At 39.7% G+C, this 288,358-nt stretch overlaps 2 protein-coding genes and 1 non-coding gene across 3 annotated transcripts; 2 read left to right on the top strand and 1 right to left on the bottom strand.

Moving 5' to 3' along the window:
• The first annotated feature begins 288 nt into the window (after nt 1-288).
• DHRS12 (dehydrogenase/reductase 12) lies at nt 289-31,460 on the top strand. Its single transcript, XM_049778825.1, has 10 exons — nt 289-382; nt 6,032-6,165; nt 7,931-8,013; nt 12,153-12,245; nt 14,120-14,201; nt 25,488-25,549; nt 26,724-26,828; nt 28,379-28,469; nt 30,438-30,575; nt 31,204-31,460. Exons 1-10 carry the CDS (start codon nt 327-329, stop codon nt 31,311-31,313), a joined length of 954 nt encoding a protein of 317 aa, XP_049634782.1. The 5' UTR covers nt 289-326; the 3' UTR covers nt 31,314-31,460.
• Nucleotides 31,461-46,922: 15,462 nt separating this feature from the next.
• WDFY2 (WD repeat and FYVE domain containing 2) lies at nt 46,923-283,621 on the bottom strand. Its single transcript, XM_049778481.1, has 12 exons — nt 283,305-283,621; nt 180,032-180,099; nt 163,299-163,372; nt 119,130-119,184; nt 104,265-104,415; nt 88,452-88,564; nt 77,767-77,893; nt 56,557-56,662; nt 50,549-50,650; nt 49,481-49,611; nt 47,498-47,606; nt 46,923-46,931 (listed from the first exon to the last, which is right to left on the bottom strand). Exons 1-12 carry the CDS (start codon nt 283,439-283,441, stop codon nt 46,923-46,925), a joined length of 1,182 nt encoding a protein of 393 aa, XP_049634438.1. The 5' UTR covers nt 283,442-283,621.
• LOC126016671 (small nucleolar RNA SNORA51) lies at nt 131,018-131,145 on the top strand. Its single transcript, XR_007498455.1, has one exon. It is a non-coding gene; the product is annotated as a small nucleolar RNA SNORA51 (small nucleolar RNA).
• Nucleotides 283,622-288,358: the final 4,737 nt, after the last annotated feature.

Below are 288,358 nucleotides of genomic sequence, written 5' to 3'. Positions count from 1 at the left end.
AGCTAGTTGGCAGCGGGGTTCCAAGCGGGTGCAAGTGTGGGGAGTGTGGGGGAAGCACGCGGGTGCGGGCCTGGCTGCATGGGCGGTGGGTGCTGATGCAGCCACGCGCGGTTGCATGGTGCGGCTGGTGCGTGGGTCGCCTCGCCTGTGCTCCCCAAACCCTCAGGGGTGAGTGATCCCTTTCCAGCCCACGAGCCAGCCGCCGACCCCGCGGCGAGAGAGAAAGTCGCGTGGAGTAAAGAGCGGGGACCGCAGAGCGCTTACATAAGCGGGGTGATGTCACCGCGGGCGGCGGGGCGGCGAGCGAGCCGCTGGGTCCCTGGACCATGTCCCTGTACCGCAGCGCCGCGTGGTTGGCCAAGGGGCTGCACGAATACACCAAGTAAGAGCAAGGCGGCGGGGCGTGGGGTGGGGAGGATTAGGGGGGGACAGGGCAGGCCCAGGCCCGTCACGTGGGGCGCCCTGGTTGGGGCGGGAGGGTTGGCAGGGACGCGCGGGGTGTCGCCAAGCACACGTGGGGCTCCCGGCGCTCAGTGGCTGGGGCATGGGAGTTGGGGGGCGACCCTATGACGTCAGAGGACCCCCCAGCACTTTCCAGCCCACCTCCTTTATTTTCTAGGCGTGTTCAGGGGCGGCTTTGGTGGCTGGCAGTCAAGACCAGGTTTTAGATTTTTAGCTGATAGCCAAGATTCTGACTCAGTCAGTACTTAGCTGGGTTTGTTTTTCCTTTAATAAAATGTGGCATGTTGGACTATAATCTTTGTCTGGAACCTTTGGAGCGTGGGTGTCCGGGCGGGGCTGCCAAGGTAGATGGGTTTTCTTGGTCCCCGGCCAAGTGTCCACCCTGGCTGTCCCCTAGTTGGGCCTCCAAAATCACTGTGTTTTTTTTTGTTTGTTTGTTTGTTTGTTTTTATTTTTTTCTTCTTCAGGGTTAACCAGTTCCATAGAAGGCCAAGGTGGAAGTTTCAGTTACTTGGTGGTTCTGAAACTTGCAATACCAGAATCACTAAGGAGAGCTACAAATAGCAGTTCGGGCCCAGAGTGATATAGTACAGTGGGATAGGATGTTTGCATGTGCCCGACTCAGGGTTTGATCCCTGGTATCCCATATAATCCCCTGAGCTCATTAGCAGTGATTCCTGAGCCTAGAGTCAGGAGTAACCCCTGAGCACCTCTGGGTATAGCCCCCAAACCATAACCAAAACCAATCAAACAAACAAAACCAATAGCAATTCTAAAAGCAAGCTGTACTTACCACTAAACCTTCAACAGTGGGTTGATTCCTAGCACATCATTGGTATCCTGAGCACGAGGAGTGATACTTGAACACTGCCACGTGGCCGGAAAAATAAACAAACAAAAATGGACCCCCCCCAAAAAAAAAAAGAGAGAAAAACAGTGATTCTCTTTGGTTGTTCCAGACTCCTAGGAGTTCTCCATCTTTCAGAGAAGGTTTTATCTGTTTCTAAGGCTTCTGTGGGCAATCATAATTCCTATATTCAAGCCAAATTCTAAGCAGATGCTGCTCCATTCTCCTCACCCCACATCCTAATGAATACATCCTACTAAGTTGGGAGTCCTAGGGCTCCCTGCAGTCCTGCTGGGAAAGAAGGCTTAGGCACCCTGGTGCCTCCAAATACGCACCATCCATGACAGCCTCTTTCAAAGGGGTACCTTCTCACCATGTTAAAAATTTGAGATATTTTAGAAAGCTTTTTTTTTGCTAGTCACACTTGATTTATTAAATAAATTTAATAAAACCTTCACCAGTGCAACATTCCCATCACCAATGTCCCAAGTGTCCCTCCTCCCCACCCCACACCGGCCTGTGCTCTAGACAGGCTTTCTACTTCCCTCTTTCAGTCACATTTTGTTATGATGGTTCTCAGTGTAATTATTTCTCTAACTGCACCCATCACTTTCTGATGCTTTTTTTTTTTGAGACTCAATCTGAGCTTTATTTTTTTAATTTAAATTATTTATTTAAAAATGTATCACATTGTTGACATAACTGATCATAATACATTTGTTTCGAGATGACAGAAAGCAAAGTTATTAAGAAATAGAAAGAGAACAGAGAATTTAAAAAATGGAAGAAGGGGAGAGAATTCATTAGCAGTTATATTTGTGAAACTTATTGTATCAGCTATAAAGTAATTAATGCAATAGCTGAAGATTTAGTATGCCTCCATTTTTTAAAAAGCTTTCTTTCTATTTTTTTTTTTTTTAAAGAAAGCTTTGCCTAACTCTAAGAATTCAAGGAGTGATTTTATTATTTTTTTAAGGAACTCCTGACCTGTGGTAGATGATAATGGAACTTAAAGTTAACCACTTCATACTGGGCTGGGGGCGTGTAGATGACTCTTTGTAGGCTTAAGAAACACTAAGTACAGTGGCTGCTCAGCTTGAACAGAAAGCACTTGAGCTCTGAGGAGATGGCTGGGGATGGGGGTGGGGACTCTAGTTGTGAAAGCTGGGGTTTGACCTCTGATTACCCAACACCACAGTGTTCCCCCACACGGAGGGCTTTTGAAATTACAGATCAGTACTGCAGTCTGCCTCTCCAGGAAGTGGGGTTTGATTCCGTTTGCTTGGGGACCTTTTTAGCACATCACCAAAACACATGTGTGACTCTGGGTGTTGAAAGGACGGAAATGCTCTTCGGCTTTATTTCTTATCAGCTTATGCTTCTAGCAAGTCCTTTAGCTCACTAGCTGATAGTTTGTAAAAATAAAATGCTTTCCCCGAGAGAATGGGATACCTAAAAGCCAAGGCTCACTTTTATCGATGAACTGATCGATTTGTTTGGGGGCCTTGCGTGGCAGTGTTGGGGTTTCTCCCAGCGCTCCACCCTGTGCTGCTCAGCCTAGTGGTGCTCTGTGTGGTCAAGAATATACTTGGTGATGCTTGAGAAAGATTATGTGGTTCAGGGAATCAAAATTCAGGGCCTCAGATATACTGACAGGTGCCATAGTAATTGACCCATCTTCCTGGCCTTGATATTAGTCATAGATTAAATCAGAATGGAATTCTAGTGTTAAGCACAAAGAGCAAGGACAAAGGACAGAGGAAGGGTATGGCATGTCCTGCAGGCTGACCTGGCACCACCCACTTGGCTCACAGCCTGGAGTTTGAGGAAGTGTTTGAATCCGTTGGAGCCACTTCAAGCAAATCAAGGTCTGTTAAGAGGAACAGTTTGGGTGGTCATTCCCTTCTGCTCTCTGCCCTGTTCCCTTGGCTCTGCCATGGCTTGGGAAGCTCCACCATATTCACCCAGAGCTCACTTTTGACTGGACCCCTTGTCACTGACCACTGTCACCTTCCCTTTACCAGGGTCCTGGGGCTCTTTTTTTTTTTTCTTTTTAAGTCACACCTGGCAGTGCTCAGGGGTTACTCTAGGCTCTGAGGACCATATGGGATGCAGGTCAGCCACATGTAAGGCAAATGCTCTGGCCCAGTCTGGGGCTCTTTTTTGAGGATTTTGTTTGTTTGTCTTTGGGTCACACCGGGCAGCACTCAGGGATTACTCCTGGCTCTACACTCAGAAGTTGCTCCTGGCAGGCTCAGGGGACCATATGGGATGCCGGGATTCGAACCACCATCCTTCTGCATGCAAGGCAAATGTCTTTTCTCCATGCTATCTCTCTGGCCCCATTTTTGAGGATTTTCTTGCTGTTCTCTGTAGACCAATCCTTGCTCAATGATGTCACAACTCCTTCCTCTAGGGAAAAACAAATCTTTCCCTTTCTTTCTCATTTTTTTTTCTCTTTTCTTCTTGGGAAATGCCCAGCTGTGCTTAGGCTTCTCCTGGTTCTGTGCTTCTGGTGGTGCTTGGGGGACCATATGCAGTGTCCAAAATAAAATCAGGTTTGTCTATGTGTGGAGTAAAGTCAATCACCCTTGTACTATCTCTCCAGTCTCCTATAAGCCACGTGTAACCAAATATTTTAACTATAATCTTTGGTTATATTTTAAAATGTTGTCCAAGTCCTTAATGACTTAAAGAGGGGCTGGAAAGAGCAAGGAGCTATATTAGGCATTCATTTTCAAGTGCAGAAGGTATTGCTGTTGTTATAAATATAACAAACAATAATAGTAACAGCTATTTATTGTGCTCTATATTTATTTGAGGTGCAGTGATAAATGCCTCACACCCTAAGTCATTTAGGCTACCCCAAAGATGTCACTTATTCCTCATCCCTTTCAAAATAGCTTAGGAGGGGGCCGGAGAGATAGCATGGAGGTAAGGCGTTTGCCTTTCATGCAGAAGGTCATCGGTTCGAATCCCGGCGTCCCATATGGTCCCCCGTGCCTGCCAGGAGCAATTTCTGAGCATGGAGCCAGGAGTAACCCCTGAGCACTGCCGGTTGTGACCCAAAAACCACAAAAAAAAATAGCTTAGGAGATGAGGGTCTTGGAAGGGGACAGCCAACGCATGTGGTAGCACAGCTGTTAGGAGCCAGTGCTGCAGCCCAGGTGGTTCTAGTCAAAGCCCTTGTTGTGATCATTATTTTTAGTTTCAAGTCAGCCTTTTAGAAATGCTTTGGGACAGTCACCAGTCTTACTTGTCCTACACAGAAGCGAGGAGAAGGGTCTTCTCTGAGTTTCCCTGGACAAATTAGGTGACTTATGGACTTGGGAATGAGCACATTTCTCCAACTTTCTTCAGTATGAGATTCCTGCCTCAGTCATGCTGACTTCCAGACCCAAACCCAGCTTGTAAACATTCTTTGGCCTCCTCCCCAGGTCTAGGGCATGCAATTGGCAGTTGCGCTGCATGTACCAGGGCACAGGGCAAGAGACCAGCTGTTGGCAGTGTGCTTGTAAACAGGGCTTGTGGGAGGGTACTGAGCTTCTTGTAAAACCTCCAAGAAGAAACCACTTAGCTCTCTCGAAAGGGATGTAAGTTTTGGGACAACCTCTGCCAGTTAGTTGGGAGTGTGGGCGAAGGAGAGTCCTTGGGACCAAATGCTCTTTATTCTGCCTCCACTGCAGTCAGCTGTTTCAAAACCAGGCACTTCTGGGAAATTAAAAGATAGATGCTACCTCTCAAAAAGAAGAGAAACAGTTAAGGAACTCAGTACTGGCTTGAGTACAGGGGTAAAATGCTTGCCTTGTACATGGCTGAACCCAGTTTAATCTGTGACATCACATATGGTCCCCTTGAGCACTTCAGGAGTGATCCTAGAGCACAGAGCCAAGAGCAAGCCCTGAGCACAGGCAGGTGTGGACTCCAAATAAAACAGCAGTGACAACAGAACTCAATTGTTTTTATATAATATGATGGCTTTAGGTAAATGCTTTGCTGCCATCTGTCAGAAAAGTGTCCTTGTGCAAATGCAAGATACAACTTTACCATCACCCCCAGTGGAAGTGGGTGTTAGCCTTAGATTTATTCAGAGATTCTCAGAGTTCAAATAACTCTCCTCTCCTCTCCTCCTCCTTTCTCTGTTTTCAAACCTGACCTCACAGCATCTATAGACAGTTAAGGGATGGTTTCCCTGCCTTATGGTCTAAGTCCCCATCTTTCCCTCCTAAGATAGGAACAAGATGAAAAAGTTCATCTATCAACAGCTTTACTCAGCAGGAGACACTTCCTGACATCAGAGGTTGTCAGAGAAAGTTATTTCAATGCCAATATTGTTGTTGTTTTAGAGGGCCCATACCCAACTATGCTCAGAGCTTAGGTTCTTTGCTCAGGGATCACTCCTGGTAGTGCTTAGAGACCACATGTAGTGCTAAAGGAAGAACTGGGCTCAACTTTGTACAAGGCAAGTGACCTGAACCTTCCCTCCTGTACTGTCTCTCCAGTCATAATACCAAATTGTTAAACTTGACACCCCAAGTTTAGAAAACTAATGGTCTAGAAACTGTAAGACTGGAAAAGTGGTTTTATTTTTGAGAACATAAAAGTGTAAGGGTGTGGAGGAAACTAAGGCAGATGGGAGGACAGAGAATAGTCATGCCTGTAGTGGAGACTTTCTCCTGCAGTGCTAGTGTCCCCAGATCTTACTGCCTTTCCTGCTTCCAGGAGCGGCTATGAATCAGCAGCTCAGCACTTTGTCCCTGATGATTTGGATGTCCAAGTTCCTGGAAGAGCCTTCTTGGTCACTGGTGGGAACAGCGGCCTTGGGAAAGCAACAGCCATGGAGATAGCCAAGCGAGGTGAGCAGCCTGCTGAGGTGTGTCTAAGATCTCGAGGCCAGCCTACCATCGCCCCCACTAGTGTGCTCTGTCGCACAGGCTGGTCCCAGGCAGTCCTTCCCGATTCAGTCTGGGCCACCATCCTGCTCCATTCAGCACAGCACTGCTCAACCCAATTTCAGCTGAGCACAGCTGCCTGCTTACTGAGCTGTGCATTGATCTTCAAGTGCAGTAGATGTGAGAGAGGCTTGAGGCGCTTTTCTTTAGCCCTGAATTTGTTCACAGGGGAACCAAGGCCTCATATTACCTCAATTTCAAGTAGTAATGGATTCTTGCCAGGTCTGAACACCAGATCCACCAGTGGAATTTAAAAGTCATGAATGTCTGATGCCTGGCTCGCATCTTCTCAATGAAATGGGGGTGGGAGGAATCCACACTGATTGACTGTGAATCCTAGTTAAGAACCAAGGCCCCTGAGTCACTGGCTGAGGCTTTGTGCTTCCTCCCTCCTTCCTTGTCTAGGGCTGGCTTCTGAGAGTTCAACCTGCAGAACTGGAGAGGCTGGGCAGTGGCTCCTGTGTCTTTTCCCAAGCCTTGGTTCTGGGTTCAGGCTCTCCGGTGCCCTGTACATTTTCACATTGTCCATCTTGCTTCAGTGTCAATATCCCACAAATATCCTACTCCCAGAGTCACCCAGACCAAGCAGGGACTATAAATGTCTGTCCTGTCTCACTAGCATCTCTTCTCCAGCATTATCCCCATACAAGCTAGGCACATAGACTGGGAACAGATCACTTTTCAAGATGCTTGAGATATTCCACCCCCAGTCCCTGCAAATCAAGTTAGGCATTTCCCAAGATATGATGATCACTGTACTATTCAGAGCTGTATTTAATTATCTGTAGCAACAGGGTAGGATCAAGGACACCTTAACTCCCGAGAGGAAACGTAGTGGGAGGAGAAAGCAGGGGTGGCTAGTTATATACAGGGTGAGTCCCACAGCCTCCCATGAAATGACCCCGTTTAATCAGCTGCATCAAGTGAAGAAGGCAGGCTCTATGTGGAAGACTTCTAACTGCTGCCACCCGAGCATCCCCTTTAAATAAACCTTGACTGATGATGGCATGGCCTTCACTGGATGATCTGAGTCCACTGATGGATTCATGCACTCAGTAAAGATTAATCAAGTTGTTCTCATAAGTCAAGCTATTGGTTCATAGCTTGAACCCAACATCAAGCTTACCAAGGGGTGGAGTGATAGCCTACTCTGGCCAAGTCCTTCCTCTGGATTTTAAAATGTCCCTGGTGAACAGAGCCCAAGCAATGGTACAGGTCCTTGCTTTGCTTTGAACAGTGATCCAGGTTCAATTTCTGGTAACACATACAGATCCTTGAGAACCCCAGGAGTAGGCCCTGAGAACCTCCAGGTGTGGCACCGGAAAAAAAAAAAGAAAAGAAAAGAAAAGAAAAGAAAAGAAAAGGAAAAAAAAAGAAAGAAATGAATAGGTGGGTTGAATGTGAAGCCAGGCAGAGACCCTTGGTGTCAGAAGTGAGGTGTTGCTAGCTCTGAGCTGGACTGGCATGTCATGTGTTCAGGCCCTTAAACAAAACCAAGACCAGAGACAGACCCCTTTTTTACACGCTCACTGGGTGGATGATTGGGATCTACATCTGGGAGAGTCCCATTGCTAGGTAACCAGTGAGCCTGGTGGCTCCATCTTTCTTGGGGAGGGCAGGTCTCCCCACTTTCCTGCTCACCCACCGTGGTTTCATTCAATTCCACCAGGTGGCACAGTGCACCTTGTTTGCCGAGATCCTGCACGCTCTCAAGATGCCAAAAATGAGATCATCAGGGAGAGTGGTAACCAGGTAAGCTGCTTTGCACCTGCCTAGCGGGGCTTCTAGCCTGGGGGTCATTTGTGAGGAGCTCAACTCAGGGGAGGTCAGTGGCAGTGTGGTGGCCAGTGTTTATGTTTCTGATGAAGGACAGCCTCGGGCAGTGGAAAACTGGAATCTCATTTTGCAAAGGCAGCAGATGGGAGATATGATCCTAGACCTACTTTAGTGAGAAGTATCCAGAGTGACTCAGGAGCTGATTTGCAAGCTGATAAGACACTCAGTGTCCTTCAAATACAGTGATAACAGGAGTTGGAGAAAGAGCTCAACAGGCTGATCCCTGGTACAGTTTGGTACCCCCCCCCCCAAGCCCTACCAGGAGTGATCCCAAACTGCCATGAGTGGCTTCCACTACCACAATAAAAGTCAAAATAGAATAAAATACCTACACTGTGGATTTGGCAACAGGTTTTCAGACCTGGCTTGCCTTTTGTGCTCTTTCTCTTGAAAAAGTTGGAAATAGGACAGGACACATAATTGTGGAGTTCGGTGGAAAATAAAAATATGCGATTTCAGGCCCATGAACACAGAATTCTGAAGCATAGGGACCTCTGAATAGGAGCCAGGTAGTCACAAGGGATGGACCCCCCAAAAAATAACTGGCTCTGCATGGAAAACCTAAGCTATCCCTACCATAAAGGGATAGAGGGGACCCGAGAGGATGACTCCACTAGCAGGCCCTTTGCTTTTATGAAAAACATCCTTTCTTTCCTGTGTTTTTTCCTGTCTCTCTTTAACTTTATTTCTCAGCAGCACACTGGACCCTCCACTGGTGCCCACCCATCGGGGGACCTGTGGCAAGGGAACAGAGTGACTGACCACACCCTACTCTCCTGTGGTCTGAGAGAAATGCCCATGAAAACCCAAACATTTCACCTCTGCTCATGAAGGTGACTGCAATTTTTTCTTCTTTAGTGACATTTATTTCTAAGCTAGTAGCTGCTCCCTTCCTGCTCCCCCATCGTCTCCCTCCATTGCCGTCACTTAAAGGCTGTGTGTGGAGGGTCTCTAAATCTTCCTCTCCTGTCGTAAGCGCACCGCTGCGCGGAGGAGATGGAAAGCTGGCCGTCTGCCTGCTGATAACTTCCAGGCGGTACTGCCCCACGCAGCAGGAATACTAATGCCGGCCACAGCAGAAGGCTCGCCTGCATTCCAGCGCACGGTGGTCTCGCCACATCTATTACCATGTGGATTTATGAGGAGAGAACTGAGATGCTTTGGTTTACACTGCTGAGCCCTTCTTTCATGCCAAGCCCCCGTTTTTGTGAGGACTGAGAGTGATGGGGGGGGGGTATGGAAGGCCTTTGCAACTTCCCCCACCCCACATACCTCCACATTTGGGATTTGGACAGTGCCCAGGAAGGCCCCCTCTCTTTCTCTCTCTCTCTGTGATTCTAGGTACAGGAGCTGTCAGGGTTCTGGCTGAGTGCCTGCATGCCAAGGATGTGCTTTCCCTGACTCTATGTGACCTCCAGGTTGTGTTAAGGAATTAATGGCTCTTCCAATTCCTCAGGAAGCTGAGTCCTGGTTCTGCACATGTGCCTTTCTGAGTCTCAGCTTCCACACCTGCAACACAGACATCGACACGCGAACCCTCGTGAGAGATAGAAGTTCCCCACTGAAGCAGGTGTCCTCCCCTCTCATGGTCTTAGGCCAGCCATGTATGGGCAGCCGCATAGACAGAACAGCATAGATTGAGGGTCCCCAGTGCTGGTTCCTGCTGGCCTTTCTCTTGGCCCTCAGCTTCCTCTATTCTCCCAGAGGAAGCAGATTCCTTTCACCTTCTCTTGATGTTTCATTTCACCAGGCTCCAGGTGGATTTGTATGAGACAGTGCCTTTCCTAAAGTTGCTCACTTTCAACTCTGAGATTATTGAGGGAGGGGTGTTTAGAAAAACCACGTGGGTTGCAAAATGTTCCAGGTAGAATTGAATTTACTTCACTTGAAATGTTTTTTTTTATTTTTTATTTAAAGAACCATGATTTACAACATTATTGAGTTTTAGCTGAGTTTTAGGCATATATATTATTTAGGCATAAATTATACCAATTCCACCACATATGTCAAATTCTATTACTAGTGTTCCAATAAATCATCCCATCTCCGACTTTCCTGCTCCCCCCCAACTGCAACCTTCACAACCACATTACAAAGGTTGATGGTTGCAGCTTAGATCTCATGTTTTCCGTGTTACTGAGTCTATGCTTTGGGTTTATAGCTATACCACACTCCCATCACCAGTATAACTGAATCCCTCATTAGTTCCCTTTCTCATCTTCTTTTCCACTTTGATTTCTTTCCTTCTCTGTCCCTCTCATCCCTAATTCTGGGATCAAGCATGATCTAGGCATCCCCTTCTTTACTAGATTAAATGAAATGTGTTGTTTTTAAAGCATTTACAAAGCTCAGCAGCAATAACAAACCAACAGTTCCATCAAAAAATGAATCATGATAAAGAAAATAGGAGTATTTACTCAATTTATGAGCCTTTGTCTTGGGCCAAGGAAAGAGTGTTTTAAGATCATTAGAAAGAAATTCTGACTAAAGCTGTGGGTTTGATGGCTCAATGAATGGGGAAACTGAGGCAGGGCACAGAACTCTGCATGAGCAAGAGAATTATGGGTGATGTTGGGAATTATTATTTTGTTTTGTTTTTGGACCAGGGGTTACTCCTGGCTCTGCACTCAGAAATTGCTCCTGGCAGGCTCAGGGGACCCTGTGGGATACCAGGGATCAAACCTGGGTCACCCATGTGCAAGGCAAACACCCTACCTCGCTGTGTTATCACTTCGGCCCCAATGCTGAGAATCTTGCCTGTGGGCTCCTCAGGTCTCTCAAACTCCTCCACCCAGGCCTGGTTATCCATCACCCTCACCTGCAGGAGGCATAGGGATACCTCACATTCACTGGCTCCAGCAAAGAAAATAAGTGTGATTCATGGCAGGGTCCAGAAGAAAAAAGATGAAGCAACAACACACATTAATCATCAAGCTTATGACTCTGTGCTGCCATCAGGGAAAAGGAGAGCATTTGACATGTTTCCCCTGCCAGGAGTTCTGAGTCTACCTGGGGAGGGGCCTATGCCCAGAGAGAGCCAGAACACAGGCAGAAACAGGTCATGACGGAGTACAGAGGCAGCTAACATTTTGCCATTACAGCATGCATGCCTTAAGAACAAAATAGGATAAAATCCATACAACATTTGCTGTGGGAAATGATGACACATTCATGAAAAAGTATATCATAGAGCCATTGTATAGATTAAGGTAGAGTTACTATAACAAGAAACCTCTCCTTGGACTAGAATAATGGTACAGAAGGTAGGGTATTTGTCTTCCATGCAGCTGACATGGATTTGATCCTCAGCATCCCTGAATATTGCCAGGAGTAACTCTTCCTGAGCACCACTGGCTGTTACTCAAAATTGAAACAAAACAAACAAAAACCCAAACCAAAAGGGTTCCCAAGGAATCATAAATGGCAGAAACACTTAAAAAACAATACAAAAAAACAAACCTCTCCAAAAACATATTAGCTGTTAAGGAAGGATAAAGAATAATACTGAGTCTAATCCTCTTTCCATTGAAAGGGGACACCAAGGGAGTTACTGTCACGTGTCTTTACACATAGATTGCACTTGCGATATGATTCATAGTCAAGCACATGTGTCTATTATATGTGTTTAAAATATTCCTGATGAGTGACAATAAAATATGAACATTTTATTTCTGAGAACTTAAGACTATACAATTCTATTTTGTTGATTTTGATGACAAGAACCATATAAATATGGGGGTTGCCAGCAGTCCTCAGGGATTATTTTCGGCAGTGCTCGAGGAACCATATTCTTTGTCAGAGATCAAACTGGGGTTAGTCACATGCAAAGATAGTTAGTGCCTTCAACCCTGTATTATCTCTCTGGTCATCTGTCTCTTTATTATTTTATATATAAATGTAATCTATGTATATAACATATAAAATATAGAAATGTTATATATAATATATAATTATATACATAATCTTTAATAAGGCAAAGACTAATTTTTATCTTTTTTTAAATTTTTATCTTTTAAAAATCTCTTTTTGACCTTTCTCACCCTCTACTGTCTTAGAACATCTTTCTGCACATTGTGGATTTATCTGATCCCAAGAAAATCTGGAAGTTTGTTGAGAATTTCAAGCAGGAGCATAAAATCAATGTTCTGGTAAGCTTTCTAAACATACAGAGGCAGACTGTTTCATGTATGTCTTTCATCTGTATAGAGATAGGCTGTAGTACATTAATGGGCATCTGTAGGAGCTATTTAGAGCCTCTCCCATGAGCCTTTTTATAGTGTGGCCATGGCTTAGGTGTGTGAGGAAAGGAAGGCATCCCCTGGGAGACATTGTGGCAGGATGGACACATCCTATTTTCCATGGAATGAGGACTTATGCATCTGTATTCCTGCACCCTGTGAATTTGGTGTATTAAAATTAGAGGCTGGGGTGAAAGTAAGATAAAATGCTCAGTCTAAAGGAATGTGTGGGTCAGGCAAATAGACCTATTTGTCCCACCCCCTTTTTTTTGGTCTGTATGTGGTGCATGTAACTATGGAGACCTGGGACTCAGGTAAGCTGGCACATGCATCTCCCAGACATTCTTCTTGGAGCTGAGCTGCTTCTCTGCCTCTTTTGTTTTGAATGTACTCCAGAGTGTTTTCTTGGACTCATGTCTGCTCTTAGGCTGACTTCTAAATATATGAGGAGCCTTTAAGTGGCACCTAGTCCAAGTTGAGATGTTGTATAAAAACAATTTTGAAGGCTTAGTTTGATAAAAAGTAAATAACCTTATACTATTGCTTAAATATGTTCTTTATTTGATATAAAATATTTTCAACATTTCAAATTAAATAAAATATATTGTTAAAGTGAATTTTGCAGGGTGGGGAAATAGCTCAAAAGGCTGAACAAATGCTTTGTGTTTAAGAGACCTGGTTTGATCTCAAGCACCTGGTCCTCAAGCACAGAGCCAGGTGTGACCTCAAAACAAAAAAATACCTTTTTATCTCTCTGTTTATCATATTTTTAGGGAGGGAGTAATAATACAACTGGTGGGAATTTGTTTTGCACATGGCTGACCCAAGTTCAATCCCCAGCACTACATGGTCCCCCGAACCTGCCAGGCATGATCCCTGCATGCAAAGTGAGGAGTAAGTTTTAGGCAATTCTGGGTATGGCCAATTTTTTTTATTTAAAAACTTTGGGGGGGAATTTATGGGTCACACAACATTCAGGGTTTATCCTCTGTGCTTTAGGGGGTTGTGGTGTTAGGGCTCTAACATGAGCCTTTCAAATGCACAGCATGCTACACATGCACACAACCTGTTGAGTTCTGGCCTTGCTGTTGACATTTTTTTTTCTTTGTTTGTTCATTTGCTTTGGGGGCCCTAGCTAGTAGAACTTAGTGTTTACTCCTGGTGATGCTCAGGAGATCATACAAGGTCCAGGGATTAAATGGGCTCAGTCAGGCAAGGAACTGAGTGCCTTAACCCTGTCCTATTCTTGCTGTCCCCCTGGCTTTTATTTTTTAAACACTTTAATGTGGGTATGCTCGAGAAAACTTGAAGTTCTTTTGTTTGTTTGTTTGTTTCTTTTGGAGTCACACCTAGTGGTGCTCAGGGGTTACTCCTGGCTCTGCATTCAGAAATTACTCCTGGCAGGCTCAGGAGATCATATAAAATAACTGAAGACTGAATCAAGGTTGGCAACCTGCAAGGCAAACACCTTACCTGCTGTACTATTGGTCCAGTCTATAAATTTGAGATTCTTAATTCTGTTGGAATGCACTGGTCTAAACCAATTCTTAGAAAGCTTTACTGTGATTAGGTTGCCCACATGAGCCCTCTGAACTGGTCTTCTCAGCCCAGTTCTCTGGCAAAGCCATCTAAACTGATGGCATTTTTCTACTGGGGGAGATTTGGAATGAAGGAACAGGTAAACAGAACTGTCATCATTGGTGATGAGGCCAGTGGTGGTGGCTAAGGGACCAGCTTTTCTTGCCCTATTTCCTTTATTTTGAACTGGGAACTGTAATTTTTAGATCAATAATGCAGGCTGCATGGTCAATAAAAGAGAGCTTACTGAAGATGGACTTGAAAAAAACTTTGCTACCAACACTCTAGGTAAGTCTAAATTTTTTAAATTATGTTTTGCAAAAATTAATCAGATACAGATTATGCCATAGAAGAATCAGGAAAACATGGACCAACATGTTGGCTTCTTGGCTAATTACATTTTCTTTGTCTATCCTGTATATACTTTACTTCAGCAAACACTGTCTTTTCTTGTTTTTGTACTATGTTTATTAATATTCAGCTTTACTATAAGCTTTGCTCAGGACTCAAAGCCATAGCAGTAGATACATTACTTGGGAGTGGAGAACTAGTTCTAGGGTTAAAGAATATAAACACAACTGCAGTCAAGGAACCTCCAGACAGGGCTGATGAAGGTACAATGATGAGACAGGAAGAATCAAGAAGGGCAGTTAGTTAGAACACAAGACCCAGCTGGAATAACAGGCCAGTGGTACTCAAAGAAGCTGGAGCCGGAGCAGTCAGATGTTTGCTTTGTATGTGGCTGCCCCTGGTTTGATTCTTTTTTTTTATTTTTAAATTTTAATTATGAGAACAATGATGCAAAGAGGACAAGGTAAAGTTACAGTGAAAGAACAATCACCCATAAACAGAGTTCTCAGAAGAAATCTCCTTGCTGACGCCTAAATATTGAACTTACAGTCAAAAAAAATTAAGAAAAATAAGGCAGAACCCATGTACAATTACTTTGTCCACAAGTCCCCAGATTGTAGTACATTATAACATTTCTTAGCAGTACACAAAGCAACATAAAGCCATGAGATTTATGTGACTCCTTAACTTTGAAGGCATAGTATTTTTATATATTCATGCACATACATATTAGTTTAAGTTAACATCAAAAGTTTAAGAGGTTTTTTTAAGGGTTAGTCAAAAGGGCACAGTAAAAACGGTGTTAGAGTGGCAAATATTGTTTGCATAGGCCCACCAAAATATGGGGGTCATAGAAAGGAATAGCCTTGGTCTAAATACAAGGAGACCACTACCCCTGAAGTTTCCTGGCATAAGACTAACTCTAGGCTCCAGGCAAACTAGTTTATTCAATCCAAGTCATTGTCTGTAGTGCCAATACAGTTTTATTTTTCATGCAGTCCTATTGTTGGCATCAGGTTTCTATATTAAAGATCCTGGAATCTGCACATCCTACATTGAAGTCAGGCTGGTGTGAAGTATCCTCTAGTTTCACCTCACAATTAAGGGGCAATACAGCAAGCCCTGTCCAGTAAGCAGATCATTGTTGTTGTTAAGTCTTCTCAGTGTTAAGGGAAGTCTCTTTTGAGTAGATTGATATCAGAGCAGCTGTAGGGTCTTCCCTGGTAGAGGATTGCCTCCAGGTGATGTTATAGACAACCTTGGATGTTTTGTAGATGTCTTCTCTAGATCAGGGGTGAATGGAGAATGCCCATTCTTCTGAGGCCTGTGCCAGGTCTTTATGTCAATGTTCAGGGTGTAAGGTCCCATTGCACTACAAGATTTGTGTGTTCCCATCTCTATTAGATAATAACTTATTGGTATGTATAGTATTTTCCCATTTTAGTATGCCTAAGCAAACAAGAAATAAAGGCACATGGCGTTATCAGAGTATATGGGGGCATACAAACACGTCCAACAATACCCATGACTTGGTTCAAACATAAGCATTAAACTGAGGAATTCTTTCACACCAAATTCCATATTGAGCAGTTCACAAAGAGAAGATAAAATAGGGGGGGGATCGTCACTGTATAAGAAAATATTCAGGGGCTGGAGAGATAGCATGGAGGTAAGGAGTTTGCCTTTCATGCAAGAGGTCATCAGTTCGAATCCCAGCGTCCCATATGGTTCCCCGTGCCTACCAGGAGCAATTTTTGAGCATGGAGCCAGGTGTAACCCCTGAGCACTGCCGGGTGTGACCCAAAAACCACCAAAAAAAAAAAAAAAAAAAAGAAAGAAAATATTCAGCAAAAGTTATAGCCGTCAAAGAAAACACCCATAACATGTTGAAAAGACATACATGTCCTTTTTATGCCTTTTGGAATAGTTGGGTGGATGTTAACTCCAGGGCACCACTTTGGTCTGTGACTTAGGACTCTACAGTACTTAAGTTAGAAAGGGTAAATGAGGAGTAATGATGATAGGGGTTAAGGAAGTTAAAGAGAAAAATGATCTTTTGTAGGGGTGTGCAAAAGGGCAGAGTACAAAATGGACATTCTGCATACATAAAAACATAATTCAATGATAGTGAGTACTATTAATGTATCTTTTGAAAATATAGACTGGAAAGAGATTACCAGTGACTTCAAGAAGCTGGGAGGCCAGAAGTTCAGAGCCCCACCCAAACCCTCCCTAAGGAGCCAAATGGATAATGGGGGAAAGCCTAGGGTACCTTCAAGCTCCGCCAAGGGGCCCAACTCACCGGCTTGCCCAGGCATGTGGCCCAGGGAAGCTCTGGAGATCTGGAGCAAGGCGGTAGAGGGGTGCTGGGGTTACCCAAGTCCCGCACCCCCCACCCCCAGCCTGGTTAAGAAGGCCTTCGGCATGGCAGAGGCCTGCCGAACCCCATGCTGCTAGACTCCTGACTCCCAGGAAGGAGCCTGGTTTGATTCTTGACACTGAACACCGCCAGAAGTTAGCCCTGAACACAGAACCAGGAAAATCCCCTGAGCATCTCCAGGTGTGATTCAAATTTCCAACATCCACTCCAGAGACAAACATTCACTCTTCTCTCCCCCCACCAGGAAGAGGAGATGGGGAAGCAGAGTTAAGCTTGCCCTATTTATTGTTCCCAAATGTCCAAAACTGATGTTTGATGAGTACCTTATCTTTACAGTGCAGGGAGTTCCAGACTAGGGAGGCAATATACAGTCATCATTTCAATGAGGAGCAAGGGAGAGTAAGACTGTGGAGGAAGGCTAGTCTCAATGATCAGGCTGTAAATTTTCTTTTTTTAACAAACACCTGAATATTTGCTATGAGATGGGGCAGGTTTAATATACAATATTTCTACCTTTGACTTTATTAATGTCGTGTAATTAATGACTTAATGTCATGTAATTGCAAGAAGCACCCAAAGTCCTAAAATGCAGAATTGTGCTAAAGTTTGCCATCTGGGATGAAAAAGATGCCTAGGAGTTCAATAATGATCTGAAGAGTCTTCCAGGTAACTAATCAGTGGTTTCTGCTTTAGGATTTGCAGACTTCATGGCCAAGTAGGAACCCTTGTTCAAAATGTAAGAAGAATTTCAAAGTAGCAGGTATAGAGTGTTCATCTAAATGAGGGGTTCTTGGAAGCATGGGCTACGTGGTCTCTGGACAAGAACTTGTTCTCCGGCATACTACTATGTATGCAGCCAGCTTCAACCCACTTCAACCACTGGATCAAAGATCCAGCAGAAGTGGGTTGAAGCTAGCTGCATACATAGTAGTATGCAACTCAACGTCCTGGTACATGTTATCCATCTAGCCATGTGCTCCTACACCCATGGGCCCCAGAACTATGCCATTAGGAAGTCTTTATATTGCAATTTTATATTGCAGACCCAGCTGGTTGCATGACCTACACAAGGCCAAATGGAGGATACAGAAATTGGAGCCAAGCTTGTCTTTGTCTATAGCCATGGTTCTAATGAGGAAGCAGCCCCACACCCACCCACCTTGCTCCCCAACCTTCAACTCTCAGACTCCTCACTAGATCTTAAATGCTTAGGATGTGACCTTCCTTTAATAGGGGTTTATGTGGGTGGACTGAAGTGCTTTTTTTAGGGACTCTGCTTTCCCGGAGGACATGGTCAGGCAGGACAATATACGGTGATTGCCATTTTGATTGTCTATTGTTAATTTGTACTTTTGCATGGACCTGGTCTGCTGCCAAGGAGCTTTATAGCACTTCCCTTTTATTTCCTATTGGTGTTAGAAATCTTATTGATCTTCTCAACCTCTCTCACCCTCGCTCATGTGGAAGACATTGTACAATATAGGTGATGAGGCAGAAATAGGGCAGCTCAATGTATCTCTGACAAGTAAGGTGATGCCGAGGTTAAAGGAGCATTTGGCTCAAGCAAATCTAGAGCCAAATCACCCAGAACAGCCCATTCCTAGGACATTGTTGGCTGCCTTCCTGCTAAATAGCATGTTTTCCCAACCTGATGATGCAACACAGAATTGGTTGTTTTCAAATTTCTAAGATTCAGTTTGACCTCTAGAAACCTTTCTAATTCCCAGACAAACCTCAGTAGGTTCCTGACATTCTGAGCATAAAACAGAACTACTGAATTTGTAGTTCATTGTGGAGGTTTAGAAGCTACAGAGGGTAAGAGGTGAGGGGCTGTGTGTGGCTCTTTGTGGAGACACTGAGAATTAGGTGAAGTTTAGACTTGACTTTGCTTCATGTGTGGTGGAGGTGGTGGCAGGTGGATGGTTCACTTGGCACCAGAGGTGTCATTGTACAAGTGGAATTGTGGTTGGCTGGACTGTGGAGGTGAGGGGCTCAGGAGATGTGTTCTATTTGGCAGCTGTTCTCATCCCTGCATACTGGTTCTTCCCAGATCATATGCGTGTGTGCCTGTTGGCATTCAGAGATGCTGCCATCACTGAGGAGTGAAGACAGATGAGGAAGGGGGAGGCTGGCTGAGTGCACTGCTGGCAGCCTGCCACAGGAGCAGCCACAGCAGATTCAGTCTCTCACTCATATTGCTGTTCTCATCTCTGGCCCTGAGACCTCTGACACTGTCCTCCCTCCAATCCTTTGAATTGACTTCAATACTGAGTTAGATATTCAATTTAGGTCACTCTGGAAGGACATACAGCAGTGTACAGGAAATGCTCTGTCACTTGGTTTTGTGGTATTTGGTTGTCTTGAATCACTGGCCCATGCACAATGACAACTGTTCTTTCTTGTCAGGACCCAAAGTAAAGAAACATCTACAGAGTAATAATAGCACATCTGAGTACTCTACATGTACTGGGGTAGCTTCAAAATTCTCCTGGATTATTTTATTTAATCATCAGGACATCTTTACAAATTTTTTGTTTGTTTGTTTTTTGTTTTGGGGGCCACACCATTTGATGCTCAGGGGTTACTCCTGGCTAAGTGCTCAGAAATTGCCCCTGGCTTAGGGGGACCATATGGGATGCTGGGGGATCGAACCGTGGTCTTTTCTTAGCTAGCCTTGCAAGGCAGACACATTACCTCTATCGCCACCTCACTGGCCCCATCTTTACAAATTTTACAGACGAGGGACCTTAAGTTTATAAGTCATTTGAAAAAGAATGTAGGATATGATTTATAATACTGCTCATGGTAGGATTTTATGCAACAGAGTTCCAACACCACACTCTCCACAGTGTCCCATCACTGCTCAAGCCCCCTACCCTAATAAGCACAGTTCTGTAGACCATTTCTTAGATCCTGTTGTATTTGATGATTATTGTTTCCTTATATCTCATATATAAGAAAGGTCATTCTATGTTTGTTCCTTTTGTTTTGCTCTTGGGGTAGATACTGAGATTTGGAATTGCTTGGCCATATGGAAGCTCAAGTCTCAATTTTTGAGAAGTGTCCTGTTTTCCAAAGAGATTGAACCAGTTAACATTCCTACATCAGTAATGTTAGTTTCCTCCCCCCCCCACTCATTTGTTAAAATTACATGCCTTTCTAAACTTTTGACCATGAAATTAGTACCAATTTGACAGCTGCATCTGTCAGTTTACATTGCAGGATAACAAACAACCCCAACATCTCAGAAGCATACAAGAATCCACGTGTATTGAGCTCAGATGAGCACAGTGGAGCAGCTCTAAGACATTTGATCTGAGTAGCTTCTAGAGTCTAACTCACTGCATGGACTTTAGGTTGGTTAGGGTACATTCTCTGTACAGTGGCAACCTTCATGTGTAATCCCCAGTTTGCTCTTGAACTTCAACTGTATGGAGTAATTTGTGTAGGCCTCCTAAGCAGGTTAATGAATGAACCTCAAAGCCAAGATCTTTTACCTACTGTCCCTTGGATTTCTGCTGCTGTTGAGCCTGCCTTGAATGGAGCCCAGAAACCCACTTGTGTTGAGCCCTCTGGGCCATGATGTGCCCACAATGTACCCTGGTGTAGGAAGTTAGGCAACATTTCACTTTGGCTCCAGGGAACACTACCTCCCCAGTACTTCTCTCCTTGCCTGGGAGCAATCAGCCCTGACTTGGGATCTGTGAGGTAGCCAAGTTTTGATCTGATTACTGGCTGAGATGTAGTGTATTTTTATAATTGTTTAAGAAATAGCTGTTATTATCTCATCCCTCACTCTCTCTTTGATGGCTTCACTCTGCCTCTCCTCTAAATATTTTTTCAGGATGTTGGGTTTGGGTCTACATGAATAGTGCTCAGGGTTTACTTCTGGCTCTGAGCTCAGGGATTACTCCTGTTCAGGGAACCATATAAAGACTGAAGTACATGTAAGGCAAGAGTTTTACCTCCTGTACTATCTTTTCAGCTTCTCTCCTCTTCTTGGCCCATATGTCAACTCACTGAGGATGTGGACAAGGTATCCCAGCTCCTCAAGTACCTACCATCTCCTTTACTCTTTACAGCACCTGTCCTGTGAGTGCAGGTATTACCTAATAGCCTACTTTATGGCATAGTGGAAGTAATAGGGAAAGAACTGAGGTTGAGGGCGGAGGTAAAGATGGGAATCCCAAAACAAGAAAGACTTCACAAGAGGTGGAGGAGTTAATTGTCCCCACTGGTCTAATTTTCTGTAGGAGTGCACTGTCAATGTCCCTGAGGGAAGAGGAGCTTTGAAATGGTTTATCTCCTTTGAATACATCTCCCTGGACTCACTAGGGGGGCATTTTTGTCACAACACATGAAGAGTCAGTGGTGCTCACACATTAACATGTTGACCAATCACTTCTCAGGGAGAAGGGCTGATTCTGTTCTCCTATAGACAGCACAATTGGTGGAAGTACAAACCCACTATTGAGTAGTAGCTGAAGTAACTTAATTCAAGCCGACTGACTGGAAGTTTTGTGAGTGTGGCCCTGGTTTCCCATACTATTTGTAAAACTGACTCATTTTTTTCTCATTAATGATTAATTTTTACTGTTATTAAGATATTAATACCAAGTTGTTGTATTATTTTGGGAGCATCTCAGATTTATTCTTGGGATGGAAGCATGGTGGAAGGGATGCTTTGAGTATCCACAGCCTCCTTCAGTGCCCTGGGCTTGACACACTTTTACATCCTCTTAATTAGCTTATAGAAGATTTGCTTCAAGGCCCACACCCACGTAATAAAGGTCCTTGTTGCCATATTTAGAAGACTATGTCCAACATAAATTCCACTCCCAAATCTCTTTCTCATAATGAGCCTCCATCGACATAATGAGTTCCTTGGAAGGAAGGCATTGTGTAAATTAAAAATACTAATGAGTCATAATGATAACGAATTATTTCCATTATTTCAGGGAGCAGGACTAACCTTGGGCATTTTCTGGTGGTTGAAGGTACCTTCCCTGTACCCAGGCCTGCCATCTCCTGGGATCCTGCACCCTAAAATATTTTTTTATTATCAAAATTGAATTCTTTATATGTTCTCGCCCTTAAGTAAGCCATTTTGGAAGAAATAAGGTCACTGAACTGGTTCATATTGAAGTATGAATGATCAAGGCTCCTTCATTTGAATTTCCATGGGAGTTCTGCTGTACCTTTCTAGGGAATGTTCTTTTGCTTGTTTGTTTGTTTTTGTTTTTGCTTTTGGGGGGGGGCACACCCAGTGATGGTCAAGGGTTACTCCTGGCTATGCACTCAGAAATTGCTCCTGGCTTGGGGGATCATATGGGATGCTGGGGGATGTGCCACCGCTCCAGCTCCAGGAATGTTCTTTTGTGGGGGGTGGGGGTCAGAAGTGTTCAGGGCTTCCTCCTGGTTCTGTGCTCAGGGATCATCTATGGTAGTGCTCAGGGAATCATACATGGTCCTAGAAATTCAAACCAGGGTCAGTCTCATGTAAAGTGAGTGTCTTACCATCTACCTTATCTCTCAGGCCCTTCTAGTAATATTATTTTAAAAGAGAGCAGAGGGGCCAGGAAAATGGCTCAAAGGACTCAAGTGTATGTTTTGCATGTGGGATTCCTGGATTCAGTCCCTGGCTCTGCATGGCCCTCCAAATGCTGCCAGAGGCAATTCCCAAGCTCTGAGCTGGGTGTAGATCCAGAACAACATGAGGTGTGGCCAAAATAAATAAGCGAAAGACAGTTAAAGGACCTAGGGGAGTGCTTGGTGATGAAGTACCTGTTTTGCAAATGTGAAGCTGCAAGGTTAATCCCAAGTGCTACTCATATGTGCCAACTGTGGTCCTAGTAGACCTGTGATCTGGCACCCCAGTTGCCATGACAGGCTGTGCCAGCCAGAACCCAGTGGCAGTGTGTGTGAACACTGGCAAGCACCCTGGTAACAGATATGTATGTACTACCACCAGGAGAGTGACCCCAGAATGGGAGAATCCCTGCAATGAAAGAAGTGCACCCCCTGGAGAGCTGTGTGGATATGCCCCATCCATATGTGAGAGCCCAGTAGTACCCCCTCCCCTGTCACAGACACAGCAGCAGTGAAAGGGGAGGAAAGAAGTGAAGGTCTTTGGGTAGCTCAGGAGAGCTGAATTGTGAACCCAGACATGCCAAGGTCCTGGGTATCATTTCACACCCCCCTTCCTGGGAGTGCACTCAAGCCCCCTAAGGAAAGGGACAGATTGGTGGGAAAGAGCAGTGTCTCTGATCATGGGGTAGACATGAGAGAGATGAGAGGAACCAAGAAACTGTCCCTGTGTCTCTGTTACTCTGAAGTCACTCCTTGCATACTCTTTGCTCAGGCAGATTTATTCCTTTTCAGGGCACCCAGGTGGGCTAGGTTGTGCCCAGACCTGTTCTGTGTATAAATTTCTTTGCCACACTCTCGGGGAGTAGATTTGACTGGCTAATAGTGTGATCAGCTGTGGTGACATCCCAGCTCAGTCTGCTCTGTCCCTAGGATTTAGGCCAGGTAGGGAAAACTCAGGCAACCACTCAAGTAGTTGCTTTTTATTTTAGTACTATTTTCATTTGTTCTGGGTACCATCATCAGTGGTACTTAGGGCTTATTCCTGGCTCCACTCTCAGCAATCGCTCGGGGACCATATGGTATACCAAAGATTGAGTCCCAGTTGGGTGATGCAAGACGAGTGCCTATACTACCTTCAGCCCCAGCTGATTTTTGTTTTAAACAATTACTCTCACACTCCAACCCAGGGTGGCTGGACACCTCCCACCTGTCCTTCAGGTTTAAGAGGCTTTTGATGAACTTTGTTTGTCACTGGATTGTTGAGGGGCTTGGGGACAGAAAAGGGACTCTGGGTCCTGGGTGGCATCTGTAAGAGAAACTTGGAGTGGAGGAGGCTGGATCCATGGTGTCAGCTGTTTTCAGGGGATTGGTGACTCGCAAGCACCATCCTGCTCCCTGCCAACAACTCATCCAGGATTCTGCGTGGCCTGTCAAGGGACATTTACCATGGCCCACTTTACTTTATTTTGCAGAGGGTAGGGGTGGAACAGCATATTGGGCAGTGCGTGGGAGTCCCTTCTAGGAGCATTCAGGGGCTGTTTCTGTCTCTGCTCAGTAATCCCTGGAGAAGCTCAAGAGGTCATATGGGATGCATGCAGGAGATTCAAATCCAGGTCTTAATTCTCACAACACATGCAAGGGGAGTGCTTTACCTCCTGTACTATATCTACCAAAGGACATATATATTTTAAAGACTTTTGGGGAAAGTGCTGCTGCAAAAACCCATTTTCTTCCATGAAGGTGTTTCCTTAGGCACTTTCTACCTGTGTTACTCTGCATGAGGAAACCATTGGCCAGGCCAAGTGGCTCAGCAAGTCTTCTTGCTGGCAACTGGCAATGTTTAAATTGACACAGGTATAATAGAGTATGAAGGGAAACAAAATGTTGGCAGTTTCTGGAGGGAGAAGGTGGGGATTCTGAGGATGGAGGTCAGCCCAGAGGAGGGTCATGGGCCTGCTGCATGAAGCCTGTGTCCAGTTTGCATATTTGGGACTCAAAGAAATTATTTATGACAATCTGTCATGGCAGGCTGACGGGGCAGTGCTCATTTGGCAAAAGGCCTTTCTACTTCTCACAAATTAAATCACAGATAAAGCCACTAGCAGTGAATACAAAGAAAGCCTTCAAGGGCCCTGAACAGAGGGACAATGAACGACCAAATTATTGAGCAGCAGGCTCTTCCCCAGATGCATGGGGTCAGGGACAATCCAACTTGCTCTCTGGACAGAAGCCAGCAAGTTTCTATACTGCTGTAATACAGAAACCAAAGAACATGCTTGGTCCCTCACACTTTCTGTTCCACTCATTTGCAACTGTTGCCTCCAAGTCCTCTCATCTATGACATGAGCATCTAGCTCCTCTCCCTTTTACATCAAATACTGTGGCTAACAAGGCTACACTGAGCTGCCCACAGTGCTCTGTTCCCATGCCAGCTGTTCTGTGGGTCGCTGCAGGGCCGAGGTCACAAAAGGCCCAATCGAAGCTCTGGAAAGGAGCCCAGAGCCTTGCTCCTGAGACCTCCTATAGCTTTTACCTCATATGAGGGTGAGGGGATTTTATTTACCACCCCCAATAGTTAACACATGTAACACAATGTCTGTTATTTCAGAACTCAGAATGATAGGGCTATGCATGCAAAAATATTTCTGCAACTCGGAGATTTTTTTTTTTTTTTTTTTTTTAGCTAAGCCTTGCAGAGATTTTTCTCTTCATCTTCACATCTCCTTCACACCAGTGGAACTGTGGAACTCTGTGTTCATGCTATTTGTTACCTAATTTCTCGTTCTGGTTATTCAGAAAAGCATGCTCTGCTACATAGACTCTGACATGTTTTTTTCCTTCCTATGAACAATGATATATGATTGTGGGAATCATTGTCAAGTTAGATGCTTGTTCAAATGATTCAAATCCTTATCAGTTACAGAAATATTCATCCTTCCCCAATGTTGCTAGATTTACTGCTTTCTATTCCTTTCCCTGCACAGGTGAATCCTACGGAATGTGCAGTGAATTCACCTTTCCCCATCACAGTGTGGGCTTGTGCTTGAGTTTATGGATTGGGTTTTCCTTCCTTAGCATATGGACATTTTTTTCTTGTTTTTATCTGTTTTGATTCTGAAAATGGAAATGGAGATGAGGCAAGAGCCAGAAGGATCTAGGAAAGCTCCTGACTCTGAGGTGTCTCTGGGGCCAGGAGTTATTGGACAAACCCCCTCCCATCTCAGACACTCACGGAATGTTCTGTGCCCCCTCAGGTGTCTACATTCTCACCACTGCCTTGATCCCTGTGTTGGAGAAGGAAAATGACCCCAGAGTGGTGAGTGGCGGGTTTTGTTCATGAACCAATTTACTCTCTGTTGTATGGCCATTTTGTCCATGTGCATGGGGGATACTGAATTCTACCTAGTGGTATAGTGTCCTGAAATCACACATTGGTTTGATGTTTGTTGAGTCCAGCCAGGAACTTATGAAGGTCAAAGGGGCCCCAGGTGGTGAGGATATGGGGAAGGAGCAACTGACATCAGGACTGGTTTCTGGAGTGCAGGATATGCTTCCCAGGTATCCCCTGACAACCCATGTGCTCCTGCCTGCATGCCTCTGCTCTGAGGGTACCTCACCTTTGCTTGCTTATGCCACTCCTCTTGTGGCTGTGTAGTCACTATTTACACCCTGTGAAAAGACCAGGTTATGTCTGGCCACTTCCTGGGGAGCATGCTTTGACATGGGCAGACCCAAGTGACAGACCTAAGAGCCAGACTCTTGGGTAGCCTTTTTTCTGTAGGGGGAAGGGAAGAAGGGATGTGGGGACAGAATGACATCTTCCAATGCCCCAGGCCTCATTCCTGGACCCTGTGTCTGTGTCACCTCACAAGACAGCTCTACTGGAGAGGAGAGTCCTGATGTGTGGAGAGTAGTGAGGCATATGAGGACAGCATATGAAACGATCAGCATCGCATGAGAATATCAAAGTGAAAAGAGGGCAGTGCAACCAAGGACAAATGAAAACTAGCTCCCCCTCGAAGCAGGAGAGAGAATAGGAGAGAAGTGAAGCAGGAGTGAAGAACAAACTATACCCCTGCCCCCAAAGCTCCAGAAGGAATATGGCTATGGACTTTTTGATTTGGGGACTATATCTGACAGTGCTCAGGGCTTATGTCTGGCTCTGTGCTCAGTAATCACTTCTGGTAGGAGACTCAGGGGGAACATATGGGATGTGGCCACTACCTGCAAGGCCACACCTTACCCATAGTACTATTTCTATCAATTCATATCCCTATCAATAGGGATTGATCTTCACTCCAAAGAACCTTTTCTGACATATAACTCCTAGAATTATTTATTTTGAGGACTTTATCAGTTGTAGTAACAAGCACAAAAAGCCACTGGACTAAATGGGAAGAGCAATGGGTGGAACATAATAAGCCACTGGACTAAATGGGAAGAACAATGGGTGGAACATAATTTGGCTCACAGCTCTCTGCCCACAACAGGTGACAGTCTCCTCCGGGGGGATGCTGGTCCAGAAGCTGAACACCTGTGACCTGCAGTGGGAGCGGGCAGCCTTTAATGGCACCAGGGTCTACGCACAGAACAAAGTGAGTGCAGGGTGTCTCCAGACTGACTTTTTTTCCCTGCCCGCCTAGATTCTTCTCTTAGGAGGCCAATTCTGTGTCATTTGTTAATATGGGTTCCATCGATTCACAGTAATTCTTGACTTATAAGTCTTTCTCCATTAGGGCAGCTCTGCTGAGAATTTGGCTCCCTACTGGGAGAAACCCCAAAGACTGCTATCCCTCTTCTAGGTGTCTGTAGATCCTCAAAGATGTGATGAGAGCAACAGTGGCCTGCACCACACAGGGATCTTATAACAAGTCTTTGCCCACATAGCCCAGAAGACAAAAAGGGGTGGGAAGACACCTCCTCTCACTGGAATTTTGGGAAGGCATTGAGCTACGAAGCAAGTCAGGTTGGGGCAGACCTTATGACCCATTGTTTCTTTTAAGTGTCCACTAGAAATCAGATCTGGGCTCATGGTAGCATGTTTTTTGTTTGTTTGTTTGTTTTGTTTTTGGGCCACACCCGGCATTGCTCAGGGGTTACTCCTGGCTGTTTGCTCAGAAATAGCTCCTGGCAGGCACAGGGGACCATATGGGACACCGGGATTCGAACCAACCACCTTTGGTCCTGGATCTGCTGCTTGCAAGGCAAACGCCACTGTGCTATCTCTCCGGGCCCTCATGGTAGCATGTTTTAAAAGTCCACACATATGCATGTATTTATCCTGTCAAGGATTGAACCCTCAATTGGAAGGCAAGTGCTGCACAGTTGAGCTGCACCCCACCCCACTAGTTCTTTCACTGTGCATGAGCTCGGCTCCTTTCCACATGTCCTGCTGTTTGCAATATCCCCATTTGTGGGGAGCCCTGCCCTGTGTGCCCTGCATCTTGCCCCACTTTGCTCACCAAATCCTGTAGCTTACTTTTCCCAAGCAAAACCCTGATGTTTGCAGGTATAATGCTCTGATGTGGATTCCCCCAGAAACATGAAGGTCTGAGTCTTAAACCCTCAGGTTGGAGTGGGTGTAGGGGAAGGGGGGAAAGAAGGTCCTCTGCATGGCCCAATCAAACCTATGTCACTGCAGCTGACACTGAAGTGCAGATCTCCTTGGGAAAATACCCATTTGCTGACTACCTTGTTCTTGCAGCACAGTGAGTCCGTTCCTCCCAGCAGGGTGGATTTATTCACATGCTTAGGACACACACAGAGTGATTTATTCACATTTAGGACACACCACAGACTACTGTGGTGGTGGCTCTGCCTACCTTTGCCTTGTCTGGCTCAGGAAAGTATGTGACTTGTGGAGAAAGAAGATTCGGACTCTGGGCATTTAATTTCAATGGGGAGTTGTATTTAGGGAGTGGGGAGAGTGGCTTAGGGAAGTCCAGGGGGCCCATGATTGGTGCTTGGGGGACACTCATTCTAGGTGCAAGTTCTGTGGAAGGAACAGGTCACAGCACTGTCCCCTCAGACCTTTCTGTCAGCTTAAGTGATCAGTGGCTGACATGGTGTGGAAATATGTGTCTGTGGCCTGGGTCTCTGCCCCCACTGAGTTCTGCTCCTTGTCTCTCTGTCCCCCATCCTACAGAGGCAGCAGGTGGTTATGACTGAACAGTGGGCCCGAGTGTACCCCACCATCCACTTCTCATCAATGCATCCTGGCTGGGCTGATACGCCAGGTAGATAGTATCCTGGAATTCCTGTGCATTTCTTCAGGGCCATCTGAAAATGCCCCCTCTGTTCCATTCTGACCTGAAAGCAGATGAGGGGCTTGTGTGATTACAGTGGATGTGGACGGAAGCAGTTTCCTATGTGCCAGAGTGTGGCTGCACTGGGCCCCTTAGACTCGGGGATGCAGGCATCCCCCAGGAGAAGTAATAACCAAAGGGCATCTACTGTGGGGACCCAGACCACTTCACTACTATCTGGGGCTAGAGTACATGGAGGCTAAGTGGGTGAATGGGATGATCTCAAAGCTTCAGCTGCAGCTAGAAGACCAGAATTCTGCAGAGCTGACTCCCTGGAGATCTCAAGCAGTGCTCCTGGCTCCCTGAACTCCCCCACCTAGCTACAGCCTGTGACTTACCAGTAATCTGAAGGCAAGCTCTATCTAGGCTCTTACACAGCCCTGTGTGGCTGGCAAGTACTGAGGGGGAAATTGAGGCCAACACATAGATATGCTTATATCTGCAAGCTGGCTGTGCATCTGAGGATGTGACTTAAAATAGAGAAAGTGAACAGCTACACAGGTAATGGAAGAGACTGGGAGCACACCAGGGGCCTCTTCTGGATCCTTTTTTGTTTTGGTTTTTGGGCCACACCTGCTGATGCTCAGGGGTTACTTATGGCTCTGCGCTCAGAAATTGCTCCTGGCTTGGGGGACCATATGGGACGCTGGGGATAGAACTAGGTCAGCTGTGTGCAAGGCAAATGACCAACTGCTGCGCCACTGCTCTGGATCCATGGATCTTTTTTACTTTTTATGCCAGGGAGGGCACCTGGCTGTAGTCAGGAATTATTCCTGGCTCTGTGATCAGGGATAACTCCTGCTGGGGATCAGGGGCCCATGGACATCGAATCAAGGTTCATTGGATTCAAGGCAAATGCCCTAGCCACTGTACTATTGCTCTGGATCCTTCCTAACCACCGACAGGGTCTGTGCCTGGACAGGGCCATCTCTACTGGCCTTTTACATTTGCTCCACCCAAATATGCCCTAGTCTGTGGCTTACAGAACTGTGCTCAGCAGGACTGGCACCCGAAGTTAACAATGGGACCAGGTGGCTGTTTTCCAGGTGTGGTCATAGGTCAGAGCAATCAGTGGGCCCCTGTGCATAGGCCCTAGTGCATGAGCTTGGAATGAGCAGACTATGGTCTCTGAATGGCCTGACAGGTTTCCAAGTCTCCTTTCTGCCCTGCTAGAGTTCCTAATTTTTCCCTCAAGGTATTTGTATGGCTTCTATAAACAGAAGAGAAAATAAAAAGCTCTGTCTTTAGCAAAATGAGGCCCTAGATCAGATGATCCTCCTACTGAGCAGTGCCCCCAGCTCTTAAGCGTTGTTTTCACCACTCTTGTTGCTCCACTGACCTCATGAGGATGATTTCTTCTCCCAGTGCATTTGCTTTACAGACACGTGCTCCCCAGGCCTGGGGGAAAATGGGTGCAGGTGAGGGCAGCTGTGTGTTGAGGACAGGATTGAGAGAGGAGCCTCTATGGAGCAGCACCCCAGTGCCCCCCTGGAATGCAGAGAGCGAGGCAAGGGAGCAGGGCACTGTTCTCTCCCCTCCTCCTGTTGGGCTCAAAAACAGAGAAGCCAGGAAAGCAGTAGCCTCCTTGGAGAGGTTCTGGTCCTCAGGGGGTGCTCACCTGGGGGCTGAGTCTTGGGTTGACTCCCCATTGAGCCTCCTGGAGATGACAGAGCCTAGGAGCCAGGGACTAGGCCACTTGGGCTTTGTCTAGCAGTACTTGCCTCCAGGCAGCCCAGCAGGGCTGTTCATCAGGCTCCTGCCAAGATGCTGCTCTTTGAGAGCTGGAAGAGCAGTGCTCCAACTCCTGGCTCTGCCACCATCCTCAGTATTTGGGAGATGAAATGCACTTGAGGTCACCATCCTCCTTACCTCCTGTCCCCCATTCCTTCCTCCCCACAGGTGTGAGGAAGGCAATGCCAGGGTTCTACACCAGGTTCAAGGACAAGCTGCGCTCGGCAGCACAGGGGGCTGACACGGTGCTGTGGCTGGCACTCGCAACTGCTGCCTCCAGGCAGCCCAGCGGCCTCTTCTTCCAAGGTGACTTCCTCTGGGGACCAGGGCAGCCACTCCCCCACCATACCTTCAGGCCCAACTGAGCCTCTCTAGGGCACTCAGGGAGACAGTGGGACTGGGGGCATCCTCTAACCCTTTCCCTTTGTCTGTGGCTACTTTTCCCTCCAGGAAGCAATAAGGTAAAGTCTGTGTTTCTATCATGAGGGGTGAATTCTGAGGAGGCAAGCTGGCCCTAGAGTAACAGGGGATCCATAAGGGCCATGATGCCTGAGTCCAAAGTCTGTCTCTGGTCCCCCTCAGTTATTGTACTTGTCCTGCACTCCCCTCCCCACCCTCCAAGCACAAGGCCCAGGACTCCATGCAGAGATGTGTGGTCGATGGAACCCTAAGTTCATTGCAAGGGCTCAAGGCTGAGCATATAGTGCTTTCCCTCTAATATTAATAGCTATTCTTGTTTGACTTGCTGGGAAGCTCTGGAGATGAGAAGGTTATGAGGACCTCAGTTTCTTTTCCACTAGCCTGTTCCTAAACATTCTGTCTCCTCAGCTCCACAAACGGCATCTGGGTCTCCTGCATAGGCTGTTGGAACTCTCTGTTGTTCCGGAGCTTGGCAGCTGCCTTGCTTACTTCTTTATTTTCCTTCTTACTTTAGATCGGAAACCAGTTCCCAAACATTTACCTCTTGCTAGAACTTCATCCTCACTGGTGGAAGAGGAGAAACTCATGGAAATCTTGGAAGAAATGGCTCAGAGATTTAAATAGGCCAGGCCAGGGCCAACAGGGGACCAGAGCTGCCTCAGAGAACAAAGGGTGGTGTGGCCTTGTGGCCAGAGGGCAAACTCTGTACCTCCCTTCTAAAGAGGAGCAGGGAATTCTGTCTTAAAATAAATTCAGCTTGAGCCACAAAAAGCTTCTTTTCTGTGTACACCTCTAATTTATTTGCAAATGCACTCTTCTTAAAAACTGGACACCCAGGGACTGGAGTCGTAGCACAGAGGTAGGGCAGTTGCCTTGGACATGGCTGACTTAGGACAAATGTGGGTTCGATCTCTGGCATCCCATGTAGTCTCCCAAGCCAGGAGCAATTTCTGAGCACAGAGCCAGGAGTAACCCGAGTGCAGCCCAACCCCCCCCCCCAAAAAAAAAACCCAAACAAACCCCCCAAACACCTGAACATCTAAAATGACAAGCACTGTCAGGAAGGAAGGAAAGATGAGAAGACAGGAGGGGAGGTACTTCACATATTTGTGCACTGAGAGAGGAGGTATCTTTGCTTCTATAATCAAGAACCATCTAGTGCCCCAAAAGGATAGCATGAGGCCTGTCTGCTTTAAGTTTGGGAGTAGCTTCAGTCATGCACTGGACATTTCACTGCCTCCCCAAATTGGGTGAGCCTATTCCACCCCTTGGAACAAAACGAACAACAGGCAGACCTTGAATGGAACTGCACATGTACTTGATGTTCAAGGAGAAAGACATGCCTGTCACCATGGCAGGAGGTGGGGTTCTCTTCATTCTAGCTTCCTTGCACTTAGGTTCCAGGTCACAGCCAAAGAGCCCCAAGAGGTGACTCACCCAAGGTGAATGGAGGAGGAATATGGAGTTCTGTGAAGTTTGGGACAGCAGAAACTCTGCAAGTACAGGTGGGCCCTGAAGGGGATGTAGCTGAGACCAAGGATTTCGGCTTTGGGCAACCAGTCACACTGTTCTACACTATGCAGTCACTGGTCTGTGATACATAAAATAAGGGCACTTTTAAGAGAGACTTTTCCTAATTCTCATACCCTCAAGTCTTCTTTGTCTTCATGTGGGAAGCTTATTACTATAGTTAAGTAGAGTTCTGTGAAAGATAGAGCAAATATGAAGGACTGTGTGACCAGTCTATTTGTTGTGCTTCAAGTTGGGATGAATGGTGGCTTCCTTTTGTCTCCAGACTAGTTAGTTCTCTCTGTGTCTCTGTGGCCTGGAGAGCCAGGCAGCAGTGGCCCGGACCTTTCCCTCTCCCCACCCCAGTGCTGGGCTCTGTCATATATTCATCATTACAGCCAACAATAAGGATGAGACCATACCAGCCGGAAAGTTTCCAGAGATTTATTTTAGACCATGGAGGCAACTTTGCATTGAGTCGTTTACAATGGTAACAGCTACAAGTACATTTCAGTTAGGGAAGCATAGTGGGACAGAAGGAGTTTTGAGGCATTCACAACATTCAGCAGCATTTGAATGTAGAACTGGATACAGACATTTGACCACTGGAGGACAGTTTCCTTCCCCACTAGTTACATTCAGGAAGTCAATGTCAGGATGAGTTGGTGAGGTGAGTGGACATGAGTGACAGATATGTAGAAGGGCTCACATTGGAGAAATTTGCTCCAAATTAGGGCTTAGACCATTTTCAGCCCTTGGAGAATCTCCTCATTTCAAAAGAAGAATGAACAAGATATCCTAAAATAACATGCCTGCCTCAGCAGGCTTCAAGAGAGGCCATAACAGATGGGTGCAGAGAAAAGTGGCCTCCAGGTCCTTGATTAGGAACAATGTGGAAGCAGGCACGAATGTGGGCTAGCACCTTCCCAGTTGTCCAGTTTATAACAGTTAATATAAGGGCATTCTTTTGCGAAACAAAGGAAATAGCATAAAACACAAATGAGCAGAGGTCATTGGTGACAAAGGATTTTGGTCCAGACTTCATACTGGCATCTATGCAATTGACATATGGCTACCATCCTTTGACATGTGGGAAAAGTACAATCAATGAAATATTTAAAACAAAAAAACAAAAACAATGAACACCTTTACCCCATTTGATTATAAGTCACCTTCTTATGCATCCCTGAGAACCAAGAAAGAGAATGAAAAAAAATCACATGAAAATTATGCTTAGATTCTAAATCTAACTTTTAAAATAACTTGCAATTCCTTGACACTTTCTCACCAGAGAAAGTTAAATTCATTTTTTAACTCACAAGGTGAACACTTTGAGGTATTTGCTTTTAAGGAGATGGTACCATAACAAACTTCCTCCTTCACCATATTTTGCAAATCTGCTAGGTGCTGGGTAGGAAAAGAAGAAAGCAACTCTTTTGTTAGGATGAAGAAAAACACAAGATCAGAGTTCAGGGGGTGGGGTGTGTGTGTGTGTGTGTGTGTGTGTGTGTGTGTGTGTGTGTGTGTGTGTGGTTTGAGTATAGGAGTGTGCTTGGGGGACATAGGCACTGATAATGGTCTAGATAATGCTTTGAGAAGAACTACCTTCTGTGGCATAACAGGATCACAGAACTGAAAACGAATCCTCAAATTCCTCAAGATTCAAACCTCCTTTTCATGTCTCTAGCCAGGCATGGGAAACATGGGAAACCAAAAGAAGAATCTCAGTCCAATTCTGAAAGATTTCTAGACACTGCTCTAAATAGGCTAAAAGGTTAAAAGGATAATGTTTAAAGGCAAAATTCGAAGCTAAAACCCCTGAGGACTGGTTGAGTTATTGGTTGCGAAGTTTATACTAATGCTTACCAATGAACATGAATGTTCCTGAATTAAATGATAATATGATGCTACTCAGGCACTGAAAGAAAGAAGGCAAATGTGTGTAACAGCAGAAAAGAACCAAGTAAGAGCTGTGGTGGTATTTTGGATGTCCCACTCCAGCAGGGCTGGGATGCCCTGGAGTTGCCTGAGCCATTTTCATTGTAGCCAAATAGAGAAATATGTTCCCTTCCATTTGGTGTGCACCACTGTGATGAGGGCTTAGCGTGTCTGCTGTGCTGTACTGAAATGACCCATCACTGGCAAGATTGGTGTCAGGTTGAGAAGGAAACAGAGGGAAGCAACCACCTGCCTTTGCACAGAGAAGCTCAGTGCTTTGTGCTACAAGCTGCCTAGAAAAAAAACTCCTCCTTGCCAAGGACATGGCCTTCTTTCTACAAAGGGAGCAGCTGAACCCAACCTGCCAGCAGAGTCAGGAATCAGTGTAGCAGTGCTCCTGAGCTGATTTAAACATGCAATGATTTGCAGCTCCCTCACACGGAACTCAGTGAGGGGCGTTCCAAGTGCAAAAGGAGCTACTGAGTATCATGTCAGATAGCCATTCTAAAAACATCTGATAGCTTTTGCTGCCGAAAACTTGACTCTAGAGCAGATGAATCTGAGCCTGTGATAAACTGTGTGTGATCTCCCTCTGCAGCCAGGGGCATCCATATGCTGAGTTCTGGAATCAGACTCCAGGCACCCTGGGCTAGGCAGCACTCAATCTCTCAGTCTCTGATCATTTTGCTTTCTCCTTACTCTGCTCAGGGATCACTCCTGGCAGTACTCAGGGGATCTTATGCAGTGCTGGGGATTGAACAGTCACATGCTAGGGAAATACCTTAACTCAGGAACTATTTCTCCAGTTCGTTAACCTTTTATTATTTTTTCCAGTTTCTGTTCACATTACTAATTCCAACTCATCTTTCAACACTCAACTGGGAACACCTTTCTCAGTGAAAACCCTTCAGCCCATCTGCTGGGCTTAAGACACCCTGGGCAACTCTTGAGGCAGGATTCCAGACACTTCTACCATTCAATTTACCACATGATACTGCAACAATCCATCTACTTGTCTATGACCTCTGCCTAGAACAGAAAACAGGCCTTATTCAAAGTCTGGTACATGGTGAGCACAACATTGTGAAACTGAACTAGGATCTTTAGGATTGGCTAAACTAGCTCAGCTCTCTGTCTACAGAAATCCACAGAAATTCATTTCTTTATTTTCCAATTATGATGCTTAGTATCTATCAGAAAAAAAATGTAACCATACATGATTTCAAAGGAGAGAAAAGTAAGAACATTTTGCTAAGATACACTCTTTCCAAAAGGAAAGCATTTCATAACACAGAAATTGCTGTGAATAAGGTCACATACAATTTACGATGAAAAGGCAAGACCAAAGAAAGAAAAGCTTCTAAGTCAAATTTCAGGCTTTACAAATGGAATCATATGAAGTAAAACTAAATTCTGCTTTTTAGAGAAGGAATATCAGAATAAGGTAAGAGGATTTTTCATGTGTAGTCTCAAGTCTGGAGGCCAGAACCTCTTTCTATGAAGGCTAACCTTTAAGTAAGAGAATGTACATTTTCATGGTACCTGGGTCCCCCCTCAGTTTTGCCATGAGGGTGTGTGGGACTGAGTCTATGCTGACAAGAATGTACCTCAATGCACAGGGCCCACCTTCTCCTACCCCAGGGTCAGCACCTAGAGAAGTGAAATAGGCTTATGAGAAGAGGAACAAAGCAGATTCCTACAGGGTGCCTATGCAAGGTACATTCCTCACACTCGAAGCCATTACTGGTTAATGCTCAAAAACAACAGTTCCTTGAAAATTTTCTTTCAGATTTCTCTTGTTTATGCAAGATATCTTCGCCGTTATCTTGGCTGGGTATTTGTGAATCCAAGAACAGTCCCCAGAATGAGAAATTACTTCCCATCCCCTTGTCCCCTTTCGGGGGAAGGCCTTGGTAATATTTATCCGCAGCAAGTAATAATCCACACAGACAAGAACGATAGGGTTTAAAAGATCGGGCAAGGAGAGCCAGAGAATCCTCCTGCAGCCAGCAGCTTTTCACAGAAGGACCCCTCACTCCTGTCCCTCAAGCTATTTATTGCCAACTCCACAGCGCCCCACCTGGAAGGGTTAGGTGGGGCAAAAGTCACAGAACAATCCTAAGGAAACACTTTTAAATACAATTCCAAGAATCATCTTATGGAAACTTTTTCATATGCTACAGTTTATACCTCAGCTATCTCTACATAACTGGTAAGACTAAAGCGTTTTGTGATGGGAACATTTTAGATCTCCGAAGCTCCCTTCCAGTTTTGTGATTTTATGATTCTTGGTCTAATTCATTCTATCAAATGAAAATTACTTCATAGGAGATTGACATTATATAAAAAGACATGATTCCAGGTAGTGAATCTACAAGTCATATTTGTTATCATGGAGACATACCCTGGAAGTTAATATTTCCAGTCACACCAGTTCTTTGGGGAAACTGAGACCATGTGACTGGGGTTTACTGTTGAAGAGCACCTCTTTGCATAATAGATACTGTTTGCCCACTCTCTTAACATAGCTATTAAGGCATTCTTGCCAAAGTGTCTGTATATGGAAGTAACAGAGCAAAAATATATGTAAAGTGCATATCCAATAGGGTAAAACAATTTTGATAGTTAATTAAAAAAAATAAAGCCAAGTGCTTGTGCCAGCTTTCACTCCTAGTGAATGAAGCCACCTCCATTTCATAAAACTCTTGGCACATTCCCAATATAGAGACATCCAAAGAGTTACAACAATGGAGACACTTGGTATAAAATCAAGAATTCACAGCACTACAAATACACAGGGTAGTTTGCTAAGCACTTCTTATCAAAGTCAAGCACCCACAAAGATGAGAAAGAACAGAGCAACAACAGTGGATAACCTGGCATATCTATGTTTTTTCACTATGACTTTCATCACCATGAGGTGCCAGGTGGTTTCAATCTCTGAGGGGCTCTGTGGACTAGGGAACAGGCATGCTAGGAGGAAGACAGGAAGAGTCAAGTGCAAGGTCAAGACCAGAAGGACCAAAAAGAACATGCAATCCAATGGGGGAAACCATCTTCCTGAATGGTTGAGTCCAGACCTAACTCTGCATCCAAGCCAGGCTTGCTGGATCCCTGATTCACCTGCACCGCTCCCACCCCCACTTTTATCTTCCTGTCTGTATACATGCCAAGCTCCAAAGTTCAGGAAGAGGGGAAAAAGTGATTCATTATTTATATCCAACACACAGTACTCTGTTCTATACAACTTGGTAAGTTCTAGTAATACTACAAAATAATGATTTGAGTCTTTTCGATTTAGTTCCCTTTTTGAAGCTCCCTTACAGAGCAATCATGCAGAAAAGATTCATATTGGTTCTTCGGTTACTCTAACAGATGGCAAGTTAAGCTAGTGCAGAAGGTGGGGCAGTGAAGTGATGGGCATTGGCTTCCATGTGAACTAGGCTTCTGCGTGTATCTTAGTGTGTGCTCATACCGGCCAGATGTCAGTGACAGTAGCTGTAGGGAAAAACTCATTGGTTCTGTTTCCTAATGCTACAGCAGCAGAATAATTTCTAGCAAGCTTTATGCCCATAAAGCACACTAGGTAGTGGTAGGAGAGTTATCCAAGCCCAGCTGGTGGGACTTCTTTAGATTAGAAAGAAATTAATGATCATGTGGGGAAAAACAACCAAAACAAAACTGCTTTCCAAAATATTTTTCAAATTTCAAATACTATCACTAAAAAGCTGTCAAATCAGAATAAATGATACTTCAGTGATAGGGTTTGTACAGGGAAGGGCAAGTAACTGACTTGTTATCTGCCATTCTCGATGTAATCTCAAGCTCTATAAAAGGTCAGTGATGCTGCTAATGATCCTGACATGTGAGGTCACACGAGGCGGCACTGAATAAATGTGGAGAATGAGGTAGACACGTAGTGCATGTGTTCCTCCCTCTTTTTCATGTGAGACTACACGTGAAAATAAGTACTTAACATTTATTTTTGGTTTTGGAACACATAGCAGTAATCAGGGCTACTCCTCAGTGCTCAGGGGATTTAACTTGGGACTCCAGCATGCAAAGCATGCAAAGCATGTACTAGTAGTTGAGCATTCTCTCTCTCTCTGGCCTGAAAATAAGGTTATCTTAAAAGAAGTTCTAGGGTCAAGGATGTTACTCAGCTGCAAAGTAAATGTCTTACATGCATAAGACCCGAGCTTCGTCACCAGCCCATCAAAACAAAACAAAACAAAACAAAACAAAAGGACTTAAAATTAAAGTACTTCAGGGGCCAGAGTGATAGCGATAGCAGAGCGGTAGGGTGTTTGCCTTGCACGCAACTGACCCAGGACAGACCTGGGGTTCATTCCCCAGCATCCCATATGGTCCCCCAAGTCAGGAGCGATTTCTGAGCACAGAGCCAGGAGTAACACCTGAGTGTTACCGGATATGCCCCAAAACAAAACAAAACAAAACAAAAATTAGAGTACTTCAGGTATATTAAAATAGATGAAACTAAAACATTCCCAATAAGAACATAGCATGAGCAATAGGAGTCAGTACCTTTTGTCTGAGATCACATAGTTTTTTTTAGTATGAAAGTGTGCAAAGTGTTCTGATAAAAGAACATTAAGATAAAAATCTTTAATATCTATTTTTTCAAGGGGATGAAATACTGAGGGTGAGTAGTTGAGCAGCATACAATCCGCAGTTATGAACACATTCAAGATTAGAGGTGATGCCACATGGAAAAACACATCTTAAAAACTTGCTGTGATGGTCACTTTTTGCTTTTCATTTTGTTTTTAGTATTATGAGTGAGAAAGAGCTGAGTCAGTATAACAAGAACATAAAAGGATTTGAAGGCCAAACTGAACTGAAAGGATCCAGGCACTGAGGGCCACGGCTCTGAGTTACAACAATCTGTCTGTGATGCCAATCACAGGGCAGCTTTCTCCATTTCTTTCATTTGCAATAGGCAAAGCTGAGACACAAAGAAAATCGTCTCAAAAAGAACATGAAGGGGCCGGGTAGGTGGCGCTAGAGGTAAGGTGTCTGCCTTACAAGCGCTAGCCAAGGAACGGACCGCGGTTCGATCCCCCGGCGTCCCATATGGTCCCCCCAAGCCAGGGGCGATTTCTGAGCACATAGCCAGGAGTAACCCCTGAGCGTCAAACGGGTGTGGCCCAAAAACCAAAAAAAAAAAAAAAAAAAAAGAACATGAAGGAGTGAGACATTACAAGCAGTCATTCTTGGCATGATTCAAGAAGTCAGTTGGTAAATCCACACAAATGGTTTTTTAAATCTCTCAGTTGGAGGATTTCTATGAAAACAAACACTGTGAATAAGGAAGGAGAGTAAATATATACACTTGGAAGAATAGCACATGAAAGTGAGGGGAGCTAGAAAGAAAGACACTGACATGATTTCCTGCTGAAGTAAAGAAAACATGGAAGCTTTTTTATAATGACCCACATACCATAGACAGGTTTTGCCCTTGTTTCTTTGACACTCAGGACATCAGCTAAAATGAAGTGTTGAAAAGTATAAAAATTAAACATCCCATATAGAGTTTTCAGTATACTCAAAACAACAAAGTACAGCCAGACAGTATAAACCATTTTTTAAAAAAATATCTTCTTTTATATTGTATGAACAAGTTGAAAGAGTTCCTTCATGAGTGGTCGCTCACGAGCTCACCTCCATGTGCGCAGGTAACGCAAACTAAGGCAGGTTCTTCTCTCTCACTTCTCACACATCTGTTTTACAGCTCTCGTTCTGATTTGGATGAAACAATTGTTTCTTGAGGAAATGCTATCTTTCTGATTCATCAAGACACTACTGGAGTCATGTCCCACAGCTGTCAAAAGGAAAAACATGATGCACAAAAATTAAATTGCTTAGAGGATAGATTCTAAATTCTTAGAACTTAATTTGAGTATATTTTTATTTGGCATATATGATTGCATACTAAGCTAATGAGAGAGCTATCCATGAAGTAGTATTATTATTCCATCAAAAAGTTGAACATGAACCTCAAAAATAGGACAATGGCACTTAGAAGATGTGATTCAACTAATATGGCAGATTCATGGGGTGGGAGGAGGAGAGAACTAACATACACCAGGAACCAGATGGGCAACCAAGGGAGCATCTTTCCTTCTGTATCTTACTTATCTTCCAAGCAATATCATTTTCAAATATAAAGGAACCAAGATTCCTCAAGTTTACTTTAAACTTGCTCAGAGGCCTGGTAACTCCCAACGGGGGTTATTTTAAGTGTTTTACTCTGAAGTTGGTTCTAAAAATAGACCAGAATGGGCTCTGAAAGTGCTGCTTTGAGTGCAGGGCAAGCCTAGGCCTCTCCTCTCACTTTTATATTTTTTCTGGGGATGACACAGCTGTGGCCCTTCTGTCCTGTGTCCCTGCTGTGGCACTGAATTCATGTGCTCTACCACAGCCCTTAGGAATCCTAAAGGGATATGTTGGCATTAATTGATCTCACTGGGAAAAGTGTACATTACCTCTTCTTGGCTTATTCAAGTCCTGTCTCTCAATAAATGCTCAACCCAAACCCTACTGACTACATACACTTTTCCAGCATCGGAAACTAAAAAGCTACACAATAAAGAAAACAACTTATAAAATGAAAAAGCAACCTACATAATAGGAAAAAATATTTGCAAATCATATCTGAGAAGGTGTAAATATCCAAAATTTATAAAGAACTCAAGCAAGTAAATCTATGTTTAGTAATAGCAGTAATTGCAATGAAAAACTACAGTAATAGAAAAAACAGAAAACAACAACAACAACAACAACAACAAACCCAAATTCCCCTCTACCACCACCAATTTAAAGAACAGGTAGGCTGGGCAAACAGCTCAAAGGGCAAGAAACATGTTTTGATCCCTCCATCACAAGATCTCCCAAGCAGAGGAGCCAGGGAGATGGTTCAGAGATCAGGAGCCTTGTATACATATGCCTTGCATGTATAAAGATCTGTGTTTGATCCCAGTGTCATGGAGGTTACTTGGTAGCCCCAGCACTGCTGTACTGCCATGCCTCAGCACTGAACTGTGCAATTAGATAAGCCAATTATTACCCAGAGTGGCCCCCTAAAGCACTGCTTAGAAGATCCCCTCACCGGATTTAGAAAGCCTAAACAGGCCAATCACGTCAGAGGAAATTGAAACAGTAATTAAGAAACTCCTCAAGAACAAAAGTCCAGGCCCAGGGGCCCACGAGATGGCACTAGAGGTAAGGTATCTGCCTTGCAAGCGCTAGCCAAGGAAAGACTGCAACCTTGGTTCGATCCCCTGGCGTCCCATATGGTCACCCCAAGCCAGGGGCAATTTCTGAGTGCTTATCCAGGAGTAACCTCTGAGCATCAAACGGGTGTGGCCTGAAAAACCAAAAAAAAAAAAAAGTCCAGGCCCAGATGGTTTTACAGGTGAATTCTATCAAACATTCCAAGAAGAATTACTTCCACTGATCCACAGGCTCTTCCAAACCATTGAAAAGACAGGAATCCTCCCCATTTTATGAGGCCAATATCACTCTGATTCCCAAAGAGGGCAAAGATACCACCAAGAAAAAAAAACTACCAATCTCACTAATGAACATAGACGCAAAAATACTCAACAAATTCTTAGCAAACCGAATCCAACACCACATCAAAAAGATTATACACCATGACCAAGTGGGTTTTATCCCAGGAATGCAAGGCTGGTTCAACATACACAAATCAATCAACATCATACACCACATCAATAATAAAAGAAAGACAAAAACCACTGATCATATCAATCAATGCAGAGAAGGCATTTGACAAAATCCAACACCCATTCATGCTGAAAACACTAAGCAAAATAAGTCTGGAAGGAACCTTTCTCAAGATAGTTACAGCTATCTATGAAAAGCTCACAGCTAATATTATCCTTAATGGTGAAAAACTGAAAGCATTCCCACTAAGGTCAGGAACTAGACAAGGATGTCCACTCCCTCCACTCTTATTCAACAGAGTCTTAGAAGTCCTAGCAATAGCAATCAGACAAGAGAAGGGAATCAAAGGAATTCAAATAGGGAAAGAGGAATTAAAACTATCTCTTTTTGCAGATGACATGATGATATACGTAGAAAACCCTAAGGAGTCCACAGTAAAACTCCTAAAAACAATAAACCAATACAGCAAAGTGGCTGGTTACAAAGTCAATACACAAAAGACAGTAGCATTTCTCTATACAAATAATGAAGTAGAAGAGAGAGAGATTAAGAATACAACTCCATTTAAAATAGTATCAAAAAACATCAAGTACCTAGGAATCAACCTTACAAGGGAAGTAAAGGACTTATACCTGGCAAACTTCAAAACACTTCAGAAAGAAATTGAAGAGGATCATGCTCATGGGTAGGTAGAATCAACATAGTCAAAATGACCATCCTACCCAAACTCCTATATAGATTTAACACATTCCCCATCCAAATTCAGACATCATTCTTTAAAGACTTAGAATAATCAATCATAAAATTTATCTGGAACCACAAAAGACCCAGGATAGCCAAACACTTACTAAAAAACAGGAAGCTGGTGGCATCTCCTTACCTATACTATAAAGCCATAGTGATCAAAACAGCATGGTACTGGTACAAAGACAGAGCATCAGACCAGTGGGTTAGAACAAAATTTCCAGACATAAGCCCTCAGATATACAGTCAACTGATATTTGACAAAAGAGCCAAGAACTTGAAATGGGACAAAGAAAGTCTTTTCAACAAATGGTGTTGGTACAACTGGAAAGCCACATGCAAGAAATTCAAAATTGACCCATACCTCATTCCTTATACAAAAATCAACTCAAAATGGATCAAAGACCTCAAAATTAGACCCAAATCTATAAAGTTTATAGGGAATAAAATAGGTAGAACACTCAAAGACCTACATATCAAAAAGGTCTTCAAAGATGGAGCACCAATGGCAAGAACTTTAGCATCAAACATAAACAAATGGGACTATATCAAACTAAAAAGCTTCTGCATGGCAAAAGAAACCCTACAAAGGCCCATAATAAGCCTTTAGGGATCCATATACAGGATTACAGGTAAAGGATACCATGGGAAACCACTGACTCCAACGGAAGCATTCCATAAAAATATGTTTTAATACCTTAATCTTTCTATACTTAAAATAACCTCTCAGCTTTTCTGTTCACAGGTGAATGCCTTTGGATACAAAGGGTGGACAAACTAAGATTGCATTTCAGGGCTCAATCACACGAGATACCATACCCAGCTTGCACTACAAGAATGTCCCGATAAAACTCTTTAACATACCCTTTATCTCTAGGTAATACCTTCATTTAGGACTTGAAGCACATGACCACCCAGACCACTGAAGCAGCAACTGTGACCTATAGACTTATACTACAGGCCCTACTCATCGAACACACTTAAACAAACTAGCATTCCCTTGATCTTTTCTCTACTCTTCTCACTACTGGTTTTTTTTTCTTTTTTTCTCTTTTCCTTTTTAATTTATTTTCTCTTTTCTTTCCTGCCCCTTCCATATACTTTCCCCTTTCACCCCTTTGAAAATTCGACTATCCCTTCACCCCGCAATCCCATCCAGATTTCCCACATTAAAACTCTTCACCCTCAGTTCCTATTCCATTAGGCATCAAGAATGACCTCCTACCCCAGCGAACCAGTACCCAGCACCCAAGAGAAGAGACAACCAGTCAAACCCACACCTCGCCCCCTACAAGAAAAGGCAACCAACTCCCCTGCTGACTCATGCTGCATTGTCCTCCTTACCAACCCTTCCTAACGTGGACTGTTACTTGAAACTAGACTTAGCTCTACAAGTATCCCCCAATGCATGAACTCTTCCCAAGTACTCCCTGCTGCAAATCTTTTGCCAATCTCAAGAAGGTCAGGTTGGGAGATGAAAAGGCACCTGGGAACCCATACACCACAAGAAAATCTCAAAAGACAATGGGGAAACCTATACTACCATCATAAGTATAAGACCTGTATCACACTACCTCTTTACCTGCTTTTCCCCAAATGCAAGATCCTTTCTTGCATCACCTTGTTCCTTTAATTAATTTTTTACTTCATTTCTTAAAAATCTTTTTTCTTGTCATATATATATACGTGAGCACATATTTTTTTATTTCTATTTTTATCTTTTTTGGGTGTGTGACCTGTTTTTGTTTTCTTCTCTCTCCACCCTCAAATGCACTGGCAATATAATGTAGTACCATTTCTCCCTGCAAAGGCACACTAAAAAAAGGGGAAATCTTACGTATAAAAACGAGCTTTTATTTATTAGGGATAAGAACTCATACTTGTTTACAATACAGGGTATCTCCCACCTTGAAAATATGTCATGTGGACCCAACTTAATCCCCAGATGATTAGACACCAACCATCCAGCCTTGAACCCTGGACCACAGACATAGAAATGACACACTTCTTCACAACAGCCACAGGAAACAAATCCCAATTGGGACATCCTTAATAGTGCTCAGACACCAACAAGTGCCAGCCCTAATATGATACCTTGACAACAAGGAAAATGGGAACAACTTGATCTAAGAGCAAGTTATCCTACCTCACCAGCTAACGATAAGACAAAATCAGAAGACTTGTCACCCTTTGGTCTATCCAAATGCCAATATCGCGATTTACAGATGACTGGCTGACAGAACCATGGCCAGACTGTATGTATCCTGGGACCAATAAAAAAGCCCTAGTCTCGGGTGTGAGCTACGACCTGCATAACAACTATGATCCCTAGTTCCAGAGGTCTGTCTGAGACTATTGCAACGGAAAGGGACCTCTGGAAATATAATGGAAAACGCTATCCCAGGCCCCTTCCTAGGATCAGCGCAAAGACCAGGACTGCCAACCACAGAAGATGGATTAAAATGACACTGAGGGAACAGAACTTCTAGATCCACAAAGAAAGACATAATCATAAGTTCAACTCCTTGACTCGTGCAGATACCGAGACCTCTAGATACAGAGGTCTGATGTTATCACCCAGGATGGAGCAGAAGTCTTCCATACACCACAAAAGCACCAAGGGGAGAGTAAATGAACCTGAAAGGAGTCTATAGTTAATCCCATGACAATATACTTCAAGGGTGGAGAAACCCTGTATCACTTAGGCAAAGGAAATTCCTTTTCAAATGACCTCCTGTGCATCTGCAGGAGGGAAAAAAAAAGCACAAAACAATTTTTATTATTATTTACTTATCTGTTTTTTGTTGATTTCATTGTTGTGGTTTGGCTATTGAAGTGGATGTCTCCATTTATATTTATTTATTTATTTTCTTCTTTTCTATTCTTATGTGCTCTGCCACATTTTTTTTTATCTCAATACCATGGCTTTTATATGGTGCTTACCCTTTTGCTTTGTTTTGTTTTGAATGCTCACTGGATATTTTATTTGACAGTTCTTTATGTACTGTTGTGGTGTTTCACCTTCTTTTTCCCCTTCGTCTCTCAAACCAAGGATGAAAGCCTCTAGAAGGACTCCGCCCATTTCCGGAGTATCTGATTCTTTTTTTTTGTTTTTTTTGTTTTTTTGTTTTTGGGCCACACCCATTTGACGCTCAGGGTTTACTCCTGGCTATGAGCTCAGAAATCGCCCCTGGCTTGGGGGGACCATATGGGACACCAGGGGATCAAACTGTGGTCCTTCCTACGCTAGGGCTTGCAAGGCAGACACCTTACCTCTAGCGCCACCTTCCCGGCCCATATCTGATTCTTTTTTCTTTTTTTTCTCCAGGTTATTACTTTTCTCTTCTTCAAACAAAACCGCCTAATTTGAACTATCTAGTCCCGCCTCCCAATTGGGGGTGGGGGGAGAAATAAGGGAGGTACCAAGACCAAATAGGTATAAGACCACTAAGTAGTAAGCTAGGCACAGAGGGGGCCACTTATTCTAGCAGCCCCGGGGGTAAGGGAAGAGGTTATGGGAAGAAGGACGGGAATGGAGGTGGAGGGAGGACAATTCAGTGATGGGAATTCCCCTGATCCCCTCACCATAAAATAAAATAAAATGAAATAATAAAATAAAAATAAATAAAAAGGGGCAGAGGGCCAGGAATGTGGTAGAGGTCTTGAGTTCAATCTCCCCCTACACACCTTGCACTGCTACTACACTATCCTCTACACCTCCCCCCAAAACAGAGAGGGAGAGGACCTAAATATACATTTTTCCAAGAAGACACACAAATCACCAATAGATACATAAAAGGTACCTGACATCAGTAATCATCAAAACTACATGAGCATGACCTCATGATTATTTGGATGGTGCTGACAAGACAGTAAATGCTGCATGGATGAAGAGACACAAGAGTCCCTTGTGTGCTGTCAGTGCAAATATTAATTGGTTCTATCACTATGGAACACAATGCAATAGCACTTTCCAAAAATGAAAAGTATACCCAGCAACTATCCCACAGTATCCTTCTGGGTGTTTATCTGAAGGAAGTGAAACACTAACTTGAGAAGATATCTGCAGCTTGCAGAGAGCTCAGTTGGCTGAGCAGTTTTACATGATGGGTTTGATTCCCTGATAATCACTACTTGTGATCCCTGAAAACCAAGTTGGAAGTTGCCCCTAGCACCTCCATGATCACTGCAGCATTATTTACAACAATAAGACATAAAAGCAATCAAAGAATGCATTTATGTATAAAAGAAACGTGGAATGTGTGTGTGTATATATATATAAATCCAATGGAATAATGTTCATCAATAAAGAAAATTTGCAACAACATGAAGGCATTATGCTACCTGGAATAAGCCAAAGACAAGAAAAATATTGTAGAATCTTGCTTACATGTGGAATCCAAAGATAATCCACTAACACCACCAAAAATCCCAATAAAACCCTGAGTGATTGGGGTTAGTGGTGGTGAGCAGGGTGGGTGGCAAGGTGTAGTACAAGCAAAATGGGTGAAGGTGTTTATATACTGTAGGAAAACTACAGTTATTAATACTGTAGTATAATTTCTTTTAGGGATGGGCCATACCAGGTGGTGCTCAGGGACTGGATTCTGATTCTACATGCAATGATCACTTTTGGCAGGGTTAGGGAACCATATAGGTTCCAGGGATTGTACCTGATTGGCCATGTGCAAGGCAAATGTCCTACTTGCTATACTATATTGCTCAGGCCACTGCAGTGTAGATTTGACAACTGCTAGAGTGGGTCTTTTCAAATTACCATCCCAAAGGGAAAGAAACTAAAATTCTGTGACTATGAGGTAGAGGTGAATTAGCCTAATAATCTCCAATACAATGTTTCCTATCAATAAAAATCTGTGTCTCTGAAAAAGTTAGAAAAGGGGGCATCTTACCTTAATAACCTTGTCTGTCCCAGAAGTCAGCAACCACCCTCTCGTGGCGTCAAAGTGCACGTGCACAATGTTGTGCTTGCTGTCGTGGAAGGTAGCGGTAGGAGCTCGTCTACAGGGAACAAGGGATGTTTCCAAGAGTAAAAGGTACTGAATATGAATGAAGGTATCCTCGTATCACATAAATGTTAATTTTTAGACAAATAGTTCATAGCTCAAAATGCCTCTCAAATTTATGTTCAGTCTCTACTGAGTACAGAATTTCTAAAAGTCCTTTTGGAGAATTTGTTGCTCTAAGTGTTTTATTTTTAAAATTGGGACCACACTGGTAGTGCTACACCATGTTCTACATCATGCAGTGCTAGTCACCAAACTCAGGACCTCGCACATCCTTGGCATGTGTTCTATCACCTGAGCCATATCTTAGCCTTTGGTATTTTGAAAAGTCTTTTTCAAAAGTCACAGTGCAGATTAGTTTCTAGCTCGCAGGATGGCTGGAGTGGCTGTAAAGCCACCACCAGAGAATTGTCACTAGGCTTGATCTCTGACAGAATTGCTGTTAAACCTCTGCTATTTGATTAAGAAGCATAAGAATATATTTGCTAAACTGCTATTATCATCTGTTTGATAGTTCCAGCCTTCTTTTCCTTCTTCTCACATAGAAAACTACAGTCTTGGTTTTCTGTGGCATTATCATGCTTTTAAGAAATAAAAGATATGTCAAAAAACATTATTATTGTTTTGTACTGTTTAAAGTCTGCAGTATTTTCTTTTTAGTGAGGCCAGTGAACTGCCAATGTGTTTCTGGGGGAATGCAAATGCTTTCACAGAGGAAAGGAAGCTGGGATGGTGGCTTAGAGTCAGAGCACTTGCTTTGCATTTGTTGCCCTGGTTTCAATACTGGCACTACTGGAAAAAAAATACATAAATAGCAGAGGTGTGAAGGGGGGCAGCTCGTCTTCTCACTGAGGACAACTCTTTCCTCCTTTTCCCCTATCTGTAGATAGGTACAGATGCCCACTCTGTATATCAGAAATGATCACTTTACAACACTGAGAATGACTTAGGTTTAGCTGAATAGTTGCTTATACTCTCAGTGTCTATGCCCTTATCTTTCATTAATCCCACCATACATAACAATGCTAAATGCCCGATGAGGATAAAGACCTACTTACTTGTCCACAGGTATCTTCTTTTATATTGATAACTAATAATTCTAAAAACTCCCAGACATTTGGATCATTGCAAGTGAAGGCTTTATTGACAGTCCAACAGTTTTCTATAGAAGCCGACCTTTGGTGCACTTAAGGTGTTGAGGTAGGTGGCAGAGGTATACTTGGCACACAAGTTTCCTAGGTAACCTGCTGTCATTCACTAAGGGAGTCTTACTCCAAAGCAAGACTTTGTAGACATCTGGGAGAAGTTAGCAAATGGTCAATGTTCAAGATACCCATAGATTTATCCCATCCTGCAAAGTCCACTGTAGCCTAGACGAAGCAGCTGGGCCACTAGGTACATTTGCCTCAAGTGACAGAACTCAAGATTTCTGAAACAGCCACTTCCTGCTTCCAAGTGGCCTGAGTCTATGGCCTGCTTTAGCTGCTGGAGTTTGGGTTCACACACTCCAATATTCACTCAAACATCTAGTTTTAGTGCACATCTCCTGAGGGACAGGGGAGGGAAGAAGAGAGGGAGGGAGGGACAAGGAGAAAGAAAGAGGGAAAGTGAGAGAGAGTTCTTTTTCACATGTACTCTCTCCTCTCTCTCAAAAGAGAACCCAGTCCTTTTGGTGGAAGAGATTGCTTTGTCTGTTGTGTCTACATAATTTTTTGTTTTTAAAGAAAGACTATATATATACTCTGAAGTGAAACCAGAGTATGGTTTTCATTTTCAATCTGGCAGAGGCACTATTTGTGTTAGCTGTGAGGCTGGGCACAGAGCATATTATCCTTAACCATGACCATACAACACACCGCAGGGACTTACTCTTCATCTGTGATGGCCTCGTGGCAGCTGTCACAGACGCGCACTTCAAATTCGAAGCCCATCAGAGGGATGGAGGAGCGCTTGGAGCTGCACTTGCCGCAGACAGCCTTTCCACACTTGCGGCAATGGTGCTGGAGAGAGAGAGAGAAAGCAGACACATGTTCTAGGTCCCACCTAGCCCCTATGGACAGGCTGACAGGGAATAACAGCAGGTGAGGATGTGAGCAAAAGGGGCTTCAGACAACTGAAACTGGTCAGAGGTATTTCTCCTTTTGGACTCCACTGAGAATGAAGCCTGCTTGGATACATATCAAACCCAGTCCCTCTCCAAGGCTCCCAGGGCTCCTTTTCAATTATGCTCAGTATGAATTCCAATGATAGCAGCCAGTAATCAGATTATTTTAGGACTGAGGAAGTGTCATCTCCTGGCAGAGACTGTATGCAGATGAAGTGGTGAAAATCTGATTCAATCCGTAGTATCCAATTTGGCCAAGCTCAAGCTAGGTGGCTAACATGTGATTTCTTTGGCATGGGCCAAACCCAACCATGGAATCTGACCGAAGTGCTATATGAAAAGGTCTAACACCAGCACTTCTTAGCTGGCAGCACTGGCACAAGACTAAGGGTCAACCACAAGGATTCTACAAGAAAATAAGATCAGAAGGCAGCCATGGTCAGGGAAAGGTTGAGATGTACAGGTCTAAGCAAAAGAAACTAGGAGAGAAGGAAGGAAAGTAAAATAGCAAAGAAAGAATTAAGATCAGTTACCTACAAAATTTGTGATTTGGTAGCAATATGAGCTAAGCAATACTCCTCTAATTTTAAGGTGCAATTTAGCAGAAGCCACTAGCATTCTAAAATCATATCCTTTAACAGGTCACTATGGAAACTGAACATAGTAAGAATGAGATACAGTAGATAAAGCAAATAAATTAGTGTGCAGTCACAAGCAACTCTAGGATAATGGCTTATCCCCACAACTCCCGCCAAGAGGGGCCTTTTCTTTTAAGCTCTCCAGTAAGCTATTTCTCTGCTTTTACATTCTGATGAGGCATCCATAATACCCACCTGTCTCAGGCCAATTTTCTTACTGTCCCACATTTGCTTGAAGTTCCAGAAAAAAGGCTGATCACACTTTTGACAGGAATCACTGTCCAGCCATTCAGGAGTCTTGTGAATTAAAAGACACAAAAAAAGGTGAACCAGAAAAATCACAGAACCATTGACACTGATCAAACCTATTGAATCCAAAGGTGCTTATAAGAAGCAGAGGTGTGATTTCCTAATCATTCAAATATATATACTGATTGCCCCTGTGATAGACCCCAGAGATTCAGGGGTGAATAAAAAGGATAGCTGCCAGCATGGGGTTTTATAATTTATTGGGAGAGACCAACCATAAAATATCATGAATAGTTATTTAAATAAGTATCCGTTTCAAGGGGAGGAGAAGCACAGAGTGTTATGAGCGTGGTATAGTCCTGGCTGGGATTCTGAACTCTGTCTAACAAATACTAGTACTTCTAGACTTGTGGATGGGTGGCAGGCCAGGTCAGTGGGCTGAGAGAAGAGAAGATGACTGGAATACAGATAGGATCATATCACAAGGAGTCTTGTCAGGCATGCTCAGGGTTTAGGACTTTTATCTCACATACTGATTATATGTAATCGCTCTGATTAGTATAGTATACATGAATTGGGCCCATATACATAAATGGTACAGACATTTCTCTACTAGAAGGATATATATCCTGTCCACTCCTATCAAGGGCCATGAGTGGCTTTTTTCACTATTCTCTAATCCCATTCACCAGGGCTCTATGTCAAGAGGATTAAAATTTCTACTAATAATGATATATATGAAACTTAATCATGTCAAATGCAGAATTATTTCAATAAAATTAATTTTTTTAAAGTTATGTTACGCTTACAGTATTATTTAGCAAATATCTATAGATTATTTACATAGTATGATGTAGGATGATACAGGGATGAAGGTTCTTGCTTTGAATTTGACAAACCCTGGTTCAAATCCCAGCATCACATATGGTCCCTGAGCACTAAGTGGTCATGACCCAGGAATAGTCTCTGAGCACTACCAGATATGGTTCTGAAAACAAAAAGAAAAACAACCTCTCTAGCAGAAGCACAAAGTGATTCTACAGTTGCTTCTAGAGTTCAGCGTTCACTACATTTCATCATTTGGCTGAGAAACAAATCTCTTTCTACATATCACCAAGCCCCAGGAATCTTGAAATACATGCCCAACCCCATGGGTTCCCCAAAAATGCATTCCAGGGAACTCCAAGTTAACTCATAAAACATTTACTACAGGAGCCAGAGAGATCATACAGTAGTGGGTAGGACATTTATCTTGTATGTTGCTGACCCAGGTTTGATCCTTGTCATCTCATATGGTTCCCTGAGTACAATGTCAGGAATGATTCTTGAGTGCAGAGCCAGAAGTGACCCCTGAGTACAGCCTGGTGTGGCCCAAACATCTTACTTATTCTAAAGTAAGTAAACTTTATAGCTATATAAGTAAGTAAACTTACTACAAAGATACTTACAATAAAGGCTCAGGCTGACATTCTATGGTTGGGACTTTTCTGAGGAAGATCTGACCCAGAACAGTTCAAGAATTTAGTTTATTCTATTCTCTTCAGGCAGAAATCAACCTAGAGCTACAGAAGTTTTCAAAAAGAAACTTTTCAGAGCTCTAATTCTGGATCTAGCTATTGTATTAGGCATAAAGAAAAGGAAAAAAAAACCTTGGTTTGCTTTATCATTTTCATGCCTTTACCATTTTAGACAAGAAAACTAAGAAAAGTGGGGCAGGGAGAGAGCTCAGGGCTTAGGTATATATGTGTCAGGAGTTCACTTCCAGGTACCACACAGTCCCAGAGCTGGGGTGACCCTGGAGCACTGCTGTATGTAGCCATGATGGTGCCCAACTTGGCAGGGGTGGTCCTGGCAGTTTACAGCACCAGTTCAAGCTCTGAACCACATGACCCTGCAAGGATGGTCTCCAGGTCCCTTCCCAAGAAAATTTTTAAAATAAGGTATTTTTATCTTATTATACATAAAATAATTTTTATTTTATTTAAAATAATGATTACATTTTTAAGATAAAGATATTTTACCCTTAAAAGATAGTTTGCCTCAGGGCTGGAGTTATAGCACAGTGGTAGGATGTTTGACTTGCATGCGGCTGATCCAGGACAGACCTGGGTTCGATCCCAGCATCCCATATGGTCCCCCGAGCCAGGAGCAATTTCTGAGCACATAGCCAGGAGTAACCCCTGAGTGTCACTGGGTGTGAGCCCCCTCAAAAAATGTTTCCCTTGCATGTGGTACATCCCATATGATCCCTCAAGCAGCACCAGGTGTGAAGCTTGAGTGCAGCGCCAGGAATAAGCCCTGAACACTACTGGGTGTGACCAAACAACTAAAAAACATACAAGTCTCCTCTCTCCCTCTCTCTCTCTCTCTCTCTCTCTCTCTCTCTCTCTCTCTCTCTCTCTCTCTCTCTCTCTCTCTCTCTCTCTCTCACACACACACACACACACACACATTACAAAAGTTATCTATTCTTTCATTATCGAGAACACTTATATTGTAGGCAAATCAGGAAATGTACTCAAGACTTTCTCTTATGAGGCAGTGTGCAGAATTAGGACATAATATGCAAACATATCATAGTGGGTATCTATGAGGAGCTAATTCATATGGACCTTAAAAAAAAGAGGTGAGTGTAAGATTAATCTATTTCTTTAAAAAAAAATCTTGCATTGGGACTGGAGAAATAGTACAGTAGGTAAAGCACTTGCTGTACAATAACTGAGCACTGAGTCTGAACTAAGTCCTGAGTGCAGTAGGATGTGTGTTCCTGCTCCTTTCTTCAAAAAACAAAAACTAAAAAAATACAGAAGAAAAACGAAACTTTTTTTTAATATAATTTTTATTTTGATCATAGTGGCTTACATATTGTTGACAATAATATTTTAGGTACATATTTACATAAAATCAGGGGGGATTCCCATCACCAATTTGTCCTCCCTACACCTCCATTTTTGTCCTACCTCCCATATGCTCTTCCCTCACCCCCAGGGCTGCCAGAATATGTGGTCCCCTCTGTATCTAGCCTACTACTTAGTAGTCTTGCACCTGTTTGGTCCTGGTGCCTCCCTTATTTCCCCCTCTAACTGGGGGGCAGGACTAGCTAGTTCAAGTTACGTGAGAAAACCAAAACTTTTACATACATGCAGAGACAAAACTTCAAGGGTGATGGAATTGTGACCAAGCACCATATTTTCTATTAGTTTATGAGCACTTGGTAATATTTTACATGGCAGATGTATTAAGTATACTTTGAATAAAAATGATTAAATGTTGAAACAATGGATTTCACTGACAGTATGAGCACATTATTTTCTTAAGGGTTGCCAGTCATTCAAGGTCATCCCCTGGTGCCCTCTGCCACCATGAGGCCTGACTTCTAGTGCTGTCCACACTAAACTGCCCTTGGGCCCCACGTGCATCATGTGACCTCAGCATCACCTTGTCTTTACTCCAGGGTTTGTTTTGGTCAGAGCACATCCAGGCCATGAATCTCTCAGCGCCATGTCCTTCCACAACCCTTGGCAAAGCACATGAGTAGACATGGTGATGTCCCTTTCTGAATACCAAGCACTCATGGTCTGTCTCACAGTACTTGTAGCTAAATCTTTTCTATCACTTCACATTTAAGGGAAGTTTCTCCCACATGTCTTCTAGAAAGTCTGTCAGCAGTACTTCAGCGCAGCTTTATTACATATCTTAGACACCACCCCCCCAGGTTAAGCGCTACATGACATTTGCCATAACCAGAAGGCAGTGCCACAGACACAGCACAGGGGATTTATGTTTATGAAACATGACACTTATGAAAAAAGGATGGCACCTTCTTCACTGCGCTTTTAAGAGCTCTCAAACACTCAACGAGATTTAAGAGAGTCAGCAGGTATAACAGCATGTCCACAGAACTGCATATCAAAAGGTGACACTTATGCAAGGTGGCACAAAAAACTGCCATCAACCAATTGGCTGGTTCTCTGAAGAAAAAAAAACTTTCTTCTTTGGATCTCTTACCTTCGAGGGTGGAGAGTGGAAGCTGTGTGTTCTGAGGTAAATAGAGCCAAGTGTTACTCCCTCCCCTGGTCTGTCAGTCAGGCTGGGAGGAAGCCAGGACTGAGCAGATGTGATTGTCCTTCAGTCAAAGAAGCAACCCAGCAGTCACTAGGCCCCTGGAATGCCTGGCGAGTCTGGCTGGCACACACTGTACCCGGATCCCTGCCTTTATGTAGATGGGGCCAAGTGGCACTTTCAAATACAATATTCTACGATTCCCCACATCCTACCAGTAATGATCATTTTAATCAGTTACTAATAGAACTCCCATGGATTTATGGTTTGAGCAAATCAAGCTTTAATCTTCTTAAGCATTTAATTACTGGTATTTGAAAGGCATTACTTTGTGGGTAATAGCAACTACTCTCTTGAAATGAGATTGGGTTGAAGGGATGGAAAGAAAATGGGAAATTGCTTTTGTTTCTTTAAAGCTTTTTTCTGTTTAATCCTTACATCATGCAAAGAAATAAAGTAGAAGGACATATACTGTCAAAGATATAGTTTCTCTAGCATAATTCTAGGGAAATGAGAAACAGTTAAATTCAAAATACTTTATCTAAGGGGTTATTCCATAATATCAATTGTTAAGATACTCAAAGATTAAAAACAACTCATTTTAAAAGAAAATGTTATGATTTTAACCTATGTAAGTAAAAAATTTCAACTTATGGCTGGGGCCTGAAGGGGTACCTGGGGACACTGGTGGTAGGACTGATTTTGGAACACTGAATGCCTGAAACAATTCTACTATAGGTATCTTAAAAAAGTTAAAAAAAAAAACCTGTTATGACTACATATATTCCTAAAAATGACAAGAAATACAGTCATAATATACAGCACTGTTTTCAATGTGACTCATATAATAGTAAAAAATTCATATTATCAAATAGTATTTCTCAGACACTAGTTATCATTTCCCTGAATGACATAAAGCACATAGTTTTGTAGGAAACTTTACACAAATGGCTAAGTGCCTAAAAAGAGCTGAAGGCTGGAAAGATCTACAGGGGTGCAGGGGTCTTAAACTCACGGCTCACGGGCCATCTGCAAACATTTTGTGGCCCTGCCCTAGAGGAATCTTTTTTGTTTTGTTTTGTTTTAGTTGTTTGGGTCACAACCCCAATGTTCGAGACTTACTACTGACTTTGCACTCAAGGATCACCCCGACTTTGCCTCCTGTGGCCCCCAGGTAAATTGAGTTTGAGACCCCTGGTTAGGGCGTTTGCCTTGCACGTAGCTGACACAAGTTTGACCTTCAGCACCACAAATGGCCCCCCTGAGCCCACCAGGAGTGATCCTCTGAGCACTGTTGTAACCTCCTACACCAAATAAACAAATAGCTTCTTTTCTTATATGAACTTGTGAATGATACAACAGATTTAGAGTTTAAACAACTCAGAGATATCTTATATAGAAGTTTAGACCTTGTATCCTGACAATTTGGGTTCAAATCCTTGGCACCACATATGGTCCCCTTTCTACCACCAGAGTCACCAGAGCCCTCAAGCATTGCTGGGTAAAAAACCCAATTCAGTCTAAGCTGATTTTATTTTTCTTGTAATGTCAGGGATTGAACCCAAGCCCTCACTCATCTCAGGGAAGTGCTCTACAAGTGAACTATATTACTGGTGTTTCAGATGAAATTCTTAGAAATCTCATTACATAAAATTCTGCATGCCAATTGGTGAGGGTGAAGGAAAAAAAGGAAGCTTCTTTTATGCTTGAAATACATTTTTTTATTCTTTGACACCTCTTATTTGTGGCTTAATCACTAAAGAATTGGCAATAAACAGAAAAAAAAAAGAATTGGCAATAAACAGAAACAGCCATTTTATGTCAGAGCTCAGAGCAACATCTGTGGATGGAGGCCCCTAGCTTGCTGTGAGACATACGTCAGTCAGACCTACCTCCTGCCTCTTCACATCCATGTTCCAGACGACAATGCCACCATCACCACCACATGAGATGAGCTGCCGAGTATGTTGGGCATAGGAGAGGGCTTGGACTTTGTCACTGCAAAAGATACCAAGGGTTAATGACAGTCAAGAGAGAAAATGAAAGTCTTGGGGCAGGAAGTCCAGCAAAGGATGGGCCCCCAAGTGCAGATGTTAGAAACAGAATGGAATTGCCAAGTCTACAGATTTGGAGACTACTTAGGGTTTAAAGTCAGCCAAAGGGCTAGGACTAGGACCCAAAATGGTAGTGCTGATTAAAGAGGCTGAAGAGCCAGAAAGAAGTGGTCTTCATTAACCTCCATGACTTAAGAAAACACACTGGGCTATGGACCTGTTATAACAAATTACTGGTTATTTTCTGAAACAATGAAAACTAAGCTTCATATTCCTGGTTTTATTTGTTCAAGACTTTTAAAAAACAAACCAAAGAGTTATGAGTTGATCTATTGTAATGTCCCTCCCTGGATTTAACTGACAGAGCCAGTCAGAATGTGGAGGGTATGTGATGCATGCCAGGAGCTCATTTCTAGGCTCCAATAGCGAATGTAAAACAGCGTGATACTTGGGCTTCACTGACTCTTCACTTCACAGTCCCTATTGATTTTGTGATTGTGAGTGCTCTTTTTCTTTCCAGTTCGCTCATGGCTGACATATTCTTCTTAATGACAACAGTGAGATCATTCTATGGCCAGACATTTAGTGATCATTAGCAACGATTACAAAGATCTATTTTCCATAGTATGAAAACAGGAAATACGGTTTCTGGATAATTTCTTTGTGACTATGTTTCTATTTGGGGATCAAGTCAATTAAAAAATCTGTGCCCACTGGGAAGGAGGAATCTGTACTGCTGATTCTGTGTGTGTGTTTTCTTCCGATGTGACTGAAGTTACAGAACTGAAGCCATTAATCTTAGTCTGCCTATGTCTACAATTCAGGAAAGATTTGCCATTAATGGATGGAATGTTTTTCAATTTCTAAAGAATATCAAAATAAATTAGGCAATAGAGCCTTGTATGAATAATTTCTTTACAATATTGTATTAACTGTACTTTCTCCCTTTCATTGTTGCTGTGATAACCAGGAGTTGAAGCAACATACTTGGCTATGGTGCTTGCCAGGTATAGCATATTTGAGATGCGATGCTTTCTGAGGGTAGTACATTTCGTTGTGTTCACACATGTGTGGAGTTTCATAATTTAGCCATGGAATTCACACACCCTTGACTGCACTATTATGAGGGTACCACTCAACAGAATGACTCGAACCATGGTTGGTGCATGTGGGCAGCACCAGAGATTGAACTCATGGACTCAGGCTTGCAAGGCAGGTGGTTTTGTTTTTCAGCCAATTAATTTGTATTATTAATCTATTTTTATTTCCTCTCCTATTCACTGATGGTGCTGATGTAATGACTGGGGGTTGCACACCAGTTGAGGTAATTATACACCTGACTGCAGTCCTTGCCATGGGCCATACTTCTGAGACATGCAGTTATGGTTGTGTTTGTGTACATGAGTTCTTGTTATAGGTCATCTGTCCTTGATCATGGCAGTCATACATCTTTATAGTTACCATGTTTGTGTGGTGTAATACCCATTTTTTGTGGGTGTGCTTTAATGTGTGTGTGGCCCAAAATTGCTTGTGGTGCCGGGAGGGTGGAGAGCAGAGCCACCAGGCTTAAACTGCAGAACTGAAGGATTGTGTTTGGTTCATGTGTGACACCAGGGATTTAAATTCATGAACACAGACACGCAGCACAGGTTCTCTGAACCAGTATGCTATTCTTTTTTGTTTATTTTGTCTGGGGCCATACTTGAGTGTTCAGGGCTTACTCCTGGCTCTAAGCTCAGAGATCATTTTTGGCAGTGCTTGGAGATGACGTATGCATGTAGGGTGCTGCGTATCGAATCCAGGTTGGGCACTTGCTCATTGTACTCTCTCTCTGACCCTACATATGCAATTCTGCTGGATCCCAAACAGAAGCATTTTTCTACTGACCGTTCCACACCTCCCACTAACCTTCACAGAAAATGAGGAAACTGAACTTCTAAAACTTTAAATTGACTAAATAATATTTTATATATTTTTTCTTGTGATAAACTTTTTTTCTTTATTTAAACATCTTGATTACATAAATGATTGTGATTAGGTTTCAGTCATGTAAAGAACACCCCCCTCACCAGTGCAACATTCCCACCACCAATGTCGCAAATCTCCCTCCATCCCACCTCACCCCCACCTGTACTCCAGACAGGCTTTCCAGTTCCCTCATTAATTCACATGATTATGGTAGTTCTCTGTGTAGTTATTTGTATAGCTGCACTCACCACTCTTTGTGGTGAGCTTCATGAAGTGAGCTGAAAGTTCCAGCCCTCCTCTCATTGTCTCTGAGGATTGTTGCAAAAATGACTTTTATTTTTCTTAAAACCCATAGATGAGTGAGACTATTCTGTGTCTCTTTCTCTCCCTCTGACTTATTTCACAGTAATTAAAAATTCAATAACATTTTAAGAATTCAAGTTCATAGGGCTAGAAATGTGGCTTAGCAGTAGAGCAACACTTGCTTTGTATATCTAAATTCCTGGCTTTAGTACCATCAATTTTAAAACAGCTATGTAATTCTCTCAATCTTATTTGGGGGTGCATACCTGGTAATGTTCAGGATTTATTCCTAACTTTTGCTCAGGGATCACTCCTGGAAGTACTGGGATTTTGGAGGAGCATGTGGGATGCCAGGAATTGAACCCCAAGTTGACCATGTGAAGAAGCAATTGCCCTATGTGCTGTACTATTTGTCTTATCCCAGAGTCTTTCTTTCAGGACTTTATCAGCATTAAGTAAAATGTTAGTGTACATTTATTTTACTTGAGCTAACTTCTTTGTAAGTAAGATTATTGGTAAAATTATTAGTAGTTAAAAATTTAAAAAATAAATAAAAATTTAAAATATAGTGTTTATATAAAGAAATTAAAAATAATAATTATTAGTAATATCTTATATAATGTTGAATGTTAGAAAATGTATATTTTTCAGGGAGGGACTTCAGAGCATAAAAACCGGCTAACCTTTGCAAAAGCTGGCTCCCTGTGTGTGACACCAGGCGGGGAAAATCCGCGAGTGTACACTGGCCCAGTGGGGCTCAGCTGTGAAAGACTGTGAGTGTGACCTGTCTATGTCTGTCTACTGTCCTCTTGCGTGAAACTCTTGCGAGTGGGGCAAAAAGAGCCTCCAGAAACCTCGCTCGCCCAGACGCCATTTTCAGGGAGGGACTTCAGAGCATAAAAACCGGCTAACCTTTGCAAAAGCTGGCTCCCTGTGTGTGACACCAGGCGGGGAAAATCCGCAAAAGTACACCGGACCAGTGGGGCTCAGCTGTGAAAGACTGTGAGTGTGACCTGTCTATGTCTGTCTACTGTCCTCTTGCGTGAAACTCTTGCGAGTGGGGCAAAAAGAGGCTCAGAGGAGCACGGCCGCTCCGCTTCACTACGCGGCCGTGCACTCTTTCTAAGGAAAGAACTCCATTGCAACAAGAAGGAAAAATCACACTAAGAACGGCGCTAGATCACAGAAGCAAACATTTCTCTCTGGACTGTCTTCTCTGTTGCATGCTCGGGCCTAAGATTTGACCCAGTGTGAGGCTTCATCCACGGAGGACTCCCCTCCCTTAGAGGCAAGTCAGCCCATCCAGAAAGGGAGGAGCCAGAGGAGTGTGCTGCCTACATCATATAGACAATGAATACCACTACAACACGTAGAAAAACCCACAATACAAGTGTGACAATGGGGAAACAACGCAGGCCAGCATCAGACATAGAGAATGAAGATGACAATTCTGAGGACCAGATAATGACTGAACAACTAATCAACCTCTCAGATAAGGACTTTAGACTAGCAATATGGAAGGTGCTCAACAGACTCCAAGAAACCATGGATCGAGTTGAACAGAACACTAATAAGAACCAAGAAAATATGAAGGGAGAAATGACAAAACTCCAAACTGAAATAACATGTCAACTAACAGGACTGAAAAAGTCAGTAAACGAAGTGAATGACAAAATGGATAAGCTCTGGGACAGGGTATCAGAAGCTGAGAATAGACTTGGTGCTGTGGAAGATGAGATACATAACAATTCCATACAGCAGGAGAGATTGGACAAAAAACTTAAAGCAAATGAGCAGACAATGGAAAAATTAGTCAAAGAATGGGAACAGACGAAAATAGAAGTCTATGATAAGATCAACAGAAACAACTTAAGAATCATTGGAGTCCCAGAGACCCAGGAAGAAAATTTCCAGGAAGAATCAATGGTCAAGAACATCATTAAAGAGAAACTCCCAGAGCTAAAGAATATATGTGATCAAATCCTGCATGCCTAAAGAGTACCAACCAAAAGAGACCCCAGAAAAACCACCCCAAGACACATCCTAGTCACAATGACAAATCCCACAGATAGAGACAGAATTCTGAAAACAGCAAGATCAAAAGGGGAAATCATGTTCAAGCAAGCTTCCCTGAGATTTACAGCAGACCTGTCACCAGAAACGCTCAATGCCAGAAAGCAGTGGTGGGATATTGTGACAAGACTGAATGAAATGAATGTTTCACCCAGAATACTATACCCAGCAAAACTCACTTTCCAGTTTGATGGAAGAATACATGGTTTCACAGACAAAAAACAGCTCAGAAACTTCACAGACACAAAACCAGTCTTAAGAGAAAAACTGAAAGACCTAATCTAAGACAAGACTACCCAAAAGACACACCAAATTTTGAAATAAAGATGGCGTTAAATCCCAGGACAATTCTTTCTCTCAACGTCAATGGACTAAATGCACCAGTTAAGAGACACAGAGTGGCTAAATGGATCAAAAAACTCAATCCAACCTTCTGCTGCCTACAAGAAACGCACCTGAATAGTCAGAACAAACATAGACTCAAAATAAAAGGCTGGAGAAAAGTTATCCAAGCAAACAACACCCATAAAAAAGCTGGAGTGGCCATACTAATATCAGATAATGCAAACTTTATACTCAGGAAGGTGGTAAGGGACAAAGACGGACATTTTATATTAATCAAGGGGTACGTAGAGCAGGAAGAATTCACTCTCCTAAACATATATGCACCGAATGAGGGGCCAGCAAAATATTTAATACAACTGTTGACAAATCTGAAAAATAATATCAACAACAACACAATAATTGTGGGGGACCTTAACACGGCTTTGTCAACACTGGACAGGTCAACCAGACTGAAACCCAACAAGAATATACTAGACCTGAGGAGAGAAATGGAAGAAAGAGGCCTAGTGGATATATATAGGACACTCCATCCCCAGAAACCTGGATACACATTCTTCTCCAATGTACATGGGACATTCTCCAGGATAGACTACATGCTGGCACATAAAACATACCTCCATTAGATCAAGAGGATAGAAATTTTTTTTTAAATTTTTATTTTTAATTATGAGAACAAGGGTGCAAAGTAAGAGGACAAGGTAAAGTTACAGTGGAAGGACAATCACCCATAACATAATTCTCAGAAGTCCCCTTGCTGATATATTAACTTTGAAATTTCAGCCAAAGAACATTAAGATAAATAAGACAGAATCCATGTACAATTACTTTGTCCCTCAAGTCCCCAGATTGTAACACATTATAATATTTCTTAACAGTACACAAGGCAATCTAAAGCCATAAAACTTACGTAACTCCTTAAACATTACAGGCATAGTATTTTCTTGAGGATAGAAATTTTGCAGACTACCTTCGCTGACCACAAGGCTCTGAAATTATTTGTGAACTCCAAAGGGACTCAGAAGAAACACTTTAACACCTGGAAGTTAAACAGCCTCATGCTCAATAACCAGTGGGTCCGAGATGAAATCAAGGAGGAAATAAAAAGATTCCTGGAAACAAATGACAATAAAGACACAAACTATCAGAACTTATGGGACACAGCAAAAGCAGTACTGAGAGGAAAATTTATAGCTTTGCAAGCACACATCAGGAAGGAAGAAGGAGCTTACCTGAGTAGCTTAATGACACAGCTAATAGAACTAGAAAATGCTCAACAAAAGGACCCAAGAATAGGAAGACAGAAGGAAATAACAAAGCTGAGGGCAGAAATCAACGAAGTGGAAACTCAAAAAACAATCCGAAAGATCAACGAAAGCAGAAGTTGGTTCTTTGAAAAAATAAACAAGATTGATAGACCACTGGCAAACCTAACAAAGAAAGAGAGAGAGAGAAACTTGATAACTCGTATCAGGAATGAAAAAGGAGAGATCACTACTGATATGACAGAGATTCAAAGGGTAATCAGAAACTACTTTGAAAAACTCTATGCCACTAAAAATGAGAACCTGGAAGAAATGGATAAATTCTTGGACTCTTATAATCTTCCACGGTTGAAGGAAGAGGATGTAGCATATCTAAACACCCCCATCACCATTGATGAAATTAAAACAGTAATCAAATGTCTGCCGAAAAACAAAAGCCCAGGTCCAGATGGATTCACTAATGAATTCTATCAAACTTTCCAAGAGGAACTACTGCCAATCTTGGCAAGACTCTTTCATGAAATTGAACAAACAGAAACACTTCCAAATAGCTTTTATGAAGCCAACATCACCTTGATACCTAAACCAGACAGAGACGCTACCAAAAAAGAAAATTACAGACCAATATCACTGATGAATGCAGATGCAAAGATCCTCAACAAAATCCTGGCAAATAGGATTCAATGCCTCGTTAAGAAGATCATCCACTACGATCAAGTAGGTTTCATCCCAGGAATGCAAGGATGGTTTAACATCCATAAATCTATCAACATAATACACAACATCAACAACAAGAAAAATAAAAAACACATGATCATATCAATAGATGCAGAGAAAGCATTTGATAAGGTCCAACACCCATTCTTGATCAAAACTCTCAGCAAGATGGGAATGGAGGGAACCTTTCTCAATATAGTGAAGGCCATCTACCACAAGCCAGTGGCAAATATTATCCTCAATGGAGAAAAACTGAAAGCCTTCCCTCTAAATTCTGGCACAAGACAAGGCTGTCCTCTCTCACCACTCCTATTCAACATAGCACTGGAAGTACTTGCTATAGCGATTAGGCAAGAAAAGGATATCAAGGGAATCCAGATAGGAAAGGAAGAAGTCAAGCTCTCACTGTTTGCAGATGACATGATACTCTACTTAGAAAACCCTAAAGACTCTATCAAAAAGCTTCTAGAAACAATAGACTCATATAGCAAGGTGGCAGGCTACAAAATTAACACACAAAAATCAATGGCCTTTCTATATACCAATAGTAATAAGGATGAAATGGACATTAAGAAAACAACCCCATTCACAATAGTACCACACAAACTCAAATATCTTGGAATCAACTTGACTAAATATGTGAAGGACCTATACAAAGAAAACTATAAAACTCTGCTCCAAGAAATAAGAGAGGACACACGGAAATGGAAACACATACCCTGCTCATGGATTGGCAGGATTAACATCATCAAAATGTCAATACTCCCCAAGGCATTATACAGATTTAATGCCATCCCTCTAAAGATACCCATGACATTCTTCAAAGAAGTGGATCAGACACTTTTGAAATTCATTTGGAACAATAAACACCCTCGAATAGCTAAAGCAATCATTGGGAAAAAGAATATGGGAGGAATTACTTTTCCCAACTTTAAACTGTACTACAAAGCAACAGTTATCAAAACAGCATGGTATTGGAATAAGGATAGGTCCTCAGATCAGTGGAATAGGCTTGAATACTCAGAAAATGTTCCCCAGAGATACAACCATCTAATTTTTGATAAAGGAGCAGGAAATCCTAAATGGAGCAGGGAAAGCCTCTTCAACAAGTGGTGTTGGCACAATTGGATAGCCACTTGCAAAAAATTAAACTTAGACCCCCAGCTAACATCATGTACAAAGGTAAAATCCAAATGGATTAAAGACCTCGATATCAGCCCCAAAACCATAAGATATATAGAACAGCACATAGGCAAAACACTACAGGACATTACAGGCATCTTCAAGGAGGAAACTGCACTCTCCAATCAAGTGAAAGCAGAGATTAACAGATGGGAATATATTAAGCTGAGAAGCTTCTGCACCTCAAAGGAAATAGTGCCCAGGATACAAGAGCCACCCACTGAGTGGGAGAAACTATTCACCCAATACCCATCAGATAAGGGGCTAATCTCCAAAATATACAAGGCACTGACAGAACTTTACAAGAAAAAAACATCTAACCCCATCAAAAAATGGGGAGAAGAAATGAACAGACACTTTGACAAAGAAGAAATACACATGGCCAAAAGACACATGAAAAAATGTTCCACATCACTAATCATCAGGGAGATGCAAATCAAAACAACGATGAGATACCACCTCACACCCCAGAGAATGGCACACATCACAAAGAATGAGAATAAACAGTGTTGGCGGGGATGTGGAGAGAAAGGAACTCTTATCCACTGCTGGTGGGAATGCTGTCTAGTTCAACCTTTATGGAAAGCGATATGGAGATTCCTCCAAAAACTGGAAATCGAGCTCCCATACGATCCAGCTATACCACTCCTAGGAATATACCCTAGGAACACAAAAATACAATACAAAAACCCCTTCCTTACACCTATATTCATTGCAGCTCTATTTACCATAGCAAGACTCTGGAAACAACCAAGATGCCCTTCAACAGACGAATGGCTAAAGAAACTGTGGTACATATACACAATGGAATATTATGCAGCTGTCAGGAGAGATGAAGTCATGAAATTTTCCTATACATGGATGTACATGGAATCTATTATGCTGAGTGAAATAAGTCAGAGAGAGAGAGAAAAACGCAGAATGGTCTCACTCATCTATGGGTTTTAAGAAAAATGAAAGACACCCTTGTAATAATAATTTTCAGACACAAAAGAGAAAAGAGCTGGAAGTTCCAGCTCACCTCAGGAAGCTCACCACAAAGAGTGATGAGTTTAGTTAGAGAAATAACTACATTTTGAACTGTCCTAATATTGAGAATGTATGAGGGAAATGTAGAGCCTGTTTAGGGTACAGGCGGGGGTTGGGTGGGGAGGAGGGAGATTTGGGACTAGAAAAAAAAAAAAAAGAAAATGTATATTTTCAAGTTAAAAGTATGTTCACTGTATGTATAGCGGTTATGTTTTATAGCTTATCTGCTTGAAGATTTCTAAGATTTCAGGTAAAAAAAATGGCCTATTATTAAGTTGAATACCTAGATAATTTCTTAGTAAGTTAAAACAGTGAAATTTCAATTACAAAGCAGAACACGAGGGGCCAGAGAGAGCACACTGGTAGGGCGTTTGCCTTGCAAGCAGCCGATCCAGGACGGATAGTAGTTCAAATCCGGCATTCCATATTGTCCCCTGAGCCTGCCAGGAGTGGGTTCTGGGCACAGATCCAGGAGTAACCCGAGCACCGCTGGGTGTGACCCAAAAACAAACAAACAAAAACCAAAACACTAAATTTCTACTTGTTATCTTTTCTGAGTTTTATATGCTTCCGGTTTTCTATTAAAGGAGATGAATAATTATATTTACTTGTGATTCTGATTTTTTTTCTTTTTAAGTTTTGGGCCATACCCAGTGTAGCTCAGGGGTTATTCCTGGCAGGCTTAAGGGGTTAGAGGGATAAAACCCAGGTTGGCCACAGTGCATGATATGTTATCACTCTGCTCTGGCCCCTGTTTGTGATTCTGATGGTCTACTAGAGAAATGCTTGTATGGAACTGGATGCTCTAATTGCCAATATTCTCCCTTCTCCAAATTTTCCCTAAGAAATATAACTTTGGATAACCATTATAATTAAATGGCTATGGTAAAGTACTTTATCTTACTTTGCCATTGCTTTTGGGTAATGTAATGCAGAAAAATGGAAAAGTACACTTATTTTTGAAAGAAAAACATTTTTAATATCATCTGAAAATACTAAAGAACTGTGATTTAAGTAAGTGATAGCTATTCATATTTCTTGTATTTGAATTAATACAATATTTTCAAATACAGGTTCCAATTTCAAGTAAATAGCCATGTCAAATTCATTCCATTTCAACACAACATATATCTTGTGAAAAATGTCTATTTCCTAAGCAAAAATTACTGTTTTGAAAAAGTAATTGAAAATGAAAAGATGAGGGGTCAGCAAGGTGACGCTAGAGGTAAGGTGTCTGCCTTACAAGCGCTAGCCAAGGAAGGACCGCGGTTCGATCCCCCGGTGTCCCATATGGTCCCCCAAGCTAGGGGCAATTTCTGAGCGCTTAGCCAGGAGTAACCCCTGAGCATCAAATAGGTTTGGCCCAAACAAACAAACAAACAAACAAAAACAAAAAAAAGAAAAAAAGAAAATGAAAAGATGTAAATGAAAAGATGGCACTGCTTTACATTTTATATATCTTTCTAGAGTCTCACTTAATATGAAAAAGCAAAACAAAGAAAAGATAAAACTTGGAAAATATATTTTATTTGCTTTGGTTTATAATACTCAAGTCTAGGGTTGGGGGGTGAGTTGTAAAGGATATTATAATTCTGGCATTTCCTTCAGTTGTACAAGTTTGCTTCCTTCTGTTTCTTGACAAATGCCTTTGACATAAATAAAGAAGATTCCCTACCTTCCATGGGATCTTCCTAACTCTCTAACTGAGATTCCCAGTCTTACCAGAATTATTTTCCAAGCTATATGTTTTGTTTTTTTTTGTTTGTTTTTTTGGTTTTTGGGCCACACCCATTTGACGCTCAGGGGTTACTCCTGGCTATGCGCTCAGAAATCGCCCCTGGCTTGGGGGGACCATATGGGACACCGGGGGATCGAACTGCGGTCCGTTCCTTGGCTAGCGCTTGTAAGGCAGACACCTTACCTCTAGCGCCACCTTCCCGGCCCCGTCCAAGCTATATGTTTTTATGGTGGCTTGACTTGGGTCTCTAAAATGCCTGTACTCTTTATTTTGAAAAAGTTAAAAGTAAAAGAGAAACTTTTAGGATACTTTTTTCACATCTAAAACTACCTGGGGTTTTCTAAAGGGGTCCTAGAAAATGATACAACTCTATTCTTCTGCTTTATAGAAAGAGAACTACTGTAACTCATTGCATTAATTTGCTGTGAACTATGTTAAAAGTTATACATGAAGAGCTATCAGGTCAGGAAAGATGTACAATCTTGTCTGGGAAAGTCCGTGAAGGTAAAATGTTACTAGTATCTAAGTATTTTTGAAATTATATATTTTATGAAATGACGCTGGAAATTTATCAAACTTTTCATTATCTATAATATCTTTTTATTCTCTGGGGAAATACTGATCAAAATTTTAGAAAAATAGTTATGGAGTAGTAGCTATCTGAACAAGAATTTACTCATTTCCATTTCGATTTGCTTTATCACTATAAAAATTAACCATTAAGTCTTTATGACCTGCACATTATTCTTAGATTATTCTATAAGTTTTACTCATAGTCTCAGGCTAGAAAGGTCAGTTCCATCATTTAATGGAAAAAAGACTCCTCATACCAGGAATCTTAAAACAATGGTAGTTCAAAGACCACAAGGCTGGGCATTGCTTAGACAATTATTTGTTTTTTTGTTTTGTTTTGTTTTTGGATCACACCCGGCAGCACTCAGGAGTTACTCCTGGCTCTATGCTCAGAAATCACCCCCGGCAGGCTCGGGGGACCATATGGGATGCCGGGATTTGAACTACCGTCCTTCTGCATGCAAGAGAAACACCTTATCTCCAGACCATCTCTCCAGCCCCGCTTAGACAATTATTTGTTTGGGGTCACAACCCATTTGCTTCTGGTTTACTCTCCACTTTGTGCCTCAGAATCATTCCTTGTGGGGACTAAGGAACCCTATGCAGTGCTGGTGGTCAAACCTGGGTTTGTCATGGAGAAGAGACTTATCTACTACACTACCTCTATGGGCCAGTACTGGCCCTGTACAATTTTAAAAATGTACAAGTGAGCTGAATCAGAATTTTCTTGAGTTTCTGGATTCTTTATGCAGATTGAATAGAGGTGCCATGGTTTTATGAAGGAGAATAGAAAAGCCAGAAGCAAGGAGAACAATAATTACTCACAGTTTATTCTGAATGAATTTGAGAAAAATATTAGAGTGGTAGTTTTTTGGGAAGGTTGTTGATGCTGATTCTATTTCTTGAATATATGAAGATGCTCCCCCCTCCCTTTTTTTTTTCCTTTTTAAGCCACTACTAACTTACTGAACTCTTTTATAAGCTAAATTAGAATATTTACAATCAATATTCAATTCTCAATAAGTTTCTAAAATTCAAATATTGCTACTGAATCCCCATTATTTCACAGTAATATCTCACAGAATTAGCTCCTTGAATAGGCTAACTAAGAAACTTTCCATTGGATAGAATTGGGGAAAGCAAAACCCTTCAGTGTTATCTTTGAGAAAAGATCTTGAGAAAGCAAAATCCTTCAGTGTCATCTTTAAGAATGATGCTGCTTGTTGAAACAGATATGACAAGCAACTTATGAAATCAGAATTTAAAAAGTCTTTCCAGGAGAAAGTAGCTAATCCTACTTACAGGGTCCTGATCTTAAAGGCGGGAGCAAAGCAACCAAACCATGAATCTATTAATTGTTGGAAATCTGGAAGAACTAATCAAAGTTATCAGAGCTTTAGTAAAATAAGGTAGAACTTCCTGGGTCTTGTTTTCTAAGTTTTAAAACTGCAACAGGTTTTGAAGGTGTTTTTTGTTTGTTTGTTTGTTTTTTAATAAGGTAAGCCCAATCCTCATAAAAACATTCAGGCAGTAATTAATTTTGTAGGCCCATTTCATAATCTATATTGCAACCAAAGACCTTAATGGTTAATTAACACTCTTACCAAACCGATGGAAATAGTTAGGCCAAATCTTAGAAGACCGTCCTTTATGTGTGTGAAATCAAGAATATCCTTGCAAGCATTATGATTATGAAAAAGAAAGAGGTAAAAACTGTCAGATAAATTGTAAAATATGCAAAAAGAAGATATAAGGTATATTTCTAGTAAATAGATGATGTTAATATGCACAGCCTTCAGGCCTACTGGATTTTATTAAGGCCTGCACTTCTTGGTACATTTAACTGAAGTAGTTTATAACTATAAATTATAGAAAATTTATATCATTGCAAATGAATTATGTGCAGTGAAAATGCAAAAAACTGCTGGCTATGCTTGCTCCTCAGTATTCTGTGAATCTACTTACAAATGCATTTCTGTAATCTTCATGACTGTGCCTCCTCTCTGGATATTGCTTTGTACTGGTTACAACCTCTTCCTAGCTCTTTTATTAATTGATAATTGATGTAAAATCTTTTACATGAACTCATTTCAACTCTTTCTATCTCTCCCAGGTGGTATTTCATACACTTAGCAGAGTATCCTGATTCTCATATCTAGAGGCAAAAAGGAAAATCTATCTAGTTGAAAAGACTTGTAGCCCTGTGATTTGAACTACATTTCATTTGTTAAGGCATCTTGATACACATCAATGAGCTTGTAAAACCAAAATACGCTACAGAAGGAACTGCTTTGCCACTCATAGCTGGCAGCAATATTCAGCAACAATACATAATTTATGGGCCTCGAGCACTTTAATATTCCAACACAGAAGAGTGGAACATAGTGATGCATGCAGGATTTCAAGCTTTGTAATAAAGCTGCACAGGGACTTCTTAAGGATTCAAAATAGAGCCACCTTGCAGTGAAAAACCAAGCGAGCAAACATTCCCAGATCCACAGATCAAGGGTTACACAAAATGAAAGATACTTCTTCTTACTTTCATGTTTCATCTGACATCACTGCAGCAATTACACAGAGAGCATTTCAAAACTGGTTATTATTGCATGGATGAGTGCTCCACATACCACATTGCAAATGTTCTCAGCAGCGCACAAAACCCCCACCAGGGTCTGCCAGTCACCAAGACCACACTTAGTGGGCGTGCCTCATTTCCTTCCTCCCCAGCCCTGGAAGCAACATACGTCTGATGGGGCCTTGCTACATAATTTGTGAGGCCGAATACAAAATGAAAAGAGAGTCCCTACTAAAAATTTATTAAGTGTAACAGGATGGTGTGAGGAAAGCACTAAACCAAACATGGCCCTTCTGATCCTGAGGCCTTGTGCAAATGCCCATGAAGCTGGTGGTGGCTGTTTTCTAAGGAAAGAAAGTAGAAAAGCTTTTTGTCTCCATGGAAACACATCTTTAGACCTGGGCTAACATCTGCCCCATGTTGATGCTATTGCTTTTCTAACAGTGAGTAAGTAGCAGGGGGACTTTGAGGTAGAGCATTTCGTTTCTTTGAGGAAAAGTGCTAGGTGACTTAGTAACTCTTTCCAGTCACACATCAGCTATCAGTGATCTCATTTTAGTACTGCCAGATTCTGGAACCATCTCAACTTTGGAGGTCCAGAGAAAGCATTTGCATAATTCCTGCATATGCAGTCTTGGATAATTGATACCCAGGGTTATCCCACTCCCCTGGGACCTGAGGAAGACTAGTTTGGATCACAGCTAACTGAACCTGAAAGCAGGGACTCTCAGGAATCCTAGAAACTAGAAGCTCTGGTTTGCACTCTGGTGATTTGCCACTGATTTCAGGTCAGGGAGGATGTTCAGATTAGACTCTGTGCCTCTGCTCACTCATGCATTTCCCTAAAAACACTGGATTTCCATTCTGGGTAACCTCCAATTATAACAACTGTGAGAATACAGTAACCTCTTACGATACAAATAAATGGATCAAGGATGTAGTTGAAGTTCACAGTTAGATATATAGCACTGGGGTGTGGGTGGGGTGGAGAGGGAAGAAAAGCACTATGTCATGACCCCACATCACAGCTTGGGGTGTGTTGTATATGAAAATATTTCCATAAGATTATCCTTTGCCTGTTGTTCCATCTTGACCCTCCAGGTGGGGCGCTGTTGAGAGCCAAATAAATAGGTTTCTGGTGTTGGGGGGTCTTTTGCCAGAGTTGGCTGGCTGGCTCCAGGTGTTTTGGAACTAGCAGCAGGCTGACAAAGGACTCTCCTCACCCAAACTTTTAACCCTTAACCCTCCTGTCTGTATGGATTATTTGCTGCGGACAAATATTACCAAGATCTCCCCTCAAAGGAGGACAAGGGAATGGGAATCAATTTCTCATTCTGGGAGCTCTTTGCGGATACTCAAACAATCAACAAAGGTGAAAACGGGATCCAACAAATGGGGGCAACAGCGATGTATCATTTCTTTTCCTTTATGTTATAATTTTCTGTCTGTTTATCTATCTATCTATCTTTTTTTTTTTTTTTTGGTTTTGGTTTTTGGGCCACACCCGGCAGTGCTCAGGGGTTACTCCTGGCTGTCTGCTCAGAAATAGCTCCTGGCAGGCACAGGGGACCATATGGGACACCGGGATTCGAACCAACCACCTTTGGTCCTGGATCGGCTGCTTGCAAGGCAAACGCCGCTGTGCTATCTCTCTGGGCCATTATCTATCTATCTTACATTTCCTAAAACACATGTAAATTTTTTCTTCAAATTAAGCTAGATTTCATCACTGGGGTGTCCCCTAATTTTTTTTTTAATAAAATGGAAGCTGTTCTCCTTTACCTATCTACATGCTTGAGTATGCATGACCCTGATAGGCAGATGTAGTTTCCTCAAACATCTTATGTGCCTGACATAGAGTAGCATGTGTCAGTGGGGAAAGGGGGTGGATGTAAACCCTTGGAAGTGCTAGAATCATAGAGAAAAAGTACTCCTGTCTAAAAGATTGGTTTCCAAGTGATATAATTTTCTTTTCTTTTTTTTGTTTGTTTGTTTTTGGGTTACACCCAGCGACGCTCCGGGGTTACTCCTGGCTCTGCCCTCAGAAATCGCTCCTGGCAGGCTCGGGGGACCCTAGGGGATGACAGAATTCAAATCACTGTTCATCCTGGATCAGCTGTGTGCAAGGCAAATGCCCTACTGCTATCTCTCTGGCCCCTGTTTTCTAATAATTTTTAACAAATTTTCTCAGTAACTCATTCCTGTGCTGCTTATTTTATTGACATTCTTTAGATTTTTTCCCATGACCTCATGAGTTTTTTCTTTCCAAAATCAACCATAGAGATAAGAAAATTAATCCAAGAGGTGACATGATTTACAGAAAGCAACAGCTATTAGCAGAAGAGTTGATGCACATACAGTGTGGTGGTCTCTGGGAGGTCATATAATGACCAAGCAATATAGAGCCCAGCAGTCTTAGAATTCTACTCTGTCAGAACTCTTAATTTTTAATGATCAATATTCTCTGCTTAGCTAAATTAGAGAAAAAAGGACAATTTTCTTTTAGCAAGATACTTCTGTGGACCCACTACAAGAGCTGCCCTTGACCTCAGATTCATCTGGATAGTATAGACTATGGAGCCTCCCTCTTACCCACCACCTGCCAAAAACCCAATTCAAGAATTCTGCTTCCTGTTAGAACTTCGCATGCAGTTCACTGGATATCAGAGGGCAAAGGACAAAATCTCCTAATGTATATTTATGAAATAACGGCCAGTTTCTTTATTACAAGGCTTTGAGACCTTTACAACAAGAGTCTAACAAAATGGGGAGATACCAAATCTGGGACTGGAGCAAGAGGACATGACACAGGCCTCATGCCTGGAACTAAGCCTCACCACAAAAGGTCCCCACCTTCATGGAGGGGCTTGTCACCAGGGAGCAGAAACCTGTACCAAAGTTGTACATTAAGGTATCATTAAAAGAAATTGCCAAGAAGTCCTAGAAACTTAAGAAAAACACTATTAGAAAGAAAAATTATAGGCATAAAGTTGGCCACAAAATGATAGGTATTATCTAAGAAAAAAAAAAAAGGGATCTAAGAAGCCCAAGTATCATTACTGCATTTATAAGGTAGGCCTGGGACAATAAATGCCCACATTTATGCTGCAATAATGGTCAATAAACAAGTAATAGATACTCAAAAAACTTAAGTGGCCTCTGAAATAAGAATCTTTGCTTTGCTTTTCAGAGAACTAGCACATAATCACATTCTACTTGCTGCAGAGAACAAAAACCTCAAAACTCTCAAATGCAAGTTAGTAAAGAGAAGTAAAACTCTCTTGGCTTTATTTCCTTGCACTTGGAACCATTTGCTATCATCAATCTTTTCTTCCTTATGAGTAATGCTTTCTCTACTTTGGGTTTTTACCAAATCAAACAAGTTTTTAAAAGGTCCCATTTCCATGGTGAGGAAGAATAGGAAGTTGCAGATGTTAGGAGAGAAGGAAAATACGGGAAACTGTCCCTCCATATTGCCACACCAGGAAATGTGGCCTCCTCACTGTGAAGGGCTAGGCTGATGTCTGATTCAGTTCCCAAGTTCCTTGACTTGATCTCTAATTTGGAAGTTCAGTTGCCATATCACCTGAGGGAACATGGAATAGTGGGAAACATAGAAGAACTGAGTGACAGCCTCTAGCTCCAAGGAAAAACTCTGGCTTCTAAAGCAGAAAAGAAGTAGGATGTCTGCTTTGCATGCAGCAGACCTAGGTTCAATCTCTAATACTTCATATGGTTCCTCAGGCAGCACCAGGAGCACAGAGCCAGGTGTAACCCTGAGAGCACACTGATGACTCCCAAACAAACAGACAAAGACATAAAACCATTCTGGGGTATGAGGGTATGGGTAAGTAGAAGGTGGGCAGATATACATATGTTAGCCATGTGCTCCAGGATAAAGCTCAGCACCAGAGACAAAGCTTTCCAGTTGTTTTGACAGACACAATCAAAACTATCTCTGTTGGACTAAGGTGCTTGGAGACCTAAGCCACCAGCAGAGTCTTTAAGGATGACCCTTCAATCTTTTCATCTAAAAATGGTATCTGCTCTCTCTCTGTCATAGGGTTATTTAAGATTAAGTGGAGGACTCTGCATGTTTCAGAACCTCTATAAAGTAATAAGAAATACAAGAATCAAGAAATGGTCAATTTTCAGGCAAAATAAATGGTGGCTGAGAGGAAGGCCCTGGGCTTTCTCCTTTCCCAGTGGAAACCTGGCTCCTTCTGTCCTCCTACTCTGAGTAGCCCCAGCAGTCTCCTTGGCCCCAAACCAGGCAGTTCCCTCCCACTATGACTCACTGGGAGGTTGTTTCCTTTCTCTGGCTGTGTGGCACCAGCAAAACCCAGCCCTGACTAGATCTAATGGCAAGGAGTCCTTTTTACATTCATTACTATGCTTGAATTCAATAAAGCACCTAGAAAAGATCTTCTGCTGATGCCTATATAAAGCCACTCTGGCTGGAGGCTCCTGATTCACTATCCTGACTTTTAAGAGGTGATCCTATCATGATGCTACAGTCTATTCTGTTTTCTAAAAGGCCAAGTTTGGATTTGTTAGAAACGGAAAGGTCTATTAGTTAAACTTTAACTTTTCTGGGACTGAGAGACTTTTGTCTCAACTTTATAGATTGTTTGTTGTTTGTTTTTTATAATTTTGTGTCTGGGCCAATTCTGGCAGTGCTCAGTACTTAGATCTGGTTCTGTGCTCAAGGATCACTCCTGAAAGTGCTCAGGAAACCTTATGTGGGGCAGGGATTAAACTTGGGTTGTTACAAACTAAACAAGCATCTTATGTACTATCTCTCTAATCCCTTAACTTCATAGTTTTTCCATTTTTTACAAAGCAAGTGTGTGAAAACTTGCACCAGATTTTAGGCACAAGTTTCCCCCAGAACAACATTTTGTGTGAGGGCACTGCACATGTCCATGGCACTGGCATTGCAGACTGCTGTCATTTTACCACTTGGTGGATAATGCATTCTGTAAGACTGATGAGTCCACTGAATTACTGAACTTTACCCAAAGCTTCCATTTCATTTCTGGGTGTGTGAAGTGGCAGGAATGCTGGGCACATCAGATAATAACTGAGTATTGCTAAGTAGGACTGTGGTTAGCTTCTCTTTTTCTTCACTTATAGGGATGATGTCAACTCTTTCCACATGAATCACTATGTGCATCCCCTTGTTATGGAGATACCCACATGGGGACATCTCTGCTCAGGCGATGATAAGTCTGAGTGAGGTCACAAGCCAAGTGTTGCTCCAGAGAACTGGTCTGTCTACTGGTACTGGAAAGAAGGGCTTAATCTTATGTACCTAAAACTAAACTCTAATATTAAAATAATCACGTGGGTACAGATGATCTAACATTGAAGAAATTCCTATTCAGTAGTCTGAACTATAGGCTTGGGAGAAACTTTTCAGAGAGTATATAAGAACAGTATTGCAGACAGAATTCTAGGAGAATTAAAGCCTGCAGCTTAAAGCCAATCAGTTCACGGGATTACATAAAGCCGTCTAAGGTCACTCTTATGATCTTTCTGAAAACTAAAAGTTACAAACAAGTCACATTAGCTTTGGAGTTGTAAAGCAGATCTAAATTCTTCTCCAAGGGTCCACTATGACAATGATAGTTGTTGGAACTGATCACTCTGGATAAGAAGTGAATGCTGAAAGGGGATAAAATAACATCCATGTCACCCCTTTATTTACATAGTGCAGTAGTGCAAACCAGATGTGCAAAAGGAGAATGTGTGAGAGGGGGGGGGAAAGAAAGAGAAGAGAAGAGGAGAGAGAGAGAGAGAAAGAGAGAGAGAGAGAGAGAGAGAGAGAGAGAGAGAGAGAGAGAGAGAGAGAGAGAGAGAGAGAGAGAGAGAGAGAAAAAATCAAAAATGCCTGCCCTAGAGAGAAAATGAGACCTTGATGGTGGAAAAAGATGCACTGGTGAAGGGTGGTATACATACTATAACTGAAACCCAACTATGAACAATTTTATAATCATAATGTTTAGATAAAGCAATTATATTTTTAAAAATAAAGAAAAGTTTAAATAAAGCAATTATATATATAGATATTTTTGTTTTTGTTTTTGTTTTTTGGGCCACACCCATTTGATGCTAGCTAAGCGCTCAGAAATTGCTCTTGGCTTGGGGGGACCATATGGGACACCGGGGGATCGAACTGCAGTCCTTCCTTGGCTAGCGCTTGCAAGGCAAACACCTTACCTCTAGCACCACCTCTCCGGCCTCAAAGCAATTATATTTTTAAAAATAAAAAATATGGTTAAAATGGGGTGCTGAAAGGAGATAAAGTGATATAAATGGTATCCCTTTATTAACAATTAGTGCAAGCATAGTGTCAAAAGGGAAAAAAGGAAGAGAGAGAGTGAGGACGAGTGAGAGAGAAAGAGAAGTGAAATAAATGTCTGCCCAGAGGCAGGCAGGGGGTAGGGTAGGAAGGAAATTAGGGACACTGGTGACAGAAAGTGCACTATTGAAGGGTAGTGTACATTGTTCAACTAAAACTCAATCATGAACAATTTTGTAACCATGGTGCTTAAATAAAGTAATTTTAAAAATCCTTCATAATGCAGTCAGAGCCAGTGGATTTGAGGAAAAGCTTTGAGCACAGGTTTCAGAAGACAGGAGTGGGGAGTGGGGGGGAGTGGTGAAACAGGGCCAGGATGGAGACCTGCTAACAGGCTCTTCCCTGGTTTTTGGTGCTCTGCTATGTTCTAGATCTGCACCCAAAACAAAACATAGCTCTTTCTACTCTACCTGCTCTTCCTCTCAGCCCCCCAAATCTCACCATCCTTTAGGAAGAAAAGTCTGATAGGAATTACGCAAATACTCAATAAATATTTGGTGAGGTACAAGATGTGCCATACAAGCAAGCTGCAACTGAGCTGCAGGAATCTTGAAGCCACATTTGCACTCAATTACAGAAATTTTGTTGGCTTGTATTTTTAAATACCATCCCCCCCACTCCCCACCGCCTCATTCTCAAAGTTTTCCAACCTTATTTTAATTTTAACCTTATTTTATGACTGCTATTATTTTACTTTATGGGTTTTTGAAAGCACTCTGAATTCCTTGGTGAAATAAAATGGGCATAAATAAATAAACAGAGTTATGAACAGATATAAATCAGAAAGGCCATTCTCTGTGCTCCTGCCCAGTTCCTTCCTCCCACTAAGAGCCTGCCCCAGGGACAACACCTGGGTGCCTTTGCTCCAGCTCTCGGCTGGGCCTCTGCTCACTGTTTATACAAGCACTGGCAGCCTTACTTGTGTCCTTGGAGTTCGATGGCCGTTCCTTTCCTTCCACCGATGTCCCACATGATAATAGAGTGATCTGAGCTGCCAGAGAACAAGACTCGCTCAACCGGATCCCAGCAGAGAGCAGTCACCCCACCTAAGAGCATACACAAGACAGTTGTCACAGAACAGCCATGTGATGCACCACACTGCAAGCCAAGGAGTTAGGAGCCAGTGCATTTAGCTACTTGTATACAAAACATGCTATTGAAAGAAAAAGTATAGAAGTTCCCAAAGTAAATAAAATTGGCTTTATGAATAAAACTTTCACTCTTAAGACGGTCTCCCTCAAATTTAATGAGCATAAAAAAAATTACTATAAAGATCAAAGGCAAATGTAAAAAAGCAATATCTGACCTGCAAACAATAGACATAATTCTAGGGAGAAAAATAAAAAATACTGCACTTTTGGAAAATATTAACTGTATTTTCTTTATTTTTAAAAATATAAAGAGGGCCGGGCGGTGGCGCTAAAGGTAAGGTGCGCCTGCCTTGCTTGCGCTAGCCTTGGACGGACTGCGGTTCGATCCCCCGGTGTCCCATATGGTCCCCCAAGCCAGGAGCAACTTCTGAGCGCATAGCCAGGAGTAACCCCTGAGCGTTACCGGGTGTGGCCCAAAAACCAAAAAAAAAAAAAAAAAAATATAAAGAAACGTGGTACATATACACAATGGAATATTATGCAGCTGTCAAGAGAGATGAAGTCATGAAATTTTCCTATACATGGATGTACATGGAATCTATTATGCTGAGTGAAATAAGTCAGAGAGAGAGAAAGACGCAGAATGGTCTCACTTTTCTATGGGTTTTAAGAAAAATGAAAGACATTCTTGCAATAATAATTTTCAGACACAAAAGAGAAAAGAGCTGGAAGTTCCAGCTCACCTGAGGAAGCTCACCACAAAGAGTGATGAGTTTAGTTAGAGAAATAACTACATTTTGAACTGTCCTAATAATGAGAATGTATGAGGGAAAATGAAAGCCTGTTTAGAGTACAGGCGGGGGTTGGGTGGGGAGGAGGGAGATTTTGGACATTGGTGATGGGAATGTTGCACTGGTGATGGGTGGTGTTCTTTACATGACTGAGACCCAAACACAATCATGTATGTAATCAATGTGTTTAAATAAAATATAAAAAATATATCTAATTGCTTTATTTAAACATTGTGGTTATAAAACTGTTCACAGTAGGGTTTCAGTTATAGCATGTACACCACCCTTCACCGGTTACCTTATTCTACCATCAAGGTCCTGTTTCCCTTTCTGGGGCAGGCATTTTGACTCTCTCTCTGATTCTCTCTCTCTCTCTCTGACTCTCTCCTTTTTCACATATAGTTTGCACTACTGTACTAGTGTGAATAAAGGGGTGTCATGGATGTTATTTTTATGCCCTTTCAACACCCAGTTCTTGTCCAGAGTGGTCAGTTCCAACTATCATTGTCATAGAAGTCCCTTCCTTACTTTAACTACATTCACTGCTCTTTATGGCAAGCTTCCTATCTTGGACTGGTAATCCTGACTCTCATCTTTATTTTCTCTGGATATTATTACCTTGCTTTTATTTTTCTTATATCTCAAAAATGAGTGAAATTATTCTATGCCTATCTCTCTGACTTATTTCATGCAGCATAATACTCTCATTATACATCATGTATAAGGAAAATTCATGACTTCATTTTTTCCCTACTGGCTGCATAGTATTCCATTGTATAGATGTACCACATTTCTTTCACTACTCATTTGTTTTCAGGCACCTGGGTTGTTTCCAAATTCTGACTATTATTAAGAGTTCTGCAATGAACATAGGAGTGCAGAAGGCATTTTTGTACTGTTTTTGTGTTCCTAGGTTATATCCTAAGAATTTAACCTCTTGCTTTGTTTTGTTTTGGGGCTGTACCTGGCAGTGCGCAGGGGTTACTCCTGGCTCTGCCCTCAGAAATCACTCCTGGCAGGCTTGGGGACCATGTGGAATGCCAAGGATCAAAACCAGGTCCTGCAAGGCAAATGTCCTACCCACTGTGCATTGTTCTGCCCCCATAACCATATTTTCTTAACTGCTGCCTCCCAGCTCCTATCCCATCAAAAAGAGACAAGAAATAGAGTTTTAAAAAAACCTCAAATCTCTCTCTCTCTCTCTCTCTCTCTCTCTCTCTCTCTCTCTCTCTCTCTGTTAATAGATTCTGAGCAAATGATGTTCTTTGGTTTGCTTAACTGTGAAATGGGAACAAAAAAAATGCTACAACTGCTACTATAGTCACTGCCCTACCAACTGTGAGTATGAGATCAACCCAGTCCTGGGCATCGCTGAGGTGCAGCTATGGAAACTGAGGCAGCTTAGGCACACATGGGTTCTGTGGGCTGTGATGTGCGGTCCAGATGTGGCTTTTCAGTACTTCTCTAGTGGCATGGTTATAAAACAGAGACACATTTTCCTTTCTGAAAGTTTCATTATACACCAAATGTGTATCCTGACAACAAAGAATAATACTTTCTATACAAGAGATCACAAAGTCCATAAGTACTAAGGTGAGAAATACTCATTTTTTTCATATTGTTGAATAAATCTTACATACATTTTTTGTGAAGCAAGGTAAGTTTTTATTGACACTTATTTTGAAAGATGTGAGGGGAGAGAAAAGAGGATATGTGTTTCTGAGAGAACAAAGGCTCTCCAGAGTGGAAATAGGTATGCAAAGAAAACAGGGACAAGCAAGCAAGATAAATGTTCAAGGGAGAACATGAGCTTGAAGAGCAAGCCAAAAAAATTTTTGTATTCTTAAAAGAACCTAAAATAGCTTATTTGCTAGAATTGGAAATTTTCTTATTTAGAGTTTAAATGGTTCTAATGAAGTGCTGCACTTTAAAAGCTTTTTAGCAGGGTTTCTCTTGTATAAATAGCTCAAGATGTTTTGTTCAAAATAAAAAGTAAAAAATAAAATGCCCCAAGGTTCTGGGCCAAACTAAATACTTTTTATCCCTACAATGTATTCTGCTCATATATACTACTGTCCATGGAAGTATGGATTTCTCTTGGTACAGAACACCAACCCATGCATCTCCCCTTCCCTCTTTCTTCATTGCCAATACCCTATTCCCTCAAATAGACTAGGGACCAGTGATGTCTGTGGAAGGAAGGAGCCATACTCAGCAATGCTCAGGGCTTACTCCTGTCTCTGCACTCTGGAATCACTCTTGGCAGTACTTAAGGGACCACATGGGATGTTGGGGATTGAACACTTCAGCTGTGAGCAAGGCAAATTCCCTACCTGTTATACTATTTCTTTGCCTCCCACCATGTCTATTCTTGCCCCCTCCCCACTCAATCTACAACCTATTAATGCAAAAAGCTATTGGTTACAATGATGCCAAGGCACTATTCTACTTTATTGCCTTAAACCTTTATCAAGGGTTTCCCACAGTCTGAGAATAATGCTCAAAATTTTAACACTTTTTGGAGTGTCAACCTGTATTTCTCTGTCCTGGCTTTCCACGTAGGCCATCTGATCTCATTTTAGTTGGTCACATGTTCCCACTCTAGACTTTATACCTATAATATACCTAGGCCTTTATACAATCCTTAACGTGTTGTTGAAACACCGCTTTCTTGGGAGTCTCGCTTCAGCTCTCACTAAGGAGAGCCCTCATGTTTTTTCTCTTTAATGCAACCAGGTAGCATGGGGCACTTGCTCTGGTCATGCTGTATTATTATCTGCAATCACTGGAGTAATACCTATAAACTATGACTTATAAAAGCAAGTATTATGCTTGTTTTAATTATCTATATAGAGACATGCATCATTTATTGTACCTTCAAGCAATTGAGTTTGTTTTGATATTTTTTTTCTTTAAAATTACTTTACTTAGGGGCTAGACGCAGGGGTCTCAAACTTGCGGCCGCCCTCCGTACAACATTTTGTGGCCCTGCCCTAGAGGAATCTTTTTTTGTTTTGTTTTGTTTTAGTTGTTTGGGTCATGCCCCCCAATGTTCAAGACTTACTACTGACTTTGCACTCAAGGATCACCCCGACTTTGCCTCCTGTGGCCCCTGGTAAATTGAGTTTGAGACCCCTGGTAGAGCAATAGCAGAGGTAGGGCATTCGCCTTGCACGTGGCTGACCCAGGATGGACCTGGGCTCAATCCCCGACATCCCATATGGTCCTCCAAGCCAGGAGCAATTTCTGAGCACGTAGCCAGGAGTAAGCCCTGAGCGTCACCAGGTGTGGCCCAAAACCAAAAAAACAAAAATAAAAACAAAGTACTTTATTTAAAGACCATGTATCACATATTTTTGTTCATCATACAATTAATTGTTCCAAGACCAATCCTACCACCGATATAAAATTCCTTCCATGATTGTCCCCAGATTCCCACCCATTCCAAATATATGAAATAATGTATTTTATATTGCTTGTTTATAGGTAAGTGATAATAATTTTTTTCTGTGGGGAACAAAATAAGAAAATTTATAAAAATTAATATATCTTACAGTGAGTTCTTTACATCATTGTTAGAAAATTTGCTAAGCAATTTGCTGCCAGTGGATTTTCTGTTGTTTCTAAACATTAGGTGGCATGTAATCTTAGTTGATGTCTCAATTGATGTTCCTACTGAGATGACAGTAAAAAAAATTTGGAGTTATTGCATGGCAGCAAATGTGGATATATGGTCCAGGAATTCCAAATGCTAATAGTGTGGCTTTTATGGAATGTGGTTTCTGCTGCCAGGACTTCCAGAATTATGAGAAGGTGGGGAGAGGTGCCAGTACTCCAAAAAAGTCTTGGAGATGTCAGCCCAAATACTGGCATACCTGTAGTTTTGGTTGGTTTGACATCTCTGCAGAGCTCTGGGATTAAGAGCTCTTTTTCTTTTTTTTTTTTAAATTAGGAGGTGTGCAGCTACCCTGTTTCAATAAAGTCATCATCTCTTCCACAGTAGTGCTCATTTTGTGCCTGTGTCACATTCATTTAATCTAGGTACAGTGTATTTTTTTATACCACAGTGGACAAGGTACTTGTCTTGCATGTGTCTGACCAGGGCTCAATTCTCAGCACCCTATATGATGCCCTAAGCCTTCCAGGAGTGATCTCTGAGCAGAAAGCGAGGAGTGAGCACTGTTAGGCCTTGCCCAATAATAAAAAACAAAGCAAACCAAAGCAAAACAAAAAATTCATCACTTAACAAACTACAATAACTTTATACACACAGTAAATGTAACTTTATACACACACACGCGTGCGCACAAAAAAACAAAACATGTGGCTTGCTTTAGTAAAGCGGTTTAGAATAGAATCTATAATTTCTCTAAATAGTCCTTTCTTTAGTTATTTTGTTGTAGTTATAATATTAATTCCAATTATTTTCCTAATGGACAAGCCTAAACAATGGCCAAACCTATTTCCCCAGCCCCCCAAACCTATTTTTTTAATTAATTACAATCTTTGGTAAATATACTTTAAAGTTCTCTTCTTCCAATATGATCATACAAAAAAAATCAAGAAAGTAAAGAAAAATAATTTTACAGAGGTTATAAATTTACAGTGGTCACAACCTGATCTCAAACTCCTCAAATCAATATATGAATCAATATATGACTACGGAAAAAAATTTTCTACAGAAGTAGTAGTAAGACAATGAAGCCTGGCAATTGGCTCTAGAAATGAGACCAGCAGGGGGAGCTTAAGAACATAAGAAAGATTTCTTAAATCCCCGTGGATTAGCAATTATTATGCTTTGGCTTCTGGGTATGACTATTAGGCTGATTATATCAGTAGCCCACATTGAAAAAAAATTATGAACTTGGTACTAAAACAGTGACAGATGGATTAATATGATTTGACAGACAAACCAAATACATGTCTGTTTGTGACTTTATATCTGAACTGAGACCCCAAGGTCATTTTTTTTTTTTTTTTTTTGGTTTTTGGGCCACACCCGGCGATGCTCAGGGGTTACTCCTGGCTGTCTGCTCAGAAATAGCTCCTGGCAGGCACGGGGACCATGTGGGACACCAGAATTTGAACCAACAAGGTTTTTTTTAACAGATCTAGGTTCACCTTAGTTTTTGCTTGAAGAAAAGATGAAGCCTTACACCACTACCACTGTTACCTGACCCCAAATTCAGAATTATGTTTGAATTTGGGACAATTCAGGCTCCAAGTTGGTTCACATACAAAGAAAGACCTTGAAAGTTATATTTATTGTTTATTTTAATATTTTTATTTATTTGGTTTGGAGGCCACATCCAATGTGTTCAAAGTGACTCCTGTAAGAGCTAAGGGGATCATATGTGGTGCAGGGAATAGCTAGAGATGACCTAATACAGGCAAGTACCTTAAAACCCTGTACTATCTCTCTGGCCCTTGAAAGTAAGTTTGATCACCAAGGAAGCTCCTAGATAACCTTGTTATAACTTTTAATGTTAGGCTGCAGCCAGAGTAGTGATTGGTAAATACTTTGTCTAGGAATAATACCAGTTTAACTAACTGACATTCTACATTTGCCTTTATTACTATTAGTAACCTTCCAATGCCATACATTTTTTTCTCAAAGGTATTTCATGATAAAAATAACATGGAAATGCTTTAACCTCTTAGAGAAAGATAAGATATATACAATGCCATGATAACATTTTATCTTGTAAACCCAGGCCCACATAACTTTAAGTTGGTTCAAACACAGAGGTAAAGAACTCAAATGCCTATCAAACACACAGACACACACCATGAACATCTCTCTACAAAGACCAGCTCTAAGATAGCTCTATCTATAGTAAATCTACTAACCATCCAATCTATCATCGGAACTTCGAGTCACTTCCTAAATTTTACTTTGAGTCCATCAAAACCTCACTTTCCCATTATCCCTCACTTTTTACCGTATCACTGCCACATTTCCAGTGTTAGTTTCTGATTAGTTTTCCAATTAAAATCTCTATTAATAAAACACATTTTTGTTTGATTTTTTTTGTTTGTTTTGGGGCTATACTTGGTGGTGCTCAGGGTTAATTCTGGATCTACACTCAGAAATCACTCCTGGCATGCTCAGGGGGATGTATGTAATGCTGGGGATCGAATTGTGTTGGCTGCATGCAAGGCACTCTACCCACTGTGCTATATCGTTCCAGCCCCTATTACTAGAACAACTTTTTAAAAATTCAATCTGGTTAACTGTTAACAACATCCTTGTTTTCTCACTGACATCAGCTCTTGCTTCTCTTTTGTCTGCCTTCCATCTACCTTAGACTCAGTCTGATTAGGTGTGCCCAAGAAAGTCCAGCTTTTGAAAAGTTCCATGCTTTACTGGTCTTCTCGCCTGGAAAGCTTGTCTTACTTTTTATATGAAATCATTATTTACTCTTCCCAAAAATCTCAGGTCAATTATGTTGCCTGAAAAGGCCCTTCCTGGGCAGCCACTCACTTACTTGAATGCAGGTGCCTGTCTGGACTTTTGGAAGTGCTTGGTGCCTGCTCCCCCTGCCCTTGCCACCAGGTACTATAATTACTGCCTGCAGCTGCTGACTCATCCATCAGGTTCTGAAGACAAAGTCTTGCCTTTATTTCTGTGACTTTATTTCTGTGACTTTCTTTATTTCTTTATTTCTGTGACTCTGAGTAGAAATGGAAATCAAACAGGGAAAACACAGAGGGAAAGAGAAGAAAGTCCACAAAACACAAGGAATATCATAAAGGACACTGGGAAAGACAACATGCAGACAGAAGAAACAAACAAAAAATAAAACAGGAGAAAATAGATCGCAGAAACCAAAGAAGGACAGTGAAAAGCAAGAAAGAATGATCACAATGTAAAATGCTGCAGAAAGGATATGACATAACTGAAAACTGGATGTAGCAACTATCAGGGCACTGGCCATCTCAGGAAAGCAATTTCAGTAGAGTGATAGGGCCAAGCCAAATTGTAGGTAGCTGCAAAGCAAACAGGGAGGTAAAGAGTTTGAAGCAGCTGGGAAAATGATATTCTTTTAAGAAACACTGCTGTTTGCCACAATTTTATTTTATGCTCTGTGAAATAAGCCAGTTACAAAATAACCAATACTGTACACTTCCACTCTTATACTGGTACCAGAGCAGTGAATCTCGATTCAATGTTGGTTGCCAGGGGCAGGGAAACAGGGCACCTGGTGTTCAATGGGTCAGAACAGTGCTTCAATTTTACTAGATTAAAAATGGTCTGGGGATTGATGATGGTGATAGTTGTACTCCTATGGCCAATGAATGACACTTCAATATGACAAGGCTTAGTTTAAACACATCAATCACAACTAAAAAATATAGGGGGAAAAAAAGCATTACTATTAAAGAATAAAATGCAAATCACTATTGTATAAGACATGGCGAACTGAGAGGAGTTTTGTGCGGTTTTTAACACAGGCAAGACAATCAAATATGCCAATAAAATGAGAAAACGAGAAGGTCAAAAGAGAGGCAAGGGCCAGAGAGACAGTACAGGAGGTAAAGCACTTGCCTTGCATGAGACTGCTTTTTACTGTGACCTTGGTTTGAATCCTGGCACCATAACTGGTCCCTCAAGCACTATTAGGGATCAGTCCTGAGCACAGAGTCAAGACCAGCCTTTGAGCTATCTCTGTGTGTGGCCCCCAAAGTCAAACACCTGCCCCCCACCACCCAAAAAAGTAGAGGCAAAAGGAATACTTTTAATGTGAACACCCTGAGGAGTACTAGCATGGCCATGATGCCAGTTGGTCCCTATCCCAGGCAGGAAGTGCGATGAGGGGAGACACAGGAGGACTTGCTTTTTAGGTGAAGGAATATGGAATTAGCAATAAAGAAACTACTATGTAAAAAAAAAATTTTTTTTCTGAAGGGTCAAAGACAGTACAGGAAGTAAGCAGTTTGCCTTAATTGCAGCTGACCCCAGTTTTGACCCCCTCTCCACCTCATGATAACAAAAACAAACAAACAAACAAAAACCTCTAGGAGAGACCTCAAACAGAGCTGGAGTGGCTCTGAGTACCATCTGGCCCATCCAATCCACAATCCAAAAACAAACAAACAACAACAAAAGTAGAAACCAACAAAAACCAAAAAGAGCAGTCATCTGCACATTAGTTCTTCAAATGAGAGATTTGATAACAGAGGGAAAAGGTGGCTTGGGAGAACAGGATATGGTGAAAAGGATGAGGAGTGCAGTGAGGAAAGTTGGGGAATTATGGGGGAAATTAAGAGGTGCTTCAGGGAGTCAGGCTCTAAAGGACAAACCTGAAGATAGTAAAGATTCATTAAGACTTACTGCTTGCATCTCACAGCAGCTCACTCAGCATCTGAGAGCACAAGGAGGGAGCACAAACAGTGAGAGTGAAAGGGAAGGCTGAGTGACAGGGCGGCCCCAGATGATCTAAGAAAAGCAGGTGCTCAGTGGGATGTGTGGAAGGGAAGGACAATCAGGTGGAAACCCGGGGCAGGGGATTAAGGACCTGACTTCTCAACAAGAGCTTGTGTGGTTAAAGCCAGAATTTAGAGAACTGAAGGAGAATGAAGTCGGCGATGAAAACATGAAGATTTCTAAGATGGGACAACTCTGGGTCCCCACGAGTACAGGCATGGCTAGCCAGGGTGATTATAACTAAAAAGAAACATTCAAGGAGGTAAAAATGAACTCTCTCCCCAGGAAATATTTCTGTATGTTCTTCCTCCCAAATAAATAATTAAAAATTTTAAAATGAATTCCATCCTGGATTAAATGTTCCCTTTATGTTTCTCATTCCAGCATTCTTTGCCTCTTTGGGGAAATCCCCTTTGATTTATGTTAATATCCCACTTTATGTCCTCATTTTCTACTTTTGTTCTTTTGTGCCATCTAAACTCAGCATTAATCTTCTTGTATACTAAATCATGGGTGGAAATCTGCAGAAGATACAAAAGCACATTAGAATCACAAATGCAGACAGAGCTCATTTTCCAGGGTCAATAATACACGTTGCAAATTCTAGTATTTATTAGCTTTAATCGTCGTCGTCGTCATCATCATCATCATCATCTATTCAGTCACCATCATCATTTATTCAAGTCCTTCCCATCAGCTATTCAAGTTTTCAAAGGCTAAGCATGGATATTTTATATTTCTATGCTTTTAGTTACTGGTAAAGAAGAACATAAAGTGGTCCTGGGTTTTCAGCTGAATGGAGCCAAAAAAAAAAAAAAAAAAAGTAAAGAGGAACTTATGCTTCATTAGGTAGCCTAGCCTAGCCATCCATGATGAATATTTCCTGTTTCATTTGTGTGGGAAGTGGGAGTTTGTCTTGCACTACATCTTCTCACGCCACAGATGGTGAGGACTGGAAGAGCTCGCCTTTTGGCCTTGTGGTGTTTGCAGTTGTTACATAGGTGTCAGGATCTCATTAACTCATGAAAATTACCCTTCTCGAATGCAGAATGACAGAAAACCAAGTCATCAATATTTGCGAACTAAATAGTTCTTGGTTTGAGTGAAGTAAAGCAGAAAATGCTGGCTATTATATCCTACTGCATCATTCCAACTCACTTAAGTATAATGCATACGTTTCCATAAGGCCAGATTGCTCTGTCATTTACACAACATATCTGAACAAAGAGCATACAGTACTTAACAGCAGCACATGTGATAGCAGCACATGGAGGCTGTGTTTTATAAGTCTCACCTGTGTGTCCTCTGAAGGTTGTGACCAGGTTGCAGTTGTCTTGCTCTAGCTTTAGGATGGTTACTTGGCCAGAGTGGTCACCGATAAACACATGTCGGGTTTCAACATCAAATCTATCATATAATCATTAAGGATTATTTCTCTTATTTCAGTGAACAGACTTAAAATAAAAAGCACAAATGTAAGAAAAAAGTGCAAATCCCATATGAGGAAAACTAACAAGATTTTAATGTACACAAAAGTGAATGTGATAAAAAAGAAAGACAAGGGGGGCCGAAGAGATAGCATGGAGGTAGGGCATTTGCCTTGCATGCAGAAGGACGGTGGTTCAAATCCCGGCATCCCATGTGGTCCCCCGAGCCTGCCAGGAGCGATTTCTGAGTGTAGAGCCAGGAGTAACCCCTGAGTGCTGCTGAGTATGACCCACCACCCCCCCAAAAGGAAGACATAGTAGTGTTGAGTGTTGACCAGTAAAATTCAATATGAATTTTATAGATTATTAATTTATATATTTATATATTATTTTAGTATATATTTTATTGTATATATTATTTTATATTATCTATAGATCCATTTTATGCATCTATAAATTTTAGATAAACTCTAATAGCAACATGACTTTACTGTAGAGCTACATGTTAATTCTAAAGAACATATTAAAAATATTAAGAAGCAGCATACACATATCACAAATGGTCCAAATTTCTAATATAAAAAAAGCAATCAAGAAGAAAGAGACCACAACTTTAACAGAAAAAAATGGACAAGTTACATAAATAGATATAATTCATAAAGAAATGAAGTGTCAGAGAGACAAATCAAAGGGCTGGAGCATATAATTTTCATGTTGGAAACTCAAGCTCAGTCCTTGGCACTGCATGGCCCCTCAAAAACTGCTGAGTGAGGGAAGGAGGGAAGAAAGTGGAGAGAAGGGGAAGAGAAGGAAGGAAAGGGAAAGAGAAAGAAGAAGAAAAAAGGAGGAGGAAGATGGTGTTGTGTAAAAAGGGAAGCAAACCTAGGTGCATCTTTTGAAAGTCAGGCATGGTGTCTGAAGGCAAGAATTTAAGAAGGTTCCCATGATTAACTGCAGACTGGATCTCTGGAACTTAACTGTACAGCAATATAGCACATACTATATATCTACTTTTCTTCTAAGTGTCTGGAATTTTGGTATATGCCAGGCAAAATATGAAGAAGCCAAGGTACTAATACAATATCAATATACTAATATCAAGAAGCCAAGGTACAAAATCACAACTTAGCTTCCTGATGATAATGCCTAACAATTGTACAAATAGAGAACTATCCCAGAGACACACAAGCCCCAAAACAAAAAGCCTGAAGGTTTGTACTCCACATTATTTTAATTGCTAAAGTTTGAAAACAACCCCAAAGTTCATTAAAGGGGGACTTAAAAAATTAGTGATCTCCAGCTAATCAGTTAGAAAATACTGCAGCTGAGAAAAAAAAAACCCACAAATAAGAAAGAGTTTGGGCTAAAGAAATAGCTTAAAATGCTGGAGTCTGTGCTTTGAATGTAGAAGGCCTGAGTTTAATCTACAGCATCACATGGTCCTATAAGCACAGTTGGGAGCTAACCACAGGCACCCGTAGTGTGGGTGTGGAGTGGGTGGAACCAATAAACAAATCAGTAGAATTCCATCTAAAAAATCAAAATAAACAAAGCCCACAAAGACCTCCATATACTAACAGGAGTAATTTCCAGGTTACATTGTAAAGTAGGTGGGGGAGGAAGAGGGAGAGGAGAAAACCTTGAGTTTCGATGCTACCTAACCCTTTATAAGGAGAAAAGCAGAAGCATGTGGAAAATATTTAGAAAACAAAGCACCACTAGGACAAAACAAGCTCTAAAATAATAGTTACTAGAGGAGGGAAGAAAGAAGTTTGAGGACAGAGACTGCAGTGACTCCTTGTTTGCTAAGAAGTTTCATTTTGAAATCTCGTAATTATTTCTGCATTATTAACAATATTTATAAAACTAAAGAAATAACTAAAAACAAAGCTAAACAAATGACCCAACTATCAAATAAGTGAATTGTCTGCACAGCTGAAATTAATTAACTTTGCAGCATTTTGATTGCTTACTGTTAGTAAAACATATTTTAAGGAGAACTTCAAAGAAATCTAAAATGTCATTCAATAATTTATTATAAATCACTATTAATATTTTGAAATAATTTAGGCATACCATGTGATGTACATATGTTAATGTTTAGGAAATATAATTGGAACATAAAATAAAAAAATCAAAACCTATGGTACTAAATTTGAATTAAAGATAATAAATGTTTTTTTTTCTTTTCAAAAGATAGTACAGGGGTCAGAGAAACAGTACAGGTAAGGTGCCTGCTTTGCATGTGGCTAACCTGAGTTAAATTCTTGGCACCACATATGGTTCCCCAAGCACCATCAGGAATGATTCTTTATTACAGAGCCAGGAGTAAACCCTAAGCAAAGCTGGATGATATAGTTCCAAACCCCTGCAAAAACAAACAAACAAACAAAAAACACATGATTGCTTTTAGGATTGGGACCACAAAAAAGTAGTTAACACATGTACGACAGGGGCCAGAGAGATAGCATTGAGGTAAGGCATTTGCCTTGCATACAGAAGGACGGAGGTTCAAATCCTGGCATCCCATATGGTCCCCCGGGCCTGCCAGGAGTGATTTCTGAGCGTAGAACCAGGAGTAACCCCTGAGCGCTGCCGGGTGTGACCCAAAACCCAAAACCAAAAAAAAAAAAAAGTACCATAGCTCAGTTAATTAATTTAAAAAGAAAGAGAATTCCAATATGTAGGATAAAAATAAAAGCGCAGAAAACTTTTAACTGATACCATAGAAATAGCAAGAAGAATAAGGAACAATTATGTATAATTTTATGACAAAATGTTGGAAAATCTAGAAATGAAAAATTATTATAAATTTAATTTATAACCTATAAAGAATGAATCAAAAGGAAATAGAAAACAGGTTTCCACCTAAAAGAAAACAAATAGAACCAGTTTGTCTTACTAATGAGTTCTACAAAATGTTATGATTTCACATAAGCTTTCCAAGCACTTATCAAAAATTAAGTGAACTATTACAAACATATTTTATGTCAACATTAACCTATAACAAAAGGAAATGTAGAGATAATAAAAAAGGGAAATTACATGCTAATATTTCTGAACAGAGATGCAGAGATCTCAACAAAATAAAACTAAATTTAATAAAGTAGCACACATTATAAAGAGGTGGAATTTGACCTACAGATTTAAGGATGGTTCAACTTAAACAAATCAGTTCATGAAATATAGTAACACACTGACAAAAGTAAACAGAAAACCTATACAATATTATTGGTATATGCAGAGAAAGCTTTTGATAAGATTCAGCATTCACTTTATGATTAAAATTCTCAACAAAATGGGAGTGATAAATTGCAGGGGATAGCTCAATGGCTTAGAATGCCTTAATAGCTAGGAACAAACAATAAACAACAACAAAAGCAAAAGACTTTCACATCAAAAACTGTAGTACTACTCAAAGAAATAGAAGACAAAGAGATGGAAAGATTTTTGCTCATCAATAGGAAAAATTAATTTGATAGAAAAATCAATGTGGGGGCCGGAGAGATAGTATGGAGGTAAGGTGTTTACCTTGCATGCAGAAAGTCAGTGGTTCGAATCCCAGCATCCCATATGGTCCCCTGAGCCTGCCAGGAGTAACCACTGAGTGTTGCTGGGTGTGACCCACCCCCCAAAAAAGAAAAATCAATGTGATTTAGAATATTTAGAACAAATGTTACTAAAATTTTGAAATGAAATCACAAATGATCTCAAATAATCAAAGCAATCTGAGACACAAAGAAAACAGAGGTATCAGATGTATCAACTTCAAATTATGCTATAAAGATATCAGTACCTTAGGGTACATGACACAATCCATGGATCAAATGAATAGAACTGAGAAGCATAATTAAAATTATCACATATATAGGGCCCGGAAAGATGGCACAGCGGCGTTTGCCTTGCAGGCAGCCGATCCAGGACCAAAGGTAGTTGGTTCGAATCCCGGTGTCCTATATGGTCCCCCGTGCCTGCCAGGAGCTATTTCTGAGCAGACAGCCAGGAGTAACCCCTGAGCAATGCCGGGTTTGGCCCAAAAACAAACAAACAAACAAAAAATTATCACATATATAAACAGTTAGCTTATAGCAAAGTAATTAAAAGTAGAATATAAAAAGTGTTTGAACAAATGGTACTGGAAAAATGAATATTAATTGGGGCCAGAGAGATAGCATAGTGGTATGGCATTTGTCTTGCATGCAGCCGATCCAGGATGGTCAGTGGTTCGAATCCAAGCATTCCATATGGTTCCCTGGGCCTGCCAGGAGCGATTTCTGAGCACATAGCAGGAGTAACTCCTGAACACCACTGGGTGTGACCCAAAAATAAAATAAAAATAAATAAATGAATATTAATAATGCAGAAGAATGAAATTGGATTACTCTCACACAACTTGTGAGAGATAACTAAAATTAACTAGAAGTTAACTAAGTATAGTTTAGAGATTCCAAGTAGAAATAGATATTAGGGGCCGGAGAGATAGCACAGTGGCGTTTGTCTTGCAAGCAGCTGATCCAGGACCTAAGGTGGTTGGTTCGAATCCCGGCGTCCTATATGGTCCCCTGTGCCTGCCAGGAGCTATTTCTGAGCAGATAGCCAGGAGTAACCCCTGAGCAACGCCAGGTTTGGCCCAAAAACAAACAAACAAACAAACAAAAAAAGAAAATAGATATTAGACTTAATACCATAAAATACGTCTAAGAAAATATGCAGTATTGACATCAGGGATGTATGTCTTCAGGAATTCAACTAAAAAGGCAAGAGAAATTAATTAAATAAATAAATAGGAATATAAATAAAAATGTTTATCGCCCAGAAGAAGAAGCTATTATTAAAACAAAGACATCTTACTGAATGGAAGAAAGTATTCACACATCATATATCTGAGAAAGGTATAATTATAAAATAAAACCTAAAAAGTAAAACAACTCTATCAAAAAATGGGAATAAAAGCTGAAAGACACTTCACCAAATAAGATACACAGATAGCTTATAGACATTGAAAAAAATGTTCACCATCACTTTTTACTGTGGAAAGCAAAACAATAAAGCCAGAGACAAGCGTTAAACAGAGGTGGGGAGTGGTGTGATACCTATACACTTCAAATGGGCATGTAACTTAGCCCAGCTTTTTGGAAAAACAGCATGGGAATTTCTCGAAAAATTACAATTAGATACAGCAATCACCGAAACATCCAATACTTCTAGGTATTTGTACAAAGAACACAAAGCATTCATTTGAAAAGATGTGTAAATAACTATGCTCATCTCAATGCTATTTATTATAGCCAAGATCTGGGAACAACCAAAATGATAAAAAGAAAAAACAAAAGAGGAAAATGATGTGGAATATTGTGGTGCTATAAGCAAAGGTGAAATCCTGTCTTTTGCTACAATGTGGAGAGACCTATAGGGGTTCATTCTAAGAGAAATAAGAGAGAAGGAACAAGGCTCACATCAAATAATCTTACTCAGATGTGAAATATAAAAAAAAATTAAGCAAGGGAACACACAACCCCACATAAAAACATAAAAACCTTTGGACTTTGAATTGAGGTTACTAGAAGAGGAGAAAGAGTGTCCAATAAGTAAAATGCTATTGCTACTGAAGTGGGAGATACAGTATGTGACGTGCAGTTTGAAGATGTATAAAAAGTATATCCCTAAAATAGCCTTAATTTAAAAAAAAAAATTGAAGAGGAGAGGGAGGGGGGGAGGAGGAGGAGGAGGAGGAATGTCTCAAAAATTAAGGAAACAACCAATTCTAGCAAGGTCATATCAAAAAGACATTGGAGAAAATATGATAAAGTCATTGAAATCAAAGGTGGAGCAATTTGAGCATTGAAAAAAAACACCAATATAGATTCAAGGTGAGCACAATGCTTAGGGAAATCCAGGCACTGGCTATGGGGCACACCAGCAAGAAAGGCCTCAACAACAAAGGCACCGCCAGCTTACCCATCCTTACAAAGCCACAAGATAATCTCTTACTCACATAAACTCCAAAGACCTCCCTGGCAGCAGGGAAGACTGAAAATGACATAGTAAAGAAGCACCCTGAGATACAAAAGCAACCATTATAAAGCAGCACAGTTCTAAAGTAGCACTCCTTGTGGCGGAATACTGCAATTCTGAAACCTCAATCAGTCAGTACTAATCCCATATTTAAACTCTCTGAAATGGAGTTGAGAGTGTAAATGCATGGGATATTCAATAAGCTCAAAGAACCAATAAACAGAATGCCAATAAAACAGAGGCAGATAGGAGAGCATAAATAAGAAAAATACAATCAGAAATCTAAGAGCTGAAAAACTTGGTAAATGAAATGAAAAATTCACTGTGATGCCTAACTAGCAGAGTAACAGCTGCTGAGGACAGAATCAGTGAGCTGGAAGATGAAATGCAAAAAACCTTCAGATAACAACAAAAGATGAGAAAAAAGTCTCGAAATAATGAACAGAAGATGAAAAAAATCCTCAATATAAAGATGAGTTTTGGGATAAATTCAACGAAAACAACGTAAGAATCACCGGAGTCCAAAAAGCCAGGAAAAAAAAATAATATGAAGAAGAAATAGGCAGAGACATCATTGCTGAGAAGTTCCCAAAACTGAAGAGTGCATGCATGCAAGTACATTCTGGATGTCCAAAAAGTATCAACTAAAAGAGATCCAAATAAAGGCACCCCAAGGCACATTCTAGTCACAATGATAGATACAGAATACTGAAAACAGAAAGATCAAAAAAGAAAATTACATATAAAGGAACATCCTTAAGATTTACAGCAGATTTATTACAAACAATTATTCAGGCCTGAATGTAGAGGTGGTATCCCACTTAAAAAAAAAAGTTAATGTCTCACCAAGAATATTTCATCCAAACAGACTCTTATTCAGATTTGAAGGAACAATACACAACTTCAGAGATAAACAACAACTCAGGAACTTTGCAACTCAAAACCAACTTTAAAAGAACTGAAGGGGCTATGTTAAGGCAAGTCAAACCCCACAAAAATAACAAATGTTTATAAAAAAGATAGCACAAAATTCCAAGACAACAATCTCTCTCAATATCAATGGACTCAATGCACCAATTAAGAGACATAGAGTAGCAAAATGAATCAGAAAACTGAATCCATCATCCGGCTGCCTACAAGAAACATATTAGAATAGCCAGAGCTGGGGCTGGAGAGATAGCATGGAGGTAGGGCGTTTGCCTTTCATGCAGGAGGTCATCGGTTCAAATCCCAGTGCCCCATAAGGTCCCCTGTGCCTGCCAGGAGCAATTTCTGAGCCTGGAGCCAGGAATAACCCCTGAGCACTGCCGGGTGTGACCCAAAAACCACAAAAAAAAAAAAAAAAAAAAAAAAAGAATAGCCAGAGCAAACATAGACTCAAAGACAAAGATTAGAAGACAATCCTTCAAGGATACTATTCCCTTAAAAAGACAGGGGTGGCCATACTAGTATCAGACAACATAAACGTCAGGCTCATAAAAGTTATGACAGAGAGGGTCATGTTTTATTAATCAAACTGTATGTACATCAGGAAGAAGCACACTCCTAAAAATATATGAACTCAATGAGCGACCAGCAAATACTTATAATAATTGCTAACAGACTTGAATAAAGACATCAATAGCAATACAGTAGTAGTTGGGAGTCTTCAAGATTGCTCTGTCACCTTTTGTTATATCAACTACGCTAAAACTTAACAAAGATATACTGGCTTTGAAGGAGAAGATGGAAGAAAGTGTGTTAAAAGATATATAGGGCTTTCTGTCCCTCAAAAGCTGAATCCACAACTCTTTTCAAATGTACCTGGGATATTCTCCAAGATATACAACATGCTGGAATTATATCAAGAAAATAAAAAAATGTATCATCTATATTCTCAGACCATGATGCATTGAAAATAGAAGTGAACTACAAATAGAAACAGAGAAATACCTTTAATATCTGGAAATTAAACAGTCCACTACTGAATAACCAGTGGGTCAGAGAGGAAATCAAGAGATTCCTGGAAACAAATAAGAATGAGGACCTGACTTATCAGAATTTGTGGAACAGAGCAAAAGATATATTAAGAGAACAATTCATAGCTTTGCAGGTCTTCATCAGGAAGGAAGGACCTACATAATCACACAACTTAGGAAGTTGGAAAAATGACCAATAAACTGAGCTGAAAGCAGGGAGGAGGAAGGAAATAATAAAACTCAAAGCAAAAATTAACTAACTGGAAACTCCAGAAACAATTTAAAAGATCAATGAAAGCATGAGTTGGTTCTTTGAAAAAAGATAAACAAGATAGATAAACCATTCGAGTGTGTGAGTGTGAAAGAGAAAGAACATTAATAAAATGAATCAGAAATGAAAGAGGTGGTCCCAACAGACAATACAGAAATTCAAGGAATAATCGGAGATTATTTTGAAAATCTGTATGGCACAAAATAAGAGAAGCTAAAAAAATGAATAAATCTTTGGGCTCCTGTAAACTCCTAAAGTTTAACCAAGATGATGTGGAATATCTGAACAACGCTATCAATTTTTCTGTTTTTTTTTGTTTTGTTTTGGCCACACCCAGCAGCACTCAGGGGTTGCTCCTGGCAGGCTGGGGTGGGGATCATTATCTGGGATGCCGGCATTGAATCAGGGTCTGTCCTAGGTTAGCTGCGTCCAAGGCAAATGCCCTACCACTGTGTTATTACTCTGGCCCACAACCCAATCACTTTTGAGGAAACTGAAATGGTTATTAAAAAGGCTTCCCCCAACTCTAAAAAAAAAAAAAAAAAAAAAGATAAGATAAGAAACAAAAGGCTCATCCCAGAAGGATTCAATAGTGAATTCTTCTGACTCCCAGTTTCTATGAAGTTAACATCATTCTGATATCAAAAGCAGACAGAGACACCATATGAGAGAGAGAGAGAGAGAGAGAGAGAGAGAGAGAGAGAGAGAGAGAGAGAGAGACTTACAGGCTTATATCCTTGATGAAACAGATGCAAAGAATCTCAACATACTAGTAGAATTACAATTCATCAAACTGGTCAAACATAATAACCAAATAGAATACATTCGTGGAGTGTAAGGATAACTTAACATATAGAAGTTGATCAACATAATACACCATATCAATAAAATAAAAATATAAGTCATATGATCATATCAATAGATACACCGAAAGCATTTTACAAGACCTATTATAAAGCTCTCAACAAGATGGGGATTGAAGGAACTTTCCCCAATATAATTATAACCATTTACTATAAGCCCTCAGAAAAACATTATACTAAATGGGGAAAAACTAAAAGTAAAAACCTTTCTCCTAAAATCTAGCATAAGACGTTTGCCTACTCTTGTCACTTCTACTTAATATAGTACTGGCATCACTATTAGGTGAGAAAAATATATCAAGGCCATTCAGATAGGAAAGAAGTCAAGCTTTCACTGTTTTTAGATGGCATGGTACTATATTTAGAAAATCTAAAAGACACTACAAAAAAGCTTCCAGAAACAATAGATTTATATAGTAATGTGGCAGGCTACAAAAGTAATGCACAGAAGTCCATGATTTTCCCATACACAAACAATGAAAGAGAAAAAAAAAAACATTATAAAACAATCCCGTTCACAAAAGTGCCTCAGAAAATCAAGTACCTTGGAATCAACTTAACGAAAGTGATGCAAGACATATACCCCAAAAAACTACAAAACAGCACTTCATGGTATAAAAGAGGATATATGAGGAAATAGAAACACAAGCCCTGATCATATACTGGAAAGATAGATTAACAACATTAATATGGTAATTCTACCCAAAGCATTACACAGAATCAGTGTAGTTCCTATAAGGATACCCATGATATATTTCAAAGAATAGACCAAACACTTCTGAAATTCATAAGAAACAATAAACTTCACAAATAGCTAGAGAAATCCTTGGAACAAAGATGAGGACATCATCTTTCTCAACTTTAAACTGTACTACAAAGCATTTGTCATTAAAAAGGCATGGTATTGGAATAAAGACAGACTTTGAGATCAGTGAAATAGAACTGAATATCCTAAGACAGACCTCCAAGTATACGATATGTTGACTTTTGATAAAGGATCAAAATATTGAGGTGGAGAATGGAAATTCTTTTCAACAAGTGGTGCTGGGATAACCTGGTCAGTTAATTCCAAGAAACTAAACTCGGACCTCTTCCTGACACCAAGCACAAAGGTCAAATCAAAATGGATTATTAGACCTTGATATCAGACCTGAAACCATAAGGTATATCATGGCAGAACTCTTTACTACAATGAAGCTAAGGGTACGATGAAACAACAGTGACCGAACAAGTGGAAGCAAAGAAAAACAGATGGGATTACATTCAGTTAAGAAGCTTCTGTATTTCAAAGGAAACGAACACCAGGATCAAAGACTGCCAACCTAATGTAACAATTCACTCAATATCCATCAGATAAGGGGTTAATATCTAAGATATATAAAGCACCAGTAGAACTTAACAAGAAAAAAACATCTAATCCCACCAAACAATGTAAAGAAGAGATAACAAACATTTCCTCAAAGAAGAAATATAGATGGCCAAAAGGCATATGAAAAAATGCTCTACATCATTAATGATCAGGGAGATGTAAATCAAAACTATAATGCAACATCACCTCACCTCACACCACAGATACTGGCACACATCAAGAAGAATAAGAGCTATTGCAGATGCTGGGAGAAAGGGACTCCCATTCACTGCTGGTGAAATGTCGACTGATCCAGCCTTTTTGTAAAAAAAAAAAAATATATGGGTATTCCTTAAAAAATTAGAAATTCAGCTCCCAAATGACCCAACAAAACTGTTCTTGCTAATATTCCCTAGAAGCCCAAAACACAATGCAGAAAAGCCCTCTGCACTCCTATGTTCTTTGCAGCGCTATTAACAATAGCCAGAATCTGGACATAAAGTGTCCAAGAGTAGATGTGTAGATTAAAGGGTGTGTAGATTAAAAAAGGTGTAGATTAAAGGATGTGTAGATTAAAAGATGTGCAGACTAAAGGTACATCTCCACAGTCAAATACTACACAGCTGTTAGAAAAAATAAAGTCATGAAATTTGTTTATATATGGATAAATAGGGAGAGTATTAACCTGATCAAAGTAAGTCAGAGGGATAGTTTAGAATTAAAATGATCATATTCATTTGTGTGATTAAAAAAATAATATGGTAATAATACCCTAAGACAATATATCTGGGGGTCAGAAAGACTTGTCCATGGTAAGACACTTGCCACAAAAAGTACAAGAATGCAGGTAGGGCAGAGAAAGGAACCACTATGACAATGATAGTTGAAAATGACCACTCTAGGCAAGAACTAGGTGCTGAAAGGAGGTTAAGTGATATATATGGTACACCTTCGGTAACAATATTGCAAAACATAGTGCTTCAAAGGGGAAAAAGGAAGAGAAAGAAAGAGAAGGGTGTCTGCTATAGAGGCAGGCAGGAGGGAGGGCAAGAAGAGTAGGAAGTAAACTGGGGCACTGGTGGCAGATGTGCACGGTGAAGGGATGGGTGCTGGTCACTGTATGACTGAAACTCAATCCTGAATAACTTCATAGTTGTATCTCACAACAATTCAATTAAAATTTTATTTTAAAATAATTTAAGTCAGGGGCTGGCGAGGTAGCGCTAGAGGTAAGGTGTCTGCCTTGCAAGTGCTAGCCAAGGAAGGACCGGGGTTTGATCCCCCGGCGTCCCATATTGTCCCCACAAGCCAGGGGCAATTTCTGAGCGCTTAGCCAGGAGTAACCCCTGAGCATCAAATGGGTGTGGCCTGAAAAACAAAAAAAATTTTTTTAAGTCAATAATTGAAAAAAGTGAAATAGTTAAAAGACAATGTATTGAAACATACTGCCTATATAATCAAATAAACCGAACAAACTCTATGAATATATAATAATGGACAAAAAGATACTATTTAGTAAAAACCAGGGCACTAAATATCTATTATAAAAATAAGCATTACATAGAAATAATTAAGACTCTATCTCTTTTTCCTCATTGCATTTCAAGGTGACTAAACAGTTCTATGAAATAAGTGAAAGTTCTAATTCATACAAAAATATCAACTAATACATGGGGGTGAGGAAAAGGAGTGACAGGATTATAAAACCACTATTTAGCAAGCCTAATAAAAATACTGGCTGAGACAAAGATCAGCAGTGGATGAAACCATTCAGTAAAAGGCCGATGGGAGGACTGAACAGTGAGGAAGTGCTGTCACCATCTGCAAGCCCCATACATCTCAGTCCTGCAGAAGGGCAGCTGTGGGGCCCGGAGAGATAGCACAGCGGCGTTTGCCTTGCAAGCAGCCGATCCAGGACCCAAGGTGGTTGGTTCGAACCCCGGTGTCCCATATGGTCCTCGTGCCCGCCAGGAGCTATTTCCGAGCAGACAGCCAGGAGTAACCTTTGAGCACTGCCGGGTGTGGCCCAAAAACCAAAAACCAAAAACAAAAAAAAAAAAAAAAAGAAGGGCAGCTGTGACCTGAAATTATGAGTCTCCTGCAGGGAAGGAATATGAAGCATAAGCACCATGATCCAGACTCTTACTAACAGTGAATCAAAACTGAATCAACACTTTAAGGTCAGTTTCTAGTTTACAGAAAAACAGAGATTGGTTAGGCAGATGAACAAATTAAATGGCATCATCACATTAGAACCTGGGACTGTCTGTAGGAGAACTGAGGGCAAGTGCATGGTTCCAATTTCAAACAATTCCTAAATGATCTCCAACATAAATAAAATTTTCTAAAGAGTACCTGAATTATTTGTGTGGGAGTATGAAGAATGAGATCAATGACAATACTGAAAGATGAAGCTGAACAAATCTTTAAATTTGCAATTTAGAAATTAGTGAGTAATTTAGGAAAAAAGAACAGCTTTATTCCCTAATAAAAACTTGTCTAGAACTTTTGGAAATTATTCTGCTTTATTTCATTAGTTGTAAGATACCAGATAGAAGATTCTATACAGTCTAATAGTAGCATAGTAGTAACATATAAAGTGTCAGGGATAGATAATGAAAGATACATTCTATTTTTCCTCTCCTTTGTTCATTCTTTTTCTTTCCTGTTATTATTTCATAGTATAGGTCACTTAATATATGAACTTTTAGAACAAACCAGAGCAACCAAAGATTTTGAGGTCACTCAGAAACTGACAATTCAATCGTGAAGTAGCCAAGTCTATTTTCCTTAAATGTTATACTTGCATTTTGGTTCCTTTCACTGTATTACCCCCCACCCTAGAGGCCTGAAATAAGAAATAAGGCTCATCGTTCAATCTGACTTAAATGCCACGTGAGCAGAAGGTGAGAAAATTGTTCTTATGTAGAAGTCTCTTAGCACCAATTCACTATGAAAAGAAATGAAGACAACACAATTGTTCAGAAACTATTGTTCATTATTACAGTTTCTGAAGAGTTTCATAAATATAAACAGTGGTCATTTATGTAATTTCAATAAATATTCTTTCAACTATCAGTAAAACAAACACTAAAAACCAAAATTAAAAAATTCCTGCAAATATGGAAGTTAGCAGAAGAGAAAGAGAGAGTGAGGTGTGGTGAGGGGAGAAGGGTCCCACGAGACTGTTTCAAAGCTGAATGTAAATGCAAACCCTAACACTATATGTAGGCTGCCATATATATGACCTGGCAGCTCCCAGGGAAAAAAAAAGTCAAGCAGTTCCTAGGTGAGATCCTGGCAAAAGCAGAGCTTGTATAGTACTGGAAAAAATACCAGAGATGCATATGCTTCCAGGAGCAATGGTTGACACATGGCTCTTAAATCAATGCTTAGAGAGGCAGAACTGCAAAACCAGGGGGGGAATCCTCTAAAAGTACCTCTCTGCAGTAGGGCTGTATGGAATGAACTAGAAAATAAAGTCAGAGGCTTACACACACACACACACACACACACACACACACACCAATGTTTTACAATGCTCGAAATAGGGACACGTTGAATTCTGTGTATGTGTGTGCTTTGTTTTGTATTTTCATTTTCAGAAAAGTTCTAACATTAACTACTTTTACACTCTTTCAAGTGACATAGATGACACAGAAAATATATCACTAAGTTTGGTGGTAAAGAAGGTAGCATATTAAGAACAAATTGTACGGATGCCATGAGTTCTCTTTTCAAGAAGTAACAAAGCATGATGGGTGAAAAAAAAAAAGAGTCCAGGGCAGGAGACCTGGTTTCTGGTGGAGATTTTCCCTGACTTGAAACATAGTCTGAGATGGTACGTGGATTTCCACTAGCTCATCTGAAAAGGAAGAGTTGGACTAGATGCTCTCTAGGGCCTTTTCAGCTCTGACAACATAAGAAATCACTTTATCAAGAAGCTTCACATATTTCATCTTTAGCAACATACTTGTCAAAACTCATTTTCAGAAAGCAAGCTTGGAGTTTTTATTAACAGACTGTACCACCCTCTCAAAGATTAGTTGGTTCTGCTTCTCCTACTTTATCACTCTTGCTTCTGGTCTTGATAACTTGCCACTTTTATAACTTTCCACAATGGCCAGTAAGTTCTTCATCTTGTCCATTCAGTGAGAAAAATACGAGTGACATTAACCTAGATACACACAAAAATACAGCTACTGCAAGGAAACAGAAGTGCCAGGTCAGAATGTTGAGCTCATCACCAAAGAAGACATTTGATAAATATGAACTAAAAATATGAAAGCAAGTCTTATTTCCAGCTTTTGCTGACAAATGATCTACTAAGAAATTCAGGGTGTTTCATTCCTTACATCAGTTACAGTGCCCAGACAATTGCAAACATGCCAAGGCTCAGCTCGCTGAAACACAGAACCCCTGCCCCCCAAATGCCCAGGCTAACAGTTAATCACAGGAACCTCAAGAATTCCCAGAGACCTGAAAATTACATATCACTCTACATATTCTGGGGAAAAAAAAAATCTCGATCCTAGAGCAAAGTCTGCAGTACTACATGTAGGTATCATCTAATACTCAGGTCCTGGCAAGATATAATTCCTCAATAAATAGTTAATAAGTAAATAGGGATCATATGGTTTGCCAGGCACAAGTAGGAGTATTCACAACTTTAATATCACATGTAAGTTACATGAACACAAAAAAATGAGAGCACATCATTGGTGATTTTCCTCACTTTGTTCTATAATGCTTTCTGACAGCTAAAGCTCAAAAATCTGAGCTATTTCCCACCTAGATGTCAGATCTTGTGTCATAGAAGATCCTCTACAGCAGTGGTCCTCAAACTATGGCCCACGGGCCACATATTATATTTGTATCTGTTTTGCAAAATAAGATATATGCAGTGTGCATAAGAATTTGTTCATAAGTTTTGTTTTTACTATAGTCAGACCCTCCAATGGTCTGAGGGACAGTGAACTGGCCCCTGTTTAAAAAGTTTGAGGACCCCTGCTACAAGGTAGGTTATTACAAGTGAAATGACTTCATTTTATTCTACCTACCTAAGGACATTTGATGATGGGGGAAATCTATGTACATCAATCAGTGTGGCAAATAACAAAAAATATTCTAGTTGCATGTACCCCAATGTTCATTAAAAAAAGAGGTCAACAGCAAAGTTCCCACCAAGAGTTGTTTTTTTTTTTTTTTTGTCCTGCAAAGGATACTGCAGACCTGAAGCCACTGCACTGGTACGGTAACCGCCCAGCCACTGCCCACTCTCGGAGCAGTGCCAGGCAAATTGCTTGTCTTGGCCTGTGCTCAGCACCCATTCCAGTTCCAGGACGAAGAGGATCATCGTCACTCTGCTCTGATGTGCTAGAACCAAGAGACAAGAAAACAACTATAAAACAGTCTAAAGGAGGAAATGTTCAATCCATGGAAATTCAGTATTAACAGTTACAAACACAGGTAGAGTAGTGCTTCTTATAGGTGGAGGTTACCTCTATAGAGGGGCATGTCAAACCTGTTAGAACATTTAAAACAACAATTTCTAGTCTCTTCCTTCTCCTCAGGCTATCTCATTCCTGAGATTATATCAGATCAGAGTTCCTGTTTTCTCATTCAGGCCTAAGTTTAGGTCTATTGGCCTAGAACATAATCACTATACTGGCCCCTCCAAAGTAAAACATTTTTATCATTTTATAGATTCAACCCCACCTTGGCAAAATAGCCCTTTAGATATCTTCCACATGGGGCCGGAGAGATAGCATGGAGGTAGTATGTTTGCCTCGCATGCAGAAAGTCGGTGGTTCGAATCCCAGCTTCCCATATGGTCCCCTGAGCCTGCCAGAAGAGATTTCTGAGCATAGAGCCAGGAGTAAAACCCTTGAGTACTGCTGGGTGTGACCCAAAAACCAAAGAATATCTACCAAATAATACAGTTACCAAAATATCATCAAATGTCTGATTTTGTTATTTCAAGCATGGAGAATCTTAGGAGATATAAAAGCACTAAAATCACTATAATACTGGCCTGTCAGGGTATCAGCTACCAACAAGATTAAATATTGTCCTTAAAAGATGTGACACCTTGGACAAATTCCTAAAGATCTTTTTTTGTATCTGTGTCACCAACTGTCCAACTCAAGTTCCACCTGTGATGGAATAAAAATAAGTTCTGTAATAGGTTCAAGTGTACCAAAGTTACTCGAGGCAAAAGCACTCCTCAGCACTTTGTAACTCTTTCTCTCATAAAAGTCTTCAGTTTTCTATCTGTCATTTTCTAAGTCTAGGGGGCTGACAGTACTCTAGCAGGAAGAACCCACATGCCAGAGAAGACAAATGTGTTAAACTACTTGCTCAAAGCTATATAAACTGAGCTGAACTAAGAATTAGAGTCCTTCTCTCTTAGCTGAAGTTGGTTCTCATTATCTGGCAAGCTGCCTATGACAATTGAAAACATAAAGCGAAAATCAAAGTAAAATAAAAACACAAAAGGCCCTCTGAGAAATCAGAACACTCTCTCTCTGTCTCTGTCTTTGTCTCTCTCTCTCTGTCTCTCTCCCTCCTCTCTTTCTCCTTCCCCACCCTCTTTTCTGTTTCTGCACCACAACTGGCTTTGCTCCGGACATACTCCTATCTCTGCATTCAAGGATCACCCTTGGTGGACTTGGGGGACCATTCAGAGGTGCAAGTAATTGAACCCAGACCAACCACATACAAGGTAAGCACTTTACCCACTGTACTATCTCTCTAGCCCCTGTAGCTTTATTTTTAATCATTTTGAGAAACTCCCATTATTCCGATTTTTCTAGTGCTTTTATCAAAAATGGCTATTAGATTTTATTAAATGCTTTTATGAAGAAATTTATATGCTCCTATGCTAATTTACTTTAGCTCTTTGATCTGATGAATTTCCACTGATTTCCAAATGCTGAGATAATTTGGGACATTTGGGGGAAAAGTCCCATCTGGTCAGAGTGTATGATTCTTTTTCATTTTATTGGATTGCTAGCATTTTGGGAAGAATTTTACATATTGATCTATGGCTTATATATATATAATGTATTTTTGTAGAGCTGATTAATTTTAAATGCAGAGATAAAATCCACCACTTAAATTACTTATAATTCTTAGCAACTTTTAGCATATCACAATGTTGAAAATTATCATGGAAAATTTTCTATTTGTAGAATATTTCCATAACTCCAAAAATAAACCCTAATACCAGTAGTCCCTTCCCTTATTTCTGAAATAACCACTCATTTTCCTTCTCTAGAAATTTTTCTATTATTGTCATTTCACACTAATGTAACCGTACCAGGTATAATCATCTGTGTCTACATTCATTTTGTATTTCTTCAAGATCCATTCATGTTAAAGCACAGATTAGTTCTTCAATCCTCTTTTATGAAAACAAAAATTAAAAAAATCACTTCTTTGACATACTATCTATTGTTTATCAACTCATCCACTGATGGACATTAAGACTGTTTCCATTTTTTGACTATTAGAATAATGCTATAAATCTCAGATCAATGGAATAGAAATGAGAGCCCAGAGATTAACTGTCAGATTTATGGGAGTCCCTCTATGAAAATGGAGCTGGGCACATGAAGCGGAGCAAGGAAAGTCACTTCAATAAACAGTGTCTAGAAAACTGGATAGCACATGTTTAAAAGAAAAAAAGAAAGAAAACCTGTATCACATGCTATATCAAAAAACATAATTCAGCATGAATTAAAGAGATCAAGACTAAACAAGAATTCATAAAATTTACCATGAAAAATATAGGCAGAACTCTATGGGATCTCAAAAGCAATTTCAATTATTTGACTCAACTGAAATAGGCCTATATCAAATTAAAGAGTTTTCATGGCAAAAGAAATTTGGGCTAAAGTAAAATGACATAGGATGGAAGAAGTATTTAAATCCCATTCTTTACATAAAGAGCAAAGCATCACAAGCTCAAAAATAAAAGCAATAATAACCCCTTCCAAAACATAGAGAGAGGAGATGGGTAGACATTTCCATGAAGAGGACATGCTCTGATCATTTTCTTGTGTGGGTATGGGTATGGTATTGTGCGTGTGATGTGAGGAATCTAATCCAGGGCACTTTATTACTGAGCCACATGCCCCCCACTCTTTGAGTTATCTTTTTGAGAACCTTTTAGATGTTCCCTTTTAAGTTGCTAAATTTAGTAGCATAAAGTTATTCATAATTTTCTTATGAACCTTCAAGCAACCTTATTCTGTAATAAGAGCATCCTCTCATCCTGATATTGATCATTTGCATTTTCTCTCTTCTGTTTTCTATTTTGTGAGCTTCTGCTTTTCTCTTTCATTTAGCTTAGGTTTCTTTAGCTAAGATGATAAATATAAGACCATTATTTGTTTCTAATCTGTTTAGTGCTGTGAATTTTCCCTTAAAAACTACTTTTAGTAGATCCTATAAATTTTGATATGGTTTATGTTTTCATTTTCATTTAGTTAAAAGTACTAATTCTAATTTATTTTTTAAAGAAATCTTTTTATGACCAATGGATTATTCAGATGTGTATATTAACTTTTCCAAACATCTAAGAATTTTCTAGAGAAAATTCTGTTACTGACTTCACTTTGACTACATTTGGATCTGAACATGCCTTGTATTACTTGAATTCTTCCAAATTTATAAATGTTTTACAATCCAGAATATACTCTACCTTGTAAAATGTTTTGTGTATATTTGAAAAGAATATATTTTTGCTTTACCAAAATAGAATTTTATACTGAAATCATGAAGAACAGCTGATTAAATAGTGCTGATCAAATTGTATTTTCTGCTTACTTAATTTATCATTTCTTGGTAGATATATACAACTTAAGCATGGAGTATTGCTACACTATGATGCTTTCCATATCACCAACAAATCTGGAATAATCTAAACTGGGTCTATTAATTCTAAATACAAATTATTTTTACCATACAAAATAAGAGGAAGTATCTATTATAATTATGGACATGTCCATTTTTCTTTCTAAAGTTTCATCAGATTTTGCTTCATGAACTTCAAAGCTATTAGTTATTTTTAAGTAACAATAAACACCCAAAGAAGCAAGGTTATGTTCAGTAATGAGTGACACTGAAACAACAGGAACACTATGTTCTTCTGATGGACTGACCCCTCCTTTTTAGCACTGTCCATTTTTGGGCCACACCCGACAATGCTCAGGGGTTACTCCTGGCTCTGCCCTTAAATCACTCCTGGCAGGCTAGTGGGAATTTATAGAATGCTGGGGATAATAGATAGGCTGCATGCAAGGCAAATGCCCTAACCGCAGTGTTATGGCTCCAGCCCCTGACTCCTCCTTTTACAATTATAAATATTTAATATATTGGGGGATGTCTATCCAGGGGTTCTCAGGAGGCCTGGGTGACCCCTCATGGAAATTCTTGGCCAACAGGCCTAGAGCTTCAAGATGAGGGCCCAATGATGTGGAGCTACTCCAGCCCTGAAATGATGGACATTACCTAAGCCACACCAACTGTGCTTGGGAACCTTCAGAACCACTCCCAGTGATACTGCAGGACTTCCAACACCACAACCAGTAGTGCTGGGAATCAAGTGGGGTCAGTTACATACAAGGCTTGTGCCTTGTGCCTTAATCCCTATATTATCTCTGAGATCCCATAGCTAGTGAAATTCTCTGCTCTAAAATATACTAGATTGTTATTAACCTGTCTACTCCAGTTTCCTTTGGACTGATACATTCAAGGTTTACTTAATTCCATCCTTTAACTTTTAACATACCATTTATTTGTAATTTTAATACATTTCTTGTAGATAATTTACATTCAAGCTTGCCTATTCATTTAATCTGATGGTCTCTGACTTAATTGGATTCACAACATATACATTTAATGTGCCTGATATAATTTTTCAGATTTAAACCTATTATCTTCCTATCTGTTCATTATTTCTCCATCTGTTCCTCTTCCCTTTACTTATTATTAGTGGGGAATTATTTTATGACTCTATTTTGTCTCCGTGGCTGACTTGTTAGTTGAACCCTTTCATTTATTTATTTTAGGGTTCTTTACTCTAGAGTTAACAATATATATCTTTAACTATAGTCTTCCTTAAGATGTTAAGCCTAACTTCTTATGTTTAATTAACATAATAGTATTTTTCACAGATTTTATTTTGATTGCAATTAAAAATATAGACTTGACTTTTAAAAACAGCCACAATAGCATAAAACATTAATAATTTACTAGCATGTGATATAATTCCATTCTTTTCCCTCACTTTTATTCACTTTAATTTTGTTTTTGTTTTTGGGTCACACCCGGCAGCACTCAGGAGTCACTCCTGGCTTTACGCTCAGAATTCGCTCCTGGCAGGCATAGGGGACCATATGGGATGCCAGGATTTGAACCAGGGTCTGTCCTATGTTGGCTATGTGCAAGGTAAATGCCCTACCTCTGTGCTATCGCTCTGGCCCGCTTTTCATTTTAATCTTTTAAAAACATTTCTTAAAACAATGATTTTCAAATATCAGTTTTCCTGATGAAAAACAAATGCTATTTTATCTGGAGGCTGGTTTGGCTTACTGACTAAGAAAAAGTTTGAAAAGTTTTAAACAGGGGCCGGAGAGATAGCACAGCGGTGTTTGCCTTGCAAGCAGAAGATCCAGGACCTAAGGTGGTTGGTTTGAATCCCGGCGTCCCATATGGTCCCCCGTGCCTGCCAGGAGCTATTTCTGAGCAGATAGCCAGGAGTAAACCCTGAGCGCCGCTGGGTGTGGCCCAAAAACCAAACTAAATAAATAAATAAATAAATAAGCAAATAAAATAAATTAAATAAAATAAAAATGTTTTAAACAATTATTATTTAAGCACCATGGTTACAAAATTATTCATGATTGAGTTTCTGTCAGAATGTACACCACCCTGGGTCCAGAGCAGTGGCACAGGTGGTAGGTTTTCCTTGCATGTGCTGACCTAGGAAGGACCGTGGTTCAATCCCCTGGCATCCCATATGGTTCCCTAAGCCAGGGGTGATTTCTGAGTGCATAGCCAGGAGTAACCCCTGAGTGTCACCGGGTTGGCCCCAAAACAAACAAACAGAATGTACACCACCCTTCACCAGTGCTCTTTTCCCACCACCAATGCCCCAATTTCCCTCTAATAGCATGAGTCGTAAGTATATTTTCATTTTCCCCAACCTTCTAATCTTTTGTAATATACTTTTTCAAATAATTAAATTTTACATATTAAGTACCTCATAATAAATATCATGCAATTTTGTCTTTATTTTCAACTAAATAATAAATTTACTTTTTTCTTTTTTACTTTATTTAAACACTATAGTTATAAAGTTATAATACAGTCTTCTGGCATTAAATGCCAGAATTAAATTAAATTAAATACCAAAAGTGTAACATTTCTTCTGCCATTGTCCCCAGCTTCTCACCCACCTTTAAGCCTGTCTCCTTGGCAGGCACAAAATAATTCAAGAGATTTTAAAAAAGACAGATAGGCCTACAAGCTGCATACATGCTTTACGTTTGGAAAGCCTATTTCTCAGGTACCTATTTCCAGATACCTCTTGGTCCCCTAACAATGTTTTTTTTTTTCCTTTAGGAATGGTTTTAACTAACAAAGAACACTGAATTAGTGTACAGAAAATAATAATAACTTGGTATATGTAAATATAGTGAAAAATTATGACATTAAGTTTACTTAATATATATTGTCTCAAAGAACTCTATAATTTCTTTGGGGGGACAGTTGTGGGGACTACACTTGACACATATAACGCATAAGTGTATATATAAGTGCTCTACCACCAAGCTATATAATGAGCCCTGACAAAAACTTTACTTCTATTTCCTGACAAAGCTCAGGGATCACGCTTGGTTTTGTGTTCAGGGATCACTATTGGTGGGGTTTGGGAGGCCATAAGAGATGCTGGGGAATGAACCTGGATCAGATGCAGCAAGGCAAGCACCCTATCCACTGTACTATTTCTGGCCTGTGAACAAGAAATTTACAGATCAAAAGTTTTCTATGGGAATTTTGCTTTATCACTATATTTTGTATCTTGATTTAATTTCAGGAATAAATTTTCCTGTAGTTTTGTAAGACAATAAGTGGCAAAATTTTGTCTTCTCCTTTTTCATAGAATTATAGCTTTTTATGAAATTTAGCTTTGTATAGAAATCACAGTTGGAATTTCTGATTTCACTCAGGCCCAGGGCTTCATCTTCTATCTCAAAGTAAGTGTTCATATAAAAGTGTCTAGCTATACTGGCTCTATTTATCTCCCAAGAACAGATATAACATCGGTTCATATTTAGATCACTGAGGTTTAGTTCTTTCTTTGCTTCTGGAACATAGGAATCTACCATTTCTTCTTAGGAGTTTAGCACTACATTAAAAAGATTACTTGCAATACTTGTCATTTTTCTTTGTCTCTAGGTGTTTATAGTAAAGGGATTTCTGCAGTAGTCAATAAAATTTTCATAATTCCTAATAGACAAAGCTATATTTTGCACAGTTAAACTAGGTCATATGAAAGTCAAATAAAATGGTGTAGGATGAGGCCAAAGTACGACAGGTAAGATGCTTGCCTTGCACATGGCTGACCTAGGTCCAATCCCCAGCATTGGATATGGTCCCCAGCATATTCATGAGTAAATCCTGAGTGCAGAGGTAGAGGTAACCATGAGCAGAATAGGGAGTGACCCCAAAACAACAAAACAGAAGTTAGGATTGATGGTGTACTACCTATGTTGAAGACACAATTAATACTGTAATTCCTTTCATTAGACAAAGGAACCCTTGAATTTTTAGGACATTTTACCAAATATAGAATAAGCTCTGGCCAGTGAGTGAGTGAGAAATGGCTGCATGTGGGGGTTTCCAGGCAGAGTGCTGATTGCTCTACCTGCAGAGTCTCCACCGGGCTGTGCTTCTTCTGAGGAACTGAGCACCAGAAGTGAGCCCTGTCCTACCCTTCTCTGTTTTTTCCTGAACTCTGGAAGTTCTCCTCAGAGCCCTGGGAAGCGAACCCCAAAGAAACTACATTTGGAAGCTACCCAGCGAACCAGAAACTGAGCACCTGAAGGGAGCCCTGTCCTACTCTTCTCTGTCTTTCCTGAACTCTGGAAGCTCTCCTCAGAGCCCTGGGAAGCGAACCCCAAAGAAACTACATTCGGGAGCTACCCAGCGAGCCAGTGAGTGAGTAAGAAATGGCTGGATGTGGGGGTTTCCAGGCAGAGTGCTGATTGCTCTACCTGCAGAGTCTCCACCCGGCTGTGCTTCTTCTGAGGAAACTGAGCACCGGAAGGGAGCCCTGTCCTACCCTTCTCTGTCTTTCCTGAACTCTGGAAGCTCTCCTCAGAGCCCTGGGAAGCGAACCCCAAAGAAACTACATTCGGAAGCTACCCAGTGAGCCAGTGACTCTTCATCAGTGAGGCTTCATCCACGGAGGACTCCCCTACCTTGGAGGCAAGTCGGCCCATCCAGAAAGGGCGGAGCCAGAGAAGTGTGTTGCCTGCATCATATAACCAATGAATACCACCACAACACGTAGAAAAACCCACAATACAAGTGTGACAATGGAGAAACAACGAAGGCCAGCATCAGACATAGAGAATGAAGATGACAATTCTGATGACCAGTTAACGACCAACCAACTACTCAATCTCTCAGATAAGGACTTTAGAGTAGCAATATGGAATATACTCAAAGAACTCAAAGAAACCATGAATAGAATAGAACAGAATACTAATAAGAATCAAGAAAATATGAAGACAGAAATCACAAAACTCCAAACTGAAATAACATGTCAAATAACAGGCCTGAAAAAAATCAGTAAACGAAGTGAATAACAAAATGGATAAGCTCTGGGACAGGGTATCAGAAGCTGAGAATAGACTTGGTGCTGTGGAAGATGAGATACATAACAATTCCATACAACAGGAGAGATTGGACAAAAAACTTAAAACAAATGAACAGACAATGGAAAAATTAGTCAAAGAATGGGAACAGATAAAAATAGAGGTCTATGATAAGATCAACAGAAACAACTTAAGAATCATTGGAGTCCCAGAGACCCAGGAAGAAAATTTCCAGGAAGAATAAACGGTCAACAACATCATTAAAGAGAAACTCCCAGAGCTAAAGAATATATGTGATCAAATCCTGCATGCTCGAAGAGTACCAACCAAAAGAGACCCAAGAAAAACCACCCCAAGACACATCCTAGTCACAATGACAAATCCCACAGATAGAGACAGAATTCTGAAAACAGCAATATCAAAAGGGGAAATTACATTCAAGCAAGCATCCTTGAGATTTACAGCAGACCTGTCACCAGAAACACTAAATGCCAGAAAGCAGTGGTGGGATATTGTGAAAAGACTGAATGAAATGAATGCTTCACCTAGAATACTGTACCCAGCAAAACTCACTTTCCGGTTTGACGGAAGAATACATGGTTTCACAGACAAAAAACAGCTCAGAAACTTTACAGACTCAAAACCAGTCCTAAGAGAAAAACTGAAAGACCTAATCTAAGACAAGACTGACCAAAAGACACACCAAATTTCGATATAAAGATGGCATTAAATCCCAGGACAATTCTTTCTCTCAACGTCAATGGACTAAATGCACCAGTTAAGAGACACAGAGTGGCTAAATGGATCAAAAAACTCAATCCAACCTTCTGCTGCCTACAAGAAACGCACCTGAATAGTCAGAACAAACATAGACTCAAAATAAAAGGCTGGAGAAAAGTTATCCAAGCAAACAACACCCATAAAAAAGCTGGAGTGGCCATACTAATATCAGATAATGCAAACTTTATACTCAGGAAGGTTGTAAGGGACAAAGATGGACATTTTATATTAATCAAGGGGTATGTAGAGCAGGAAGAAATAACTCTCCTAAACATATATGCACCAAATGAGGGGTCAGCAAAATATTTAAAACAACTGTTGACAAATCTGAAAAACAATATCAATAACAACACAATAATTGTGGGGGACCTCAACACTGCTTTGTAAACACTGGATAGGTCAACCAGACTGAAACCCAACAAGAATATACTAGACCTGAGGAGAGAAATGGAAGAAAGAGGCCTAGTGGATATATATAGGACACTCCATCCCCAGAAACCTGGATACACATTCTTCTCCAATGTACATGAGACATTCTCCAGGATAGACTACATGCTGGCACATAAAACATACCTCCATAATATCAAGAGGATAGAAATTTTGCAGACTACCTTCGCTGACCACAAGGCTCTGAAATTATTTGTGAATTCCAAAGGGACTCAGAAGAAAAACTTTAACACCTGGAAGTTAAACAGCCTCATACTCAATAACCAGTGGGTCCGAGATGAAATCAAGAAGGAAATCAAAAAGTTCCTGGAAACAAATGACAATAAAGACACAAACTATCAGAACTTATGGGACACAGCAAAAGCAGTACTGAGAGGAAAATTTATAGCTTTGCAAGCACACATCAGGAAGGAAGAAGGAGCTTACCTGAGTAGCTTAATGACACGGCTAATAGAACTAGAAAGTACTCAACAAAAGGACCCAAAAATAGGAAGACAGAAGGAAATAACAAAGCTGAGAGCAGAAATCAACGAAGTGGAAACCCAAAAAACAATCCGAAAGATCAACGAAAGCAGAAGTTGGTTCTTCGAAAAAATAAACAAGATTGATAGATCACTGGCAAACCTAACAAAGAAAGAGAGAGAGAGAAACTTGATAACTCGTATTAGGAATGAAAAAGGAGAGATCACTACTGATATAACAGAGATTCAAAGGGTAATCAGAAACTACTTTGAAAAACGCTATGCCACTAAAAATGAGAACCTGGAAGAAATGGATAAATTCTTGGACTCTTATAATCTTCCACGGTTGAAAGAAGAGGATGTAGCATATCTAAACACCCCCATCACCATTGATGAAATAAAAATGGTAATCAAAAGTCTGCCCAAAAACAAAAGCCCAGGCCCAGATGGATTCACTAATGAATTCTATCAAACTTTCCAAGAGGAACTACTACCAATCCTGGCAAGACTCTTTCATAAAATTGAACAAGTGGAAACACTCCCAAATAGCTTTTATGAAGCCAACATCACCTTGATACCTAAACCAGACAGAGATGCTACGAAAAAAGAAAATTACAGACCAATATCGCTGATAAATGCAGATGCAAAGATCCTCAACAAAATCCTGGCAAATAGGATTCAATACCTCATTAAGAAGATCATCCACTACGATCAAGTAGGTTTCATCCCAGGAATGCAAGGATGGTTTAACATCCGTAAATCTATCAACATAATACACAACATCAACAACAAGAAAAATAAAAACCACATGATTATATCAATAGATGCAGAGAAAGCATTTGACAAGGTCCAACACCCATTCTTGATCAAAACTCTCAGCAAGATGGGAATGGAAGGAACCTTTCTCAATATAGTTAAGGCCATCTACCACAAGCCAGTGGCAAATATTATCCTCAATGGAGAAAAACTAAAGCCTTCCCTCTAAATTCTGGCACAAGACAAGGCTGTCCTCTCTCACCACTCCTATTCAACATAGCACTGGAAGTACTTGCTATAGCGATTAGGCAAGAAAAAGATATCAAGGGAATCCAGATAAGAAAGGAAGAAGTCAAGCTCTCACTGTTTGCAGATGACATGATGCTCTACTTAGAAAACCCAAAGACTCTACCAAAAAGCTTCTAGAAACAATAGACTCATATAGCAAGGTGGCAGGCTACAAAATTAACAGACAAAAATCAATGGCCTTTCTATACACCAATAGTAATAAGGAAGAAATAGACATTAAGAAAACAACCCCATTCACAATAGTGCCACACAAACTCAAATATCTTGGAATCAACTTGACTAAAAATGTGAAAGACCTATACAAAGAAAACTATAAAACTCTGCTCCAAGAAATAAGAGAGGACACGCAGAAATGGAAACACATACCCTGCTCATGGATTGGCAGGATTAACATCATCAAAATGGCAATACTCCCCAAGGCGTTATACAGATTCAACGCTATCCCTCTAAAGATACCTATGACATTCTTCAAAGAGGTAGATCAGGCACTTTTGAAATTTGTTTGGAACAATAAACACCCTAGAATAGCTAAAGCAATCATTGGGAAAAAGAATATGGGAGGAATTACTTTCCCCAACTTTAAACTTTACTACAAAGCAATAGTTATCAAAACAGCATGGTATTGGAATAAAGACAGGTCCTCAGATCAGTGGAACAGGCTTGAATACTCAGAAAATGTTCCCCAGACATACAATCACCTAATTTTTGATAAAGTAGCAGGAAATCCTAAATGGAGCAAGGAAAGCCTCTTCAACAAGTGGCGTTGGCACAACTGGCTAGCCACTTGCAAAAAATTGAACTTAGACCCCCAGCTAACATCATGTACGAAGGTAAAATCCAAATGGATTAAAGACCTCGATATCCGACCCCAAACCATAAGATATATAGAACAACACATAGGCAAAACTCTCCAGGACATTGAGACTTCAGGCATCTTCAAGGAGGAAACTGCACTCTCCAAGCAAGTGAAAACAGAGATTAACAGATGGGAATATATTAAGTTGAGAGCTTCTGCACCTCAAAGGAAATAGTGCCCAGGATACAAGAGCCACCCACTGAGTGGGAGAATCTATTCACCCAATACCCATCAGACAAAGGGCTAATCTCCAAAATATACAAGGCACTGACAGAAATTTACAAGAAAAAAACATCTAATCCCATCAAAAAATGGGGAGAAGAAATGAACAGACACTTTGACAAAGAAGAAATACAAATGGCCAAAAGACACATGAAGAAATGCTCCACATCACTAATCATCAGAGAGATGCAAATCAAAACAACAATGAGATACCACCTCACACCACAGAGAATGGCACACATCACAAAGAATGAGAACAAACAGTGCTGGCGGGGATGTGGAGAGAAAGGAACCCTTATCCACTGCTGGTGGGAATGCCGTCTAGTTCAACCTTTATGGAAAGCAATATGGAGATTCCTCCAAAAACTGGAAATCGAGCTCCCATACGATCCAGCTATACCACTCCTAGGAATATACCCTAAGAACACAAAAATACAATACAAAAATCCCTTCCTTACACCTATATTCATTGCAGCACTATTTACCATAGCAAGACTCTGGAAACAACCAAGATGCCCTTCAACAGACGAATGGCTAAAGAAACTGTGGTACATATACACAATGGAATATTATGCAGCTGTCAGGAGGGATGAAGTCATGAAATTTTCCTATACATGGATGTACACAGTATCTATTATGCTGAGTGAAATAAGTCAGAGAGAGAGAGAAAAACGCAGAATGGTCTCACTCATCTATGGGTTTTAAGAAAAATGAAAGACATTCTTGCAATAATAAATTTCAGACACAAAAGAGAAAAGAGCTGGAAGTTCCAGCTCACCTCAGGAAGCTCACCACAAAGAGTGATGAGTTTAGGTAGAGAAATAACTACATTTTGAACTGTCCTAATATTGAGAATGTATGAGGGAAATGCAGAGCCTGTTTAGGGTACAGGCGGGGGTTGGGTGGGGAGGTGGGAGATTTGGGACTTGGGTGATGGGAATGTTGCACTGGTGATGGGTGGTGTTCCTTTTATGACTGAAACCCAAACACAATCATGTATGTAATCAAGGTGTTTAAATAAAAAAAATAAATAAATAAACTTGATTTGCAAATTAAAAAAAAAAAAGAATAAGCTCTAATGAGAGCAGCTTATTGCTAAATTAGCCCCTCTTCTATTGGCCTTTTATAGTATTTTAAGGCAGTGTGGTGTACCAGACAGATAAAAGCTCTGGGATTTGGAGTCATCAATGCCTGGTCTGATTTTTTTAAATAAATCACTTAATTTAAAGACCTGGTATTACAGAGTTGCTCATAATACATTTGTTCCAAGACTAATACCATCACAAATATAAACTTCCCTCCAAGACTGTCCTCAGGTTCCCACCCATTTCCAAATCTACTCCATTGGCAGGATGAAATAATACATTTTATATTGCTGTTTATAGGTAAGAGGTAATTAATTTTTTAAATAACACAATAAGAATTTTTGTGAAAATTAATTTATCATGCAATGAGGTCATTAAGCCACTGTCAGAAGGTTTGCTAAGTGATTTGATGCTAGTAGATTTTCTGTTGTTTTGTTTCTGAACATTAGGTGGCTTTAAACCCAGGTTGCTGTCTAAGCTGGTGTGTTCCTAATGAAATTAAAGTATGTTTGAGGAGATGCACACCTGGCAGTATTCAGGGGTTACTCCTGAATCTGCACTCAGGAATTACTCCTGGTGAAGCTCTGGGGACCATATGGATGCCAGAGATCGAATAACCATGACACAGAGTTAAAAGTAGTTGATGGCTAAGTTTCAGTCATACAGTGTTCCAACACCCTTCTGTTCATCAGTGTACATTTCCCACCACCGAAGTCCCCAATTTCCTTCCCATTCCTTCCCCAACTGTCTCTATGACAGATTCTTCACCTCCCTTTCCCTCTTGGCCCCCCCTCTTCCTTCCCCACATTTTTCCTTTTTAGGCACACAGTGTATAATACTTTACTGAGAGGGTATAATGTATACCACTTCTCTTCCTTTCAGCACCCAGTTCTTGCCCAGAGTGATCATTTCCAACTATAATTGCCATATTGGTTCTGTCCCTGTCCTTAACTGTACTCCCCCCTATTCCTTTGTAGCATCATATTCATTTGCAAGATAAAAATAAAATTTTAATACCTCAGTATGAGTATAATACCCAAAACAACAGAAATAAAGACCAGGAGGATTGGTCCGTGGTAGAAAGTTTGTCACAAAGATGATCTTTTTGACAATATTAATTCTTCCAATCCATGAAAAGGAGTTTTTTCCCATTTATGAGTGAAAATTTATTTCTTCTAGTAATAATTTCAGTGTTTTAAGTAAAATCTTCTCATGTGATGGGGGACATCATTCATGAACATTTCAATGTCTATGTAAAAGAAAACACTATTCTTATACTTACCCTGATAATTTTTCACAGGAGTCATCTTGTTATAATCTTCTGATAGAATAAATTCCTGAAAAGGCAACAAGGAAATACTTAAGTGATTACTTATATTTTGTTAAAAAGAATTACTTAAAGCAAGCATCATCAGAGGATTACACCTAACACTAATATTTCATTATTCAATTCAATCTATTTTTCTACATTCTCAAAATGTAAAATCATTTTCAAAATTTCACAATCATAAACATGATCTACTTTGTTTAACTTTTTACCTCCTGATGTTGTTTTTGTTTTTGAAGAAAGGAGAGTATGTCTAAGAAGACAATTTGATCAAGATTAGTCATCTGATACTAGTCAGTTAGGGAATGATATTTAAGGACACCTGAAAGTGCTGATGGGCTAATCCCAATTTAGTGATTGGGGGATCACTCTTGACAGCCCTTGGGGAACTGAGTTGCCAGGAATCAAACCTATGTCTCCTGCATAAAAAGTCTTCTGAGCTATCTCTACAACCCTCCCAGATAGTGGCCAATTTTGAAGATAAAATTGATTCAGATTATTTTTCTCTCAGTGGTATAAGTCAAAAACTTAAAAGCTTCTTGCCAGTGACCAAATGGATAGCAAATCTTCACTAGAGGAAGGTTAGGTAACTTTAAGATTCTATTTCTAATGCCAACAACTTATTTTCCCTTACTATAATCTTCTTATAGTTTACTCAGTCATTCTTATGTTTCTTGGACACCTGGTATGATACTGACAAGGAGGTAACTAATAAATATTAATTAAATGGATATGTGAGCATCATCTCCAATATTTGTTGGAATATCTAATTAGTTTTAAAAAAACTGTTTTTAGGGACCGAAGAGATAGCATATAGGTAGGGTGTTTGCCTTGCATGCAGAAGGACGGTGGCATCCCATATGGTCCCCCTGAGTGCTGCCGGGTGTGACCCAAAAACCAAAAAAAAAAAAATCTGTTTTGAAACACATTATATATACTCTTTTGAAACTGAATAAAAGATGAAGTGATTTTGTGCATGCATAAATACACTTCCCCTACCCATCTATATTTATACAATGGCCCATATGTAGATATCAATCAAGCATTTATAAACTCCAGGTAGGCCTGAGTCCTTTAGCATCTTTTAAATGCAAACTATTCGCACACTCTTGACTAAACTGTCAAATATAAGGAAAGCTAAATTGATGTCATCATCTGAGCTTAAAAAGCAGAACAAGGGATCTTTTCAAAACATTTGGCAGCTTCTAGAAGCTTTCTTTGTTAACTTAAAGAATGGTTGGGTGGTAGGACAGACATAACCTCCTTACCTGTTATTTGGGTATTTACTGATTTCACAAAATTTGTGTTGATTTTTAAAAAATAACCACAAAGGTAAATGTAGTCATGTGAAGGGACATGCAAGGTAACAAAGCACAACAGGCAGTCCTCCCTGTTAGGCACTTAACTACACGTGAATTTTTTCCCCCATGAACTCAATAATAACATTATTCACCTTGTTACTTCTAAAATTCATGTCATTCCTTCAAAATGTGGCATTATATCTACTATTTGCTTTAGACGAGTTCATAAATAGAGCAGCCTAATTTTTAAAGAAGTAAAAATAATGCTTCCATAAGAAACATGAGTGTGATTTTGGAAAAATTATGCATATGTTTAACAATTCTCTACCACTCTGGTACCAAGCAGAAAACACATCACACATGCGCACATACACACACATACACACAAACACACACACGACTAATACTCTGAGTTCATGTTATTTGAATACTTCAATTCTTTTTGGAACATAAGCAAAATATAAAATAGCTTGATGAATATCCACATACAGAATTAACATATACATACAGAACACAAATACCAGACCACTGAATGGCTAAACTTAATTTTCTGTTCATTTCCTTTGCCCATAGGGAAAAAAAAAAATGGAGAAAACTTGAAACATTTTGTCAGCACCTTTTTCATTATATTTTTGATCACAGAGGCAATATACTGTTCTAGAAAATGTAAAATTAACATTTTTAATGTTATTTAATGATATTTATCTGAGAGAAATAAGTTATAAAACAAAATATTATTTAATGCTTTCTTTGCCTTTAACAAATCATGCTTATCAAACTAGATCAATATATACTTATCAATTTAATTCTTTTAAATGACTGTATGGATATAATTATCTTCATTCTTGAATATTTTATACCCTATTTCCCTTAGAAATATTATATTAATGCATTCCACTTCTTTGTATTTATAGGAATATTTCAATCTTGAACAAGAAGACATTACTATTTAAAATATACTTCCAAATTACTTTCTATTAAAAATAACATTTTATACTATAAAATTTTGGCTATAGCTCAGATTATTTAATTAACATTGACTAAAGTTCAGCCCCAAGAGCAAATGAGCAAAAATACAGGCTTTAAACTCAGGAGCCCCGGATTTGATCTTTGGCACCAAATGGTATCCTGAGCACAGAACATGGAGTAGCCCAAGTCCAAAACAAAAACTTCAGAAGGAATCAAATCAAACTCATACAGTGTTCAAATTACATATTTCTTTCATTTGTGTATATAAATTTCTGCATATCTTTTCTGCATATCTACCACCTGCTTTTTAAAGATTATTTTTTCTTTTGGGGAACATTTCTGAGTTTCACAGAAAAACTGCAAGGAAAGTAGATACACTGTGCCCATTTCCCCATTATGAAAACTAGCATCAAATTATTCCCTTTTCATAAACTTGCATCAGTACTTCAAGATTTACTCTTAATGTCCTATATTATGTAGATTTTCACAAAACGTACAATAAATTACTCCATCGTGAAATGCCATACAGAACACTCCCACTGTCCTAAAACCCTCTGTGCTCTATCCACTCATTTCTTTAGCCCTATCTAACCCCTGGCATCACTTATCTTTTTACCATTTCCAAAGTTTCAACTTTTTATATTTTCATAGTTTGAATCATACAGTAATCAGACTTTTCAGACTGCCAAGTTTCTCACTTACCAAATTTCATTTATTTAAATACTTTGTTTTATTCAAGGCTTGATTGATAGTTCATTTCCTTTTAGCAATGAATAATATCCCATTGTCTGGAGAAATCAGTGAAACACTACTGAGGAAATCTTATTCACTTCCAAGTTTTGGCAATTATCAATGGTGCTGCTATAAATATCTGTGTAAGGTGTATAAATATATGATTTCGGTTTCCTTGAGTAAATACTAAGGAACCTCAATTGCTAGGCTGTATGGTAAAAAAAAATATAATAAAGCTTGCTTCTATTAGAAACAGCCAAATTGTCTTTGAAAAGCTAGCTGTACTACTCTGCATCCCAAGGGCACTTGGAATAAGTATAAGGAAGATGATGCTGCTCCATTCTAGATATTTCCTTTATCCTATAACTCTTATTGCTACTGCTGGTGTAATGGCCAGGGGTACTACACACTTATTATTGTAATCAACAAAGGTCACATACTGGACTGAGGCTCTCACAGTCAGTCATATATTTAAGTTCTGTTGACTAAACACGTTCTTGCAGAGTAGGGAACGGGGAATCATAGCTTAGAGTCCTTTGTTGAGGGATCACCCACTAGATGTGTGTGATCATTTCCAACTATCATTGTCATGGTATATACTGAACTGTTTTTAATACTCACTGTAACAGGTCAAACACTACTTGATAAATAAGGAAGACCTTAGTACTTATTTACACTCTCAATGTCACCTTTGAAGAAATGTGTTAACATTCTGACATACCTTGCACACTTTTTTTCTTATCTTTCCTACAAGTATATACAAATGTACTTGTTATTTTTGTTTGTTACATAAAAATAAAATCACACTTATAGATATTGTAACTTGTTGGTTTAATTTACAATACATAATAACCTTTCCAGAGCAAAGCACATGATTCTAACTAATTTGTACTGCTAATCACATAATACATAAATATGCCATATTTTTTCAAATAGTTCAATGTTGGGGCCAGAGAGATATCATGGAGGTAGGGCATTTGCTTTGCATGCAGAAGGACGGTGGTTCGAATCCCGGCATCCCATATTGTCCCCTCTGCCTGCCGGGAGCAATTTCTGAGTGTAGAGTCAGGAGTAACTCCTGAGCACTGCCGAGTGTGACCCAAAAACCAAAATAATAATAATAATAATAATAAAAATAACAATAATAATAATGATGATTATAATAATAATACAAATAGTTCAATGGTAAGTGGGTATTCTGTCTATATCCTGTTTTTATAATAGTAATAATACAGTAATCATATTCTTGCATGTATAAATATATGAACTAGACTGTACATTTGTCATTAACTTTTTCATATCACCTTCCAAAGTATGAATATAAAGCACTTCAACTGTTCACCACATCAACTGTCTAACAGTTATTTCTCCAAAACTGCTCAACGCTACCTATTGTCATCTTGGATATTTTTTGCCAGGGGTACCCTCCCTTCTGGAAAACTTAGCAGTTGTAGCCAATAAAATTAAATAAATTTGAAAAAGTGGAAAAAATTTGGGGCCAGAGTGATAGCGCAGCAGTAGGGTATTTGCCTTACACGTGGCTGACCCAGGACAGACCATGGTTCGATCCCTGGCATCCCATATGGTCCCCCAAGCCAGAAGCCATGTTCAAACCTGGCCAGTTCTATAGACTCATTCTTTTCTTGAACAAAGTGTAAACTGAGCTGTGAAAGATCATGGGTACACCGGCCCACACAGCAGAAAGCTGTCTATATTGGGAGGAGATGGAAGAACAAGTCCCACCCTGCAGAACTCATGACTGCTGCCTCCATCACCCAAAATTACTATTTTTCCAATGGCCCTGCCTAATCACTGACCCTCTAAAATTCACTTCAAGGACACAAATCTGACCAAATCTCATTACAATGGTTCTGGAGCTTATATCACCAGGGCTTTTTGGACTGAGTGTGGGCACCCTCCCCCATTTTTTCCTTTGTCCAGGAACCCTGGCAACTGGGTACTTGCCCCTAAAATTCATACTATCTATAATAGTGCTGTGAACCTCTGGACAACTTCATTAATTTAATGCTGTCATCCCTACAGGAACACCCCAATTTATCAGAATGGACAGCTAGCAAGAGCTTACTAAGCCTTCTGCCACTGTATTAACAGATAAAATAATTTTCACAAATATGCTTGCTACTGAACTTTTTTTTTCTTTTTTAAACTTTCTTCTCTTCCTTTTTATTTTTCTTCCTTTATATCAATAACTTTGCTTTCACTTATCTAAAAACAAATATATTTTATTTCACTAATCTTCACTTGTTTCACATCTAGAAACAAATGTGTTATATGTTTTAAATAAATTTTTAAAAAAAATGGAAAAATGCAATAGCCTATCTTAATATGCTTTTTTTGGTTATAATTCATTTTTTCCTAAAAACTTCCCATTCAAATCCTTCTGTGGCTTTTTCTCCTTCAAACAGAGTTCCCAACAAAACTTTCTTGTTATTGCTCTATCTACAGTTGTAATATCAAAAGTGAAGGCCAAATGAGCAGAGAAAGTTAAGTAATATTATCATGAAACTGGACCATATTTCCTTAAGAGGCCCAGCTCGTTTTCCAACATATAGGCTAAGTTAATACCAGGTTTGAACTATTAACCTACTGATTCCTCTATTACTGTAATTGTTTTGAGTATATATTTTTATTTTTAAAATTTACCAGTGGCTGCTGCATTTGCCACCTCAGCTTATACTCAAGTCACTAAGTTTTCCCAGATTTAGGGTAAATGGGGGGTGTGTGTCGGTTTATACTCAGGTTGGCTTATACTTGAGTATATACAGTTCAATATATAGTATATACAGTATATACTACTCAATGAAACCTAACACTTTTTAAATTTTCTGTTTATACTTCAAATTCAAATTCAAAAATAGATGCTAAACAAGTATACTTTTAATATTTACTATTCTGATCAGAGGAATATACATTTACTGTAGATAAAAGTCATGTAACAATATATCAAGAAATTTAAATGTATATAATACTCCTGATTTTCTGATTAATTTCTTTTCCCCTTATTAACATAAAGAAATATACAATTGAAACATTAATACTCCTATCAGACAAGGGCTAATATCAAAATATACAAGGTTCTGACAGAACTTAATAAGAAAAAAAATACCCCATCAAAAATGGGGAAAAGGGGTCGGAGAGGTAGCATGGAGGTAGGGCGTTTGCCTTGTATGCAGAAGAATGGTGGTTTGAATCCCGGCATCCCATATGGTCCCTTGAATCTGCCAGAAGCGATTTCTGAGCGTGGAGCCAGGAGCACCCCTGAGCACTGACAGTGTGACCCCAAAACAAACAAACAAAAACAAAAAATAAACAGAGGAATACAAATGGCCAAAACACACATAAAAAAAATGCTCCAAATCACACTAATCATCAGAGAGATGCAAATCAAAACTACAATGAGGTACCATCTCACACCAGAGACTGGCACACATCACAAAGAACAAGAACAATCCGTGCTGGAGGGAATGTGGAGAGAAAGGAGCTCTTATTCACTGCTGGTGGGAATGCCATCTAGTCCAGCCCTTACAGAAAACATAAATAATAACTGAAAATTGAACTCCCATATGATTCAGCTATTCCACTCCTAAGATATACCCCAGGAACACAAAAATACAATTCAAAAATCCCTTCCTCACACCTATATACATTACAACACTGTTTACAATAGCCAGACTCTGGAAAGAACCAAGATGCTCAACAACAGATGAATGGCTAAAGAAACTATGGTACATATACACAATGGAATACTATGCAGCCGTCAGGAGAGATGAAGTCATGAAATTTTCCTATACATGGATGTACATGGAATCTATTATGCTGAGTGAAATAAGTCAGAGGGAGAGAAATAGACACAGAATTGTCTCACTCATCTATGGGTTTTAAGAAAAATTAAAGATATTACTGTAATAAGGCCTAGAGACAATGGAGTTAAGGACTGGAAAGGTCAGAAGGACTGGCTCACAATTTGAAGAGTGATGAATGCTATTAGGAAAATAACTACACTAGCAACTAGCATGACAATGTTAAAGAATGAGAGAAGCGGGGCCGGGCGGTGGCGCTCGAGGTAAGGTGCCTGCTTTACCTGCGCTAGCCTAGGAGACGGACCGCGGTTCGATCCCCCGGCGTCCCATATGGTCCCCCAAGCCAGGAGCGACTTCTGAGCGCATAGCCAGGAGTAACCCCTGAGCATCACCGGGTGTGGCCCAAAAACCAAAAAAAAAAAAAAAAAAAAAAAGAATGAGAGAAGTAAAATGCCTGTTGCAAATATAGGCAGGGGCGGGGGAGGAGGGGGGAACTGGTGGAGGGAATGTTGCACTGGTGAAGGGGTATTCTGTTTATGACTGAAACCCAACCACAAACAGGCTTTTAATCATGGTGCTTAAATAAAAATCTATATATTTAAAAAAAAAAGCATTAATACTACACTGCTCCTTTGTAGTTCTCTTTTTAAACTTACATAACATTACTGCATGGGCATTTCCATACACTAAAGATACTTGAAAACATGTAAGTTTAATGACTACATAGTTGTATAAGACAGTTGTACAAGATTGCATTTCATTAATCCCTTATCATTACATTTTTAAGACACCAATATTTTTTAATCATTTTATATTAAGATTTATAAGGTTGTTCATAATACAGTTGAGATTTTTCAGTTACAGTTGTTTATGATTGAGTTTCAGCCATATAGTGTACAATACTTTCCTCTACTACACATGTCCTGCTACCATGCCTCTAGTTCCCCCCTCCCCATTCTCTCCCCTGCTTGCCTCTCTGGCAGTCATTCTCTCCTCCCCTTTCTCTTTCTCTCCCTGCCTCCTCCACTGTATTTTACAGTACTAATACTTAAGAGTTATAATGCATATCACTTTATTTTCCTTCAGCACCCAGTTCTTGTCCAGAGTGATCATTTCCAAATATTGTCAGGGCCACGCACAGTGGGTAGGGCATTTGCCTTGCATGCAGCTGACCTGGGTTCAATCCCTGGCATCACATTTGGTGCCCTGAACCCGCCAGGAATGATTTTTGAGCACAGAGCTAAAGTAACACCTGAGCACCAATGGTTGTGATCCAAAAACCAGAGGGGGGGGGGACACACTCTTACACTTTCTTCTCTTTCATTTTTGTATGTAGGGAAGTCATGGATTTTTGCGAATTAATTTTATAGCCTGCCACTTTACTATACAAATCTATTGTTTTTATAAGCTTTTTTTGTAGAATCTTTTTGATTTTCTATATATAGTATCATGTCATCTGCAAATAGTGAGTTTGCCTTCTTCCTTTCCTATCTGGATGCCCATATCTTTTTCTTGACTAATTGTGATGGCAAATATTTTCAGTACTATATATAATAAAAGTGGTGAGAGTAGGCAACCTTGTCTTATGCCTGATCTTAAAGGAAAGGCTTTAACTTTTCAGCACTGAATATACTGTTTGCCATGGGTTTGTGATTAAGGGTTTTGACTATAGAGCTCCTTCAATTCACATTTTGTTTAGAATGTTTATCATAAATGAGTGCTGGGTCTTATAAAATGCTTTCTCTGCATATATTTTATGATCATACAATTTTTTCTTTTATTGGTGTGCTAAATTATGTTGACTGACTTTTGTATGGTAAACCATCCTTGCATCTTCTCCCAGGATAAATCCTATGTAGTCATAGTATATGATCTTTTTTTTTTTTTTTTTTTTTTTGGGTTTTTGGGTCACACCCGGCGTTCCTCAGGGGTTACTCTTGGCTGTTTGCTCAGAAATAGCTCCTGGCAGGCACGGGGGACCATATGGGACACCGGGATTCGAACTAACCACCTTTGGTCCTGGATCGGCTGCTTGCAAGGCAAGCGCCGCTGTGCTATCTCTCTGGGCAGTATATGATCTTTATGATATTTGCTATTTTACTGTGGACCTTTGCACCTAAGTTCCTCAAGGTATCTGTCTGTAATTCTCATTCTCTCTCTCTCTCTCTCTCTCTCTCTCTCTCTCTCTCTCTCTCTCTCTCTCTCTCTCTCTCTCTCATTCTCTGTCTGCTTTTGGTTATCAGTGTGGTGTTAGCTTCATAGAGACTAGTAGTGTTTCTGTTTCTTCAATTTCCTGAATGATCTTGAAAAGGATTGGCAATAGATCCTCTTTAAAGACTTGAAAGAATTCAAATTCATCCGGGCCCAGGCTTTTCATTTTGGGAAGCCTTTGACAGCCATTTCAATTTCATCGATAGTGGTAGATTTGTTGAGGTATTCCATATCACCTTGGGACATTAGGTGTGCAAGGATTCAGCCATTTTTTTCTAGGTTCTCTTATTTTGTAGCATAAAGTTTATCAAAGTAATCTCTGATGATCCTTTGAATTTCTGTAGTTTCTACTGTGATATCCACCCTTTCATTTCTATTTCAGTTTATAGGGTTTTCTAATTGTGTGTGAATCTTGTTATTAGTTTATCAATCTTATTTTTTAAATAATTAGTTCATGGTTTTATTGATCTTTTAGATAATTTTTGTTTGTTTTTGGAGGGGGTGATTTCAGTTTATTAGCTCCTTCAGTTGGTCCTTCTCTAATTTCTCAAGCAGTACAGATTATTTATGTGGCCCTTTTTGCCTTCCTGACAAAGCTTGCTGAGTTATAAACTTTCCTTTTGACACTGCTTTTGCTGTATTCCACAAATTCTGATAGTTCTTGTTCTCTTTCTCATTTGTTTCCAGGAACCTTTTGCATTCCTCTTTGACTTCCTCTCTAACCCACTAGTTGGTTAATTAGTAAGCTGTTTAATTTCCAGGCATTAAGAGTATTTTCTCCTTTGTTTATGATTAACTTCTATTTTCAGTGAATCATGGCCTGAGAAGATAATTGATATAATTTTCTACCCTGTTGAATTTATGGAAGTCTATTTTGTGGTCCAGCATGCTTTCTACCTTGGAGAACATCCCATTTTCACTCTGAAGTAAATTTTCAAGAGACTACATCAGGGATTATTATTGCTTCTGTCCTCAGGATTACAAACCACCCCTATTACCTGGGTTTTTATCATAGTTCCTTTTGTAGTCTGGATCTGAGTCTTTCTACTTCACTGTCAGTGAAAAGCACTGCTTTCTCAAGCTAAAAGCACTGCTTTATCTTAGTTCCTCTTTGTAGTCTAGAGCTGTGTCTTTCCACTTCATTCTCAAGCATCTTCCACTTTCAGGGGGATCTCTGAGAAATTTTCATGTTGAGTATGAGATCATTTTACAGCTGCACAAGCAGTAGCTGCTTGGAGATTTCTAACCATTGTGTAACACCAGGTTCTGCAAGTCAGAACCTGGATTCTTCCTTCCTTCCTTTCCTGAGTTTCTTTTATAATCATAAAATTTTCCTTTATGGTTGCCTTTGTTGTATTAAATAATTAACGATGGTGCTGGATGGTGGTGGATTTCTCTCTGCCACCCCAGTCCACGTGGCTCTGCAACCTTCATGCAGCCGGCGAGTCCCAGGCCCAGGTGAAATTACTCACTCACACGCAGCCATTAGGAAGCATCAGCTTTATTCATGCCCTAGCCACCACAGGTGTGTGGCCTATGTTATAACCTTTCAAGCATACAGCCATTCTAGGCTTGCCCTGCATCTTATCTTCTGTAAGCCATCTTTCCTTTGGGCTTCATGCTGGTCAAAGACCAGAACACAGAAACCCAGAAGCCAGAGCGCACAGCAGCGCAGAAAGGGCAAAGAGCCAAAAGCGCCGAATTCCCTTGGTCCAAGCCTTATCTACCTTTTCCCAGACCCCTCCCAGGAATGGGAGGGTCTAGCAGGTAAGGTTACGCCTACTATTTGGTTCCCAAGACCCCTCCCAGAAATGGGTGGGTCTTAGGGTTTCAAATAGGTACACCCACAGCCTTTATTCTAAAAAGCTTACTGTGTTTTTGTTTAAATAAATACCCATTCTATTTACTTCTAATTTTTTGCTTTGCTTTATTAAAAAGGCATTTCTTTGCATATTTAAGTTGCTAAAGGCTCCTAGAATTGATTTTGATATGATAGAAATGTAGGTATAACAGAAGATGAAAATTAAAAGATTTTCTTTTCCTTAAAAGTATTTCAGCTATTTCAGGAACATTTACTTAATAATTTTTCCCAGCCACGCTTGGCTATGACATATTCTTTACCATGTTTTATATTTTTCCATTTAACTGGGTATGTTTGAGGTTATATATAACCTTGCTTTACTGATCTATTGTCAAAATGAAATAAATTAATTCCAAGTTACTGTACTAACATATAAACTACATGTTCCAATTTCTCTTATTTTTTTTTTATTTTTTTTGTTTTTGTTTTTGGGCTACACCCAGTGACTGACGCTCAGGGGTTACTCCTGGCTACGTGCTCAGAAATTGCTCCTGGCTTGGGGGACCATATGGGATGCCAGGGGATCGAACTGTCCTAGGTTAGCGCATGCAAAGCAGATGCCCTACTGCTTGCGCCACTACTCCAGCCCCCCCCCCCATTTCTCTTCTTAAAAACAGAAGTTTGATCATAATAAGTTTTCCATATAACAAAGAAAAAAACCAAATTAAGAATTTTTATTGATGGGCTGGAGGGATAACATGGAGGTAGGGTGTTTGCCTTGCATGCAGAAGGATGATGGTTCGAACCCCGGCATCCCATATGATCCCCTAAGCCTGCCGCCAGGAACGATTTCTGAGCATAGAGCCAGGAGTAACCACTGAGTGCTGCCAGGTGTGACCCAAAAACCAAAAGAGAGAGAGAGAGAGAGAGAGAGAGAGAGAGAGAGAGAGAGAGAGAGAGAGAGAGAGAGAGAGAGAGAGAGAGAGAATTTTTATTGAAAAAGTAATAAGCCTCCCAATTCTTACCACAGGCTGTGTTCTTTACACTGACTGTATAGAATGAGGAGGTAAATGCACCCCATATACACCTCAACCCAGGTCCTTTGCCTGGTCTGTACTGGGACAAAAAAAAAAAAAAAAAAGGCAATAAACCTCTAAATTCAGCACTTCACAATTCAATGTTTTTTTTTTGTATAAAGTGAATTTTTATATTTTCCTTGCACATATTAAGTATATATAGCAATATGTAAAAATATTCAATTTTATATATTAATTCTTTGAAAATATCTTTAGATTTCTGTTAATTTCTATTATTGGAATCATTTTTCTATTGGTATATTTTGAGCAAAAAGAAATGAGTTTACAGGTGGTACTTTTGGATTAAAACTAAAAATTCTAATGTTTCAATTCCTGAAAAACACATGATAAACCTGTTTAAACTCTGGATTTGTGGTAGTTAGAGGAAGGTGATTATTACTGATGGGGTACTTAATTATAGGGGACATTGAATACTATTGTTAACTCCACAGGCAAAATGAAGCATCAGCTATTTCTAAGACTTAGAAAGGACAAAGTGGTATTTCAGATAAAATTAAGTATAGACAGGACACAAAATATAGTAAGACTTATTAGCTCTCACATTAAGACTCCTATTATCAGTGCTTCTGAACTGAGGGTGGAATAAAATATAAAAATGGAATAATGCTATCAAGTTATTTCATACACTTTTCAATGCTTTCCAAGTTATCTTTTCAAATACCAATGAAAATTAGGTCCTACAGAATGAGTCGATCAAAATGACAATATTACTTAATTTAGACACTATCACATTGAAAAGTTAAGTTGTTGACATTCCCTGTCATTCCAAAAGGTAAGAAACGACACGTTTTTGTATACAAATGCCATCTCATCTTTCCTATGGCATGTTTTACAGGAACGATTATTTCCTATTAATTTATAAAATATATCTGTCAAGCAAACATCACAGCTCTTGATGGATGATGGATCACATTTCTTGAGTTAAGTTGTTAAATTACTCCACTATTAGTGAGTCAAAATTAATATGTCAGCTGGTAGCACTGTGATTTCACTGAAAAGTGCACTGAATTTTATTTTTCTGGTCATTCCTAGATCACAAGCAACCAGGAAATCTTGGATTCTTCTAGATTACAAAAAAAAGGGATGAGATACTGGGATTCCAATACCATGTTGTAGTTCTGGGTTCCTCCAAGGAACCATAAATGACAGAGGTACATAAGTAAGGCCCAACTGTTAAAAAAAAAAAAAAAAGAATTCTGGAGGAAATATTAAACAGTATTTTCAGTCACAGAGATTTAAAAAAATGAAATGACTCTTCCCATTTCTTTCTTGTTTGATTTTTTTTATCCCCCCTTTTCTCTCTCTTTTTTTCTTTCCCTCCAAACAGAATCACATAACTTGAGCCATCATATTCTGCTTCTCAAATTGAGGGGGAAATAATGGAGGGTACCAAGATCAAACAGGTGTATGAACATTGGCTTGTTTTCTTAGTACTCCCAGTTTCAAATTAAGGCAGATAATCTGACCAGATCTCTAACTCTTTTCTCACTGGAACCCTGAGCCAATCTTTGAGCCAAGAATGCATTCCCAATTCAATTATAATACTAAAGAAAAGGATATTACAAGATATTATATTTTCCTAAGGTCTAGAGGACAATTTTTGGGTAAACAACTTTGTACTCCAGAGCTCAAGTTCCCATGTAGTGCCAGGAATTAAAACTGGAGGCCCTGCATGCAAAGCATGCATTCCAGTCCTTAAATCTATCTCTCTGGTTCCCTGAGGGCAGTTCTTTTACTAAAATTGTAGTGATTCTGCCTGACATATGACATATGACATATCAAACACACTCTCTCTTAAGTCTATATTCATATTTTAGAACAAGCACACAATAATATTTACTCTGGACTTAGCTCCAATTATTTTTACTTTTGATTGTATTTCATTACGATCATCTTGCAAGCTTCCAGGAAAAAGTTCTAAAATCAGATGCAATATAATAAGCAGAAAACCCACAATGACAAACAAAATAAACTTAATTCAAAATTTTACAGAATTTGATTGTATGTTGAATATTATTTTAATAGATCTTTGTAAAACTGCTGTATATTAAACTTATTGAGAAATTGAGAATATTTTAAAAGAAATTTCAGAAAGCAATGACTCCCTTTTAATAATTTTTATTGTGACCTAAGTGAATTACGAATCTTTCACAGTAATATTTAAGGTACATAGTGACAATGAATCAAGGCCATTCCTACCACCAATGTTGTCCTCCCTCCACCACTGTTCCCAGCATGTGTCCCATATCTCCCCCTGTAACTGTTCCCTTCTGTGTATAGCTTGTTGTATATTGGGTATCTATTCTGTTGTTGACTTTGGGTTTGGTGTTTAAGTCTGATCATTTTTTATTTTCACTCAAGGTTCATATAACTGTTTGGTCCTGGTACCATCCATTTTTTTCCTCCCTCAATTTATGAGGCAGAACAAGATGATTCAAATTCTGTGGTTCTGTTGGAAAAAGGAAAAAACGGCTGGGAGGAGTCTATCTAGAGGCTATAAATATCAATTTAAAAAAAGAAAGGGAAAAAAGAAAAAACATAACAAAACTAAGCAAATATAAAAAGCACAACAGCAACAAAAAAACAACAAAACAACAACCACAGAAAGAATTAAAAAAAGAAGAAAGGAGAAAAAGAGAAAAAAGGAAAGAGGGCTGGTGTGACAAGGTTTTGTGCCCTTTTTTTGCATAGGTACAGTAAGTATTGGGGAAGTTAGAAAGGAATTCCCTTGGCCTAAGAGGTACAGGGTTTCTCTACCCTAGTAATGTCTTCTTATAAAAATAATTAATTGAGAGAAATATCTTTTTCTTCCTTCTTTCCTCTCGTCCTCCTCCTCCCCCTCCCTTCCCCTCTTCTCTTCTTTTCCTTGGGCCATACCCGGTGGTATTCCAGAGTTACTCCTTGGCTCTGCATTCAGAAATTACTCCTAGCAGGCTTTGAGGACTAAATAGGATGCCAGGGACTGAAACTAGGTTGGCCACTTGCAAAGCAGATACCCTATCTGCTGTGCTGTCACTCCAGCCCTGACATATTTTTGTTTCTTAATCCTTTTATAGGTATTGGAAGATTTCAAGGACCATTTTTCTCATAGTTTCTAGCTGCTCCTTGTTATCTGTGAAAAGAGGCAGGTCACTAGTGCATAGGACAAGACTGCAGGAATCTATCAAGTCTACATGAATCTTCTGTGATCTCTAACCATTATCTCTTGTTCTCTCTGTGGACTAGCCTTCGAAGTATTGGGGGTTTTTTGGTTTTTGTTTTGTTTTGGTTTCTTTTGGTTTTGGGGCCACACTTGGTGACGCTCAGGGGTTACTCCTGACTATGCACTCAGAAATTGCTCCTGGTTTGGGGGATCATATGGGACGCTGGGGTAATCAAACCACGGTCTGCCCTAGGTCAGCCATGTGCAAGGCAAATGCCCTACTGCTGCACCATTGCTCCAGCCCCCAAAGTATTGTTATTATTTCTTTCTAAACAAATTTTCCATTTTTCTTTTTAAATATGTAAACCACTCCCATCCCATAAGGGCAACATCAAGTAGGTCCCAGTAACTGAAAATTAGAAACTCATTTTCAGCTGTCTCCACACTTAAATAATCAGTGATCCAGAATTTGTATCTCTAGTTGTCTTTTTATTTATATCACCATTTCTCAAAAATTTCAATATTGGTCCTGTTTAATTAAAAAATTATTGAGGGGGCTGGACTGATAGCAAAGTGGGTAGGATGTTTGCCCTGCATGCAGCCAACCTGGTTGGCTATATGCATCCTATATAGTTCCCTGAACAGTGCCAAGAGTAATTTCTGAGTGCAGAGTCAGGAGTAACCCCTGAGCACTGCTGGGTATGACCCCAAAATAAATTAATTAATTAAGTTAAAAAACATTATGAAGAATTTATCCTAGGATCTAGTTTGGTAGTAGTAGTCATGCCTTACATATCAGGCCCACAGTTCAATCCATAATATCATACCAAAAAACCTTAAGGACCCCAAAAAGCTATTTTTTATAGTTTGTAATCTACTGATATTTATCATATTAGAAATAAAAACAAGGGCCCGGAGAGATAGCACAACGGTGTTTGTCTTGCAAGCAGCCAATCCAGGACCAAAGGTGGTTGGTTTGAATCCCGGTGTCCCATATGGTCCCCCGTGCCTGCCAGGAGCTATTTCTGAGCAGACAGCCAGGAGTAACCCCTGAGCGCTGCCAGGTGTGGCCCAAAAACAAACAAACAAACAAAAAAAAAACAAAAAAAAAAACGAAAAAAAAAAAGAAAAGAAAGAAATAAAAACAAAAAGTTAGTCACTAAATAACAAAGAATGTATAACAAATCAAGGTAAATAATATTATTTTTTTTAGAAGGTGCCAAGGATAACTCAGGGCCTCACAGACATGCAAAACATACACTGTACCACACAGCTACATACCCTCAGTCCTGAAAATTACAATACTTATTTTTATCAACACTCTACTTTAAAAAACAAAAAACAAGTGGGATAGTTGGGTCATAGTTTTCCATTTTTATACATCCCATTACTATCCTGATTAAGAGAAAACAAGATCTCACATATGCTTCTACATTTCATCAGTATTCTTGTTGGAGAAGGAATGAAATGATGAGGGCCAAATAACTCAATATTATGAAAACATCTTTCACCTTATGGATCGGTTTGAGAACTACTGGTTCAGTCACTCACCTGTTTGCTTGCAGTGTTCAAAAATATTCTTACTTGATTTAAAAAATGTAAAAAATGAATATACTAGCTATCAATCATCTCTCCACCCAGACGAAGAGGCTAGTGGCCTTTTCCCCTCCCATCACATATCAAGTAATCTTGATCTTTCCTGGCCACATATATTTGAAGAAATGGGGAAAGGCTCTTTTTGCTTCAAACCCCCAGACTCAGTTCTAAACTTTGGCAAAAATAAACAAAACATCCTTTATATTTTTAAGAAGGCAAACATCACAAAAACAGAAGTATCTGAAGCAAGAGAAAAGTCAACTGAAGGTTATATAGTAACAGCTACTGATACCCTCTCCACTCAACATGTCACCTAGAAATAAATTGAGGTTTACAATTATAGCATACTCTCATTCAATTTAGATTTACAGAAAATATAGTGCACAAGAGGTGTGTTCTGGATCTTTCCACACATAGACTATATGTGTGGAATGTAAACAATATGCCTTTTCACAATATACAAAATATGCCTCTTCCTGTAGGCTTACAAGGCTGCTTATAAGATTTTCTCTGATATCATCTTGGTTTTTGGGCCACACCCGGTGGTGCTCAGGGGTTGCTCCTGGCAGGCACGGGGGACCATATGGGACACCGGGATTCGAACCAACTACCTTTGGTCCTGGATCGGCTGCTTGCAAGGCAAACACCGCTGTGCTATCTCTCCGGGCCCCATTCCCTGATATCATCTTTCTTCACATCAATGCTATTTCGGTGCTTTCCCAATTGCAACAATGAATGCAAGGATAACAAGATGAAGTTGACTTTTCAGCAATCTCTCATTCATTCCTGAGATAGGCAAAGTGGAAGTAAATACCCAAATTTGAGAGTAACCACTTCCAAGAGTGCCTCTGACAATTTTCAGCATCTGAAAAACGAACTGGAATTTATTAGAAAACATCCTGCTTCAACACCATATCTGAAGCTGGGACACTGATGTACAAGACAAAGAAAGTCACAGATGTGTTTTGTCCCCATACTGTTCAGGGCTGGCAAAAGAGATCACATTCTATATGATACCTGCACACAGTAAAAATTATACTATAATGCTAACAAACACAAATTAATTGGTCAGCTTGCATAAAGTCTAGTTGAAAATACTTAATTTTTTTTCAATTAAATCATGGTGAAATATAGAATTAAAAAGTTGATATCTGGGGTTGGAGCGATGGCCCAGCTATAAGGTGTTTGCCTTGCATGCGGCTGACCCAGAACAGACCTCACTTTGATCCCCGGCATCCCATATGGTCCCCCAAGCCATGAGCAATTTCATTTCTTTTGGAGGGGTGCCACACCCAGTGATGTTCAGGGTTACTCCTGGCTACGCGCTCAGACATTGCTCCTAGCTTGGGGGAACCATAAGGGATGCCAGGTGATCAAACCCCAGTCCGTCCTCGGTTAGCACATGCAAGGCAAATGCCCTACCATTTTGCCACTGCTCTGGCTCCAAGGAACGATTTCTGAGCACATAGCCAGGAGTAAACCCTGAGTGTCATTGGTTGTGGCCCAAAAATTAAGAAAAAAAGTTGATATCTGAGTTTCAACCATACAATATTCCACCACTCAGTTCCTTCACTAGTGTTCATTTCCCACCATTAATTTCCCCAGTTATAGTCTTCCCCTTTGGCACACTTTTATCATGCATATTATTTTACTTATTTTATTCCTTTCACTTCCCAATTCTTGTCCAGAGTAATCATTTCCATTATTATCATAGTGATCCTTTGTCCGAAATGAAATGTTCCTACCCAACATTTCTATTGTCTTTGGGTGCAAATACTTGAGTTTTAAGGGGGAAAAAAAGCTCACAACTTTTCAAAAACTCTTCTAAACAAAAAATTGTTTTTTTGAATTGAAAATTACTTTTGGGTGATGTCATAAAACTAGCTTAATGTTCAAGGCTAGTCACGTACTTATGAAAGCAGCTGGTGAAAGAAACTTGGATCTTTAGTTACTCAGTTTTGAATTTCCTAGAATTTTAGAATTTGTAAGTGGTCACAGAAACTGCCTCACACAATCACTCATTCTTTTTTTTTTTTTTTGGATTTTGGGTTACACCCGTTTGACGCTCAGGGGTTACTCCTGGCTATGTGCTCAGAAATCGCCCCTGGCTTGGGGGGACCATATGGGACGCCGGGGGATCGAACCGTGGTCCTTCCTTGGTTAGCGCTTGCAAGGCAGACACCTTACCTCCAGCGCCACCTACCCGGCCCCCAATCACTCATTCTTTAGACAGAAAGAGAAGTCCAGAGATAGTAAGGAACTTGTCCAAGACCAAAGCTATACCTGGCTGTAGAGTCCAAGCTTAAAACTCAAGTTCATCACTTGATTTTTTTTAATCTAAAAATGTTTGATTCCCAAACTTTTCTTTAAAGAGATATAAAAACCCAATCAAATGTTTCACTGATTTTCTATTAGCAAAGAAATATATGTTGCAAATTCTGAAACCACCCAGTCTTCAGATAATCTAGATGCCAATGGATTACAGCACACAAGAAAAAGAAATACTAAGCATCATTAAGGCTTCCTTCACCATCCCTTAAAAAAAATAGATCTTCGGGGCTGGAGCGATAGCACAGTGGTAGGGGCTGACCCAGGATGGACCTCGGTTCGATCCCCAGCATCCTATATGGTCCTCCGAGCCAGGAGCGATTTCTGAGCACATAGTCACAAGTAACCCCAGCATCATTGGGTGTGGCCCAAAAACCAAAAAATAAATAAATAAATAAATAAATAAATAAAAAATAGATCTTTACCCAACATGACCAAAATAGCTGTTTTAGAGGCCAGAGCAATAGTAGTATAGGTAAGGGTACTTTCACATGGCTGACCTGGGTTTGATTCCCAGTATATCAATATGTCCTGCCCATCACATCAAGAGTGATCCATGAACACAGAGCCAGGAGTAAGTCCTGTGCACAGCTGGGTATAATCCAAAAATAAAATAAAAGCATTGTTCTTAGACATTTGCCTTGCAATTATTTCTACTAAGACCAACTGAGACTGCAAGCTCAAAAGAAACTTTTATCAAGCTTTTAGCCACCTAGAAAGAATAAAAACTGAGGCACTACCAAACTTTTTTAACCAGAAATAGCTTTCTATAAGAGAAACTTATATGGCAGGCCAAAAAAAGCATCTGGTCTTCATCAGGTGAGTCCCCTTACTAGTGGTCATGTGAATCCCCTTCCTGTCTCTTTTAAGTCCCAGGATCCTATCTCATTCCTTGTATCAAGTCAATATGTTCACTTTTTCTCCCATTTTCTGTAGAATATGTGTCTATGTAAATTCTCCAGATGCTTGTTATTTTCTCCCATTGATTTTTCAAATGTTAATTTAATTATTATAAGTTCTCAAAGAATCTAAATTGTTTTTGTTGTTGTTGTTGTTGTTCTTGTTGTTCTTGTTTTTGAGTTACACTCAGCAGTGCTCAGGGTTTACTCCTGGCTCTATGCTCAGAAATTGCTTGTGGCAGGCTTGGGGGACTATGTAGGTCCTTCTGCATTCAAGGCAAACACCCTATCTCCATGCTATCTTTCGGCCCCCAGATAATTGTTTAACTTTATTTATTTATTTATTGATTGATTGATTGATTAGTTGTTATTTTGGGCCACACCCAGCAGGACTCAGGGCTTCAGGACTCCTGGTTTCAGCACTAAGAAATCACCTGGGGGAACCATATAGGATGCCAAGTATCTAACCAGATCCCTCCCAGCTCAGTTGCATGCAAGGCAAACACCTCACCACTGTGCTAACTCTCCGACCAGATTGTTAAGGGTACATTTCCTCTCTGTTTCTAAATCAGTCACCTCGAAGCAAAACCAATGGACATTGAGTAATCAGGACAGACAGTGGCTATAAATGATAGCAGTTGATGTGTGCTGGATGAAGACAGGCCCAGGAGATAGCCTTGCCAATTGCCCTTTCTCTCCACTCAATTTCATCCAAACCTTTTGTCATCAGATCCTGACCATTTTTCGTGAATATGAGCCTCATCCAATGCATTTCTAAGGAAACTACATTTGTTAGTGACAGTATTTTGCACATCTACTCTTAACTATTCTTTTCATTAGCCTCTACTTTCCCAGGAATCTTTTCCCTTTCTCCAGTCTCTATCACTCTCAAACCTATCCTAGGCAAGCTTAAAGCACTGTCATTCATATGATCAGAAAGGACCATTCCTTGGTTAAAATATAAAAGACTGACCAGACTGTATACATCTTGGGACCAATAAAAAAGCCCTAGTCTAGGGTTTGAACTAAGACCTGCACAATAAGCATGATCCCCAGTTCCAAAGGTCCGGCAGAGACAATTGTAACGGAAAGGGGCTTCTGGAAGCACAAAGAAAGACGCTATCCTAGATGCCATCCTAGGTTCAGTGCAAAACCCAAGATCACCAACCACAGAAGATGGATTAAAATGGCACTGAGGTAACAGAACCTCTAGATTCACAAAGACTGACTTCACCATAAGTCCCACCTCAGGATCTGTACAGATACTGAGACCTCTAAACACAGAGCTCTGATGGTATCACCCTGGACAGAGCAGAAGTCTTCTACACACAAAAAAAAAAAAAAAAAAAAAAAACCACCACCGGGAGAGTAATGATCCTGAGCAAAGACTAGAGCTGATCCCATGACAGTATACTCCAAGGACGGAGAAACCCCATATCGCATAGGGCAAGTGAATTCCTTTTCGAATGACCCCAATATTTACTGTGCCAGGGCAGGAGGGAAAAAAACAAAAATACAAAAAAAACACAAAACCTTGGACATATATATATATATAACCTTCATTTATTATTGTTGTTATTATTTTTATTTACCTAGCTATTTTGATCGATTTCTCTGTTTGGATGTGATTATTGAAATTGTTGTCCCCAATTATCCTTATTTTTTTTCTCTTCCTTTCTTTTCTTTCGTTATGTGCTACGCCATGTTTCTTATTTCAAGACCACGGCGTGTTTTTTTTTTTTTGTTTTGTTTTTTTTATCTGTTTTTTGTGGTGCTTATCGATATAGCTGGATATTTGGCACTTCTTTTGGTACTGGTGGAGTGTTTCACCTTCTTTTTCTCATTCATTTCTCAAATCGATGATGAGAACCTCTAGAAGGATTCTGCCCATTTTCGGGGTATTAGACTCTTACCCCCAGTTTATTTATTTTCTCTTTTTCAGGCAAAACCACGCAACTTGACCTGGCTAGCCCTGCCCCAACTTAGAGGCGGAAATAAGGGAGGCATCAAGACCAAACTGATGCAAGACTACTAAGTAGTGGGTTAGATACAGCGGGGACCACATATTCTAGACGCCCTGGGGGTGAGGGAAGAGGAAATGGGAGGTAGGACAAAAACGGAGGTGTAGGGAGGACAATTTAGGGATGGGAATCCCCCCTGGTTTTATGTAAATATGTACCTAAAATATTATTGTCAACAATATGTAAGCCACTATGATCAAAATAAAAATTATATTAAAAAAAAGCTATATATCTACACTCAAGCTTAAAAAAATATAAAAGACTGTACTTCTTTTATGTTATAGATCATAATTTGCATAAAAAGAGATCTATATGATATTATCTTAATTATAAAGTTAAAAAAGAATGGAGTTTCTATGTTTATTACGTATCACCCAATATATTACGCAATGGGGACAACTAGGATACATGAATAAAGGAATAATCATTTCACTTTTTTTAAAAAAATGACACGTCAAAACTTGTATTGATATTATTAAAATTCTTACTTCAGACTAAGAGATATAGATAATCAGTTTGGAGCATATAATCTGCATGCAGAAAGGAGGCCTGGGTTAAATACCTGGCACTGCCTGGCACCCTGAGTACAATGAGCAGTATCTGAGCCAGGACTAACTGAGATAGCTAGGACTAACTGAGTAACTTGGGTTGTGGCCAATATCAAAAGTAAAAATTAAAATAAAAACTAAAACTCCTATTCCAGAATTCTTTCACTGAATATGACTATGTCTAAAACTCTTCCCAGATACTAGTAAGACTCACTATGCAAACCTCAAGTCCTCTGTTTAAATTATTCCTCTTCAATAGAGCCAAATACAATTAATCTTCCTTCAAATTGCAATTCTAGCAAGATCCCACTTTCACATTCCCCCAACTGTCCTTACTCTATTTTTCTTATAACATCTATTTTTCTTCTATCATCTTCTATTATAATTACTACATTTTTTGTTTAGTAAGTGCAACATAGACATGAGATTAGATAGAATTGCTCCTTAATACATCTCAAAGAACCTAGAGTACATTCTATAATTTTGTTAAAAGAACTGACTGAATGGGGAAATAATGCACCATCTCCACAAATATCTACTGAGCATAAAAACTATTTCATAGGAAGGGCTCTAAAGATGGACAGAAATTGTTCTTTATAAGAAACACCTACATAAAGAAAATTTTCCCTTTTCACCATACCAGAAGACCTCATTTCTTTAGCTAAACATCTACCATATTTTCGGTGTATAAGATGACTTTTGAAACAAAAAAGTCAACCGAAAATCGGGGGTCGTCTTATACGCGGAGTATATCTCGAAAAATGTTTCAATACACCGCTAAACAAAAATTGTCTGAATATTGCCACAAAACGAATTTTCCACTTGATCCTGCACCAATCACTGCCAGGCTGCTCGGACCGCCTCTCTAACTCAGCCAATCCAAGCAGGCTTTTTAGGCATGCAAATTATACAGTGTTCTGTATCCGAATCTACACTGTAAAAAGCCTGCTCAGATTGGCCAGAGTCAGAGAGGATGTCTATTACAGTATAACCTTTGGACCTTTGCTTGTTGTGATTGGCTCACTGTGGAAGATACAGTTGCAGCACAGGAACATTCTGTCTTATACAGCGAATATAGGCCTAAACCTATGTTTTAACTGTAAAATTAGGGGGTCGTCTTATACGCCCGGAAAATACAGTACTTTTGTTTGTGGTCTAGTCTCCTGATAATCTCCTACAACTAACATGATTCTCCATATATCCCACACCAAGATCATTATCCTTTGTCTTTAGCTGAAGTTATTTAAGAAGACAACCTAAACCAGTTAAATGAGTTACTCAGTTTTATTGAGTTTCTTCCATAAAACAAAAGGTTATCTGTGTTAATGAACTTCTTTTGTTTTTTTCTCATCAGTATTCTGACAACCTATAAGATCCAAAAAGGGATGAAAGAATTTCCAAGTGTCTCAAGCAAATGCATATTAATTGACCATTTTATGTAAATATGTATTTATAGATAGTAGCTCTTCCAACAAACTTTTAAAATATCAACAAATAATAGTAAACAACATGTTCACAAATATATTACAAAATGTATTTATTATTGACAGTTGGAGAAAATAATATCATTTAATAAACCTTTTTATTGATAGAAAATAGTAGAAACTAAATTCACTCAGCACTGCTACACTCCATCATAGGTCAGAATGCTTTTATGTGCAACTACCAGCCATTAACATAATTAAAGGAAGAGCTACTTACTATAATGCTATTAAATATTATAATGCTACTTATTATCTCTTACAATCAATACCAAAGGATAATCTGCATCAACTTCCAATCCAACTCTCAATAATACTTTAAGTAGGAAAACACAATGTAATAATGCCTTTTAAGAAAAAGAAGACCGAAATATGAGGCTGGAGAGATAGTACAGTACACAGGACACTTGCCTGGCACGTGACTGACCCCTGTTTGATCTCTCACACCCACTTCAAGTCTCCTATTCCCTACTAGCAGTGATTCCTGAGCACAGAGCTAGGAGTAAGCATTGAGTAAGGCTGGGTGTGGCCCCAAAACCACCACCACCAAAAGATATAATGGGCATATGGTATTAGTTTATTTTAAGTATGTAATATAAAGCTTCAATAGTTATATATGTGGTGTGTTGCTTTATAAAATTAAGCTATAGGGGCCGGAGAGATAGCACAGTGGTAGGGCATTTGCCTTGTATGCAGCTGACCCGGGACAGACCCAGTTCGATTCCCGGCAACCCATATGGTCCCCCAGCCTGTCAGGGGCGATTTCTGAGTACAGAGCCAGGAGTAACCCTTTAGCACCACTGGGTGTGGCCCAGAAACCAAAAATAAATAAATAAAATAAATAAATAAATAAAAGTTAAAAATATAAAGTTTATATACATATAAATTTATAACCAAGATCTCAAGTACTAAAATGCTAAACTTTCTTTTTTTTATTTAAACACTATGTTACATGGCTCTTCATATTACAGGTTTTTTTTTCCACAGATCCAGTTATTCATGATTGAGTTACAGTCATACAATGTATAATAACCTTCACCAGTGCCCATTTCCTGCCAACAACGTCAACAGTTTGCCTCTCACTCTCCCTGATTTTCGTTTTTTTTGTTTTGTTTTTTTGGACCACACCTGGTGACACTCACGGGTTACGCCTGGCTACGCGCTCAGAAATTGCTCCTAGCTTAGGGGACCATATGGGACGACGGGGGATCGAACCTCAGTCCGTCCTAGGCTAGCACTGGCAAGGCAGATGCCTTACCGCTCCTCATCACAGTTCCAGCTCCATTCCCTGATTTTCTTCATTTAAGTTTCAGTCCTGGTCATTATGCAAACCAATAAATATGCAGAACAGCAAGTAATTAACAAAAATAGAAATGCAAACTCATATTTACTATACAAAATATGACTTACATTACTTTCCTTTTTTTTTTTTTTTTTTTTTTTTGGTGTGCCACACCAGATATACTCAGTACTTTCTCCTGGCCCTGCCTCAGAGCATACTCCTGGGCCTGGGGGACCATATTGGAAATCAACCTGTGTGCAAGCAAGTACCTTATCTGCTGAACTAAAAGTTCAGTTCTAAAAGTTAAATGGTCTTAAAAATTATTCTTAAACTTGATTTCACAAATAACGATTTAAAATAATACTTGCACTTTGGCTTTTCTGAACCATACCCAGAGATGCTCAGGGCTTACAACTAGCACTGTGCTCCAAGATCACTCTTGGCAGTGCTCAGGGGACCATGTGGTACTGAAGATTGAACCCAGATTGTCTGCAAGCACTTTATCTGCTGTATTATCTCTCCAGCCCCACAGAATATTCTTGAATTTCTGGTAAAACTGCATAATACTTTAAAAAGTATTATAGAATTTCAACTTAAAAAAGAACAAATCACATTTTTGAGGCCTTTACATAAATTAGCACGGGTAATTTTCACAACCTCATCAGGCACATATTATTTCCAATTATTTTAATCTATGATTAAATTGAGGTTCAGTTGAAAATAACCAGTATGTGGATTTGCCTATAAAAAGGTGGAAGCATTGTAATTCACAAGTAGATCTGCATAGGAACCGATCTGATACAACCACCAGTAGGAAGTTGTTATCTACTATCTATATACAATGTGTTAATGATTAGTCCTTGAAAATCTTGAGTAAGTCCCATCTGATAAAGAGAAGGAAGAGAATAAAATATTAAAGCTGCATAAATCCTATAAGAAAAACTAGATTTAAGAATGTGAACTGAGAAAGAATATGTGAATTAAAACAATGAAACCTTTTAATTTATTTGAAAAATACTGATGTAAGTTGTACAAGGCTCTCTCACAGGTATCAGAAATGAAAACATCTATGACTTTTCTTCTCCATGCTATTTTGAATAGGATGTTAGAAAAATAAGGAAATTCTACTTAGTACCTGTTTCCAACTTATCAAGTACTTCCACAAACTATATATGTTCTAACTCATTGGACATAAATAAAACAAACATGAAAACTTATAATGGTCACATAAATACAAAAGTAGGCATTTAAGAGGAACTGGCAGAATAGTTTCTGGCAAATAACAATCCCTGCTGGAATATAACAAGAAATTTATTACCTAGTATATTAAAATCCTCACTTGCTCACACACTGATACATCTGAATCCATCAATCTTTACATTGAAGTCCAAATCAAATTGGACGGGCAAGGAATAGTACATAAGCAAACCCTAGAGGGGGGGGGTTACAGCTTAACAGGAGAAAATAACACATCCAGAAATACACTTAGCATTACACCCAGCACCCAGAGTTACACCAAACATTACACTCAACTCTACACCCAATATTACAATGTTAATTCTAACAGGCCACATTTCAGTCACAGGTGAACAGACTGTTAGTAATTCAAGCTCTGGGTCAAAGAGAAAACAGGGATCAGTGTAGCATCCAGCTTTGGCAGAGGCAGAAACTTTGAAGTGGACTGTTGCCAGCTATAGGGTACCAGAAGGTACACAAGGGCCAAGGAGCAGGCAGAGTAGAGATTTCTCTCTATATATGTCTGTGTCTTCCCCTCTCCCCATTTCCCTACCAATCTCCATTGGCAGCACTATGATGGATTACAGCAGGGGTCTCAAACTCGAGGCCCGAGGGCCATTAGCAGCCCTCCTTACAACATTTTGTGGCCCGCGGCCGGCCTTCAAATATCACAGTATTCGCTATTATTCGCTTACCAAATAATCACAATAAAAATCGCATTAGTAATAAAAAAAATTGCATTAAACATTCGCATACCCTGAGCAGTTCTGTTCGAAGTATGCAAATGTTTAATGCGATTTTTTGCGATTTTTTTCTTACTTATGCGATTTTTTATTGAGAATATTCGGTAAGCAAATAATCACGAATACTTTGCGCCTAGTGCAGACGTCATTTCCACTGCTCCTGCCCGCTGTCCCTTGCATTATCAGAGGCCTAAGGAAGAGAAGTTTATTACAGAATTACATTTTGTCATACCTTCATCAAAGCCTGCAGTGAAGAGAAAGATTGGTGACGAGCACAGACAATTTCAGGAAAAGTAGGAGATGCAGTATTTCTTTGTTGAGCACAGGGGCATCCCCACATGTCTTGTTTGCTCAGAGAAAGTTGCAGTGCACAAGGAATACAACTTGAAATGCCATTATTCAACTAAACATGCTGAGGAACGTGCAAAATATTAAGGAAATAAAAGAGCTAAGCAGGTTGCCAGTCTTAAAGCATGTCAAATGAGGCAAGAAGATTTCTTCAAGAAAGCAACCAAAGAGAATGTTCCATCAGTCGAAGCTAGTTGCATGGTTAGTGAGATGATTGCTAAGGCAGGAAAATCATTCACAGAAGGAGAGTTTGTTTTAAAAAATGCACGTTACAGGCTGCAAGTATTATCTGTCCGGAAAATAAAGGTCAGTTTAGCAAAATCAGCCTTTCTGCCAACACTGTGGCAAAGCGCATTTCTGACATCTCAAGTGGCATTTATCATTAACTATGTGAGAAAGCCAAATGTTTTGATGCATACTCAGTTGCTCTTGACGAGGGCACAGATATAACAGACACTGCACAGCTCACAATTTATGTCTGTGGTGTTGATTGCAATTTTGAATTGACAGGGGAGCTGCTCACAATAATTCCAGTGGCCAGACCACCGCTAATGAGATATTTCGGCATCTGTGTGATGCCATTGAGAATGCAAGTTTGCCATAGAAGAGGTTTGTTGGAATAATAACCGATAGAGCGCCATTGATGACCGGGAGGAAAAAATGGACTGGTGGCACTTGTTCAAAAAAAACTTGAAGAGGAGAGTGTAGAGAAGGCCATTGCTCTTCACTGCATTATCCATCAGCAGGCCCTTTGCAGTAAATGCCTGCCGTGTGACAATGTGATGTCTGCTGTTGTGAAATGCATCAACCAGATCAGATCCAGGGGCTTAAAGCACAGGAGGTTCCATGCTTTTTTAGAGGAAATGGAGTCAGAATATGGAGATGTGCTCTATTTCACCAAGGTACGTTGGCTCAGCAGGGGAAATGTCCTGAAAAGATATTTTGAGTTGAGAGAAGAAGTGAAAGCCTTAATGGAGAGGGATGGGAATGCTGTTTCTGAATTGAGTGATCACAAATGGCTCATGGACTTAGCTTTTCTTGTTGATATCACACATAAGCTGAATGTACTAAACAAGCAGCTTATCAGTGCTGCCTATGACAACGTGAGAGCATTTTCCACAAAACTTGTGTTATGGAAATCCCAGGTCTCTCAGACAAACCTTTGCCATTTCCCAGCATGCAAGGAACTTGTGGATGCAGGCATACCATTCAGTGATGAGAAATATGTTGATGCTATTTTTAAGCTAGAGAAGGAATTTGATCACAGATTGCAGACTTCAAAAAGCACAGAGCCACTTTCTACATTTTTGTGGATCCCTTTTCCTTTGATGTGCAAGATGCCCCTCCTGTGCTTCAAATGGAGCTCATTGACCTGCAATGCAACTCTGATCCCAAAGCCAAGTTCAGGGAGATTAGTGGAAAAGCAGACATGCAGGGGCAATTTTTGAGAGAATTGCCCTCCAGCTTCCCTGAGCTTTCCTGAATGTTCAAGTGTACCATGTGCCTTTTTGGGAGGACATATTTGTGTGTAAAGTTATTCTCCACATTGAACTTCAATAAGTCAAAGTACAGGTCTAGACTTAATGATGATCATCTTCAAGCTATACTGAGGGTCTCAACTGCTTCCTCTCTAAAGCCAAATGTGGTTCAGATTTGTGAGAAGAAGCACTGTCATATCTCTGGCAGCAAGGAATAGGCAAATATGCCAAGTTCAGAAGAACTGTTCATGATCTTCACTCAATGTTCTATTCATATTCAGAAGAAATAATTAAAACTGTTAATAATGACGTTTGAGGATTTTTTTTTTTTGAGTGTGAAATCCCTTATGTGGCTCTGCCTCATCCCGACTTTGTCTCCTGCGGCCCCCAGGTAAATTGAGTTTGAGATCCCTGGATTACAGGATTTTTTCCCCTTAAAATCGTTGCCCTCTATTGGTAATAAAGGAGACTTCCAACATTAGGACACAGTATCACCTGGTAGAGTAATAGAGGCTAACCCAAATATATAAGCAGTAAAAAACTGCAAGCAACCATTGCCAAAATAAGATAGAATTCTTCAAAGAAAATGACATGTCTGTAGAGGGCAAATATAAAGACACAGAACTTAGAAGGTAATAGAAAAATAATGAAGAAGAAACATCATAACAAAAATGAACAAGCTTAGATAATCTGAACAGCTGGAGAAACAGGTCTGAGCTATCAAGAAAAGAGCTGCAAGGAGTGATCTGCTAAGAACACTGAATATACTTAAAAGAAACAGAAATACTGGGTAAAAAGGGTACTCTGAATGAAATTCACTCTAGCATGGAAAACATGAGATAGATTCAGTCTTGCAAAGGAAAGATGATCAAGATAAAATAATAGTAATGGTTCAAATAAATGAGGAATGCAAACATGAATTAGAAAAATAAAGAACGTATAGGTGAAATCAAAGACTCCATTAGAAGGTAGACACAGGTAGTTATAGGAGTCCCAGGGAGTAAAGTGAGACAGAAGGGAGCACAGACCATATTCAAAGAAATATTAGTTGAGAATTTCCCAAGTCCAATGCAAGAACTAATCAAAGAATTTCTAGGAAACTGAGAACACAGTTTCTATATTAATCTAGAACTATTGGCAAAATACATTATTGCTCTCATCAAACTAGATAATAAAATATAGTAGTGGAAACCAGAGGAAAAAAAGGAAAATAACATTCAAAGGTTTGAGCCTCAATTAAAATTTCATCAGACTTTCATGAACTGTTTTTCTTAGCAAAAAGCCTACAGTTTATAAGAGAGCAGAATGACATAAGCACACTAATAAAATAGAAAATTGCCAAATCAAAAGTACTTTACCTGAGAAAATTGTCATTCAAAAATAATGGAATGATAGACTTTTTCAGATAAGGAAAAGCTAAGGGAGTTTTCCACCACCACCAGATCTATGTTATAAGAAATACCTGAAAGAAGTTTTTCACAAAAAAAAGGGGAAAAAAGACCACAAAAATCCTAGCAAGGAAATTAAATTAAAATGTGGCAGCAAAATCTTTATCTTTATAAAAACATCAAAATATAGGGGCCGGTGAGGTGGCACTAGAGGTAAGGTGTTTGCCTTGCAAGCACTATCCAAGGAAGGACCACGGTTCGATCCCCCGGCGTCCCATATGGTCCCCCCAAGCCAGGGGCAATTTCTGAGCGCTTAGTCAGGAGTAACCCCTGAGCATCAATGGGTGTGGCCCAAAAAACCAAAAAAAAATAAAAAATAAAAAAAGATATATATATTAAAGGAGATGGAGAAAAAGAGAACAGAACCAATCAAATGCTGACACACACATACACATGCTATCTATGTATGGCAGCACACCAAAAAAGACATTTTTAAATATAGAAAGTACAATACAACCCTAAAGATAAACATAAAACAAAAATCTGGAACACAGATATTTAGATGAAAAAATGAAGAGAATTTTTAGGGTAAATCTATCATGTGAAAGGCAAAGAAATGGGACAAAAACAAGAGAAATATTATACTAAAAAGCAACACAGAATGACAAAACGTCCCATGTATCAATAATCAAATAAGTGTGAAAAGTCTGAACTCATCAATCAAAATGCAGAATGGATAGATTTAAAAACAAAATAGGAGAAGCTAGGGAGAAAGAGCACTGACCTTTCATGTAGCCAACTCAAGTTCAATCCCCAGCATCCCATATGGTCCCCTATCCACCTTGAGTGATTCTTGAGTGCAGAACCAGGAGTAAGCTCTAAGCACTACCTTTCATGTAGCCAACTCAAGTTCAATCCCCAGCATCCCATATGGTCCCCTATCCACCTTGAGTGATTCTTGAGTGCAGAACCAGGAGTAAGCTCTAAGCACTACCAAAAACAAATAACAAACTAACAAATAGGAGAATTTATCTTGGTGCTGGGGAGATAAACCCAAGTGTTGAAGCACATGCCTAGACTGTCCAAGATACTGACTTTGATCTATATAACATATTCTTACAAATAACTGTCCTGACTCAGTCACACATAGCCCTGTGGCCCTCAAGAACTGGCTGAGCCATACTACTTTGCCAGTCTGAGAACCATTGAGCCTGCAGCACTTGGTCAAGCATCATCAAAGGTAGCCCCAGATTCCCCAAGCTCTGCTGAGGGTAGTTCCTAATTATAAGAAAAATAGAATCCATCTATCTATATACTATCCATGTGAGAGTCTCAGATACTGTAAAATTGGGTGAGATTATAGTAAGATGTTCCAAGTAACACAAAGAAAAGATTAAGAACCACTAGTTTCATATTTAATACAACAGGATTTCAACTATAAAAGGTAAAGAGACAAAGCCATATATAAACAATGACAAAGAGCTCTGTCCAGCAAGAAAATATCAACAGTCTTCAAGAGATTCACCCAACAAGGTTACACACACACACACACACGCACACACACACACACACTCACACACACACGCGCACACACACACACACACTCACACACACACGCGCGCGCATGAGTTGCTTCTTTGAAAAGAATAACATTGATAAACTTGATATGCTGGTTCATTCCTTTTGTTCATTTTGTTCATTCCTATTCACAAGCATTTACAGTTCAGAAGCACTTACTGGTTATCAGATATAACAAAGATTCAAGCAGACACAGCTGATGCCTTGTACATCTTATGCTAAATATATGCATTAATCAAGTAACTACACAAATGGCACCTCTGACAATTCAGAGAAAGGGTACTCAGTATGACAAGCATATAATCCAGAGACATGAACTGTTAGATGAAAGAAGACTTCCTCAAGGAAGTAAAAAATTAACTGTGGTCTAATGGTGAGAATTAAATAGCTGAAGAGAGAAAGATAGTTCATCCAAGCACAAGGGATTGAAAAGGGGCCATGAAAGCTGAAATATCAAGAAGACAGAAGTTATTTAAACAAAGGCTGTGGTGAACACAGCAGAACCAGCAGGTTCCTCTGGCTATATTAATTTTTTAACTTTATTATTGATTAATTGATGTTACTGGGCCACACCTGGCAGCACTCAGAGGTTACTCCTAGCTCTACACTCAGAAATTGCCCCTGGTACGCTGGGGCACCACATAGGATGCTGGGAATTGAACTAAGTCCCTCCCAGGTCAGCCACATGCAAGGCAAACGCCCTACAGCTGTGCTATCTCTCTGTCCACTATATTAAGTATTTTAACTAGTGTCCTACAAGCCAAAAATAGTCACTGAGTTATTTAGAAATGGATATGACATGATATGGTTGTATTTTGAAAAGTTTCTTCTACCTCTAATATGGAAAATAGACTAAAGGAAGCTGAGTGGATATGAGATAACCAATCAGGGTGGTAAACTGAGAAAGCCAAGAAGGAGATGATGGAGCAGGGTAATGGTGGTGGGTAATGATGGTATGAAAATTATGATAAAGACAAGCAGAAGCAGAGAATTACTGGGGGAATAAAAATTAGCAATTGATAACTTTGACAGACTAAACAGGAAAGGAAAAAAGAGTTTACACAACCTAGCCATTCAATGAAGTATGCAAAGTCTACAGCTACTAAAATAAGTCAAACTTAGAAACCACGTCTGCAAGGAAAAGCATGATGTGACTGGTATCTGGTAACTATGAGGAATTCCTTAGAGGTATCAACAAGAAATATTAAGAAGAAAGTTGGAGGAGCCAGAGTCACTGCATAGCAGGCAAGGGCATTTGCCTTGCATGAATAGGTTCAATCCCCAGCATCCCAATTGGTCTCAATTAGTGCCACAAGAATTCCTGGGTGCAGAGCCAAGAGTAACCCTGAGCATCGTTAGAGTGAGTCCAAAACCATAAATAAATAAACAAATAAATAAAGAGAAAGAGGGAGGAGTGAGAGGTGGAGGAGGGCAAGGAAGAGAAAGAAGAGAAGGGAAAGGGGCAAAGGGAGGGGGAGGGGAGTGGGGGAGAGGAAAAGGAGGAGGAGGAGAAGACGATGATGAGAACTGGAAAGGAACTAGGATGTTCTAGACTTAAAAAGGTGCTTGGTGAAATAGTGTTAAGAATTTCAAACTACAAGTGTATTTGCAGAATAGTTCTAATGTTTATGGAAAAGGCTGATATTTTAATTGTACACTTTAAACTTTGATGCATTCGGTTATTTTAGAGTTCCAGTTTGAGGAAAACAAAAGCTTTGTAACCTTTTCTCAATTTTTTTAAGACAAAGAACCCAGAAATGTTACCCCTCACCCAATTCTATATGCTAATCTTACCTGAGTGGTCAGCCACACCAACAGCTGGGAGAGGTCTTCAATTGGTAATTAATGAGTTGTCTGGGGGGAGAGGGAGAAAGCATATGCAACTAGGATGGAGAAGAACAGGAAAGAGGCTGCTTAGCTTAGAAGCCATGTGAGGAATATACACATGGCGGGTAGGACCTTGTAATAAAGCTGGATTTCTCCTGAAACTTCAACTGATGCCTGTGGATCATTTCTCCGCCGTTATCCTAAAACCTGCAGACCCGCCAGGCAAAGAGGCTGCAGGTGCCAGGCCAAGCAAGAAAGGCCTCTCCCACCACAGCAGGACTAATATATTTTATATTTAAACAACAGATGACGATGACAACAACAACGATGACAAATTCCATCAGATTTTAAAGTGCTCAGGACACAGCCTATTATAGAAACAGACAATAAAGGACCAGGAAACAGGAAAACCAGGAGAGTCATGTATCATGGGTGCATATAAAAAAATTTTATTTCAGGAAGAAAAAAAAGAACAAGCTAAATGCAGCAGGGAGGTCGATCAAGATTTTATCTTTTTTGTTGGACAAATCCAAATGGAGCTCTTTTATGACCTAAAATTAGAGCTGTTTAGACAGATTGTTGGTATTGGAAGTCATATTTAAGTGCTCTGAGTAATTATAAAAGGAAAGGCAAGGAAATAAAGAAATATAGAAAACTTTTGAGAAGTATGATGACAGAATGAAAAATTATATCATGTGATATTTAGGATTTTATTAATAAAAGGAAACTTGGAGTGTTTTAAACAGGAACTGAAGTGTTTCAATCAGAAGAATTCAGGGTAATGAGAGATTACAAAGGTATTAAACAAAGGGCAACAAACCTGGAATACAATACACTAATCAGTTCTCATCCACTGCCTTTCTGAAGCAGAGCTCCACTCATTGTTTTTGGGAGGGGTATCACACACCCCTCAGTATTCAGGGGTTACTCCTGCCTCTACACTCAGAAATCGCTCCTGGCAGGCTCAGGGGATCATATGTGATGCTGGGATTCGAACCAGGGTCTGTGCTGTGTTGGCACATACAAGGCAAAACAACTTACAGCTGTGCTATCTCTCCAGCACCAGAGCTCACTCTCGACATGACCAAGAGATGTGGCCACTTTCTAAAATGTCTCTCTAAAATCATCCTTTGTGGCAGATGACTCATTGCTGCTCACACAGACATGGTTACTGTCTGCTATGTGTAGACTAAAATCTACTGGATCTCCTGAGCACCAGAGTTATGAGCAATATGGGTATACCCTCAGATACTGGTTCTCTCTCTGTCTCTCTCTGTCTCTCAGTCTCTCTCTGTCTCTGTCTCTCTGTCTCTCTCTGTCTCTGTCTCTCTCTGCCTCTCTCTGTCTCTCTTTCTCTGTCTCTCTGCCTCTCTCTCTCTCTCTCTCTCTCTCTCTCTCTCTCTCTCTCTCTCTCTCTCTCTCTCTCTCTCTCTCTCTCACTTAGTTTTTGGGCCACACCCAGCAGCGCTCAGGGGTTACTCCTGGTGATGCACTCAGAATTCACTCCTGGCAGGCTTGGGGGACCATATAGGATGCTGGGGATCAAACCCGGGTCCATTCCAGGTTGGCCACATGCAAAGCAAATGTCCTACCACTGTGCTATCACTCTGGCCCCCAAGTACTGGTTCTCTATATTAGTTTAAAGCTTGTGTCAAGAGAGCCTTCAAAAATTCAAAATTGCCATAGAGGTAGATGAAATGTATCCAATGACATTATTGAAGAACCAGGATTGCCTTTGAGAGAGTCTAAGGTCAATGATGTACATAAACACTGAAGGCATAATAACTCCCTAAACAGGCATTTTCTTGGACAAAACCATCTTCTATTACTTATTTTATATGAATAAACAGTAAAAAAAACTGTCACCTCAGTAGCTGTAAAAATCTTTGAGACTGTTTTCTATGCAAAGAAAATGTATATATGTATATATACATATACATTAGATATGTATACATATTTAGGTTTATTGTAACCTAGTACAAGCTAAGGGGAATAAATACTTAACAATCTTTAAAAGAAACTCCTTGGGCCAGAGATAAGAGTTGCAAAAGGATTAAGATTGCCTTGTACCCAGTAGACTCTGGTTCACTCCCCAGCACCACATGGTTCTCTGAGCAGGGAACAATTCTCAAGCACAGAACAACCCTCAAGCATTAACAGGCATGTCCCCAAATCCCAATAAATAAATAAATAAATAAATAAATAAATAAATAAATAAATAAATAAATAAATAAATAAATAAATAAATCTAGTAAATTGAATGCCATGATTTGAATTAACTCCAAAACAGAGGTCTTCTGAAGTAGAATTAGAGTGTCACAACTAATACAGAAAATAGTGAAGTTGTGTAACAGCTTAAAAGTTGGCTCTAGAGATTCAAAAAGGTTCCAAGTTCACATTTCTTTAAACCTAAAACTTCTTGAGGTTTTGTTCAAGTCCTCCCTCTGTTGACCTCATCATTAGCAATTATTCATGTATGAGATTCCACTAAAAAACCTAGAAAGTATGGAAATTCCAGAAGCAACATCAATTCTTTGTGAAATATAAAATGTAGAATGCATCAAGCTACCTGACAAGTGGATGTGTGCTATTTCTGAGTTGACCAAGGTGAAGATTTTCAAATACTTTCAATCAAGAGTGACTGGACATGAAACTCAACCTGGATATAACCTAAGTGTTTTATTCATAGCTTACTTGTCATCACTGTAGAACATGACTTCACCATTTGGGTTCAGTCCCTGTAGGCTTATTATAATCCGCAGCAATAAACAACTCACCCAAAACACTATGTTACATTAAACACTTGAATTTCCTCAGATTCTATTTTTAACCTTTTTAGCACATTAAGAAAATGAGGGCTGAAGAGAGAGTATAGCAGGTAGGGCACTTTTCTTGCATAGGTTAGATTCCTGACACCCTATTCAGTACCCCCGGTCCCACTAGGAGTGATTTCTAAGCACAGTCAGAAGAAGCCTTCGACACCCCTGGGTGTGCCCTGCAAAAAAAAGATTGGAAGAAAGAAAGAAAGGAAGGGAAGAAGGGCGGGAGGAGTTAGATAGATGGAATAACAGAAGCTTCCAATCAAGTTACCATATGAGGATTAGATTCTTGCATTTAGGCCAGACTGGTGATGGGAAGAAAGGAAGCTAATACAATAAGAAAACGTATCCAGGTGTCAGAGAACACTTAACTAACATTATAACAACCTATCCAAAATATAATATAATTCTGAGGAAAGTGGTAGTAGATGCAAGAGTCTGGTGGGGCTATTCCAGGATCAACTAAGTACTCAGGGGTCGCTCCTGGTTGTGTTCACAGGACCCTATGTGCCACCAGGATTGAACCTAGACTACTGACAAAGCATGTGTTCCATGTCTCTAGCCTTTTGGTCCCTTTTACAATTCTTTTTTTTTTAAATATATATTTTTATTTAAGCAACATGATCATATTTGGGTTACAGTCCTAACCAGAACACCCCCCTTCTCCAGTGCAACATTACCCCCTCCCCCTCTCCCCTTCCCATCCCCTGCCTGTATTCAAGACAGGCATTCTACTACAGTAATTTGTTTTTAAGTTCAGTAAGTTGTATTTTTTTCCTTAAAGGATAAGAGTAAAAAAAAATATAGTAAAGGTATGATAGTGGCAATCGCCAATATTTGCATAGGTCCAGAAAAATGGAGAAAATGAAAAAAAAAATCCTTGACCTGATTACAAAAAGGCCTCATCCCAGAAGTTTATTGGCATAAGACAGACTCTGGGTTCCAGGCATACCAGTCTATCCAACTCCAGTCATTCTCAAGGTCCCGGTGAAACTTTTTCACACTTTAGCTATTGTTGGTATCAGACTCATATTTAAAGACTCTGGATTCTGTGCATTTCTTTCATTGATGTCAGGCTGATGTGGAGCATCCTCTAGTTTCAGCATATCATTAAATGCGGAGTGATCTGCCCTGCATGCAGACTGTTGCTGAGTCGTCTGGGTGTTGGGAGCACTCTTTGGAGTAAGTCAATGCCAAAGCAGTGGTAGGTTCTCTCTGATAGAAGCTTGGATCCTGGTAATGTTATAGATAATTGTGGTTGTTTCCATAGATGGTATCCATTGTTCAGGTGTGTGTGGGTGATGCCCATTCTTCTGAGGCCTGAGCCAAATCATTATGCCAATGTTCAGGGTAAAAGGCCTAATTACATTATCAAATTTGGTTCCCATCTCTATTAGATAAGAACTTGTTTGCATGTATATTATTTTCCCATTTTAATGTGCCTATGCAAAAGAGAAGCAATGCCACAAGATATTGTTGGTGCATCTGGGGGCCGAAGAATAAAGTCCAACATTTCCCGTAACTTGGTATAAACGTAAAATCTATACAGAGTTACTCTTATACCAGTATTGCTTATAAAACAGATCACACAGGGGGAAAATCAAACAATCAAATAACTAATCTAGTGGGCAAAATTGTCACTATATGAGGATATTCGAAAAGAGTTATAGATGTTAAGGGAATACATCTGAGATATACAAAAGAGATACATGTGACCCTTTTATGTTTTAAAAAGAAAAAAAAAACAAGGGTATTTGAAGACAACAGGTGATAGTTGAGTTTGAGACATGTTTTGCAGCATTACGGAACCCTATATTGTCCTTGAAATAGGGGTTTTGATGAAGCTGGTTCCGGTATCATGCAACAGTCCATAGTTTGATGGGGCATGAGGGGCCACCAAGCATGGGTCAACAGGCGTGTTGGTTGCAGTTATTTGTAGAGGCATGAGCTGGGGACCGAGAGGGTGTCTTTGAGGAGCTGGATGGTGGTGTTGGGGCAGAAGGTCAGTCTTGGCGTCTACCCAATTAGTAACTGAGGATAAGGAGGGTTGAATAAGGGGAAGATAATGGTTCAGGGTTTGGGTATGAGGAGGTAGGAGAGACACAGGGGTGAGGGGAGAGGCAACACATAAAAGACTAGACAATAAAGGTCAATTTGAGTGTTTTATCAAAATCTTGGGCATCCTGATTCTATTCCTAGGAAAAGTCTAGGATCAGGAACGTTTTTGGATAATGCTTTAAAAAGTTTTGAAAAATAGTATTACTAGCAAACAAAACAGGGGGTCCAATATGCATAGGAGAGGGGTTTCCCTCCTCTGCCCGCCCACCAGGGCCCGAGTTGCCAGGGCCGGCCATGAAGACCCGCCTGGCGTGGGGAGTCCCAGTCTCCTGGACCAAGTGTTCATTCCAGGAGATCTGTGGCCCGCTGTCTGACCAGCAACCCTGACATACCAGATAAAAAGAGGGATGGCTTTCCTGGCATGTGTGCTCTGCTGGGTCCAACTGCGAGCTCCCCTTTTACAATTCTAATATTTTTATTTTCCCCTAGGGAATTTTAAATCATTCTTTTAATACCTTTGGACACCTTATTCTAAAGGCATCATATTATACGTTCACAAAACTGTTTCTTAATAGTAATAGAAACTCAGAAAAATATAGATATAACATTATGAAGTGTAAGGAATTAAATAATATCTTTTTCAACATTAATGTCTACCTGGAACCTCAGGGTTCCACCATATTGGAAAGAAGGTCTTTGCAGATGTAACTAGTTAAAATGAGATTTATAGTAGATTAACAGAAAGAGCCCCGAGTCAAAAGGCTGGAAGCCTTCCAAACAGACCCTGTGAATAAAAGTGAAGGGTAAAATTAAGATAGAGGCCCAGTTGGAAGAACACTTTACAGGCCAAGGAATGCCAGAGATTTTTAACAACTCCTAGGAGCTAGAACAAAGGCAAAGAATCACCTACTCCAAAAGAGAAGTCCCCTAAAAGAATATGGCCCCCTCAATTTTTATTTAGGACTTATAGTCCCCCAAACTGCAAGAAAGCAAATTCTGTTCTATTAAGCCTCCCAGTTTATAGAATTTCTTGTGGCAGCTCTGGAAAAGAAACAATCCAGATATTGATATACAGCAACTGGCAATGACTCATTTTGCTCTCATACCAATGCAGGAAAACTATTACACATTCTACAATATCTGATCATTTGAACACAATAAAACATTTGGAGTTTAAGATTCTGGTTTCAGATGACAGAAATACTGATGGTTTGTAGATTTCCTTCTAGTGGATGCTTACAGGTGAATTTTTCCTTTTATTTGAAAAACATATAATTCCTCTCATATAAAATCTACATTCCCCTCCCTTAAAAAAAGCAGCCTTCTGAAAGGGCCACTTTTTTAAAAAATAATTTTTATTGTGACCAAAGTGAATTACGAATCTTTCACAGTAATATTTTAGGCACATAGTGACACTGAATTAGGAACAATCCCACCACCAAAGTTGTCCTCCCTCCACCCCTGTTCCCAGTATGCATCCTATATCCCCTTCTTTGCCCCCCAGGCTGCTAGCATAAGTGGTTCCCTCTGTGTCTAGCTTGTTGTAGATTGGTTATCTATTTTGTTGTCAGTGACTTTGGGTTTGGTGTTTGAGTCTGATCATTTTTTATTTCTACTAAATGTTCATAAGATTGTTTGGTACTGGTACCCTCCATTTTTTCCCCCTCAATTCATGAGGCAGAACAAGATCATTCAAGTTATGTGGTTCTGTTGGGGAAAACCGAAAAAAAAAAAAACTGGGAGGATTCCATCTAGAGGTTATAAATATCAATTTAAAAGAAGAAAGGGAAAAAATAAAAACAAAACAAAAAACAAAAAAAAACTAGCAACTACCAAAAAAAAGCACCCAGCTACTAAAAACAAGCACCATCATATAATAACCATGAGAATGAAAGAAAATACAAGAATAAAAATAATTTAAAAGAAGAAGAAAAGAAAAAGAAAAAAAGAGAGGAAAGAGAAGAAAATGGAAAAAAAAATGAAGGGAGAAGGGCTGGTGTGGCAAGGTTTTGTTTCGTTTTGTGTTTTTGGCATAGGCACAGTAAGTATTGGGGAAATTACAAACAGAATTCTATTGGCCTAAGAGGTACAGGGTTTCTCTGCCCTTGAAGCATACTGTCATGGGAACAAATACAGGCTCCAAACACACTCATTGAAAAGGGTCACTTTTTATTTTTATGCTTCAAAACAAATTCTTTTTTTTTTTATAATATCTTTAAACACCCTGTACATCCACGTATAGGAAAATTTCATGACTTAACCTCCTGACAGCTGCATAATATTCCACTGTGTATATGTACCACAGTTTCTTTAGCCATTCATCTGTTGAAGAGCATCTTGGTTGTTTCCAAAATCTGGCTATTGTAAATAGTGCTGCAATGAATATAGGTGTGAGGAAGGGATTTTTGTATTGTATTTTTGTGTTCCTAGGGTATATTCCTAGCAGTGGTATAGCTGAATCATGTGAGATCTCAATTTCCAGTCTTTTGAGGAACCTCCATATTGTTTTCCATAAGGGCTGGACTAGATGGCATTCCCACCAGCAGTTTTAAGAGTTCCTTTCTTTCCACAGCCCCACCAGCACTGATTGTTCTTGTTCTTTGTGATGTGTGCCAGTCTCTGTGGTGTGAGATGGTACCTCACCGTTGTTTTGATTTGCATCTCCCTGATGATTAGTGATGTGGAGCATTTTTTTTTTCATGTGTTTTGGCCATTTGTATTTCTTCTTTGAGGATGTGTCTGTTCATTTTTTCTTCCTATTTTTCGATGGGTTAGATGTTTTTTTTTCTTAAGTTCTGTCAGTACCTTGTATATCTTAGATATTAATATTAGCCCCTTAGCTGATGGGTATTGGGTGAACAGTTTCTCCCATTCTGGGGGTGGTCTTTGCATCCTAGTCACTATTTCCTTTGAGGTGCAGAGACTTCTCAGCTTAATATAGCCCCATCTGTGTATCTCTGTTTCAACTTGTTTGGAGAGTGCTGTTTCTTCCTTAAAGATACCTTTAGTCTCAATGTCAAAGAGTGTTTTACCTATGTGTTGTTCTATATACCTTATGATTTCAGGTCTGATATCAAGGTCTTTAATCCATTTGCATTTGATCTTTGTGCAGGGTGTTAGATGGAGATCTGAGTTCGTTTTATTGTAAGTGGCTGAACAGTTGTCCCAACACCACTTGTTGAAGAGGCTTTCCTTGTTCCGTTTTGCATTTATTGCCTCTTTATCAAAGATTAATTGATTGTATGTCTGGGGAGTATTTTCTGAATACTCTAGTCTATTCCACTGATCTGAGGGTCTGTCTTCATTCCAATACCATTCTGTTTCAATGACTATAGCTTTGTATTATCTTGCTTTTAAATTCATATTCATAGTTTCTAGACAGGGGCTCCTCCATCCTATTTTTTTTAACAGAACCATAAAACATGAATCATATCTTGTTCTGCCTCATAAAATGAAGGAAAGAGGAAGGAAGAAAAAAAGTGGATGGTAACAGGGGCAAGCAGTCCCATGAACACTGAGTGGAAATAAAAAATGATCAGACCTAAATACCCAACCCAAAGTCAATGACAATAGAATCAAGAGACCAAAACTACACCAAGCTATATACAAAAGGGACCTGTTACATTAGCAATCCATGGGGCTAAGGGTGGAGATATGAAATGCATGCTGGGAACAGGGGCAAAGGGAGGTAAACACTGTGGTGAAAATTGCCCTGAATCACTTCACTATCTATGTATCTTAAATATAACTGTGAAAGGCTTGTAATTCACACTGGTTTCAATAAAAAGTATTTAAAAAATATAGATACATCTCAATGATGATGCCATTATTCAGTGATGGTTGTTGAAAATTAGTTAAATGGAAATTCTTTCATTACTATGTTGGCATTTCTTCATCAGTCATCACCTTAAATATCTTAGAAAGTCTTCCCTTAGTGGAGCCATTACAAGGAAGGATATAGTTCCAGACAGGGATCCAGTTCTTTTACATAATACTAATTATCCATTATCAAAATTCAACTACCTTTTATACTTTGCAGTCCATTAATTCACTTCCCTGACTCTTTTCTCTCTAAGCATTTCTGGTACTTTCTTACTTTCATTTCCCCCTATATTATACGTTTTGACTGAAATATCTTAACTTATCGTTAGTTCATCAAACTGTAACCCATCTTTAAACTACATTTTATAGCCCATCCCCAATGAGCTATCCCAGATCAATCTTTCCACTTCCTTCCTGACCTTGTTGCGTTGCCAATACCATACCCTGAAAGAACCTCATTACCAGGGTAATTCCTTAGCACCACCAGGTTTGGCAAAAAAAATTAAATTAAATTAAAAAAAAATACCTGTTACCTAAATTTAAAATTTTAAATATAACTTAAAAATCTGGTAGACTATAAGTGAAGCTGTTAAATAAAAACTTATTTTAAAAAATTATATCTCAACCTCATTGCAAAATGGTAAGCCATTTTGCCATTTAATGGGAAGAAGAAAAAGTTAGCCCAATCTCCACCCCAAAAACTGCTTTTTCTTACTACTAAACAATTCACCATTCTTTTTCAAAGCAAATAAATTCTCCAAACTGGCTGCTTACTTGCTGTGCCACATTTCCAATGTGCAAGCCTCCTCTTATTTTGTGACCAAATATTTAGAAAAATGGCCTATATAGGTTTTCTTTCCTTTTATAACTACATAAGTGATTTAAAAAAATACTTAACATTTTAGAGCTGTAGGGTGTTTGCCTTGCATGAAGCCAACCTGGGCCAGACCCAGGTTATATCCCTGGCATCCCATATGGTCCCCTGAGCCTGCCAGGTGCAATTTCTGAGCACCGAGTCAGAAGTAACCTCAAGTGCCACCACATGTGGCCAAAATATTAAAAAATTAAAACCAGCATATTAAATGATTTTTTATTCAGCAAAATAAAGTGAAATAAAGATTCATTTTCTTGCTTTAACTCTTCTTTGTTCTAATAATAGTTTAACCAATCAAATAAGGGAAAGGGACATATTCTGTATTAAAGACATGATCAGATATGCAATTCTGAGAAGACATTTTACTCATGTTCTGTCACTTGTGTAGGGTAGCAGCTGACACCACAGTCAAGCATCTGATCAATGCTGTTCACATAACACATTGCTCAAACACACAGATCCATTAAGTTCAGTCACTGGTTTTATAATGGCCCTTTTTTAGCCATAGGGTACATCAGCAAGTTGAATCTTTTGAGACTAATAACCATCTTTTCTACATCTTACCACAATCTGCCATACTGTGATTTCCACTTTAATTTTGAGAAAAAAAATGAATTTTTCAATTTGAAAAATACTAATAAGTTATTTCATACCACAATGCATACATACATACTATATAGGAAGGCAAGAATTTTAACTGGAAATCTAATTTATGTGTACTTACTGAGATTGTACCATTGTCTAGACCTATGGACAGTCTTCTTGTTTCCGGGTTAAAAGACATGCATGAACATGGAGCTGAAAGAAATGAATATGTTGATGAAATTAACAAAACAATGACTCTCATTGATTCAGGAGTGCTAATAGCTAAAAGTTTGCAGCTATTTTTTGTTCACACTACTTTCTAAAAAATCAATCATTTAACTCCTATTTATCAAAAAATAAAAGCAGTAATTTTACAGCCAACCCCTCATTTTTTAGTTATCCTTTAATGACTCTAACAAGATATTAATTATCAAACAGGACAAGTTCCAAGGAGCTTTGTCTCAAATGTCCTTTTAGTATCCAATACAAATGAAAAATCTTATTATCCCTTTTCCAAATGTTCTCTCTATTGCTCATCTACATTTTGACTAAAAATTGATTTAGAACCTTGACTGACAGAAATCAGTACAACTGATCTTATGTAAATTAATGCATGCTTGGGAATCAAAAGTGCTTGCTAATCAGTTTCCAGGTCCTGACTTATATACCTGTTCCCATGAATAGAAGCCTTTGGACTATTTGTCTCATACTAAGAGTTAATCTAAAGAACAGAACACAGCATCAGCATCATTATTTTGGTTGTTTGTGGGATTTTAAGTGTTTTGGGGGGGAGGTGGTCCACCCCTAGCAACACTCAGGAGTTACTAGTGGTTCTATACTCAGGGGTCATTCCTGGCAGTACTCAGAGACCATATGGTATGGTGGGGATCGAGCCCAGGTTTGCTGCATGCAAGTCAAATGCTCTACCTACTGTGCTATCTATCACTCCAGTCCCACATCAGTTTTAAATATCTCTATTCTCACAAAAGCCCTGTAGAGAATGAAGTATTCATCATAATCAAATCAATATCAAATAGTTTTATTCCTTCTTTTAAGCTTATAATTAGGTGTTCTACCTAAGGTCACATGAGAAAAATAGAGTTGGAGAAGGTTCAGAGGCGTAATTCAAACACAATTGCATTTTCAAATACCTAACTTAGATTATCTTCAAACTATAAAAATATGTCAAGTTCTACTGACAGCTACTTTATAACACAGCAATTAGTAATATTATTTTCATTCTCTATAAAAGAACTTTGGACAATGAAGTCTTCTAAACTTCATGAGGTATTCATTTTTCTCTAATTTCAATCATGTTATATTATTCAGTTTAGTCATAAACAAGATTCCCAAGTGTACACTGCTGAAAAGAACAATCAAATGATATTTGTACACTACCTGTTCTAAGAAAATTAGTCTTACTTGCCCTTAGCCTACAATTATGTTGCAAAACTTCAGGTTTCATAATTCCATAAAATGTGTGTAGAACTAAAATCTAACAGAAGAATATAACTTTAGTTTTAAAAAGGAAAAGAAAACATACATTGAGGTTACAATTACTAAAGCACACACAAACAAAAATAAACATGAAAAAATGTAAACACAGTTCATGTGTTCAAGACAATATTATTTCTCTAACATTGATTGTTTTCTATCCTGTTAAAAGTTTTAATAGCTAACTTCGTTAAGGTATAAACCCAAAGGATTATAGACAGACCAAAACAACCTTATCACTGAAATGCCTGCCTGACCTTATAAAAGTATTTTCTATGTAATTTCCTCCAAAACTCTTGACTGCTTATGCAATAGTTAGAAAACCCATCTTGTGATTTAAAAGACTTTATTTTAATAACACATAGGCTACCAATAAATCTACAGTAGTATTGTATTCCTTTATTTACTCTTATGTTTGCTTTGTACAAAGATTTGAAATGCTTACTAAGTTTTAAATATGTGATATAATTATTACACACATATAAAGTATTATAGATACCACCAAAGAAAGTATAGATTGTGACATAAATTAATTATGAGATCATCAGTTACATAAGTCATCCAAATGTCACCTTAGTTTAAATATAGAGTAAAAAATATATATATATATAGAGAGAGAGAGAGTAAGAAATAAATCAGAATTCTAAAAGAAAATACTTTCCAATAAAAGACCACAAACAAAAGAAATTTCAGAGAAATTCTTGTTCTAGAACTCAAGGTCTGAACCTAAGATGATGCTACACAGGGACTAAACAGCAGAGACAGAATACCACATGAGCTCTCAGATGCCCACAAAAGCACAATCCTTTCAAGCAAATTTCTTTCCCTCCATCCTTTCTTCCTCCTTCCCTCCCTTCTTCCTCCTATCTTTCTTTCATTTCTTCATTTCTCTCTTTCTTCCCCATCTTCTTTTTCTTATGTCCTCTCTCCCTCTCCCTCTTTACCACTCCCTCTCTCCCCCCCTCACACACACACACGATATGAGCTTTAAGTCATTTCCCAATGTGTGACACTCACATAAGAATAAGTACTAGGTTCTTGAAGGCTGGCAGGTTAAAGGAAGCAGAAGTATATTGAAAGGGTATAAAGTGACTGAGGAAATAGCACAGGGTAAGGAGTATTTATTTTATATGTGCCCAACCCCTTCACCCCCAGCACTGGTGTGGCCTGGTGGTCCACACCAGTAAAGTAAAAGGTAAAGTAAAAACTATACAAAGTGGGCTGCAATTTATGCACAATAATAACAAGGGGCCTGAGTGAGAGTACAGCAGGTAGAGCGCTTGCTTTGCACATGGCTGACCTGGCTTCGATACCCACTGACCTTCTGCATGCAAAGCAAATGCTTTACCTCCATGCTATCTTCAGCCCCAATTTTTAATTATTTTATTATTCAACTAATATACAATTAGTTTCTGTCCTTTGCTGGTCAGTTAAACTGTTTATATAAACCAAGTTTCACTGAAGATGTTGATCCTGGAATTGTACTACACTCTACTTTATTATGCAAAAGAAATTATCTGACAGAAGACACTACTCTTCCCAGGATGTTCTGGTGGAAACTTTAAAACTAAGAAAACAATGGTATTTCCATAAATAAAACTTTAGACATCCTGATGAAGGTAAACCTCACAATAAAATATAAAGTGTCCTATCACCACAAAACTAAGATTTAGGTCATGAGTATTATTTCATTCAGTGACAGTATTAGGAAATCAACCCATGCTTAATTTCAATAAAATCACAAATGTCTAGGCTTTAGTATCTGTCAGTAAATCATATTTTAATTTAAATAAGAGATATTATGTGTTCTACAAAAATTAATCATTTGTTTGTTTCAATACAATGGGTTGACATAGTAAAGTATTATCAATTAACCCCTTTTTTCCCCAAGTTTTAAGTTATAGTTACAGGCACAAGTTAGGATCTAAAACTATACATATAAAAATAACACATCATACCATATCAAGCTAAACTATAACTAAATGTTGCAACTGCTCAGATCAGTTAATATTTGTTATCTTTAGTTAAGATAATTCATAATTTAAAGTTTCTTGGACATTTTTTCTCAAAATTATAAAGATCTGATTATATTATTAATTTTGTAATGACAAATAGGTAGTCACCATATTTGTACCAGCCAGCCTCACAGATTTACTCTGTTCTTGAAGGACTTAGAAACCAAACCATGAAAAATCATGGCTACAATGGCAATGCAGCTAAAAGATGGTAATCTTGGTCAGAAAAAGCAGGCCAACCCCCCGCCCTGCCAAAGCCACACCTGCTGCACCCATCACCCATAACTGCCACTTTGCCTATGGCCCTGCTTCACCACTATTCTATGATTCTTTGCAGAGATACCAATCTGACCAAACTCCAAGTTTGCCAGTATTTAGGCTGATATCACCTGGACATTTATGGAGTGAGTGCAGGCACCCTCTTCCCACCCTACTTTCCCGTATTTCCAGGAGACCTGGCAGCCATAACAATACCCAGAAAAGCCACAGTATCAGCATTAGTGATTTGAATTCTTGGACAATGTGGCCACATTTGCAGCCATGAGACATCTACATTTGCTTAATACTGTCATGTCCATAGGGACACATCCATTTAAATGCCAATGTGTAGCTGAAATCACTTAATGTTCAGAAATAAATGAAGTAACAATATTAGCTAGCAACAAGAGTTTACTAAACCTTCTGACAATAACTTAATGTATTTATCTACTCATCTGAAATATAATACTTTTCACAAATTTGCTTGTTGTTGTACTTTTTCTTTTATTTTCCCTCCCCTCCTTTCTTCTTTGTTTTTCTTCTTTAGTTTTTTTAAATAATTTTGCTCTCACTAACCTGGAAATAAATGTATTAAAATCAACTATATCAACTATGTGATACATGCTCTTTTAATAACATAAATTAAATTTAAAAAAAGAAAATACAAATAGTAAAAATGGTATGTATTTTTAATATGACTCTATAGTATAACCTATACTAAAGAGAATACAATAAAGCAAGATTTCATACTAGGAAGCAAGATATTACTTAAATAAAGTATAAATTAAAACAACTACATGAACACTAACTTCTAAATAATACATATAGGTGTACCAGCCTGCCAAGAAATACCCTCAACTGAGTTTTTAAGTACTGTCTAATGGTCACCAAAACAATAGTAAAACAATAAAATTAAGTAATATGAGATAAAGATAAGCTTCAACATGGTTGATTGTACTGTTGACTTTTTTCTAAGCTATCTTTCCATACAGCACTAATCTATCCATATAAACTACCCCCAAAGTTCAATAAACCCAGCCTAAGAGATGGAAAAAACCATCCAACTCTATCTATTCTTAAATTATTCAAAATTCTCCTTTGACTTCACCAGTGGGAAATTTAATGCTTGTAATTAATTTTAAAAAACTCATTTCCAGGGCTGAGCAGAGGTTGGGCATTTGCCTTGCACATGGCTGATCCAGACTGACCATGGTTTGATCCCCCAGTATCCCATATGGTCCCCCATGCCAGGAGCGATTTCTGTGTGCATAGCCAGGAGTAACCCTGAGCGTCACCAGGTGCTGCCCCCCCACCCCCCAAAAAAACTCATTTCTGAAAAAAAAAAAAAACTCATTTCCATGGCCAGAGAAATAGCACAGCAGTAGGGCATATGCCTTGCATGCGGCTGACCCGGGAGGGACCCAATTTGATTCCTGGCATCTCATATGGTCCCTCAGCCTGCCGGGGGCAATTTCTGAGTGCAGACGCCAGGAGTAGCCCCCGAGCCTACTGGGTGTGGCCCAAAAACCGATCAATCAATCAAGTATTTAAAAAAAACTCATTTCCATTCCAGATTTAAAAAAATTATGAAATGGGGCTCAAGGTATAGTATCTATAGTATTTGCACAATGCCAATAACAGATGTGATACTTGGCACTATATAAGGTCCCTGAGCATATATATATGGGAGTAAGCCCTGAGCTTACTTCTGACCAAAGTGTGATCCCAACATTCTATCTCCCCACAATAAAAGGATATGAACATATTAATCATTTTAACTTTCAAAATTCTCAGCTTCAAGTACTGTTATCTTAAAATTACCAATCTAATAAATGGTAAACCAAGGCAGTCATAACCTCACAAATAAGTAAGTCCTGCTGTTACAATCTCCAAGATCCTGATCAAACTTTATAAATATAAAACACTTTGTTTGATAAATCTCATCACCAAATTATTTTTACAAATCTGAGAACAAAAGAAATGAGAGTTTTCTTGTGGGACTTCAGAACAGAGCAAATATAAAGAAGTTCCCCAAAGTAAAACTCAGCAAATGGTAGCATAAATGAAAGCAAGTTCTGGATTCCCACTCAGTAGGAAGCTAGAAGCTATCTGAAATACCTCAATCTTAAACAATATGAATTTTGGAATGAATTTAATATAAACTGTAAGCTTATATTCTAGTGTCATTACTCTATTGGAATTTATTTAATTCATTCTCTTTATTTTGTCCCATAATTTTGAAATGGTTTAAAAATCAAATACAATAAACCAAAAATTAGAAATAAGCAAACAAAACATAAGAAAAAAATCAATATAGGAATATAAGGAAAATTGCAACAAAATTCTACTGGGAAATATATGTTCCCTGTTTCATATTGTCCATCAGTACCAGGTACCAAGTCTTGAAAGCTATTTCTTCTAGTCTTCTTCACCTTGTGATACATATGGAAAATAAGATCTCAACACTCATGGGAATAAACAGAAGTGACTGTCTGGCACTGTTCTGGTTCTCCCTGCCGCTCAGGGAGTAAGTGCTCAACCCTGAACTCTACTTTGGATTATCCTGGACTGCTGCAGCACACTGACTTGGAAACTCTACCTTAGAAAAAGTCAGAAAGGTGTCTGACCTTCCTATCTGATGTCCATTTCATATCTCTTTTCTTCATCTCAAAGGGGTGCTGTACATTATGGTAGACAATTATCTAAAAAATACTCAGTTTGTCTATAAAGTGCACATCAGTATGAGCTGAGGACACAGGAAATAAAGCTGTTCTTGTCAGGTGGGAGAATGAAACACAGATCAGTTATCAGACTGCATATCCTGCATATTGTCAGACTGCATATCCTGCATATTGTCCACCAAAACCAAAACTTTTCTCTTAACCACATTTCTGATCAAATTTAGAAAGTAGACAGCTCAAAATTATGTTTCCCAGTGATAATTAGAGTTTCTATACTTAAAAAGTTCACTGAGCAGAGGTTAAGGTAGCCATAGGTTGTTTGAGACTGAAGGGAATCCAGCCAGACTTTCAGATTGGGAAAATGCCATGTCACCAGGCCTAGCAGCAAGCTGGAAACAAAACAAACAGGTCATTCATTGCTATGTTAGATGTTCCTATTTATTTTTAATCATCTTTGAAAAACCTTGCTCTGTTTTGCTTTGTGACCAAATTCATAAACATTTAGGAGCCAAAATAAATTTCACCCGTCAGCCCTGGCAACAGAATCCACAGAGGTTACCACATATCCAAGATACCCTCAGTTCTCTTAACTTCCTGTTCACTACAATTTTGATAGCCAAGTTGTCTCACCTATAGCCAACAGAAGTTGACAAGGAAGGTACAGACATAATACCCCATACTTGAATAGACTAAGAAAAGTCTCACACGCCTACTAACATGGCTCTGCTTGAGATTGCTCTCTCCCACCCTTTGACTACCCTAACTGCAAACTCAGTTGGTAAAATAAATCTCAAATAACTCAACCATATATGTAGACATGTCTGTGCTTTTCACATATTTTTTTTCTCTCCATAGTGTGATGCAAATGGGGTGGTTGAAATGATATCTCTCTAAAGCCTGGAACAATTAATCACCTTATAGCTCCAGCTCAAACCTCAACATTGTATCTAGTTTCGCAGCTCAGGCAGGTCCCAGCTGGGGAAGCTGCAACCTGATCTTGTCATAGGCAATAGCAACTACCATGTGAGATGCACGAGGGAATAATATTTTTAAAAAACACTCTGATGAGGAAATGCTTGTATTTTTTATACACACACCCATAAAATCAGCTTATGGGAAACAACTAAAACAAGTAATCAACTATTCTAAATTTCCAGGTTTAAAATTACTTTCTTCAGAGTTTTACCTATTTTTCATTTATTTATTTATTTATTTATTTATGAGTTTAGGAACCATATGCAATGATGCTGAGAGCACCTAGATCTGTGCTCAGGAACTACAGAGGGAATAAATCCAGAGCCAGAGATCAAACCTAGGTCAGCCACATGAAAAACCAATTGTCTTAGCCACTGAACTACCACTACAGCCCACACCTTCCATGTCTTGACACTCGCCACATCATCAGTTTGTACTTACTTTGTCTCATCTACCACACTGTACATAGTATAAAGACAGGGATCATACACCTGAGTTAACTGCTATCTCCTTATATGCTGACAGTGTTTAGTATAGAAGAAACTACTTAATATTAAGTAAACTGTCCAAAGAAATTAAATAGGATCAATTTTTCTGCTTTTCTTCTTTAATTACCCTTAGGACTCTAAAAGTATTTTTTTTCTCTTTGTGGGGTAGAGGATGGAGTGCAAGGAGACCTATATCTTCCAAGTGGTCCTGAAGTGACCAGGACCAAAGACTGTTTGAGTCCATAGATGCAATGCTACTCGTTCCCAACAGTGCTGAGGATACATGGGTGACCCCAATGGTGCTGAGGGCTTCCAAGATCTAACCAGTGATCTCTCCAGTGATGCACTCAGAGTTTCTCTGGAGAACATGTAGTGCCAAGAAGAGAATTTTTTTGGTTCTAATTGTTACACTATCTCCTTGCTCCTCAGACTGTTCAATTCAATACCACATGACACCAATAAATGGTTCCATCCTTCTCTTTAAAGACCTCATCAAATCCACAGAGACTGAAGTGACAGGACTTAATTATTTTACCAGGGTTACACTGAGTCACATACCTGCAATTACAATTAATAGAAATACAAAAGTGTGGGCAGTGAATAAGCAAATATGGGTATACTAGTATGTGAAGAAAGTATCTTAAATGCAAAGGCAGACACAGCAAGCTTTCTGGAGTGTTACGATAAAGAGTAAAAACTCCTCCCAGCATCACTTTCCTCCCTCAGTTAAACTCAAGTGCCTTCTACCTTGGTTCCCACCTTTACCGCTGTGATTAATTTTTTGAGGGGTGGTGTTCAGTGGTTACTCTTGGCTCTGCACCCAGGGGTCCATTACTGGCAGTGCTCTGGGAGCCATATAAAATGCCAGCGATAGAACCAAGTCTGCCATGTGCAAGGCAAGCACCCTACCTGCTGTACTATCACTCTAGCCCCAACATTGACTAATTCTTTTACAAAATAGCTCACAACTCTACAGTTTACCTGCAGCTATTAGCCCAGACTCAGACTAGTATTTTCTACAGGAATCAGATTGGCTCAAGGGCACTTGCCCTAACCGGAAAGTCTGGTTTCTCCTGACTCCCTCATAATGAGGGAGGAAATTTCTCAGAAAAGACAGGGTAATGAGGATATCCCAAAGCAGCAATCATGTTTTTGGTCAAAATATTTCTGCTTCTCATTTTTCTCATCTGCCACTTCACCAAATTCAGAACCTACTGCAAACTGCTTTTCAAGGCCACTCTCTGCCATCAAACTGTCTTTACTCTTTATTCATTCCCATCTAATGACCTCCATTCCTTTCCCTTCATTAAACTTCAAATTCTTCTTAACACTACAAAACACAAAACTCATATGATTGTTCTATCCCAGAATTTGAAAATGCATTAAAGGGTACTTTAATGGCCAATATTAAACAAGTTACAATATTTTTTATGTGTTTAGTTTTGTATTGTTGATGGTTTTTTTGTTTTTATTTAACCACACTCAGTGGTGGATCTCCTGTTTCTGCACTTAAAAAATCACTCCTGGCAGGCTCAGGGGACCACATGGGATGCCAGGTATCAAACCCAGATCAGCCTCATGCAAAGCAAAAGCTCTACCCACTATACTATCACTCAAGCCCCCTATTAAAGTGTTTTTTATATTTTTGTTACTTTATATCCTGACTACTATTTATCTACAAGCATAAAATATGACCATATCTATCTTGCAGTGTCCATTATTACCGTCTTCAAGTATCTGAATTTTTTCATTTCATCTTGTAACCAATATTACATAACGATTATTAATGGGTAATATTGAATAACCTTAAACAAGATACCTTTCAACGCAAAGGATTGCAAACAACCTGATAGAAATTTAAAACTCTTTAGGTTTTCCAACAGACCAAAATTATAGCTTACTTCCTTATTTAGTAAAACTCCGTCTCTCTAAAGTTAAACAGACCTTAAACTTTTGTTCAGTTACAATGTCATCTGAATATATATATGTACTTACTAGGAAAACACATACCAATCCCTGACTAATTATGAATAGAGCCATCTGTTTTTACCTCTGCATGGCACTACAGCTCCCCACCAATAAATAGTGTAAAAATCATCATGACCATACTTTACACATTTGCAAATCCTGGCACCTTGTTCAATGTGCTATACATAGTAAGTTACAGAGTAAATGCTCACATGGCTTATATTCAACATCAGATATGTGCACTTTTACATGTGTTCACCAAAATGGGTAAATAGGGACCGGAGAGATAGCATGGAGTTAAGGCGTTTGCCTTGCATGCAATCCCGGCATCCTATATCTCCCAAGCCTGCCAAGAGTGATTTCTGAGTGTAGAGCCAGGAGTAACCCCTGATCATTGCTGGGTGTGACCCAAAAAACAAAAAAAAAAAGGGAGGGGGTAAATAGATCAGCAAATTGGCTATATCATAAACTGATCTTCTCAATCTTCTCTGAAGTACATTTAAATTACAAGGGATCTTAGTAAAAAGCTGATTCTGTAGATCTGAGGAGTGGGAGGACACATTTCTTAAGATCTCAGATTACCTAGGTGCTAATAAATGGAAGATAGTATTTCAATTAATAATGAAACCCCCATTTTTTTACTCTCTTTTTAGTTCCACAGACAAAGTATGCAAATATAATTAAAAGATGCTATTTGCGGTTTCCTCTTTGATTCTGGAGACCAGACAGGTATGGGGCTTGGGGAGACCCCATACCAGAACCTTTCTCCCTAGCCTGGGGAGTGCTGGAAGGCTTGGCAGGCCCCCAGCCGTCCTTGTCTTTTTCCCCTGACTCCAGGCCTTCCCTGGGTGCCAGCCCAGATGGCCAGAAGTGGGTTCAGGTGGACTCTTAGTGGTCCTCAGGTTCCCCCCTCCCTCCGTACTCCAGGGGGGAGGTACATGGGGAGGAGGGCAGGCAGACATCTGGCTTCCGGTTTCCTCTTTGATTCTGGAGACCAGCTCTTGCCAGGTATAGGGTTTGGGGAAGCCCCATACCAGAGCTTTTCTCCCTAGCCTGGGAAGTGCTGGGAGGCATGGCAGGCCCCTGGGTGCCAGCTCAGATGGCCAGAAGTGGGTTCAGGTGGACTCTTAGTGGTCCTCAGGTTCCCCCTTCCCTCCGTACTCCAGGGGGGAGGTGCATGGGGAGGAGGGCGGGCAGACATCTGGCTTCCGGTTTCCTCTTTGATTCTGGAGACCAGCTCTTGCCAGGTATAGGGTTTTTCTCCCCTGGACTTCAGTCTTTCCCTGGGCACCAGTCTAGGTGGATTCTATAGGGGTCAACAGGCTTTCCCCCTATCTCTCCCTACACTAATGGGAATGTACTCTGGGAGGAGGGCAGGCTGTTCTAGCACTGGTTTATATTGGGACAGTCAGTGGAAATTTTTTCTCTTTGTTTTCATATTGATATTATTGTGTGCATATATTCTATATATCCATAATATCCATCTTGTATTGGGACCTTGATACTGCCTTACAAAGCTCATTTCTAATATTTTACTGCCTCAGTCCCAACCCTTACTTCCCCCCATTCTCCCATGTAGGTGCAGCTAATGACATGAAGCTCACCACATAGCATGATAAGTGCAGTTAGAGAAATAACTACACTGAAAACTATCATAACAATGTGAATGAATGAGGGAAAAAGAAAGCCTGTCTCGAGTACAGGTGTGGGTGGGGTGGGGAGTAGGTAGATCTGGGAAATTGGTGGTGGGAATCCTGCACTGGTGAAGGGGGGTTTTCTTTACATGACTGTAATCATACAAGTACAATTATATTTGTAATCACGGTGTTTAAATAAAGATAATTTAAAAAAAAAAAGATGCTCTTTGCCGAAATTGTGTTCAAGTATTATCAAAGTTATTCATCTGTATAATCAGATCAAGTTTTTAATGAATACCTACTCCAGGTAGGGGCTACAACCACTGGTAAGTTATTCTTACTTACAGGATTTTATATAATGATAAAACTCCAAGTATTATCAGTGATAGTCAAATAAAAGAATAATAGAAACTGACATCCCATTAGAAAATGGGAAAGAGGGTGTTTAGGCAATAGTTTTCATAGGGGTTGGTGGTTTGGGGATTTTTAGGGGGGGGGAATTTAGGTCTTTTGTACGGGGGACATAGATAGTGGTGGGTGTCAAACCCTTGGCTCTGCACTCAGGAATCACTTCTGACAGGCACAAGGGGCCATATGAGCTAGGGATCGAATGATAGTTAGCTGCATGTAAGGCAAGGGCCTTATCCATTGTACTATCACTCTGACCCCTTCTTGTTTGTCATCTCCAAGACCACACCATTTTGCTCTGCCAAAATGAAATAGTCCTCCCTCACAATCAAGAGGTCTGCAGATCTCTAGGTAACTCTTGTTTGCTGGACTTCATTTTGGTTTATTTGTATGTTTTGGGGTGGGGTTTTGGGGGAGTTTGGTTTGGTCTGGTTTGGTTTAGGGGTTATACATGGTGGTGCTCAGGTCTAACTCCTCGCTTTTCACTCAGGGATCACTCCGGGCAGGCTTGGGGAACCATATAGGGTGTCAGAGATTGAACATGGGTCAGCCATATGCAAGACAAATACCCTATCTGCTGTATTATCATTCTGGCCCCAGACTGGTTGGACTTTATTAACTAACACTGCACCAAACCTTTCAATCTGACACTGTAGTAAGTGTGATGGAAAAGCTAGATCACAAAGCATATAAGTTAAACTACTTGAAAATCAGGAAGAAAGGCCTGAGAGATGGCTCAAAGGTTAGAGTCTAATCCTTGGCATTGTCTATACCCCAGGGTCTCCTGAACACTGCCAGGAGTAATCCCCAAGCAACACAATGTAAGTAGTCCCTGTGCATCACTATAAAATAAAGAAACAATCAGAAGAAAAATTAGTCAATTCCTTTCTCTTTCCACTATGTAAGCCCTCCTCATAACCTCTGCTCAAAATTAGTTTCCCTATAGCCTTTAGACAATGAACGTGTCTGCCAGGGGCACAAAAGTTTAAGACAGAAATATAAAGGACTCACAAGAAATTTCTTCTTTACAAAGATAGGTTGAATGCTTGGTTCAGCCACATGGTTACCATATATCTACTATAAGATTCTAAAGAAATTTAAATCGCAATGACAATTTGAAAAATCACAGAAAGTTATGGTTTCCTTAATAACTTATGATTTGTTTATAAATAAAAAAAACTTGTTTAAGTCATTATAGTGTTCTTTTGCCTGAGGCATAACCAACCACATGTACAATTCATGAATTGAACTTATTTCAGCTGCATACTGTAGCATATTGGTAATAGGAAAGGGGTACATTGAGCAGTAATCAGAACCCAAATAACAAATCTGGGGTTGGGAATGGAGACTTTCTAGAATGTTAATTTAATTTAAATTAAAATTTGAAGGAAAAAGTAAAAAAAAAATTTAATATCAATAATTATTCTAAATAGTTATTTTAACACTAAAGCAAATATGGAATAGTGTACCTAAATTTTACTAATTCTAAAGAAAAATAGTAAACTAGGGTCCAGAATGATAGCACAGCAGGTAAGGCATTTGCCTTGCACATAGCCAAACTGGGTTCTATCCCTGGCATTTCAAGCCTGCCAGGAGTGATCCCTCAGTGCAGAAACAGGAGTAACACCTAAGCACCACCACCATGTGTAGCTGTAAATCTGGGGAGGGGAAAGAAGGGAAGAGGAGGGAAAAGGGGGAGAGAGATGGGAAGAGGTGGGGAGAAATGGGGAGATGAGGGGAAGGGAGAGGAGAAAAAGAGAGAAGAAGAAAAATACTAAACTAAAAAACTCCTTATCTTCATTTTAAAGATATGTTAGAAAGATGTGTTGCTAACTGAAGGTAAATAATTTTTAGATAATATCTTGGGGTAACAAATGACTTCTCATTAAAACATTTCATTCTTTTTTTTTTTTTTTAATTTTTTTATTTTAATTATGACAACAAAGATGCAAAGAAAGAGGACAGGGTAAAGTTACAGTGGAAGCCCAATCACCCATAAACAGGATTCTCAGTAGTCCCATCAATGATATCCCAGCCTTATACTTTCAGCCAAAGAACATTAAGAAAAACAAAACTGAACCCATGTACCATACAATTACTTTGTCCCTCAAATCCCCCGTAGTAGTACATATTATTTCTTAGCAGCACACCATATAATCTAAAGATATTAGACTTATGTAACTCTTTAAACATTGAGGGCAAAGTACATTTATCTAGATCCATGCACATGCTTACTAGTTTAAATTAACCTCAAAAGTTTTAGTGGGTTGTTTTTCTTAAGGATTGGAGTCAAGGGACCATAGTAAAAAACGATATTAAAGTGGCATTTGTTTGCATAGGCCCACCAAAACATAAGGGACATGGAAAGACAAATTATGGTCTAAATAGATGGAGACCCTACCCCTGAAGTTTCCTGGCACAGGACTGACTCTAGGCTCCAGGCAAACTAGTTTGTCCAATTCAAGTCATCGTCTGTAGTGGCAATACACCTCCATTCCTCACATAGTCTCTGTTGTTGGTATCATGCTTCTGTATTAAAGATCCTGGAGTCTACATGTCTCATATAGCAGTCAGGATGGTGCAGAGCATTCTCTCGTTTCATCTCACACTTAAGGGGCAATAGAGAGAACCATGTCCTGTAGAGCAGGTCATTGTTGTTGTCACGTCTTATCGCAGGTCATTGTTGTTGTCACGTCTTCTCAGTGTAAACGGAGGTGTCTTTTTAGGAGGTCTATGTCAGACCCTTGGTAGTGTCTTTCCTGGTAGAGGACTGCTTCCAACTGTTGCTATAAAAGACCTTGGATGTTTCGTAGATAGCGTGCCTGGTTCCAGTGTGAATGGAGAACGCCCATTCATCTGAGGCCTGTGCCAGGTCATTATATCAATGTTCAGGGTGTAAGGTACATTGTAATGAGATTTATTAGATAATAACTAATCTGTATGTATAGTGTTTTCCCATTTTAATGTGTCTATGCAAACAAGGATCAATGCCATGAAGCGTTATTGGTGCATTTGGAGGCAATAGGAACAAGACCAGCAATTTCCATGACATAGTTCAATCATAGGCATCAAACTGAGGGACAGTTCCACCAACAATCCTTACTATACAGCTTACAAAGAAAAGACAAGATGAAAAGTGGATAGAAAAATGATGGTAGAAGAATATATAGAGAGTTACAGCAGTTAAAGAAAATAATCATAAAATATTCAAAATATATATGTGTTCAATATGTGTTCGATTTATGTCCTTCTAAATAGTTCTGAGATTTGTAAGATCTACTGTATGTCTTTGGACAGAGATTAAAACTGTTTGTTACTGAAGGTAAGAAGGGTAAATCAGGGGTACTGGTGGTTGGGAGGAGCTAGCCCCGCGAGGTTTCAAAATGTAGACTGGTATGAAATTGCCAGTGACAGCCTGAGTATAGCTGAGCAGTTATCTGCCACCCCCCAGATCAAACGCCACCCCCTAAGCCAACCCTGGAGCAGGTCCGGCGCAGGTCCGGGCCCCCCCTACCCTAGGCCAGGCCAAAAGGCCGCTGGCACATGCGGAGGTCTGCCAGCTGCCCGCCCGTGCTGCTAAAAATCCTGCTCCAGGAAGGGAGAGAGAGACCCTCCCAAGCCTGAAGGACAGGGATTTAAGCCCAACCTAGGCCGGTCCCTAGACCCAGCCTGGGAGTGGGGAAAAACCCAGGGTGCCCCATCAGCTCCTCCCAGAAACCCACCTGGAGATCCGGAGGAAAGGGGGAGAGGGGGGCCGGGTGACCCAGGTCCGGGCCCCCCCTACCCTAGGCCAGGCCAAGAGGCCGCTGGCACATGCGGAGGTCTGCCAGCTGCCCGCCCGTGCTGCTAAAAATCCTGCTCCAGGAAGGGAGAGAGAGACCCTCCCAAGCCTGAAGGACAGGGATTTAAGCCCAACCTAGGCCGGTAGAACATTTCATTCTTAAGTAGATCCTTTTGATTTACTCATATTGGAATAATATAATCATCATGCAAGAACAAGTTTATTTCACTGTAATTAAGAGACAAAATTTTGAATTGTCTAAGTATAAAAAAGTTAAAAACAAAGTTCAATAAGAAACAAATTGCTATAATCAGCTGGCCTACATGCTGCAGTCATTCTTCCATTCACCTTCTTCAAAAACTATAAATATTTAGTCAATTTCAGAACCACTTTCTCATTTTAGAATCTATCCTCTCTAGAAAACTTAAAATGATTATATGGGGCCTGAGAGATAGCATAGTGGTAGGGTGTTTGCTTTGCACACAACCAACCCAGGATGGATGGTAGTTCGAATCTCGGCATCCCATATGGTCCCGAGAGCCTTCCAGGAGCGATTATGAGCAGAGAACTAGGAATATCCCCTGAGCGCTGCCGGATGTGACCCAAAAACCATAAATAAATAAATAAATAAATAAATAAATAAATAAATAAATAAATAAATAAATAAATAAATAAATGAAAGATTATATATGGGATCTTCCATTAAAATTATAATCCCAACCTACAGGCATCTCTACTCAAAAGGAAAACATAGAGAAGGCAATTTGAGAAGAGGAGTTGGAGAATGAAGTTTTGTTCTTCTATTTTAAATTTCTTTAAAAAAAATATAATACATTTATTTTGGGGGATGATTTTGAGCCATACCAAGTGGTAATTACAAAACATTCCAAGCTCAGTCAGTGCTCAGGGATGATGCTTCAGACCAAACCCAATCCAGTAATCAATCTTTCAACTATTTCTTCAACCCCAATTTTGTTTTCTAATTGGGATGTGGGTTAGTGTTTGGGCCACAAGCAGCTATGTTCAGAGCTTTCTCCTGGCTCTGCAATCAGGGATGTGTCCTGAGCTTGGGGTAGCCCAATGCAGTGAAGCGACTGATCCTTGATTGGTCTGTCCAAGGCAAATGCCTGGCCCTCCCTCTATTAAGACAGAGATCCAGGTACTTACAAGGCATTGCATGGTATATGCTTGGCCAATATTGTCCACTGTCTCTCTTTAACCATACACGAACTGTCCTGCAATAGAAGAAAAAGTGTGTGTTAAATCATAGTAGTTTTGTTTTTTGGGTTTTTTGTTTTTGGGGTTTTTTTTTTTGGTTTTTGGGTCACACCGGCTGTGCTCAGGGGTTACTCCTGGCAGCACTAGGGACCATATGGAATGCCGGGATTTGAACCAACCACCTTAGGTCCTAGGTCGGCTGCTTGCAAGGCAAACACCACTGTGCTATCTCTCCGGCCCCAAATCATAGTATTTTTTAAGTCAAGGGGAAATAAATGTATTTGTGTTTATATATAATGAAGTTAAACTACATATATATATATATATATATATATATATATATATATATATATATATACTATGTATATGCTCATTTACATCACATCTCTGAAAATTCATTTTCTTATATTTAAGGCTTGTGTAATTTTAGACTTAAAACTATAATATTTTTTAAGATTTTTAAAAAAAATTTTGTTTTAAAATTTAAAAAAAAATTTAAGACTCCTTAAAAATTCCCAGGTATGGGGCCGGAGAGGTGGGCTGGTTGCCTTGCATGCAGAAGGACGGTGGTTCGAATCCTGGCATCCCATATGGTCCCCTGACCCTGCCAGGAGTAACCCCTGAGTGCTGCTGGGTGTGACCCAAAAACCAAACTAACAAACAAACAAAAAAATCTCCAGGTAAACATTATCCAAATTTGTAATAGTGCTAGTGTTTGAAAGTGATTGTTTTGTTGATCTTTTTGTTTGTTTTCTGTTTGGGGTCACACCTGGCAGTGCTCAGGGGTTCCTTCTGGCTCTGCACTCAGTAATTATTCCTGGCAAACTCAGGGGGCCATAAAGGATGCCAGAGATCAAACATGGGTGGATCATGTATAAGGCAAAAAATGCCCTATCCACTGTACTGCCACTCAGGCCCATTTTATTGATCTTTTGCCTTTCTAAGCTTATGACCGTGTCTTTGCCTGAAAAGCTATCAGATTTTATTCGTGAAGGAAATGTATGAATGAAATAAGAAAAATGCAGTGTCTAGCATAAACAGAAAGACTGCACAGTTAGTACATAATCTTAAAAGGCCAAGCCACTATATGTAAAGAGGTAATTCTAAGTAAGAGATTTGGACTTTTTTGAACCAGAGGACAGTCATGGTTACCTTGCAACAAAGGCTATGAATGAAGCAACAGACCAACAGATAGAGACAGAGTAGACAAAAGAGCTCAAGTAAGAGGTAAAGAGAATACCAATTAGCAAGCACTAATAGATTCTGACCAATCAGAAAGACCCTTTATGAGCTACTTTGGTCAAGACATCAGTGCCAACCAGGCATATGAACACATCAAGGAAGTATAGGGAGATTGCCTCAGAGACGAAAGGAAGTACTATCTATCAAATCAAGGAAAACAGGAAGCTTCCTGCATTCACAGATCATTCCAAGCCCTTAAATCATCAACAGAAAAAAAAAAAAATGGACCAAGAGTGAGCATTTGGGAGTGAGGTGTGGGGGAAGGAACACTCCTGGTGAAACTCAAGAGATCAGATACATGCCAGTGATAGCACCTAGAGCTCCAGTATACAAAGCATGTGCTCCAACCTTTGTGCTCTCTCTCCATACCTGAGGAGTCTTTTTTCCTTCTCAGAGAGGTGAACATTTCCCAGAGACTATCCAAATCACTGTACTAGCCTCAACTTTAAACTGCAAGTTTCTTTCTCTCCAACTAATCGGTGGGTCACTCAGGAATGAAATGGAATAGCAACAATGAGACTAGACTAGTTATAAATATAACAGAAAAATCATTTTCCCTCTCATCACAAGACTCACTACAGGAAGATGATATGACACCACTATATAGATCTGTAAAATTTCATCCCTGGAAGTCAAACATCCTACTAACTTGTGAGATGGAAAGTTCTAACAGTAAATGATTTTCTATATTCCCTATTCATACACATATCAGCCTCACTTATAAATGTTCTTTTTATAACATATGACAAAACAACATTTTAATATAGAAATTCTTCTTTTCCGTAAGAATCCAAGAGTGACAGAGAGAAAATGGCTTGAGCAGGAAGTACAAGGATTTAAGTCTCTGTCCCTGTAACAAATCAGCTAGTGAGCTAACCAACAGCTAATATGAAACTAGTTTCACTCACAGTATTAAGGGAAGACTTGATGAAGAATGAATAAATATTTAGTGGACTCAGGTTTGCCTGAAGCTACCTAACTGCCACCCATGCCATAATCAAGAGCAAGAAGTGGACCATGAAACTAAAGTGGATTACGGGCACCAGGGAAAAATCTTATCCTCCAAAACTTAGGTATAAACATTTTGATATTTCTTATAATTCACTAAAGGAAGTTCATTATTGCATCAATCCCCTAGAACTAAAACCTCCCAGAAAAGTCAAAAGAAAGTAAAGTGAAAGGCTAGGCGATAACTCAGCAGCTAACGCACCTACTATGCAAGCATGAGACTGCAGGGGTTTGATACCCAGCACTGCTATGCACTCCAAGTGTGATCCTGGCATGTGAGTCACTGAGCGGTGCTTGGAGGCCACATAATAAATAGCATTCCCATATATCATTGAAATGATGTGTTATATCTATTATATCTGTACCTAACATAATATGCAGCCATGTAAGATCTGCTGGTTGCAAAGAGAAGGCCTTGCTTAGTCTATCATTTATTTCCTTTGTGGTGTTGATCACATCTTTTATTTGATCTACCTCTACTTGTAAATGTGGTTACTACTGAATCTCTCACTACAAAATAAGCTTAGTGAGGATAAAATACATTCTTCTCTTCTCACTGCTATCTACCAAAGTCTGGGGGAGTACATGGCCCCCTGAAAAACATATGTAAATATTCGTTGGATGAATGAAGTAACTGTTAATGGAATGTGGAAGAGATTGCCAGTTGCTGACATGCAATTCATTCTCCTTTTCTTTCCAATCAGCAGTTGTACAGAGTTGATAAAAAATGGTGAGAGCACCAAAAAAGCCAACAAATGAAAGATTTAAGCTACACAAGATGTCTGGCAGAGTATATTCACTTATGGATATCACAATAAGCAAATAAAAAATCAGCCAGGCTTTTGAAAGGACTGTTTTGCCAACAAAATCTAAAATGCAGCCTCCAACAATTCCATTAAGTAGTTAAGTTAGATCTGATTACTGATTTCTTATTACAGTGGGGGTAACAACGAGGCACAGCAAAAACTCAGGGCACAAAGAGTCACCCTCTAAACTCAGTTTAACTTCAGAGGGGTGCTCTTAATTACTGCTCTATGTACAACTGCTTCCCAAAAGTAGAAGGGAGAGGAGGAAGACAGTGTTTCCGTTTCAGATGACTAAATTCAAAATAACTAAAGAGGGCAGAAAGATGGTCCAGAAGTTATGAGCATGCAGTCAGTCTGAGAAGATCCCCAGCACTGCATGGCTCTGTGCCTTGTGAGGTACAGCCCTGAAGACTGCATGCCTTCCCAGCACAACAGAATGGTCTAGGCCTAGGCATCACATGGTCAAAGTAACATCATGTCCTTGGGCTCTCATATTGAACCACCAAGCTGGTTAATAGAAGAACCCTCCCAAAATTTTTTAATTAAAAAATTAAATTAAAAATAAAATAACTGTGGACCTAACTGAATAATAAATACATTGGGTATAGTGTCTTTTGAGGGTTAGATATAAAGATCACACCAAAGCTATATATACTTTATATTTACCTAGATTAGTAAACTACTATAATGTTAGCTGAATCAAGTAATCACTGCTCAGGGGAAAAAAAAATAAAGGGCCATGAGTAGGGCATTTGTCTTACATAAAATGATCCAGGTCAATCCCCAGCACTGCATATGGTCCCCCAAGCCTGCCATGAGTGACTCCTGAGCTGGGATCTACTCCTAAGCACCAATATGTGTCACTCAAAAAAAAAAAAAAAAGGCACACACCAGCTTTCCTTTCAGCTGAAACTGCCATCTTCCAATAAATTACAAAAATGACCAAAATACATTGACATGCACATAGTTATTTCCTGATCAGTATTCACCACTCTTTGTGGTGAGCTTCAAATCATGAGCCAGTCCTTCTGGCCCTCCCAGCCCTTAACTCTATTGCCTTATTACAGTAATGTCTTTAATTTTTCTTAAAACCCATAGATGAGTGAGTCTATTCTGTGTCTATCTCTCTCCCTCTGACTTATTTCACTGAGCATAATAGATTACATGTACATCCATGTATAGGGAAATTTCATGACTTTATCTTTCCTGATGACTGCATAATACTCTATTGTGTATATGTACCACAGTTTCTTTGGCCATTCATCTGTTGAGGGGCATCTTGATTGTTTCCAGAGTCTGGCTATTGTAAATAGCACTGCAATGAATATAGGTATGAGGAAGGAATTTTTGTATTGTATTTTTGTGTTCCTAGGGTATATCACTAGGAGTGGAATCGCTGGATCAAATGGGAACTCAAATTCCAATTTTTTGAGGAATCTCCATATTGTTTTCCATAAAGACTGGACTAGGCAGCATTCCCACCAGCAGTGAATAAGAATTCCTTACTCGGGCCCGGAGAGATAGCACAGCGGTGTTTGCCTTGCAAGCAGCTGATCCAGGACCAAAGGTGGTTGGTTCGAATCCCGGTGTCCCATATGGTCCCCCCCGTGCCTGCCAGGAGCTATTTCTGAGCAGAGAGCCAGGAGTAACCTCTGAGCAAAACCGGGTGTGGCCCAAAAACCAAAAAAAAAAAAAAAAAAAAAAAAGAATTCCTTACTCTCCACATCCCTGACAGCACTAATTGTTCTTGTTCTTTGTAATATGTAGCAGTCTCTGTGGGTATGCCCCCCAAAAAACTAAATTAAGCAACAAGATAAAACTGTATTTAAGCATTGTACTCACTTGTCTCTCAACTGAATAAAGAGAATCCTAACTAAAAAAAAAAAAAAAAAAAAAAAGACCAGCATAAAGGGAAAGACGAAGTGCATCTACTGTATGTGCTCTAGAACTTTTAGAGAACATAGAGTTGTTTCTTGACCACATACATGTTGATCTACAAGGCAGGTGGAATCATAGATAAAGGGAATGGACAACGGTGATGGCAAAGGACCATATGGTACCTTGAGCCCTCCAGGAGTGATTCCTGAGTGCAGAGCCAAGAATAAACCCTGAATATCACCAGTGGCGGGCCAAAAACAAACAAAACAAACACTTTGCAACAACTCCACAAACCAAAAATCATCCTTTAGAGTTAAAAATATAAGGCCCTAGGGGCCAAAGAGATAGCAGGTAGGGCATTTGACTTGCATGCAGGACAGTGGTTCGAATCCTGACATCCCATATGGTCCCCCGAGCCTGCCAGGAATGATTTCTGAGCGTAGCGCCAAAAGTGACCCCTGAGCGCTGCCGGATGTGAACCTCCCACCCAAAAAAAACAAAAACAAAAACAAAAAAACAAAACAAAACAAAAAAAACACTAAGGTCCTAAAAAGAATCTAAGGCCCTGGGGCCAGAGAATTAGTCCAGTGGTAGGGTGTTTGCCTTGTATACAGCAGATTCAGGACTGATGGTGGTTCAAATACTGGCATTCTATATAGTCCCCCGAGCCTTTCAGGAGCGATTTCTGAGTGCAGAGCCAGGAGTAACCCCTGAGCACCACCAGGTGTGACCCAAAACACAAAAACCAAAAGAAAAAAAAAAAACTAAGGCCCAGAGATCTTAAGTGATGTACACAGGATGTGGTTATTCAAGATTTTAGACTCTCTTCATATAAATGTCCTTCCTTCTTTACATATATTAAGGAGAAATAATAAATTTTACAGTACAGAAACCAAAATATATTCAAAAAGTAGTTTGAACATGGGCCGGAGAAATAGCACAGCGGTAGGGTGTTTGCCTTACAAGCAGCCAACCCAGGACCAACAGTGGTCCGAATCCAGGCATCCCATACAGTCTCCCAAGCCTGCCAGGAGTGATTTCTGAGCGCTGCTGGGTGTGACCCAAAAGCCAAATAAATAAATAAATAAATGTAGTTTGATCTGAGTATATTAAATATTATTTGATAAAATAAATATTATCCCCAGCATTCCATATGGTCCCCCGAGCCTGCCAGGAGCGATTTCTGAGCACAGAGTCAGGAGTAACCCCTGAGCACTGCCAGGCGTGACCAAAAGACCGAAAGACATACATATATGTATGTATATGTATATATGTGTATATATATTATCAGTTTGAAAAGAAAACATGGCACTACATCCTGGAAGTCAAAAGTATAATTTGGAGACCAGTGAGACAGGATAGGCACTAAGGCATTTGCCTTGCACATAACTGATCCTGGTTTGATTGTTGCCATCACATTGGCCCCCTGAGTACTGCCAGAAGTGAACCCTGAGCTTAGAGCCAAGAATAAATCCCAAGCTCCAGGGTGAGCTCCTAAACAAAAAAAAAAAATCAAAAATATACTTTGAATAAGCATAAATTTCATAAATAAATGTAAATTTGAGAATGAGGGTGATAGCTAAATAACTGTTGCATATGCCTTGCACACAGGAGATCCAAGTCCAATCCCTAGACCACATATTTCTCCAAATACCAAACCAGAAATAGTCCCTAAATACTGAGTGTGGCCCAAAAACAATAAATAAATAAATAAATAAATATGAATTTACTAAATATTATAATTTATTTGTTTTTCTACAAACTCTATTTTTAAAACAATACAAAATGCCTTTAGCAGTTCAATAAAACCCTTTCCCTTGGAGAAAAAAAAGAAACATCTTAAAAGCCAAAGTTGGGGTCGGAGTAATAGCACAAGAGGTAGGGTGTTGGGGGAGGTCAAACCCCTTGTTGATGGTCTCCAAGTCAAAGAATGATTCCCAAAAAGATAAATTGAATCCCATTCTTCTGTCCCCCCTTTTTGGGGGAGACTTTGATAATAATATCCGACGTGAATAATCAACGAATGCAAAAGATTAGGGGGCCAAAGGTTCAGCAAGGAAAGTCTTTTGTCAGTTGCAGCCAGCTCCAAAAAGCAAACCGAACCAGCAGTCAGTTCTGGCAAAAGAGCTCCCTATGCCTCCCCAACAAGCTTTTTATTTCATTCCTTAATCACCCCCACCTGGAAAATCCAGGTGGGATGACAGGCAAAAACAATATTACAACAATTATTCAACAATTCCCCCTTTTTTGTAAGCAAACAATAATAGTATACAATACAATACAATAATAATATACAATACAATACAACACTACATAATTACAAATACAAAACTTTAATGAAATATTAAATACTATAAAATTAAAAACATTAATTTCAATTAATTAAAAACATTTAGTTACACTAATCATAAATTAAATATACTTTAAAAGATTTTAGTCATAAAAAAATACAAATATATAAGTTAAATTTTTTTTACTAGGTTCAAAGTTACTCTCAAAAAATAAGGAGTATAGAACTCCTAAAAGTCCAATCAAAGACATTTGATGAATCAGGAAAGACGAGTTGTAACTTGATATAGAACACAGCACTGGAACAGTTAATGATGTATTCCTCAGTTCGATATCAGGAGGCTTGCAATTGTGATGAGATTCCTACAAATAAAACGTTAAGAACTAGGAAGAAAAGGGGAATTATGAGAAATAATAAATTAAGGCATAAAGTGTCAGGAAAAGAAAACTATAAACAAAAATTAGAAAACTGATAAATATGCAAATACATACTATACAAAATTATGGGAATAACACTCATTTATAATCACCAAAAATATCTATTAGACAGGAATCAAAATAAAGCCAAAGAAAAATTTGAATTAAATCAAAAAAAGAAAAAAAGAAAAAACACTTTGAAAATATAATAATGAAAAAACTGTTTAAATGAATATTTCAAAATAACAAAAAATTATAGTAACAAAAAAAATTTTAAATCAAAGTCAAGTGAATCTAGATGATCAAGAATTTCATATACACCATAACCATAACATTCTATAATGCAAATATGAAACAATAAATATATTATAATCAGTCATCAATAATGAGCACTGTGAACAGAGTCTACTCAAAATTATGATTATATCAAAACTATAATTATACCTTCCTCTCAAAATCTATGTTGAGAGCAATAAAACACTGATGTTACAATGAAAAGTCAAAAGTTGCCAAATGAACATATATCAATACACAATCATAAAGCAACATTAAAATGATTAAGAATCTTTCTTTCATATAGGTCTTAAGTAACATCAATATATTGCAAAATCTTCTAATTAATAGTGACCTAAAACAATACTGAAATTAAGGCATAAATACATCATACAAACAACCACAATGGGGATTCATCGTATTCATTCCTATTAAGCAATCATACCTAAAAAATGACCAGTAAAACATCAATGATAATCAACAAATAAAGGAAATGATCATTAAGTATTCATAGTAGATCTCTGAGAAATATAAAACAAAATATATGCTGCTGTAGATTTTACCGATGCAATAGGGATTTTCTTGATCTTCTTATCATCAAAATTGATCCAATACTGTTCTGTGGCAATTTTACAATATGAAGTACAATGTCCATAATGAACTTGACCAAAATGATTTGATACTGATGATAAATTATATTTTTCAATCTTGTTATTATCTTCTTGAGTGAATTCTGCTAAATTAAGGTCTTCCAAAGGAAAATCCACATAAGTGTATAATTTTTTAATCTGTTTTCCATCAAAAGCAAAACGTTTCAAATGAATTATCAATACGGGAGGTATTTTCCATAAATATGTTTTCTTTGAAAAATCTCTTTTAGTATTGCAATTATTACAGTGAATTCTATTGTTATCTCTAAAATCTTCTTCTTTAAAAAATTCAACAAGGCATTCCTGTAAAGTACATTTATCTGCAGATTTGACAGCCAGGGACAACTGAACAAATGTTTCATAAACCTCAGACTTTTGGTAACATGTAAGACACTGTAGTATAGATTTAAACTGTCCTTGAAAGGTATCATAGATAATAGATTTGCAAACTCTAAATTGTTCATATTTATCATTGTCTATGAAGTGTACAGTTTTATCTGTTATTGAATTTTTAAGCAAATCTTGATGTAGTCCTTCTATAAGAAACATTAATAATTCGTGAGGATCCTGTTGGTTGTGTCCAGCAAATTGGTCATTGAGTAAACTTACTGTTGCTTTGAAACTTTCAGGATTGAAATACTTATGGCATCCATTTCCCATGATTTTGATAAGATGACCAAATTCATCTGCTAATTTACCTTTATGTCCCTTTGGATTTTCTCTGTTAATATCTTTTTTATAATAATCTTGATAAAAATACTGAGTCAAGTCTGTAATATTATACAAGCATTGCAATATTGAATTCATGTAACATGAGTTACCCAAATTTTGTAATCCAGTGAAAACAGGTTTCCGTTTTTCTGTTTGTAGTCCAGACTGTAAGGATTTTTCACTTTTGTCAGATTCACTGAGAATATGAGGTATGAAAGTTGATCCTTCACTTACTTTCCCAGTCACCTCAGCAGCACCACAACTGTCAATATCTTGAGCACTCTGTACTTGATGTGGGGAGGAGTCTATAGTCCCAGCAACCTGACCTTGATCATCAGTGCCAGTCCGATTTCTAACGAGACGCAAGGGGACCCAAAATTTCTTAGGAGGGTTGTCATTTGTAGAAACATAAGCATAACCCCTCCCTCTCAAGAGGAGATAACCAGCAATCCATTTTTTATCCTCTTTTATCCAAATTGGAATATTTGTTGTTTCTTGTCTCTGATTATCTTCTTTAAAATGCTTTTCCCCTGCTGTATAGCTCTCTCCCTGAGGTAAATTTAAATAATTTAGTGTAATGAGAGTCAAAGATAACAGCTCCATTGGCATCAAACCTCTTTTTCTATTCTTTTGCAATTGAGTTTTCAGAGTTCTATGGGCTCTTTCCACAATTGCCTGTCCTTGACAATTGTGGGGAATTCCTTTAAGATGTTTTATCTGCCATTCATTACAAAAAAATTCAAAAGTTTTACTTATATAAGAGGGTCCATTATCAGTCTTAATAGAATACGGAATACCCATAACAGAAAAACATTGTAAAAGAAAACTGCAAACTGCCTTAGATTTTTGAGAAGACATAGGAATTGCCCAAATAAATCGAGAATATGTATCCACTACCACATGAAGGTATGGTTTTTTGGGAAATAAGTCTGTTTGAGTTACATCCATTTGCCACAATTCGTTAGACTGCAAGCCTCTTGGATTTGCTCCTGCTATATGAGTCTTTTGTGCTAGCGGGGCACATATGTTACATCTTTTTATAATTTCTCTCGCTTGCCTCCATGGAATTTGATAATTTACATGTAAACGACGAGCATTTGTGTGTAAGGCTGAATGTTCCTCTACAGGTGATTTAAATATAGGCATTGCCAACAAATCAGCAGTTTTATTTCCTTGAGCCATTGGCCCTGGAAGGCCTGAATGAGCTCTAATATGTGTGATGAAAATAGGTTCAGTTCTTTTTTGAATAATGTGTTGTAACTTTTTTAATAAATTCTGTATAATAGGACTATGAGAATTGAGGGAGGCAGTGGCTATCACCGGGCATAAATTTACAACATATAAAGAATCAGAAACGACATTCATGGCTTCAGATACATTTTCTAATAGATAAATTAACGTTGCTAATTCAACTTTCTGTGCAGACTTATATTTGGTTTCTATTGTTATGTTTATATTTTCTCCGGTTATTCCACCCCGTCCCCCACTTGATCCATCTACATAAAAAACTTTTGCATTGGGAATAGGAGAATCCCTCACAATTGAAGAGATAACAAACTGAGTCTTTTTCAAAAAGTCCCAGGTCTTTCCTTTTGGATAATGAGAAGAAATCTCTCCTGTAAAATCTGAGAGAGCCCTTTGTAGAGATTCATTAAGAGGCAATATTGACTCAATTTCCTTTTTTGGTATTGGCAATACTATTATATCTGGATCAAAACCTAACAAAGATATTGATCTGAGTCTTGCTTTGATAATCAATTCTGAGATTAGTTGCAGGTAAGATATCACAGACTGAGGCTGTTTGTTATGTAAATACACCCATTCCAAAGGACCAGCCTGTTGCATTAAAGCCGCAGTAGGTGTTTCTTTTGTAGGGAAAATTAATAAAAATACCTTCTCTCCAGGGATAAATCTTAAGAGAAATGATTTTTGCAGTCTGTTCAAAAAAATGTCCAATTCATTTTTAGCAGCTTGTGTTAAATTTCTGGGACTATCTAATGCAGGATTACCTTCCAAAGTTTTAAACAGATTAAACAGCTCTGCATTTGAGATTCCTAGTGCTGGGCGGAGCCAATTTACATCACCCAAAAGTTTCTGAAAGTCATTAAGCGTTTTAAGGTTCTCTTTTTTTATGGAAATTTTTTGTGGACGTATTGATGTTCTGTCCAAAATAAAGCCCAAGTATTGATATGGTGGCATGGTCTGTATTTTTTCTAAAGCTATTTTCAGTCCTGCCATTTGCAAACAATTGATCACATAAGCATATAATTTCTGTAAATCTGTTTCATTATTCATTGTAATTAAAATATCATCGGTGTAATGATAAATTATAGCTTGGGGAAATCTTTCACGAGCAGGGCTCAAAATTTTGTCCACAAAATATTGACACATAGTTGGTGAATTTAGCATGCCCTGAGGGAGAACAGTCCACTGAAAACGCCTGCAAGGGTGAGTATTATTAATAGAAGGAACTGAGAATGCAAAACGGTGTTTATCATCTGGGTGAATAGGAATATGATAGAAACAGTCTTTTAGGTCAATTATAATTAGTGGCCATTCCTTAGGGATTACTACAGGTGATGGTAAACCTGTCTGTAATTTTCCCATAGGTACCATAGATAAATTCACAGCTCTCAGATCCATTAACAATCTCCATTTACCAGATTTCTTTTTTATGGTAAATACAGGTGAATTCCATTGAGAAAACGAAGGCTCAATATGTCCTAATTTTAGCTGTTCTTCCACTAATTCTGTCAGCACCTTTAATTTATCAGTTTTAAGGGGCCACTGGCCTATCCAAATTGGTTCATCAGATTTCCATTTTATTTTTATTGGTGCTGGGGTTTTACTAGCAGTGGCCCCTACCAAAAATTTTGGGTTTTTAATTCAGAAGAAGGTTCAGGCTCACCTTGAGCTAATGGAATATGGAATTCTGCCTTCCATTGTTTATGCAAATCACGGCCCCACAGGGATGGTGAGAATGGGCCCACATGAGGTCTGATTATAGCCTTTTGATTTTCTGGGCCATAAAATACCATGGTTCTTGTGCTTAACAAGCAAGAACTCAGGCCTCCTATTCCTTTTAACGAATATGGAATTTCTTGCAGAGACCAATTTTTTGGCCATTCTTTATCAGAAATTACAGTGACCTGAGCACCTGTGTCTATCATGCCATTAAAGACTTGCCCTTCTATATTAAGTTTAATCATTGGATTTTCATCTTTACATTTAGTAATCAAAGCCACTAATGGGTTTTTGGCAGCCCCTGGATCTGTGCTTCCAAAACCTCCAGTTCTTATCTTATCTGAAGTCCCAAATTTAACATAAGGTATTATTACTATTTGGGCAATTGTCTCCCCTTTTTTGAAAGTCCAAGTAACAGGCACATTGATAACTACAATAATTTCTCCCTTTGAGTCTGAATCAATAACACCTGTGATTACTGATATACCTTTTACATTAAGGGAACTTCTGCCCAGAATCAAACCCATTGTATCTGGGGGTGGTGGTCCCACTATGCCTGTGTGTAGCATATAAGGGCATTCTCCTGGATAAATTGTAATGTCCACTGGGCAAGTTATATCAAGCCCAGCACTGCCCACAGTGGCATGTGTTAATTCACTGATTGAAATTAATCTTCTTGGGCTGGGCTGGGGAGAATTATGGTTTGATGACTTTGCCCCTGATTTGTAAGGGCCTGGGGATTGGCCCTGTAGCCGTTTCCCTGTTTTTTAATTGTAGATCCTGGAGGAACTGAATTTAACAAAAGATGGCAATTCCTTTTAATATGCCCTTGTTTTCCACAATGGTAACAGGAAAATTGTCTTCTAGGGTTTGTATTAAAAGTTCTTCCTATGTTATTACTATGGGGATTTCCAGATCTACAGTCTTTCGCCCAGTGGTAACCCTTATTACATTTTGGGCAGAGACCTGGTTTTCGGGCAAGTTTTTGTCCCCTTTGGTAAAGAGGTATATTTCCTTTAGTAATTGCAAAGGTTTGCACCTGATCTGAATTTACTAATGAATGGGGTATATCATAAACATTCCTACATGCATATAAAAATCCATTTAAATCAGCTTTTTCCTGCAATGGAGCCAATACCAATTTGCAAGCTGAATTAGCATTATGATAAGCCAAACATTTTTCTAGAAATTTCCTCACCTCATCATTTTTAACTTGTATTTTTAAAGCATCTTTGAGTTTAGCCACAAATTCTACATAAGGCTCTTGGGGACCTTGGATGATTCTTAAAAAGGTTCCCTCACCAGTACTGTTAGTATCAATTCTTTCCCATGCAGATAATGCAATGTCTTTAATTATTTTTGAGATTTCCTTTGGTAAAGCTGCTTGTGTCTGTATATCTGAATATTGATTTTCTCCCATTAATAATTCATATGAGAGATTAACCCCTGCCACTCGTTTTTTGGTTCCATCTGGACTATATAGTTTGGATTTCACACCCTCTGCATATAACATTTCCCATTCAGTTCGCTGTTTAGATGGCAGGCATATTTCAGCAAGTTTTTTAAAGTCATGCAGAGTCCAAATTGATTTTCGACACCACATGCTTAGCACCTCCTGACAATATGGAGAGGTAGCCCCATATTCTTTACATGCTTTCTTAAACCGTTCTACATCCTCCATTTCAAGAGGTTCATAATTTGAAACATATACTGTTTGAAATGGAGTTGAGGCTGGATTAGCAGAAGTACCTTGCACAGGACTCTGATTTCTGAGGTGTGGGATACTAGAATGTGGTTCATTGTCTGAGTTGGCATTAACATGTGAGTCCATACTGTGAACAGAATCAGGACTCTCTTGTGGACTTAGCACTGGAGGCTGATCATCAGTGTCAAGATCTTGATTTGGATTATGAGTATCTAAATTACGTGTCTGAGTTGATTTTTTACCGGCAATTTTTTTACTGCCAGTGTCAGATTTATCAGCCTCTATCTTAGTCTGAATTTTCGTAGGAAAAATATTTTTATTGTCCATACTAGTCATCACTTTACAATTTCCACATTGTCTATCTCCTAACCACCAGCCAATGACTATGCATATGGTAGTCATATTAGCCAACACAGAAATTCCACAAACTATGACTAATGGAGACCACTCAAGCAATGCAAATATTGGAGTAGAAATTTTTGATTGAATTGTAAGCAGCAACCATCCAACGACAATGATATTTACTAGTATCAAACCAAATGGTTTATATCCAAGCAGAGTAATGCACTTGAGTAATGCCAAACCGATGTATTTAATAACAGATGGCATAGTGAGCGTGAGTATCCATAATAACCAGCCAAGGATCTCCAGAGGTGATTTCCAATAAAACATGTCACTTACAGTTCCAGAGGGTCCAGATTCACCTGTTCCGGGCGCCAAATGTGGGGGGAGGTCAAACCCCTTGTTGATGGTCTCCAAGTCAAAGAATGATTCCCAAAAAGATAAATTGAATCCCATTCTTCTGTCCCCCCTTTTTGGGGGAGACTTTGATAATAATATCCGACGTGAATAATCAACGAATGCAAAAGATTAGGGGGCCAAAGGTTCAGCAAGGAAAGTCTTTTGTCAGTTGCAGCCAGCTCCAAAAAGCAAACCGAACCAGCAGTCAGTTCTGGCAAAAGAGCTCCCTATGCCTCCCCAACAAGCTTTTTATTTCATTCCTTAATCACCCCCACCTGGAAAATCCAGGTGGGATGACAGGCAAAAACAATATTACAACAATTATTCAACAGTAGGGTGCTTGCCTTGCATGCGTCTGACCTGGATTAGATTCTCGGCACCCTAGATGGTCCCCGAAGCCTGCCAAGATCAATTTCAGGAGTAATTCCTGAGAGCCGAAGGGTGTGGCCCAAAGTCAAATAAATCAATGAAAAGGCCACAGTTAAGAATCTGGGGGAAGCCAGCAGAGGTTAGTGTACTTGGCGAATAAAAGGCAGGCCATACTGACACTAGGAATACAGCTTGCATGCGCAATATCTCACACACACACACACACACACACACACACACACACACACACACACACACACACACACACACACACACACACCACCCATGAGTTCAAAACCTCCACACTTTCCCTACCTACCTGACCCTCCAGCCTCTTCTCCCCAAGCTCACAGCACTAGACAGGTACTGTGAGAATTGGGCCAGAAAAGAAAAAGCAAAATTCATCTCAAAACTACTCAAAGAAGCCCCAAACAACCAGCAACTGAACTCTTATGAAAACTGACACATCTCATTCTATTGGTCAGAGTTGGTCATACTTCAACAGATTAAAAAAACCTGTTTTTAAATGTTATTCTTTAAGCCTAAAATCTAACCAATGTTTCCTTTTTAAAGGTAAAAACAGATGTTAAACTAGAGTATCCTGAGCACCAATGAGTGTGCCCCACAGAAAAAAATTAAATAAGACACATCAGTAAACTGTCACACTGATCAGAAGGAGCCACATTTCATCATACTTAGCACGTGCCCTAGGGCAAAGACCCACATCAGATTGGGAAATGGTTCTCACCATTTGGGACAGATCAGAAGGATCAAATCCCTCCCTAGAGCCACCCCACTCCACACCTGGCCACCATCAGAAAGCTCTTTGGAGGCCCAGGGGGGGGGGGGGGGGCGTTTAGTGGCAAAGTATCAGCCCTGCAGGAGTAAAACCAGGAATTCAATCCCTGCCCAAGTGCCCAGGGTAGGGTTCCAGAGGCTTTGTTATCTGGGAGCCCCAGAGCCATAGTCACAGTGTGGGGTCTGTCTGTAAAGACTTGCAATTTAAGTTTGACATCCCTGGCAAGCATGTGTGAGCACTGCAGGGACCCCCAGTAAGCACTGCCACCAAAATATGGAAGAGCCTCTGGTGATCAAGCACCACACCACCACCACTTGATGTGACCCCCAACACCTCCTCAAAGCACCATAGCTAAGTGGTGACCTCAGGTCAATCGAAACAACAGCTACAAGGGGGAGTGGGAGAAGAGAGAGTTCTGATTACACCTGCCCAAAAAGGCAGAGAGAAGCAGGTCTGATTTTGAGAAATCTGTCCAGTATAAAATGATGAAAAGGATCTATTTAACTTAAGTTTTCCAACTCTACTATGGGCCCTCAAGAAATGAGAAATGGCATGACATTTCCACCCCTCCTCCTGCCCCACCAAACTCCCTCCAGAAAGCTAAATCTAGTGCCTGCCTAAGTGATAACTGAGTTAAGAGTTAACAATCGTAACTAAGTGTGACTTCCCCCCTGTAACCTGGACAACTGTGAAAAGTGTAATCGATATGAAGCAAACATTCAATCAGTCAGGGAAATCAGATACAACCTTTATGAGATCCCTCCATATTTTAGTTTTCTGTTTGGCTTCCTTGTTTGTTGCCAGCCTAATCTACTTAAGCTGACAGTCAAGTTTACTTAGAACTGTTGCAGAAATGACTCTGTATGTGTGTACAGGTATGTGCGCACATAAAATACCTCTTTAAAGTCTGCTAATGTTGATCACTGGAATCTTTTTCTATCTTGTCTTTTCCATCTAGGATTTTCCAAAACTATGAAAATCTACAGGTTAGAAATTCTGCCCCACACATCTCTTTATATACATACATATATACTACTAATTTACTGAACATCGAGTCAACAATGTTCACTAGCATGTGAAAAGCACTAACAAACACAACTTACAAGACAGTGCTTCAGGGACAAAGATTGCAAAGCATAATCATCTATGAGGTTAAGAATTGACACACAGAGAGGCCCATGTTACAGGAGCATGTGCAGGGATCTAACTCTAATGGTGGAACAGGTTTAGATGTCACAGAAGGTTCCAGAAATGAAATGTGTCCTCTGAAATGCAGACTGAGAAGGCATTTTCCAGAGGTGGGGGAGTAAAGCATGCTGGCCATAGAAAAATCAGGATAGAGCACTGGGAGAACAAGCAGAGCCAGAGAAAATAGGAATGAAGAGAAACAAGGCTGCCAAAGAGACAGGCATCAGTCACCTAGGACCATGGATGCCCAGGGGAGAGTCTGAATTCTCTCTAAGAACAGAGGGAGCCACTACAGGATAAGCTGTCACTAAATCACACTTTGGGGGGTTGTTGAGGGCAAAATTGAAAAAAGTCTGGTTACCCTGAACTAACCAGTGTGGAGGATGTGGGCAGTAAACCAAGTCAAGAAAAGCCTAAAAGTAAGACAATGGCTATCATTATCATTTAGGAAATAGAAACATTTGGGTCAGGACTGAATGAATGTCGGGTACTACATAATCTCAATAGTAAGTGAAGTTTACAGAGGCAAAACGGACTTCATTTTTGAGTCTACTGAGTTTAGGGGCTAGAACTACAGAAGGAAAAAAATGCCTACTTGTAGAGCATGGGGAGGACCTGAGTTGAAAATAAAGATGTGGGATTAATAGTATCTAAGAGAAGTTGTCATAGGTGAATGAGAAAAGAAGTGAAGACTACACATGACACAAATATAGCACAGAATGAAAAACTGTGAAGACCCTCACATGGGTCACTAAAAACATAGATGAAAAATCCTACACTTCTCAGGTCTAAAAAATTAGGGCTACTTGTCCTAATTTTTTTTTATTTAAACACCTTGATTACATACATGATTGTGTTTGGATTTCAGTCATGTTTGTCCTAATTTTTGAACCAGAAAATAAGGTCATTATAAACATACCTAAGAACTGAAACAAATGTACAATGCAATTGTGCCCATGATGAGAAATGATCTATATAGGTCACTTTTCTGAGAGAAGAGGGAAGACTGGGGGTGGGGACAAACAGTACACCACAGGTTGCTAAGCTACTGAATAAAATAAGACAGGGCGTCTACCCATGTTGAAATCCAGGCTTTTAAAAATGTGCCCTAGAATGATGCAACCTTCATTAGTTACCATAGCAATGGGCTTCAATTCCCAGGGGACAATTGTTATTTTTGCCACCAATGAAGTAACTGGAGGGGGGTGCTGGAGTGGGGGGGGGGGTAGGTGGGCTGTGGAGATTAGTGATTGTGAGGACCCTGCATTTTCAAGAAATAATTTTCTAATCAAACAGAGGAAGGCAGCCCTTACATATGCAAACTCATGGGAATTGAGCAATGGAATATAGACTATGGACAGAGATGTTTGTAGTCTTTACAGCGGCTGGGTTTATGAGGGGGACAATGATTTTAAGGCAAAGAATATTGTAGTTCTTAGAAAGCGAAGATCTCTGAGTTTTCAGTAAACCTAAAAGGTATTTTTAAAGGCCTAATTACCCATAATTATTTATAATAAGAACAAACTTTCAACTTCTCATTGTAAGCTTTTGATTATAAGTAAAAAAGCAAATTCCATCTTTGACAAAACACTGTATTACAGACAGGGGTTTAAGACATAGGAGTTCAATCTGGGTGCTGTCTAGCTTCTAGCTAGACCATTCAGTCACAAACATTAACCACCCCGCCACAATAGACATCAGAACAAGCCAACTTTGCTGAACTGGAAGCTTCAACGAGCTGAAGTGTGTGCTTTGTATGCTGAAGTCCCATCCTGTCACCTCAGCTAAATTTCCCCAACCATTACTCTGGGAGGAGGCCCTGAACACTTCTACTTAAAATGACACTCCCACTTAAAATAAGATTGCTGGATCACAGTAACCTGAATTTTCCCCCCTCAGAGCTGTAGCTAGCTCCAATGGCCTGAATAAAGGTATAGCAATTTTATAATTTACTACCTTGAGCATTGTCATTCATTATTTAAAAAAAAAAAACAAACAGTAATAGCCATTCTGGCCATGTGTTTCATCAAGGTATGTTTATATTACAGTCCTTATCTCTCTCGGCAACCTTAGGCCAAGTCATTTCTGGGTCATCTCACTCAAAACAAAGGCAGTGAAAACTTCCACACTATAGAATTTAAAGAAAAAAAATCGCAACTGGGCAGCAATATCTTCATTGTTTTTCAATCCCTAATTTGAGGTCTTTCAAGATGATATAAAACACCAGACATCAGGTGAGAAATTACAACCCTCCATAATACATATGGCTTTACTGTCTTTTCCTGTCAGTAGTAACAGCTCTATTCCAAGTAGTTTTATTACTAATAATCAATATGTTGTGTCTTGCTGCACATTGTTTACTCACATTCTAAACTTGTTCTATTTTCCAACTTTTGATGAATAATGTTTAAGCCTCTTGCTGAATGAGGCTATAAGCTTCATTTCTGGGGCCAGAGAGATAATACAGGGGGTAAAGTCCTTGTTTTGTATGCTGTCTACCCCAGTTTGGATCCCTAGTATCACCTTTGTTTCCCTGAGCACCAAGAAGAATAATCCCTGAGCACAGAGCCAGGTGAATGCCCTAAACACCACTGGGTACAGCCCAAACTAATAAGTACCGATAAGTAAATAAGCTTAGCTTCCTGTTCCAGATCCTTTCCCTCTTCCCCAGTTACATACATGTCTGCTAGACCATATTATATAACCAAACTATAAGGTTTTAGGGCTTTCCAAGCAAAATTAAGCTCCAATTTTACACTGTGTGGCAGGGTCAGTCACATTAGCTCTCGAGGCTTGTCAGCAAGTCCATCTGCCCATGAAATAAATTCCTTGAAGAATTTTTATTTATTTATTCATTTCACAGTGTCATGATCAGAACTAGAGACACATATATCCAAGGCATATGCTCTACCAACATCCCAGCTTAGAGTTTTAAACTACTTTATCATTAAATATTTTCTCTTTGTATGCTTAATGCATAGAACATTATTATTTTGAATACATAAAATGTTAGCTTTACTACAACAATCAGACTTAAAATGTGCTTTGAAGGGGCCAGAGAGATAGCATGGTGGTAAGGCATTTGCCTTTCATGCAGAAGGACGGTGGTTCAAATCCCGGCATCCCATATGGTCCCCTGTGCCTGCCAAGGGCGATTTCTGAGCATAGAGCCAGGAGTAACCCCTGAGCACTGCTGGATGTGACCCAAAAAAACAAAAAAAGTGCTTTGAAGGGAGTGTAGGGGATAGGACCTGAGGATGGTGGTGTGGTAATAGTTGTAGTAATCTCAGAACACTGGTAAAGGTAAATTGATACTCATGGTGAAATTGGTGCATAAATAGCAACAGCTAAAACTTAACTATCAATAACTTTGTAAATCACAAATATTTTAATAAAAAATTAAGTGTTATCCTTGGAGAGATAGTACAATGGATAAGGTGCTTGCCTTGCATAATGGCTGACCAGAAATCAATCCCCAGAGTGCGACCATTTGTGATTCCTGAGCACAGAGCCAGGAATAACCCTGAGTTTTGCTGGGTAGGCCCAAAATTAAAAATAAACATAAAAGAATTAGCTTTTAGAAAAATAAAATATATGCAAGGAATAAAGAAAGAAAAGCAAAAATAAGCAAAATGAACACACTTCTGGTACGATGGGGCTGTGCATCATAGGGGAGCACAAGGAATGAACCAGAAGATAGGAGAGGAAGAGAAGGTTCCTGGGGATTTGCATCAGCAAAGCCATCTGTTCCTTAACTAGAGTCTCTCATGGGCACAGAAAACATGAATACAGCCTTGAACTGACAGTTTGAGCAAGCCAGCAACATGAGAATCAGAAAAAATTTGGATAGGAGGATCCTTGGAGTAACAATGCTGCTCTTGATACAACGGTAGACCGAGAGCAAGGTCTGGGTCATTGCACCACTCACCACTCTATTCCTATAGTCTGCTATGGTGGCAGGCATGTAACATATGCTCGATAGGGACTTAATAAAATAGTAAACTAAAAGAGTGATTCAAGAGATGTCCCTGCTGTCAACTATATATATATATATATATATAACTGCTCTCTCCTAGGATAGCCACATGTAGTAAAATGACTTAAAATTTTAGCTTACAAGCTGCAGAAAGGACAAAGTGGGGAGTCACTGTTTAACAGAACTGGCAGTTTCCACTGGGGAATGGGGAGTGGTGGTGGCTTAATAGCACAGTGAATACAGTTAATGCCAGTCAATTACATGCCTAAGAAGGGTTAAAATGGTAACTTTTGTTTTATCTATTTTATGATATAAAATTATTTTTTTATAGAAACAGAACAAATCTTCTAACACTGAAGTCTTCTGAATAGCCAGAAAAGAATGGCAATTAAAAGACAGCTGCAAACAGAGTGCTCCAGAAAGGAAATGCAGGCTGAGCATGATTCCTCTATGAAAAAGGAATCAACTTGCCTGCTCCAAGAGGGTGAGACAGGCAGGGCCCCCATCCAGCATTCAAGTCTAACTAGAATCTAGGGTTTAGAGCAATCAGATTTGATAACTTATGAGAAAAAGAAGTGAAGAATTTTGAACTGTACAGAACAAAAGAGGTTGGGATGTTTTTGTTTGATTTTAAATTACTTCAACAGTAGTGAGCAGCGTGGATTAAACGGAAGGAAGGAAGGAAGGAAGGAAGGAAGGAAGGAAGGAAGGAAGGAAGGAAGGAAGGAAGGAAGGAAGGAAGGGAGGGAGGGAGGGAGGGAGGGAGGGAGGGAGGGAGGGAGGGAGGGAGGGAGGGAGGGAGGGAGGGAGGAAGGGAGGGAGGGAAGCAGGGAGGGAGGGAGGGAAGCAGGGAGGGAGGGAAGCAGGGAGGGAGGGAAGCAGGGAGGGAGGGAAGCAGGGAGGGAGGGAAGCAGGGAGGGAGGGAAGCAGGGAGGGAGAGAAGGAGAGGGGGAAGGAGGAGAGAAAGAGAAAGAAAGTAAAAAAGAGTAGGAGAGAAAGTTATAAAAAGAGTAAGAGGGCTGGAGAGATAGCACAGTGGTAGCGCGTTTGCCTTGCTCACAAACCACCAGGACGGATGGTGGTTCGAATCCCAGCATCCCACACAGTTCCTAGAGCCGGCCAGAAGCGATTTCCAAGGACAGAGCCAGGAGTTAACCCCTGAGTGCTGCCGGGTGTGACCCCCAAAAAGGAAAAGAAATAGGTATAAATAACAAAAGTAATCAAAATTATATATGAAACTTAGAATTAATTTTTTCTATTGTTATTTTTGTCTGTTTTTCAAGGGTTTTGGTCCACACACATTAGTGCCCTGGGCTTATTCCTGATTGTACTCAAAGGCAGTGCTTGGGAGAACATATGTGATGCTGGGGATAAAATAGCATTCAGTCAGTTGGATACATGCAATATAAGTGCCTTAACCCCTGTATATTTCCTCAGGCCTTCAATTATTATTTTGCAACACCACCACCTTGTTTGAAAATGAGAGCTCTGAAAATTCCCAAAATTTTAGATAGTAAATAACTTTTAACAATTGTTCACTCTTGAGTTTTTAATGTTGAACTTCTATTGGGCCAAAATTAATAAATAGTTTCTGTTAGGGTCAGGGAGATATTTCAAAGAACTGACTAGACACAGAGCTGGGTTCTGGCACTACTCAATCTCCTAAGCACAAGCAGGTCGGGCTGTCAAGGGCCCCAGCATTGGTAGTCCCAAGCAGCACTGAAGTGTAAGCACTTAACAGGCAGGCCCACACAACCCAGCTGGGTATAGCTGCAGTGTCCCCTGGGTCCTTTTAGGTCAATTACCCCCACTCAAAAAGACAATGAGAAGATCTTCTGTTGGATTCTTTTAATGCCACATTTGCATGGGCTATAGGAGAAAAGGCCAAGGATCTCACCAATGTGGAGAATCTGGGAAGAGTGCAAAAAATAAAGGCAATTCTTCCAACCAATATTAAGTATATATCCCAAAGAATGTTACAATGATCAGAATTCTGCTAGAAAATTTTTTAAAGTTCTCTTGTTCAGCATTATCACTATATAAATTACACTAACATGTAAAAGCATATGGACTGCATATGGACTGCCTTGAAACTAAAAGCATGGACAAAAAATGTCAATTTTCTGTAGTGCTTAAAAATATGTATTTCATTGGGTTATATTCTCACTACTAGAAAACACTAAATGACAAATAATTCAGATTCTATATTAAATATTCTACATTATTTCAAACATTTGTCTGTTTCCTTTTATAATAGAAGCACTGAGTTCCTGGATACTCATAAAAACACACAATCTAGCCTATTTCATAAAGTAACAAAACTAATCTTATTTCTCACAAATTTTAAATGCATCTGACATACTCTGTCGTATTACAAAAATGGTATAAAACAAGAAAAAAATAATGAAACTATATCCTTTATTCTGCCAGGTCAAATAACATAATAGCTACTATTGCCCTCTACAATTTTGCTTGCTACAAAAAGATTTAGCATGAATGGTTGGAAAAAAAAAATCTCTTGTTATCTTGAAAAAAAACCCACAATATGCAGATCTCTTCTCCTCCTATAATCAACCTTTCTTCCTGAGTGTTTTGAGATACATAATGTATACTCATGAATGCTAATAAATCTCATAAATCAAAATCACATTAAGTCTCCTTCTATACTGAGCCTTCCCCATAAGCTGCTACAGAATTTCCCTGAATTATCAAAGTACATGTGCAAAAATAAATAAATAAAAGTGCAACTAAATCTACAATAGTAAAATTCCTTTGCATCTAAGTTGGGAAGATGTACATTGTGCCGTCCCATGGCAAACATGCTTGATGTTATGCCATGTCAACAAACTGCAAGGCTTACAGGTAAATTCATTAATTCTGTAGAGAATACAGAGAAACAAAATGCTCTATCAGTCAAGCCCCATTTATGCTTTTGTGTATAAAGTAATAGCTGCAACCATATTCTTTTCTAAAATTTGTTCATTTGTAAAAGATTTGGAAATTCACTAAGAATTAAGGTGTACATACCACATAGCCCCTCTACCACAAGTCAATCTGTAAAGCAAGCATAACATACAAATCATTACTCTACAAAACATGCAAGTAGTATAGCATTACACCCTACAAAATAAAAGTCTGAAAATCTTCATGCATCCACTATTTTTGCTAACCAGCATTCTCCTGAGGAGTTATATATGTCATAAAACTAATGAACTCAGCATTTTCTGACTCCTACAGCAAAGCTTTTCATGAATGAGTACTTAAGTGTGAAGATGGATTAACTCTGATCTCATTTTAATGAGTTTCTCTTTGTCTTTGAGGGAATACTCAGTACAGATGCTCAATCACTCTACTCAAAAGTCATTTAAATCAATCCATTTAAAAATTTTAAGTACACTGATTTGCACTTATTTGGGCACACTCAATTCACCACATTTTAAAATCAGGATATTTTAAATAGTGCAAGCTATTTCTTTCATCAATAGGCTGTTACTTCCTCAATCTATCTCTTTAACCCATTCTTTTATCACTGTCTACACAATCTTAATTATACTCATTGATGCCTTCAAAAACCTCCTACTTGGTGTCCTAACTCCTATTTCACCCCACTCAGTCCTCTTTCTGAAGATATTTAGAAATTTAAGTCATGTCTCTAAAACACAAATTCAGTTACCTTATAACCATCAAAGATTTGGGATCAAGTCCAACTTCATGATCTACCATGGCCATTCAGGATTCGACCCAATCTGCTTCTCCAAGCCCTACCCATCACAAGTGCCAAAAAAAATTTTTTTTCATTTCTTGAAATTCAAACTCACAAAACCTATTGCCAGGAGTTTCCCTAGCTATCCTGCCTCTCTCCCTTCAAAATTAAAGAAAGAGATGAATATTTCTAGTAAAAGAGTATCAAACAAAACAATCATCTATAGACATATAAAAACATGAAATTCTAGAACAAGTATTAAGATTTTACTTAATTAATTTTAATACTATAGAAATATCACATAAACTCTGCCTTCTTAAGTTTTTTTAACATACAGTTCATTATTAGTAACTATAGGTATAAAGTTGTACAGCAGAGCTCTAGAACCTATTCATTCCTCTTTCTTTTTTTAGTAATACTTTATTTAAGCACCATGATTACAACCATGTTTATAGTTGGGTTTCAGTCATAAAAAAAGTACCCTGGGCTGAGAGATAGCACAGCGGTAGGGCATTTGCCTAGTATGCAGCCGATTCTGGATAGATGGGGGTTCGAATCCCAGTATCCCATATGGTCCCCCATGTCTGCCAGGAGCAATTTCTGAGCACAGAGTCAGGAGTAACCCCTGAGTGCCGCTAGGTATGACCAAAAAATCAAAAACCAAAAAAAAAAAAAAAAAAAAAAAAAAGTGGTCCCCTTCACCAGTGCAACATTCCCAACATTGCCCCCCCATCTTCCTCCTCCCCTACCCCCTGCACTACCACTGTTACGATAGTTGCTAGTGTACTTATTTAGAACTGCACTCACCACTCTTTGTGGTAAACTCATATTGTGGGCAGGTCCTTCCAGCCATCGTCTCTATTATCTCTGGGTATTATTACCAATCTTTGATTTTTCTTAAATGCCACAGATGAGTGAGACTATTTTGTGTCTATCTCTCTCCCTCTGACTTATTTCACTCAGCATAATAGTTTCCATGTCCATCCATGTATAGGAAAATTTCATGACTTCATTTTTTCTGATGGCTGCATAGTGTTCCATTGTGTACCACATTGTATACCAGTTTCTTTAGCCACTCATCTGTTGTAGGGCATTTGGATTGTTTCCAGAATCTGGCTATTTTAAGTAGTGCTCCAGAGGGCATTTTTGTGTTGTGCTTTTGTGTTCCTAGGGAATATCCCTAGGAGTGGTATAGCTGGATCAGATGGAAGATCAATTTCCATTTTTTTTGTGGAATATCTATAATGTTTTCCAGAAAGGCTGGACTAGACAAAGTGCCAGAATCTTACTCAAGTCAAACTTTTAGTTGTGAATTTCACAGGTAAGAAAAAAAGCACTAAAAGAGTTGTAAGTTAGAGAGTTGCCAGCTTTTTTATTTTGCAAAGATAAAGAGCCGGAGTGATAGCACAGAGTGGGGTGCTTGCCTTGCATACGGCCAACCTGGGACAGACTCCGGTTGGATCCCCAGCATCCCATATGGCCCCCGAGCCTGCCAGGAGCTCTGAGCAAAGAGGAAAGAGTAACCCCAGAGCACTGTCACATGTGACCCAAAAACCAAATAAATAAATAAATAAAGACAAATAATATACTTTGTCAGCACTTTCATTTTTTTAAAAAGGGGTCATAACCAAATATTTTAAAAAGTAAATATTCAAAAGAAAGCTCATATTACCCTCTTAATATTTTTTACAGCACAGTGATGAAACTACAGCACACATTCACCCTTTTCTTTATAATGCTCCTATACATGCTGATTTGCCAAGTTATCTGTAGCTCCCTCACAGCCCTTTTCCACCAGCATAACTGTTACTCACAGATCAATATTCACCTATAAGATTGTTCTTTCAAGTGTTAATATGCATAAGAGTAACTTCTAAATTGTATTAAAATACAGATTATCATCAGAAAAGAGTTTAGTCCTGTCATTCTGTTTTACACATTTAAGTCAATTACACACTTTGCATATGATTCATTTTGAAGTAACTGAGGCATAAATCAGAGTTCACTGTTTTAATCCAATTGTTCCAGCATCAAATATTGAAGAAACATATCTCTTTTCACTACCATTGTTCCTTGGTCAAAACTTAGTTACCATAAATGTGTGTTTGTCTTTCTAGGATCTGTTTTGGTTTGTTGATCTATTTGTTTAGGCCAAAGTTATCAGACATGTATCTTAAAGACAAAATGTATTCTGCTCCAGTGAAAAGGGACCTGAAATATTCCAACCCTCCTTGATAATCGCTTATGTTTCCCTCTCCTGATGCATTTATCCTTTGTCTTTATTTTAATATCCTTGAACAAGTATACTTTAGTAAATCCTATGAGTCCTTTCAATTAATTAATTAACTGCTGCCATGATTTTGCTTACTGTGATTAAAATGACAGAAAACAATGCCTAAAGACTGATTGTTTTCCATCCTACCTAATGAGTCAAAGCTCCCTTTGCTTTCTTTCCTAAGATTCGAACTTCCTAAGTTACACTGATCATGACCTAAAGGTCTGTTCTGATAACGGACAAGGTAACTAAAACCATTATATTTTGGGCCATTCTTAATGGTGCTTGGAACTTATTCCTGACTCTGTTCAGAAATGACTTTTAGCAGTACCCAGGGGATCACACACACAGATTCTTTAGGTTTAAGCATGTTTACAAATTAGAATATGTATATGTCAATGTATATGAGTGTGGGTGTGAATATATGAACATATGAAGTAGCTGAAACTGACAGACCTGAAAATAAGCAACTCCCATCAAAAAAAAAAATCTTTCAAGAAATATCACCAATTGCTCAGCCATGAAGCTTCATGATACATAAAGGGAGAAAAAGTAGACATCTAACATATTATAGAAGCAGAACTTTGAAGGGACCAAGCGGGTAAGGCATTTGCCTTGTACATGGCCCACCCAGGTTTGATTCCTGGCATCACATATGGTCCCCTGAGCAGCGCCAGGAGTAATCCCTGTGTAGAGCCAGGAGTAAGCCCTGAGCACTGCCAGGGGTCGCCCCCCCCCCCAAGTCCAGAAAAAAAGGCAAAAACTTTTTTTTTAATTTTTAATTTTTAATTATGAGAACAAAGATGCAAAGAAAGAGGACAAGGTAAAGTTACAGTGGAAGGACAATCACCCATAACATAATTCTCAGAAGTCCCCTTGCTGATATCTTAACTTTGAAATTTCAGCCAAAGAACATTAAGATAAATAAGACAGAATCCATGTACAATTACTTTGTCCCTCAAGTCCCCAGATTGTAACACATTATAATATTTCTTAACAGCACACAAGGCAATCTAAAGCCATAAAACTTATGTAACTCGGGGCCGGGCGGTGGCGCTAAAGGTAAGGTGCCTGCCTTGCCTGCACTAGCCTCAGACGGACCGCGGTTCAATCCCCTGGCGTCCCATATGGTCCCCCAAGCCAGGAGCGACTTCTGAGCGCATAGCCAGGAGTAACCCCTGAGCGTCACCAGGTGTGGCCCAAAAACCAAAAAAAAAAAAAAAAACTTATGTAACTCCTTAAACATTACAGGCATAGTATTTTTCTACATTTCCATGTACATGCATATTAGCTTAAGTTAACCTCAAATTTTAAGTGGGTGCTTTTTAAGGATTAGAGTCAAAGGAGCACAGTAAAAATGGTGTTAGAGTGGCAATTATTGTTTGCATAGGCCCACCAAAATATGAGGGACATGGAAAGGAATAACCTTGTCCTAAATACAAAGAGACCCAACCCCTGAAGTTTCCTGGCACAAGATCAACTCTAGGCTCCAGAAAAAGGCAAAAACTTTAAATGAACATCCCTTCCATACGAACTGCATTACAGCACATACAGGCAGTAGCAGAGCCTGAAGAGAAAGTTATACTCTTGTACTGTCAGAAGTGGGAAGACAAGAAGAGAAATATGAAGAGTGGTGGTATAGATCAAGTAAAGCCAGTATCTCTTCTTTTATTAAATAAGAACCTAGTTAAATAATGGTTACTTTGATTATTGGTTAAGCCAGTGCTTTCCAAACTGGGTAATATAGTCCCCACCTCTGCCCTGTATAGAAAGGGATAGCACTAGGTCAGATACGATCAAGAGCACTTTCTGCTTGAGAGAGAGAGAGAGACAGAGACAGAGAGAGAGAGAGAGAGACAGACAGACAGACAGACAGACAGACAGACAGACAGACAGACAGACAGACAGACAGAGACAGACAGAGACAGAGAGACAGAGAGAGACAGACAGAGAGAGAGAAGAGAGAGAGAGAGAGAGAGAGAGAGAGAGAGAGAGAGAGAGAAATTGGTTTTCAGGGAAGAAGCTGAGTGATTTTCTTTTTCTGAAAAGTTAAAAGGCCAAATAAATTTCGAAACCTCTGAGTTAAATTAACAGTAGCAAAAGAATACTATCAATGATAAAGGACTGAATAGAATATTTATGTATGTCCTTTCCCCCTTCAAGTCCAATCCTATTAGTAGGTGAGCTTTCGAACTCATGAAAGAGAAACCCTCATGAATGGATTTATTCTCTTAGAACAAACACCAGAGATTCGTTATCTTTCTTCCTCTCCCTCTGCCCCTTCCCTGTTTCTCTCTGCCACAAGAAGACAGCCATCTGGAAACCAGAAGGTTCTCACCAAGATCCTTCTGCTTGCATCCCATCTTCAGATTGCCAGATCTATGAGGAAATTACTCTATTTGTGGTCACTGGGTACAGAGAGATATCTTGGCAAACTGACCATGGAACCAATACAGTAAGCATTTGTTATATAAGGTACATTATGCTTTACTTTCATTCCTCCAAGTTCCAGAAGTGTTTTCATTTCTACTTTAGAAGTCCAAAACTGCAATGTGCAGATACTAAGCTCCTAGCAGATGTCAAGTTGTTGAGAAGAGGAACAACCAAGGGTAACCCCCAGGCATTCTGCCTCGAAAGCCTAAGGCTGATTTAGCACAACACCATTTCCAAAGTGGCCTAACAGTCAGAGAGGAATAAATCAAACCTAGAGGATGGAGTGCAATGGAGAAGATTTGGTAAAGTTTTCACTATTTAGCAACAATAAAAACAGGAAGCTAAGAAAATGGCTTTCAGGCATCTTGTATTGTGTGGTTTGTTAAGTCTGAATTTGACCACTTTTAATATGCCTAAAGTTGGACAGGATTTGAAAAAAGGGTGTTGGTTTTTTGTTTGTTTGTTTTGTTGTTTTGGGGCCACACCCGTGCTCCGGAGTTACTCCTGAGCTACTCTCAGAAATCGCTCTTGACTTGGGAGACCATATGGAATGCTGGGGATCGAATCCAGGCCCATTCTGGGTCAGCCGTGTGCAAAGCAAACGCCCTACTGCTGTGCTATCGCTCCAGCCCCAGTGGTGTTTTATTTTATATAAAAACATGCAGCTTTGTGAAATTCATTCACTATACAAAGCTGCTGTGTTTCACAGGCTGGCATAGCAATCATGATCACTTCATAATTTATTTATTTCTCATCTTTTCTTATGCCATTCGATGGATTGAGGCTTCCTTCTGTATATTCCCTTACCCTTTCCAAATCTCACCATTATCAGAAGGGATGAAATCCACTTAATCCAACCATAACACATCCAATTGCTTTGATTAGGACATAAATATTTTAACAAAAAAACAACTACTCCTGCCACTGAGGAAGGATAAAATATCACCAATGGAACCAAAGAACAAAAAACAAAACCCAGAAACATACTCCAGCACAGAGAAGGCTAATATGCCTACTAACGATTTATTTCAAATAATGGGAGCAAGCTGAATCACACAATTAAAGGGGTTTCCCTAATTAAGTGATTTCCAAAGAGTGCACCATGACCTCACACAATTAAAATAAATTTCAGCTGGTTTAAAAATTATATGTGAGTATCTGGAACTCACATACTTAAATGATCCAATGAATTCAACAGGGAAATTCTTCATCACCAAACCAATTAACATCCAAGACCTGAACCCTTAAAGAGAGTTAGCAGAAAAAGCATAGTAAGTATCAAAAACCAATTTCCAAAACACAGAAATGAAGTGGCTGCCATTCATCAGTTACTGGATCTTTCACCCTACAAAGTGCCTTAAGCTGTTAAAAATAAAATTTGTTAGTAAACACATGAGTAAACTGGTACTCAGAGGGTTAAGCAAGAGCCCAGTGCTAAACAGCTAGTAAGTAGCAAATCCAGAACACAATGGCTATCAGACTCAAGCTGAAAATCTTAATCACTCTACTATATACACAGGGGTATTGAATCCACCAGAATTCCCTCTTCATAGCCTGCTCTGGAGCAAAGGCTGGAGGCAAGACCAGTGCTGGACAAAAAGCAGTGCTGGAGCTTCTGCCTGAATGCCAGGCAAAGCAGTTATTTAGGGGGAAGGGAAACTACACCAGTAGCTCAGAGCTGCCAAAGCAACACAAAGGGGAGACTGTTCCGAAAGAGGAACTCGGCCATGCAGCTGTCTCCCACTGGAGAAAACTTCATCCCAACCCCACACAGACTAGCAAAACTTTAAGCTGCTGATGAGAAATTACAATAAATCTAACTTTCCCCTATTTCTGCCTGTAATAAAAGAACTGAACAATGACCTACACAATCTCTAACAAAGCACATGTCAGTGACCTAGTATAGTACTGAACATGCCAGCCCTCACTTGGTGTGAGACAATAAAGAAGCAAACGAACTAGGCAGGCGAAAATGCAAAGCTGTTTTAAGTAGAGTGCTCCAGTCGACTAATCAGTGTAAAGATAAGGAATAAGACAAGCGCACAATTTTTTAATTTGCATTTTCAGAGACTTGAACAGAAATTCACTAATATAAATAATACTAAGATGGTAAAAAATTTAAAAAATACAACCAAAAATAGAATTTGAAAGTAAAAGGTAAACATGGGGGCTGGGGAGGACGCAAGAGATAGCACAGTGTGTAAGGTGCTTGCCTTGCAGGCAACCACTCCACGTTTGATCTCGGCATATCATATGTTCCCCCAAGCATCCCAGGAGAGATTCCTGAATGCAGAGTCAGGTGTGGCCCAACACCAAACAATGAGTAAAAAAAAAAAAATTTTAATATATAAAAGTAAAATGTGATAAGGTAAGACAAAAATACAGAAAATGATAAAATGTTAAAAAGAATCATGGCTTAACACTCTACCAAACAAGCGCCCAGAGTCAGACCAATGAACATTTCGAAGTTAAATACCCTTTTAATAGAGGATTGCTCACCCCATGGGGTGAAAAAGCAGATACTCAACTCCTTCCTAGGCAGTTAAATGAGGTAATGTGTGCATTAAGTATTAGAAATAGAACAGGTTGCTTAAAACTGTGTATAAAGAAAGAACATTGTAAGCACTGCAAACATTTGAAAGGAGAGAAAGGGAAACTTACCAGTTTACAGTAATAAAAGTTATTTAAGTAAAAAAATACATATGTGTTAAGATGAGTTGGCAAGAAAATAAAGGAAATTATCATAGGCCAAAAAATTAAGTATATATAATCTTTGATCTTAAAATTCCACTTGAATAAATATATTCCATATTAACATATTTTAGACGTAAAAAGTAATAACTTCAGTATTATAAAAGTGAGGTTAACTATGTACATCAAAACCATAAGAGTTAAAGGGTGTTGTACATTGTATGACCGAAACTCAATCATGAGCAACTCTGCAATTGTGCGAGGAAAATAAAAGGAAAAATCCTATATGTGGATGGACATGAAAACTGTTAAGCTGAGTGAAATAAGTCAGAGAGAGAGAGAGAGATAGACATAGAATAGTCTCACTCATCTATGAGATTTAAAAAGGGGGGGGGGGCGCGGAGAAATAGCATTGAGGTAAGGCACTTGCCTTTCATGCAGAAGGCCATTGGTTCAAATCCCGGCATCCCATATGGTCCCCCGTGCTTGCCAGGAGCAATTTCTGAATGTGGAGCCAAGAGTAACCCCTGAGCGCTGCCGGGTGTGACCCAAAAACCATAAATAAAAAAAAAAAAAAACATTATTGTAATAATATCCAGAGACAATAGAGATGAGGGCTGGAAGGACCAACCACAATATGAAGCTTACCACAAAGAGTGGTGAGTTTAGTTAAAGTAATAACTACATTAACAACTATCATGACAATGGTAATGAGTTAGAGAAGCAGAATGCCTGTCTGCGGGGGGGGGGGGGGGGGGAAGAAATAGGGGCACTGGTAGTGGGAATGTTATACTCGTAAAGGGAACGTGTTCTTTTTATGACTAAACCCAAATACAAACATGTTTGTAATCATAGTGCTTAAATAAAGATATTATTTAAAAAAACTAAGGAAAAATCCAATTGTACATAAACAGCCTTAGAACCACAGTGTTTAAATACATTAATTTAAAAAAAAAAAAAAGTCAAAACTAGAGTATGAATATGACCCAAAATACATTTTTTCTTAGAAATAAGTTTGGGCTTGAGAGAAAGTAGAGCAGGTAAGGTACTTGCCTTGAATGCAGCCAAGATGGATTTGATACCCAGCACCATATATATCCCCTGAGCACTGCTAAATGTAGCCTCTAAGCAAGAGTCAGGAGAAAGCACAGGGTACTGTCAGATATGGCCCAAACAACACTACCCCTGCCCAAAAGCATTTGTTAAGGAGGCAAGGTAAGAAGAATGAAGAACTCTGGATCACTGAGAGAAGTATGCTGACACTGGTGGTGGGTTTGGAGTTAGAATATATGCCAAAAATTCTATTATCAAAAGCCTTGTAAATCACCGTGGAAAATTTTAAAAACCAAATCATAAAATTAAATTCAATAAAGTTATGGTTTAAGATAATTTAGGAGCTTGGAATAGACTTGAGGCTGAGTGCAAGTCTCCACATATAGGAGAATATTGCCACACTGAATGGGCCCAAGCATCACTGCTAGGAGTGATTCCCAAGCACTACTGGGTATGGTTCCCCACCCCAAAGCCTCCTTTCTGATTCACCATCTATAATAAAAATAAGGTCAATAAGCACATTTTTTGTAAAAAACATTAACAGGAAATACTGTGAAGGTTGAATCCATAGTTATACAAAATGCCAAGGCCAAGATCCAAAATAAGAAATAAACCCCTCCTTATCAGTATGGACTGAGCTTTGCTAGTAAACAACTTAAATAGGCTTCAACATGCAAAAGAAATCTATTCCATCTCATTTTTAGACTTTATGGTGATGTTTAGAAATGAAAGGATCTGGCTAGAACCACAAAGAAAGACTTCATCATAAGCTCTATTCCTTGAGCTGTACAGACACCAAGATCTCTAGATACAGAGGTCTGATTTTACCATCCATGATGAAGCAGAAGTCTTCCATACACCACGAAAGCACCGAGGGGAGAGCAAATGATCATGCAAGGAGTATATAGTTAATCCCATGACAGTATACTTCAGGGGTGGAGAAACCCTGTATCTCCTAGGCCCTAGGCCAAGGGAATTCCCTCTATAATATCCCCAATAGTTACTGTGCCTATCAGGGAGAAAAAGAAAAAAAAAAAAAAAAAAAGCACAAAATAACCATTTTTCCACATATAAATTTATTGATTGATCAAAAAAAATTTTTTTGTGGTTTTTGGGTCACACCCGGCAGTGCTCAGGGGTTATTCCTGGCTCCAGGCTCAGAAATTGCTCCTGGCAGGCACGGGGAACCATATGAGACACCAGGATTTGAGCCAATAACCTCCTGCATGAAAGGCAAACGCCTTACCTCCATGCTATCTCTCCAGCCCCTGATTGATCAATTTTTATTGACGTCTTTATTTTGGTGTAGATATTGAAGTTGATGTCTCCAATTTTATTTTATTTTATCTTTCTCTTTCTTTTTATACTCCGGAATGGTTTGATTTCAGAACCGAGACTATTGTGTGGTGCTTGTCTTTATTGCTGTAGTGCTCACTGGATATTTAATTTGACATTTCTTTCTGTATTCTTGTGGTGTTTCAATGACCTTTTTCAAATCCTCGCTCAAATTGAGGTTGAAAGCCTCTAGAAGGACTCCACCATTTTCAGCTTATTTGATTTATTTTATTTTTTATTTTTACTCCATTCTATTGCTTTTCTTTCCTTTAAACAAAACCACATAACTTGAATTATTGAGCTCCACCTCTCAAATAGAGGGGGAAACAAGGGAGGGTACCAGGACCAAACAGATATATGATCACTAATAGTAAGCTAGACAAAGAGGGGACCACCTACTCTAGCAGCCTGGGGGGTGATGGCGGGGGGATATGGTTGCAGGAAGGGAACAGGGATGGGGGGAGGACAAATTTGGTGATGGGGGCTGGGGCCAGTGAGGTGGCGCTAGAGGTAAGTTGTCTGCCTTGCAAGCACTAGCCAAGGAAGGACCGCGGTTCGATCCCCCGGTGTCCCATATGGTCCCCCCAAGCCAGGGGCAATTTCTGAGCACTTAGCCAGGAGTAACCCCTGAGCATCAAACGGGTGTGGCCTGAAAAACAAAACAAAAAAAAATTTGGTGATGGGTATTCCCCTGATTCAATGTTAATATGTACCAAAAATACTGTGAAACATATGTAAGCCAATATGATCAAAATAAAAATTAAAAAAAGAAAAAGAAAAAGAAATGAAAGGATCTGGATGTCCCCTGAGCACTGCTAAGTATAGCCCTGAAGTTTCCCTAGTACTGCAGAGAGAACAAGCAGCATCAGGTTCTTAGGTCTTTGTGCAAAACCAATGAAAGGCCAGTTGGCCAAGAATCACAGGTGTCCTGTACCCCCTGAGCTCCAGTGGGAGTCAACTACTAACACCATCCCCTCAGAAAAGGAAAACAAAAAAGAAAGCAAGTAAATTTATATCACTCCAAAAAAGACTAAGTATAAGGAAAGAAGATTAAGAGACCTGAAACGTAGTAAGTGGATGAGAACAGCAACATAAGTCACCTTTGCTAGAAATGTTCTTCAAATAAATGTGGTGCTGGAGTTTTAATGGCCGGTCACTTTGGCACAGTATAGTGGCAAATATTTTCTGGCATATTACTTTAAACAACAACAACAACAGAAGACCATCTTGCCAGCAGAGAAATGTCCCAGCTCCACAACAAATCGCAAAAAGAACAGAATGTTGCCAAATATTCCCAGTTAGAATTATCTGGGTTGACAACTCTGGGGACTCTGTTAGATGGGGACAGGCAGATTTTCCTTTCTATCTGAAGGCCTATATAGCAGCCCGCAGTGACACTCAGTACCTCCAACATGGAAATCAGCTCCACAACTGGACTTCATCAAACTGCCAAGCCACCAAATCATTCCAGCTCCATAATTCCTGGACCAGGTGGCCGTATACCTCCAAACTACATATTACTATTCGCCCAGTAGGATCATTTCTGGTAAATTGTGTAATAAAAAAATTCTAACACAGAATATAATTAATTAGTTGTGCATGGGTTAATAAAGGGCATAAATTTACATGCAATGCTAAATTTGCTCTACTTATTAAATTATTTTAAGCATTAAAATAAATAAAACTAGCAATTCTGATTGTAAATAAACATCAAAAAAGTTTTAACAAAAAGATTTTAATTGTAACAAAAAGACTATAAAATCGTTACTTCCTGCTAAGAGAGAGAGAGAGACAGAGAGAGAGAGAGAGAGGAGAGGGGGGAGAGAGAGGAGGGAGAGGGGGAAGAGAGAGGAGAGAGGGGGAAGAAAGAGGAGGGGGGAGAGAGAATGATTTTAATTTACAAGATGGAGGAGTAGGTGGAGAATAAAGTAAATCGTTTTCTTTTTTGGCCACACCTGTTAGTTCTCAGGGCTTACTTCTTGCTCTGTGCTCAATCGTCAGTCACTCTTACAGGGCTTGAGGAACTGTAACCAGTGCCAGCAATCAAACTGGAGTCAGCCACAAGTGCCTTAATCCCATAATCAGAGAAGAGTGCCTATCTCTCTGGTCCCAGAGCAAATCTTTTAATATTGGTGTTCCCAAGATGGTGAACCCTGAATTGGTATCTTACATCACATTTCATATATTTTTGTACTTTCCAAATATTTTATTAAGCATCATGACTTATAATGATATTAATATTTAGTTTCTAGGTATATGATGCTAATACACCACACTCACCACCATTAATATAAAGCATTCATTTTTGATGACCTTTATTGTACTGAGGTATCTTCCCATCCCATTTATTGAGACTCCTTATTATAAATGGGTATTGAATATTATCAGAATATTTCTCCACATCTAATTGAATTTTAATCTTTTCTTTTAATAATGTGTTGAATCATAGTAATTTATTTCTATATACTAAACCATCAGTGAAACAAATCCCATTTGATCATGGTGAATGATTCTTTTACTGTATTACTGAATTCAGTTCAATAACATTTTGCTGAAGATCTCTGCATCTATGTTCATCAGAGATACTGATCTATAATTTCCTTGCAGATATTTAATTAAGACCAATAGTGGGCAGGGAGACAGTACAGCAGATACGGTGTTTGCCTTCCAAACAGCCATCTTAGGTTGATCCCCAGGACCACATATGGAGCAGCACCAGGAGTGATCTCTGGCCACAGAACCAGGCAAACCCTGAGCAATGCCAGGTGTGGCCCCAAAACACAAAAACAATTGTAATTCATCAAACTAGATCACAAATAGAAATATTCCTAGTATCCACAGTCTCTAAATTTTAAAAGAATCTATCCTGCTGCTCAGTCTTTAGCTATGATCCTATATTTTAAATACTGGACTATCAGTTTTTAGGGTCCTTTTTAGATAGCACACATCTCCAAGGATAAAAATTCCATTCCATTAAACATTACATGCAGAGCAAAATTGCTGAGGATCTGTGGTCCCTGAAGTGCCCTGTTAGGTCACTGTCTCCTCTCTATATATACAGAAATAGAAACTGATTTCGCTCTTTTTTATTATTCTCGGTATCCTTAGTAATGTGACATGAGGCACAGAAGAGAGGAAATTATAAATACCACAATACAGACCTAGAAATTCACTGAATAACTGTTCTTGTATGGTAGATGCTTATGGTATTTTTCTCTATATATTTTTTTGACCTGGAATGGTCCTTAACAAAAAAAAGTGGATATGAAAAAAACAAAGTATTCTGTTCAGAGAAGGGAACTAAGATTTCAGTTTACTTATTATAAAAGCTTATGTAACTTGTCCGAGGTAATATAAAGAAAGGCTGGAATCTGAACTAAAACAATACTCATTTTAAAGCCTGTCTTCCCTCTAAAATCTTAAAGCTGCCACAAGGGCTTAGGAGGAAAAAAATTTAGGTCATAGAGTAAAATAATTTATGTCTAGAGACAAACTTGGGCCTCACTCCTTACGTAAAAGTTCAAGATTTCAAGCGAAATCCTGAAATATTCTTTCCCCTTCCTCATCTGTCTGCCAGGCTAATCTTCTCTGTGAGGTCAATGATGTGACTCGGCAGGTTGACAAGAGGAGCCTCAAGGCCATCCAACTATGACTAACAGATTCACTAAAACTCCTTACCAGACTTATTTATAAGCAGGTCAACAATGTATGACAATATTTAAAACAATCAAATAGAAGTGATTCTCTGGAGTAAAAATTATTAAATACTATATCAGGTAAAAATCCGCTCTGTTGCTCGTCATTTCCTTCCCCATGTCCTAGCGACACTCATCCCTATCCTGTCAGCACTCAGTCCTCAAGTCAGAGCTGGTTGCACTTGGAGCTAGCTAATCTTGGCTGAATTCCACATCATTTCAACTGGCTCGTAATATTTTTTGCTTAGCTCTCAAGTTCAGAGATAATTATTCTAGAAATGGCTTCCATTTTTGTAATGAACTTAAGAAACCCTCCAAACAAAGAAATCTTTTCATTGACTCATGAAGAATATCATATTTCAGTAGTGGTTGCAATTTCTCTTTGTATATGATAAATATTTGATTTTTAAATGACATTACTTTTAAGATAAAAAGAAAAAAATTATTACAAAACCAGGGCTAAAGGAAGGCAATATTCTTTCTAGCTTTAAGGCAAAACACTTTGTGCTGTATACCCCATTAATCCAAACAAATGTTATACACATGTGCTCTTAAGATAGGAAAAAATCATCCTACATTCCAATTCTAAAAATGTGTGTAGCTCAAGGATTGAATCAGAATGTACTCAACCAGGAACTTCTAACTGAAGCTGGAATTATTAAGTACATTTATCCAGAATCCTACTAACTCCCATTGCCTCTGCCAGTATCACCTATCCTAATTCAGCAGCCTCATAACTGATTGCCCCAATTTCTATTCTCTCTAATGTCACACCTAGTGCATGCTCATAGGATAGTCAGAGGATCTCTAAGAAAAAAAAGTTAAATACCTTTAATCCTTTGTTCAAAATTGTGCAGTGGCTTCCCATGTTCCCCAAATCTTACTCTCCTCCCAGACTCACTGATTTCACTGCCCAACATCAGGAGCATTCCTTCCATGAGGCCTCTGCATCAGCTCTTCCCTATACCAAAAAGACTCATGCCCAAATGGTCCATCCTTCTATATTCAAATATCTCCTTCTGAGTGAAGAATACTCTAGCCATTCTTTTCAGAAGGAAAACGATGTGATTGGGGACATAGGTTGGTGTTAAGAGTACATACCTGTGAGCATACAGTAAATCCATGCCACTGCAAATAATAATAAAAGTGAAGTTTCAGCCATTTTTAGATAACTACAAACATCTATGATGTTAACTGTCCATCACAATTAAGCTCCTGATGGATAAAAAAGAAACAGCTATTTGATGGCAGACACTTATAATACTTTTGTGTATGTTGTTGACCAAGTAAGGTCCTTACAAGCAAATGGGTATTGAAAAGAATATATGCTTTTCAGGGGACTGGAGCGATAGTAAAACAACAAATGATGTTCAGAGAAGGAAGCTGAAATTTCAGTTTATACTTCTGCCAGTTTCTTTTCTTTTTCTTTTTTTTGTTTGGAGACCATATCTAACAGTGTTCTGGGCTTATTCCTGACTCTGAACTTGAGATCACTCCTGGTGGTTGGGGGACCATATGGGGTGCAGGGAATGAATGTAAGGCAAGTGTTCTATCCACAGTATTATTGCTCCAACCCTCTGCAGGTCTCTTTATGATTATTTATTTTCCTTCATAAGAATATAAGCTTCATATTAGTAGGGGGTCTTTGTTCTGTTATTGTTTTATTGATAGTATCCATTTGCCTAGACTGGTATCTGATAAAGTCAGAAACCCAACTATAATATTTGTTGAGCACATGCTGAATTAAAGTAAAATTAGAACATAAGAGTTTATTGATGTTGTTGCATCAAGATAGACACAAGATTCCTGCCACTCCCAGTGATGAACTGAACCAGAAGAAGCAAACTAGGAGTTACGAGAATATAAGTGTGATGGTTCACACCACAGTTCTTGGGAACTGTACTATAAATAACTAAGCAAGGCCTGAGACATAGATTATATATCGCAGGTGAAATCTGAAATCCCACTGAGCAAATTCATTCTATCAGAAGAGAGCATTCTGTGCAGAGATACCCTAAAAAAGCAATGGCCTGGAGTAGCTCTCATTAAATCATTTTTACCATATACTGATTTCTCCTAACTTGACCCTTTCTCTAATTCTTTATTCATTATGACATTATCTCAAAACATTTTAAAGATACTCTTGAATATCAGGAAAGTAGAAACCTATCCACAGAAGTCTCTTTGTCCAGATATGTTAAGGGGTGGGGGGAGAAGTGGAAAATTAATGAATTACTTTTCATCAATTTTTAAAAAAGACTCCATCTCTGATTAATGTACTTGCCTTGCATGTAATTCCAGGTTCAATCCCCAGCATTGCATATAGTACCACAAGTATTACCATGGGACTCCGGAGTACAGAGTCAGATATAGCCCGAGAACCAGTAAACATAGTCCAACCTGTCCCACCACCACCACCCCCATTAACAGTTTGAAATGGATGCATACATTTAAATGAGGGCAGAAGAGAGTAGTTAGGAAGCATGCCTATTATGTGCCTAATCCAAGTTAGATACCCAATACCACATGGTTCCCAAGTACAACCAGGCTCAGCACTAGAGGCCTCCACTTTCAATATAATGAAACAACACTACAGGACCTTGCATTGAAAATCACCAACGCTGCCTACCAGCCTCCTGAAAATTGATTGAGAGATCCAAGCAAAAGTTAGGTAAATAGGTAGGTAGATAGGTAGATAGGTAGGTAGGCAAGGAAGGCAGGCAGGCAGGCAGAAAGACAGAAAAACAGAAAGACAAATAAATGAGGTTCTACTTTGTATTAAGGAGCTGCCACTAATAAATGAAAATTTTGCTAGGAAAAATCAGAAATGACAAGATTGATCAAAACAAATAATATCCAAAAGTTCTAAGTAAAAAATAAAAACCTGCAAATAACATAGCTGCCAATTGCTTTGCACAAGATTCTGCAATGCATCATTTGGAAAAATGAGCGACTCAACGATGAGTATATTATGGTATAAAAAGCAAACCACAAACATCTGTTAAAAAACTAAAGTGCTACTGTGTAAAAATACAAAAAAATATCATCTCCAAGGAAAATCAAAGGTGAAGCCCCCCACCCAAAAAAAAAAAAAAAAAAAGCCCAAGGAGAGGTAGGGGAGAAATTAAAAATATAATGAGCACTTAGGTGGTATTTCAAGACCTTGACTTAATCCTTTCAATCTTCAAAATCTCTATAAAGTAGGTGTTATAATCACCCCCATTTCAGACATGAGGAAAAGCACAGTGGGGGTGGGTGGGAAACCTTCCTGTCATTCTCTAGCTCCTCTTTCACGTTCCCTCACTTCTTCCTACTACAACAGCTCTTCCTCAGGTTGTTCATTCATTTATCTGGTTTGACCAGGAATGTTCCTGATTCTTTTAGGGTCTAATGTAACAACACCTAATTTCACTTTTTTTTTAATTGTGGCAAGTAATACACAATATAAAATTTACCATCTTAATCATTTATTCTTAAAAGTGTCCTGGTGGGACCAGAGAGATAGCACAGCAGTAGGACATTTGCCTTGCATGCAGCCAATCCAGGACAGATGGAGGTTTGAATCCCGGAATCACATTTGGTCCCCTGAGCCTGCCAGGAGGTATTTCTGATTGAAGAGCCAGGAGTAGTCCCTAAGCACCACCAGTATGACCCAAAACCCCCCCCAAAAAAAAAGTGTCCTGGAGAGGCCAGAGCAATAGTAAGGAGCTTGCCTTGCATAGAGTCAACAGGGTTCAAACCTTGATTCCTGAACATCACCATGTGTAGCCCTCCCTCCAAATATGTAAATGACACACTCATTCTTCCCTTCTGTAATTGCTGACCTGCCTTGCTATTGGAAGTGTGAGCTTTTGAAGAACAGAACTCTGTATTCCTTATCTTTGAGCTTGCCATCCAGCACACAGAATAGGCACGGTGCTGGTAAATGTTTACAAAAATTAGCAAATAAATATGTCCCCAAGTTCCCTACTGAACAATTTTTTTAAAATTTTTGGGGGGGGCCGGGCGGTGGCGCTAAAGGTAAGGTGTCTGCCTTGCCAGCACTAGCCTAGGACGAACCCCGCGGTTCGATCCCCCGGTGTCCCATATGGTCCCCCAAGCCAGGAGCGACTTCTGAGCGCATAGCCAGGAGTAACCCCTGAGCGTCAAATGGGTGTGGCCCAAAAACCCAAAAAAAAAAAAAAAAAAAGAAGGAATGCTGCTACCTTTGGGCCGGAGAGATAGCATGGAGGTAAAGCGTTTGCCTTTCATGCAGGAGGTCATCAGTTCGAATCCCGGCATCCCATATGGTCCCCCGTGCCTGCCAGGAGCAATTTCTGAGCCTGGAGCCAGGAATAACCCCTGAGCACTGCCGGGTGTGACCCAAAAACCAAAAAAAAAAAAAAAATTGGGGGGGGGGCCACACCCGGTGACACTTTACTCCTGGCATGTGCTCAGAAATCAGTCCTGGCATAAGAGACCATATGGGACACTGGGGATCGACCGAGGTCCATCCTGGATTGGCCACATGCAAGGCAAACACCCTAGCATTGTGTTATCGCTCCAGCCCCCCATTGGATAATTTTTATTTAATGAAAATAAATAAATTCTAGTTCAGAACCTGTAACTTGTCAACTCAAGATATATCTAAACAGTGTAAGCAAGAGCCATGGTCTGTAAAATTCCTCAAATGTGCACTGTTGCTCAAGAAAACAATCATCTACCCACAAATGGGCTGCCACAGGAGACAGTGGCTGCAAGAAAATGTGCGTAGGCTTACAAATATTTGGACAAATTCACAAGACTGAGAGATAAGAAATAATATTAATAAAAGACACCTAAAAAAGAAAAGACTCAAGACACAAAGAAAAAGTCAAAAGTTCTACAAAAACATTCTTTTAAAACTCAAATATTTATCTTTAAGGATACATGAACCACAAAGCTCCAAAGAGTCAACATTCGGCCTCCTGGAGTGACTCAAAATACGTTCTGAATTAATCTTGTTCTTCTGAATAGGAAAATAATAATAAACTACAATTTCATAAATCCAAACTTCATGTTTATATATAAGCCAAACAGTCTCTGCCATCTCCCTCCCTTCCTCTCTTCCCACTCCCTATCTCTCCCACTCTCACACTTACATACATACCCCTAACTTTTGACCTCAATTAAAACTAAGAAGATAAACAAAATTAATTAGCAAATACATAAATACTGAAATTCTCTTTTTCTTTTCCAACAATCCTTCTTCCAAGTTTTTGATCACTAGTAACACATGGCTGCTCCAGAACCAGCCTAACCTTTCTGTATTTTTAATAGCAATCTGGCCAGTCATTACATTGAGTACTTTAAAATTGTTTCTCAAAGTGCTGAGGCAGCTGTCATGTAATTCAGCTGCAACTCTGGAGAAGATAGGAAAGTCAGGAACTGTGGAAATAGCTCAGTGACAGAGCACAGTCCGCATATCTGAGGTCCTAGGTTCAATTCCCTGCAAAACACACACACACATACATGTGTGCAGTCCATAACCATGTTCCTATACATTCACACTAAGATATGAAGTCTGTAAGAATCTTTCACTCAAAACAATATTAACTGCACTTAAGTCTGTCATTCTCTAGGAAAACAATGTTCCTTTAATTCTAATAATTGTTAACAGAGTGTTAGGGGCAGGCACACTCTGCAGTGCTCAGGGGACAACATAGGATGCTGAGGATCAAAACTGGGTCAACTTCATGAAAGGCAAATACCTTATCCACTATACTATGGCTCCATCTCCACAGAGAGTATTTTTAAGCTAGTATTGTACATATACCACATATGCTTGTCCCCAACCTCCCAACTTGTAAAAGATATTTGTCTGTCTACTATGATTTTATATATATATATAATATATATATAATAATAACAAGAGGAAGAAGGGACAAGTAGGAAGAGATATTTTGCAATAGGAACCATACTTTCATTAAGCATAATGAAAGCCACAGAGCTAATTCTCGAGATTTATATGTAAGAGAAGTTCTAATCTGACAGGATGTGGAAAGAAGGGGAGGCCTAGAGGAACTCAGAAGCAAGTCAGGACATTGAATGAGGTAAATACATCCCAACTCCCTTACCAGAAATCTTACCAGTGTCCTTTGAGGGGTAGAAAGAGCAGGAGGAGAAGAGCAGGAGGACTTCTGTCATGATGCCCACTAAGAACTCTAGGAAAAGACTGATAGGTATGTATAACCTGGTAAACTGGTACAGCAACCTCAGACACACTGAAGTTTCTCTTTCAATTCTGCAGCCCTCAGGTTAGATCTAGATCCCGAAAATCCTGCCTGAACTGGGACATGATGGAAGTAAGCAGGCTCCAATGGGATGGGCCATGCTCTAGGAAGTTGTGAGTAGGTCTGGAAGGGGTCAGTAATGCCATTAGAGACTAAGGAGACTAGACCACTATGCCAAGGACTGGAGGAAGTATGTGACAGAGACCTGAGGCAAGCAGGCCTGCAAGTGCCAAAGTGAAGGGGAGTCGGCCAGGAGTCCCACCAATATGACTGAGCATGACAAGCAAAACAGGAGTTCCAATCCTAAGAGTTTTCAGTTGCACACTCCAGGAAAAACATCATCCCTCAGCGATCTCCAAGCCCAGGCGACAAGTCAGAGCAGCTGCTTGCTACACAGCAAAGAAGGACCCAGAGGTCACCAGGTGGGTCTATGATTTCCATCTACCACGCCCATTCTGCCACCCACTCCCAGATGCCATCTTACTGAAGAAAACAAAGAAAAAAGAAATAGGTGACAGCGCTCTATTATAAATAAGTATCTGACTAAAAGCTATTTAAATCGTTGCATCAGATTAACTTTACCATACAGAACTGCATCCTAGTGGCTCCTGCCATGCCCCTCTCCCCCATTCCTCCTAGTTATTTCCTTAGTGGCAAGAATCTAGTAAGGATATCAGCCTAGGTAATCAGAAAATAGTAAGAACATCATACTAATCATCTCTGCTTGTGTGTGCTTATTTTAATTGGTCACATATGAGACAGAATAAGGATAATAATCCTCACTTCTATGAAGGACCTCAGCTTCACAAGTTCATTTTGGAAAGACATGGGGAGATAAGAACTATTAAAATGCCCTTTCCTTCCTGGGAGCCGAGCCGGGAGGTTCTGCCAGCATGGCGTTTGGCAGCCCTCCGCCATGCCAAAGGCTGCTTTAACCAGGCCCAGGAAGGGGGTGCGGAACATTGTAAGAAATATATGGATATCATTGTGTTTTATCTGCTAGTCATTTTCTGAACATTGTCCATGTGCTCCTTTTATTCCTTTGCTCTCTCACTCCCATCTCTTGTTACCACACATTTAACCACTTTTTGTACTAATGATTTTTGTTTTGGCCAAGGTGGATTATATATCTTTCACAGTAATTTTTGGGTGAAGTCTGAGGCTTCAGCAGGCAATACGTCACAGCAAGGTTTCACGCTATAAGCTTTTTGGCCAAGATAAGGTGAAGATGCAGCCTCGGTTGACCCCCACAGCCTTCTCTCTCCTTCCTCCCCATCCCAGGGTTATTCCTGGACACCTGCTCAGGGTCCCAGCAAGTGGGTTCCAGTGAGATGCAATTTAAAAAAGACCCCAGGTTTCCTTGTTCATGCAAGGGGCTGGGAGGGGACTGCTAAACTCTCAACTTCCAGCAATTAGGAAGCAAAAGCCTCTCGCGGAGTAGGAAGCTTCAGCAGGCAACAAGTGGAGGACATGGCTCCATGCTCTCTTCGTTTGTCCAATCACAGACCAAAGTGATGTCTCCAAAACACCCCCCTCCCTCTTGACTATTTCCAAAACATAAAAGGGTCACGTGTATCTCCTTTGTATATTTCAGATGTATTCCCTTAACATCTATAACTCTTTTCGACTATCCTCATATAGTGACAATTTTGCCCACTGGATTTGTTATTTGATGTTTGATTTTCCCCCTTTGAGATCTGTTTTATAAGCAATACTGGTAGAAGAATATCTCTGTATAGATTTCATGTTTGTACCAAGTTACGGGGAATGTTGGACTTTATTCGTCAGCCCCCAGATGCATCAACAATATCTTGCGGCATTGCTTCTCTTTTGCATAGGCACATTAAAATGGGAAAATAATACATATACAAACAAGTTCTTATCTAATAGAAATGGGGACACAAATTTGGTAATGTAATTAGGCCTTTTACCCTGAACATTGGCATAATGATTTGGCTCAGGCCTCAGAAGAATGAGCATCACCCCCACACACCTGAACAATGGATACCATCTATGGAAACAACCACAATTATCTATAACATTACCAGGATCCAAGCCTCTACCAGGGAAGACCTACCACCACTTTGGCAGTGACTTACTCCAAAGAGTACTCCCAACACCCAGACGACTCAGCAACAGTCTGCATGCAGGGCAGATCGCTGCGCATTTAATGGTATGCTGAAACTAGAGGATGCTCCACATCAGCCTGACATCGATGAAAGTAATGTACAGAATCCAGAGTCTTTAAATATAAGAATCTGATACCAACAACAGCTAAAGTGTGAAAAAGTTTCACCGGGACTTTGAGAATGACTGGAGTTGGATGGACTGGTTTGCCTGGAACCCAGAGTCTGTCTTATGCCAATAAACTTCTGGGGTGAGGCCTTTTTAGTAATCAGGTCAAGGATTTTTTTCCATTTTCCCCATTTTTCTGGACCTATGCAAACAACGGCGATTGTTACTATCACACCTTTACTATATTTTTTTTACTCTTTTCCTTTAAGGAAAAAAATACAACTTACTGAACTTAAAAAAAATTACTGTAGTAGAATGCCTGTCTCGAATACAGGCAGGGGATGGGAAGGGGGATGGGGGTAATGTTACACTGGTGAAGGGGGGTGTTCTGGTTATGACTGTAACCCAAATATGATCATGTTACTTAAAAAATATATTCAAAAAAAAAAAAAAGAATGAATGAGGAGACTGGAAAACCTGTCTAGAGTACAGGTGGGGGGGTGGGATGGAGGGAGATTTGGGACATTGGTGGTGGGAATGTTGCACCGGAGACGGGAAGTGTTATTTACATGACTGAAACCTAATCACAAACATATTTTTAATCAAGATGTTTAAATAAATAAAAATATTAAAAATAAAAACAAAACTATTAAAACCTCCTGCAGTTCTTTATTTGCCAGTTTGTGGCAGATACAAATAGGGTTGTGAATAATGAGAGAACAGGAAAGTGAGGCACCCTCTGCTTTTTCCCACTCTGCTCTCTGTGGCTCACCATTACATGGGAGCATTTTTAGAGCAAAAGCAGCACAAACTTTGTTCCCCTCTGTAGTTTAACCAAAGGTGGGACTTGCACCAGCAGTCTCATGACTGCTGCCTGATGAAAGGATTGTGGCACAGCTCAGCTCACTCCTTCTTCAACACATCCTCCTCCACCAGCAACTACAGAGACAGGCAGAAGCAGGCCAAATCTTCCTTGTTTTGCACTGGCAAGACACCCAGCTTCTATAATGGGATGGTCTATGTTCAAGGAAATTCTGGCAACATTCTGTAGATAGAATTGCTGTTTAATCAGGTACTGGCTGATGCTATACATTAAATGTGTAGTTTCGAATATGTCATTAGTAACTGATGAGAATTGGGCAGACTGAGTTTAATACAAGGCAGAGTGGCAGCCTGAAATCTGCAAATATCCAGTGATCATTTCAAAATCATTTATCATTTGTAAATCATAAAGAGCTCAAGTTAAGGAACTTAGTTATATATCTGACTCTATTCCTTTACTCACTCATCCAACCACTGACATAAGCATTCATTTAGCCAAGTTTACTCATGTACTTCACTCATATGGGATACCACCTCTAAAAGCTCCAGAGCTACCTAGTAGTAATGACCATCAGGAACAGCACCTTACTGTCAATTTCATAGCTTGTAATCACTGTGATTGGTCCTAGTCAAAAAATAGATAACCTACAAACTACTAATGAGGTAACTAATTATATGATCAGGTGGTGGCACATAGTCCTCAAAATGTTATCAGGCAGAAGCATAGTACAGGAGACAATGCTCTCCTTGCACACAGACAGACTAGATTCCTATTACTGTATATGGTCAGTAGAGCTCCACCAAGAGTAATTCCAAAGCACAGAATCAAGAGGAAGACCTCAGCACAGCTAGGTGTGGTCCTAAAACCAAACCAAAACAAAACACAAAATATTTTTCAGGGCCTGGAGTGTGGTAGAGCACATACTTCAAGGGTATGATGCCTGAGTTCGAGTCTAGGCACAAGTTGCAGGAAAAAGTTAAATATATTTTATCTTCTCTCCAACTTACTTCTAAGTAAGTGCTGTCAAAATGTAGCATGTTACAAACTCAAGTAGCCTGAAAATAAGACGAAACTCTTGAATTCAAAGGCATTTCACTTCAACTTAAAAGCATGTCAAACTATGGCATTTAAGTATATTTCTCTAACAGCTAAGTTATAGCTGAACTTTTCATGAAGAGTCTGAATTCTGTGCAAAGAGCAAGATTGATGAATAAAGAGAGATAAAATGAAGAGTAATTTGGTAATTCTAAACACAGGGGCAATTCCTCTTTCTTTATCAAACATCTAAGTATTATAAAAACTTAGGATTTTTTCCTACATAAATCAGGCTACAGATTTTTTTTTAATTTTTAAAAAAAATTTCTTGAGATTCAACCCAGCTCTTTTTTGGGGGGTGGGGAGCATTTGGGCAACACCAGTGACACTCAGATATCATTCCTGGCAGTCACAGGGAACCATATGGCATGCCAGGGATCAAACCTAGGTCCAATCTAGGTCAGCCATGTGCCACAGCCTTACCCCTCTGCTACCACTCTGGCCCCTCAACTTAGCATTTTAATAAAGAGGCTTGGGATGCTTATTTTTAACTTCCTCACAAATTTAGAAGAAAGGTCAGGCTTTCTTGATCATCTGAAGAAATCTAACTAATGATATGAAATATCTAACTATAAGAAAACTGGATGGGGGCCCGGAGAGATAGCACAGCGGCATTTGCCTTGCAAGCAGCTCATCCAGGACCAAAGGTGGTTGATTCGAATCCCGGTGTCCCATATGGTCCCCCGTGCCTGCCAGGAGCTATTTCTGAGCAGACAGCCAGGAGTAACCCCTGAGCACTGCCGGGTGTGGCCCAAAAAACAAAAAAAAAAAAAGAAAAAGAAAAAGAAAACTGGATGGAACTAAAGGTCAGGAGCTGATTCCTTATAGAATTGGAAATACAACACTGAAGAGACTATGGCAAAGCCGGAAAGAGAAAAAAACTGCAGAATCCGCGAAGAGCATAATAATATTAAAGAACTCTGTATTTTGTCATCAAATGAATGAGACTATGTATAAAGATTTCATTTATGTTAATGGATGTTCCTTCCCCAACAGCCAACCCTGAGCTACTTATGCCTACAAAATGCATTCCTGCAAACTACTATAAATAAAAATTTTTCAATAGATTAAGCCTTTGCTATTAAGAGTTTCATGAAAATGCACCAAAAGCCCCACCAAAATTTTTTTCTTTTTTTTTTTTTAGAAATAAATCATTTAATTCAAAATTACAGAAGATAGTTTACTGAAAAGAATGTAGGTACAAAATAAGCACATAAAAGATTTTGTATAAACAGTTATTAAGGAATTCTAAGTCAGATTTCATTGTATATTTATCAGAATGGCTAAATTAAGCATAAATGATAACACAAAATACTGATGCAGAATATACACAGGATCTTTAACTACAGAAACCTGATATCAACAACAGCAACTGTGTGGAAAAAAATTATTGGCACTACAAACAATGACTTGGGTTGGACAATTTAGTATGCCTGGAGCCTAGAATTGGTCTTATGCCAGAAAACTTCAGGGGTAATGTATTTAGGCCAAGGCTTTTCCTTTCTATGTCCCCCATATTTTACTGTGCCTATGCAAACAACAATTGCCATTCTAACACTGTTTTCTACTGTACTTCTTTAACTCTTATCCTTCAAAAATAAGAGAGAAGAAAAACTTATTAAACCTTCTACAAGGCCTTTAATGAGTTAACTGGTGATTCAATGATTTTCAAAAATATATTTGCTACTGAACCTTTTCTTTTCCATCTCGTTAGTTTTTCTATTTTTTTAAAAATAACTTTGCCTCTGTTCTTCTTGAAACAAATGCATTTTGATCAATTGTGTCAACTATGTGATATATTTCCTTTAAATAAATTTAAAAAAGAATAAAGGTATTTTAAAGAAAAAAGAAAAACTGAAAAAATATTGATGCAGAGAAACTGGATATATTAATTGCTAATGGAAATAGAAAATGTTACAATCACTCTGTAAAATATTTTTGGAGATTCTAATTAAACTAAATTAACCATGTCATCCCAGAAAATTTTGCCTTGAGATTTTATCCCTCCAAATTAGAAACGGAAATTTTTGTTTATGATCTATAAACAAATATTCACATCAGCTTTCTTCCTAATAGGCAAAGCTTGGAATAATCATTTTGTCTTTTGTAGGCAAGACAGTGGTAGAGTCATACCAAAGAATACTGTACAGCAAGAAAAAGACACTATAGACATTGATAATTCCCACTCACCAGACAATGATGAGGGGACAACAACAAACTTATTTATTTCATTCTTCTATTTATACAACATACTTGAAAAAAAAAACAACAACTTTATATTAACAATGCAATGGTTTCTAGGTTATAAGGAAGAAAAGAGATGGGATTATTCATGTATCTTGACTGTGGTCAATGCATAAATTAAACCCATGGTTAAAAATGCATAGAGCTGGAGCCGGTGAGTTGGTGCTAGAGGTAAGGTGTCTGCCTTGCAAGCGCTAGCCAAGGAAGGACCACGGTTCGATCACCCGGCGTCCCATATAGTCCCCCCAAGCCAGGGGCAATTTCTGAGCGCTTAGCCAGGAGTAACCCCTGAGCATCAAACGGGTGTGGCCCCAAAAACCAAAAAAAAAAAAATGCATAGAGCTAACCACATACACAAACACACACAAGAATAATATCCTGATATTTATATTTTATAGTTTTGAAAGATGTTCCTTGTGGGAAACCAGGTAAAAATATTGCAATGTCTTTCTATATTTTTCTTATAACTGCATGTCAATCTATATTGATATCAAAACAAAATGCTTTATTAAAACCAATCACAGTTCTATATACGAATAAAAACACATGAAAGCCCAAAGAAAATGAAACAGATATAACTCTAATGGAATATTAAAAGGAGGCCAGAATGAGTGCAAGGTGTTAAACCAAAGGAGTTCTTTGGTGATGATGCATCTTTTTTTTTTAATTTATTTAAACACCTTAATTACATACATGATTGTGTTTGGGTTTCAGTCATGTAAAGAACACCACCCATCACCAGTGCAACATTCCCATCACCAATGTCCCAAGTCTCCCTTTTCCCCACCCGACCCCCGCCTGTACTCTAGACAGGCTCTCCATTTTCCTCATACATTCTCGTTATTAGGACAGTTCAAGATTTAGTTATTTCCCTAACTAAACTCATCACTCTTTGTGGTGAGCTTCCTGAGGTGAGCTGGAACTTCCAGCTCTTTTCTCTTTTATGTCTGAAAATTATTATTACAAGGGTGTCTTTCATTTTTCTTAAAACCCATAGATGAGTGAGACCATTCTGCGTTTTTCTCTCTCTCTCTCTCTGACTTATTTCACTCAGCATAATAGATTCCGTGTACATCCATGTATAGGAAAATTTCATGACTTCATCTCTCCTGACAGCTGCATAATATTCCATTGTGTATATGTACCACAGTTTCTTTAGCCATTTGTCTGTTGAAGGGCATCTTGGTTGTTTCCAGAGTCTTGCTATGGTAAATAGTGCTGCAATGAATATAGGTGTAAGGAAGGGGTTTTTGTATTGTATTTTTGTGTTCCTCAGGTATATTTCTAGGAGTGGTATAGCTGGATCGTATGGGAGCTCGATTTCCAGTTTTTGGAGGAATCTCCATATTGCTTTCCATAAAGGTTGAACTAGATGGCATTCCCACCAGCAGTGGATAAGAGTTCCTTTCTCTCCACATCCCCGCCAACACTGTTTATTCTCAGTCTTTGTGATGTGTGCCATTCTCTGGGGTGTGAGGTGGTATCTCATCGTTGTTTTGATTTGCATCTCCCTGATGATTAGTGATGTGGAACATTTTTTTATGTGTCTTTTGGCCATGTGTATTTCTTCTTTGTCAAAGTGTCTGTTCATTTCTTCTCCCCATTTTTTGATGGGGTTAGATGTTTTTTTCTTGTAAAGTTCTGTCAGTGCCTTGTATATTTTGGAGATTAGCCCCTTATCTGATGGGTATTGGGTGAATAGTTTCTCCCACTCAGTGGGGGGCTCTTGTATCCTGGGCACTATTTCCTTTGAGGTGCAGAAGCTTCTCAGCTTAATATATTCCCATCTGTTAATCTCTGCTTTCACTTGCTTGGAGAGTGCAGTTTCCTCCTTGAAGATGCCTGTAATGTCCTGGAGTGTTTTGCCTATGTGCTGTTCTATATATCTTATGGTTTGGGGGCTGATATCGAGGTCTTTAATCCATTTGGATTTTACCTTCATACATGATGTTAGCTGGGGTCTAAGTTCAATTTTTTGCAAGTGGCTATCCAATTGTGCCAACACCACTTATTGAAGAGGCTTTCCCTGCTCCATTTAGGATTTCCTGCTCCTTTATCAAAAATTAGGTGGTTGTATGTCTGGGGAACATTTTCTGAGTATTCAAGCCTATTCCACTGATCTGAGGACCTGTCCTTATTCCAATACCATGCTGTTTTGATAACTATTGCTTTGTAGTACAGTTTAAAGTTGGGGAAAGTAATTCCTCCCATATTCTTTTTCCCAATGATTGCTTTAGCTATTCGAGGGTGTTTATTGTTCCAAATGAATTTCAAAAGTGTCTGATCCACTTCTTTGAAGAATGTCATGGGTATCTTTAGAGGGATGGCATTAAATCTGTATAATGCCTTGGGGAGTATTGCCATTTTGATGATGTTAATCCTGCCAATCCATGAGCAGGGTATGCGTTTCCATTTCCGTGTGTCCTCACTAATTTCTTGGAGCAGAGTTTTATAGTTTTCCTTGTATAGGTCCTTCACATATTTAGTCAAGTTGATTCCAAGATATTTGAGTTTGTGTGGCACTATTGTGAATGGGGTTGTTTTCTTAATGTCCATTTCATCCTTATTACTATTGGTGTATAGAAAGGCCATTGATTTTTGTGTGTTAATTTTGTAGCCTGCCACCTTGTTATATGAGTCTATTGTTTCTAGAAGCTTTTTGATAGAGTCTTTAGGGTTTTCTAAGTAGAGTATCATGTCATCTGCAAACAGTGAGAGCTTGACTTCTTCCTTTCCTATCTGGATTCCCTTGATATCCTTTTCTTGCCTAATCGCTATAGCAAGTACTTCCAGTGCTATGTTGAATAGGAGTGGTGAGAGAGGACAGCCTTGTCTTGTGCCAGAATTTAGAGGGAAGGCTTTTAGTTTTTCTCCATTGAGGATAATATTTGCCACTGGCTTGTGGTAGATGGCCTTCACTATATTGAGAAAGGTTCCCTCCATTCCCATCTTGCTGAGAGTTTTGATCAAGAATGGGTGTTGGACCTTATCAAATGCTTTCTCTGCATCTATTGATATGATCATGTGGTTTTTATTTTTCTTGTTATTGATGTTGTGTATTATGTTGATAGATTTACGGATGTTAAACCAGCCTTGCATTCCTGGGATGAAACCTACTTGATCGTAGTGGATGATCTTTTTAACGAGGCATTGAATCCTATTTGCCAGGATTTTGTTGAGGATCTTTGCATCTGCATAAAAATATGGAACGCGAGCACCAAAATTTTTTTCTATAAAAACTTCCTCATAGTCATAAAGGAGAAGGGCTCAAAATCTTTTTAAAAAAAGGGGGGGGGGAGTGGTGGCGCTAGTGGTAAGGCATCTGCCTTGCAAGCACTAGCCTAGGATAGACTTCTGTTTGATCCCCCGGCGTTCCATATGGTCTCCCAAGTCAGGAGCGATTTCTGAGCATATAGCCATGAGTAACCCCTGAGGGTCACTGAATGTGGCCAAAAAAAAATCATCATGAAATGAGGCTTTTAAATGTATTTATAGAGGGACCAAAGAGATAGTATGGTAGGAAGAGCACTTGCCTTGCATACAGCTGACCCAGGTTCAATTCCTGGCACCCAATATAGTTGTCCCTACCACCCTAACACCAAGTCTGCCAGGTGTTAGATATCCCTGAGCATGAAGCCGAGTAAGTTCAGACTACCACTTGGTGTGATCCAAAAACAAAGTACCTATCAACAAGTAATCAATGGAGTACTTGCAAGTTATGCAGCACCAAAAATCGAACCCAGGCCTCTGGAACATAAAGCCTGGGCTCCGGACCTCTGAACTATCTTTCAGACCCTATAAAGAAATCTTTCTTTTACAGGTTTAGCACAGTTACATGAATATAACAAATGCCTGTAAATTTAATAAACATGTACATAATTTCTTACATTTTTTCATTTAGGCCATACCTGGCAGTGCTCAGGGCTTATTCTTAACATTGTGCTCAGACATCACTCTTGAAGGGGCCAAGGGACCATAAGCAGTGGCAGGAATAAATCAAGGGTGAACTACATGTAAGGCAAGCATCTTAAATCCTATACTTCCCTAGTTCCTCTTAGACATGTATTTTCCCTCTATTTATTTTTTAAATATTTTATTTTAGTTACCATGAAATTAAAAGGTTATTCATGATTGAGTTTCAGAAATACAATATTGCAATACCAATTCCTTGACCAGTGTCAACTTCCCTCCACTAATGCCTAACCTACCCACATTTACCTCCAACCCACTCAACTGCTTATACAAGAGGCACTTAAAAACTGGTGATGGGAATCCCCCCTGATTTTATGTAAATATGTACCTAAAATATTATTGTCAACAATATGTAAGCCACTATGATCAAAATAAAAATTATATTAAAAAAAAACTACTGAAAAATAAAAAATAAAACCTCACAAATAGATTGTAAAAAAAAAAAAAAACCTAAAAGTTTTGGGGTATGTTAGGGCCGCTGGTCGAACAGCGGGCCACAGATCTCCTGGGCTAAACACTTGGTCCAGGAGACTGGGACCCCCCACGCCAGGCGGGACTTCATGGCCGGCCCTGGCAACTCGGGCCCTGGGGGGGTGGATGGAGGAGGGAAACTCCTCCTTTTCAATTTTCTTTTTTTTTTTTTTTGTTTTTTTTTGTTTTTTTTTTGGGGGGGTCACACCCGGCGGTGCTCAGGGGTTACTCCTGGCTGTCTGCTCAGAAATAGCTCCTGGCAGGCACGGGGGACCATATGGGACACCGGGATTCGAACCAACCACCTTTGGTCCTGGATCGGCTGCTTGCAAGGCAAACGCCGCTGTGCTATCTCTCCGGGCCCTCCTTTTCAATTTTCAAACTGGAGAGGGAACTCGCAATTGAACCAGCAGAGCGCACATGCCAGGAAAGCCGTCCCTCTGTTTCTCTGGTATGTTAGGGTCGCTGGTCGGACAGCGGGCCACAGATCTCCTGGGCTGAACACTTGGTCCAGGAGACAGGGACCCCCTACACCAGGCGGGTCTTCATGGCCCGCCCTGGCAACTCGGGCCCTGGGGGGCGGCCAGAGGAGGGAATCCCCTCCCCTAGGTATATTGGACCTCCTGTTTTGCTTGGTAGTAATATTATTTTTCAAACGTTCCTGATCCTAGATTGCTCCTAGGAGTAGAATCAGGATGCTCAACATTCTGACAAAACATTCAAATTGACCTTTATTGTTTAGTCTTTTATGTATTGCCTCTCCCCTCACCCCTTTGTCTCTCCTACCTCCTCATACCCAAAACCTGAACCATTATCTTCCCTTTATTTAACCCTCCTTATCCTCAGTTCCTAATTTGGTAGACACCAAGACTGACCTTCTGCCCCAACACCACCATAGCTCCTCATTGAATGACACCCTCTCGGTCCCCAGCTCATGCCTATACAAACAACTACGACCAACACGCCTGTTGACCCATGCTTGGTGGCCCCTTATGTCACCATCAAACTATGGACTGTTGCATGATACCGGAATCAGCTTCAGCATAATCCCTAGTTCAAGGACGATATAGGGTTCTGTAATGCCGCAAAACATGTCACAAACTCAACTATCACCTGTTGTCTTCAAATACCCTTGTTTTCTTTTTTTTTTTCTTTTTAAAACATAAAAGGGTCACATGTATCTCTTTTGTATATCTCAGATGTATTCCCTTAACGTCTATAACTCTTTTCAAATATCCTCATTTGTGACAATTTTGCCCACTAGATTAGTTATTTGATTGCTTGATTTTCCCCCTATGAGATCTGTTTTATAAGCAATACTGGTAGAAGAGTAACTCTGTATAGATTTCACGTTTATACCAAGTTACGGGAAATGTTGGAATTTATTCGTTGGCCCCCAGATGCACCAACAATATCTTGTGGCATTGCTTCACCTTTGCATAGGCACATTAAAATGGGAAAATAATACATATACAAACAAGTTCTTATCTAATAGAGATGGGAACACAAATTTGGTAATATAATTAGGCCTTTTACCCTGAACATTGGCATAATGATTTGGCTCAGGCCTCAGAAGAATGGGCATCACCCACACACACCTGAACTATGGAAACAACCACAATTGTCTTTAACATTACCAGGATCCAAGCCTCTACCAGAGAGAACCTACCACTGCTTTGGCATTGACTTACTCCAAAGAGTACTCCCAACACCTAGGTGACTCAGCAACAGTCTGCATGCAGAGCAGATCGCTCTGCATTTAATGATATGCTGAAACTAGAGGATGCTCCACATCAGCCTGACATCAACGAAAGAAATGCACAGAATCCAGAGTCTTTAAATATAAAAGTCTGATACCAACTATAGCTAAAGTGTGAAAAAGTTTCACCGGGACCTTGAGAATGACTCGAATTGGATAGACTGGTATGCCTGGAACCCAGAGTCTGTCTTATGCCAATAAACTTCTGGGGTGAGGCCTTTCTGTAATCAGGTCAAGGATTTTTTCTCCCATTTTCTCCATTTTTCTGGACCTATGCAAATATTGGCGATTGCCACTATCACACCTTTACTATATTTTTTTTACTCTTATCCTTTAAGGAAAAAAATACAACTTACTGAACTTAAAAACAAATTACTGTAGTAGAATGCCTGTCTCGAAAACAGGCAGGGGATGGGAAGGGGAGAGGGGGGAGGGGGTAATATTGCACTGGTGAAGGGGAGTGTTCTGGTTATGACTGTAACCCAAATATGATCATGTTACTTAAATAAAAAATATATTAAAAAAATAAAAACTAAAAGTTTTGGGCTGGAGTGGTAACACAGCGGTATGAAGTTTGCCTGCATGTGGCTGACCTGGGATGAGTCTGAGCCCAGAGTCAGTAGTAACACCTAAATGTTGCCGGGTGTGGCCTCACAACCTTAAACAATTAATTAACTTTAATTTAATTTAAATAAATTAATAATTGATTAAGTTTTGCACTGTGGCTTTTAGTACTGTTGCTGATAGGGTTTCATACATAACACTTTTATCACCTTTCAGCACCATCTCTTCCTCCTAGCTAAACCCCCTCCACCATAGAGGCCACCCTGTGCAATCCCCCAAGTCTCTGAAGTGCCACATTTCCTACAAAATACCAGTTCTCATGTTCATTAATTAAATTCTTTGGGTATTCATTATGCAATCATTATGTTTCTTTATATCCACAATAACAGAGATCATTTCATGCAGTCTCTCTTCCTCTAACTTCACTCAGCATGATATTCTCCAACCTCCTTCATGCAGCAGCAAATTACATGACTTTATTTTTTTTCTTATGGCGAAGTAATATTCCACTGTATATGTGAGCTATAGTTTCCATATGTATTTATCTATTCTTGGACACTTGGATTGTTTCCAAATTTTGGTTACTGTTGACAGCTGTTTCCTGATTTTGTCCAGTAGTTGTTTCCAGATTTTGGCTATTGAGGATAACTGCAATGAACATAGGGGTGATAAATATACAAATAATTTTTTCTCTATTTTGTTTTGGAGCCTTTTGGGTACATTTCAAGAAATAGAATTGTTGAGTCAAATGGAAGCTCAATTCCTAGATTTTTTAGAATTGTCCATATTGTTTTTCCAGAAAAGCTAAGTTAGTCAACATTTCAACCAGCAGTGAAGGGAAAGTAAAACCTAAAATTGATTTTCCATAGCCAAGGCAAAAAGACTAATAACTTTGAAACAGTACAGCATATTTTTAAAAGGGAGCAATTTTACTGATAGTGGTACCATTCTAAAGCTTCAAATTAATCATCCTCTTAATAGAAGATGGTTCCATTAAAAAAAAAATTGCTGAGGGCCAGAGAGATAGTGCAGCAGGCAAGGCACTTGTCTTGAACATGAAGAGTTTGGTTTCTATCCCTGCCATCTCTATGATCCCCTATGCACCACAAGGAGTGATTCCTGAGTGCAAAACCAGGTATAACTCCTGAGAATCAACAGGTGTAGCCCCAATACAGAAAACAAAAAATTTACTTGCAATACCCTGATTAATATGTACTCCAAAGAATTCAGAGCAGGATCTGGTGGAGATCATTTTCAATACAGCATTATTCATTATAACCAACAGAAATAAGTAATGTAGTTATCTGTTGATAGAAGAAAAGAGTTTTAAATATAAATATATACATAAACAGAATATATACACCAAAAAGGGATTTTTTTAAATTACCACAGTATCAATATCACCAAGGACATTGTGCAGAATGAAACTAGTTTGTCACAAGTGTACAAACACTACATCCATATGAAGTGTCTAAAGCTGTCAAAAACTGCAGAAGATAAATGTCTTTCTCCAATTTGTTTTTGAGCCCTTTGGATATAATCCAAGTTATGAGATTGCTGGGCCAAATAAAAGCTCAATTCCTAGTGGGTTTTGTTTGTTTTGGGTTTTTTTTTTTTTGGGGGGGGCACGCCCAGTGATGCTCAGGGGTTACTCCTGGCTGTGCGCTCAGAAAATGCTCCTGGCTTGGGGGACCATATGGGACACTGAGGGATTACTCCTGGCTATGTGCTCAGAAATCGCTCCTGGCGTGGGGGACCAAATGGGATGCCAGGGATCAAACCATTTGCAAGGCAAATGCCCTACCGCTTGTGCCACAGCTCTGGCCATTAGATTCCTAGTTTTTGAGGAATGTCCATATTGTTTTCTTTCTGGATCAGTCAACATTCCCACCAGGAATAAATAAGAGTCCCTTTCTGCTCACATTCATGCCAGCACTGGCTGTTCTTATTTTTTTTGATGTGTACCATCAAATCTTTGTTGTTTTGATTTGAATATCCCTGATGTTTAGTAATACAAAGCAATTTTTATTTGCCTTTTGTATTTCTTCTCTGAGGAAATTTCTGTTCATCTCCTCTTCCTGTTCTTTGATGAGGTTAATGTTTTTTTCTTACAAAGTTCTACCAAATGATGTGTTTCCATTTCCTCATATCCATTATTATTTTTTGAAGTAGTGATTTTTAGTTTTCTTTGTATAGGTCTTTCACCAGTTTAGTTAAGTTTAGAGGTATTTGATCTTTTGAGGCACAACTGTGAATGAGATTCTATTTTTAAATAGCTCTTTCTTCCTTTTTAGGAAAATTAGACAGACTTTTGTGTATTAATTTTACTGTAAAAATATATTGTTTCTAGAAGATTTTGTAGTTTTTAGAATTTTCCAAATATAGTATGTCATCCACAAATAGTGAAACTAGGATCTTCCTTTCCTATCTATCTAGGTGCCCTTAATATTTTTTTTCTTGCTTGATTGTTATGGCAAGTATTTCTAGTACTATGTTGAATAGAAGTGGTAAGAATAGGAAACCTTGTCTTGTGCATTATTTTAGAGGGAAGGCCTTCAGTTACTTCCCCTCTGAGTATGTTTGCTATGGTCTTGTGGTAAATAGCTTTGACTATATTAAAGAAATTTCCTTCAATTCCCATTTTGTGGAGCATTTTTATCATGAATCAGTATTTTATCTCGTCAGTTTTTTTATTTTTATTTATTTATTTTTTGGTTTTTGAGCCACACCCGACAGTGCTCAGGTGTTACTCTTGGCTCTGTACTCAGAATTCACTCCTGGCAGACTCAGGGGACCATATAAAATACCAGAGATCAAAACCAGGTCAGCTGCCTGCAAGGCAAGCACCCTACCTGCTGTGATATTACTCCAGCCTCAATCAAATACTTTTATTTGTCTATTGATATGATCATGAGATTACTATTTTTTCTTTTATTGACATGGTGTATTACATTGATTAACTTGAGTATGTTAAACCATCCTTGCCTCCCAGGAATGAATTAACTTGGTCAAGGTGTATGATCTTTTTGATAAGTTGTTACATTCTACTTGCTAGTATTTTTTTTTTTTTTTTTTTTTTTTTTTTTAGCTTTTGGCTTTTGGGTTACACCTGGCAGTGCTAAGGGGCTGCTCCTGGATCTATGCTCAGAAATCGTTCCTGGCAGGCTCGGAGGACCATATGGGATGCTGGGATTCAAACCACCATCCTTCTGCACGCAACACAAGGCAAATACCCTATCTCCATGCTATCTCTCCAGCCCCTTGCTAGTGTTTTTTTTAAGGATTTTTTGCATAAGTGTTTATCAAGGATATAGGACTATTATTTTTTTTCTCTCTCTCTCTCCCAATCTCAATCTGGTTCTCAATCTCGCTCTCAAAGAGTTTGGGATGTTTGTGGTATTAATCTTTTCTTTTTTTTTTTTTCTTTGTTTTTGGGTCACACGTGGCAGCATTCAGGTGTTACTCCTGGCTCCATGCTCAGAAATTGCTCCCGGGGGACCAAATGGGATGCCGGGATTCAAACCAATGACCTTCTGCATGAAAGGCAAATGCCTTACCTCCATGCTATCACTCCGGCCTCCATTAATCTTTTCTTAAAGTACTCCCTTTAGTTGTTCTTATAAAATGGTTACTCCTATAAAAATGGTTTTGAGTTTATGAAGTTCCTGAGTTGTTTATCCATTAGGTTGCATATAATTCCTTCAAATCTGAATGAGTGTCTAGCTAAGACATCCATCCTTGGTGAAGCATTCATGTCATTGAGTTATTTATATATATATATATATATATATATATATATATATATACATATATATACATATACATATATATACATATATATACGTATATGTATATATATATATATATTGATTTTTGGGTCACACCCGGTGGTGCTCAGGGGTTACTCCTGGCTGTCTGCTCAGAAATAGCTCCTGGCAGGCACGGGGGACCATATGGGACACCGGGATTCGAACCAACCACCTTTGGTCCTGGACAGGCTGCTTGCAAGGTAAACGCCGCTGTGCTATCTCTCCAGGCCCACTGAGTTTTGTTTTTTGTTTTTTTTTTCATAATATCCCACACCATCTTTGGGCCTGAATAGTAAATCTGCTATAATGTTTTGTTTTGTTTTGGTTTGGTTTTTGGGTTACACCTGGCAGCACTCAGGGGTTACTCCTGGCTCTATGCTCAGAAATCGATCCTGGCAGGTTTGGGGGACCATATGGGATGCCGGGATTCGAACCGCTGTCCTTCTGCATGGAAGGCAAATGGCTTACCTCTATGCTATCTCTCCGGCCCATCTGCTATAAATTTTAAGGACGTTCCCTGTGCATATAATTTCCTTCTTTGATATTACTGCTTTCAGTATTCTATCTCTATGGTTTTTATCATTCTGATTAGGGTATGTCTTAGAGTATTTTTATTTGGATCTCAAAAATGATCTAAAAAGATGATGCCCTTAAACCTCCTAAATCGTGTTGCATGCACTCTCCAATTCTAAGAACTTCTCAGCAATGCTGTCTTTGACTGATGTTTTTTTCTTTTTTTTTCTCTTTTTTTTGGGTTGGGGACATACCCAGTAACGCTCAGGGGTGGAGGGTTAATAGAGGCAATTAGGGCTTTGGGGCCACACCGGTGATACCCAGATCCTATTCCTGGCTGAATGCTCATGAGTAAACATGGTAGTACTTGAGGGAACATATATGATGCTGGGGATTCAAATTAGAGTCAATTTAAAACCTGTACTATATCTCTCCAGCACTAGGATTTTTTAAAAGAGGTATTATTATTTTGCCATTTGCCTACTAATTTGTTCAACTGTACATATAGCTGTCCAATTATTAACTGCACTACATGACTGTGACAACTTACTTAAGCATGATCCTTTGATGAACATGCAGACTTGTTCCATTTTTATTGCATGCTACAATAAACATTATCATAAAATCATGCTATTCTTGTTGTAAAAGTTATCCCAAGAAGTTGGCCTGCTGAGTCAAAAAAATATGTATGTTTCTTATTTTCACATGTAGTCAAACTGCTCTCTAAATGGATGGTATCAACCTACTAAGATTATCAATGTTATATGCAAGGGCCTTTTAAAATGGTATGATAATAATACCTCAAGACAATAGAAATGAGGGCCAGAAGGACTAGTCCATGGTAAGAAGCTTGGCACAAAGAGGTGAAGTGCAGTTATGGCAGAGTAGAGACCACTATGACAATAATACTTGCGAATGGGGTCGGAGAGATAACACAGCAGCATTTGCCTTGCAAGCAGCCGATCCAGGATCAAAGGTGGTTGGTTCAAATCCCGGTGTCCCATATGGTCCCCAGGCCTGCCAGGAGCTATTTCTGAACAGACAGCCAGGAGTAACCCCTGAGCACCGCTGGTGTGGCCCAAAAACCAAAGAAAAAAAAATAATACTTGCAAATGATCACTCTGGACAAGAACTGGGTGTTGAAAGGAGGTAAAGGGATATGCCCTTCAGTAATTTGCTGCTGTGCAACAAACCACAGCACCTAACAGAAAATAAAATATGGGCGTGGGGGGTATTGTTTGCCAAAGAGGCAGGCTGAAAGGGGAAGTGGGCAAGAGGGATACTGGGGAAATTGGTGGCAGGAAATGTGCACTGGTGAAGGGTGTTGGAACATTGTATGACTAAAGCTCAATCATAAATAACTTTGTAACTGTGTATCTCATGGTGATTCAATTTTAAATATATATTTTAAAATAGAAAGGAACTTTTGCCCATAGATATTTAGAACACTGTATTTTTATTAATTATTTTAAAAATATTTGGCAACAAGAATCCAAAGTTGAAGTTTCTTCCATTTGCATTGCTTTAATTTTTTTTAACTTTTCCTAGGCTTCAAGGGAAAGGCAAAGATTGCAGACTCTGGTCTGTGCATATCCCTGCTCTGAGGAGAAACATAATGTGCAGAATTATGGACTACTTGCCTCCAGAAATGATCTTAGGAAGACTACATACTGAGAAGGTAGATCTGTTGCTGACCTGGACTATTTTGGCTGTGTTGCACACCATGTTGTTTGTGAGCCTTAAAAGGTATGGATTAACAAAGGCTAAATAATTGGGGCCAGAAAGATAGTATGGAGGTAGGGCATTTGCCTTGCATGCAGAAGGACTGTAGTTCAAATCTCAACATCCCATATGGTCCCCCAAGCCTGCCAGGAGCACTCTCTAAGCGTAGAGCCATGAGTGACCCCTAAGCGCTGCCAGGTATGACCCAAAAACAAAACAACAACTAAAATAAGGCTAAATAATTTTTTCCAAAAAAAAAATGATTATGTATTTTGTTGGGGCCAGAGTGATAGCACAGCGTTTGGGTGTTTGCCTTGCGTGTGGCCAACCCAGAAAGGACAGTGGTTCAATTCCTGACATCCCATATGGTCTCTCAAGCCTGCCAGGAGTGACTTCTGAGTGCAGAGCCAGGAATAACCCTAAGCGCTACTGGTTGTGACCCAAAAACCAAAAAATTAAATAAATAAAATTGTATTCTGTTGCTCCACTCTATTGCTCTGTGGCTGTTGCTATTACAACAAGAAAGAGGGTCACACAAGCTTGGTTTGGTACCTCTCATTTGATTGCAATGCTAACATCTATATAGTTAAGCTGCAGTTCTTGCAAACTCCTGGCTGTACCCCCAGAAAGCTATAACTCTGCTATAACACCAGGATTTCCAACAGTGTAATAGTATAACAATGGGACCTGGTTGGCACACTTGGAAGTATTAGGGATCAAACCAAGTCTGTAAGTCAGGGGTCTCAAACTCAATTTACCTGGGGCCGCAGGAGGCAAAGTCAGGGTGATCCTTGAGTGCAAAGTCAGTAGTAAGCCTTGAACATTGGGGGGTGTGACCCAAACAACTAAAACAAAACAAAACAAAAAAAGATTTCTCTAGGGCAGGGCCACAAAATGTTGTACGGAGGGCCGCAAACAGCCCACGGGTCGCGAGTTTGAGACCCTGTAAGTACACATTTTTGCGAAGTCATACCCTGAGCCAAGATGTATATCTTTCCTTTGAAGGAATGTATGCCTGTTCAGATTTTCTGGGTTTGATTTTTCTTTTTTGTTTATTTGTTTTGGCCACACCATCAGTGCTCAGGAGTTACTCCTGGATCTGTGCTCAGAAATCTCCCCTGGCAAGCTCAGAGGACAATATGGGATGCTGGGAGTCAAACCTGGGTCCATCCAAGATTGGCCGTGTGCAAGGCAAACACCCTACCACTGTGCAATTCTCCGACCCCTATTTTCTGGTTTTTAACAGGGTTGGTTTTATTGTTTACTTGTAATGATATTTTAAATCTATTTTGTTAAGACTTTCAACCTTTAAGAAGATTTGCAAATTATTTCTCCTAGCATTTCCATAAAAAAAAAAGTACAACTAATTCTGCTTTTGAGCTCTTTAAAGAAACAGAGTGAGAGAACAGGCATAGAACTAATCGATGCCTTTTACTATCTGTCGCTCTACCCCAATTATTTCTAACTGGCAGACTGATATAATGTTGGTACAGAACAGCAATATTGAGTCTCCAAAGTACCAATATTCCTAAGGGGAAAAATAGAAAGGAAAAAGTAATTTGAGAGCTAGAGACAGGATAGGCAGAAGATACTTGATAGCTGATATCAATTCAATCCTGGCACCACAAATATTTCCCTGAGCTCTGTCAGGAGTAATCCCTAAGTACAGTTCCCTGAGAAACACAATACACTGCCCACATACAACTCAAGGGAAAAAAATGAGAAAATAACCTTTCTGCTTGCCTGAGACATGGTTTGTTTGTTCGTTTTGGGTTTTGGGTCACATCCAGCAGCGCGCAGGAGTTATTCCTTGCTCTATGCTCAGAAATCACCACTCCTGGCAGGCTCAAGGGGGGGGGGGGGACCATCTGGGATGGTGGAATTTGAACCACCATCCTTCTGCATGCAAGGCAAACGCTCTACTTCCATGCTATCTCTCTGGGCCCATTGAGACATGTTTATTAGGTTTTCTGGGGCTAGGGCTGGAGCGGAGTCGGGTAAGGCATCTCCCTTGCCCACGCTAGCCTAGGACAAACCGCAGTTCAATCCCCCGGTGTCCCATATGATCTTCCAATCCAGGAGCAATTTCTAAGCACATACCCAGAAGTAACCCCCTGAGCGTCAACAGGTGTGGCCCAAAAACAGCAACAAAAAAATAGGTTTTCTGTCCATTATAAAAGAATGTAATATCCAGATTATATGCAAAGTCCACTCAACACAGCATCTATCTAGATATTAAAACATTGAGTATCAAGGCTAGAATCTCCTGAAATAAAGTCACACTGATTTGAAGGGCAAGTTCTCAACTTACAGATATATTTCATTTAAAGAGGAGAAATCACAAGAATTCATTTGGGAGCCCACCCACTTGGGAGCTGACCTGCTTGCTTGCTTTCATGTTCTAATAAAATATTCTGAGTTGGGCATGGGGCAGAACAAGTCATTAAGCAAACAGAAACCCTTAAGGAGAAGCAGCAATTGGCAACACTTGGTATGACCTGTACTCATCATGGTGTTGACTTACCCTCATCAGGATATCACACAGTTCATTCTAGCTGTGTAATCAAATTTGAGGGGTGAAGGTTTTTCAGTAAGAAAAATATCAAATTACAGATTAAGAACACATAATTTAGTGGGGTTTTTTCTTTTTTCTAATCAATTGCCAAGAATTTTGGCTCATCTATAGTTCTAAATGAAAGAATTAAGAAAAAAATTCCATAAGTTACCTAGGGAAATTCCCCATCATTACATTGGGGAGGGAAAGAATAAGTCGAACCATCATCCTTCTGCATGCAAAGAAAATGCTCTACTTCCATGCTATCTCTCCAGGTCCATTGAGACATGTTTAATTAGGTTTTCTGGGGCTAGGGCTGGAGCGGAGTCGGGTAAGAACAAGTCAAGGAGATTATTTAACTGCTATGCCACCTGAGAGAGCAGTTTCAAAAAGTTTGTCCCTCTAATACCCTCACTTTGACTAAGTTAGCCACCACAGATTCCACCAAGAATCGTTTCCTTTTTAAAAATACCTGGCCCACTCCCCTCAAAGTGTCTTTCACATGGCATTAAATAGCTCAAGTGAATTCTTTCTGTATGAATTAATAAGTTAAGTCAAACTGAACACTGTCCTGATTTGCCTCTACCATAAAAGATCACGCTACATATCAGCTTAGAAGAAAAACAGAGTGGAATACAGAGGGGAAAGTCAACAAAAAATGCAGTGCAGGGGCGGGAGTGTTGATGTAAGAGGTAAGGTGTCTGCCTTGCCTGCGCTAGCCTAGGATGAACCATGGTTCGATTTCCCAGGCATCCCACATGGTCCCCCAAGCTAGGAACAATTAGAGCGCATAGTCAGGAGTAACCCCTAAGTGTTACTGGGTGTAGCCCAAAAACCAAAAAAAAAAAAAAAAAAAAATCAGTTCTGGAGACAACTTCTCAGGTTCTGCAGTCTTTGGGCATTGTTATTTTTTTACTATATGTCTCTATATACCCCATATAAGAAAGATCATTCTGTATCTCTCCTTCTCCTTTTGGATGACTTTACCCAGCATGATACACTTCAGTTGCAGCCATGTGGCAGCAATTGGTAATTCTGTCTTTTCTTACAGCTAACTAGTATTCCATTCATATCACATTTTAGATTTTTTTTTAAATGGGCCACACCGGGTATGCTCAGGGGTTACTCCTAGCTCTGTGTTCAGAAATTGCTCATAGCAGATCAGGGGACCATATGGGATGCTGGGGATTGAAGCCAAGTCAGTTCCAGGTTGGCCACCAGCCAGGCAAATGCCCTACCCACTATACCATCGCTCGGTCCACATTTTTTTAGAAATTATGTGGTTCTTGAGCTATAGTTCCCCAAAACTTAACGAAGGCAGCCTCAGCTGAGAGGACAATTATGGCAGTGCAAGTGAGTTTGGGTCAGCACATTACTTTTGTCCAAAGAATATCCTGGACTGTGGCCACCAGTGAGCTGAGAGAACAGTTCGGTCAGTTTGGTCATGTACAGAAGTGCACCCTACCTTTAATAGAGGGACTGGCTTTCAAGAGGTATCTCTGAATTCAATTTTCTACATAAGAATTTCATAATGCCTTACAACAGGGAAATCATATTTTTGAGGGAGTAGAGCTCCAGGTTCAGGTTCGAAGACCAAAATAAGAGGATCAAACAACAGATGACAAGAAAAAATTTTAAGACTGTCATTGTATATTAAATAAACAAAACTTTAAAAAAAAATTGTAGGGACCGGAGAGATAGCACAGTGGTGTTTGCCTTGCAAGCAGCTGATCCAGGACCAAAGGTGGTTGGTTCAAATCCCGGTGTCCCATATGGTCCCCCGTGCCTGCCAGGAGCTATTTCTGAGCAGACAGCCAGGAGTAACCCCTGAGCAACGCCGGGTGTGGCCCAAAAACAAACAAAAAAAATTTGTAAAATATATAGACAAAAAAAATTCTAAGTTTTAGATATAAAAGAATTTCTCTCATGCCTAAAAGATAGTATCTGAACTCAATCCCTAGCATCCCATAGGGTCCCAAGCCCTTCAGGAATAATTCCTGAACATAGAGCCAAGAACCCCTGAGCACTGCGGGGTGTAACCTAAAAACAAACACCAAAAATAATAATAATAATAATAACTTATCTTCAAGTTGTTTGTACATAAAATCCAATTTCTGTTTAATAAGTTAAGAAAAGAAGGTAACAAAATCAGTACAAATTTCAAAGCAGTATTTGTCATAGGTAGTGACATATTTCAAAGGCAAATACCTAAAATATGAAAACACAATTTCTTCTCAACCAGGGAAACAGAGCAATTTATAGTGAAGTAACAGTGTAACATGAAGACCGACAGGCAAAGAATTAGAATATATTTTGATTCTCATGGCTTCAAAAATGCCTTCTTTGAGGCTGGAGAGAGAATATAGCAGGCAAGTCTTTAATGCTGCCAACCCAGGTTCAATCCCCAACACTGCATATAGCACAAATATTGTTGGAGTGATCTATAAGGACACAGCCAGGAGTGAGTAAATGCTGAGCACTGTCAGGTGTGGCCTCAAACCCAGAAATCAAACAAACACAAAAGTGCCTTAGCCTCTAATGATGATTAAGCTTCCTTGCCAAATGACATCAATATCAGGTAGGGTGTTCTCAACTACAGTAAAGATGGTTTATATCCTGGTAACAATCAAGCCATAAAGTTACAGAGCTCCAGGGTTGGTTAATTTGATAGATGCTTCTTTCCATCTTTCTCTTCTACTCTATTTGGCATATCAACATATTTTCGGGTTACCCTCCCCACTACAGTCACAGATATAATTATAGCTCAGCATGGTCACATCCTGTCATGACAGCAGGCAGTAGGAAAATGAAGATGGTTTATCCCTGTGTGTCTCTTTCATTGAAGGAGGAAATTGGGCCGGAGAGATAATAGAGAAAGTTGGGGACTTACCTTGCATACAGCCAACCCAGTTCAATCCCTGGTATCCCATACTTTTTCCTATAGCCCCATCAGGAGTGATCCCTGAATGCAGAGTCAGGTGCAAGTCCTGAGCAGAGTGGAGAATGGCCAAAAAAAAAAAAAGAGGAAACTTACTTCTTCCCCCAATTGACCCCCATGTCACTCCTCCCCAACTCCCAAATTCACATTCCTATTCCCAAACCAAAGCCTAGACAAGTTGCTCTTAATTAATCAGGATTAATTAAATCCTGGCTTAAATTAATCAGGATTCAATCTTGTGTGACAGGAAATTGGTATAGACAAAACAAGGAATCAAACAGCAAGGAAGACTGAAGCAGACAACTAGGTAGACATCTAGGCAACACAAAAGTGTTAGAACCACCCCATTTCACTATACTAGAGGGCAAAATCAAATGGGATAGAAGGGGGGAAATAAATGCAAATTTTAAAATGCTTCACAGATGTGAAAGATTATTATTCAAGGATAATGTTGAACATGGAACAAACATAATTCTCCAAACTCTAATAATGAGACTCACTGAAATAAAGGATACCCCACCAAAATAAAATGAAACAAAATAATCACAGAACAGAAAACTATAATAAGGAATACCTTTCAAATCATAATACCAGATATTAGACTACTATGAATATAAACATGTTTAATATTTGCAGAGAGACGATGTGAAACAATAGCAAATGTTACAGATAATATATACTTCATCCTGTAGTTAACAGATATTTCTGAGCACTGGCTATTTACTTTAGAAAAGGCGCTATTCTTTTTTTGTTTTGTTTTGTTTTGTTTTTGGGCCACACCCTGCGGTGCTCAGGGGTTACTCCTGGCTGTCTGCTCAGAAATAGCTCCTGGCAGGCACAGGGGGCCATATGGAACACCGGGATTCGAACCAACCACCTTTGGTCCTGGATCGGCTGCATGCAAGGCAAACACCACTGAACTATCTCTCCGGGCCTGAAAAAGCGCTATTCTAAACATGAAAAATACTTTCGTGTAAAAGTAAAATCTTTGTTTTACAGATGTTTTACTGCATAAGCTCAAAGACAAGAATTCTTAATCACCAACATATGTTGACTTCAAATGATCAAAACACGTATAATTTTAATTATAATAACTTTGGCTTTTGCTACTATATTTTCCCTTATCGCTCAAATAATAAAGTCATGAATCTAGAAAAAAATAGCATGCGTGTTTCTTATTTCAAGACCATGGCGTGTTTTTGGTTTGTTTGTTTGTTTTTGGGGTTTTTTTGTTTGTTTGTTTTGCTTTGTTTTTCGTCTGTTTTTTTGTGGTGCTTATCGATATAGCTGGAGTCCTCACTGGATAATTGACACTTTTTTTGGTACTGGTGGAGTGTTTCACCTTCTTTCTCTCCTTCATCTCCCAAATCGATGATGAGAGCCTCTAGAAGGATTCCACCCATTTTGGGAGTATTAGACTCTTACCCCAGTTTATTTATCTTCTCCTTTTCAGGCAAAACCACGCAACTTGAACTAGCTAGTCCTGCCTACAGTTAGAGGGGGAGATAAGGGAGGCATCAAGACCAAACAGGTGCAAGACTACTAAGTAGTGGGTTGGATACAGAGGAGACCACATATTCTAGCCGCCCTGGGGGTAAGGGAAGAGGAAATGGGAGGTAGGACAAAAACGGAGGGGTAGGGAGGACAATTTGGTGATGGGAATCCCCCCTGATTTTATGTAAATATGTACCTAAAATGTTATTGTCAACAATATGTAAGACACTATGATCAAAATAAAAATTATATTAAAAAAAATAGCATGCACTTACCAATAGAACAAAGGATGAGTTAACCAATTTACGCTTTGTTGTGTTTATTCTCCCAGTATTGGATAAATGTCAAAAAGAACTTGAGCCACATTTCAACTATAATTTCTGAGATACTTATAAAGGGGAGAACTAAAATATCATTAATATCTATCATCAAATACAAATACTCACAAAATATAATAAAAATAATAAAATAAATCTTCAACAGATCTTTTCCAAGTCTGTTATTTTTCTGAAAATATTAAAAGTAAATTTAAGGAGCCAGAGAGATAGCATGGAGGTAAGGCGTTTGCCTTTCATGCAGAAGGTTCGTGGTTCGAATCCCAGCATCCCATATGGTCCCCCATGCCTGCCAGGAGCGATTTCTGAGCATAGAGCCAGGAGTAACCCCTGAGCACTGCCGGGTGTGACCCAAAAACAAAACAAAACAAAAAAAAAGTAAATTTAACATTTACAGCAATCCTTATTAAAAAATAGTAATAGCAGGACCAGCGGGATAGCACAGTGGTAGGGCATCTGCCTTGCATGCAAATGACCAGGATGGACTCAGGATCAATCCCCAGCATTCTTTATGGTCCCCAAGCCTGCCAGGAGTGATTTTTGAGCACAGAGCCAGGAGTAACTCTCCTGAGTGTTGCCGGGTATAGCCCCAAAAGCAAAAAAAGAGAAAAAAAAAAAGGTAATAGCATTATGGATGCAAAGAGAGCTTGGTTGTCTTATTTTTCATCTCTGAAACTATGACATCTCATAGTTATGTGATAATAAGGAGTCAGTCAAACTTAAAAATGGGAATAATAGTTTGGAGAGACTCGAACAGATTCAATTCTCAACATTCCATATGGTCCCCCAAGTACCGCCAGTAGTACTTCCTGATAGTAGAGTCCAGAGTAAACCCTATGAACTGCTGGGTAAGACCCAAAAATTAAAAGTAAAAATAAACAAAATGTTAATGAAAATTAAGCACATACTTCATCACCTAAGATGAAAAAGAATTTAAAAAAGAATTAAAAATAATGCTTAAATTCTTTTAATTAAAAGGCATTTTTAAAAAAGAATCTGAAAAGAATTTCCCTTGGTCATGGCATCCAACAAATAGTTAAACATATTTATTCAACAAACAACCATCTTGTTTCCTTGAAAAATGTTCAGATGGGCTTTTTAAAGAGATATTACATAAGGTCAGACCAACTTTTATTTTAAGGTCCAGCGCACCTATTCCCACAGGTATGCCAGTGTGTGTGTGTGTATGTGTGTGTGTGTGTGTGTGGTGTGTGGTGTGTGTGTGTGAGTGTGAGTGTGTGTGTGTGTGTGTGTGTGTGTGTGTATGGCAGTGAAAGCCAAATGAAAAACTCTTAAATACTTTAAATACTTTTTCCTTAAAATTCTGGTTTTATTTTCTTTTTCATCCTACTTCTTAAATCCCTCAACCTTTATATCCATAGAAAAGTACAGGCCGAAGAAAGTCAAATATGTCGGAAAGCAAAAATAGCAAACATAATACAAATAGAGTACAGAGTACATTGCCTTCATATCTATACACAAGGGTCTCCAAGCATTCACCAGCGCAATCCCAAAATCTTTCACATGACAGGGATTCAAGTTTGTCATTTTCAGTTCTACTCTCTGAGCATGGGGATAAGTCAGGACAAAAAGACAAGAATTTTATGTCCCTTGGATTTAATAAAACCTGGATTCCATCTCTGACTAATCATCACCAATCAGAAAGGACTCCTTTGGGGACTTTACAAAACAGAACATATCAAGAACTAGACCTTCAGGGCTTGCTCTAAATCAAGTCTCCCAGGAACTGCCCTTAGAGTCAATTTAGCTTTTAAAAATGAAGATTGGGTTGCCTAATGCACCATATAATGGATGTATAACTTTGATATCTCAGCACAATAAGGCAATCTGTCTGAATGAATTTTCAAGGTAACATGTCTTTTTCTTTTAATCACTTTATATACTAGATTCTTTCAAAAATATTTTCCTGTGTTCCTAAATATAAATTAACCTTTCTTTCTGATATCTTAAATACAGATGTCCCAGGAGCTACAGTATTACACAGAAAATTACTTAGTCCTTTAATACTAAATGTCCCAAATTCTCACTTTTAGTTCTTATATCTACTTTAAGTTGTCCAAAATTAAAACTTCCATTCTTAATTATGTTACTATAAACAACACAATTTTCTTCACAATCCTAATATTTTAATGGTCCAAGCATACCAAAGTTCTACCCAGAGTATTTTCCAAAGTAAAGAACAGTAAACAAAAATCAGTTTTTCTCTTAAGCAGTTTTGTAATGTCTTTTGGGGAGGTCAGCAGTATTCAATATATTTTGCATTAGTGTTCTCTTTCAAGAGTGTCCTTAAATGTACAATTTGTGTTTTATATGTGTTTTATTAACTATAAAAAAGATTTAGTGGGGCCGGGTGGTGGCGCTAGAGGTAAGGTGCCTGCCTTGCCTGGCTAGCCTTGGACGGACTGCGGTTCAATCCCCCGGCGTCCCAATCCCCCAGCGTCCCATATGGTCCCCCAAGCCAGGAGCAACTTCTGAACACATAGCCAGTAGTAACCCCTGAGCGTTACCGGGTGTGGCCCAAAAACCAAAAAAAAAAAAAAAAAAAAAAGATTTAGTTAAAAATTAGGAAAAAATTAAATGGAAAGATAAAATTTTCCCATTCGAAACTCCAGCATTTATAACTATATTTGTAAGTGACAGTCAGTAATATTTGTACAGGAAGCTTCATTTAAGTGCAATTTGTAAGAAAGAAAAGAAACAAAAGAGTAGGTCAGGAAAACAACTCAAAGACTGGAGTGCATGCTATGAATGAAGAAGCCCAATATAAAATCCCTATAACACTGCAAGAATAACAACAAAAGAATGGACTACCCAAGCCCTGTGTGAAGAACAGGTATGGACAAAAAAATTTAACTGAAAACAGCTAAATATTTCCTAATAATAAAGTACATTATGATACTGAATAAGGAAGATCAATTTATCCTAATATCAAAATGTCCAAAAAATTCTCAAAAAAATTTTTAAGAAAATTGTGGGGGCCAGAACTGAAAATTGTACAGCAGAATTGTAGGGCATTTGCTTTGCATGAAACTGACCTAGAATCAATTCCGGCATCCCATATGGTCTCTCTAGCCTGCCAGGGGCAATTTCTGGGTGCAGAACCAGGAGTAACCCCTGAGCACCACGGGTTGTGTCCCAAAAATCAATCAATTCATAAATAAATAGGAAATTGTAGGGATAATATGCATAGCTAAAATTACCTTAATTATTTTAAAAAAAATGAGAAAACAACAGGCTGAATAAATAGTAAGGAACTTGGGCCAGAGAAATAGCATGGAGGTAAGGCATTTGCCTTTCTTTTTCTTTTTTTTTTTTTATTTTATTTTGGGGGGGGCCACACCCATTTGATGCTCAGGGGTTACTCCTGGCTAAGCACTCAGAAATTGCCCCTGGCCTGGAGGGACCATATGGGACGCTGGGGGATCTAACCGGTCATTCCTTGGCTAGTCTTCCTTGGCTAGCGCTTGCAAGGCAGGCACCTTACCTCTAGCCACCTCACAGGCCCCAGGCATTTGCCTTTCATGCAGAAGGTCATTGGTTCAAATCCCGCATCCCACATGGTCCCCTGTGCCTGCCAGGGGCGATTTCTGAGCGTGGAGCCAGGAGTAACCCCTGAGCGCTGGGGGGTGTGACCCAAAAAAATAAAATAAAATAAAATAAAACAAAAACAGTAAGGAACTTGTCTTCCATGAAATTGACCCAGTTCAATCCCCAGCACCCCATATGGTTGGTTTCCCAAGCCCCTCCAGAAGTGATACCTGAACTCAGAACTAGGAGTAAGGATTGCGCACTACCAGGTGTGGGCCAAAAACATAAAAGGAACGAAAGAAGGGAGGGAGGGAGAGCGAGAGGAAGGGAGGGAGGGAGGGACAAAAATGAATGTGATCATTTTTGAAAGCGTGTATAAAAACTCCAGGACCTAGGAACAGTTTGACAGTAGATTCCCTTCCTCGCAAGATAGAGAGGCCACAAATCCAGTCAGTGCCCACATGACAAGTGCAATGCCAGTGGCAAGAGTCAGAATCCCCAATGCCAGAGTGCTTACACAGTGTAAGCACTGCAACTAAGTGTGCCACCCCCTCTTATGATTATACTGAGTCCATCTCAAAAACTAAAGAAAACAACCTTACCTGAATAACCCAGACTTTTGTCACATAGTCCAGTGGTCAGCAACCTTTTTTTATAACTGAGCCAAATCTCGCCAAAACCATGACTGAAATTTATTTTGAGAGCCACACAGGGTGCGCACTGACAGAGGCTAGGAGCAGAATCCTGACTCCTGGAGCAGCCACCGGCACACAGAAGAGCCAAATTAAAAGTGGAAAGAGCCACATGAGGCTCGGGAGCCACAGGTTGCCGACCACTGAATCATAGGCAAAGTCCGTGTAATGGGTAACAACATATTCAATTCATAGGATCTCAGTTTCCAGACAGGACTATCTTTGGCAAGTGTCTGTTCAGACTAACATATGCCAGGCTGTTGGAGAGGTTACCTCTATAGCCTGAGATGAGAGGGTCAGGCTGGAAATGGGGGGAATTTTCACTCTTATATTTCTGCATTATTTTAAACCATCACTGTGAATATGCATTGTTTTAATTAAAAATCCAATATTAGTGATCTGAGCAGAACTGCACCCTTTGGCACTCACAATGAATGAACTACAGGCCAGGTTGGCATACCCTCCATACACATCCCACTTTTTCAATCAGCCCTTCAATCACACACACACACACACACACACACCAACAACAACAGCAGCAGCAATAACAGCAACAACACTTCCTGTCTCCTGAGTGCCACATGGAACAACAGTGGCAACAAAAAAGTCCATATATCTCATCAATAGGATTCATTACCTTATATTTCAGCAGAAGAGAGTATATAACAAAACTTGTCTGGCATATAGTTGATCTGGGCTCAATCCCCAGCACTACATATGGTCCTCTTAATACCACCAATAATGATCCTTGAGCACAAAGCTAGGAGTAAGCTGAGTATAGCCAGATGTGGTCTAATCTTTCCATCCCCCCCAAAGTACATTAAATATAACAAAGTAAAAATTACTAAGATATACATTGCAATATCATGACTTGTTTGCAAAAACATCTTTCTCCATCCCAATATGTCCACCACCTTTGAAAGTGAGTTGACTATTCACTGTCCCACTTATCTAGAAAAAGTCTATTTTTCCACTCACTGACTGTGGGTGTGGCCTTATTACTTGTTTTAGATAATGGAAAATTAGTTGGTGTGACTCAAACAACTTGAAGAATGTGTGCTGCATTGCCTTCGTCATATGAACAAGTCTGCACAGTTCTACCAGCCACCACAGCCAAGACACTAGATCCCAATCAAACCATGACTGCTACTTGAAGCCAATAATCCTGGCATCAGAAGTTTGTAAAGGTAGAAAATAGTGACTCTTCAGATCAATAAAATATGGTATTCCAGAATAATACTTACTTTCCCATTTTTTGGAAAGGGTTTGAGGAGTTTTTGTTCATTTTTCGTGAGTTATTTATATATGTTCATAAGTTGGTCTGAAAGGGGGAGAAAGTACACAAATTTAGTGAGGAGAAAATATATGTGACATTTTGGCTGCTAAAGGTTTTCTTATTTTTGTATTTTCAGTCACATTTCATATTTTTGAAGTCACCAAATAAATCATCATTGGCACTGCAGGAAGACTACTTTTTCCCACAGAATATACAGTAAGATAAATTATCCTGTCTCTTCAATAGGAAAAAAGCTAAAAAAGCCTCTAGAATTAAATAGTAAATAATAATTACTTCATCATTCAGGTATATATTATAAATCATGACAAAAGCAGCAACTATCCTTTATTTTATTTTATAATGTATTTCCTTTAAAAAGTGAATATTGGGGTTTAAGATGTGTTTCAGAATGAACACTGATGCATGGAAGTGAAGCTTTAAGTAAAAGGAAAGGAAAGAAGGAAGGAAGGAAGGAAGAAAGGAAGGAAGGAAGGAAGGAAGGAAGGAAGGAAGGAAGGAAGGAAGGAAGGAAGGAAGGAAGGAAGGAAGGAAGGAAGGAAGGAAGGAAGGAAGGAAGGGAGGGAGGGAGGGAGGGAGGGAGGGAGGGAGGGAGGGAGGGAGGGAGGGAATGCAGTAGCATAGTGTGAATCCCAGTACTTAGTAAATTTGTAATTTTTTTAAAGCAAAATGACTCTAAATACAAAAGAGGTTCTAATTAACCTCTTACTACAAGACATTTATAAGCATGCTGTGACCTCTTTTTATATCCCACTGAAATAAACAAAATATATTTTGTTAACAAAAGGTCAAATGATAGCTTCGGTTTGAACAGTGAACTTCCTACGCACTGTTTAAGATCCAGTTTGTGGATTATTATAATAGTTACCACTTACAGAATGCTTGTTTCCCAAATGACTAGTTACAACAATACCAGGCCTGGCTGCATCACATTAGATAAATAAGCAATAAAAATAACAACTTCACCCCAAGGCAAGTATCTCCCCAATACATAGAGTTACACAAATTCTGGCCTAAAGTTACACAAATCCTTGGATTATTCACTTAATGTACATCTCCTAAGTATTTACAATGTGCCTAAACTTTGAACTCAGAACATAAAGTCTTCACCAAAAACAAATTCCTAAATTGTAACTTTCAACTAAAGTAATGTGGGTTTTTTTTTTCTTATCATATTTAAAACCTTGCAGCAGGCCAGTTTTACATAAATTTCCTCTCTGTTATTTTTTATTTCCTCTCTGTTCTTAATCCTTACAACACTAAAAACCCTTTGGGGGGGGGCACACCCAAAGTGTGCTCCAGTGCTTATTTCTGGCTCTGTTCTGTGTTCCTGAGGCTAGGGAAATGTATATGGTAATGGAGATCAAATTGGGGTCAAATGCATACAAGGCAAGTGCCTTAACCCACTTACTTATCTCTGGCCCCTGCCATGACACATTTTTTTAAATCACTTTAAACATATCCACCAGCAGTTGATGAGAGTTGTTTTTCTCTACATCCCCATTCAACACAGATTGTTTCTTGTTTATGTGCATTCTCACTGGTTTGAAATGAAACCCATTGTCATTTTGGTTTGGATTTCCTTGACAGTAAGTGATGATGTGCACTTTTTCAAGTGCCTTTCTTCTTTAGAAGTATCTGCTCATTTACTTTCCCATTTTTTAGAAAGGGTTTGAGGAGTTTTTGTTCATTTTTCGTGAGTTATTTATATATGTTCAATGTTAAACTTTTTTTTTTCAATGTCTTTTTTTTGAGGGGGATATACCCAGTGATGCTCAGGTGTTACGTATTTTCTGGCATATAAGATGACTTTTTAACCCATAAAAAAAATTCTTAAACACTAAGGGGCCAGAGAGCACAGCAGTTGGGCGTTTGCCTTATACACAGAAGGACAGTAGTTCGAATCCCAGCATCCCATATGGTCCCCCAAGCCGGCCAGGAGCCATTTCTGAACGTAGAGCCAGGAATAATCCGAGCACTGCTGGGTGTAACCCAGCAGCCAAAAAACAAAACAAAACAAAACAAAACAAAATAACTTCTTAAACACCAGTATAAGGTATCCTAAAACTTATTCCAGCTTCAGGGGCGAGTGATCCATCCCCCTCTTACGGCAGCATCCCATCCAGCTGCCAGGCATCATCACTCAGTCCTCTGCTTGTCCTGATTCATCTTTCAGGGCACACAGAGGAGCTGAGTTACTGAGCACTACATCTTATCCAGCCTCCAGGTGTCATCACTGGTAAGCAGCTTTCCAGCGCTCAGCCCTCTGCTTGTCCTGATTCACCTTTCAGGGCACACAGAGGAGCTGAGTTACCGAGCACTGCATCTCATCCAGCCACAGGGTATGCAGCTTCCTGGTACTCTCTTCAGCTTTTATAGGACACAGAGGAGGCACTCTCTCTCCCACTAGCTTTCCTATTAATCACTGCACCCCTGCCAGCTGCTCTTGGAGGAGCCCCCCTCTCCCTACTTTCAATGTAGATCATAATTTAAAAAATCAGTCACTCACTACAAATGACAAATATAAAATGATTGTTGGCATTCCAAAGTCTAGCTTTATTAAACACATACTGTTAACCTTTGAAGGTTCTACTCTTTTTCTCTCATGTTTTTTAATTTCCATTTGTTGTGCGTTAAGAAAGAGATAGTCTTATACGGTGAATATAGTCCAAATCCTATATTTTAACAGGAAAAGTAAGGGGTGGTCTTATATGCCAAAAAATATAGTACTCCTGGCTATGCACTCAGAAATAGCTCCTGGCTTGGAGGACCATATGAGATGCCGGGGAATCAAACTTGCTTGCTAGGCAAACACCCTACCTCTGCACCACACCTCTGGCCCCTGAATGTTAAACTGTGTGGGGGGTAGGGGGTGGGGGTTGGGGGTTGGGGGGGGTGGGGTAGGGGGTGTGTGTGCGTGAGTGTGTGCTTTTATCTGATGCATTGAGTTCAAGTATTTCCTGCCATTCACAGTTGAGTGTCTTTTAGTTTTAGCACATGTTTCTTTTGTTATACAGAACTCCTTTTTTTTTTTTTTTGGTTTTTGGGCCACACCCAGCAGTGCTCAGGGGTTACTCCTGGCTGTCTGCTCAGAAATAGCTCCTGGCAGGCACGGGGGACCATATGGGACACTGGGATTCGAACCAACCACCTTTGATCCTGGATTGGCTGCTTGCAAGGCAAACGCTGCTGCGCTATCTCTCCGGGCCCATAAAACTCCTTATTTTTATATAGTTCCATTTGTTGTCTGGTTCAACTTCTATAGAAATTATTTTGATTTTTCTCAAAAAAAGTAAAAACAGATTTACCATATGATCCAGAAATTCCATTTCTTGGTATCTACCCCCACGAAACAAAAACAGTCATTCAAAAGGTCATATGCATACCACTATTCACTGCAGCACTTCTTGGCACTACAGCAAGGATATGGAATCAACCTAGATGTCCAAGGACAAATAACTGAATTCTGAAGATGTGGTATATATACAGAATGCAGCTATAAGGATGGATGAATTCATGCAATCACTGCAGTTGGGATGGAATTGGAGGATATGTTGAAAGAAATAAATCAATCAGAAGAAAAAAAGCAAATACCACATGGTATCACTTAACTGTGGTATATAGATTAATGGGACAAGGGAATGTGAACTATGAAAGAGGCATCTAGATTACTGTGGTCTAGAAAAGTTATATAATCTAGATTATATAATTGAGGGAAGCAAAGACACTGAGGGGAGGAAGTAAGAAGAGTGTATCTAAAGATAACAGGGGCAGAGGGCAGGGGCTTCTGACACACTGGTGATGCAGAGGTATTGTATAACTGTGTATCTGAACCACAGAACCAATAATTCTGAAAGCGTGCACTTCAGATTACATCAAACAATCTTAAAAATGTGCCTATCGGGGCCGGAGAGATAGCATGGAGGTAAGGCGTTTGCCTTTAATGTAGGAGGTCATTGGTTCGAATCCCGGTGTCCCATATGGTTCCCCATGCCTGCCAGGAGCAATTTCTGAGCCTGGAGCCAGGAATAACCCCTGAGCACTGCCGGGTGTGACCCAAAAACCACAAAAAAAAAAAAAAAATGTGCCTATCAAGATGGCAGGCTGCAGGGCGGGAAGCAAACTGGGGACACTGGTGGAAAAGTTGAAGTGGTAATAAAAAACTGTATACTGAAACTCTATTATGAATAACTGTAAATAACGGTGTGTCAATAAAAACAAATAATAATCTTTAAATGGCTTTAGCCACTTTGAGAGAAGTTGCAAAACTTGCATGTAGAGAAGTTGGGAAAAACCTGCTGGTGAGTGGCCCACATTCCAACTTGGGGGCACTCTTACTTCACAGGGTTCACTTTCCTCTCTTTGAAAAAGGCCATAAGGCCATATTCTCTCAACGTTTTCTTTTCTGTTCCTTAAATAATATTTCCATGTTTGAAAAAAAAAAGAAACTTTCTTTCTTTACCACCCAATATGAACTTTTGCCCTGTTTAGTGACTGCAGTAAGAAAAGAATAGTTTAGCTTTATGACAACTTAAAGAGAACAATCTCCTAGAGTAACAAGGAAGCGACTCATCATGATCCTCTTTCTAGGTTCCCATCAGGCATGTGACCATTAGTCCCCACTAATAATGCTTTAAATCACTTCTGCGTCTTATGACCCTCTCTCTCAGATACACCAAATACCCCAACACCAACCTAATTAATCAGCTAGCATGATCTACCATGTGTTCAAATAAAGGTATTTCTCTATAAGACTGTCAGTAATAAATCCCATAAGTAAAATAATATAACCTATAGTTATATATATTAGTTATATATAGTTAAACCTTTTTCATCTGTACCAATTTTTTTCACACTCTAAAGTTTCAACAAAAGGGATGACCTTTGGTGTAAATAATAAATTTCTGGATTAAATTCTCCATACTTGTTCAAGATACAGTCTACCATGATTCATTACTAGACTTCACCTTTCATGGATTAGATTTTTTTTAACCCCTTCTCCCATTCCCTTGTTACTATGTTAATGTTATAATGATGATGGGGGTCACACTGACTTGGTTGGGGAGCACAGGTGAGATCTCACAGTTCAGTTGTGACCTCACACACTCTTTGTTGTCATGGCACCAAAGACCTACATACTTTGTTGTGTTGCTGAGGATCAGTGGCACTGGAATCATACTTGTCATGTAGGGTTAGGGAAAGGAAGAGAAGGAAATGGAGAGGAGGGAAGGGAAGAGAAAAGAAGGGAGGGCAGAAAATGGCAGGGGAGGGCAAGGAATGGGAGGGGAAGGGAAGAAAGGGAAGAAAGGGGAGGAGAAGGAGTGAGGAGAAGGATGGAAGAAAAGGGAAGGGAAAGGAAGGGAAGGGAAGAAAAAAGGGAAAAGAAGGGGCAACATTTATGGTTTTGTTATTAAGTACAATCACTAAAGCTGCAAGTGTCTAGAATATTGCTTCCCAGCCCTTTATAGCACCTGAGTCACTGGAAGGTTCTCAAGCCCAAAGCACATGGCACCCAGAAACCCTACCTGCTCCAGGGCCTATCAAAGGGATGTCTGAAGGATCACTGTCTCACCAAACTTCTAATTGAAACCTCACAAGGAAACTTCTGCTCCAGGTATTTTGAAATTAAAATAACAGGAGAACATATTGCAAGTTTACAAAATACACAGTGGTTGGGTACTTAGAAAGTCTTAGAGCAACTCAATGTCATCCAAACAAGAGCAGCAAATGAATGCTTTCATGTGGTACTAAACACTGTCAAGAATTGGCAAGTTTGGGCCGGGCGGTGGCGCTAGAGGTAAGGTGCCTGCCTTGTCTTCGCTAGCCTTGGACAGACCGCGGTTCGATCCCCCGGCGTCCCATATGGTCCCCCAAGCCAGGAGCAACTTCTGAGCGCATAGCCAGAAGTAACCCCTGAGCGTCGTTACCGGGTGTGGCCCAAAAACCAAAAAAAAAAAAAAAAAAAAAGAATTGGCAAGTTTGCTAGAGAGACAGCATGGAGGTAAGGCATTTGCTTTTCATGCAGAAGGTCGATGGTCTGAATCCCGGCATCCCATATGGTCTCCTGAGCCTGCCAGGAGCGATTTCTGAGCATAGACCAGGAGTCACCCCTGAGCGCAGCCAGGTGTGACCCAAAAACCAAAAAAAAAAAAAAAAAAAAAGAATTAGCAGGTTTTTATATCTCTATTTGTGAAATAAAGTGATGGGCTATAGGGAATTCTTCTGAATATTAAATACCTTCTCAATATTAAATATTAAAATCCCAAGCCTACATTCAGAAACTTAAAAGAAAAAATCACCATGTTGGCCTCAATGCGTCAAATGCATTCTTCTTTGCATGTTTAAATGGGGGCCGGCGAGGTGGCACTAGAGGTAAGGTGTCTGCCTTGCAAGCGCTAGCCAAGGAAAGGACCACGGTTCAATCCCCCGGCGTCCCATATGGTCCCCCCAAGCCAGGGGCAATTTCTGAGCGTGTAACCAGGAATAACCCCTGAGCATCAAACGGGTGTGGCCTGAAAAACCAAAAAAATAAAAATAAAAATGCATCTTTCAGGCTGGAGAAATAGCACAGCAGTAGGGCATTTGCTTTGTAAGCAGCTGACCCCAGGACCAACGATGGTTTGGTAGTTCGAACCCTGGCATCCCATACGGTCCCCTGTGCCTGCCAGGAGTGATTTCTGAGCAGAGAGCCAGGGTAACCCCTGAGCGCCTACAGGTGTGGTCCAAAAACAAACAAATAAGCAAAAAATAAATAAATAAACAAATGGCCACCTGCCCTAGAGTTTACACCTAAGATGTACATCTAAGGTAATCTGGGGCTAGATGGCCAGATGTGAAGGAGAAAATTCAGAGTTACTTTCTCTTTTTTTTTGGGGGGGGAGGGGGGGTGGCCACACCTGGCGGTGCTCAGGGGTTACTCCTGGCTGTCTGCTCAGAAATAGCTCCTGGCAGGCACGGGGGACCATATGGGACACCGGGATTCGAACCAACCACCTTAGGTCCTGGATTGGCTGCTTGCAAGGCAAACGCCGCTGTACTATCTCTTCGGGCCCTCAGAGTTACTTTCAACCATGGGGTAGAAGGAGTAATGAAAGCTGAAGATGCAAAAAAAAAAAAACAAAGAAAAGAAAAAGAACTAAAGACTACCTCTCTCTAGGTGCTTTGTTTTATAAGAAAAATTCTAAAACTTGTTTATTCCTATTTCGCATAAAAAAAATCCACTCAGCCTACCATATCTTCCTCCTTTATATACCCTCTGTCCATCAAAAAAACAAAATTAAGCAAGGAGTAAACCCTGAGCACTGCCAAGTATGAATCAAAAAAACAAAAACAAATAAAATGCAGTCCTTTCTGATAACACTCAAGATCCAATCTATTGTGATATCAATACTTAGAGCATATAGAAAAAGGCAGGGGCTGAGGCCGGAGAGATAGCATGGAGGTAAGGTGTTTGCCTTTCATGCAGAAGGTCATCGGTTCGAATCCCAGCATCCCATATGGTCCCCTGTGCCTGCCAGGAACAATTTCTGAGTATGGAGCCAGGAGTAACCGCTTGAGCACTGCCGGGTGTGACCCAAAAACCACAAAAAAAAAAAAAAAAAAAAAAGGCATGGGCCGGAGCAATAGCACAGCAGCAAGGCGTTTGCCTTGCACACAGCCAATACAGGACAGACCCCAGTTTGAATCTCAGCATCCCACATGGTCCCCTGAGCCTGCCAGGAGCGACTTCTGAGCACAGAGCCAGAAGTAACCCAAGTGCCTCTGGGTAGGACCCAAAAACAAACAAGTGAACAAAAAAAAGTAAAGAAGGCCATCACAGGTCCAAGAGATAGTTAACAGGCTGGAGCACATGCTTTACATACAGGAGGATTTCATGCTCCCCAAATACCACCAGGAGCAAGCCCCAACCACTGAACAGAGTGTCCCTCAGCGCTGCCAGGTATGGTCCAAAAACAAAACAAAAAGAAAAGCATCACAAGCTTCCTAAAAAAAAGGGGGGGGGATGCTTTTCTACTTAATTTGTATTATCATTTGTTAATTGGTTAACTAACTGACTTGCTTGCTTCAACCTGTTGTGCTTTTCAGAGAGACTCCAGTCTGGTCCAATTCTGCTTTGTCGACAGAGCCTGAGATATCTGGGTAGTCCAGTGAGGCTATGTCGGAGAGCAGTGGAATTCATCAAGCAAGGATGCATAATTCCACTATGCCGCTTCCTGGATTCATTTTTAAAATGTTAGTAAAATACTACCTATGAAAAATCAACTTGAGTTTCAGAAAGAGAGTACAAGTGTTTTATAAACGCTTGTTTTACTTGAACTACCAACTACAGAACTACATACAGTCCTCTGAGTAATACGGGGAATGATCACTGAACCAAAGAGCTACAAATAAGTCCTGAGCAACCCTGGGTGTGACCCCAAACCCTCCTCACCACAAAAAATTCATCTTGAGAATTAACTATACTGTGCCAACCTTGGTTCAATCTCCTACACTCCCAGATAATACCCTGAGCCTGCCAGGAGTGATCCCTGAACGATGTCAGGAGTAATGTCCCCCCCACCAAAAAAAAGGTACAAAGGATTATCATAATACTTGGCACGTGGTATGTACACAGTAAATGCTGGCAATAATTAATTACTATGAATATCCTGGAGATACTCAGCTTTTCCCTTAAACAGGATGGTTTAAATGCCTATATGTACTCCAGTTTCATTTTTTTATTTCAGTATTAAAAGTATAATGGCTACAAGTTCATTTGCTAGGAAAACATTTCTTTATTTAGCCATGTGTTTTGATTTGGAGCATCGAAAATATAGTAGCCATATGGGATCTACTCACTAGTGCTAAAATTTGTCATATAATAATGGCATTTGCTCAGGAAACCCTCATAGTGAAATACCTGTCTGTTTCCCTTATACTCATTATATGAAACATGTTAAATCAGCAACTAACGCTCTAAAGAGAAAAATGGTTATTTGATTTGGGGATGGAAGAGATTTTTGGGGTTCAGACCTGGTTGTGCTCATATGTCACTCCTGGCTCTGCATTCAGAAATCTGGCAATACCATAAAATATGCCAGGGATCGAACCTGGGTTGGTCATGTACAAAGTCCTAATCACTATACTTTTTCTCTGGCCCACAAAAAATGGTTATTTGAACATATCAAGCACTATATGAGCCAATTTCAAGGAAAAGACAACACACACACCCCAAAAAATGTCATGAATGAAACAAAGCTCAGTATCCATTATTCCACAATTGCTAGAGCAATAAACCAACAACACGGTGGGCTACCAGGACTACTTCATGCCCACATCACCACAGCAGTAGGCTCACCTATACGACTAATATATTCATCTCTTTTCTGAAACTTCCTCTCCTATTCCTATGCACAGGCTGCAGTGATGCTTGCCATATTTCTCCTCCAGCCTTAACCACTTCTGATCACAATCCCAAAGAACACAGCTGACCTAGGGTGGACCAGTGAGTCCCGTCCAAAGAATTCTGAAACTAAGACCAGAAAGTTAAATGAATCTTTTCCTGTTTACTGATAACATGTGAAATTATGAAACAGCTGGCAGCCATGTTCTGCCATGTGGACTAAGAAACAGAAGCCAGAAGTCTTGTGTTCAAGACAGAGAAGGAAGCAGATGCAGAGAAATCCATCAGCAAAATAGAGGGGACATTCTGGTTCTCAGTGCTCTCATCTTTATTCTAGTCCAAAGGCCCTGACTGTGGTTTTTGAGAGATACTACGTGCTTCCTGCCAGGAAATGCCAGAGATGATTTCTGTTCACACTAGCAAATACTTAGAGATTCAGCCATTTTGTATATATAATTAGAACTGGTTTACAGACTTCCTCGTTGTGAATTAACAACACAAACCTCTAATACTACTTACTATGTGCCTACTATGCTCTAAATGTGCCTACTATGCTCCAATCATGACCTAGAGGCCTGGAGAAATGATCCCAGAGGGGAACATAAACAAGTCACTTCAAAGCACATGAGAAGGTGTTTTAAAAAAAGCATGAAGACTGTGCTGAGGGAATGCAGCTATCAAGAGATCAGGAGGCTGAGCAGGCCACCAGCAAGTGTTGCTAATCCCTAGAGCAGTTTTACAAGTGAAAAATTTAAACCTACCAAAGCAGAAATGCCCACAGAGATCCTTATCAGGGCACAAGTCACAGCAAGTGCAAATCCTATCTGTTTTCTTTTTACAAAATCTTATACCGAGAGAGAGCTTGACAACACTCTAGGAATTTCACATATGTGTATACTATCTCCTTAAAAACATGTTTAATTATTTTGCAGATTTAACTGCTAATATTTTAACCCTTGTTATTATTCAGATCAGGGTTTTTTTTTTCCCCCTAACCTTAAAGCATTGTTTCTTGTTTAAATTGAGGTACCGTAGTTTACCAAGATACTGAAGTCATTATTTTACAACTGTAGATCTGCTACACCAATTAACTCCACCATTATGTCAAGATACCTCAGTAATGGGGCCGGAGAGAGAGCATGGAGGTAAGGCATTTGCCTTGCATGCAGGACAGTGGTTCGAATCCCAGCATTCCATATGTTCCCCTGAGTGCTGCCGGGTGTGACCCAAAAACCAAAAAAAAAAAAAAAAAAAAAAAAGATACCTCAGTAACTTTCCCGTAGTCCCATCCCCTAAATTCCAGTTCTATTGATCAAGTATTCCTTTTCGGTTCTGTGGTAGTTTAATTCTCAAACTGTGGCAATCACCTAGCTAAATTACATTTCAAAAGACTAACTATAATAATGTAAATTTTTTTTTTTTTTTTGGTTTTTGGGCCACACCCGGTAACGCTCAAGGGTTACTCCTGGCTATGTGCTCAGAAGTTGCTCCTGGCTTGGGGGACCATATGGGACGCCGGGGGATCGAACCGCGGTCCGTCCAAGGCTAGCGCAGGCAAGGCAGGCACCTTACCTTTAGCGCCACCGCCCGGCCCCAATAATGTAATTTTTAATGCTGTCTATATTCTATTCTCTCTACTAAACTATCCAGCATCTGACATCAATACTAACTTCACTTTCCCACATATGTAGGACTAAGTAACAAAACAATAGATCAATTATTTAAGCATAAATTTTAAAGAAGCAGAAACGAGCAACAACAGGCACTGAAAATACTGATTGCAGTAGCATCTCCAAAATAACAAACTTACTATTTATGCGATATAAAAATGCGAAATCTTTCAAACTTAAAAATAAAAAATAAGGGGCCGGAGAGAAAGCATGGAGGTAAGGCGTTTGCCTTTCATGCAGAAGGTCATTGGTTCAAATCCCAGCATCCCTGTGCCTGACAGGAGCGATTTCTGAGCATGGAGCCAGGAGCAGTAACCCCTGAGCACTGCCAGGTGTGACCCAAAAAAAATAAAAATAAAAATAAATAAAAATAAAAAATAAAATTTCCCAGTAATTATTTAGTGGCAAGATATCAAAAAGATTCTACTTAAAATATCAATATATCAATTCTAGTTAAATACTATCACCAGAGAGTAGTCTTCCTATTAAACCACTGGAAGCTTCTCAGATCAGGAAAATCACAAGAAATAATTCTTTGGGGCCGGAAAGACAGCACAGCAGTAGGGCATTGCCTTGCACTCAGCTGACCCATGACGAATGGTGGTTCGAATACCAGCACCCCATATGGTCCCCCGAGCCTGCCAGGAGTGATTTCTGAGCACAGAGCCAGAAGTAACTCCTGAGCACCGCCAGGTGTGACCCATAAACAAACAAACAAAAAAAATCTTTTATTTTCCATCTCAGCAAATCAACCATTTAGAATTTATATAGTTCATCTCTGTTAACATTTATATAAATCCAGATCTCCAAATGTAGGCAAATCCTAAAATTTCATTTAAGAATTATGAATTCGCCAGTGTAGTGGTGCATCGGTAGGGTGTTTGCCTTGATTGCAGCTAACCTAGGAAAGACCGTGGTTCGATCCCCCAGCGTCCCACATGGTCCCCCAAGCCAGGAGCAATTTCTGTGTGTGGCCTAAAAACAAACAAAAAAACTATGTATTATTAAAGAGCAAGACAGTGTAGTGGGGCCACAGGACTCAAGATTAATAATGACAGGGGCCAGAGTGGTGGTGCAGTGGTAGGGCGTTTGCCTTGCACGTGCCTGACCTAGGATGAACCGAAGTTCGATCCCCTGCCATCCCATATAGTCCCCCGAGCCAGGAGTGATTTCTGAGTGCATAGCATATACAAAAAAAAAAAAAGGATTAATAATGACAAACATCTTTACATGACTGAAACCCAAACACAATCATGTATGTAGTCAAGGTGTTTAAATAAAATATATAAAAAAAAATAATGACTGGGGCCCGGAGACATAGCACAGTGGCGTTTGCCTTGCAAGCAGCCGATCCAGGACCAAAGGTGGTTGGTTTGAATCCTGGTGTCCCATATGGTCCCTCGTGCATGGCAGGACTATTTCTGAGAAGACAGCCAGGAGGAACCCCTGAGCACTGCCGGGTGTGGCCCAAAAGCCAAAAAAAAAAAATAATGACAAACATCATAAAAAAAAATGGCAAACATCAATTGCTGTCCTATGAGCAATGAACAAATGACATCTGAAACTGAAAACAAAGCCACTTACAGAAGCAACATCTCCAAAAATGAAATAAAGCTGTAAATGTAATAAAATATGAGGAAAACTACAAAATTCTAGTGAACAAAATTAAAAAAAATATTTCATGTTTGTGAATAGAAAACTTGGTATAAGGATGTCCAGTTCTTCTCAATTTAATCTCTAGCTCCAATCTAAAACAAATTTCAAGAAGCTATATTATGGATTTTTAATGGATTATCTTAAAGTCAAAATTATTAAAAAGTTGGGGCCGGAGAGATAGCATGGAGGTTGGGTGTCTGCCTTGCATGCAGAAGGATGGTGGTTCGAATCCCAGCATCCCATATGGTCCCCCAAGCCTGCCAGGAGGGATTTCTGAGTGCAGAGCAAGGAACCTCTGAGCGCTGCCAGGTGTGACCCTAAAACAAAACCAAAAAAAAAAAAAAAAATACAAAAAGATTCTAAAGTTTATGTGCAATGGCAAAAAGCACAGAATGGCAACATGGTACTGAAAATAAAGAGCAAAGATAAAGAACTGATGCTAAGACTCAAACCCTAATATAAGCAATGGACAATGTGGTATGAATGAAAAATTAGACAAGCCAATGAATAAAACAGAATAGAAAACCCAGAAATAGATCCAATAATTATAGTCAACTGATCTCAGACAAAAAAGCATAAGGCAATACAATGAAGCAAAAGGCAGTTTTTCAATAAACTGTTCTAGAACAAGATATCCTTAAGCAAGAGAATGAATCCTGACCCAGCAATTTAATCTGTCAGGGCAATGGAGTACAGTAGGTAGGATGCTTACCTTTCTGCAGCCAAGACAGTTTCGATCCCCAGCACCCCATATGGTCTCCTGATTTCTGCCAGGAGTGATCCTGGAGCTCAGGTTTAGGGGTAAACCCTGAGCACCGGCAAAAAAAAAAAAATTAAGTTAAGTAAAGGCTTTAAGCATCTGACACCAGTTTGATCACAGAACTGCACAGATCATGCACCACTAGGGGTCACTCCTGAGCATTGACCAAATCAGGAATAGCCCTTGAGCTATTTTGGCTGTAATCCAAAAACCTCAAAATTAAGAGACAGGGAAAAAAAACTGTAGAAGAAAGAAAATTTTAATAACTAATGAAAAGTGAATAAAATCCCCAAGCATATTATCTATAAATCTACCTAGTAGATTTCTGGGTGGGGGCCCAGAGCAATAGTGCAGCAGGTAGGGCGTTTGCCTTACATTGTGACCAACCTAGGTACAATCCCCAGCATCCTATATGGTCCCTGAGTCTGCCAGGAGTGATTTCTGAGTCAGGAACCAGGAGTATCACTGAGCACAACAGGTGTGACAATAAAGAAAAAACAAACCAACAAACAATAAAACAAACATATAAAAACAAAGAAAGGTTAGCAAATGGCATTCCTAATTCAGAGATACACATCATTTCTGAAGCCAAACTCTGTTATAAATGAACACATTACATGAAAAGCCAATGTGCAGCTATTCAAACCGCTGTTCAATTTACTGCACTTGTGATTTTTTTTTTTTTCTGAACTCTGGCTCTAAGCTAAAAAGGGCTCAGAAGAGTTGTCTCCACTAGTGAGTCTAGGTCAATTCTATAATCACAGTAGGGATTCAGAAAGGTAGGCAGGCTAGGAATGGTCAAGGTTATTGGGGAATAGATTCTTGAATTAAAATACACTTCATCCTCTATGAAGATGGAAAGAAAAAGATAAAAGTATTAACAGTTTTTAAAGTTCAAAATCCACCCGTCATGGATTAAGTCACAACATAAGAATTCTATTAAGACAGAACTGAAACAGAGGGCCAGAGGGATAACGCAGTGGGTAGGGCATTTGCCTTGCACGCGGTGCAGCTGACTCGTGTTTGGTCCCCAGCATCCCATAATGGTACCCTGAGCTGGCCAGGAGTAATTTCAGAGCACAGAGCCAGGAGTAACTCATGAGTATCGCTCACTGCCCACCCCCACAAAAAAAAAAATGTACTGAAACAGAAAATACTTGCATGCATGCTACATTAAAAGGGCATTATTTTACAAGACTTTTGTTTCTCTGTGTCATGTCAGAATATGAGAATTTTGGTCAGGAATACTAAATAAGTTTCTAAGTATTGTCTGCTGTCAAATAAAGTTCCAGGTGAGTCATTCGGTTCATCAGCAGAGCCCTAAGTTCAGACTCTGAGTTCAAGACCATTCGTTCAGTTCCTGGCACTGGACACACAAAAGGGGGGAGGGGCCAACACTATGGCTCAAAGGACTAGAGTACATACTTTGCATAGAAAGGGCCCAGATGGACCCCTAAAATTACATGGACTCCTTAGCACCTATCCAGGATTAGACCTCAGCATTATCAAGTGAAAGCAAGAGCAAACAAAAAAATTTATATATATTTAACTTTAAAAATAAGTTTCAGGGCCTGGAGAGATAGCACAGCAGCGTTTGCCTTGCAAGCAGCCGATCCAGGACCAGAGGTGGTTGGTTCGAATCCCGGTGTCCCATATGGTCCCCCGTGCCTGCCAGGAACTATTTCTGAGCAGACAGCCAGGAGTAACCTTTGAGCACTGCCAGGTGTGGCCCAAAAACCAAAAAATAAAAATAAAATAAAAATAATAAGTTTCAAAGATAAAAGATAGTATGATAATAATATCCACAAACAATAGAGATTAGGGTCAGGAGGAGCAGTCCATGGTAGGAAGCTTGTCACAAATAGTGGGTCAGTGCAGTTAGGGTAGAGAAGGAACCACTATGACAAGGAAGGTGGAAACTTACCACTGGACAAAAACGGTGCTAAAAGGAGATAAAGTAATACGCAAGATTTATACCCATTTATTAACAGTAGTGCAAACCACAGTAACAAAAGGGAGGAATAAAAGCGACAGAGCAAGAGAGAGAGAGAGAAAGAAGTAAAATGTCTGCCAAGAGGTGGCGGTGGGGGAAGGAAACTGAGGACATTAAGTAGTGAGAAATGTGCACTGGTGAAGAATGGTGTACATTGTATGACTAAAACTCAATCATGAAAATTTTATAAACATGGTGCTTAAATAAAGTAACTATTACTTTACAATATAAGTTTCAAAAGAAATACTCTAGGCATAGTCCGTGTTGGGAACCAAATAACCGCCCATAGATAGCTACAATGTTAGTGTTTAAAGCTAAAGGATCCATTAGAAGTAGCTATGTAGTGAATCCAGTTCAAGGCGATATTAGGCACCAATACAAAATAAACACCTCTTTAATATTTCATCCAGGAAAAAATAACTATAGCCTTCCCAAGGCTCCAGAAAGCATCGTTTTACAACTGCTACAAAGGACATGCAGCTTTTCCACTCTGCATTTTCCTCTACCTGAGATATTAGGATAATGTAGCTGCCAAATCAGCACACTTTTTTGCACGGGTAAGGGGTCTTATCCAGTGATGCTCAGGGCTTACTCCTGGGTCTGAGCTCAGAGGACCATATGCAGTGTTGAGAATCAAACTGGCGTTGGTCTCTGGCAAGGTAAGAGCATTAACCCCTCTCCCTCTCAGGCCCAGAAAAGACACTTATCTAGTCTCCGTGTACAACATCACAGTACCAGAGTTATAGCTAGAAAATCCTATCCTCCTTTGCCAGATGGGTAGTGATTTTGTTCTGGGATATACCAAAGTCAATGCAGAGCCTGGTACAATGTAGAATTGCTCTCTCTGTTCTCTAACAACAATCCTACAATTATAGGCACAAGAGTATAAAAAAGAAATTTCCATTACAAGACACTAATTATATTAAAAAGAAAATTGTTCCAGGTGGTAGAGTAATAATAATAGTACAGTGGGTGTGGTGCTTGCCTTTGCACAAGAAGGACCCAGGTTTGGTCCCTGACACCCCAAATGGTCCCCCAAGCCCACCAGGAACAATCTTTGAGCATAGAAACAGGAGAAAGCCCTGAGCACTGCCAGGCATGGCCCAAAAACAAACAAACAAGCAAATAAATAAAAAGTAAAAAATTACCAGGTCAAATGGATAGTTCAGAGGGCAGGGGACAGAATCAATAATACAGCAGGTAGAGCAAGGTATTTTCCTTGCATGCAACCGATCCATGTTCAATTCCTGGGCACCCCATCTGGTCCCCCAAGATAGCCTGAGTGATTCGTAAATGCAGGAAGAAGTGACCCAGGTGTACTGCTGGGTGTGGCCCCAAAACCAAAACAAAGAACAACAATGAAACAAAGGGCATGTAAGTAAACTCTATATGTAGGTTTAATTCTGGGTGCTGAATGGTCCACTGAGCACTGCTGTGTCTAGTCCCAACATAAAAAATAGATAAGTATTTTTCTATAAAAATTAAATGTCTGGGGCCAGAGTGATAGCACAGCATTAGTGCGTTTGCCTTGCACGCGGCCGATCTAGGATGGACCTCGGTTTGATCCCTGGTATCCCATATGGTCCCCCAAGCCAGGAGAGATTTCTGAGCACATAGCCAGGAATAACCCCTGAGCGTCACAGGGTGTGACCCAAAAGAAAAACAAAAAAATTAAAACAAAACAAAAATGAAATGGTTGGTGCTGGAGATGTGGCTTAGAGATAGAGAACACATAGTTGAGGCTCTGGGTTCAATCTCCAGCATTGCAAAGCATAATAATAATATGTAAAGACAGAGTATAGTATATCTGGATATGTAATATGCTTATTACCAATGTATTTTGTCAAGATAAATATGCAAATGTTTTATTCTTTTTTAGTCTTATGTTTTAGTTTTTTATTCTCTGAATTAATTTTTACTGATAACTAAATCAAGTTTTTGAATGAAGATGTTTCTGCCCCTTAAAAAAATAAAAGAGACCAAGAACTAATGAGGCTGTTGGCTAACACTATTTTTTATGCATTAGGGACTTTCTAGCTTAATTCTAACACTCTCCTTAAGATACCCACTCACATAAAATAAATAAGTATTGCCTCCTAAATTTTTTCTATTCTGATATTACAGTTCACAAGAAAAGCTTGATGATAAACATAAAGCAAACATAATCTAATACAGTGTTGCTGATAGACCATGTCACTACTTTAAAGTCTTAAATCACAATCTAACTTATTGGTTTCTAAATGCCACTCAGTGCTTTAATTTCCCTACAAACTGTTATTTTTTAATAACATCAAGATGATTCTCATCTACACAGAGAAAACAGTTTTGTCTCAAAGCCAAAATCTAAGTGCAAACAGGCACTGAAAGATATTATGCAAATTTTCTTCTAAAGTTTATTTGTTTTGCTTAGAAAAGATCAGCAATCTGATTTCTTCTAGTCACTTCATATTCATAATTTTTTATTTATCATTTTCTTTTCAAAGGTCCCTACTATATGAGATATAAAATAGTTGGTCAATGGGCGAAGGACATGGTTCAGTGGTAAAGGACATGCATGCACAAGATTAGGTTTGATCACATACAAAAAAAAACTGCAAAGAGAAAAACAAAATAGGGGTCTGGATTTTACCATCAAAGAGCCACTCATTTTAGGAGTCTCAGAACAGCCATTCTGCTTTGTTTTGTTTTGTTTTCCTTTTTTTTTGGGGGGGGGGGGGGTCCACACCTGGCAGTGCTCAGGGGTTACTCCTGGCTCTACGCTCAGAAATCGCTTCTGGCAGGCTCGGGGGACCATATGGGATGCCAGGATTCGAACCACCGTCCTTCTGCATGCAAGGCAAACACCTTACCTCATGCTATCTCTCAGCCCCAGAACAGCCATTCTTAATGTTTTTATATTGTTTTGCAATATCCTGGTGAATGTATCTTGATTAACTTTGAAATCATGACACAAATCTAGTTTAACTACATAAACTAAATAGGAAATTCAGAACTATCAAAAGCTTAGAGGCCACTAAACTTCCTCTATTGAGTCTCCTTTAATAAGCTTTCACACAGTTATCTTTTCTCAAACTGTCCATCTGAATTCTGACCTTTAGAGACAGAGGCAGTTTGTTTCCAGGCAAATTTGTGGGCATGAAGACTGCTGTAATGTTCTGGAGTCAGTGTGTAAAGGTCTAATTTTCAACAATCATGGGGTGCAAATTCCTTCTTTGGAACCTTGAAACCAGCACTTATTACCACCTCCAAAGTGATGAATCTCAAGCACATAGCTAAGAGTTCATTAATTTTAGGTGGTTAAGTATAGAGTCTGAACACACTCAAAAATTACTTTGGATGACTTATAATTTTGTCATCTTTAAGGACCCCAACACTCAAGAAGCCTAAACTTGTGAACTACTCTAGACTTATGGGAAAACTTTGTATTTTAAAAACTACTTTATGCAAATAAAATATATGGTACATAGAACTCCACCAGGAAAGCAAATGAATTAAGCCAAAGTCAGTTTATTAGTGAACAGTTTCAGCCAGAAAACTGACAGTGCAGTGCTACAAAGCAAAGGATCAAAAGGGCTGAAGAGATAGTACTGTAGGAAGCTTGTCTTACACACAGCTCACCTGGGTTTGATTCCAGGTATACCATAAGGCTGCCCCAAGTTCTACCAGGAGTGATACCTGAGTATAAAGCCTAAAATAAGCTCTGAGCACTACCAAGTATGCCCCTGGACAGAAAAATGAAAGTAATCAGTGATCCATAAATCAACAAGATAAGGATTTATAAAAAGAAATGTTAACAAAGCTTTTCAAGAAACAGACAAGGAGTCAAGGCCACAAAATCAGAAGAGTTCAATTTTAGAAAAAAGAGATTTTAGAAATGTTATGTTTAAATCCTCTCTACTACTAGCCCCATTCATCCACATCCCTTGCTGTATTATTATAAATGGCATTGGTCATCTATCTTACTAAGTTTCTCACAAACTTAACTCTTTCACTTGGAAACCTACACCCCTTTCTGGTCCATTTCATTCTAAACAGGTGATTTATTAGGCGTTGCTTAATTCATTCAAGATATATTCAAAACACACATTGCATAATTCTTTTGTGCAAGTCCACAGGATCAGATCTTCTTATACAGGATAAAATCTGACTCCCTTTATCCACAGTGGGAATTCAGCATGTCCTTCGGGATTACACAGTATAACTAGTTGTGTTGCATAAATTGATCTTCAATAAAAGCAGAATATAAAACTGCAGTTACCCACCAGTCCACTCCCACTACTCACATCCTCTTCAGTCTCCAGTTCCCCACCCCAACAGTCACTCTGTCAACACCCTACCACCACACCCTCCAAATCTTTTTATCCAGAAAGCTTTCCCAATTCTTACACCTAAAGGATTTAGGCTTTTTTGCTAGCAGAACTATTCCCCTGGTGACTAATTTTCCAGATTTCTCAATGGGTGACACTCAAAGCTATTATGAATTCAGGCCAACTGTCTCCATGATCTAAAACCAGAGTTTCTCAACCTTTTTTCCACTCGACTTTGTTTCCTTCTTGTGGGTCATACCAAGTAGATCCAATCTTATACCACATCGCTCTCCCATTTATTCAGTGACCTTTCTTCTGCCTAACTTTTCTTTGCTTTTTGTTTGGGGGCCCACCTAGTGGTACTCAGGGAGCAACTCTAAGCATTGCTCTGGGTCACTTTCCGCAAAGATCAAAAGACTATGCAATTCAGTTCCTGAGGCTCTAACCAGGCCTCAAGCATACAGGCATATCCCCTTGAGCTATCTCAGTGCCAGAACTTATCCTACAAACAACCATCCTTGTTTGTTTGTTTGTTTTTAGGCCATACTGTCAGTTCTCTGGACTGACACCTGGGCTCTGTATCCAAGAATTACTCCTAGTGTGCTCAGATCTGGTATGCCAGGGATTAAACCTAGGTTGGCTGCATCCGAAGCAAATGGCCTACGCATAATGCTATGGCTCTAGACCTACCTAACTTTTAAGTTTTATTTTGGTTTTGGTTTGTTTTTATTTTTAGGACACCCAGCTGCGCTCAGGGGTTACTCCTTGTTCTGCACTCAGAAATTACTCCTGGCAGGCTCCAGAGACCATAAGAGATGCTGGGGATAGAATCTAAGTCTGCTGTAACAGTGCTATCTCTCTAGTCCTATCCTAACTTTTTTAAATGAACTTCTCTCCAGTCAGCAAAACCTAGCAGAAAGAGAAAGTCCTTTTCTCTAAGCACAGAGAAAATCCTTTGCCCAGCCCAGACAATAGTCTGCACCTGCCTTCAGCACTTCTAACACCAAGTAAACCAAACAAACAACAACAACCATGCATTGATCCAATATCTTTATTTCCTCGTGAAGAAACAATTTCCTCAAAGTCCACTAGTAACCACTAAAGTTGATGAAACTCTTTGGATGAATATGAGATAGTGGACTTGGGAAATCAGGAAGCAAGAATTGGGCAGCTCCTATCCTAGTAATCCTGGGACTGAACCTAGGGCCTCATACATGACAGACATGTATTCTGTCGACCTCAAGGAGCATCCTGCAGAGACAGAAAGCAGCAATCCAGACATGACCAAGGAAAATCATGCCACATCAGTGATTTCCAGAAATAAGCCCTATAACAGGATTAGACAAGATAGATATACTTGTCCAAATGTTTTTATTCTTTTTAAATTTTCTAGTACTTCCTCCTTCATCCAGTAACGCAACTGAATCTGTGCTAAAGTGTAAAGGTGAGGGTTATGGGCCTGGATTAGATTATGATCAACCCATTCACTACTGAAGGTAGTCTCAGGATAAAAACAATAGTTCAAATGAAAGAATCCTCTAAAATAAAAAAGTAAAAGGTAGGTGTCGGAGCAATAGCACAGCAGTTAAGGCATTTGCCTAACACGCAGTTGACCAAGGTTCTATCTCCAGCATCCCATATGGTTCCCTAAGCCTACCTGAAATAATTTCTAAGCTAAGAGCCAGGAGTAATCCCTGAGCACCACCGAGTGTGGCCTATCCCCTCCACCTAAATAAAAAAGTAAAATTTAGAGAACAAATGCTATGGAATATAAACAATCTTCCCCATCTAACCATGATGTTTATAGTTTTATTATTTTCTGAAATTTACCTCAATCATGAGAGCATCTTAAAAGACCTTGTCATTTTCACTAATGAAAATACATGTGCTTATCAACATGGAAAACAAGTGTTTGTTGATGGAATGAAGTAATGAGTTAACTTTAAAAGATTTAAGGCATCTAACCCAATCCTTTGCCCACGGGTTGGTTCACACAGGGTTTTCCTAGTTTGTTGCAAACTTCATTCAATAAATATCAATTAAAATATTGTACTTTCAAGAACAAAAGTCGATTAGTAATTTATTAAAAAAAAAAAAAAAACAATGATTTTTGGAGGTAGGGCGTTTGCCTTGCATGCAGACGGATGGTGGTTCGAATCCTGGCATCCCATATGGTCCTCCAAGCCTGCCAGGAGTGATTTCTGAGAGTAGAGCCAGGAGTAACCCCTGAGCGCTGGTGGGTATGACCCAAAAAACAAAAAACAAACAACAAAAAAAAAGGGTTACTTGACAGTATACTTCAAGGGCAGAGAAATACTGTATCTCTTAGGCCAGGGGTAGCAAACATGCAGCTCTTGCGGCTCTTTGCCTCCTATGTGTTTAATATATTATTGTTAAAATTAGATGCTTTTGTGTGAGTGTTTGTCTGTTTTGGCAGGTCACTGCGGGGTGTGACTCTCTGACACTCACAGTTTAAAATTTTGGCTCTTTGTGTCAAACTTGTTCACCACCCCTGCCTTAGGCCGATGGAATTCCCTTTCTAATCTCCCCAATATTTACTGTGCCTATGCAAAAAAAAAAGGCACAAATTTATTTTATTGGTTGTTATGTTTTCCTTTTTTTTCTTTTTTGTGCTTTGTTTTGTTTTTATTTCAAGACTGTGGTTATTGTGTGATTGTTGTCTTTGGTGCTTTTCAGGTTTTTGTTTGATTTTTTTTTTTGTATTGTTGTTATGTTTTTCTTCCTTTTTCCCTTCCTTCTCTTAAATTGATATTTGTAGCCTCTAGAAGGACTCCTCCCATTTTTTTGCTTGTTTGATTTTTTTCCCCCATTTTATTTTTTTCTTTCTTTTTTTTTTTTTTGGTTTTTGGGTCACACCTGGCAGCGCTCAGGGGTTACTCCTGGCTCTATGCTCAGAAATCTCTCCTGGCAGGCTCAGGGGACCATATGGGATGCCAGGATTCAAACCATGGTCCTTCTGCATCTAAGGCAAACACCTTACCACTGTGCTATCTCTCCACTCCCTTTTTTCTTTCTTTCAAACAGAACCACATAACTTGAACCATCTTGTTCTGCCTCACAAAGAGGGAGAAATAATGGAGAGTACCAAGACCAACAGTCATATGAACATTAAGTAGAAACAAAACATGATCAGACTTAAACACCAAATCCAAAGCCAATGACAACAAAATCTATACCCAATCTACAACAAGCTAGACACAGAGAGGACCACTTTATATTAGCAGGCCAGAGGGGGGTGGGGGTGGGGGGGATATGGGATGCATGCTGGGAAAAGAGGTGGAGGGAGGACAACTCTGGTGGTAGGAATTCCCCTGATTCAATGTCACTATGTACCTAAAATATTACTGTGAAAGACTTGTAATACACTTTGGTCATAATAAAAATTATTATAAAAGAAATAGTTTACTGGTAGTCTACTGAGTGTCAGGAACTAAATAAAGTACCTCTATACTAACTATAATAACTAAGTCACATGTAGCAGAACCTTGGGGATATCATAGAGAAGATATATGATACTATGTAATTAAAATAGAAAAATTAAGCTTTTCCAAGTTTTTGTGTTTTTTTTTGGGGGGGGGTTGGTTTTTGGTTTTTGGGCCACACCCGGCATTGCTCAGGGGTTACTCCTGGCTGTCTGCTCAGAAATAGCTCCTGGCAGGCATGGGAGACCATATGGGACACCGGGATTCGAACCAATCACCTTTGGTCCTGGATCGGCTGCTTGCAAGGCAAACGCCGCTGTGCTATCTCTCCGGGCCCGAGCTTTTCCAAGTTTAAAGACTATTGAGAGTCAGAAGAAACCAGGGTTTTAAAATATCTTAGAAGACACTTCTTAGAGGACATTATTTGTGGCTTAACCTTATAATTCAGAAATGAAGACTAGTACGTTCTACATGAAGCAATTAATGGAAATGGCCTTGTAGGTTTTGTAAAAATCAATATTCTGTCTTTATATATTTAGCATTATAGCAAGTGATATTAAGAGTGGATCCTGAGAAGCAAGATTACAGATCGATTCTCTATTTAAGAAAAGCATAATCAGGGCTAAAAGATAATTCAAAGGGTTGGAGTGCATATTTTGCATATGGGAGTTCCAGTTCAATGCATGATCTTCATTCTCTTTCCAACCCGCAAGGGAGTAGTCATCCCAGAGCAACTGGGAATGGCCACAAAATGAAATGAGCAAAAAGCCCATAAACCAAGACCAAGCTCTAAATAACCAAGTTGTTATTGTTGTTGTTGTTGTTGTTGTGTGTGTGTGTGTGTGTGTGTGTGTGTAAGAATTACAGAAATACAGATAAGCTGACATGAGTAATACTGTATGTAAAGAATAATTCTGGACTTGGAGTCAGAAATAAAGCACAGTGGATGGGCTTTGCATGCAGTAGACACAGGTTTATTCCCAGTACCACCAAATATGGTCCTTGAAGCACAACTGAGGGTGATTCTTGTACTGGGTGTGACAGGAAAACAAAAACAATAATCCTGAACTTACTGACCTCTCAGACTTATTTAACAGTAACTCAGGGCCAGAGAGATAGCACAGAGGTAGGACGTTTGCCATGCACGCAGTCGATCCAGGACAGACTGTGTTTCGAAATCCAGCATCCCATATGGTCCCCGTGCCTGCCAGGAGCGACTTCTGAATGCAGAGCTAGGAATAACCCCTGAGCATCACCGGGTGTGACCCGCTCCCAAAAAAAAGTAATTCTATAATAAAATATTGGTTTTTACACTTGGAAAGTGAAAGATTAAGCCAACATATAGCTATATATTAAAATTCTATAATCAAATGATTTAACTCTTCAGTTTCTTTCACATATGCTACTGCAGATTTCATAAATACTCTGAAATGAACTCTCCACTCCAGCTATTTCTTTTGAAGTAAAAGCACTGGGATGGAAATTCTCTTAGTATCTATTTCTGGCTCCATTACCAACTACATGAATTTGAGCAGGTAATTTCTCTTATCTAGAATTTCTCATCTGTAAAACAAAGTTGTTGTTAAAGCTTAAAAAGACAAATTTGTCGGGGCCGGGCGATGGCGCTCGAGGTAAGGTGCCTGCCTTACCTGCGCTAGCCTAGGAGACGGACCGCGGTTCGATCCCCCGGCGTCCCATATGGTCCCCCAAGCCAGGAGCGACTTCTGAGCGCATAGCCAGGAGTAACCCCTGAGCGTCACCGGGTGTGGCCCAAAAACCAAAAAAAAAAAAAAAAAGACAAATTTGTCTTACTCCCAAACATAAAAAGCAAAAAGTTTTTAAACTAATGCAGAAGAAACTTTAGTTTGATCAACTTTCTCTCCCACTTAATGATTTCATAGAGCATGTAGGTTGAACCGTTTCATTAATAACAGCTACATATTGGAAAAGTATTCCTTTAAAGACAATTCTACAAACCAACAAATGATTCAATCTGGAAGCAATCTCTTTGAGAATTTTGTCACTATGGGAAAAATTAAACACTCATAAAGCTTTATGAATTTCAAAAGATCTCAACATCTTATAGTTCATTTCAACCATGAATTTCTCCTATTCATTGCAAACTGCTGCCAGCAGTGTGCATTTATAATGTTTTACATTAGGATCTGCATAAGCGATGAATCAAGCACATTTGGCAATTTGCATAAAATATGTTGGCGACAAGTACAAGTCACTAATACATTCATCTTGGTTTACACTGAAGAACCTTTGGAATGAATAGTATAGACCTATAAGGAAAATTTTTTGTTGTTGGTTTTGTTTTGTGTTTTCAATCATATCTACTTGTGTTCAGGACTTACTCTTGGCCCTGAACTCAGGGATCACGTAGGGAGGTTCTCAGGGAACCATCTGTGGGATCAGGGATGGAACCTAGGTTGGCCATGTGCAAGTACCTTCCCTGCTGTGCTGTATATCTCTCCAGCCCCTAGGCAAATATTTTAAGGCCATACTGTATGCAAAGTGCTGAAACTTAGCTGAGATTTAGAGTCCTGGAAAATAAAATATTCTCCATCTCAGCAAAATCTGAATACATATTAAGAAAAACTACAGTTTACAACTAAAGCCCCGGTCATAATTCTCTTCGTTATCAAATATTTTAGAATATTAATTAGTATCTACGAAAGCAACAATTCCAAATAAATATGACTACATACATGTTTATGCAGCTTTTCTATAGAAATTGGACGCAGCCGCCTAATATCTCCATACCTTAAAGGACATTCAGGTAAAGCAAAAAAAAAAAAAAAACCGCTATTGTCTGAAAAACAAGGAAGAATTCTGATGGCAAAACTGCCTCCACTTCTGCAAATGAAGCAAAACCCAGCGGAAAGAAAAGGAAGCATGCCAAGCAAGGGAAGGAACCAAGGATCTATCTACAAGCAGCGGTCCCTTAGCAAGTTCTAAACGCTTCCCCATCTCACAGCAAGAGAAAGAACTAAAAAAGAGGGGCCAAAAGGGGGCACTCCTAGAGGGGATGTGCAGGGGTGTGGGGAGAGAGCTCCAAGTTATTGGGTTCACAGTTGGCAATGATCACCGAATTCACAGTCAAATAAAAAGTGCAATCGGTAGGAATGGCATTTCTTTCCTACTTGGGAACCTGACAAACTGCACTGGAGTGAGTGAGCTCTCCAAAGCCTTGGGGCTTGGGGTACCGCTCAGGGGTCCGCAGCATCCTCGCAGCCAACACCTGAGGGCCTGGGCAGCTCCTCCCATCCCCTTCCCGTCCTCAGGGCCCGGCCAAGGTCCAGTGGCCCAGAGCCAGGGGGACCCCAGCAGGGGCCTCCCGTTGGAAGCCCGGCTCCGCGCGCCCCAGCCCCTGCAGCGGGGCCCAGACGGCCCCCGAGCGACCGAGCGACACCCCAGGATGCGCATGCAATATTGCATGCGATGCAAACTTGAGGGAGCCTGGAGTGCCGCTCGGACCCGGCGTCCCTACCTGTCCTCCGAGACGCTGATGACGCCCTCCTCCTTGGGCACGATCACGGCCATGTTCACCACCTCCTGGGAGCCCTCCACTCGCTGCAGCAGAACGGGCTTTCGGATCTGCGGCTCGGGCTGGATCTCCGCCGCCATCGGAGAAGGGGGCGCGCCGGGGGACGCCGCCGCCGCTCCCACAGCGCCACGGAGCCGAGCTCAGAAGATCGCGGGGAGGCGCAGACTCGGCTGGGCCGGGGCGGGGCGCAGGGGACCCGCGAGCATAGCCCGGCCGCCTCCCGGCTCCGGGTACCGAGACCGCCCGCCACAACCCCGCGCTCGAGGTCCTGAGGGCCGGCGCCACCTCTAGAGGAGGAGGTGGAGCGCCCGGGGAGGGGCGGGGCCTGGGGCGTGGTTCGCCGGTGGGCGTGGTCTGTGTGGTGGGTGGGGCCTATCGCAGGGGGTGGCCTTTGGTAGGAGGAGCCAGGGCGGCGGCACTTCCGCTTTGGATAACGAGAAGGAGGAGGGAAACCCGGATCAAGGCGGGGCGCTCGAGGCCCACTACGCATGCGTATACCCATCCTTCATTTCCGCCCCGCCTTTAACACAGTTCCCGAATTTTTGCCGCGCTTACGCTAACGCGCATGCGCGTAGTGTTTTTTTAATCTTCTCAAGACCATCTTACACACACACACACACACACACACACACACACACACACACACACACACACACACACACACACACACACACTCTCTCTCTCTCTCTCTCTCTCTCTCTCTCTCTCATACGTGCTTGCCAGAGGCCCCACCCCTCCAGATCTCTGAATAGGGTGGGCGGGGTAATAAAGCAAAGTCGGAAAGATTTAATCGGCTAAATGCATCCAGGCTCTAGTCTCCGGATATTGTGACTGCGCGTGCGCATGGTTACCTGTGCCCAAAGACCTCAATTCTAGCTCAGGGCCTCAGGAAAGGCTGCTTGCTGCTCAACAAGCGAGGGTCCTCTGGGTTCCTGAGAATTGTAGGGTTTTTCTGAATCGCCTTCCTTCCCTTGTCCTAGAATAACCTGCCGCCCATTTTTTTCTGCGCTCCTAGTCCTGGGATCCCTGACTAGTTTCGGTGCAAGTGGCAAATTTGTGGCCAGATAAGGCTTCTAAAGCAAGGAACTGAGGAGCTGCATGCAAACTGAGCAGGAGATGGCTGATTGCGTGGTTCAGTCTGTTGCCTCATAGTAGCTAAACTAAACCCAGGAGTGATAGAAGAAGAGAATCTTTCATGCAAATAATTTTTCCATTTTTATTGTGGCCAAAGTAAATTACAAATCTTTCATAGTGATATCTAAGGTACATAGTGGCAATAAATGAGGGGTACTCCCACCACCAGTGTTGTCCTCCCTCCTCCCCTGTTTTCAGCATGCATCCCATATCTCCCTTCTTTACCCCCCAGAATGTTAGTGTAACTGGTACCCACTTGTACTGCTTGTTGTAGATTGGGTATCAGTTCTGTTGTCGTTGACTTTGGGTTTGGAGTTCAAGTCTGATCTTTTTTTGTTTTGTTTTTTTTAACTAAAAGTTCATACAACTGGGAGCGAGAGAGATGATAGCATGGAGGTAAGGCTTTGCCTTTCATGCAGAAGGTCATTCGTTCGAATCCCTGCCTCCCATTAGTCCCCTAAACCTGCCAGGAGCGATTTCTGAGCGTGGAGCCAGGAAAAACCCCTGAGCACTGCCAGGTGTGACCCAAAACCAAAAAAAAAAAAAAAAGAAGAAGAAGAAAAAAGTTCATGCAACTGTCTGGTCTTGGTTCCATCCATATTCCCCCTCAATTTGTGAGGCTGAATAAGATGACTCAAGTTGGGGCCGGGCGGTGGCGCTGGAGCTAAGGTGCCTGCCTTGCCTGCGCACGGACCGCGGTTCGATCCCCCGGCGTCCCATATGGTCCCCCAAGAAGCCAGGAGCAACTTCTGAGCGCATAGCCAGGAGTAACCCCTGAGCGTCACAGGGTGTGGCCCAAAAACCAAAAAAAAAAAAAAAAAAAAAAAAAAAAAAAAAGATGACTCAAGTTATGTGGTTCTGTTGGAGATAAAGAAAAAGAAGAAAGAAAGAAGAAAGGAAAGAAAGAAAGAAAGAAAGAAAGAAGGAAGGAAGGAAGGAAGGAAGGAAGGAAGGAAGGAAGGAAGGAAGGAAGGAAGGAAGGAAGGAAGGAAGGAAGGAAGGAAGGAAGGAAGAAAAGAAAAACTGGGAGGAGGAGTTTGTCTACCTGTTACAAATATCTAAAGGGAAAAAAGAAGAAAAAGGTAACAAAACAAAACAAAAACTAAAAAACACATAAAAACAAAAACAAAGCAACAACAAAAAACAAAATACAAAAAACAGACAAACAAAAAAACAGAACCAGCAACTATGAAAAACAAATAAGCAACAAATGAAAGCAAAACAAAAACAAGAAAGAAGAAAAAAGAAAAAAAGATTTAAAAAAAAACAGCAACTGCATAGAAAATCATACAAAACATTTTGAGGGAGTTTAGAGATCATCTAGAGTGCCACTCCTCGACTCTGCTAAGCTGGCCACGTTACCAGTACAAGATTACTTTTGTTCCAAATTGAAGCTACTCGTCCTTTCTACCACTGGTTCTGACTATGCAGCCTGTAGAGCAGCCATGGTTATTTAAATGCATGTGAGTTGTTCATTATGTGAGAACAGCACAGAGCCCTCCTATATTAAATCAGCTAGCTAAGGGGAACGGTTGGTCATGGTGTGATGTGATTGAGCAGGTAAAGTCTCTGGAAATCAAAATAATAAAAGTTATAATAATAACAATCTCTTCAGGTTTTGAAACAGGTACTCAATGTAAGTGGCCCGCAGGGCTAGTGAAGAGCTGGCCTCTATCCAACTGCACAAACTTGTTTGGAACAGCTTGTCAGAACTGTCCTCACCAGTGGCAACCGTATTTTCAGGCCAAGAATTCTAACTTGAATTGTACTGAAGATAGTGGGATGCAGTTAGTTTTTCTAGGCCTGGGTCTGAAAGTATGTGAAGTCCCCATACCTTATCAAGTAGGGAAATAAATTGTGCTTCTGTGATGATCCTAAAGACTTGAGTTACCTTAGTAAACAATCTTCTCCTATCCACACCCCTAGGTGTTACAAACTAACTATACTGGTTTGTCTAGGACTAAGAAAATCTGAAATGCAAAGCTTTCAGGTCTTTCGATATTAAAACTAGGGAACAGTCCTAACAGAGGCTCTAGTCCTTCCTGACTAGATCCTCTTTAGGTGTCAGCCACTATTTTTGGACAGTTTATGTTCCTTGAAAACAGAGATAGGAGCTTAGTTGTAAATAACTAAATAATTCTTCACAGTAAGATAACCATCAGAAAATGAAAATAATATTTACAAATCACATCTGATAAGGGGTTGAAATTTAAAGTATAGAAGCACCTAATACAATTCAATCACTTTTAAAAAGTAGCACAGAGGCTGGAGGTGACAATACAAGTAAAGCACTTGCCTCGTACCCAGCTGACTAGGATTCAATCACTGGCACCTCATATGGTCCCCCTAGGGCCCCATAGGAGTAAGCCCTGAGTACTATTGGGTGTGGCCCCCTAAAAAAGTAGTATATAAATCAGTAAAATTATAATAATAAGGGGCCGGAGAGATAGCATGGAGGTAAGGCATTTACCTTTCATGCAGAAGGACAGTGGTTCGATTCCCGGCATGCCATATAGTCCCCTGTGCCTGCCAGGGGCGATTTCTGAGCAGAGAGCCAGGAGTAACCCCTGAGCACTGCTAAATGACCCAAAAACTAATAATAATAATAATAATAATAATAATAATAATAAAAATTTTACAATTGTCAAATGATCATAGACATTTCTCTTTTAGGGAGGAGTTAGGGTTAAGGTTATACCTAATTGTGCTTAGGACTTACTATTAGCTCTTCACTAGGGATCATTCCTGGCTGTACTTGGGAGACCATCATGTATGTAGTGCTTGGAGTAGAATCGCAATCAGTCATGTGCAAGGCAAGTTCTCTTCCCATAGTACTATCTATGCAATCTAATCAGAGACATTTTACCAAAGAAGACATACAGAGAGAATCAACTGGTGCATAAGAATATGTTCAGCGTCACTGAGGATCAAATCCAAAACTTCACATATGATGGAGAAGGCCTCTACACCTAGAAGCCATATCTCAAGTACTCTCTTCATTCTTATTTAGGGCTGTTTTTTGTTTTGTTTTGTTTTAAAAAAAAAAAAAACTCTTAAAATGCTATGCAGGCACTAGACAAAGAATGAGATAGACCTCCTGAAAGTGTGTATAGAAGCCAGTTTTAGGCAGCCAAGGCAGCATGCTGAAAAGGACCTGTGCCAAAGCACACAGTTCAACTCTTTTTTTTTTTTTTTTTTTTTTTTTTGGTTTTTGGGCCACACCCGGTAACGCTCAGGGGTTACTCCTGGCTATGCACTCAGAAGTTGCTCCTGGCTTGGGGGACCATATGGGACACTGGGGGATCGAACCGTGGTCCATCCAAGGCTAATGCAGGCAAGGCAGGCACCTTACCTTTAGCGCCACCGCCCGGCCCCGACACAGTTCAACTCTTTATCACCTCCCATCTTTGTATAAATTCTGTAAGATCCTGCAAAAGCATTGAGGTTTTTACAAATCTGAAACTTAGAAGAGACCATTCCACTTATCCAAGCCTCAGGCTACTTATCTGTCTTTTAAGTTAAAGATAGTAACCACCAGGTTAGGTGTTTGTTTTGTGAGTTACAAATTACAAGTCATACTGTTTAATTGGCTTTGTGTGCAATTCCTTAGATTCCCAGGTTGTGGACATACTTAAGGGACCAGTATTCAACATATCTCAGTAGGTTTTAATAATTTATTATATTATTCCTCTTTCCTCTCTCATCTGTTCATTGCCGCTGTTCATGTAGTTATTGCAATTACCAGAGCCAAACACATGACCAACTCTTCTTCAACATTACTTCATTGTTACATTAAATATACAATAATAGATAATAACAACCTATTATTAAATAATAGTAAAAAGACTTGTTTAAAATTTACT

Source organism: Suncus etruscus, chromosome 8, assembly GCF_024139225.1.
Source record: "Suncus etruscus isolate mSunEtr1 chromosome 8, mSunEtr1.pri.cur, whole genome shotgun sequence".
Lineage (NCBI taxonomy): Eukaryota > Metazoa > Chordata > Mammalia > Eulipotyphla > Soricidae > Suncus > Suncus etruscus.
This window is presented reverse-complemented; position numbering and strand designations above follow the sequence as displayed.

Bases quoted from the DNA above. Each gene is read 5' to 3' on its own strand.
- WDFY2 (XM_049778481.1), bottom strand. From the start codon at position 283,441: ATGGCGGCGGAGATCCAGCCCGAGCCGCAGATCCGAAAGCCCGTTCTG. The intron at 56,663-77,766 runs GTAAGGCTGCCA...TATCTTTTGCAG, and splicing joins ATCGAACTCCAAGGACACAA to TGACAAAGTCCAAGCCCTCT. The intron at 50,651-56,556 runs GTAGGTCTGACT...TTAATTCACAAG, and splicing joins TGGATGTGAAGAGGCAGGAG to ACTCCTGAATGGCTGGACAG.
- DHRS12 (XM_049778825.1), top strand. From the start codon at position 327: ATGTCCCTGTACCGCAGCGCCGCGTGGTTGGCCAAGGGGCTGCACGAA. The intron at 28,470-30,437 runs GTAGATAGTATC...TCCTCCCCACAG, and splicing joins TGGCTGGGCTGATACGCCAG to GTGTGAGGAAGGCAATGCCA. The intron at 30,576-31,203 runs GTGACTTCCTCT...TTCTTACTTTAG, and splicing joins CAGCGGCCTCTTCTTCCAAG to ATCGGAAACCAGTTCCCAAA.